We start from the raw sequence: 209,972 nt of genomic DNA, 5'->3' as shown, positions 1-209,972 counted from the left end.
TGGGGGGCCAAACAAGTGAGCCCCGGTTCCCCTTACACCGCAAGGGGGGGGGGCCAAACAAGTGAGCCCCGGTTCCCCTTACACCGCAAGGGGGGGGGGCCAAACAAGTGAGCCCCGGTTCCCCATACACCGCAGGAGGGGGGCCAAACAAGTGAGCCCCGCTTCCCCATACACCGCAGGGGGGGGGGGGGGGTGGAACAAGTGAGCCCCAGTTCACCATACAACGCAGAGGGGGGGGAAACAAGTGAGCCCCGGTTCACTATACACCGCGGGGGGGGGGGGGGGGGGGGGGGCAAACAAGTGAGCCCCGGTTCACCATACACCACAGGGGGGGGGGGGGGCGCCAAACAAGTGAGCCCCGGTTCACCATACACCGCAGGGGGGGAACAAGTGAGCCCAGGTTCACCATACACCGCAGGGGGGGGGGGGGGGGGGGGGGAAGAAGTGAGCCCCGGTTCACCATACACCGCGGGGGGGGGGGGGGGGGGGGGGAACAAGTGAGCCCCGGTTCACCATACACCGCGGGGGGGGGGGAACAAGTGAGCCCCGGTTCACCATACACCGCGGGGGGGGGGAACAAGTGAGCCCCGGTTCACCATACACCGCAGGGGGGGAACAAGTGAGCCCCAGTTCACCATACAACGCAGAGGGGGGGGGGGGGGGGGGAACAAGTGAGCCCCGGTTCACTATACACCGCGGGGGGGGGGGGGGGGGGGGCAAACAAGTGAGCCCCGGTTCACCATACATCGCAGGGGGGGGGGGGCCAAACAAGTGAGCCCCGGTTCACCATACATCGCAGGGGGGGGGGGGCCAAACAAGTGAGCCCCGGTTCACCATACACCGCAGGGGGGGTGGGCAAACAAGTGAGCCCCGGTTCACCATACACCGCAGGGGGGGGGGGGGGGCAAACAAGTGAGCCCCGGTTCACCATACACCGCGGGGGGGGGGGGGGGGGGGGGGCAAACAAGTGAGCCCCGGTTCACCATACACCGCGGGGGGGGGGGGGGGGGGGGCGGCAAACAAGTGAGCCCCGGTTCACCATACACCGCAAGGTAGGGGGCCAAACAAGTGAGCCCCGGTTCACCATACACCGCAAGGTAGGGGGCCAAACAAGTGAGCCCCGGTTCACCATACACCGCAAGGTGGGGGGCCAAACAAGTGAGCCCCGGTTCACCATACACCGCAAGGTGGGGGGCCAAACAAGTGAGCCCCGGTTCACCATACACCGCAAGGTGGGGGGCCAAACAAGTGAGCCCCGGTTCACCATACACCGCACCGGGGGGGGGGGGGGGGGGCGCCAAACAAGTGAGCCCCGGTTCACCATACACCACACGGGGGGGGGCCAAGGGGGGGGCCAAACAAGTGAGCCCCGATTCACCATACACCGCAAGGGGGGGGCCAAACAAGTGAGCCCCGGTTCACCATACACCGCAAGAGGGGGGGGGCAAACAAGTGAGCCCCGGTTCACCATACACCGCAAGAGGGGGGGGGGGCCAAACAAGTGAGCCCCGGTTCACCATACACCGCAGGGGGGGGGGCCAAACAAGTGAGCCCCGGTTCACTATACACCGCAGGGGGGGGGCCAAACAAGTGAGCCCCGGTTCACTATACACCGCAAGGTGGGGGGCCAAACAAGTGAGCCCCGGTTCACCATACACCGCAAGGTGGGGGGCCAAACAAGTGAGCCCCGGTTCACCATACACCGCAAGGTGGGGGGGCCAAACAAGTGAGCCCCGGTTCACCATACACCGCAAGGGGGGGGGGGCGCCAAACAAGTGAGCCCCGGTTCACCATACACCGCGGGGGGGGGGGGGGGGCGGCAAACAAGTGAGCCCCGGTTCACCATACACCGCGGGGGGGGGGGGGGGGGGGGGCAAACAAGTGAGCGCCGGTTCACCGTACACCGCATGGGGGCGAAGCAAGTGAGCCCCGGTTCACCATACACCGCATGGGGGCGAAGCAAGTGAGCCCCGGTTCACCATACACCGCAGTGGGCGAAACAAATGAGCCCCGGTTCATCATACACCGCAGGAGGCGAAACAAGTGAGCCCTGGTTTATCATACACCGAAGTAGATTGCAGCAAGAGCCAAAACACTCCAGGAGTTAGTTGCATCATAGCTGAAGAGCATTGCTTTACAGACCCCTATTGTCAGAGCGCTGTCTTCTGTATCCTTCTGACAGCTGCCGGCTTACAAAGCATGCTGGAAGTTGTAGTTTGGCAACAGCTGGAGAGGCGCAGGTCACGGACGCAACAAAACAAACTAGTTCCCTAAATACCCCGAAGGACAGACAGCAAGCTAATGTCATATCACAGCAGCAACCAAGGTTTAGTATATGTACCGTGTATCTTCTCTCCGGTAGCACCTAAGATTTACTATATGTACCGTGTATCTTCTCTCCTGTAGCATCTAAGATTTACTATATGTACCGTGTATCTTCTCTCCGGCAGCACCCAGGATTTACTATATGTACCGTGTATCTTCTCCCCAACACCACCTAAGATTTACTATATGTACCGTGTATCTTCTTCCCGGCAGCACCTAAGATTTACTATATGTACCGTGTATCTTCGCTCCGGCAGCCCCTAAGATTTACTATATGTACCGTGTATCTTCTCTCCGGCAGCACCCAGGATTTACTATATGTACCGTGTATCTTCTCTCCGGCAGCACCCAGGATTTACTATATGTACCGTGTATCTTCTCTCCGGTAGCACCTAAGATTTACTATATGTACAGTGTATCTTCTCTCCGGCAGCACCCAGGATTTACTATATGTACCGTGTATCTTCTCTCCGGTAGCACCTAAGATTTACTATATATACCGTGTATCTTCTCTCCGGCAGCAAGCAGGATTTACTATATGTACCGTGTACCTTCTCCCCAACACCACCTAAGATTTACTATATGTACCGTGTATCTTCTCCCCAGCAGCACCCAGGATTTACTATATGTACCGTGTATCTTCTCTCCGGCAGCACCTAAGATTTACTATATGTACCGTGTATCTTCTCTCCGGCAGCATCTAAGATTTACTATATGTACCGTGTATCTTCTCCCCAACACCACCCAGGATTTACTATATGTACCGTGTATCTTCTCTCCGGCAGCACCCAGGATTTACTATATGTACCGTGTATCTACTCTCCGGCAGCACCCAGGATTTACTATATGTACCGTGTATCTACTCTCCGGTAGCCCCTAAGATTTACTATATGTACCGTGTATCTACTCTCCGGCAGCACCCAGGATTTACTATATGTACCGTGTATCTTCTCCCCGGCAGCACCCAGGATTTACTATATGTACAGTGTATCTTCTCCCCGGCAGCACCTAAGATATGTACCGTGTATCTACTCTCCGGCAGCACCCAGGATTTACTATATGTACCGTGTATCTACTCTCCGGTAGCACCCAGGATTTACTATATGTACCGTGTATCTTCTCTCTGGCAGCACCCAGGATTTACTATATGTACCGTGTATCTACTCTCCGGCAGCACCCAGGATTTACTATATGTACCGTGTATCTTCTCTCCGGCAGCACCCAGGATTTACTATATGTACCGTGTATCTTCTCTCCGGCAGCACCCAGGATTTACTATATGTACAGTGTATCTTCTCTCCGGCAGCACCCAGGATTTACTATATGTACCGTGTATCTTCTCTCTGGCAGCACCCAGGATTTACTATATGTACCGTGTATCTTCTCTCCGGCAGCACCTAAGATTTACTATATATACAAGGGCGAAAACACATTTACGCGCGTTTTACCGTACTTCTAAGCCCACAAAAAAACATGGAAGCATGTCCCTATTCATTGAAATGGGCAATTAAGTTAAATTAGTTCAATTTCGGGTTCTATTCACTGCGTATTATACAAAACGCTGCGCAAATACATTCGTCTGGCTCAGGCCTTACGCCATTTCCATAACTCTCCCACTCACTTCAAGGGGAGTTACGGAAACAGTTGGGGCAGCAGCTTTGCGATAATGCGTGAAGCGGTCGGGGGAGGGGCTGCTCACGTTAGGATTCTCAGGTCTGTTTAATGTATACATTAAACATACAAGAAAAAACGTACGGAACGCACGCTATTTTAAGCACATGGGAAGGTTTTTCAAACACACGCCTTAAATGGATAACTAGACGTTTCTATACGGTCGCGTCTGACGGTATTTTGACATATACGTTCTTTTACAGTAAACTTTTTTCCTAACAAAAGTTTTATAGTTCAACACTTTTTTTTTCAAAACAAATTTCTTAAAAAGGAAAAACAAAAACATGTTAAAAAGGTATGAAGGCGCCACTTTACACCGCACAAAAAACGTTCACAAACGTGGGGGAAAGTGGGGGGAGTTAATCAAAACTATGTATTTTTGAACCATTCTGGCTGCTGGGTATAAAATCATATGATTCAGGCTGCCTTCCCCTTTAGCGAAAAATCGCGCAATTTTGGAGTGATGCGATCCTGTGAGAAAACGCAGTATTATGAATCGCATTCTTTTCCATGGCTTCCTTCCCATTTGCGACGCTTTCTGTCCTGCGATGTTGCGTGATTTGGGGGGGAAAAAATAAATAAAAATCGATGCCTGCCCATCTTTCTGCATTTTGCGCTTTTTTTTTCTTGCCCGCGTTCCCCTATGGAGCCTCCAATTTATTGCATCGCAAGAACTTGCGGTGTGTTTTTAAAAACTTCTATTGTCTATCTTGCGACAAAATCGCAGGCGGCGGCGATACGAGATTATTCTGAGGTGAGAGCATGGCCGACCCTAAACATCACACTAACAAAAAACCGATTTTATCGCGATCGCCAGTGCGCAGGAGCCCTCATAGTTGCTTAAATCCCATTGTGAATGACCCCCAACAGCGACCAGTACCTCCCCCATGAAACGCTGAGGTAAGATCAGCCCTATGACCTTTCGGTTGGGGCGACTGCTTGACCTCAAGGCTTAAAAAAAGTTGTGCAACCCAAAAACTTTTCCAACTTCTTGTTGCTGACCATTTAGTGGCTCACGGCCCTCGGTGAGCCTCCTGTCGCGCTCCCACCATGTTTTTTACCTTTTCAACTTAGTATTGCGCCATTTTTTTTTTACAGCAGTTTCTTAGTAGTAAAACAAACAAAAAAAAGCAGGCAACCGCGACGGGCAGCGTGCGACTTGTATCGCGGTCGCCGCCGGCTATGTCTTGTGCGATTCGCAACTGAACATCCAACATTTTTGGAATTTTGTGAAGTGGCATCTACGTGGCACTCGGACGCAGCTTGCAACGCACCCCTATCGATGACCAACAGCGCGATACAACAAACACCGCACAACCTACTGGGTAACAGTCTCCGGGCACAGCGTGTTGGCAGTCAGGACCCGCTGGCACAGCATACAATCAGTATCCGGCAGCTTTTGGAAAGTCACACGCCACTCCTGGGCACCTGCTCTCAATGCCCATTAACCAAAGCTGGTACATACCAAACCAGAGCATGGTACAGCCTGCGGGCATCCGGTCCAGCTGGCACACACCGGATTACAGCCATATAACCACTTCTACCACCCAGGGCACAATCTCCTCTCCCACAAGTCCCAACTCCATGGGTGCCAGTCTCTGCCAGTCTCACCCCAAGTAATTCCTCCTGGACTTCTGCCCTCCAGCTCACCCCCCCAGCAGCTCCCGTCCATGATCTCACCCTTGGCAACAGACTTGCCATCCCACCAGCCGCCACCCTCCACTTCTAAGTCTCCGACATGTCCTACCTCAGCACGGCGTCCGCGTTCAGGGCTCCCCGGGCGGACAGGACACGGACCAGGGGGAGTAATCACCCGACTTTAGTGCCGGACCCTCCGGCCGCCGTCTGAGCCATCAGTGAAGCGGAAGTGAGGGAACCAGGGAGGAGGAGGGGGGCGCAGGGAGGGACGCGCGTGCACGGCGCCTCCAACAGCCGCTGTAAACGTCACGCGCGTGCACGAGGAGGGCCTCTGCTGCGGAACAACGGCGGCGCGTCCTGACGTACGGGAGCGCGCCTGGCGTGCCGTGACGTCACCTCTCTATCCTGCCGGGGAGCGCTATAATGCGTGCCCAGCGCTGCGGGGGTTACATTGTGCGCGCTACATTGTGCTTCAGCCATGAGAAACGCTGAGGAAAAACTCGTTTGGCGGAAAACAAAAACTTGCCTTGTTGCCCCTAGCAACCAATCACAGCGCAGCTTTCATATTTTTTTTCAAAATTGTTTAGGGAAAATGAAAGCTGCGCAGTGATTGGTTGCTAGGGGCAACCAGACCACGTTTTCATATCTTTAGTCAGAGGCCGACTCCCGCACACGTTATGGATCGGCCCTCTCCACGCGGTTCTGTTTTGTACTTCCCGCAGTTTGATCATTTGCATGCTTTGATCGTATCGCGGCAGCGTGTTCTTTGGCGCCGGGTCTTCTTCTGCCGCAACCATTATTGATGTTAGTAATGAATTAGCTCACATTATGTGGCCGCCATGTTTAGTTTTTTGCCCGCCAATAAAAACTGATGCCGTCCAGGTCTGTTGTGTTCGTGATCTTGGCGGTCCAAGGAATTCGCAGGAGGTTCAAAAACTCAAGCGGCAGCGATGTTGTTGCAAGAGAAAGCATCGCTGACGCTCAGATATCTCACGGCAAAATTGCGATCACCCGTGTGAAAGAGCCCTAAGGAGAGCACCTAGGAGGGGAATAAGGAGACTTAGAAGGCCTGCCTGCTCCTCAGGGAAATCTATCCATCTTCCTTACTTGCATATAGGAATGTGAAGCACTGGACAATCAGTCCCCGATGTGCAGTCTAAACAGGCTGATGATGTCATCGGGCTGATGATGACGTCACCAGCTCGTTCCTTTGGACAAACAAGAATAGTGAGATTCTCGGTCCGTGTAAAAGGGCCATTAGTTTTCTTGATAGCCGAATACAAGCTGCTTTTTAACTCTTTCCAATCCACTGTCTGACCTGTGAAGACATAATGATTTAAGGCTGTACAGCTCCGATGTTGGAAGACATCCGTCGGGGTTCTCTTACTGTATATTGCCAGCCTCTCTGCTGTCAGAGCCTATCCAACGTGTCACCTCATGCAGTACTACCTTTAGCCAGCAGATAGCGCCGTTGTGTAAAGGCAGAAAAAGAGTAAGCCCCCTAGGAAAACCAGGATACAAATTGGACTGGAAAGGGTTAACTTCCTTCTGTAACTTGTAGTATCAGTTGTTACAGCTGCTGGCGGTCTCTACTTCCCCTCCCTCTCTTTTCTGCACACGCTGCGTGAAAAGTGACAGCTGTAAATTCAATATTCCTGACCCCACTTCAAAGGGTTGTAGCTCCAGAATTGTTAGACCTCTCTCACACAGGCACTTTTTACCGCAATTAACGTGCTGTTTTAAACGCCGCTTTAATCGCGATATAACACTCCCATTGAAATCAATTGGGCCTCGCAGAGATGCGTTCGATTGTGGCACTGTGATTTTTGAGTGCTGTCTGCTCTATCTTTGGCCTTTTAGCGCACACTCATCATCACAATGATGGGGTGCGCTAAAACACGCTGTCGGCCGCAGGGAGCTGTGGCCGAAATCAAAAATAAAATTGCGTCGCTTTGCGGTGTTCATGTGTGAGAGGACCCTGAGGCCCAATGTCCACAGGCGGAAATGACTTGCGGAATATGTGTGGGTCACCCACGCAGAAGGTCCACAAATCAAGCGCCCATAGGCATACATGGACGTCCGCAAGTGACATAATGAATGCGGATTCGATTTGCGGACCTTTAGGTCTGGAAAAAAATCGCATGCATGTTCCATTTCACTGCGGATCCCACACAGACTGCTTTCATTGAAGTCAATGGAAGCCGTCCGATCTGCGACCCATCCTCAATTCCATTGCAGTAACACAGTCATGTGCTGTCCTAGCACGCGACCACTCGCCGCCAATCACTGGTCTTAATGGTACCAACGATGCTTTTCCACCTAACACATTTATCAGCTATACACAAGATAGGTGATATATTGGTAGCCACTCAGGGTGCACTCACACAGGCGAGAGCGAGTCACACCGGACATTTCTGGGTGCGACTTGCGTCACACGGCACATGGACACCACATCCGTGTGCTGGGCGTTGCATATCCTTTTCTTGTGCGAGATTCGCACGAAAATAGAACATACTGCAATTTTTCCATTTTGTAGCGAGAGAAAAATCGTCCATGTAAACTCACCCACTACAAATAATGGTCGTATTTTCGTACGACTTTTGTGCATCTCGCAAGCTGCTGCCCCGATTGTTTCATTTTTGGCAAGACTGTCGTCCAAAAAATGAGGCTCATAAGGCCGCCTGCACACGGGTGGATTTGCTTTGCGGAATCTTGAGCAGGTGTCACCTCTGGATTCCGCAGCAATACCGGCCATAGCAGGTATGGAAAAGTGATTGTTCCTGCACACGAAGGAAACCAATTGCGGTTTCCGCTCACGGAGGAAAAATCGCAGCATGCTCCATTTTTTGCGCGGATTCTATACAGACAGCTTACATTGAAGTCAATGGAAGCAATCTGATCCGCGGCGCATCCACAATTGACATTGCGGAAAGGTCGTGAATTCCGTGTCATCACTAGGTGATGACGCGGGAGTTTTAAGGTGCTACTAAACTCTGAGGGTCTTAATGACCAAACTTGAAGACATACACCTCTACTGATCCAAATGCACAAGAAATGTCAGCTAAAACATGCTCAAGACCATAAAAGTAAGCCTCAGAAGTTTGGAGATTTTGTTCTGTGAAGCGATGAGACAATGGCTATGGATCAGCGGTTTTCCTGGAGGTTGATGGATGAAGCAGGCACCAAGAAGAACCCCTGCCTACAGTAAAGCATGCAGTGGCTTGGTGAAGCTCTGCAGCTGCTGTGCTTCCTCTGAACCTGGAAATATGTGGAAGGCAAGAAGGATTTAATGAAGTATCAGGAAATCAAAGGAGAAAACGTCATGTCATCTGAGAGGAGGCTGAAGCTTGGGCATCATTGGACCTTTACCAGGATCCCCAGCATACAAGGATCCCCAGCATACAAAGTCCACCAAGGCTTGGTTTCAGAAGAAGCCCTGGAAGATTCTGGAGGGGTTGTCACAGCCGCCTGACTTGAACCCCATAGAAAATATTTGGTGCAATTTGAAGAAGGAGATTGCAGCACGGAAACCCCAAGAATATTAGTGACCTGGAGGCCGTTGCCCATGAGGAATAGGCTAAGAGTCCACAGAAATGCTCCCAAAAACTGGTGGCTGGCAGTGCATCACGTGTGCAGCAGATCATAGCAGTAAGGCCTCATGTCCACGGGGAAATATCCGCAGCAGATCACCCGCACGCGTGATCTGTGCCCCATAGGGATGCATTGGACACCCGCAGGTAATTAAATACCTGTTAATGTCATTTTCCCCTGAGGCGCGGATTGCATGTGCGGGAAAACACCCGCAGCATGCTCCATTTTAGTGCGGGGCTCCCGTAAGCTTCTATTGAAGCCTATGGAAGCCGTCCGGATCCGCGGCACACCCACAGCTGAATTTCTGCTCTATCGAGTTAAAAAAAAAAAAAAAGAGTGCACGGCACGCTGCCGGCGTGCTTAGCACATCCGCCGGGCCGGAGAAAATAGATCCGGCCGCGACGGAGGGCAGATCTGCAGCGTCCGAACAGGTAAGTAAAATGTTATTTTTAGGCATCATGTCTGCGGGAAAGGAGGGACCCGCAGCGGGATTCTGCATGGAGAATCCACGCTGGCCCGAATTTCCCCGTGGACATGACGCCTAAATGGTGCTCTATGAAAGGCTAATGACTTGTCATGAAGAGGGTTACAGAATTCTGGCACTTCAGTAGGCAGTAAAAGCGGCATTTTATGTTGAATTTGCAGAAACAAATTCCGAGAGCAGGAGCCGCTGCCGAATCTCCGCCGGTCAGCCCTATCAAATAGATAGGCTGACTGCGGAGATTCGGGTTAATTCGCAGCATGCTGCGAATTGCCCGCCGCTCGCGGAGAATCGCATTGATTCTCCGCTCGTGGACAGGTGACGGCGCTTTCCATAGCAATGCTATGCCGTGGGCAGGGGGCCTGATACAGGTGTGAAAGCAGCCTTAGGGTGACTACCCACTACAGTTCTTTTTCACAGCGAAATTTGCAGCGTTTTTTTTCTCCAGGGGTCTATGGGACTTGTTAATGTTAAAACCGCATCGCGCAAAATCGCGATTTCGCGGTAAATTGCAAGTTTGCCGCGACGTGTTTTTAACATTAGAAAGCCCCATAGACACCTGGAAAAAAAAACGCTGCAAATTCACAAACGCTAGTGGGTAGTCACCCTTAGGGGAAGGCTTCACATGGTCGTATTTTTGCACATATTTGCAGGTGCGATATGCAGAGAATAGACCTCATTGATTTGAACCCCATTTCCTTTCGAAGCATTTAGCGCTTTTGAAAACAAAATGCAGCATGCTGTACTTCTGCGCTCATTTGCCCACCAAAGGTCTACATAGAAGTCTATGGAGGGAACACAAATTTACATGCAATAAACAGCGCAATTCTGTGGGAACAAGAGCACATTTGGAACTCAAAAGGATAAATAGCTATTTAAATTGGGGAGGGGGGGGGTGCCATGGGCAAAAATACATGCCCTGCGAGTGCAAAAAGTACTCGTTCATAGCACAAATATGTTGCGTGCAAAAATGCATACGTCCGTGTGAAGCCGCACTAAGTTGTGTTGAACTATTTATATTGTTCTTTTTTGATTGGTTATTTGCAAGCAACTGAAAATTTGTAAAGTTGACAAATAAACCTAATTTTCAATGGTCGGCTGAATCATTTTGATTGCACCTGTACATTGTTGAGATCTACAGTAGACTGAAGGAGTTGCAAAAATGTAAAGGCAAAACTAGCATATTCTAGGGGTAACGCATGTAGGGCATACAAGCATTTGATGATTGGGAGATGGCATAAGAGGCAGGAACGGTTAAAGGATCTGGGAAAGTTTAGCTTGCAAAAAAGAAGGCTGAGAGGAGACTTAATAGCAGTCTACAAATATCTGAAGGGCTGTCACAGTGCAGAGGGATCAGCCCAATTCTCATTTGTACAAGGAATGACTAGAAGCAATGGGATAAAACTGAAAGGGAGGAGACACAGATTAGATATTAGAAAAAAAACTTTCTGACAGTGAGGGTGATCAATGAGTGGAACAGGTTACCACAGGAGGTGGTGAGTTCTTCAATTGAAGTCTTCAAACAAAGGCTGGACAAATATCTGTCTGGGATGATTTAGTAATTCCTGCACTGAGCAGGTGGTTGGACCCGATGACCCTGGAGGTCCCTTCCAAGTCTACCATTCCATGAAGGATGTAAAGTACAGGGTCTACAGTACTAAGCTCTTAATGTGCAATTTAAAGGTATATCCCCATCTAGACCTCCTACCCCACTTCATCACAGGCCTCTGCATCTGGAAAGACTCCATTCAAAATCTATGCCACTGGCAGAAACAATAGAGCTCAGAAGAAAAGGAATTTTCCTATTTGGAGGCGACAGCTGAATCTATTGCTCTGAAGAAGCATTCTTCAGGTACAAGGCTTGTATCACAATTCTGAGGCCAGTGTCTTTTTTTAAAGAAACATTTCTAGGAAATGTACATAGACCGGAGTTTTACTAGTTAAAATAAGCAAAAGCTGCAAGTATTTATTTGTTTTTCAGAATAATTGACATAACCTGAAGTATCTTATGCCTATAGGCTTCTGACATGTAAGGCCGGTAGTGGACAAACTATTGCTACAGGACAGATGTAGGCCGGGTGTTGGGATATTATTGACAACATTGGCAGCTTCCAATATTACTGGATCATCAGTACAACTTGTTTTGGGGTATGGCATGTGTAGAAAACATGTTACCCAACCAGCAAATGGTGTATTTTTGCAGACAGTATTAACCCCTTAAGGACACGGTGTATTTTGGCGTTTAGAACGCAACGATTTTTGGGGAATTTTTATCTTCCTTTTTCAAAAGCCATAACTTTTTAATTTTTCTGTCGACATGGCCATATGAGGGTTTTTTTTTTGCGTGCAAACTGTAGTTTTTATTGGTGCCTTTTTTGGGTGCGTAGACTGTATTGTAAAACTTTTATTAATTTTTTTATGATTGCAGGGAGAGAAAACGCATCAATTCTGCCATTGTTTTTTGTGGGTTTTTTTTTACAGTGTTAATCATGCAGCATAAGTGACACAATCATTTTTTTCTGCGGGACGGTATGATTACAACGATACCAAACATGTGTTTTTTTAGGTTTTTCCACTTTTCCGCAATAAAACCACTTTAAAAAAAAAAAAAAAGATTTGTTTTTCTAAATCGCTGCATTCAAAGTCCTATAACTTTTTTATTTTTACATGGACGGAGCTCTGTGAGGGCTTGTTTTTTGCGTAACGAGCTGTAGTTTTTATGGGTACTATTTTGGGGTACATATCACTTTTTTGATCACTTTTATTGCTTTTTTTAAGAGGCAAAATGAAAAAAATAATCATTTTACCTCCGTTTTTGACTTTTTTTTATTATGCTTTTTGCTGTGCAGGTTAAAAAGTGTGTTCAATTTGTTGTGTGAGTCGTTATGGATACGACAATACCAAATATGTGGGATTTTAATTTACATTTTTTTTTTATACCAATAGGGGGAAAAGCCCAAAAAAGGTGTTTATTTTTTTATTTTCACACTGCTTTGATCCTTTTTTTACACAACTCTCCCTGTGGGGGACTTGCACCATAACATCTATGATCACTATGATAAAGCATTGCAGGACTTCTGTCCTGTAATGCCTTATCGCTTCTTATAGCAATCCTAGGCACTGGCAATGCAGGACGCCTATATCTGGTGTCCTGTTGCCATGGTAATCCACCATACTCTCTGCGATTATATGACGTCTCTGATACCTAGGACAGGTTAGATATATCCGCCACTGGCTGTCGGACTCTCCTCTCCCGAACTCCGAGCACCACCTGATGTCCTTTCTCTCAGAAACATCGCTCTGGATTCTCCTGGAAAAACCAGGGCTACTGACTAAACAGATGTTATCCATCCATAGACTTGCAGTCAATGTATGGCAGGCATGTAGGCAGCTGACTAGGCAGGACGACACTCCTCTGGAGACCCCCCTGTGGCACAATAGAATGTTGCCGCATCTGATGAACATACCAGATAGACAATTCTGGATAAAACTGAGAATAACCACACTGGAACACCTATATATAGACGGAGTACTGGCTTCTTTTGAGCAATTACAACAACTATACCAAGTCCCAAGAGCGGGCTTCTTTAGATATCTGCAACTCAGACATGCCCTGGCAGCACAGTTCCCAGAGCCTAGACAACCCTTTTTCTTCATACCCATTAATAGGCATATGGCGCACTCAAGGACCCAAAGGCCTGATATCGGTGCTATACACCCATCTTCTACAATCCATGATTCCTGACACACCAATGAAAGTGATGGAAAGATGGAAAGAACTTATTCCCTCTCTCACTAACGAAGACTGGGAATCTGCAATGTCAATATACACCATGGTATCACCAGCCGCAAATAACAAACTAACCCAATTATACATTTTGCACCATTGTTATTTAACACCGATCGTTCTTCACAAAATGAAAAGGATGGCCACTAGTCAGTGCCACCGTTGCCGAACGGCCAATGCAAACTTTAACAATCTGATATGGTTCTGCTCAGATATTCATATGTACTGGGAAGAAGTTACAGAGTACTTAACCCAACTACTAGGGGAACCGGTACCACCTGAGCCAGCAATGTGCCTACTGGGTATCTTAGACGAGGAACAATGGCAATACCACAACAGGATATTTCTCACCAAAGTACTGTTCTACGCCCGCAAGGCAATAGCCTGGCGTTGGATGGACAGGCGCCCCTCGACACTCTCAAAATGGCAAAACATTATTAACTGTATATTGCCATACGAGAAAATAGTCTATAAAAACAGAAAAAGCTCCGAAAAATTCGACAAGGTGTGGGGTAGGTGGTGTGGATCAACAAATACAGTTTTTGCGCAAGATCTGTTCCAAAACTTGTTAAGGGAAGCTTTACCTAGACCTACTCTGTAAACTGTATGAACATTACTCTCCTCCAGAGGCATCATGAGCGGATATACAGACACAATATGTTTACTGCCTGTGTATGTCAATGTAACGTATTTAAACCTTGATTATACAACCACAAACAGCCTGAGATGTAACCAAAGATATTTATCCATTTATTGTACAAAATGCATACTATTCAATAAAACAATTTAAAAAAAAAAGATGAGCGAGCATACTCATTAAGGACAAATACTCGAGCGAGTATCGTCTTTTTTGAGTATCTGCCTGCTCGTCCGCAAAGATTCGGGTGTCGGCGGGGGGAGCGGGGTGGAACGGGGGGGGGGAGATCTCTCTCTTCCCCCCTTGCTCCCCCTTGATCACTCCTGCAACCCACCAGTTACCCCTGCCGGCACCCGAATCTTTGCGAACGAGCAGGCAGATACTCGAAAAGGATGATACTCGCTCGAGTATTTGTCCTTAACGAGTATGCTCGCTCATCTCTAATACTGTAGTGATGTATTTAGAGAACAGACCACCCGCTGTTCTGTAAATACATACAAATGAAGCACTAAAAGGCTATGCAAAATGATCGCTCAAAACTGTCATTTTCTGACGAATCTTTGAGCGATCATCTGTGTGTGTAAATGGACCATATGTGCACGATGGGCACACATTTACACACAACGATTATCGCTCAAAAGATTGGTTTAGAGCGAATTTTGAGCGTTATTCGTTGTGTGTAAAAGGGCCTTAACTCCATTCCTTCTATTACTGACATATTTCCTTAGATAAAATTGGATTAGTCTACTATACAATACACTGACAGCACCAACATAAATACGATCACTATTCTATAGGTATTTCTTGTTTTCCACTATTAAAATTTCATTGAGGGGGTACATTACATTACATACATTAATTCATATTCTTGTATTTTTCTATAATTATTATATCGTGAATATGATAATATTAGATAATATACAGGGGTAATTAATTAGATTTTTTCTAAAATTTCATTTAAACCTAATGGTGTTAAAGTTTTTAACCTATAGATCCAATACATTTCTTTTCTTCTGAGATGGCTGATGGATTTAGTTTGGATCTGTTCAAGTGGTGTTACCAAGAGATCTTTTGTTCGGCAATAGTGGACCTCTGTGAAATGACGGTATACGCCATGTTTGGTGAATACCCTTCGGATGTTGAATTTATGATTATTAATCCGTGCCCTTAATGCATGTTTTGTCCTTCCTATATACCTTTTCCCACAGCTGCATTCTAATAAATAGATGATAAATTGACTATCACAATTGAGTCTGTGTTTGTTCTTTATTTTAATCAGCTCTTCCTCAGATCCCATCACAATGATTTCCCTACCCTGTTTAAAGGAGATGTCCCGCGCCGAAACAGGTTTTTTTTTTTTTTAAACCCCCCCCCCGTTCGGCGCGAGACAACCCCGATGCAGGGGTTAAAAAAACCACCCGCACAGCGCTTACCTGAATCCCGGCGGTCCGGCGTCTTCATACTCACCTGCTGAAGATGGCCGCCGGGATCCTCTGTCTTCATGGACCGCAGGGCTTCTGTGCGGTCCATTGCCGATTCCAGCCTCCTGATTGGCTGGAATCGGCACGTGACGGGGCGGAGCTACACGGAGCTACACGGAGCCCCATAGAGAACAGGAGAAGACCCGGACTGCGCAAGCGCGGCTAATTTGGCCATCGGAGGGCGAAAATTAGTCGGCACCATGGAGACGAGGACGCCAGCAACGGAGCAGGTAAGTATAAAACTTTTTATAACTTCTGCATGGCTCATAATTAATGCACAATGTACATTACAAAGTGCATTATTATGGCCATGCAGAAGTGTATAGACCCACTTGCTGCCTCGGGACAACCCCTTTAAGTCTTGTTACAGGTATCTACAAATGTAACAAGACTAAATGCAAATGTTGTCCACTATCTATGCACTGTTAGATTTTAATGAATGGAAAGATTTGACACTTGATAAATGTGTGCTGAGCTATTTAATAGAAGATTGATGACTTATTAAACATTTCTTAGACCCTTGGTCTACGCATGGCGGCCCTGCTTTATGAGATGCCTTAAAACAAATACAGTATAGCACATCCAATGTCACCTTTTAGAAAAGCCTGTTTATAATTATTATCTCTTAAGGGGAAACTTTAGGCAAATATGTCTAACTAAGGCCACCTGTCCACGGGCGTAGCGTTTTCCCGCAGCGGATTTCCGCCGTGGGAGAATGCTAAAGTCACCGCGATTTTCCGTGATGAACCTATCATTAATTTTCCGCTTGTGTACATCGCACTGCACTTTCCATAGTTATCCTATGAAAATTGCGCTACCTGCGTGCAGATTATCATCATGGATAACTAAATGATATATCGCCCATGAACAGGAGGCCTAAATGGATGTACTAGAGCCATGTAACATACCAGGGGTGTTAATTCTTTCACTACAGTCCATCAAATGTAAGTTTTCAAGTATTTGCTACACTATAGGTCCTTAAAGGGGGTTATACGAGACTAAGATATTGATGACCTATCCTTAGGATAGGTCATCAATATCAGATTGGTGGGAGTCTTCCACTTGGGACCACAACTGATCATCAGTTTGAAGAGGTTGCGATGCTCCGGTAAGCACTGCGCCTGCTTGAGTGCATACCAGGCACAGTGCCATACATTGTACGGTGGCTGTCTCTGTTGTAGCAGCTCAATCCCATTCATTTGAATGGGACTGAGCTTCTCTTAGGCTATGTGACTGATGAACATGACCCTCTTCAAACAAATAAATAATGGATTCCAAAGCACCCCCAATCTGATATTGATTACCCATCCTGATAATAGCTGATCAGTATCTTAGTCCCGGAAAACACCTTTAACACCACAGGGAATAACACAATGGCTGTATATTACTGGGCTGTACCAGAGAACTTCCCAAACCAGCACCAAACACATCACATCTTGCACTGCAGCTATTGGCTGAAGATGCACCTCACAGACATCCTGCGCTGCCCACCCCCTGCATACTCTTTCTACATAATACTGGTAATATTGATAGTTCTTGGCTTCTTTTTAGCTAATTTCCTCTTGGTTTCTGGTCCAAATGCAGAAGAATGCAGCTAAAATGGAGCAGAAAACTCAAAAGTGTTTTTTCCAGAACTTTAATATGGATGGTCTCCCTTAGGATAGGCCATCAATATTTGATCAGGAAGGTAAACTAATGAATGAACTGCTGCTCTTGAAGCAAGGTGTCCCTTCATTGTTTACCAAGGCGTAGATTAAAACAAAAAACAAACAGATTTCAAAAGCAGACTCCAAAATTTGCATTCTGTTGTCACATAATTCTAGATCTATGTAAGGTCCAAAGCTCTTGCTCACGACCTGAAGGTTGCGAGTTTGATCTCCGCGTGGTTCAGGTAGCCGGCTCAAGGTTGACTCAGCCTTTCCATCCTTTCAAGGTCTGTAAAATAACCTTGCTGGGGGGTAATAAATAAATTATCTGAAAGCTGCTGTGGAATAAATTGGCACTATACAAATAAGATTGATTTATTTTATTTTTTTTAATCTATGTAATCTGACATGCTGCTACAATAGGCTGAATGCACATGGACGGACATTCCGCAGAATTTCCGCCCGTGCCCGCTGCCATAGGATTGCAATGGATAATGCAATCCTATGCAGACAGCTGTGATCTGATCGCGTTAAAACTTGCGCGTGTCCATTTTCTGTGCGAGCCTCGCAGAGACCTGCACAGAAACGTCACTGGTGATGCTCAGGCTCTGCTCTGCACACGTGCGGCTGGGCGGCAGCCGGCACATAGCAGAGCGGAGCAAGACGCCAGAAGCAAGGTGAGCCACGGGTGACTGCAGAGGCACATCTCGCAGTGGGATCCAACGCAGCCATCTGAGGGAGGCCATATTTTGGGTGGATTTCCAATGTAAGGGTATATTAACATGGGGCAAATTTGCTATCGAAAATCTGTCCAAATCACTAGAAGCTAGAATACAGAGACTGACGAGGAAACAAGCAAGATTCTACAGGAGTGCGAGGAGAAAATGTACAATGTTTTTTAAAATTACTTTACAGATAGTTTTATTTTACATGCTGCCCATGCCTGCAGATTTCGTTGCGAATCTGTGACTAATCCACAGAAAAATCCACAACAATTTGGATTTGGTGCAAAATTTGGCTTTCACATTGGGCCTATTGGGGAAAATTTTGCTAAAAATTTGCGACCAATCCACAGCATAAATTGATACGCCGCAGATTTTTTCCACAGTGTGTCAATGAGATTTCTGTAAATCCCATCCACTTTGCTGCTACTGTAATACGCTGCATATTATAGAGGAACACAAATTGTTTCGAAAACTAGGCAGCTTATCCACCTCGTGGGAACATACTCTATAACAGTTCTGCAGACTGAAATATCTTTTCGTCGGTGTGTGCAGCTCCACACGTTAATTTTATTTAATTGATGTTTATCACTTTGAAGAAATGAGACATAAGGATAGGGTGCTTTGTATGCTAAGCTTCAAATTCTCTAGATCAGTTTTGCTGTTTCAGTAAAACACAGCTAAGTCATAGCAGTGTGCCACAATATCACCAGAGCAGCTCTATAAACTCCGTTGTTTGCAGAAAGGTAGAAAAACTGCCCATGCGAGATACCTCCATATAGGATTCAAAGATACGCTGGTGAGCAATCGCATTTTAATAGACCTTTAAAGAAAACGTTAAAGTGTAATTGCACTTTTAGATGACTTTTCAGAATGAGCTTCAATGAGTGAGTATATGATGAATAACACTACGATATATCTGGCTGTTGTATGAATTGTATACTGCATTTTTAACCATTTTCCCCTCCGCAGGCTGTGTATCTAATTTTCAGTTTTCCCTGAGTTAGTGGGAGGAGACTGCTTTTTTAATATAGCTCTGTGCTCTGACTGCACATGGAGAAAACAGCAGATTGTGCTCTGTAACTCTGTGTAGCACATAGAAAGAAATAACACCATCATGGAAGACAGTGTACAGCAGTTCTGAGCAGTGTAGATGTGATTTCAGTAGCTGTAAACCACTCACCTGTTAGGTGCTGTAGTGCCTGTGTAAATCTCTGCTTCTATCTCACTCCTCCTCCCTCCCCTTTACTTTCCATAGATTTAGCATTGCTACGAATAACGCTTTATTCACACAGGACAGTGCAATGTAGATCAGTACGATGCATTTTGGCATTAAAAATGCATGATTTGCATCTATGTACATGTATTTTTCACATGCGTGAAAAAGATTGCATGTATTTCGAACACTTAAAAATGGTAAAAAATGCATCACACTTAGGCTTTATTCACACAAGCGTATATCGGCCACTGTTTTCACAGGCGGCCAATATACGCCACCATCTGATACATTGGATTCCAATGCATCAGATCAGGTGGGCGATTTTCCGCTGCATAAAACCGCCCGTCTGGCCGGCCAAGATAGCGCATTTCGGCTGGGCGCTTTTACATCGACCAGGAAAGATAGTCCTGGAACTATCTTTCTGTCTGGAATACGTCGGCCGCTGCATAGACTCCTAAAGGAGCCAATGACAGCGGCCGGAGAAGGGTGACTGCTAAACTCCATCCCCCTTCTCTCCTCCTCTCCGCCCCTTGATGGCTGTTTGCAATGGGAGGGGGCAGGAGCTAGTTGCTAAGCTCTTGCCCCATCCCGCCCCTTCCCATTGCTGGCTGCCGACAAGGGGCAGAGAGGGGGTGGGAGCTTAGCACACTAGCTGCCACCCTGTACCGCCCCCACCCATTCCCCAGAGTCAGCGAGGGGGAGGAAAGAGAGAAGGCAGTTTAGCAGAGCTAAACTGTCTCCCCACACCCAATGGCAATGCGGGCTTGGCGTACATGCGCCGGGCCATCTAAACGTCTGCTATTTCAGCGCCTTTTTATGCATTTTTACGGCGCCGGCGGGCGCACTTTAAAACACATGCCCTTGTGTGAAAGAGCCCTTACATGTACGACATGGCGTGCCAGTGTGATACTTTTTTTCACTGCAATAGCAAATAATGGTTGATTCTTGGACAAGAATCAACCAAAAATAGAACATGCTGAGATTTTTCTGAGCACTATTGGTCTGAGAGAAGAATTGCTTATGTGAATTAACTCATTGAAATTAATGGGTTCTTTTTATGTGCAAGTTCTGTCCTTCTCGCAACTGGACAGAACTCGTTTGCATGAATACAGCTTAAGGGCTCATTCACACGGGCGTATGCGTAAAACCCTGTCAGTAGACCCGCAACGTTTTACCCATTCACAGCCATACACGCTGCTGGCACAAGCCGGCAGAGACTGCGTGTGGCCTGCGAGTGCACTGTGAATGGCCACGTACCACTTGCACACAGACACGCGCAGTGTGACTGTTGTTTTTTTTATTTTAATTCATGCTCTGCTCAGAGTGGGGATGCTTGTGAAAACACTATCCATGTGTAATGCATTGCGTATGGACAGCGATCTATATACTACGATCTGACAGGCATTCTATCAAGCCTGTGGAGTGGCTTGATAGAATGCCTCTCAGATCGTAGTATGATGTAATACTATGGTATTACATCATACTGTAGGAGTGATCAAACCATCGGACCCCCTGGGAATCTAAAAAAGAGGCAAAAATTAAAAAGTATTTTAAAAAAAGATAATAAAAGTTTACCAATTCCACCTTTTTGCTATTTTTATAATAAAAGACTCTAAATAATAAAATTAAAAAAACATATTTGGTATCGCTGTCCAATCTATCAAAGTAATGCATTATTTACCCTGCACGGTGAACGTCGTTAGAAGAAGAAAAAAAAGAACGCCAGAATGGCGCTTTTTTTTGGGTCACCCCGTCCCCAAGAATGAATGTAATAAAAAGCGATCAAAAAGACGTATGTATTCCAAAATGGTACCAATAGAAACCACAGGATGTCTCGCAAAAAAATGAGCCCTCGAACAACTATGTCAACGGAAAAATTAAAAAATGATGGCCGTCAGAAGATGGTGATAGAAACTGATTTAAAACGATTAAATATCTTTGAAAAGAAAAACAAGTAGTACAGCGAAAAAAACTATATAAATTTGGTATTGTACCCCAGAGCCTCGTGTGGTGCAGAGTGTAAGCTCTCGCCTACAACCTGAAGGTTGCAAGTTCGATCCCCGCATGAATCAGGTAGCCGGCTCAAGGTTGACTCAGCCTTCCATCCTTCCGAGGTCAGTAAAATGAGAACCCAGCTTGGTGGGGGGTAATAATTACCTGAAAGCGCTGCGGAATAAGTTGGCGCTATACAAATACCATGATTTGATTTATCATACTGACCCATAGAATAAAATTAGCATGTCATTTTTGTTGCAGTTTGTGCGCCGTGGAAACAAGATGCAACCAAAGATGGTGGAATTTTGTTTTCTTCAATTTGACTCCACTAAATATTTTTTGTTTATTTTTCAGTGCATCATATGGTACCATTGAAAAATACAACTTGGCGCACAAAAAAACAAGCCCTCAGACAGTCGATGGATAAATCAAAGAGTTATGATTTTTTAAAAGGGGGTAGGAAAAATGAAAATGGAAAAAAAAGGTCTGCATCCTTAAGGAGTTAAAGGCCCTTTATTATCACTCTTCAGCCCCATAATTTACATTATTGGCTCAAAGGCGAGGGGACGGGCCTGAGGAGCTGCTTTTTATGTTCACCGAGTTCCTCATTCCAGAGCAGTGCTATGTGAATGGAGCCTGGACCTTCTGAAAAGAGGCATGCTTCATGAGAGTACTGATTTCTCAGGGGCACAGCTCTGGAAAAGGCTCCTCAGACCCCTCGTTCTTTGAGCCCTATAACATAGATTATGGGGCTCACAGGTGATGACAGAAACCCTTTAATAAAGCTTTATTTATACTCCAGACTTTTGCATGTATTTTTTTTTTATTTGGGGTCTGTAGGCTAGAAAAAGTGAATGGAGACTTCTAATGTGTGACCAGTATACCTCTCCTTACGGGTGCCTACCCACTAGCGATATTTTTTTCCAGCGATGCGAGAGCGATTGCCTCACAGCACAGAGAGAACTCTGACATATTGCTCATTGTTTTCAATGGGGCCGGCGGCAGTAGCGCCATCCTCATTAAGAACATATGGAGTATATCAGAGGATTCCTTCATCCCCGCGGGGATAAAGGAATCCTCTGTCACAACTGTCACAGCTGTGGCAGACGTCCACGATGCTATCCGATTGCTTTCAATGGGGTCGGCACTGCTGTGGCCCCATTGAAAGCAGTGGGTTGCAGGCAACCCCTGCAGCGATAATTTTCGGGGAAGGGCTTGAAAATCAGCCCTAGCTGTAAAAAAAAGTAAAAGAAAAAAAAAATTATACTCACCTAGAAGAGCCATCCGACTCGCCAGACTTCTTCTGTATTCTGGAGGCCGGGGATTGAAAAATCCCCACCCCAAGAAATCACTGGTCTCATTGGCTGAGCGCTCAGCCATTGAATGACAGCTGAGCACTGCCTGTGATTGGTCACAGCGGTCAGCCAATCAGAGGAAGCGCTTTCAAGTGTCAGAACCGGCAACTCTCGGGGCCGCCGTGCCCGCACCACCGGTCCGGCCACCCGGGGTACAGGAGCGCGGCGCAGAGGTACCCCGGTTCTTGTGATCTCCCCGGGCCGCTGTAAGACTGGTCGCCGCCGGGTTGCTAGGGAGGCAGCTGGTGCTTCTAGTGTCCTGACTACCAGGCTGGCTTCCCTAGTAACTGTCTGTGCAGCTAGACTGGGGGCGTGTCCCCAGCACCGCCCTGATTAGCCCTGCTGCTGTCAGGCTCCCCGCCCCAATCAGCTTCTGGGGCGGGAGCGCTGACAGCATTTAAATAGGTGTGTTTTCCTCTCAGGCCTCGCCAGTGTTAGTTTGGTTCTCCAGCTGCACCCGCGTTTATCCTGACTGCTCTTGTGACCTCGGCTTTTCTGACACCTGCTTTTGGACTTGACTACGTTTTTGCCTGACCCCTCCGTACTGCGTACCCTCTTGTTGCCTACCCGGATTGTCTGACCATTCTACCGTTGCTTGTCTCAGTGTCTGTTTGTCTCCCGTGTCCCGCTTCCCTAGTGAGGGTAGGGACCGTCGCCCAGTTGTCGCCCTGGGGGTTAGCCCAGGGGGGCAAGTAGGCAGGGACAGGGGTTGCGGGATATCTCAGGGACCCCCATATCCCGGACACTGTCCTGACAGTAACACTGGCCGAACTAAGGTCAGACCCTTGCATCCGCCCGGCAACTTTGAGCCCCTCGATGGAGGCCGTGGCGGCTGTAGCGAACCAGGTCCAGGTCCTTACGACCCTTGCCCAGGACCTAACAGCCCGCTTGCAGCCACGGGAACAAGTGGCAGCTGCAGGTCCCATGCAGCCCTCGTCCGCTCCAGGAACGATGTCAGAACCTCGAGCCACGCTTCCGGATTGCTTCTCCGGAGAGAGAGATCAGTTTTTTGCATTTAGAGAGAGCTGCAAGCTCTACTTTGATCTCCGCCCCCACTCCTCTGGTACTGAATACCAGAAAGTGGGAATCGTAATTACCCGCCTGAGGGGAGAGCCCCAAAATTGGGCTTTCTCGCTACCAGCTGGCTCTCCAGCCCGACTATCCCTTGACGCCTTTTTTTTCGCCCTGGGTCAAATTTATGACGAACCCGACCGGGCGGGCTACGCAGTCTCCAAACTTCTGGCCCTGCGCCAGGGTTGTAAGATGGCGGAGGACTACTGTTCCCAATTCCGTCAACATTGTACGGAATCCCGGTGGAACGATGCCGCCCTAAAAGACTTATTTTTGACCGGTCTGTCTGAGGGTCTCAAGGACCTACTTGTGGCCCACCCAGAGCCTAAAACCCTGGAGCAAGCCATGTCGCTGGCTATTCGAGCCGACCGACGTTTGAGGGCCAGACACGCCGCTCGGACCACCCCACTCCCCACGTCTACTTCTTCGACTGACCCGACCTTTTACCCTCCCACCACCGAGGCCATGGAGCTGGGAGCCGTGAACCCCGAGCAACGACGGGAACACCGCCTGAAGAAGAACCTCTGCTTCTACTGTGGGGAGCCGGGTCACCGCATTGCTACCTGCGCTAAGAAGCCACGGCAGGAAGAACTCCCGCTCCTAGGCAGTTATCGGGGGGACTGTCTAGGAGCCAAGGTACTCCCTGTGTTGTCCAAAATGTTAGTGCCTTGCACCCTAGAATTTCATGCTTTCCACCGTACTGGGCAAGCCTTTGTTGATTCGGGGGCTGCGGCTAATTTCGTTAACTTTAATTTCGTTGCTCAACTGTCCGGGGTTTTGTTACGTTTAGAAACTCCGATTCTGGTTTCAGGAGTGGACTCCACTCCTTTGCAAGCAGGGGTGGTTAATCTGGTGACCCCTGAAGTAAGGTTTACTATAGGAGCCTTACACGTGGAAACCTGCACCTTTCTAGTGATGAGAGATTTGTCTGTGGACGTCGTCCTAGGCCTCCCCTGGCTCCGGGAGCACAACCCGGTAGTAAATTGGGACACGTTGGAACTGGTAAAGTGGGGTCCCCGCTGTGCCAACCACCTTTGTGCGGTGAAGGTGGGAATCTCCACCTGCGAGGGGAGCCCCCTACCAGAATACCTCTCCGAGTTTTCTGACGTGTTCTCCAAACAATTATCTGAAGCTCTGCCCCCTCATAGGGAATGGGACTGTAAAATAGACTTGATTCCTGGGGCCAAACTTCCTAAGGGCCGCATTTATAACGTTACGGTTCCAGAGAGAGAATCCATGAGGGACTACATCCAGGACAGCCTGGCCAAGGGGCACATCCGGCCCTCAGAATCCCCGGTGGGTGCCGGGTTTTTCTTCGTTGAGAAGAAGGATGGGGGTCTCCGGCCCTGTATTGACTATAGAGAGCTAAATAAAATCACAGTCCGAAACCAGTATGCTCTTCCACTCATTCCTGACCTCCTCAACCAGGTCGCTGGTGCCCGATGGTTTTCTAAACTTGATCTCAGGGGAGCATACAACCTCATCCGCATTCGGGAGGGGGATGAGTGGAAAACCGCCTTCAATACGCCCCTCGGGCATTTTGAATACCTAGTTATGCCTTTTGGATTGTGTAACGCCCCCGCCATTTTTCAGGGGTACATGAACTCAGTGTTTCAGGATATCATGGGGGTGTTCGTGGTTGTATATCTAGACGACATTTTGATTTTTTCCTCCGACTTGCCGAGTCACCATACTCACGTTCAGACTGTGCTAGCTCGACTCAGACATAACAAGCTGTTTGCTAAACTCGAGAAATGTGTTTTCGGGGTACAAAAGATATCATTTTTGGGGTATATCATCACGCCATGCGACTTCCAGATGGATCCTGAAAAGGTGAAGGCCATCACGGAGTGGGCCCAGCCAGGGTCGTTGAAAGCCCTTCAACGCTTCCTCGGCTTCGCCAACTACTATCGCAAATTCATTAAAGACTTCTCCGTGGTGGCTAAACCTCTAACGGACCTCACCAGAAAGGGGGCAGATGTGAGGACCTGGTCTTCTGAGGCTCTGAGGGCCTTCAATACCCTAAAGGCGGCGTTCTCGTCTGCACCTGTCCTAGTACAACCGGATCTGTCCAGTCCTTTTGTGGTGGAGGTAGATGCCTCTGAGTTTGGTGTGGGAGCGGTACTGTCCCAAGGTCCCTCCACTCTCACCAACCTTAGACCGTGTGCCTATTTTTCTAGGAAGTTTTCGTCCACCGAACGGAACTATGATATAGGCAACCGGGAATTGCTGGCGATTAAGTGGGCTTTCGAAGAGTGGAGGCATTTTTTGGAAGGAGCCCATCACCAGATTACGGTACTCACTGACCATAAAAACCTCACTTATCTAGATTCCGCTAAGAGGTTAAATGCTCGGCAAGCCCGCTGGGCCTTGTTTTTCTCTCGGTTCAATTTTGTTGTTACCTATAGACCCGGTTCTAAGAATGTCAAGGCCGATGCCCTGTCTAGGAGTTTTGGTTCTCCGGAACCTTCCGAGCCGGAGCCTGAGAGCATTCTCTCCCCTGGGGTGGTCCTCGCTGCGGTCTCCTCCGACCTTTCACCTCTCATTCACGCCGCTCAACAATCTGCTCCTGAAGCCCTTCCGGAAGGCAAATTATTTGTCCCGTTGTCACTGAGATTGAAAGTGTTAGAGGAGACACATGCTTCAGTCCTAGCTGGACACCCCGGTATCAGGGGTACTCTGGAGTTAGCGGCCAGACTCTATTGGTGGCCGCACATGGCCAAGGATGTACGGGTATTTGTGTCCGCGTGCCCGGTTTGCGCAAGGGGGAAGAACCTCAGGAGACGTCCTGAGGGGCCTCTTCTGCCCTTGCCCATTCCGTCCAGGCCATGGTCCCATTTGTCCATGGATTTTATTACTGATCTGCCATCCTCGCTGGGGAATACGGTCATTTGGGTAATAGTTGACCGTTTCTCCAAAATGTCTCATTTTGTTCCACTTGGCAAGTTGCCTAACGCCAAACTTTTGTCTGAGATGTTCATCAAGGAGATTGTTCGGTTACATGGGATCCCCGAGGATATTGTGTCTGATAGAGGGGTTCAGTTCGTCGCTCGCTTCTGGCGAGCCTTCTGTAAAAATCTAAACGTTAATTTGTCCTTTTCCTCCGCTTTCCATCCCGAGAGTAACGGACAAACGGAACGGATGAACCAAGAACTTATCCAGTATCTGCGACTGTTTGTCTCTGATAACCAGCATCAGTGGGCCAACTACTTACCTCTCGCCGAATTTGCTATTAACAACCATGGTAACTCGTCGACCCAACTGTCACCTTTTTTTTGTAACTATGGGTTCCATCCCCGGTTCTCGCTTTCTACTCCTTTGGTCTCGAACAATCCGGCCGCCGACATATCCGCCGAAGAACTGTGCACAGTTTGGGCCCAGGTTCGTAAGAACCTTCAGGGTTCCCAAGAGAAACTGCGTAAATACGCAAATAAAAGACGTACTATCTCTGCACCTTTTGTGGTCGGGGAGCAGGTTTTATTATCATCTAAGAATCTGAGACTTAAGGTTCCCTCCCTGAAACTTGCTCCTCGGTTCATTGGCCCATTTACGGTTTCTCAGGTTATCAACCCGGTGTCATATAAGTTGGCACTTCCTGACCCCTGGAAGGTCCACAAGGTTTTTCACAAGAACTTGCTTAAGAAGTATGTGACTCCAGTTCTCCCCACCCAGAACCCGCCTCCTCCCTCTCTGGTACAGGGGGAACTGGAGTATGAAGTAGAAAGGCTTGTGGATGCCCGACGGGTTAGAGGTGGGCTGCAGTACCTGGTCCACTGGAGAGGATTTGGCCCTGAGGATAGGACGTGGGTCCCTGCCAGGGACGTTCATGCGCCACGCCTAGTCCAGGCATTCCACAGGGCTTTCCCGCTTAAGCCCGCACCTGGCCATGGGGGTCCGGTGTACCCCCGTAGAAGGGGGGGTACTGTCAGAACCGGCAACTCTCGGGGCCGCCGTGCCCGCACCACCGGTCCGGCCACCCGGGGTACAGGAGCGCGGCGCAGAGGTACCCCGGTTCTTGTGATCTCCCCGGGCCGCTGTAAGACTGGTCGCCGCCGGGTTGCTAGGGAGGCAGCTGGTGCTTCTAGTGTCCTGACTACCAGGCTGGCTTCCCTAGTAACTGTCTGTGCAGCTAGACTGGGGGCGTGTCCCCAGCACCGCCCTGATTAGCCCTGCTGCTGTCAGGCTCCCCGCCCCAATCAGCTTCTGGGGCGGGAGCGCTGACAGCATTTAAATAGGTGTGTTTTCCTCTCAGGCCTCGCCAGTGTTAGTTTGGTTCTCCAGCTGCACCCGCGTTTATCCTGACTGCTCTTGTGACCTCGGCTTTTCTGACACCTGCTTTTGGACTTGACTACGTTTTTGCCTGACCCCTCCGTACTGCGTACCCTCTTGTTGCCTACCCGGATTGTCTGACCATTCTACCGTTGCTTGTCTCAGTGTCTGTTTGTCTCCCGTGTCCCGCTTCCCTAGTGAGGGTAGGGACCGTCGCCCAGTTGTCGCCCTGGGGGTTAGCCCAGGGGGGCAAGTAGGCAGGGACAGGGGTTGCGGGATATCTCAGGGACCCCCATATCCCGGACACTGTCCTGACATCAAGAGGCGGGAATTGTAAATCCCCAGCCAGAAGAAAAGGAGAAGAAGTGCACCAGAGATGACAGCGCTTCCAAGGTGATGGAATAATATTTTTTTTTTTCTACAGTTCACAGCGAGTCCCCTGCTAGAGGATCGCGAGCATCTGCCATTGATTTCAATGGGGCTATCGCTGCTGCCATCAGCCCCATTGGAAACAATAGGGCGAGATCGCAAAAAGAATGGACACGCCGTAATTTTGTTTTAACATTGCATCGCAAGCGTTAAAAAATCGCACATGTGCAGATTTCATTGCCAGTGTGAAGACACCCTTAAACTTTTTCCCATATATAGTGTAGACCTCCACCACCATCCCTGACCACAATCTGCATACTTTACTAGACTCTATATCCCCTTGAATGATACACATACTGAGCCTTCTTGTCGGCACATTGCAGGCTGTAAGGTGTTTTGCACAACTGACTGGTTGCAGTTGATTTTCGCACTTTATAGCTGCAGAGATCAGTGGACCAGAAGACTGGCAGCAGCTGCGAGGGATTTTCTGTCTTCTGATCAGGGCTTCCAAAATGGTGAGACAAGTCACTTGGCATCACATTTTCCTTCCATGTGCCAGTGCCACTATACTATTAACTGAGCCTTTTATCCTCTTCCAAGAATCTGACAGTGTTTCCTTCACAGCTCAGCTACACAGATGACATCTGCTCTGGTAACTATACAGAATCATTAGGACTTCCATAACAAGGTGAGCACTTCTCCCGCTCTAGTTAGAAAAATGATGCGTCACTTATATAGGTGTAATCTTCAGAAAATGCTTTATTATACAGACCTCTAGTCCTCCTTTACACGGGCGACAGTCACTCGGTTTGTCGTGTTGCTACAATACTACAAATCGCATGTATGTGAAGCCCATGCTTTCCTATGGGTTCCTTCACACATGCGACCTTTTTTATAGCATGTAACAACCCGACACACAAACCTCGCAGGGTTTTGTAGCCCATGTTTCCCTTTGGAGCCTTCCTCTTTGTTGCATCGCATCCCACAAAAATGCGGTTTTCCTGCAATGCACCTTTGACAGTCACAAATGCAACTGTCAAAGCTGTACTCTAAGCCATAACTGCAGAAGAAAGAATACACATACATCACCTTAGACGCGCTGTCAGCACGGCCGCACCTTCTCCTCTGGTCCCAGCACTGATCCTCTTCATCTTCTGGCCGGGGATTCAAAAATCCCCACCTCCTGGAAGCACGGGCTGTGATTGGCTGACGCTTAGCCAATTACAGCAAGTGTTTGATGAATGGCAGTGATTGAACCCCAGAAGATGATCAGTGACGGGACCTGGGAAGAAGCTGCTGCGGTGCCCCAGACTGTGTGGAAGGGGGGATGTATCCTTTTTTAATTTTTTTATTCTTCAGTTACAGCTTATTTTCAGAGTAGGGCTTATATTTCAATCCCCCTTCACCCCCCACCCCACCTCCAAAAATCCTTGCGTGTGATACTACAAAGTCGCGTGACTTTGTTGCATCACATGCGACTTTGTAGCGCTACAAAATCAAACTATTGCCGCGAGAACACGCAGCGATATCACACGCAGCAGCAATGCGATATTGCTGCGATTTTCTTGCGGCGTTGCCGTGTCGTCCGTGTAAAAGCGGCCTTATTCTCAGACTTCTTAGATCCTTGATTTCCATGGAATCTACCAATGTGTGTGTGGGTTGTGACACTCGCATGGGTCCACATTTGAGGAAAGGGGCAATTGGCTGACCAACTGACTGATTTTCCTGTCTTCATTGTACATCTAAAATAACTGACCCCAGAGGTACTTGGAAGCTGCTTCTTCTACATATTCCATAGGGTTTAATATTTACTTTTGCCGAAAAGCAGAAAATGTAGTTTAACAGGGTAAGAGGGTGTTCGATATTTTGGCCGAAACAACTTGCAAACACTTATCTTATGTCTCTTTCCGCGTTGGTGCTAAACTGCTCATACCCATCATATTAAAGTCACCGCGTAACTATAGGAGATGCAGAGGATACAGTTGCACCCGGGCCCAGGAGCTTTAGGGGACCTTTAAAGCTTTTCTTCTGCATATAGGGAGCCCAGTACTATGTATAAAGTATTATAGTTGGGGGCCCCGTTAGAAGTTTTGTATTGAGGCCCAGAAGCGTCAAGTTAAGCCTGTGCCTGAAATGACAGATTTTAACCATTTCAAGCGTCCATTATTCATGGCTAAGCGATGACGTAGGTTTGAGTTCAAACACTACTGAGTCATCCTTGACAAGTGGGAAAGAATGCTTCATAATAACTAAAAATGAGATACTTTCTTAGTTCTTTCTGACGCTTTGTGGGATGGCAGCTCGCATAGTAATCATGGATGTCATAAGACATGACTATTGTTACGTAGCAAATCGTTTTGCATGAAAGGACATCGACAAAATGCCTTGGCTGGCAAGTCACAGGCATTGAAAATTCTTTCCCATTATGTATGTATACACTATAGTGCTGTCCCAAAATAACATAAAGGAACATTAAATATCAGCCGCAAATGATAATGCAGGAAATAGTAAAAAATTGTAAAAGATTTTCTTGTTTTATGCAAATAAAACTTAGTAGTTGTATGACAAGTTATGCAACTCTCTCATATATGAGGAGGTACCCAGAAGAAACAGGGGTCTTCTGGTGGTTGTGGGGCGTTACTAGTCCAGGCCTCTGTTGGTAGGTGAATGACTGCGGAGCCCCTCTGAGGTGGTATGCCAGCCGATATTGTTGGGGAAGGTTGTGTTTGGCTCCAATGTTTTCTTATTTACAAGTTGTTCAGTTTTTCACCTATTTTGTGATGGCCGAATCATACGAACAATGTGCAGCTATGCAATTTTGTTTCATTTTCCACTGCTTAAAGTACTTGTCAAAAGAAGTCACATGGAGCGAGATCGGGTGAATACGGAGGGTGAAGCAAGAGTGTCATACCGTTCTTCATCAAAAATTGCTAAAAACTCAGTGCTGTGCGGGTAAACAGGTAAACGGTTCCTCCATTCACAGTAAGCAGGCAGTTGTTTATAAGTCACCGACTGCCTATTTACACGGGCCGATTCATTGTTCGGTTTTCTGCATGCAGAAACTGAACAACGAGTGACTGAATGAATCAATTACATTCTTGCTGGATCGCGGGGATTCAAATGATTATCGGCCCGTTTAAAAACACCTTAAGAAGATTTGAAGTTGTCACCGATGCATTGTTACAATGCGGTGTTTCTTCTAGGTACCCCCTTGTCGTTATACAACTGCTAAGCTTTATTTGCATAACACATGAAAATCTTTTAAGATTTTTACTATTTTCTGCATTTCCGGCTGATATTTAATGTTCCTTAATGTTATTTTGGGACAGCACTATAGTGTATGCATACAATATAGGAAATAATTTTGAATGCCTGTGACTTGACAGCCAAGGTGTTAAGGTTGTGCATCTGGGACCTGTGGTTCTACAGGCTTCCTTGTGCACATGCAACACCCCAGAGGAGTACCCCGGACACCTGACTAACGTGTAGAGCTGGGAGGGTAAAGTGTTGGCTTGTCACGTCGGCACTTACCCGTCTCTCTTCCCTGAGGGATGACACACAGCCAAGGCCAGAGTTGAATTGCAGGCCACCTTCGACACCCCTAGGATAAGGAATGCCAATAAACGGGATGATGGGGATAGTAGTTATCACTCGTGAAGCCACTGTTCCCACACACCGGTATGCTACACGATGGAGAAGAAATACAGACGCTTGTGTATAGTACCTCGGGTCCCCAGGAACAGTTAGGGCACTGTATAACTTTACTTATAAACTGTGGCAAACAATTATTCACAGTAATGCAGGTACAATTCTTCACAGAGAAAGTAGAACAGAAATCAGGGAGGATGTACAGGATGACACCGGACCTACACTCCACATTATCCGTCAGGTACCGCTCCTGGATTGGGAGCACTCCGGAGAAGGAAAGTGGGTAGGGGTTACTCCACAGACCCTCTGGCAGCAATTATTTACTCAAAAGATTAGTATCAACACCCTGCAGTGGAGACGCGTGGGTGTGACCTGTAGCATACTTCTGCGCGGTGATCCTAATTCTGGACGGCCACGCAGGAAAGACTTGTAATTTGAGTTAGTACCTTTACGTTGGACCTCTATATACAGAATTACTGATGAATGCTTTCTCTTGTAGGTTTTTGGGGCTCACTCCACTCACATCCAGATTTCAGTCGCTACGGGATATCTCTCCTTCTCCTCCATCTTCACCTATATGGAAGCTGAAGGTGCTTCCATGAGGCTCTGTGTTAGAGAAGCAACTCTCACTCAAGATGGACTTGAATTCCTTTCCCACTCTCAATCTCTCATATTTATAACTTCACTCACCACATGACATGACAGACTGATACATTTACATGCAGACTATGATTTTAGCAGAGTTAACCTCTTAAGCATCGCAGTTGTGCGATGCACAGTGCATTTACATAAGATAAACACGCATGACATTTATGGAGGGGACCAGGATGGTGTTATTGGCCACTACAGTTTTCCCCCTACTTAAGCAGCAGTGCAACACACACACTGGGAGTGGCAAGACAAGCTTTGCACAGTGCATCCACATAGGACAAACATGTATGACATATATGGAGGGGACCAGGATGGTTTTCTGGGCCACTACACACACCTTCACAGGTAGGAGTTAATTGAGCTGGCTGTGTGTGGTATTCTCCAGCAGCCAATCCCCATGGTCTGCTGCAGATAAATACCAGATAGCTCTTGGGAGAGATTGCTGGTCATTTTAGTGTCTTATGTATTACTATTTATCCCACTCATAGCTGGTGGTTGCATGCTTTGTCTGAAGTGGCCTTCTTTCCTCCCCTGAAGACGGTTTGGGCACCTACTGTCCCTCCCCTCCTTGCGTTCTCGGGTGCATGCTTTGTGTAGTGTGTTTTACGGTGACCGCAGAGGTGCAGGCAACCTGCAGGTTTCTCCCTATCCCTGGGCAGGTGTGGCCCCCAGATGTTTGATATTTTATGTGTGTGTCAGATGGGTGATGCCTGACACTGCTCCCTATGTCTGCATGGTGACTGACTCTCCCTATTCCCCTGGAGTGAGGACACTTGGACTATGGTTTACCATTGGTATGCACTTGAACTGGCTATGGTTTTCCATTGGTATGCATGTGAGCTCTGGGTGGGGTCCATGTTGTATGAACTACCTGTTATATGTTGGTGTGAACAGTGACATGTGTTGTATGTCTGTGCAAGTGGCCAGACGTGGTGTGTGCAGTCCTGTTCTATGTGGTATGTGTTACACTGTATGTTGGTGTGAACAGTGATGTATGTTAGGTCTGTGCAGGGTGCCAGACATATGCTTTATGTGCAGTCCTGTTCTGTGTGCAGTGTGTGTGAACAGTGTCGTGTCCTGAGTGTTCAGTGCATCTCTCCAGTTCCCTGATTAGGGATAGTCAGGTCAGTAGAAGAAGACAGTGGGGCTGCCTTTATCAAGGCGATGACTCCGCTTTTAGGCAGGGGTGCCCCTCTTTCCCTGATCAGTGAGGGACAGTTGTCCATTCAGTTTCCTAGAGAGGTGCAATTAGTCCGTGCAAGTACTATATGTGTGTGTTTGCGGTTTTAATGGATACGTTTGCGTCCCACTTGTGGTGAGGTGCGCCCAGCGGACATAACACAAGGCATTTTGTCGATGTCCTTTCATGGAAAAAGATTTGCTACGTAACAATAGTCATGTCTTATGACATCTATGATTACTATGCAAGACTCAGCTGCCATCCAACAAATCATCAGAAAGAAATAAGAAAATATCTCATTTTTAGTTATTATGAAGCATTCTTTCCCACTTGTCTAGGATGACTCAGTAGTGTTTGAACTCAAACCTACGTCATCGCTTAGCCATAAATATCTGAAAAAAATGCACATTTTCTAAGCCTCACAGACTCTTTAGCTGTCATCCACTTCTTAAGAACTGAGAAGAATATAATTTACAGTTCTTTTTGGGCAGTCTTGATTTTCTAAACACTCAATTCACTTGTATTGTGGAGTCTATTCTTCCAAACCTAAAGAAACACAATGAGCTGCGATACTAATTGTGCCAAACACCTTCATTACTGCTGCTGAAATCAGAGGCCTTTTATTTAAGTAAGTACAATATATTTATGAGGACATTCCTGTATTTAAGGGGAAACTTCAGCAAAAATGATAGTTTCCATTGTAGATTCACAAGTATAATGATAATGTTTGAAGGCATTGCTGTCTCTTAAGAGTATAGGAAGTACCTGGGTCGCATAGTAACATTGCATCAGTGACAACTTCAAATCTTCTTAAGGTGCTTTTACACGGGCCGATAACACAGGTCTGCAAAAAAACTTTTTAAAAAATTGTTTTGATTTTGTTAAATCATCTTTATGTAGTTTTTTGCACAGATTTCAAAAATGACATGGGTTTTTTTCTATCACGTAAGGCTTGCCTACAAAATAAAGTTGTAGTATTTGGAAAAAATACAAAAAACTGAAAATATTTTATTTGTTTTTATTATTTTAACATGAAGTAAAAGCAAAAAAAACCCAACAATCCCTAGCTAAAATAAGCATAATAGTGATACACATGTGTTGCAAAGTTATTATAAGTCTTTGTAAAAACGTTTTCTTTTTCCATCAAAGCTTCTTTTGGTACTTTTTCGGCTGTGTTCTTGTGAATTTTCCCTTTTTAACATCCAACAGTAGTCTGCCATCATGTTGACATTCCATCGATCTTGGTATCTGCGCTCCATTCCTTTTAGATCTTCATGGAAACGTTCTCCTTGTTCCTCACTTACAGCCCCAAGATTTTCTGGAAAGTAACCCAGATGTGAGTGAAAGAAATGGACTTTTGACACTCATGTTGCAGCCCAAGATTTTGTAGTTTTGTAACAATTCAGCAACCAAAGTTTTGTAGTTTGGGTCTTTTTTATTTCCAAGAAAGCCTGTTACAACAAGTTTAAATGAATTCCAGGCATTTTTTTCTTCCATTTCCATTTTAGTGACAAAGATTTCATCTTTTAAAAGTTTTCTTATGTCAGGCCCAACGAAGACTCCCTCTTTCAGCTTAGCATCTGATAGACCAGGAAACTGTTCACAAAGATACTTGAAACACTCTCCTTCTTTGTGTAATGCTTTCACAAACTGTTTCATTAGTCCCAATTTGATATGAAGTGGTGGAAGTAAGATCTTTTTAGGATCCACTAAACTTTGTCTTTCAACATATTTAACTCCAGGAATAAGAGCCTTTCTGATTGGCCAGGTCTACTAGACATAGTGTTGTTTCTCGTCACGGCTATCCCATTCACAGAGGAAACATGGAAACTTTGTGTAACCACTTTGTTGACCTAGTAACATGGAAATAACTTTCAAATCCCCACAAATGGTCCATTTATGGTCAGAGTAGCTGAGCTTATTAAGAACAAACCCAAGATTTTCTTAGCATTCTTTCAAATGGACTGAGTGCCCAACAGGCACAGAAGCATATTGGTTACCATTGTGATGAAGTACGGCTTTCAAGCTCCTTTTTTACGAATCTATGAGAAGTCTCCATTCCTCCGTCATACGTTATGTTGAACATTTCCATGATTCCAGGTACATTGTTGCAGAAAACTAGTTCACCCTCTTGTGTAAAAAAAGGGACAAATTCCTTTTCTCTAAGTCGGTACCATGAAAATGAAACACCGGAGGCTAACATATGTCTTTCTTTAAGTCTAGACCCTAACACTTCCGCTGAATCCTTTGGTAGGCCCAGATCTCGTACTAAATCGTTCAAGTCTGATTGAGAGAAAAGTTCAGGGTCATTGGTACCTGGATCATAGCTGTCATCATTATCGCCGCTACTATGTGACATTTGGTCTAAATCGTCTAAAATATTGTCCAGGGTATCCGGAGGTGAAGGAATAGGCAAGTCAGGTCCATGAGGAGCAGGGCGAATAGCCGAACGTATGTTGGTTGGGTATGAAATGTCCTTCCTGTTTTTTAAATTGAAACCTTGCACTGAACAAGAACAAAAATAACAGTCATCACTGTGATTTTTAGGCTCTCTCCAAACCATGGGTACTCCAAAACTAAATGATTTCTTCTTACCTTGAAACCATTGTCTCAGCTCTTCAACACACACACAGAACACACTATATGGGGAGCCCAAGATTTATCTTGGTCCCCTAATTTCATGCAAAATACACCTTCTGAACAAAATTAGAAATGTTCCTTTGTTGCTTCTTGACGATATAAGTCCCACAAATATAACAGAAACAGTTAGGAGAGCTGACACATCTTCTAGTAGCCATTTCTTCTAAATACCGTATCACAAAACTGTTTGATGCGTACACCACAGTGGCTGGCTCCACACTGAGTCACTGACTGCAGTCAAGGTCACGCCTAGCAGACAGTTTAGATTCGTTGTCCTACACGTACCGAACCTGAAAAACCCTGAAAATAAGAAAATTTCAGGTGAAATTTGTGACTTATCTAGGGGTGATGGAATTTTTTCACTATTTTTACCGTAATCAGCACAAAAAATACTGTTAAAACCCACTAATTAAATATGCTACAATTTTTTTCATCGCAGACCTGTGTAATCATTCGAATTCCCGCGATCCAGCGAGAATGTAATTGATTCGTTGTTCAGTTTCTGCATGCAGAAAACCGAACAATGAATCGGCCCGTGTAAACAGGCGGTCGGTTACTTATGAACAACTGCGATCCTCGGCCCGCACCACCTCCATCATTAGCTATGCTCCTTCCTGTGTAAAAGCATAGGAACAATTATCGCAGGGATGACCAATTGGGCATCTTGCGTAGGACAGGTCGTCCCATGTAAAAGCACCTTCAGCTCTGCGTATTTTGTTGTTGCAACTCAATTCCATCCAGGCCATTTCCTGTTCCTCAACCAAACATCTGAGGGCTTTTTTATACGGAACGATTATCATTCAAAAAATTGTTGAATCGTGCAAATTTGAACGATAATCGTTCATTATAAACAGGCCAACAATTGAATTGTTAAGAAAATTGTAGATCAATGTATCAGTTGATTGCTTTTGCTATTAGATTATAGACTAGAAAGATAAAGCATCCTGCTAGTATAAGTGGTGAAGGGGTTAAATGTAACTATTTCTATACACTAGTGAGTGTATGTTACTGGGTAAGACAGAGATAAGATAGTATACAAGCCCCCTCCCTTGCATTCCTTCCTAATGAGAAAATAACTGTTTCTTTGTCTGTTATAGTTACACCTTAAGGCTTCTTTCACACGAGCGCATATTGGTCGGCCATTGTCACGGAGCCCATGCAGCGGCCGACGTATTCCAGTCCAAAAGATAGTTCCAGAACTATGTTTTGGGCTCGACGTAAAAACGCCCGGCGCTATATTGGCTTGGCCGGGCATTATTATGTCTCACAAATACGCCCATGTCACCTGATGCATTGGAATCCAATGCATCAGCTCACAGTGCATATCAGGCAGCTGTGAAAACGGCCGACCGATATGCGCTCATGTGAAAGAAGCCTAAGGGTGAAGTCACACGAACGTATATCGGCTCGGTTTTTACGCCGAGCCGATATACGTTGTCCTCGTGTGCAGGGGGGGGAGGATGGAAGAGCCAGGAGCAGAAACTGAGCTCCCGGCCCCCTCTCCGCCCCTCTGCACTATTTGTAATGGGAAGAGGTGGGGCGGGGCTAAGTTCCGTGAATCAGCCCCGCCCCCGTCCCACCTCTCCACATTGCAAAAAGTGCAGAGGGGCGGAGAGGAGGCAGAGAGGGGGGCAGGAGCTCAGTTCCTGCACTTGGCTCTTCCATCCTCCCCCCCTGCACACGAGGACAACGTATATCGGCTCGGCGTGAAAACTGAGCCGATATACGTTCGTGTGACTTCACCCTAAAGGTGTGAACTTATGTTAATCATTTCAGTTATAGCCTATCATGTATTTTTAAGATCTATTTAGACGCAACGATCATCGCTCAAAATTCGTTAAAAGTCTCGAAACTGAGCGATGGTTTTGCTTTTAAAGACGACTGTTTAAACGTAGCGATTATGGTTGGAGAATAGACGATAAACGATAATTCAATGATAGTCTGTTTGAATGGCATGTGCATCAGTGAAGGTAAAGAAAAAGAGGTAAAAACCGTTAAACGACTGAACGATTTTCATTTAAACCAAACGATAAGCGAACTACCAAACGATGGATTTTAAGCGGATTGAAAAACAACGAAGAACGAATGACTAACGAAAAGTGCACGATGGGTGCGCGTTTACACGTAACGATTATCGCTCAATTGTGACACTTTTAACGAGTTGTGAGCGATGATCCTTGCGTCTATATGGGTCTTTTTTAGTTTTGGAGGTATATACTTTTCCTGTGATGTCATTTATGATGTATAAACAACTTGCAACTTTGAAGACATTAGAAATCATTTGATACCGCAACAGCTTGGTGTGATTTGTATTTCTCCTAAGGATCCATGCTTCTACACGGGATCTGAGATTGTCTTCTCCTTCGTAAACAAAATAAATTCTCAAGATGAATGACGAATGAGAATTTGTTCTCTTCTCGATCATTTTATACTGGGAGTAAAATAATCGTTCGCATGTCGTTGTGTGTGAACATTGTAGCAGTGAACATAAATGACTGAATAATATGCAAAAGCAATTGTGACCGCATTTGTCAACGATTTATCTGCCTGTATAAACAGGCTGCACAAGCTAACGGCAAACTTTCATTTATCGCTCCATGCAGTGGGCTTGGGTTTGCACAGCGCCTCGGACATGCATGCTACTTCACGGGGTAGGGGGTGGTGGGCACAGTCTGCCTCTCATGTGTATTTGTCTGACCTGATGATCAGACAAGAACATTTGTTTACCCACTTATCAGGCCTTGTACAAGTGCCGCCGATCACTCGGAGATGTGCTGCCGACAGCAATGAAACAGTATTGGGCACAAACGATCATATGAACAATCATTCATCCCCAGTGCTGTCTGAATTGCCCTGGGTGAAAGCCAGGTAAACAAGTGCCAGTCTCCTTAATAGGATGCTTGTTACACAGCCCATATTGGGTTGTGTAAAAGGATCCTTGGTCCTGAAAATGTGGTTCTCTGGCATCGAATTACAATTTCGAATCTATGTAAGCATGACGGCAATAATGTGATCTCACCACATCTGTCTTAGGCCTCATTCAGATGAGCGCTGTTTTAGCGCAGTATAGGCGCGTGAAAAGATCGTGTGAACGGGTTAATTCCAGCTATTTGTATTAGCCCGTTCACACAATCCGAGGGGTGTGTTTTCCAGCACCCATAGGAGTCTATGGAAAGCACGCACCAAAGATAGGTCAGGTCCTATCTTTTCTCATACCACGGAGCTTAGATATGACCTTGAAGTGACAGTCACATGTCTGATCTTTGTTAGGTGCATGAATTTAGTGCATCTAAAATTCTTCCATGTAAACATTTCTATAGGAAACCGTTGGTTATTATAGAAGTGCTCTTTTCACTCGCCTCTAATGTGCGCAAACAGCGCTCATGTGAACAAGGCCTTTAGTGTGATATGTGAGCAAGGCCTCATGGGACACTTAATTACCAGAACTTGCAGACAGTGATTTCTACAATCAAGATGATGGTTTGAATTATTCTCTTCTGATCAGCAGGTAGTAGGGTGAAGCCATATACAGTATAAACGGATATGTCTGCGGTGTAATTAATAACACTTAATTAGCCCTACATATATTCAGCTTTACCATTCAACTTCCCCCTCCCCGTTTCTCCCAAAGTCCTACATGATGCCCCTCCCTATGTTTCTTTGAAAATGTCCTTGTTCTAACCCCCCATTTCCCACTTATGACCATATGATCATCTGTTTTGAATTGTACATGGGATGGTAAATGATGCTGTATCTCTCGGAGGGTACTTACATCCAGTGCTGCATGGCTGGTCTATCCTTCCCAAATATTGCCAAATATAAGCCGCTCATCTCCATCAATTTGCATTTAACACTACATTCACACAGGCGAGTGCAGATTGGGTAGAGAAACTCGGCACAATATCGCACTTGCCAATGTGTGATTTTCACGGCAGTGCAAAGTGTTTTCGATTAAAAATCACTTTTGTGAAATTGCGATCCTTGCGCATTTCACATGCATGATAGGATCACAAGTGTTTTCCATTGACTTCAGTGCCATGCAATGCCATGCAATGTCTTTTAAGGTCCCATTGAAAACAATGGGCAAGGCTTTCCGAGAGAATGCCCAAAAGAATGGATTTCATATTTGTGTGAGTTTTCTGTGTGCAATGCTAGGTTCGAAATCTTATCCCCAGAGTCAGCGATGACCTCATTCTTCTACAATCCTGCCATACCTGATGGCTTTGCAGCCTGGGGATAGGGGATAACTTGATATACTGGTACAACTCCTAATAAGGGAGATGGAATAAATCCTCCACAGTGCCACCTATTGAAAGGCAGCATTCCTTCAAGTCAAAGTCAGACTTTTTATACAAGTCTTGTTACAATGACTGGGAATTAAAAGCAAAGCCAGACCCCATGTACATACAGCTGTTTCCAGGTTATTGCCCTTCATCAGTGTACAGTAGGAGTCTGGCTTTTGCTAGTGAGAGGCCTGGGACGGGGGTCAGAAACGCTCTTTTCTCCTTAGGGAGAACAACTATATACTATAAACTAAGTGAGGAGACTCAAATGGCCACGCACGCTCCCAGGCCTCTCACTAGCAAAAGCCAGACTCCTACTGTACACTGATGAAGGGCAATAACCTGGAAACAGCTGTATGTACATGGGGTCTGGCTTTGCTTTTAATTCCCAGTCATTGTAACAAGACTTGTATAAAAAGTCTGACTTTGACTCGAAGGAATGCTGCCTTTCAATAGGTGGCACTGTGGAGGATTTATTCCATCTCCCTTATTTGCATATTACCCAGAGGAGCGTGCGTGGCCATTTGAGTCTCCTCACTTAGTTTATAGTATATAGTTGCTCTCCCTAAGGAGAAAAGAGTGTTTCTGACCCCCGATACAACTCCTGTAATAGTTTATTTTTGTCAATAAACGCAATGCAAAGTGAATGAACAAAAGAGAAATGTAAATCAGTATCACTCAATATTTGGTGTAACCGCTCTTTGCCTTCAAAACAGTATAGGTACACTTGCACACAGTTTTTGATTATACGGCTCCCCATCCAGCAGCACAGTCCTGGCGTTCACTGCATGAAACCCAGAAGAAGCGTTGGGCGATCACATGCCATTCATTGTGCAAGTGACCACTCAACCAGTTACAGGCTTCAGCGGACATGAAAGAATCACCGCTGTAGCCTGTGCACAATGAACGATACATAACTGCCCACAGCCTCTTCTGGGTTCCATTTAGCGGGGCGGCAGCGCTGAGGAGCTGCTGGCATAAGTGAATATTCAATTTTACCGCATTTTAAGCCAGTGTAACTTTTTTTCATATACCGGAAAAACCCTTTAATGACATTGGCTGTATGTTTGGGATGGTTGTCTTGTTGAAGAATAAACTTGGAGACAATCAGATGCCTCCCTGATGATATTGCATAATGGATAAGTATTTGCCTGTATTTCTCGGTGTTGAGGACACTATTATTCCTGACCAAATCCCCAACTGAATTTTCAGAAATGCAGTCCCACCATGCTTCAGTGTTGCACTAAGTTTCCTTGTAAATTACTACTTCTACAGTGCTCAACATTGCCCATATGTTTGTGCTTCTTCAAAAGAGCTTGAACTGCACGTCTTGAAATTCCAATCTGCTATTAAATATTTGCCTCGAAGAGACCTTGTTGATGAAGTGTAACTATCTTGTGTCTTGCCATGGTGTATGACCTGTGACATGAGACTATCTTTCACAACCTCACCTTTAGGCCTCCTGCCCACGGCTGGGTTGGATTCCAACTGAAATCTCACAGCGGAATCGTACCCAGTGCTGGTCAGAGACCCTATACTCACCTGTCTGGATCCACGGCGAGTGTCTCGGCCAGCGCGTCGGCGCACATGCACAGGGCATGACCCTGACGTCGCGCCAGTGATGACCGGGTGACTTGCCGTGGGACGGACGGCTTCCATTGACTGCAGTGGAAGCTGTCCGTGTGATTTTACGCACAAAATAGAACTTGCTTGCTGCGGAAAATTGCTGTTGATTTCCGCTCGTGGGCAGGGAATAATCTTTTAACATGACAGCTCCCCCCCCATAGCCATATACAGACGACTGAATAAAACATTCTACACTCAAAAAATAAAAACATTAGACAAATGGACAATGTTTCACTGTCTGGTTTTAATTACGGTAAAACAAAAAAATGTTGGTGATATAGTCCTTTTAATACTTGTACTTTTAAAAGCATTCGTACTTTGCAGCATTTTTTCCAAACTTGCCTAAAACACTGTATACAGTGAATAATAATAATCTTTATTTGTATAGCGCCAACTTATTCCGCACGTCTTGTTTTGACCAGATTTTCTGTGGTAGATTTCGGTTCCATGTTACACTATATACTAACCCTTTTTCTGTGCCTCTACTAGAGCATTCTTCAGTAAAACTTTGGGCGATCGTCTCTGTGTGTTTCACTGTATACACAAATGTTAACATATATGTCCTGTTTATGTCGCCAAGATGGCAATGAGAGCATGTTGGAGTAATGCCCCAATATCATGGGACAACTGTCGGCTAAACGACCTGCAGCAGTGACGTCACCGCTAGTGGTTAGCGCTCTTGCAGAGCATTTATACAGGCAGATCATTGCTGAGTAACGCTCACTTCTCGCTTAGCACTTCACATTGTATTTAAGAGACACTGAGCGGGGAGCGTTTACACGCAGTGAGAAGTCAGTGAACCAGCGATGATTTTTCAAGTGAAAAGTAGACGAATAGTAAATTATGGCTTTACATTTAGACATAAAGATAATCGCGCATTTCTGATAGTTTGAACGAATTTTGCGCAATAATCGACCAATGTAAATGACCCTTAGTGCCTTCAATGACAGCCTAAGGACTAGTGTAAGGACAAGGGCCAATTAATTTTGTTTTTAGTCTCCTAGACGCTAGAACATACTGTTCAGTTATTCTTATTGTTCAAGGTACTCTCCTAGAATGTTTGCTTGCAGACTGTTTACAGCTGACTTTATAATGAGATTAATGACTAATTGCCAACAGCTCCAGTGTTTAATATTTATTTTTATACAGTGTAGAGCCGAGTTTGTCCACTGAAGCACCTTCAAATAGTTGATCAGGGGGTGGGGTAGGGGTGCTGTTAGTCAAATGCTCACTTATGTACTATTGATGACTTATTCTAAGGATAGCTATTTCCCCCAATTCCCCGAAACACATGAAAACTTGGCATGGCCAAGTATTCATTTGTTTTACATGGCAAGAGGGAAGTAAGTTGTAGCCAGACAGTTCTGGTGGCGGCTTTTCTCCAGGTGAAACAAAAAGATTGGTTGTAACAATCCGGTTCTGGGTTGAAGTCTCTTGGTGTAACCGGTGCGGATTGGTAGCGTGTCAAGGAATGCAGAGGTCACCACATGGGTAGGTATCAGTTGGTGGTACAGAGGAGCAGGCGGGTAGCGTAGTCAGGAAAGCCAGAGATCAGCACACAGGTAGGTATGTCAAGTAGTAGTATGGAGGAGCGCCAGGTGGAAGAGCTTGACTACTGTCTGGAAGCACAATAATCTCACAAGGATCAGAGGTGCCAGGCTAGGTTATATAGGGTGGACAATCGCAAGACAGGGTGGATCTACAGGAACTGGGTTAGCAGGAATGCGAATTGGTTCAGCAGGTGATCTGTTCAATAGTCTGATAGCTCACTGGAGAGCTGTCGCCTGGAGCGCAGGAGGTCTCGGGTTCGAGTCCCAACAGTAGTTCCCTCCTACCAGGATGGCCTCCGGACATATCTGGGGCCGACTTTACTGGGTACCTGTGGTGAAACTCGCTTGTAAGCCTTGGAGCCTGGACGTTGTGGGCTGGTTCCTACAAGTTCTCCTCTGGGCCATATCCTTTCCTTTGCACTAGGCACTACAGCCTCCCTCTATGTGTTCTGGAGCCCAGGATTTGGTCCACGAGAAACTCCTCTTCACTCTGGATCTTCACTGGTGGAGGAGGTGGCTGGCTTCTTCCAGGAAAGGTGTTGCTATAATATGGCTTAAGTAGCAACACATGGAATACTGGATGGATTCTAAGTCTGCCACGGAGTTTTAGGCGGAAGGCTACTTGGCCCACCTTTTGAGAAATCTGGAAAGGCCCAATAAACATTTGCCCCAATTTGGGAGAAGGCAAATACATTTTTAAGTTTTTAGTAGACAGCCAAACCTTATCACTCACCTGGATGGTAGGGAAAGCTTTGCTATGTCTATCCGCTGCCTTTTTGTAGTGTTCCTGTGCTTCTTGTAGCATTTCTTTTAGCTTTTCCCGAGTTTCCCGTAATGCAGTTAGCCTATGAGTGACCATAGGGGTGGAAGCATTCACGGAAAGGTCAGGAATGAACACCGGATGTGAGCCAAGGTTATCAAAAAAAGGACTTTGGAATGTAGAACTATGTCTGGAGATCTTATAGGTGAATTCTGCTGTAGGTAAGTAATCCACCCAATCATACTGGAGGTAGGAAATGAAACAGCAGAGGTATTGCTCAAGAGTCAGGTTGGTCCTTTCGGTCTAGCCATTGGACTGAGGATGGATGGTGGAAGACAGGTTGATAGTAATCCCTAGGGCAGTACCAAAGCTTTACCAAAATCTTGATGTAAGCTGAGCCCCTCTATCAGAAACTACATTATCGGGAATGCCATGCAGCCTAAATATCTCCTGGATCATTAATTCCAGTTTGTTCAGCAGTGGGAATAAAATGGGCAATTTTTGTGAGCTGGTTCACCACAACAAGGACCATAGTCATTTCTTAAGAAGGGCAAAGACCCACAATAAAATCCATTGATATTGCTCCCCAAGGCCTGAATGGGACTGGAAGTGGTTGGAGAAGTCCTAACGGAGGAGATCGTGGTGTCTTATTTCGCGCAAACATTACACAAGAGGCAATAAATTTTTGTTCACATTGTTTTTACAATTAGGCCACTAGAATGAACAAAGCAGTAATTCCAGAGTTTTCCTGACTCCAGGATGGCCTGTAAGTTTAGAATCATGGACCAGTATAAGGACTACAAATCAAAAACGATCTGGAACATACAGTCTGTTTTCCTGCATCCAAAACCCCTTCTTAAAAGAGAGATCCACGTCCATAGAAGGGTGATTGAGAAAGGGGTCATTTTGGTACCCATCTTTGAACTTACTTGGGAATTCTTTTGAGTCAACTATTCCCAGAAAATTTTTTGGAGGGGGACAAAATTGTAGTCATTATTAGTTCCCTTACCCGGTTCAGTAAGAATCCTGGACAAGGCATCAGCCTTGCCATTTCTTGAATCAGCTTGATAAGAAATGATAAAATTAAATCTGGAGAAAAACAAGGCCCAACGTGCTTGTTTTGCCGATAGCCTTTTAGCCGTCCGGATAAACTGTAGATTTTTGTGGTCAGTAAGGCCTCCCTCACACAGGGCGTTTTGTACAGCGTTTAGTGCTGCCTTTTCAGCCCAGCGCTAAACGCTGTACAACACTCCCATTCATTTCAATGGGGCTGCTCACACAGGGCTGAAAATGCTGCGCCTTCAAACACTGCGCTTTGACAGTGATGCAAGCTCTATTTTGGGGCGTTTTCAGCCCTACGTCGCCCATTGAAATGAATGGGCAGCGGTTTTAGCACTGCTGAAAACGCGGCAACACTTGGTGCCGCGTTTTTGGCAGCGTTAACCGCTCGCCGATTTTCGGGGTGAGGGCTTGCAATAGAAGCCCTACCCAAAAAATCAGTCGCAGCTAGGTAGAGAAAAAAAAAAAGCAATACTCACCTAGCCGCTGCAGTCCGGGTCGCGGCCGCTGGTCTCTGCCGCTGATTCGGGCTTCCTCTGCACTCACAAGTCTATTGCCGTAGGCCAGGTTTGAGAACCCCGCCTCCGGCAATAGAGTGCTGTGATTGGTTATCGGCACGCTCAATGTCCAATCACAGCCCTTCATTGACTGTCTCAGCCAATCAGCATCGGCATGCTCTGATTGGCTGAGACAGTCAATGAAGGGCTGTGATTGGGCATCGAGCAAGCGCCGACAACCAATCATAGCACTCTATTGCCGGAGGCGGGGTTCTCAAACATGGCCTACGGCAATAGACTTGTCAGTGCAGAGGAAGCCCGGATCAGCGGCAGAGACCAGCGGCCACGACCCGGACTGCAGCGGCTAGGTGAGTACAGTTAGTCCCCGACTTGCGAACAGGTTCCGTTCCGGGAGTCCGTTCGCAAGTCCGTTTTGTTCGCAAGTCGAACAAATGCTTGTATGGAGGGGATCGCGGGTGGATCCCACTCCATACAACGTCGGGTGCCGGCTGTTCTTACAGCGGGCACCCGGCGGCAGCAGTTCCGACGAGCCGTGGCGCTTGTCGGAACTGTTAACACTTTAAATACCGCTCTGACAGCGGTATTTAAAGTGTTAACAGTTCTGACGAGCGGCGCGGCTCGTCGGAACTGCTGCCGCCGGGTGCCCGCTGTAAGAAACAGCCGGCACCCGACGTTCAGGGGGCCCGTACAGCGTCCCATGATGAGATCGCGGGACGCTGTGTGGTTGCTAGGCAGCCGGGGACCTCCTGAAAGGCCCCAGGGCTGCCTATGCAGAGTGCCTATCAAGCGCACGGCTTGCTAGGCGCTCTGCATAGACAGCGCTAGGGCCTTTCAGAAGGCCCCCAGCTGCCTAGCAACCGCGATGTGACCGGACAGGCTTCTATCAGGCTTGATAGAAGCCTGCCCGGTCCCTGCACAGTATGATGTAATGCCATAGCATTACATCATACTGTGCTGTACAGATAGTTCGTATCTAGCGAAATTCGTAAGTCGAATGTTCGCAAGTCGGGGACTATCTGTATTACTTTTTTTTTCTTTTCAGCATCCTTGGCTGCGTTTTCAGCCGAGCTGAAAACGCAGCCAAAACGCTGGCATAAAGTATGCCAGCGCTGCTGAAACGGGGCGGAATCTGCAGTAGACGCAGCGTTGAAAAACGCTGCGTTTCTGCAAACGCCCTGTGTGAGGGAGGCCTAAGGACAATTACAGGATGATTGGCACCTTCCAAAAGATGTCTCCCTTCGGAGAGGGCAACCTTAATGGGTAACAGTTCTTTATTTCCAATGTCATAGTTTCTTTCAGCAGGTGACATTATATGAGACAGAAATGCACAAGGGTGCAGTTGCATCTTGTCTCATATCATATTCTGGGTTCAGGTCCCAACATTGGGCTTTGAAATTCAACCTGCTGATCCTGGATTCCCCAAACATATGCAAAAGTCATATGACCCTGTTGAAGTCGTTAGGTTCAGATTTCTGTAATTTAATGTGGAAGGGCCTTAAAGGAATTGTACCTGAGTTACAAATTGAAAACGCCTCTGCAGACATGATATCAGAGCACTACTCTCTGCCATTGATGTATGCTCCCAGCAGATACTCAAGAAGAGGCCTGGCAGCCTCAAAGCACATATATATACACTAGTTATACAATAAACAGAGTAAATACACCATTGTGTACTCTTACATGTTCCCTGGTTGCACCTTAGGGCAGATTCAGACAAAGGTGGTTTTGTCCCCAATGGGACAAAATGAAACCACTGATATCAATAGGACTTCAGTGGTTTCATTTTCACTATGTCTTTCCTCGTCCGGCCGAGAAAAGATAGGACCTGCCCTATCTTTCTTGCACATAGTGAATACTCCGTGCGGGGGAAGATCGGGCAGCACCTATCTCCCTGCGGTTATTTTCAAACTCCTGCGCTCTAGCGCAGAGTTTAAAAAGCCGTCGAAGGGGAAGGGATTCCCCACCTTCAGTTGCAACTACGGTCTGTGCCAGCGAGCGTAGTTGCGCCTACGGTCATCTGAATAAGCCCTTATACCCAAATTTTCAGTATTCGTGGTCCACACGTCCAGCGTTAAAGTTGTGATGGTCACTTGTGGTTGGCTGCACCCGCTATACAGAAAATTTTCTGCTTCTAAGTGTTAAACCTACACATCCCCACGAAGGATACAGCCCACGCTGCAGTTTTTCTTTGTTTCGGGTTGCTCCTTTTCTGTACTGTCCTACTTACCATCAGGTCTGCACTATACAGTTCCAGTCAAAGTAATGAAAGCTGAACTTTCCTGAAAGTTTCCATCTACCATCTACTGCGATATGTGAGGATACGCTGCAGTCGCTGAGCCCCGCACACTATTTCATGTAAAGTATAGACACCGCGTGACGTCACAAGGGGGCGGAGGGCGTCCAATAAATAGCAAAAAGCAGAATACCTCGCCAGCTGGCAATGGAAAAACTATAAACTGAAATAAAACGCAGTCTGGGAGAGATGGATGTTTTACAGCGATGTCTGTTTCACTGATTACATTCAATTTAATAACGATTTGTTTTTACAATGCGCTTTGTAAACCAAAGAGTAGAACTGGTATAAATTGTATGTTGTAGGGCTGTGTGATATATACACATAAACCACGGGGAGCAGACGCCTTTACAAGTCACATAATATTTATTAGGCTATATTTTCACAGGCCAGATTTGTTGCAGAAATTGCTGTGACTCAAAATCTATGCTGCTTTCTTCATTTTTTTCTGTAGCGTGAGCATGAATTTCTACAAGCCCCATTCTGATGAACGGGACCGTTATCTGTCGCGTGCGAATGCATCCTGACTCTGCTCCATTTTTATTTGAGAATTTCACTATAAGCTCTTCTTCATACGACCGTGTTTGCGCAGTCAGGATTTGTTGGAATCCATTTGAAAATAGATCCGTTATGGGTGTCAAGGCCCTTATCGTGGTACAGGGGGTAGACAAAAATATGGAAACACCATGCGAAATGCATGGGATTTTAATTATTAGCACTGCGCTGCCCTTTTGACCCTTGCTTGGCTGAGAGATTTACTGGCAAATTTGTGTTTACTTCACCTCTTGCCCTGCTCTGGGTGGTTTTGGGAGCCAGCTGGTACAGCAGCTGGATATTAGTGTATCTTGACACCACCAGGAAGTCCTGGTGGAGTCAAGATTGACAGGGGGTGACGCTGTCTGTACCTGATTGGCTGCACAGCTCAGGTCCTGCTAAACCACTAACGTAATACTGCAGCTGAAAGTCCTATGGCTCTTCGGGTCAGCCACTACTGCAGCCGGGGATTGCGGCAGCTAAAAACCCCATTTCCCCGGCAGCGCAGCAGAAGCCTGCACCCCGCTCTGTGTTTAAGCGGTAAGTGGGGTAGCAGGGGAGGATTGGCTGTGCGTAATAACCCTTTACCGCTGTCCTTTGACAAGCCACCACCCCGCTCTGTGTAACAGCGCTGAGCAAGGTCGTCATTATTCAGGACACAGAGTGCCGCGAAGCAGGCCCCACACCCCCACATATGAGTACAATTGCACTGCACAGCAGGAACGACAGAGCGCCAGCCCACCAGTAACTGAAATACGCCGTCCAAACACAGAGGCACACATACGTCGCTTACATGCGTCCTTTCCCCCCCCCCTTCCGCACACTGCCTAAGGAGAGCATGGAGCCTACAGTGTCGGCGGACTGAGAGTTACAGGCTGAGAGTTACAGCATAGACCTCCAGGAGGAGGACACCCTGCAGCCTACAGCGCTGTGGCAATGTAACATTAAAAACCTTAGGCGGCGGGGGACAGGTGTTTCGCTGCGGAGGGCTGCTCAGTCACATAGCAGCCATTTAGCACCTTCCAGGACCTTCTGCTCTTGAGCTTATCAGGAGCTAGGGGTGTGACAGGGGAGTTTTCCCTGTCACACCCCTAGCTTACGGTGGCATCAAGATACACTAATACCCATGAGCAATGGAACCTTGTTGCACAGCTCAATATTCACTTCTGCCCCGCAGCGTCTGCGTCATATTACCTCCACTTAAAATCGGTCTCTACATGTCTTATTGGAATATGATTTATAATCCCATCTAACTTAAGGTATACATTTCGTACAGTGTTTCCATATTTTTATCCACCCCCTGTATGTATCCTATTTAAGAGGAGGGTCCAGTGCCCATAAGCTTTCTCTATGAGCCAGCGCAGCTCCCATCTGTCTGGCTATTGCTTTCCCTGGTAAAATAGTAGTGGCTCCAATATGAGCCACTCATGATGGCAGTGTGAGCAGAGCCTGAAAAGAGACCGAAAGCTTCAAAAGTACCTAACTTTTCAGAATAAGCTACAGTGTGTGCGCATGAGAAATAACTTTATATGACGTGTATATTGCATTTATCACCAGTTTTATCCTTTGCAGACTCTATCTCTAATTGTCAGTTGTCTCTGAGTTGATAGTTGGAGACTGCTGTTATGATGTGTTTTTATACAGAGAAGAGTGCAGATTTTTCTCCCTAACTCTCTGTGACATAGGCCGCCTGCAGACGAGCGGGTCGGATCCGGCAGCGAGAAATCTCGCCGCGCGATCCGACCCCAGAGCCTGCAGGGACGACCGCGTACTCACCCGCGCCTGGCGGCCCCGGCTCTTTGATGTGCCGGCTGCCGCGCAGCCGGCGCATGCGCAGACCGGAGCCGGCGGCCAGGTGAGTGCGTGCCCCGCAGGAAATTAGAACATGCCGCGGTTTGTTTGCCGCGCGAGATTTCGCGCGGCCAAACCGCGGCCGTCTGCATAGGAGTGCGTATTGTAATGCACTCCTATGCAGACTTTCAGCGGCGGAAATCCCGCGGGAAATCCCGCGGCGGGATTTCCGCTCGTCTGCAGGCAGCCTTACACAGAGAAATAACATAATCAGGAAGGACACTAGAGAAGTACTGAGCAGTGGAGTTGTGAATAAATAACAGTAAATAATTCTACCAACATGTCTGCGTGACTCTCTGCTTTTCTTCCTCCTCCTGCCACCTTCCATGTCATCACCTTCCTCCACTTGCTGTATAACAACTTTTTATCTCTGTTACTAGGGAGGAACCTCACTTGAAAACAGGCAATGGCTATCTCTAATTCTCAATTGTCTCTCAGCTGGTGACTGGAGATTGTTGTTATGATGTCTTCTATACACTGTTCACAGGGAAAAGGCCAGATTCTGCTCCTTGAAGGAGTTGTCTACGCTCATTTTGACTGATGACCTGTCCTCTGGATAGGTCATCAGTAGTTGATGGATGAAGGTCCGCTGCTTGGGACCCTGTCCATCAGTTGTTCATGTGCACTTCAGCTACTGCTGCACTGTAACAGGACCAGGAAGTGAAGTAGCAGTGTGGCTCTCCCATTGATTTCAATGGAAGTGAAGCCAGCGCCCGCACTTCTTCACCTGTCTGCTGATGACAACGTCTGGGCCACAGCACTGCACACCGGGCCAGACGATCAGCTCATGGACGAGGGTCTTGAGTAACGGATCCCTGTCCATCAACTACTGATGACACATCCAGACAATCCCTTTAACTTTCTGTAACACACACATAGAAATAACATCACCATTACAGAAGTACTGGACAGTGGAGATGTGAATAAATAGCAGTAAACAACTTGGTATTGGATCTATCAGCATGTTTGTGTGAGTCTCTGCTTCTCTCCCTCCTCCTGCCCCTTACCCTGTGTACAGACGTCTATGGGCAGCATGGGTAATCACTCTGCCCCACTTCCTGTATTCTGTCTTGTTATCTCTTTTACTGGAGAGGAACCTTTACTTGACAACAGGTAGTGGGCAGCAAATTAGAAGGAAGGGAGACCCCTGGTGGCCAACACTTCAGAGTGATTTATCAGCACAAAAATTCCATGTTGGCTTTCACATAACAAGTTGTTTGAAAAGTCTGTGACCATTTAAGATCAGAATACAAAGTGCAACTTGTATTATTTACGGTTTTCTTACCGTGTCTGGCATATTATAGTACAGAGTGATTTGGAAAATGTTGTAATTGAGGTTTATACGTAGCAAGTTAAAGTTTTATAACCAGACACAAATAAGTGACTTTCTCTGAGTTTCATGCAGTCAATCAGTTACCTCCGTAGTATAATAAAAACATTGTCGTAAAAGTATAAGATTAGCAGATCACTGGATCTTCTGTTTGTTGTGTCCTTTGTAAGACTGGTTAACCCCTTAAATACGCAGCCTATGTTTCTTTGGCTTTCAAGATATGGCGATTTGTTTTTCATTTTTCATCTCCACCTTCTGAGACTCGTAACTCTTTTCTCCATCCATGTAGCCATATGAGCAGAGGCGTAACTTGCAGCTCCCGGGCCCCAATGCAAAATCTGTAACAGGGCCCCCAACTATAATGCTTTATTCATCGTACTAGACTCCTTATATGGAGAAGAGAGGCCTTATGGGCCCCCTAAGGCTCCTGGGCCCGGGTGCATCCGCATCCCCTGCACCCCCTATAGTTATGCCCCTGCATATGAGGGCTTGTTTATTTGCAGGCAAAGTTGTATCTTTTTATGCCACCATTGGTATCAAGGGGATTTTCCAGGACTTTCCTACTGATGACCTAGTTGATCGGCTGGGGTCCATCAGTTGGGATTCCGGCTAATTTGCCAGAAATGCTATCGTGGAAAGAGCCAGAAGTAAACAGCTCTGTCTGTATTGCTGCAGATGTATTTGGTAATGCAGGCATAGCTAACATTGAATTCAATGGGAAGTGTGCCTGCATTACCAACCCAGGCCGCCGCAATACGTAACAGCAGACCTCTGCTAATCAACTATTAATGACCTATGCTGAGGATAGGCATAGCAACCAGATTGCATTCTGGAGGAGACAAGGGGTGAGTGAAAGAACTCCCTTCCTCTCTAAACCTCTTAGATACCAGGGTCAGCACTGACCGCAGCATCTAAGGGGTTTAACAGTGATCTGGCCTTTGCAGAAGGACTCTGGCTGTGAATTACAGCCTGGCCTTAGTGGTGATCACCTTGGCTCTGTTTCTGGGCCTGTGTGCTCATCATCACATACATGTACGTTGGGATGTGGGAATGGAAGCCTTTCCCCAGACCTACATGTACGTGATAATACATCAAGGCATTATTGTACAGTAGTTAAAATGAACAGCATCCTCATTGAGTTTCTCCTACACTACCCTAAGGCCCTTTTACATAGAACGATTATCAAAATATCGAAAAATATCGAAATATCAAAAAAATTGTTTTAACGAGCTAAAATGAATTTTATTATAATTGTTCAGTGTGAACGCAGCCAACGATTGAACGATCAACAATTAATTGCTCGCTTTTTCTTATCATTCATTTTATGCTGGCATAAAAATCATCGTAGCATCTTCACTAGAGATGAGCGAGCGTACTCGGATAAGCACTACTCGCTCGAGTAATTGGTGTCAGAACCGGCAACTCGCGGGGCCGCCGTGCCCGCACCACCGGTCCTGCCACCCGGGCTACAGGAGTGCGGCGTAGGGGAGCCCCGGTTCTGGTGATCTCCCCGGGCCGCTGTAAGACTGGTCGCCGCCGGGTTGCTAGGGAGGCAGCTGGTGCTTCTAGTCACTTGACTACCAGGCTGGCTTCCCTAGTAACGGTCTGTGCTGCAAGACTGGGGGCGTGCCCCCAGCACCTCCCTGATTAGCCCTGCTGCTGTCAGGCTCCCCGCCCCAATCAGCTTCTGGGGCGGGAGCACTGACAGCATTTAAATATGTGTGTTTTCCTGTCAGGCGTTGCCAGTGTTAGTTTGGTTCTCCAGCTGCACCCGCGTTTATCCTGACTGCTCTTGTGACCTCGGCTTTTCTGACACCTGCTTTTGGACTTGACTACGTTTTGCCTGACCCCTCTGTACTGCGTACCCTCTTGTTGCCTACCCGGATTGTCTGACCATTCTACCGTTGTTTGTCTCAGTGTCTGTTTGGCTCCCGTGTCCCGCTTCCCTAGTGAGGGTAGGGACCGTCGCCCAGTTGTCGCCCTGGGGGTTAGCCCAGGGGGGCAAGTAGGCAGGGACAGGGGTTGCGGGATATCTCAGGGACCCCCATATCCCGGACACTGTCCTGACAGTAACACTGGCCGAACGAAGGTCAGACCCTTGCATCCGCCCGGCGACTTTGAGCCCCTCGATGGAGGCCGTGGCGGCTGTAGCGAACCAGGTCCAGGTCCTTACGACCCTTGCCCAGGACCTAACCGCCCGCTTGCAGCCACGGGAACAAGTGGCAGCTGCAGGCCCCATGCAGCCCTCGTCCGCTCCAGGAACAATGTCAGAACCTCGAGCCACGCTTCCGGATTGCTTCTCCGGAGAGAGAGATCAGTTTTTTGTATTTAGGGAGAGCTGCAAGCTCTACTTTGATCTCCGCCCCCACTCCTCTGGTACTGAATACCAGAGAGTGGGAATCGTAATTACCCGCCTGAGGGGAGAGCCCCAAAATTGGGCTTTCTCGCTACCAGCTGGCTCTCCAGCCCGACTATCCCTTGACGCCTTTTTTTCCGCCCTGGGTCAAATTTATGACGAACCCGACCGGGCGGGCTACGCAGTCTCCAAACTCCTGGCCCTGCGCCAGGGTTGTAAGATGGCGGAGGACTACTGTTCCCAATTTCGTCAACATTGTACGGAATCCCGGTGGAACGATGCCGCCCTAAAAGACTTATTTTTGACCGGCCTGTCTGAGGCTCTCAAGGACCTACTTGTGGCCCACCCAGAGCCTAGAACTCTGGAGCAAGCCATGTCGCTGGCTATTCGAGCCGACCGACGTTTGAGGGCCAGACACGCCGCTCGGACCACCCCACTCCCCACGTCTACTTCTTCGACTGACCCGACCTTTTACCCTCCCACCACCGAGGCCATGGAGCTGGGAGCCATGACCCCCAAGCAACGACGGGAACACCGCCTGAAGAAGAACCTCTGCTTCTACTGTGGGGAGCCGGGTCACCGCATTGCTACCTGCGCCAAGAAGCCACGGCAGGAAGAACTCCCGCTCCTAGGCAGTTGTCGGGGGGACTGTCTAGGAGCCAAGGTACTCCCTGTGTTGTCCAAGATGTTAGTGCCTTGCACCCTAGAATTTCATGCTTTCCACCGTACTGGGCAAGCCTTTGTTGATTCTGGGGCCGCGGCTAATTTCGTTAACTTTAATTTCGTTGCTCAACTGTCCGGAGTTTTGTTACGTTTAGAGACTCCGATTCTGGTTTCAGGAGTGGACTCCACTCCATTGCAAGCAGGGGTGGTTAATCTGGTTACCCCTGAAGTAAGGTTTACGATAGGAGCCTTACACGTGGAAACCTGCACCTTTCTAGTGATGAGAGATTTGTCTGTGGACGTCGTCCTAGGCCTCCCCTGGCTCCGGGAGCACAACCCGGTAGTAAATTGGGACACGTTGGAACTGGTAAAGTGGGGTCCCCGCTGTGTCAACCACCTTTGTGCGGTGAAGGTGGGAATCTCCACCTGCGAGGGGAGCCCCCTACCAGAATACCTCTCCGAGTTTTCTGACGTGTTCTCCAAACAATTATCTGAAGCTCTGCCCCCTCATAGGGAATGGGACTGTAAAATAGACTTGATTCCTGGGGCCAAACTTCCTAAAGGCCGCATTTATAACGTTACGGTCCCAGAGAGAGAATCCATGAGGGACTACATCCACGACAGTCTGGCCAAGGGGCACATCCGGCCCTCAGAATCCCCGGTGGGTGCCGGGTTTTTCTTCGTTGAGAAGAAGGATGGGGGTCTCCGGCCCTGTATTGACTATAGAGAGCTAAATAAAATCACAGTCCGAAACCAGTATGCTCTTCCACTCATTCCTGACCTCCTCAACCAGGTCGCTGGTGCCCGATGGTTTTCTAAACTTGATCTCAGGGGAGCATACAACCTCATCCGCATTCGGGAAGGGGATGAGTGGAAAACCGCCTTCAATACGCCCCTCGGGCATTTTGAATACCTAGTTATGCCTTTTGGATTGTGTAACGCCCCCGCCATTTTTCAGGGGTACATGAACTCAGTGTTTCAGGATATCATGGGGGTGTTCGTGGTTGTATATCTAGACGACATTTTAATTTTTTCCTCCGACTTGCCGAGTCACCATACTCACGTTCAGACTGTGCTAGCTCGACTCAGACATAACAAGCTGTTTGCTAAACTCGAGAAATGTGTTTTCGGGGTACAAAAGATATCATTTTTGGGGTATATCATCACGCCATGCGACTTCCAGATGGATCCTGAAAAGGTGAAGGCCATCACGGAGTGGGCCCAGCCAGGGTCGTTGAAAGCCCTTCAACGCTTCCTCGGCTTCGCCAACTACTATCGCAAATTCATTAAAGACTTCTCCGTGGTGGCTAAACCTCTAACGGACCTCACCAGAAAGGGGGCAGATGTTAGGACCTGGTCTTCTGAGGCTCTGAGGGCCTTCGATACCCTAAAGGCGGCGTTCTCTTCTGCACCGGTCCTAGTACAACCGGATCTGTCCAGCCCTTTTGTGGTGGAGGTAGATGCCTCTGAGTTTGGTGTGGGAGCGGTACTGTCCCAAGGTCCCTCCACTCTCACCAACCTTAGACCGTGTGCCTATTTTTCTAGGAAGTTTTCTTCCACCGAACGGAACTATGATATAGGCAACCGGGAATTGCTGGCGATTAAGTGGGCTTTCGAAGAGTGGAGGCATTTTTTGGAAGGAGCCCATCACCAGATCACGGTACTCACAGACCATAAAAACCTCACCTATCTAGATTCCGCTAAGAGGTTAAATGCTCGGCAAGCCCGCTGGGCCTTGTTTTTCTCTCGGTTCAATTTTGTTGTTACCTATAGACCCGGTTCTAAGAATGTCAAGGCTGATGCCCTGTCTAGGAGTTTTGGTTCTCCGGAACCTTCCGAGCCGGAGCCTGAGAGCATTCTCTCCCCTGGGGTGGTCCTCGCTGCTGTCTCCTCCGACCTTTCACCTCTCATTCACGCCGCTCAACAATCGGCTCCTGAAGCCCTTCCGGAAGGTAAATTATTTGTCCCGTTGTCACTGAGATTGAAAGTGTTAGAGGAGACACATGCTTCAGTCCTAGCTGGACACCCCGGCATCAGGGGTACTCTGGAGTTAGCGGCCAGACTCTATTGGTGGCCGCACATGGCCAAGGATGTACGGGTATTTGTGTCCGCGTGCCCGGTTTGCGCAAGGGGGAAGAATCTCAGGAGACGTCCTGAGGGGCCTCTTCTGCCCTTGCCCATTCCGTCCAGGCCATGGTCCCATTTGTCCATGGATTTTATTACTGATCTGCCATCCTCGCTGGGGAATACGGTCATTTGGGTAATAGTTGACCGTTTCTCTAAAATGTCTCATTTTGTTCCGCTTGGCAAGTTGCCTAACGCCAAACTTTTGTCTGAGATGTTCATCAAGGAGATTGTTCGGTTACATGGGATCCCCGAGGATATTGTGTCAGATAGAGGGGTTCAGTTCGTCGCTCGCTTCTGGCGAGCCTTCTGTAAAAATCTAAACGTTAATTTGTCCTTTTCCTCCGCTTTCCATCCCGAGAGTAACGGACAAACGGAACGGATGAATCAAGAACTTATCCAGTATTTGCGACTGTTTGTCTCTGATAACCAGTATCAGTGGGCCAACTACTTACCTCTCGCCGAATTTGCTATTAACAACCATGGTAACTCGTCGACCCAACTGTCACCTTTTTTTTGTAACTATGGGTTTCATCCCCGGTTCTCGCTTTCTACTCCTTTTGTCTCGAACAATCCGGCCGCTGACATATCCGCTGAAGAACTGTGCACAGTTTGGGCCCAGGTTCGTAAGAACCTTCAGGGTTCCCAAGAGAAACTGCGTAAATACGCAAATAAAAGACGTACTATCTCTGCACCTTTTGTGGTCGGGGAGCAGGTTTTATTATCATCCAAGAATCTGAGACTTAAGGTTCCCTCCCTGAAACTTGCTCCTCGGTTCATTGGCCCATTTACGGTTTCTCAGGTTATCAACCCGGTGTCATATAAGTTGGCACTTCCTGACCCCTGGAAGGTCCACAAGGTTTTTCACAAGAACTTGCTTAAGAAGTATGTGACTCCAGTTCTCCCCACCCAGAACCCGCCTCCTCCCTCTCTGGTACAGGGGGAACTGGAGTATGAAGTAGAAAGGCTTGTGGATGCCCGACGGGTTAGAGGTGGGCTGCAGTACCTGGTCCACTGGAGAGGATTTGGCCCTGAGGATAGGACGTGGGTCCCCGCCAGGGACGTCCATGCGCCACGCCTAGTCCAGTCATTCCACAGGGCTTTTCCGCTTAAGCCCGCACCGGGCCATGGGGGTCCGGTGTCCCCCCGTAGAAGGGGGGGTACTGTCAGAACCGGCAACTCGCGGGGCCGCCGTGCCCGCACCACCGGTCCTGCCACCCGGGCTACAGGAGTGCGGCGTAGGGGAGCCCCGGTTCTGGTGATCTCCCCGGGCCGCTGTAAGACTGGTCGCCGCCGGGTTGCTAGGGAGGCAGCTGGTGCTTCTAGTCACTTGACTACCAGGCTGGCTTCCCTAGTAACGGTCTGTGCTGCAAGACTGGGGGCGTGCCCCCAGCACCTCCCTGATTAGCCCTGCTGCTGTCAGGCTCCCCGCCCCAATCAGCTTCTGGGGCGGGAGCACTGACAGCATTTAAATATGTGTGTTTTCCTGTCAGGCGTTGCCAGTGTTAGTTTGGTTCTCCAGCTGCACCCGCGTTTATCCTGACTGCTCTTGTGACCTCGGCTTTTCTGACACCTGCTTTTGGACTTGACTACGTTTTGCCTGACCCCTCTGTACTGCGTACCCTCTTGTTGCCTACCCGGATTGTCTGACCATTCTACCGTTGTTTGTCTCAGTGTCTGTTTGGCTCCCGTGTCCCGCTTCCCTAGTGAGGGTAGGGACCGTCGCCCAGTTGTCGCCCTGGGGGTTAGCCCAGGGGGGCAAGTAGGCAGGGACAGGGGTTGCGGGATATCTCAGGGACCCCCATATCCCGGACACTGTCCTGACAATTGGCTTTATCCGAGTATCGCTGTGCTCGGGGCTAAAGATTCGGGTGCCGCTGCGGCTGACAGGTGAGTTGCAGCGGGGAGCAGGGGAGAGCGGGCGGGAGAGAAGGAGAGAAAGATCTCCCCGCTCTCCCCTGCAGCTCCCCGCTCCGTGCCGGCACCCGAATCTTTAGCCCCGAGCACAGCGATACTCGGATAAAGCACATTACTCGAGCGAGTAGTGCTTATCCGAGTACGCTCGCTCATCTCTAATCTTCACTAATCGCTCGGTTTAAATACCGATTGTTCAGTCATTCCCATTGATGTATACATCGAATGAACGTTTGAATGAGCCAATGATGTATCTGCCTGTATAAATAGGCTGCGCATCGTTCGCTCGTTCAAACGATAAATCTTGGGGGGGGTAAAAAGTCCCTTACATTAGCAGCAACCGTATTTAACCACCTCCTAGTATTTAACCACCTCTATCCATCACCGTTTGGCCCTTATTAAAGTCACACAGATCCTTATGCCTGTTCGTATATACATATATACCCACACAGCCACTCACATATTTAACATGTATATAGGTGCTTGTACACTTATATGTAAGATTTCTCTTTATGTGGGTTTTCTTGTATGTTGTCTTTACTGTATGTTAAATTGAGCTTAGCCGTTGATTCTCTCCAGAGCTTGCACACAAAATAGGTTAAATATCAGCCGCTTACCAATACACAAGAAGATTAATATGACAGAGTCATTACCATGGTCACGGTGGTAGGAAATGAATTAAAAGAAAAGCTGATTCTGAGCTTCGGTGTTTCAGAGACAGACGTGGCCTATAGAGAGGGAGCTGAGCGCGTAAAACTGCCTTGTAGATGAGAAATTAAATGGCCCAGGCAGCTGACGATGAATAGCCGCGGCTCGCAGGATGTCTTATTGTTTTTCTGGGTATATTTTGGATATAAATTACATTACTAGGAAACAAAAGTAATTACTGTGGGCTGCTTACAATACATTCCATGTAGGGAAGTGTGATTTATTGTTAACCCATAACAATACACAAGTGACTGTAATGTATCTATAGACTCCTATAAACAACAGTTCTATGAACATTCAGGTGTCATTTCATTATATTCATTACCATATTTATACAGGACCATAGCGAACCAAGTATTATTAGACTGCTATGACCATTATAAAAGAGGAACTGTCATCAACGCTAAGCACCATGAACTAAAGGCCCATTTAGACTCAAAGATTATTGCTCAAAAGACATCTTTTGAGCGATAATCGTTGTGTCATTTACAGCACAGCATGATCGCTCAAACGTTGAGCGATCACCTTGCGCTCCAGCTGTTCCCCGCTCCGAGTGCCCGGCTGTTATACAGCCAGTCGCTCTGAGCGGAGGATGCAGAGGACAAGTGGGGTGTCCCTGCTTGTCTTCTGCATCCAGCTGTTCTCTGCACGGAGTGCCCGGCTGTTATACGGCCAAGCGCTCTGAGCGGAGGATGCAGAAGACAAGCGCGGGTGTATCCCGCTGTGAATCCCTGATAAGGCTCATCGTTGTCTTTCAGCGCGCTGAAAGACAACGATGAGCGACAGCATAACGAAACCTGCACGATGTTATTGCAGTTACGAACAACGATTATTGATCGAAAGACGGCTTTTGAGCGAATTTTGAGCATTAGTCATTGCGTCTAAATGGGCCTTAAATTATGGCGCTTATAGTTTAGGTGACGGGGAGCCTCTTATCATACCATATCGAACAACAAGCGTAATTCTTAGACGGCTGTGTGCACGCACTCCCATAAAGATGAATGGGAATATGCACTTATTTATGGTACTTATTAGAGATGAGCGAGCATACTCGCTAAGGACAATTACTCGATCGAGCATTGTCCTTAGCGAGTATCTCCCCGCTCGGAAGAAAAGGTTCGGCTGCCGGCGCGGGTGACAGGTGAGTTGCAGCCATGAGCAGGGGGGAGAGAGGGAGAGAGAGATCTCCCCTCCGTTCCTCACTGCTCTCCCCCGCCGCTCCCCGTCCGCCACCGGCAGCCGAATCTTTGCTCCCGAGCGGGCAGGTACTCGCTAAGGGCAATGCTCGATCAAGCAATTGCCCTTAGCGAGTATGCTCACTCATCTCTAGTGCTTATACTTGATGACAGGTTCCCTTTAAGACCCTGACATTATAACGTCATATAGCTACTGAAAACAACACTGACATCTAATAGCGTTAACTACTAGGGAGCGGTCAAGTGAATTGGATCCACCGCTTAACGTCAATCAAACGTGACGTCAACCATTGAAACCGAGCACCCACTTGGCAGTACACTAGTGTTAGGCTCCATATGTAATGGGAGCCATTGTGGGTGAATCAGAGGGGATACAAGTAAAATAACAAGGGTGATGGAGTCAGCGGCACAGTGGCTATAAAGCTATGCAGCTGCTTCCACTTGTTATAAATCTGAAAGTTTGACTTTAAAAAATTTTTTTTTTTGCTTCGGACATCTTTCTTAAAATTTCCGATTCGGCATGTTGAGCTAATAAAGAAGGGAACCCCACTTACACCTCCTCTCTTTCTTAAGCTTAAAACGAAAGCTGTGTCAAACATGAGCTGGGCAACCGCCAGCATCTATGGAAATCTATATACAATTTTAACGCTCATGTGAAGCGGGACTAAAGGCACACGGCTGTATGCACCAGAGAAGCTCAGACGCAAGTTGTATCCAACAACACATGAACACCAGTCCGTTTGCTGCCCGATATTCACAGACGCTGCACATCGCATATCCTATTCTCGTCCTTGAAAACAGAATAGGACAAGCAGCTATTTTTTTTCTTACACGGACCAAACCGCATTGTAAAAGGCAATTCAAAATTGTGGTAATTGAAGGTAACCTGTCTGCATTTTTGACATGCAGTACTACTGCTACATCTACAGGTACCCTAATGCGACAGCCCAGTTCTTGCTGGAAATGTAGAATTGGATTGACTGGGCTGATGAAGAACACCGTCACCTGCTGAGATTGGTGTTTTGTGTCCATGACCCACTTTTTGCTGGCATAATGCTGCCTAATCTCCGGTTGGGTAAACATCTTTGTCCATTGGACCTCATTCACACAATACAATAATGTGGCCGCTCCTACTACTATATGTTTTAATGTGCCCCTTACTTTATGTAACACTCAATGTTACTGTCAGTATAATACCTTCTCATGGGAGGATTTTGTTAAAGGAACAATCAAGGAAAAAGTTGCACTAATATCTTGTGCAGAGCCGAAAGGGATAATGCAGAAGCTCTATTTTTGGTTCTCTTTGAACTTCTGAGACATGCATGACCCCTGAGTTTCTGCACTAGACACATCATAGTGCACAGTTTTTTTCCTGGAGTAGTCTTTAAATAGCTGCTCTTACTTTTTTGCTGTCCGGGTGCACAGAACAGGCTAATAAAACCTATGGCAAAAAAAATAAAAATGTAGGTACTCTAAGGCCTCATGTCCACAGCTAAAATGTAATTTAAAATCCGCAGCGTGATCCGCGCCCCATAGGGATGCATTGGACACCCGCAGGTAGTTAAATACCTACGGATGTCATTTTCCTCTGAGGTGCGGATTGCGTGTGCGGGAAAACACCCGCAGCATGCTCCATTTTTAGTGCATGTCTCCCGCGGGGACGGCTCCCGCAGGCTTCTGTTGAAGCCTATGGAAGCTGCTCGGATCTGCGGCACACCTGCACCTGAATTTATGCTCTCCGGAGCGGGAGAGCAGGAGTTCAAGCAAAAATGGGGTGCTCGGTGCATGCGCGTGGCATGCTGCCAGTGGGCCGAGCACATCCGCCAGGCCGAAGAAAGAAGATCCGGCCGTGACGGAGGGAAGATCCGCAGCATCTGGACACATAAATTAATCTTCTTTTTAGGCCTCATGTCCGCAGGAAAGGAGGGACCCGCTGCGAGATTCTGCATGAAGAATCCGCGGCGGGCCTGATTTTCCCCGTGAACATGAGGCCTAAGTATGGCGGACATTATGTTATTTACTTGGGATGTTTTACGTAGCATGGTCTTAGTCCATTGGTTGTAGTGGCAAAAACAATGAACACGGAGGTGTACCTTAACCTTCTAGAGAATAATTTGCTGCCGACAATGTGGCAATACTCTGGGAATGGTCAGCAATAGAGATGAGCGAGTATACTCACTAAGGCACATTACTCGAGCGAGTAGTGCCTTAGCTGAGTATCTCCCCGCTCGTCTCTTCTTTTAGAGAACTCACAAGTCATTTGCAGGATGAATAGAGAGAAATACCAGCTGAAGTGTATCAGATGTTAGAAGAAAGTATGCAATGGAGAGTATCCAATGTCATTAGGGCCCAAAGAGGCCGTACTAAGTATTAATATATGAAAATAAATACTACTTGTGATTCTTGCTAAGGTGTCCAATTACTTTTTAGCTCATCAGCCCAGGGTAGGGTTCTGGTTGGTTGTATGCAGAGCTATGTGATTGGTCAGTAATTAGATATTTTATTACCTGCAACTCGTTGCTTATAGCGTTTGCTAGTGTATATCTGCTCTTTTACTAAAGACATACCTAGGTTTCTTTATATATCTGAAGAGTGGAACATACACAAGTCATTATCCGTCAGTCGTCTAGAGATCTGGTTCGAATACTCCATTGGCGGTGTGAGAGCTCCTTCCTTGACAACCCACGCACAAGTGCAATTCTTCATCAATGCCCCATTTAATAGTCAGGCAGTTTTTTTCCCGCTATAACTACAGGCCTATGAAGTCAATTATTTTCCTGTCTGCTGTCATGATTAACACCATCATTTCCATCCTTGTCGGAGGTCACAATAGGCTTTACTGGTAAGGGTGACGAGTTTCTGTGGCTCTGTGGGAAATGTATATAAATGATCCTTGTACAGTTTAGTTAAATAATCAATTATGCATTCTAGAAAACTAATTTACAGTTCTAAGCGAAAGCAAAATGGAAACATTCCTGCAGCAGGTGTTTCAATTAAAATCAGTAATTTGGAACAAAACGAGCACCAGGCTCTATACTAATTTAATTAGCAATGACATGTCTGAAGGGAGGAACCATTCCCTTAGCTGGCGCTGTTCACGCTGCAGAAAGTGAAAATACATATGAAAGGCATCAGGTAGATTCTCTCACCAAAGACCTGAAACGGATCCAAAGACAGTGTAACCCAGCAACTAGTGTTTACTGCGCACCTACTGGGGCCCGGCCCGACATTCTCTACATATTATAGTCCCGAGAGAGGCTTACATAGTGACGCAGTGTTACCTTATCTAATCCACTTTATACAAGTATCTATGACCTCCTATGAAAGTTACACATACTGATAGATGTACAGAAACAAGTCTATTCATATTCCTGTCTTCCTCATTGTATGGAAGTCATCTGTAAAAAGTACCCTTTATGCCCGGCACATTCTGCCATCACAGACATACTAAACTAACTTTACTGCATTCCTTGTCTATTTGTCACACTAAATGTTTATCACTTTAAAGGCACTCTCCGCTGCTTTTTAAAAATTCATTCATTATGAAGCTATCACCCAGTATATATATGTGAGCTAGTGTTGCCTTGGTTAGTATATATAAGTGAGCTAGTGTTGCCTTGGTTAGTATATATAAGTGAGCTAGTGTCGCCTTGGTTAGTATATATAAGTGAGCTAGTGTCGCCTTGGTTAGTATACATAAGTGAGCTAGTGTTACCTGGTTAGCACATATAAGTGAGCTAGTGTTACCTTGGTTAGTATATATAAGTGAGCTAGTGTTACCTTGGTTAGTATATATAAGTGAGCTAGTGTCGCCTTGGTTAGTATACATAAGTGAGCTAGTGTTACCTGGTTAGCACATATAAGTGAGCTAGTGTTACTTTGGTTAGTATATATAAGTGAGCTAGTGTTACCTTGGTTAGTATATATAAGTGAGCTAGTGTCGCCTTGGTTAGTATACATAAGTGAGCTAGTGTTACCTTGGTTAGTATGTATAAGTGAGCTAGTGTTACCTTGGTTAGTATATATAAGTGAGCTAGTGTCGCCTTGGTTAGTATGTATAAGTGAGCTAGTGTTACCTTGGTTAGTATATATAAGTGAGCTAGTGTCGCCTTGGTCAGTATGTATAAGTGAGCTAGTGTTACCTTGGTTAGTATATATAAGTGAGCTAGTGTTACCTTGGTTAGTATGTATAAGTGAGCTAGTGTTACCTTGGTTAGTATATATAAGTGAGCTAGTGTCGTCTTGGTTAGTATATATAAGTGAGCTAGTGTCGTCTTGGTTAGTATATATAAGTGAGCTAATGTTACCTAGTTAGCACATATAAGTGAGCTAGTGTCGCCTTGGTTAGTATGTATAAGTGAGCTAGTGTTACCTTGGTTAGTATATATAAGTGAGCTAGTGTTACCTTGGTTAGTATATATAAGTGAGCTAGTGTTACCTTGGTTAGTATATATAAGTGAGCTAGTGTTACCTTGGTTAGTATATATAGGTGAGCTAGTGTTACCTTGCTTAGTACATATAAGTGAGCTAGTGTTATCTTGGTTAGTATATATAAGTGAGCTAGTGTTGCCTTGGTTAGTATATATAAGTGAGCTAGTGTCGCCTTGGTTAGTATATATAAGTGAGCTAGTGTTACCTTGGTTAGTATATATAAGTGAGCTAGTGTTACCTTGGTTAGTATATATATGTGAGCTAGTGTTACCTTGGTTAGTATATATAAGTGAGCTAGTGTCACCTTGGTTAGTATATATATGTGAGCTAGTGTTACCTCAGTTAGTACATATACGTGAGCTTATGTTATCTTGGTTAGTGTATATAAGTGAGCTAATGATACATTGGTTAGTAAATGTAAGTGAGCTACTATTACCCTGGTTAGTATATGTAAGTGAGCTAATGATACCTTGGTTAGTATATATAAGTGAGCTAGTGATACCTTGGTTAGTATATATAAGTGAGCTAGTGTTGCCTTTGTTAGTATATATAAGTGAAGGTAGTGTTACCTTGGTTAGTATACATAAGGGAGCTAGTGTTACCTTGGATAGTATATATAAGTGAGCTAGTGTAACTTTGGTTAATATATATAAGGGAGCTAGTGTTACCTTGGTTAGTATATATAAGTGAGCTAGTGTTACCTTGGTCAGTATATATAAGTGAGCTAGTGTTACCTTGGTTAGTATATATAAGTGAGCTAGTGTTACCTTGGTTAGTATATATAAGTGAGCTAGTGTTACCTTGGTTAGTATATATATGTGTGAAGCTAGTGTTACCTTGGTTAGTATATATAAGTGAGCTAGTGTTACCTTGGTTAGTATATATAAGTGAGCTAGTGTTACCTTGGTTAGTATATATAAGTGAGCTAGTGTTACCTTGGCTAGTATATATAAGTGAGCTAGTGTTACCTTGGTTAGTATATATATGTGTGAAGCTAGTGTTACCTTGGTGAGTATACATAAGTGAAGCTAGCGTTTTCGCTGGAGTGACCCTTTAACCTGTCCACAGGAGGTTTTTACATTACACAGCCGTGCTAATTTCTGCATTTTTGTTTCATGTGTAATTTGTTAAAACCCAGAATTATGTATTTTTTTAATACCAATAAATGGAAACTTGAAAGTAGTTCTTTAATGGAATGGTACTCTCTTCCTGTTTTGGAGGTCAGTTGAAAGGCGTACTACACTTGGCACCAAAACGTTTTTTTGTTAATCCAGCAAACAGGAATTATGTATTTTCTTATATAGAAGTGAATCCGCAGGGGGTAATGTTTCTCCTTGTGGAGAGCAACTCAGGGGTGTGGGGAATCTTGTATGAGCTATGCAATTCTTCCTGGGAAAGAGCCCTGCAAAGGAGTGGGGGAATAATCTTCCACAGCAGCAACTATTGGAATGGTAGCCACTAGAGATGAGTGAGCATACTCGCTAGGGGCAATTACTCGAGCGAGCATTGTCCTTAGCGAGGTCCTGCCCGCTCGGAAGAAAAGATTCGGGTGACGGCGCGGGTGAGCGGTGAGTTGCAGGAGTGAGCAGGTGAGCAGGGTGAAGCGGAGGGGGGGGGGGGGGGGGAGGGGGAAGAGGGAGAGAGAGATCTCCCCTCTGTTCCCCCCCGCTCTTCCCCACCGGCACCCGAATCTTTTCTTCCGAGCAGGCAGGTAGTCGCTAAAGACAATGCTCGCTCGAGTAATTGCCCTTAGCGAGTATGCTCGCTCATCTCTAGTAGCTACCCTATGAGTTAATTAATATCCAATCATTTATCAGGCCTTTCAATATGACTATAGATGGCAGCCAACCCAGAATATCCATGTGCAGACAGATATTTCATTTCTCGGTACATGGACGGGTGTCTGTTGGCTATCTCTGGTGCAACGTGACAATACAGTCATGTGAATCCGACCTTAAAGGGGTTGTCTGATCACATTTACCACATCCTCAGCAAATAACTGGTTTATTGTATCAATGGGATTTCTCGGTATCCAAGTCACTAAAACATCTGCTGCTGCTATTATAAAATAGTGGTTAAAAAGCACCAAAAATGTAGATGGAGTGTAGCTGATCCAGAACATCTGCATTCAGCACGGAGGCTATAATGTGCTGCAGAAAGACAAGGCAATTTTAATAACCAATTAGGCCACTGAAGAATAATCGCTGAATACTGTCATTTGCTGGATCCCAAAAGACTGAGTTCTTCCCTACCTGTTGGGGAAGCAGGATAGATGAGGAGGCAGTAATGAGCCAGAATATAATGAGAGCTCCGAACCCTTTTTGTATTGTGTCAATTATATACAGGATGTATATCTTAGCTTTCAGGCATGCGTATTTTTGCTCCATATTAGTTCAGTATTGAGGAGACCGTAATGTGGACCAAATGTGAATCCATAGGGTTAATCTCATGGACGTTTTTTCAAAAACGCAGCATGATCTAATTTTTGCATATTTGCCTTCTTACTTGTATTCTTTTATTTTGGGCAAATACAGATCAAATGATAAATGTAATTTCTTGGAAACTCCTTTAAACAGCATTCACAGTGGGCAGATATGTGTGCTGTGATCGTGGCAGTACGCAAGAGCTCGGAATACGATAGAGAAATAGGAGGCATGAAGACACAGTTTGCAGAGCTTCCTGTTTAGTGATAGATTTAGAACAAGGAGATTTGACCAGTATAGCCAGAGTGTTTAAACAGTAAGTAATTAATCCTGACGGTTGTCATAGCCAAAATATGTCCTAAATGTGGACACACACTACCCTCTAGTAATAACTAAACAGTACACTGCTCGACAGGACAGTATTAGCTCTCTTTGATCAATCTTTTCATACCGTATCATCGTTAACCCTTTCCAATCCACTGTCTGGTGTCTTAAGACATTATGATTGAAGGCTGTACAGCTCCGATGTTGGAAGACATCCGTCAGGGTTCTCTTACTGTATATTGCCAGCCTCTCTGCTGTCAGAGCCTATCCAACGTGTCACCTCATGCAGTACTGGAGTTAGCCAGCAGATAGCGCCGTTGTTAACGGTAGAAAAAGAGTAAGCCCCCTAGGAAAACCAGGATACAAATTGGATTGGAAAGGGTTAACAATGTGAACAAATCCAGAGCCTAATAATGTAGCCTCTCTTAGCAGTTTGGGTGCCCTGCAGGGCTTGGAGAGTACTCTCCAGTACACAGCTGGACAAACAAAGGCAGTACAGTTCCAAGCTAAAAAATGGCGGTGGTCAAGTCCTAGTAAGTTATAGTTCCATCTTAGTTGTTTTTAAGTTCTTAAGTGTGTGCACTACAGTCCTACCATAAAGACTGGTTTCTACTTACACTTGTTTAAGTTCAGCTACTACGTAACCTCCTTAGGAATTCTCCCTAGCATTGGCAAGTTCCTGGAAGTGATGTATGGCGTCACCCCTTCTTGATTCTCCGGCACTGACCCGTTCTCTCTGAAAACACGAGCGACCCACTGAGCGCTTCTTATCCGCTCTCAACAGCTTCCCCTCAGCTCAGTAGCTTGTCTCCTTCTGCCAGCATGGTAGACTTGGGGGACCCACACTTACTCGTCCTGAGCTACTCCAAAACTAACTGCATCACTAGTGCTCTCCGAGCATGCTCAAAAATCCTATTGCTCCCCTTTACAATTAGGCGACCTCAAGACCATCAATCAGAAAATTATCCAAGGTAAAACAATCCAGAAGTGGTGTTATAAAACTGGCTACTAGATGCTCTAAAACATCGTTTTATGTTATGCATCTGCCAGCCATAATTATTGTGCATTTTTCTCACATCCCAGTAGGGTAGTCCCTTTACACATGCTATTAAAATTAAATTAAATTCATTACTACATTCAACTACAGTGGGCACAAATGAATGAGGGGGGGGGGGGGGCTATAAAGACTGCTCGCTGTGTTCATACAATGCAATCATATTGCAATTTTTGCTATGATTATTGCAGAATTGCACCAAACGTACAGTGGTTTTGCAAAAATATAACCAAAATATGTCAACACAGCCATACCCACAGCAATATTTCTAGGGAAGAATACATACATATTTCTATGGAGTTTTTTTTTACCCAGATTTCTATGAAATCCAACAGATAAAAACCCCTATATGCCTCCATGTGAAATCAGTGGCCTACAGAGGTACAGTAGGGGGCTCATGCACACCAATCACAGCTCCATACAAAGCGGGACCATAATAAAGTCACTTGCATGTGTCCAGTAGCAACAAGTTCCAATAACGTCTTCCGATTGTATTGTGATTATTATTCGATTATCCACATGATTATCCTATATTTATGGATCTGGAGGTTGTGCTGATCATTTTCTCTGCGAAGAGAACTCTTTGTCTGAAGAGTGAACCACAACATAGGCTGTAATATCACAGACATATTTTGGCAGGGGAGATCTGGGAATTCCTCATTCTTCTCAACCCAGCCCCAGAACAGATGGATAGAAGCCGGAAATACACTGTGATGTAGAAGAAGCTATTTTTAAGCCTGATAACCCCATGGGGCTCCACAAACACAAACAAATCCAGACAGTTAGGAGTGATAATTGTTGGCTTTACGTAATCTGACAAGAGCGATTCTTACAGTATATGAAGGGACGACAGTGAGAATACAATGTTCCCTGGCATGATGCTTTTGGCAAGTGCTATATGTGGCTCGGTTTCTAACACAAAGCTGCAGCGCTTTTCATTGAGGACATTATGTTATAATACACTGTACACAACCTTAGGCTGGAGACGGTTGCTCTGCTACTACCAAACACAAGGAGGTGATGTGCAGTAATGTCTTGTAGACATCACTTACCTAATGGCCCATTTACAAGTAACGATTATCGCTCAAAATTCGTTCAAACTAACTAATCTGAGTGATAATTGCTCACTGTAAATGCAAAAAAAAAAATCGCTCACTGTTTGTTCGCAAGTTGTCATCACTGATCGCGGACTTCACATAGAAGGTGAAGGACTAAGCGAGAACCCAGCAATCCAGCAGCGAAGTCTATCTAAATAGAGATGAGCGAGCATACTTGCTAAGGACAATTGCTCGAGCGAGCATTGTCCTTAGTGAGTACCTGCCCGCTTGGAAGAAAAGGTTTGGGTGCCGGCGGGGGGCGGGGAGCGGCGGGGGAGAGCAAGGGGGAATGGAGGGGAGATCTCTCTCTCTCCCTGTCTCCCCCCCGCTCCCCCTTGCTCACTCTCGCAACTCACTGCTCCCCCGCGTCGGCACCCGAACCTTTTCTTCCAAGTGGGCAGGTACTCGCTAGGGACAATGCTTGCTCAAGCTGTCCTTAGCGAGTATGCTCGCTCATCTCTATATCTAAATGCTCTGCACGAGCGCTAACGACCTTAGCGGTGACAATAGCGCTCATTTAGTCACTTAGCCAACTATCGTCCCGTGTAAAAGGGCCATTACCCAGCCAACTACTCTGAGGTCAGTTCACCATCTGCTCTTTGTGACTCTCCGGGTGATGACAGGATGACAATTCTTGCCGTTGGGTCTTCTAAAAGTTCACCAGATGACTCTCTGTGAAGCATAGCCCTCTGCACAGCTTACAGAGCATGCTCACAACACTCTCCAATAGAAGTCAACGAATATCTCCAACCCACAGAGTTCTATAGCCCGTGAGTTCTGCTGTAAAGCATATCTATTGATAATAGCAGCTCAGGCAAGATGGCCACCCTTATAATCATGGCAGTAAGTACAATATACAAAAAAAAAATACAATTAGAATATAAAAACAGGTTAGAAGAAAAGAATATGTGTCAATATCTGATTTTAATTAGTAAAATTAATTTATGTGATATATTCCCTTTAAAAAAACATTTTCTTCTATAAAAATATAATTTTATAGTTTCTCAGGTTGTCTTCTTATGTGTTGCTTAGAAAACCAAGATGCTCGTCAGTACATGGCTACCACAGGGTTGAGTTTCAATTAACAATATATCTATTTCCCCCAGTTAATTTCTTACTTAATCCCATTTCCCAGTGGAATATCCCAGGTTGTGGTTGACTACAATGACCACACTTAGTTGACACACTGAGGTTACTGTGCCTTGTGGGTATTACAGAGTCTTTCTCCTGCCAAACATTTCTCATTTCAGTGTCCAGAGGAATGAGAGGATTATCCATTTAATTAAATATCCAAACAGAAGAGACTAAATAAGAAACTACATCAAATTTCCCTTGGATTTACCAAGAATTATCCACAGGAGTGTGACAAAGCATTATGTCCAGCCCCACCGACTACTTTTCTATCAGTTACATTCATATACTGAGGGGCAGATAGGGCCCCATATAGAAGATGGGCCCAGACCAGTAGCAAGTAGGGTGAACACAAGTAGGCAGGGGTCAGCAAACCGCCAGTGGCAGCTATATTGACTATTGGAGGAGAGAAGCCTACGCAGCGCAGAACATGTTAGGACTGGAGGTATACATTCAGGTGCCACATTTTTGTAACCCGTTAAGCCCCCATGACATAAATCAACATCATTGACTGGCTTGTCTTAAGCCTCTATGTCAGACATTTATGCTATGGGTCTCACACCCATATAATTACAGTGAGGTGTCTGTGTTCTCTGGCAGCCATGCTCTTGCCGTAATGGCCCGGATCAGAGAATACTCTGATCCTGGTCATTTCATTCCACAGATGCCAAGGTCGCAGTATGCCGATGGGTAGCCATGGCAGTCAGAGGCCTAGGAAAGGGCTCCAGGCATGTTGCAGCTGCGCGACTCCTCATCACTGAACACTGTGACAGCAACAGCAGGGTGTTCAGAGAAGAGGGTACTCCCCGCGGGGATGAAGGAATCCCCTGCCACTGCTGTCACATCAGTGGCAAGAGATCACAATGTTCTAACAATTGTTTTCAATGGGGCTGGCGCTGCTGCTGCCCTATTGAAAGCAATGGGATAAAGGGAAACCCTGCAGTGATGCGAGGCTGTTTTCACATGAAAACGCTTCGCATCCAGGGTTTTTTAGAAGGTTTGTGAGAGCGATATCGGGCCGTGATATTACTCTCGCCAGTGTGCAGGAGCCCTAATAATATTAGTGTCCCCTACACAGTAATGGTGCCCCTTTTAATGCCACCATTCAATAATAAAGCCCCTGCTGGCCTGCGTTTAATAATAATAATAATAATGCCCCTCTTGGCTCCCTTTTAGTAAAAATGCCCATCCTGGCCCCCATCTAGTCATAATTCCCCTCTTGTCCTCCTTTTGGTAATAATAATGCCCCTCCTGGCCCCCTTTTAGTAATAATGCCCCTTACAGCCCTCTTCTAGGAATAAGAATGTCCCTCTTGTCCCCTTTTGGTAGTAATAATGCCTTTTCTGTCTCCCTTTTAGTAATAATGCCCCTCATGGCCCTTTTTGGTAATAATAAAGCCCCTTTTGTAGACAATAAGGCCTCTCTTGTCCACCTTCTGGTAATAACCTCTATATGCTTAAAAAAAACAACACATACACTCAGCTGCCTCTCCTTCCGGCCTCTGCTTCTGTGGCGCATGGGGCCACTCTGACTTCCTCATTGAAAATGTAATTTGAGTTCATAAAGAGCAATTCTGTCTGATGGCATATAGTGCATCATTTACAACATTTCACAGCTTAAAGTGAACCTGTTACCAAGTGCATGCTGCCCGAACCAGAGAGCTGTCAGTCAACATGCTGCGGGCAGTAAGATTCCGGCACAGTTCATCTCTTTGTCTCGAAGCTGCGTTTCAGAATGTGTTTCAGAATGGACATATCTGCCCGGGCTTCATGCTAACTGCGGTTCAGGAAGCATGAAACCAGTGACAGGTTGTCTTTAAATCCACCTTTTATTTCACTTGCATGTAGAGCGCAAATATATATCCTACAGTGCAGTGCTGTCTATATATTTTATATGACTAATTGTTTCCTGTTGGGCTCACAATCTAAATTCACCATGTCAAACACATGCACACTACAAGCAATACTAGTAATTATTAGGAAATTATAGCACCAGTGTTTCTGGTCACGCAATGCGCCACAAAGCTCTGCTGCATGCACGTCACACACAGATCTGGTACATGATCGTCATTCCTTATTTCATACATCGTACGCTGCTCTTGTCCTCTTTGCTGTTTACTTTGACTACAGCCATCATGTGCCTGTATACTTTTTTGACGGCAGCTGCCAATCGGCTGCATCGAAACAAAATGTCACCTGTATACAGTGTATTAATAACAAGCTGATGTGACCTGAGACAAGGAGACCCATGATGTTATGCTCGGCCAAAACAATGAACAGCTGAGGTGAGGGGGTTAAATTTACAAAGAAAAAATAAGGTGAACAACCCCCTTAAGTAACTTTTCCAAATACGTTGCATTACTTATCTTAGGCTTCATTCAGATTTATATCTAAAATTTGCATTTTTCTGTCATGGAACAGAAAAACTAAAATATCAGCGTACCAGATCCATCGAATGCCAGCAGCACCCAATGGAACCCACTGACTGTGATGAGTTCCATTGGGTTTCCATCATGCTGTTCATTTACCAGAAAAGAATAGAGCAGCAAGCTGTGCAGTTCTTTCTGGCATTTATGAAGAAACTCCTGGACTGAACCCCCTAATTACAATGTTAATAGTTTTATTCTGTTCCTGAATTATAGCCCATATTACAGTCTACAGCTGCATTATTAATTCTGCAAGCTTTAGGGTGGAAATATTTTGCACAGAGCGATTCTGGTACATTGCATTCTGGGAATTCTCATATTTATACTTGGCACTGTAGAATATTATCTGATATAGGAACTTAGGGCGTTATAAGGGTACTTTGAGTAATCACTCAAAACAGCGATTAGGAGCGATTGTGGACCCGTGTAAATATGCGATCCGAGAAATGCTTATTGTCAAAGTCGCTTGGTTTTCAACTCATCTAAAACCAAGCGAATGTTGACCCATATAAACAGGCATCGTTCTCTATGAACAACTGCCCATTTTCTCTGAAAGAAGGTGAGCAGCCAGAAGAGACCGGCAGCACGCTTCATCTCCATTCAGTGATTGTGCAGTGGTTTTTAAGAACTTACACCATGTTCCTGCAGCTCCTAGCACCTTGAGTTTCTTCATGAGGTCCCACTAGCCTCGCTCATCCTCCATGATTGGCAGTTTTCTCAATATGCAGTGAAATAGCTAGAAAACTGTCAATCACAGAGGGTGAGCGGGGCCAATAGATCCTCATCAATAAGCTGGACTTTTCTCTTGCCAGGAGCTGCAGGAACACGCTGTAAGTTCTTAAAGACTACTGCACATTATTTCATAAGTGACAGTTTGTTGAAGTCCCTGATGTCAGCAAAAGGCTTTAATCACATGAACGCATAAACGGCGACGTTTTTAATACTGACCGATATATGAGCCCTTCTAAGGCATTGGTTTCCAATGCACTCCTTCTCACGGGCGAATATACAGCGTGTAAAAACGTTGCACCGTGCAAAATGAAACATACGCGACTGAAATACGCGCCGATGTATATACGGCGGGCAAACAGATAGTTTTGAAACTATCTTTTACTCAATATACTGTGGCGGCTCCTGTAGACTCCTATGGGAGCTGGCAAAAAAAGGGAGGGTGAGGCATTTTAGCAGGTGCCTCTTTATAGGCATTGGAAGGCATCCCGAGGCATTTGGCAGAGCGAGGGTTTTCCGGGGAAAGGGCCTATTTTTTCGCTAAAAATGTCACTCCCAGTGGTGTGAATGTGCGAAAAACCACTGACTGTGAGTGCGTAAAAACGGTCGTTCATGCAATTTCTTAGTTCGGCCGAGAAAACTTAAGCACGCATACAGCCGTGTGAAAACCCTTTCCACTCCACTGTCAGACATGTCTTACTACATTCTGATTGAAGCTTGTACAGCTCCCAATGTCAGAAGACGTACGACAGGGTATTCTTATCGTCTATTGCCAGCCACTCCGCTGTCGGAGTCTCTCTGGCGCGCACACACACTGGCTTTAGCCAGCAGATGGCACCATTGTATAACAGCAAAAAAAGAAAGCCTTTTAGGAAACCCTGAATCTAAAACTGGATTGGAAAGGGTTAATGTTGCATGGGTGATTTTATTAAATCAGTAATTAGGACAAGTATTTTTTCTGTGTGAAATCCCTGTTAGTGATCCTATAAGAGAGGTTTGGGAATATCAGGGGTCATTCTGTTCATGTTTGTAGTCCAGTCCTAGAAAAACTCAAGCTTTACAATAAAGTACCAATCAACGCTGCTTCCATGTGTTTGCTTATTAGAAAATGCTTTAGAAACCATGTCATATATCACCAATCAGACAGTTTTCTCAAAGATGTTTACAGAATGATTGCAAGTCCATTGTGCCGACAGGACATAGAGCAAAGCTGATGGTATTGTCTGCCTGACATACAAAGCAAGGCAATGGAATATCCGAGACTTGCTAAATTGTGTAATGGGCGATTTGTCCTCAGGCCTTAGTGTGTAATCTATTGCGTAATGGGACATCTTTTGTCCACCGCAGAATGGGCCTCAGGAGGTGACCCACTTTATAATAAAGAAGAGAAGCCCAACTTCTGTTTGTCTGCTTTTGCTCTAGTTTTACTTCTCTCTTCAATATTGTGCAAATTATGGCTATGGTAGTAGAGGATACTCTGTGCCAACATCAGATGCTAACTAGGTCTTACCGGTGAGTAGGGGTTGTAATTAGAAACGGAACACACCAATCTGACCTACATTTAGGCAGATTTGATCTGCAATGCAGAGCAGTTCATGAGGGCAATAGTCTACTTGGTTTTAAGTCATTAAGGGCTTTTACCCCCTAGCGTTTTTTCTTAACGCTGCGATATCGCTGCATTTTTTTCAATGGGACTTTCTAATGTTAAAATCGCAACGCACAAAAATCGTAAAAATACAAACTTGCGATTTTAATATTAGAAAGTCTCATTGTAAAAAACGCAGCGATATCGCAGCATAAAAAAAACACTAGTGGGTAGAAGCCCCAAGGGCAACAAATTATTTGGGTTTCAGGCCTTGAAGGAAGCAAGTCATTTGGGTTTCAGTCCTTAAAGGCATTAAGTCAACTGGGTGTTAGTCATTGAAGTCCTTAAAGGCATCAAGGCATTTGGGTTTGGGTCCTTGAGGGCATCAGATCATTGGCATTCCAGCCCTTGAGGGCATCATGTTATTTAAGCTATAGTTCTTGAAGGGCATCTGGTCACTTGGATTCTGGCCCTAGGCTGCATTCAGACGAACGTATATCGGCTCGGTTTTCACGCCGAGCTGATATACGTTGTCCTCGTGTGCAGGGAGGGGGGGATGGAAGAGCCAGGAACTGAGCTCCCGCCCCCTCTCTGCCTCCTCTCCACTATTTGCAATGGGCAGAGGCGGATCAGGGGCGGGGCTAAGTTTCGAGAATTAGCCCCACCCCAGTCCCGCCTCTCCCCATTGCAAATAGTGCAGAGGGGCGGAGAGGAGGCAGAGAGGGGGCGGGAGCTCAGTTCCTGCTCCTGGCTCTTCCATCCCCCCCTGCACACGAGGACAACGTATATCGGCTCGGCGTGAAAACCGAGCCGATATACGTTCGTCTGAATGCAGCCTTAGGGCCAGAATCGGGGGGGGGGGGCTAAGTTCCGAGAATTAGCCCCACCCCAGTCCCGCCTCTCCCCATTGCAAATAGTGCAGAGGGGCGGAGAGGAGGCAGAAAGGGGGCGGGCGCTCAGTTCCTGCTCCTGGCTCTTGGCTCCCATAGACTCCTATGGAAGCTGGAAAAATAGGGAAGGGGAGGCAGTTTAGCAGCGTCTAACGCTGCGAAAAGCTTACAAATGCCTCTATTTAGGCATTTGAACTCATTCCGAGGATTTATGCCGAGCGACGGATTTCCGTGCTACAGCATATTTTTTTGCTAAAAACATCGCACCCAGCCATGTGAATGGACGGGAAAATGCTAATTAAGCTTGGGACTTGATCGCGGAAAATCGCCCATTCATGCAAATTCACGGCACGTCCGAGCGAATTAAAAACGCATACTCTCTTGTGAAGGACCCCCTAATCCTGACAGGTCCTGGGCTATTTATGGCTACTTTGCTTATCAGCAGGTATCTAAGCAATCAGTCTCCATATTGTATAAGGGTGCAAGTTTGTTCCTGTCTGATTTTCTGGTATTTGATCCCTGCCTGAACCACCCAGCTTTCCTGACATCTGTAGTCTTGACCTTGGCTCGGTAAGAGTATGGTTTTCTTATCTGCCACCTGCCCTGACCCCCGGCCTTATCTACACTGTGAGGGTGCATGCCCACGAACGGATTTGTACTGCGGTTCCTGCAGTGTAATTCTGCGCGTGAACTCTGCAGCAATTAGGTTCTATTGAAACTAATAACTCTCTGGCAGCCAATGCCAATATGCGGATTTGCACTGTGGATTTCCGCGAGTGGTAAAAGAACGCGGTATGTTCTATTTTCCGCGGATTTACGCTGTGGGAGGTCTCCATTAATATAGCATTAATGGAGACCGCTGAAAAATGAGTGTTTTTCCGTGATCACCAGTGGGCGCATTTTGTTTTTAATCGCAATACTCCCACAGCGTAAATCCGCGGGCGTATCCCGCGACGCTCGTGGGCATGAGCCCAAAGTATTCTGCATTCCCTGACTCTGTTCTGTTTTACTACTATGTTTCTATGTACACACTCCAGTACTACATTATGGAAAACCTGACCAAGTGTATCAGCTCTTAACTAAAGTCCCACGGCGTGACTCTTGGGCAAATGATGCCCGCTACTTGTCCCTGCATGTACTCTCTCCTGGTGCTGCTGCACAGGAGTGAGTATCGTTGGCTCGCAGCGGGGAGGCTGGAGGAGGTTTCACTCCTTGCTCTCTCCCGCCCCTCTCCATTCATTTAACACAGTGGCCATTCAGTACTGAACGGCTGCTATTTACACTGAACGTCATTGTCCAAGAGTTTATGCAGCTTAGGGTTTTTACCAACTAGCGTTTTTTTAATGCTGCAATATTGCTGCGTTTTTTTTTTCACTGCAAATGTCAACGGGACTTTCTAATGTTACAATTGCATCACACAAAAATCGCAGAAGAGCAAACTTGCAATTTTTGTGCGATGTGATTTTAACATTGAAAAGTCCTGTTGACATTTGCAGTAAAAAAAAAATGCAGCGATATCGCAGGGTTAAAAACACGCTAGTTGGTAAAAGCCCTTAAAATCCTGAACAATGATCACTCACTGTAAACAGCCGCCCACTGTGAGACAATGATACTCGCTCCCATGCTATTGCATGGCAGCGAGTACATGCGGGGACGAATGACGGGCATCGTTTGCCCGACAGTTGTGCCGTGTAAATGGGGCTTAAGACCATTTCTAGGATAACAGTCTGGGGCTCTCTAAAGCAAAGACCAGATGCCAATTGGTGGGGTGAAAGAATGAAAACTAGGGAACCCCAGGTGCCGCCCCTGGATCTAGCCCCAGGTCAAATTAGGTCTCAGACACAGCACTGCTACCACAAGTCCTATCTGCCTCTTCCTTCTTGCTTAACCTTTGGCATAGGGTCTGTTTGTAGTCTCTTACCTTGCAGATGCATAGATCTCCATAGGAGCTGTAGACACAAAACAAATATTTATTTTTATTAAGATTAATTGCAAATTTGTGTCTTTTTCTTAGATACACTGGAGTAATAAGAATATGTTGCAAAGATGGACAAGCCTTTTAACTACTCTATACTTAGGCCCAATGTCCATTTGCATGCACAAATTCCACTGCTGAATCCCGCAGCGGAATCCCTGCTTGCCCGTGGCCATGGGGAGAAAAAAAGGTTTTCCTACCTCTCCGTCTCCAGCGCGGATCTCATCTGTGCTGGACGGATCTTCTTTCTGTAGCATGGCGGATGCGTATGGACATGCCGGCGACGTGTCGGACGCATGCGCAGTGCTATTTTTTAACGTCCTGCTTTCCCACAGATCCGCAGCACAGCCACAGTGACAACTGTGGCTGTGCCATGGATATGACGGCTTCCATTGACTTCAATGGAAGCCGTGCCGCGGAATCCGCGACCAAAATGGAGCATGCTGCAATTTTCTCCCACAGCACGTGATCTGCAAGGCGGGAGAAAATGGCATCCGTATGCTTTTAAATCGTTTGCAGATGTTAATGCATCCCTATTGGCTACTGAATGCTGTTTTTCTGCTCCAATAATGGAGCAAGAAAACTGAAACCAGAAGCACCAATGTGAATGACTCCTAAGCAGAATATTCCTTCAAACATTCTAAAATCAGCTTTACTAGTTAAGGCCTCTTGGTCTGCAGGATTTAGAATTGCAGCTTGCACCACGTACTTGCTTATTAACCTCTCTGGATTAAATCCTTGTAAAGTCTTGGCTACCACTGTTAAGAAGTATGCTCTGAGCTCTGCCTACAGGGACATTGCACTATTCTATTTTACATTCCCATTACGTTCAGACATGATTTAAAAATCTAGTATACATTTACCTGCTGATGCTTCTCCTGGGTATTCTTCAGCTGGGTATCCTATACCGTCATATTGTAGAATATGACCTTCTATTTCTCCGACATGGTGGAATTTTCCTCATGGTTGTCCCCTACCACCAGAGTATACCTGCCTTAAAACCTTTAAGGACTCCAACCCAAATTACCTTATACCCTCAAGCTCTGTAACCCAAATAACATGATGCCCTCAAAAGACTGAAACCCGATTGACTAAATTCCATAAGGACTGAAACCCAAATCACCTGATGCCCTCAAGGACTGGAACCTCTTACTATCGTTTGTAGCCCAAGTGGCTAGTGGGAATAAGGCAGGGGTAGGACTTGTCAAAAAGGGATGTCAGAAAAGTAATTTTCACACACCAAATAAAGGAATTGTGATTAGTAGAGGGAGTTCCCTGTTGATCCTTATGTCTTGCCTAGAGTGACGAGCGTGGAAGGAGGATGAACTCTATACTATCCATTGTTGCAGCTTATGGACGACAGTTGTAACCTTTACTGATGGTTGTTTGTTCCTTTAAATAGGACTTGTCAACTGAGAGACTGCTTGGTGGTTAATTTGTGTTCACTTTGTACATAAATGTAATTATGTATGTATAATTTATACGGTACATGTTGCATTTATGCCTTTGCTTTTCCCTATGGCACCATTATAACAAGCTGAAGTGGCTGGCTCTGGGAATAACTATCTAGTCTGTCAGCTACAAAGGAGAGAAGTACGCATGGTGAGTAGGCTGAAGATGAGCCAGATCCTAATAGGAAAAAGGATGCCAATGCGTTGCATCATCATAATGTGACAAGTAGTTGCTGGGAGAAGAAAGGTGTAGATAAAAATGGAAGTTTAGTGCCAGTAGAAGAGAGTGTGTATGGCATGTACAATGATTGGGCCTGGGGCTGGTTCCACCTACAAGGAGTAAGCAGAGAGCTTGGATAGACTTGAACATCTGGAGCGGAGGTGGATCGAAGGCTGCTAGATGTCATTTTCGTTGCTGAAAGCGGCATAGAGGGTTACCTGGAGTGTTGAGGAGGAGAAACTCCAAAGGACAGAAATTCTGCCGTTCCACTTAGCTCATGGTCTGCTCCCGTATAAACTCGATCTTGTTAACACTGAGACCCCTTGTAAGCCCGGGGCTAGATAAGGTAAATGTGAAGGAGGGTGGTTTGCAAAAGTACAGTTTAATGCTTGCTTTATAGGCCAAAATCATTGTTCACCTGGATACGGTTAGCTCCGGGGGAGAGTCTGCTGTGGTTACAGGGATAACAACAGCCTGGCTGACGCTAGGGTGGGGTTAGCAGTTTTTGGATCATACCCAGGGGAAAGTTATAGCCACAGAGATTATAACAAAATAGGTGCTCACCCAAAAGTCCTATCCCAGGGACATGTAGGATATAGTTACTGGCGTAACTATAGTGGATGCAGTTACACCCGGGCCTAGGAGCTTTAGGGGGCCCATAAGGCCTCTCTTCTCCATATAGGGACCCCAGTACTATGAGTAAAGCATTATAGTTGGGGGCCCTGTTACAGGTTTTGTATTGGGGCCCAACAGCTTCATGTTACGCCTCTGACATATAGTCATCAAGTCCAAGAAGATATCTAGTCGCTTTCTTGCAGTGAGCTGAAATGAAGTGAATAGTGACCACAGATGAATTTCTCACTCAGTACCTTAGTGGGTCCCCTGTTTACACGCGACTATTGCTCGTTTGAGCGATTTTTTTCAGCTGACAGTTGGCTTATGTACAGCCACCCTAAATTGCAAGGTGTACCAAAACTGAGTGTTAGTGGAAGTTAAAGCAATAGTTGGGTCTGTCTGTAGTAAAGATAACTTTATACGGGGCAACTATTACCAGAATTATTGCTGGTAACAGCTAATTTGAGCAATAGTCGTCCTGTGTACTCAGGGCATAGACAGAAATGGATCACTTGTTGGAGTCACTTGCTTTTTAGCAGAACTAAAAGCCAAGCAACTGTCGGCCTGTTTACTGTGAATAGAGGCAGGCGGGCTTGTACCATCTCCGAGTCACTCCACCTCCATTCACAGAACAATTATCGTTCGGCAGCGCCCGACAGTCGCCCCATGTAAAGGTACCTTAACTTTGTCATTGGTTGTGGCTCCTACAAAGTGAACAGGAATCAGAGATAAGAGGTTCTAACATTGTTCTTATCCTCTTGTTATATTCTGTTCAGCTACATTTTTATAACATTAAAGCAGTGGCATTACCTTGTTTACTTGAAACAGATATGATTCTATGCCTTGAGTATTGTAACTGTTAAAAGTATTGTGCCTTATTAAAGTGACTGCAACCAACAAGCTTTTGTGCCACTCTATCTGCAGTTCTATTCAGAAAAATTGAACTACTCGACAGCGATTGTCTTCTTTTTTTCCCCTCTAATTCAAAGATGTTATTTTGTCTTATAAAACAAAAGTGAAATGCACACTATCCCAGAGAAACATCTCGAAGGCACAGAGGAACAGAAGCATGTGTATGAACAAAAAGCATGATAAATTATAGCCGAGATCTCTATAGAGTTTCATGAGCACAATGAATATGATACAGGCAATGATGCAGTTCCAAGCATCGTGAATATCGTGAGTCCACGTATATGCATGGTAATGGCCAGTCGAAGTATAAGAGTGAGTAGCATCCACAAAGACTGAGGTGACTTGATGAACTGGAGAGGTCTCCAAAGTATAGCAAAAGGAATTGAAACAGTTGGAGTATCGCCTACAAGGAGAGAAAACATCCTGTACAAATAGAAAAGGGGGGGAAGAAAGAGAAAGGACTGTGAAGGGCCGAGAGTGGGAATGTTTTGGGTCCTTATGAACCGTGAGAGCAGTGTAAAGTGCCAAAAAGATTAGAAGTTGGCAAAGGGTATCAAGGAGTCTGCAATCAAGGAGTATAGTTAACCCAAAAAAGTTTTGGTACATGTGGAAAGTTTGGAATGTAGACTAGTGTAACCATGTGTTATGGAATCAATCAATTATTTCAGGGGACTGCAATTAATTCTTTCAAACATCGGGTTCGTCTTATTTCATTGTACTACTTCTCGAGGGTTGGGGAGTCAGCAGATTTCCCATGACGATAAGTAACTGGTTTTGACAATTTACCCTTATTTAGATCTTCCTGATATATCTAAATATTACGTTTGTACCTTTACAATGTATTTAGACCATACTATGCAACTGGCCTACATGCCCCGTTAGAAGCCTAGGTTGGGCTATTGGATGGCATGCTTCTTTTTATTGAAGCCTTTTTATATAGGTTCTTTCTGAGTATAGTGAATTAAAATTCCCTTCGATTGTGCAAACCCTTGTAGAATTAAGCTAAGTTTTATGGGCAGTCACATAACTGCGGGGATCATCATTATCCAGTCATACTGGAACAAGGTAGAGAATGACATTGTTACAACGGATGAGGACATCGACAACATTGTTTGAGTCAGAGACAAAGCTTTAATAGAAGCTACAGGATTACATTGTAAAAGCATTGTAGTGAAAGGTGTGGTACTTGTGCGTTTTCTTCAGGCAGGGCCACGTTTTCACATGTAGTTGATCCAGCTGACTAGACCTGACATTGAGCTGTGAAGTGGATGATGCTCAAATATTTGGTTCTGAGAAAGTCTTGAGCAAACTCCCTTCTGCCTGCGTTCGCCTGCTTCATTGGTCAGCTTGGTTGTACGGTATATTACTTTTAGGATCACATGTATTACTAGATGTTGAGGTATGTGCTGGAGTCCAGACGTATAAGTAATTACAGTACACCCTCCTGTGGGCCAATGTGGAATAAGCAAGGGATTTTTTGCATTAACAGATCATAATGAGTTTTGGACCATTTAGACACAACAATTATCGCTCAAAGGCAATCTTTTGAGCGATAATCATTGTGTGCATTGACACGGTACGATGATCGCTCAAAATTCGCTCAAACGGCAGTCTGAGTGACAGTTTTGAGCATTCACTTTGCATAAGCTCTTAAGTAGCCAATTAGCTACTTAACAGCTTATTAGTGTGTAAATGAAGGCTCCTGCTGTATACAGAAGACAGCTGGAGTGCTGTCTTCTGTATACAGCTGCTATGTTCCCGCTGAGCACTCCAAGCGGGTTATGCAGACCACAGCTGGAGTGCTGTCTTCTGCATAGTCCTGCTGTGCTCACGGAGCAGTCAGCTAGTATACAGCTGAGTGCACTGAGCAGGGTATGCAGAACACAGCTGGAGTGCTGTTTTCTGCTGTGTTCACGGAGCAGTCAACTGGTATACAGCTGAGTGCACCAAGCAGGGTATGCAGAACACAGCTGAAGTGCTGTCTTCTGCATACTTCTGTTGTGTTCTCCATGCGGGATACCGGCTGAAACAATAGTATAAGCGGTATCCCGCTGAGAACTCAGCACACGGTCCTGATAAGACTCAGTGGTGTCTTTCATCTAGCTGAAAGACAACGATGAGCGAATCGTTAACAAAAACTGCCCGATGGCCACGTGTTTAGACCATGATTATCACTCAAAAGATGCCCTTAGAGTGATGATCGTTGTGTCTAAATGGCACTTTACTTATGGATCTTGTATTAAAAAGGCGATGTTCTTTCTACGAGAGAATGCGAACTTTAATGGAAAGCGATGGTGTTTATGGAATGTCTAATGATGAAGCGGCCTTCTGGGCTTCTTACTTGACCTCCACGTTCTTTGGACCTTACACCTTGTGAATCTTTTTTCTCTGGGGGAGTGTTAACATTATGGTACGTGCCATCCCTCACCACCCATCATGCATGATCTGCGAGGAAGCATCATAAGAGCCACTGCATCAGTCAATAGTAATCTGGTATGGCAGGAACTGGACTACACGCTTCGAAGCATGTTGATGGACAAAAGGGGCTTACATTGATCCCCCCTGATGTGAAAAACATTTTTGACGTTGCTCAACAAAACTTTTAGTTTCTGTTTCTATTGATATCAAATGTATGGATCTGAGTGTCATTAAGGCCTTTATCACACGAGCAACATTATGTTACGGCACTCTGCCCCCCGAGCGCCAGTTGGGGTGCCCTGATCTCCTGCACCCCACTGTCCCTGCCTACTTGCCTCGGCCCTGGCTAACCCCAGGCGGACAACTGGGCGGCAGTCCCTGCACTGGCTAGGGACCTGGCGACTACCTGGATGGAACAACTAACAGGGGACAGAGTGCCGACAGAAGAGGCAGGTGAAACAGACCAACAAAACTACGAGGTGAAACAAGGCTGGAGGTGGAGCTCACAGGCAAACGAAAGGAAACTGACAAGCAACTAGGACAGACTAGAATAGACCTGACTAGAGGCTAGCAGAACCAATAACTGGCAGTGAGTTCAGGTCACTGCCAGCCTTTTAACTAAAAGCCTCCGCCCCGGGGCGGAGAGTGGGAGGAGCCGACTCTCCCCCTGTTGCATAAGGGAGGTGGATGAGAGCGGGCGGCACCCTACGGGCGGACACGCCCACGCCGCAGCACGCTGGCTGCTCCACGCTGCTGCACGCTGGCTGCTCCACGCCGCCGGGAGATCCCTGACAGCACAGCTCCGGGGCGCCGAAGCCGAGCTCGAAGCGGCGCGCGCCGGCCGCGGGACCCAGCGCCGCCCTGCATGGTAACATTACCCCCCCTCTGACGGGGGACCTCCGGGCCCCCGGAAACTCGACCAGGCTTATCTGGAAAACGACGGTGGAACCGCCGTACCAACACGGGAGCATGAACATCACATGCGGCCACCCAGGAATGATCTTCTGGTGGAAAACCCTTCCAGACCACCAAGTATTGTAGGATTCCTCGACACCGACGAGAGTCCAGTATCTCCTGGACCTCGTATTCGACTTCATCCCGGACCAGGGTGGGCGGAGGGGGACCGGAGGTGGGTATCACCGAAGGGACAAAAGGTTTCAGCAGCGACTTATGGAATACCCTGTGAACCCTCCATGTGGTTGGCAACCCCAGCTCGTAGGCGAGTGGGTTCACCACACGTGTGATGGCAAACGGCCCCACGTAACGTGGCGCCAGCTTCAAGGACGGGACCCGCAATTTGAGATTTTTAGAAGACAGGTATACCTTCTGTCCCACCCTGTAAGGTTCAGACACAGACAGACTCTTCCCACTGCGCAACTGCATACGGGCCCCCGCTGCCTCCAAGTTTCTCTGCACCTCTTTCCATACTCCCCGAAGCGTATCTGTGGCGTCATCCGCTGCCGGACAGAGCGACGGAGTAGGGATTGCTGTAAGGAAGCGAGGATGCTGACCGTATACACTAAAAAATGGAGACACCCCAGTAGAAGAACAAAGGCGGTTGTTTAGTGCAAACTCTGCCAACGGCAGGAACTCTGCCCACTGGTAAGCCTTTTCGCTGGCAAACAACCGTAAATATTGCACTAAGTCTTGGTTCTTCCGCTCAGTCTGACCATTAGTCTGCGGGTGGAACGCTGACGAGAAGGAAAGCGACGTTCCCAGGTTTCTGCAGAAGGCACGCCAAAACTGCGACACAAACTGAACCCCGCGATCAGATACAATATTTTGGGGAACCCCATGTAGGCGAATTATTTCCTTTACAAAAATCGTGGCAAATTCTTTTGCCGAGGGTAGCTTTTTTAACGCCACAAAATGTGCCATCTTTGAGAACCGGTCGACCACCACTAAGATAGTGGTGCATTTCTGGGATTCTGGTAGGTCAGTGATGAAATCTACTGATAAGTGAGACCAGGGACTGGAAGGAACCGGTAGTGGTCTCAGAGGACCCTCCGGAGGACGCCGCCGACTCTTATTGCGAGCACAGACCGAGCAACCCCTCACAAAGTTGCGGATCTCCTGAGACATGCCTGGCCACCAGAAGTATCGGGAGCAAAGCTCCAGGGTCCCCTGGAACCCTGGATGCCCGGCGAGAGCCGACGAGTGGGACTCATCCATGACTCTAGGGCGTAGGGTCTCTGGCACAAACCATCTGCCCTCCGGCACCCCTGACGGAGCGTCCTGCTGGGCATCCTGTAGTTGAGGGACGAAGTTAGACTCTAACACTGCCACCACCACGCCGGGGGCTAAGATATTCTCGGGAGTCATGGTCCCACTGTCTGGTACCCCGAAACTCCGTGACAGAGCATCCGCCTTCACGTTCTTCTCTCCGGGGATATATGTCACGACAAAGTTAAACCTGGCGAAGAACAACGCCCACCTGGCTTGACGAGCAGTGAGTCTTTTCGCATTGGCGAGATATACCAGATTCTTGTGATCAGTATATACGGTAATTGGGTGTCTAGCACCCTCAAGATGGTGTCGCCACTCTTCCAGAGCCCATTTGATAGCCAACAATTCCCGGTTACCCACGTCGTAGTTGCGCTCTGCTGAATTGAATTTTCGCGAAAAGAACGCACATGGGCTATAGCCAGACCTCCCACTGACTTCCTGCGACAATACTGCTCCTGTCCCCACTTCCGACGCGTCTACCTCAATAAAAAAGGGTAGTAGTGCGTCCGGCTGTATTAGCACCGGGGCAGTCGTGAATGCCTTTTTTAGACGGCTAAAGGCCTCAAGGGCTGCAGGCGACCACTTACCCAAGTCAGCCCCCTTCTTAGTCAGGTCGGTCAGAGGTTGAGCAATAACTGAGTAATTTCTAATGAATTTGCGGTAGAAATTTGCAAAACCTAAGAACCGCTGGAGAGCCTTGAGGTTGTCGGGTCTGACCCATTGGGAGATTGCTGCTACTTTATCAGACTCCATCTGAATCTCTGTGGGGGAAATTACATAACCAAGGAAGGATACTTGTTTAGAGCCAAATGTACATTTCTCTAATTTGACAAAAAGTTGATACTCGCGCAAACGGGTCAGGACCAACCTCAGGTGCCGCACATGTGAATCCCAGTCAGGTGAGTACACCAGGATGTCGTCCAGATAAATGACCAGAAATACCCCCAGGAAGTCGTGGAAGACTGCGTTCATAAAACCCTGAAACACAGCGGGGGCATTACAGAGTCCAAAAGGCATGACCAGACATTCAAAATGTCCTAACGGGGTGTTGAACGCTGTCTTCCATTCATCTCCCTCTCTGATGCGAATTAAATTGTAAGCCCCCCTTAAGTCCAGTTTGGAGAACCAGTGAGCCCCTACCACCTGATTCAACAAGTCAGGAATTAGGGGCAAGGAGCACTGGTTCTTCACAGTGATTTTATTCAAGGCCCGATAATCCACACAAGGCCTTAGTGTCCCGTCCTTCTTCTCTACAAAGAAGAGACCTGCCCCGGCCGGGGACCTGGACGGCCGGATATGTCGGTTGGCCAGAGCTTCCGAGACATAGGACTTGAGGGCTTCATGCTCACGACCTGACAGATTGAATATGGCTCCCTTAGGGATGGGACCGTCGGGAATCAGGTCGATACCACAGTCCCACTCCCTATGGGGGGGCAGAGCCTTAGACAGTCGTTTGGAGAATACATCCTGAAAGTCTGACAAATACTCCGGAATGAGCACCGTATCTGCGGAGCACACAGCTATAGTAGACAGGTGATTGTGACACGATGACCCCCAATGAGTCAATTCCCGGGTGGACCAATCAAATTGGGGGTTGTGCAGTGCCAACCAGGGCATACCAAGCACCACATCAACCGACATTTTTTCCATAACCAAGAAAGACAGTTCTTCCGAGTGGAGGACCCCCACCGTGAACTGTAATCTTGGGGTCCTCCATCGTACCAAGCCTGTAGAGAGAGGGGTAGCATCAATGCTGGTAAAATGAATTGGCGTCTTCAACGCCACAAATTCCGCCATCAGAGAACGGACAAAACCCAGACTTATCAAGTTAGCGGCTGCTCCGGAATCAATAAACGCCCGCCCTGATCGGGAAAAATCCCCGAATCTAACATGACACGGTACCAAAAGTTTAGGAAGTACCTGAAGTCCTAGGCGATCCTCCCTGCAATCGCCTAGGACTCGGAGTTTTCCGCCGGTTCCGGCTGCGGGCGTTTGAGACCTCAGTGGGCAGGTTATCACCCGATGTCCAGCTTTCCCGCAGTAGAGGCAGAGACGATGCAACAAACGGATCCGGCGTCGCTCTTTGGGGTCCAGCGGGTCCACCTCCATCGGCTCGGGCGCAGAGACTGGTAAGGAGGAGGAGGGACCAGGGCCACTGACCTCCCTGACTCTACGGGTCTGCCTGTCCTGCTTCCTAGACCTGAGCCTCCTATCTGCTCTCACCGCTAGCTCCATAGCCTCCCTTAAGGACCCGGGAACGGGATGGGAAATTAACAGGTCTTTAACTGCGTCCGAGAGGCTCTGCAGAAAAATGTCCTTCAGCGCGCTATCGTTCCATGTCGTATCCCCCGCATAGAGTCTGAAGTTGGAGCAATAATCCTCCACACACGACAACCCCTGCCGCAGCGCCAACAACTGGGAAACCGCCAACCCCGCTCGGTCCGGTTCGTCGAAGATACCCCCGAGTTCCTGAAAAAAGGAGTCCACGGACTGCAGGCAGGAGGAACCCTCGGGGATGGAGAAAGCCCATGTCTGTGCCGAGCCCCGCAGCAGGGACATTATCAGCCCGACCCTCTGAGCCTCCGACCCGGAAGAACGGAGACGCATGCGAAAAAACAGGCGACACGCCTGTCGGAAAACAAAAAACTTGTTCCTCTCCCCAGAAAACACCTCGGGAAGAGGGCACTTGGGTTCGGGGCTGGTTGAGGCGTCCGACCCCTGCGACACCCCCCGCTGCTCCTGGGCCACCATGCGGGCGGATAAATCCTGGATCACAGGCACCAGGGCCTGCAGCTGGTTCGTGAGGGAACTGATCGCCTCCATGACAAAAACGGTTTTAAAGGGCCAGTTATTATGTTACGGCACTCTGCCCCCCGAGCGCCAGTTGGGGTGCCCTGATCTCCTGCACCCCACTGTCCCTGCCTACTTGCCTCGGCCCTGGCTAACCCCAGGCGGACAACTGGGCGGCAGTCCCTGCACTGGCTAGGGACCTGGCGACTACCTGGATGGAACAACTAACAGGGGACAGAGTGCCGACAGAAGAGGCAGGTGAAACAGACCAACAAAACTACGAGGTGAAACAAGGCTGGAGGTGGAGCTCACAGGCAAACGAAAGGAAACTGACAAGCAACTAGGACAGACTAGAATAGACCTGACTAGAGGCTAGCAGAACCAATAACTGGCAGTGAGTTCAGGTCACTGCCAGCCTTTTAACTAAAAGCCTCCGCCCCGGGGCGGAGAGTGGGAGGAGCCGACTCTCCCCCTGATGCATAAAGGGAGGTGGATGAGAGCGGGCGGCACCCTACGGGCGGACACGCCCACGCCGCAGCACGCTGGCTGCTCCACGCTGCTGCACGCTGGCTGCTCCACGCCGCCGGGAGATCCCTGACAGCACAGCTCCGGGGCGCCGAAGCCGAGCTCGAAGCGGCGCGCGCCGGCCACGGGACCCAGCGCCGCCCTGCATGGTAACACATTAATATCGCCGTGAGAAAATTGCAGTGATATCGCACCTGTGTTCTGTGCGATATCATTGTGTTCTCTCGCGGCAATATTGCATTTTTGTAGTGCTCTTTTGCCAGGATTTTCATGGGGGACTGAAATATAAGCCCTGCCCTGAAAATAAGCCCCAGCCCCATTAAAAACAAAAAACCCCACAGTACATCACCTACCAGGTGCTGTCCGCTCTGCTGCACTTCTCCGCCGAAGCACCGGCCCACTTGTCTGCAGTCTTCAGCCAGCGCTTCCTGGTGAGGGGGTTCAAAAATCCAATGTGATGTCTGTGATTGGTTCATTGAGCGCTGCAGTGATTGACTGAGCCCCAGTGCTCGAGAACCAATCACAGCAATCACATTGGATTTTTGAACCCCCTGACCAGGAAGCGCTGGCTGAAGGCTGCAGACAAGTGTGCCGGAGCTTCGGAGGAGAAGTGCGGCGGAGCAGACAGCACCTGGTAGGTGATGTATTGTGGTTTTTTTGGTTTTTAATGCAGCTAGGGGTTATTTTGGGGAAAACCGTAGGATTTCTCACTGTAAAAGTTGCATCGCTCCTGATAAACAGGCATTTCACAGTTAAGCAATTTTTTGGCAAATACAGTGCAGGTAACTTTAACTGTGTAAGAACACACAACGTGCCATTTTCTAGCATGGAAAGGCAATAATAGCAGACATCCAGTTCCTTTTCCATCGCTGTCTAATAGGAAAAAACAGAAAAGCACAACTACAGTAGACAAAACAGCTCTAAAATTGGATCAGTGAGCAAGGGAAAAACATCGACTGGTCAGATGAATCCAGATTTCTGTTGCAGAATGCCGATGGAAATTTGGAACAAGCAACATGAATTGCCGACCCTTCCTGTGAGGAGACAACAGGTCAAACTGATGGTGGCGTAATGGTTGCCATCAGTGTAAAGTTTGCCATAGCATCCCTGCGACAGCTATATATTATAACAGCAGAAACATTTATGGGACAAAGATCAGTAATGTATTATTGATTAAAAATCTGCAGGATTTAGATAAAGGCATACACAATTCTTTAAAGCAGGGGTGGACAGCATAAAGCCCAAGGTGGTTAGAAACGAAGGACTCCCTCAACCTCGAAAGACCAATTACATGGTAGACTTAAGAAGGAATTTATGAAGACCGGCATTTCATACACCAGTCTTAATCCCCACTTTGTTGGAGTAGAGCGCACTAAGCCAATTAAGAGGGGCATGCCTCAATAGAGTTGGCTGTTCATGCAGCAGAGACTGAAATGTGTGCCTGCTAGAATTTACTGCACCTTCTGCTACAAGTTGTAAGAAATCTGTTGGTCCGTAAGAAACTCCTGCCTATGTAAGCCCTGACCACTTTTCAATAGTGGCAAAAATGCAAAAAAAGAGAAAAAGCCACAAATTAAAAGTGCAGATATGGCATAAAGTATGACCTTTTACATCATAAAACTACAGATTACATTTTAAGCAGTATGCTGCTATTCTCCTTGTCCCATCTCTGGTCTTGTTTCTATTTTTTATACATTGAAGGGTGATCCAGGATTAGTAATCATGGCTGCTTGCTCCCACAAATAGCGGCCACACTTCCTTTCACTTCAACTGCGCTGAACAGCAATAGCAGACAAAAGCTGTGGACATACGTGGCACTGTTTCTGGAATAAAGCAGCCATGTCACCCTAGTCAAGTAATAAAACCTGTGGGCTGCATTCACACAAACGTATATTGGCTTGGTTTTCACGCCGAGCCGATATACGTCGTCCTCATGTGCAGGGGGGGAGGATGGAAGAGCCAGGAGCAGGAACTGAGCTCCCGCCCCCTCTCTGCCTCCTCTTCGCCCCTCTGCACTATTTGCAATGGGGAGAGGCGGAATGGGGGCAGGGCTAATTCGTGAAACTTAGCTCTGTCCCCACCCCGCCTCCTTTCATTGCAAATAGTGCATAGGGGTGGAGAGGAAGCAGAGAGGGGGCGGGAGCTCAGTTCCTGCTCCTGGCTCTTCCATCCCCCCCCCCCCTGCACACGAGGAGAACGTATATCGGCTCAGCGTGAAAACCGAGCCAATATACGTTCGTGGGAATGCAGCCTTATAATGTGGTTGCCCAGCCTTTTTCTCATCTGATGACTTATCCCCTGGTGGGAGGTCCACCACTTGACTCAGTTCAGAGGATTTGTCTGCACTCCTGCCTTGTCTATTTCTGTAAAGACACTCCGTGTAAAAGAAAGAAAAAAAATATGAAAGCACCTAGAAGTGATTGTTGGAACGGAAAGAAACGGTGTGTAATTGTAACGTTAATATAAGAAAGTGATTACAATACCAGAGCAAAAGGATCATTTATTACGGAAAACTGACCACTTGAAGGGAGACTATCTAGTACCCTGCTGTACCGCCTCTAGCTTGGATACCAGATGTGATACAGGCAGTATGGAGGCTCTAGTACCCTGCTGTACCGCCTCTAGCTTGGATACCAGATGTGATACAGGCGGGCATGGAGGCTCTAGGACCCTGTTGTACCGCCTCTAGCTTGGATACAAGATGTGATACAGGCAGTATGGAGGCTCTAGTACCCTGTTGTACCGCCTCTAGCTTGGATGCAAGATATCATACTGGGAAGGTAGGCTCTAGTACCCTGTTGGACGCCTCTAGCTTGGATACAAGATGTGATATGGGGGGGGGGGGGCATGGAGGCTCTAGTACTCTGTTGGGGGAGGGGGGGGGGGGTGAAGTACAGAGGCTTGTTTATGATCAGATGATCCTCTTCCCGGTGGTCTGCCCAGGGCATCCTGAGCCCGATTGTCTTGTGTAAATGCTCTCACACATCCACTGGTGCAAATACCTACCAACATGCTGGCCAGGATCGCCCAGGAAGCACGTAATTCATTGATACGATGATCCAGCTTCTCCATCACACAAGTAGCCTCCAAGAACCATTTTATAGGTCATGGGTGGAGCCACTTTTAGGGCTCAGCTGTGGGTTTCTACCGTGGTGTTTAGAAGTAGGTACCACACCGAAAAATGTGTTGATTCCAGCGTGTGAACATACCCGAACTCTACATATTGACATCTGAAAGTTATCATGCCCTTTGTCAATAGTGCATCCCTTTCCTACACACTCACATACGTCTCAGTGCTGTTACAGTACATCTACTCAGGGGGGACTGTGCAATGCTTAAGGGGCTGACAGCCATCCCAGTACTTCCAATGATGATCGCTCAGTGAATGGATGCAGATGGGTTCCAGTCGCCCGCCTCCATTCTGAGGGAACAGGCAGTCATTCAATACGCTTGTGTGAGGGAGCTCTAAGGCCCCCTGGTTAATGAATGTATAATCCGAGTTTAGTAGCCATTGTGGGCACAAGTCCTATACTTGTGTAGGTTAATAAACCACTGCGATGCCTCAATGGTCTTAGTATTAAAAAGAAGGCAAGTATCTCGAACTGGGAGAGGCACCCCAAATATTATTAACACCCCAGTAATTTACTGAGCTCTGTACTGAATCACTGGAGCTTGCAAAAGAAAATTCCCCTCCCAACAACCCAAAAGGACAATTTTTTAATCCATTTTTCATTCTGGATATGGACAAACAAACCCTTATTGACCAAGTTACATCAGACTGCATATCCTCTTCGGAGTGGTGATGGAATTTCCTTTCTGCGAGTTAAGCACCATTACAGATGTCTAAATAGTCAGACCATACAATACGCCATTTAACAAAAAAAACTATTCTTAGGCATTTTAGACCTAAAACATAAAAACTGCAAAATGTATATCTCCATCAACCAAGCAGACCACTTGCCACTCCGGTTACTGTGGAAAATAGAAAAAGATTTTATATATGGAGCCCTTTCTGCTCATAACCAGCCCTACAGTAATACATTTTAAACAACAAAACTCAACGACCACAGACTTGTCCTTGGAACTGATAGTCTATATACAAAAACAAGGAAGAAAGTAAAAAGGGGAAAATTACACATTTTTTTGAAAAGCCAAAAATTTGCAAAAAAATCCCTTTTCTAATGTATACTAAAAAAAAATAATTAAAAAAATTAAAAAAGCAGCAAGAAATGACAGCCCATAGATACGTACTTGAACTACGTACTAAAAAATAAAGTCTGGCTACCCCCTAAATTTAAGGGGGAAAAAAAAGGGAGGGGGGGGGGGGAGTAATGGGGATATTTTTACTCACTGGCGATACTATGCATTATGGATTACTGGATGCTCCGACTCTACAGAATGTCATTTTTATAATCTTGCATCTCACCAGCGACGCTTACTGCCATCTACTCCGTTCCAGTCTGGTGGCAGCAATCTGTTAGGGGTTCAGTGTTTTCAGAACAGAACTATTAGACTTCCTCTCTTTTTACTCTATTAAGCAAATCTGTCACCCTGGAAACAGCATAATTTGAGGAAATCGTCTAAAATCAGGCCAAATGTGGTAACATATCCCTGTGCATATGGAGCAATGTGAAGTTTCAAATGTATGCCTGAACTTTGCTATAACCCCCCAAGGACTACAATTTCCAGTATCTAGCCATTGTTAAGCCCAGTCTGCATACATGTATACCAAGACTCTGCTTGCTGTCATGTATGTTACTCCCATAGTTGTACCCCTGAGTAGAAACTCCGCTAACAGAAATTAAACTGGAGGAAGCACTCAGACGTAGTATTAGGGAGGGAGGGGAGCATTTCTTTATCATATGCAATTTCTAACATTGGGATCACAAATGACATTAGAATCAATGCGATTTCATAAGAATGGTGCAGAAGTAAAGTTTATTTCTTCCTACATGAAATGACCTACAACAGCCAGAATGACATGAAACTCTAAGTATTGAATGCACCTTACAGCTGTTCTACGTAGACGCCATTGGTGGCACGGCCAATGTCAAGTCGGTAGTCCAGTTCTGCCCAGACGTGTCCCGGTATATCCTCAGTTATTAATTCCACTACAGCAAAGATGCGTTGTCTTAGGTCATCTAGGGTCACCATCGGAGCAGACATCGAAATCTGTGAGTTACATTAAAAGCTTAGAGTTCTTCTATCTTTTCATGTCATTCTGGCTGTGGTTCATGTAGGAATAAATCAGCTTTACTTTTGCGCCATTCTGTATAAAATCACCATGTTGTGTTCCAACTATGACCTGCCACACCAACAGATATAACCATATTTTAAATATGGACTACCTTCTTCTACCCTCCCATTATAATAATGGCGCTCAGCGGGTTGAACATCACGTGTCCAACAGTCTACAAGCTCCAGCATTCTCTTCCAATGTACGAAAGCCGCTTCCCCCCCCCCCCCCTCTTACTTTTCGCTAGATGGAAAGCCCAAAAACATAGTGGCAGTTCTGACTGATAAACTGGCTTACCGGTGGAGGTTCAGGGTGGACTGTTGGTGAGTCGCTGTGCCAACTTCATATAAAAAGGACCACGGTAGAGTCTCTCAGTTATTGGGAAATGGATGGCACAAGGGTAATTTCACCTTGTGAAGATCGATAAAGAGGCTTCAGTAGATTTATAGGCCAGGCAATCCTTTTCAAGCCTTAACCTTCTCTGCAAGGAAACTGAAGCCCTCTCAACCCACATCACAGGCTTCTTAATCCAGTTAACCAGTAACCTGCTGTACACTGACAAGGGGCAAAGCCCCCCGAAACTGCTGTTTATAGAGATCGTTACCTTTTCTTTCTGTGAAGGACTCTGGTTTAGGTTTATATTCCGAGTTATGTAACAAGACCTATTAGAATGTCAGACATTGATTAACAGGCAAGCTGTCTTCCAATAGGTGGCGCTGCAGAAGCATTGTACCATCTCCCATTTGCAAGGAAATAAAAGTAGTGACACCAGTGTCGCCGCACTAAAGGGGTTATCCCAGAATCCAATATTTTTTTACGAGCGCTGTGGCCTAATAGTTAATGTAAAGTAACCTACACATGCCTTCTGCCACTCACTAGCTGCCTTTCAGGTACTCTTTTTGCTTCTTGGTCCTCTCCAACGATGTCCATCTGCTGGGTGGTCCTTCAGTGCTGTGCATGTTCCTACTGTTTTCTCATGAGGTCCCACATTTCTCGCAAGCACTTTGTGGGCTGGGGGATTTATGAATCCGGCATTTGGGTTGGGGTGTACTCCTGGATGCTTACATTTTGGTTAAAACTTTGTGTATGGTTAGATTATACTTGGATCTTATAGTTTTCTAAATACAATTATGGGATAACCCCTTTAACTGACAAAAGAAGACCTACAGACGTAGAGGGGTTAAGTTGAGGCAATACACTTGTATGTTACACTGAAGGATGGGATTTGATAAGAATTTTGTACCTTTTATCAAGAATTACAATGATTTCTATTGTAGTGTAACAGTTTGATTAATATTTTAGTAATACCATAAAATTACAATTTTCCACTGAATAAAAGGTTACCCAAAATGGCTACGATGCAATATTATATAACAAAACAGAACCCCAATAAGAAACTGAAATGAATAACATGTAACACTTCATGTCATGAGACCAAGGATGATGGGAAGGAATGAAATGATAAAGGGTTTACCCCATTAAAAACACTAATCACTATTAGGGTTCGGACCACCAGGGATCAGAAGAACGATGTACCCCAAATCCCACTAGTGAATGCAGTGGCAGTGCATGACCTCAGCTCTATTCACGGTCCAGGGAGATAACCAAGTGTATCACTCCGCTATCCTCCTTAGAAGTGAATGGAGCAGGGGTCATGCATACACACTACCACTCCATTCACTAGAGGGACTCAGCCTGTGCCACTCTCATAAGCCCTGGGGGTCCCAGCAGTTGGACCTCCAACCATCATAGACTTATTACATATTGTTTGCGAAGGTGATAAATGTTTGGGGCGGAATAACCCCTTTGATGAAGACTGACTCTTGTAACCAAGCAGATGGAACCTTCATCCGAGAACCTTGCTTTTCTTCCTCAATGTTATACTTGCTGAGTCCTCAACAAAGGAGGTAGTTATTCTTCATCTCAAGAGGAAACCAGTAGCAAGGCTTAAGCTCAAGAGTCTTCCATCTACTGCACATTAAAAACCAGGCATGTCCATATGTCCAATGTCCTTTAATACAGTGGAACCTTTCCAGGGACCTTCTGAAAACATCCCATGATGTAATGAGAAGAAGGTGGCAAAGTGGTGGAGTCCAGAAGCACAGCACCCACAATCAGCGCTGAGCTGGAAAGGATCGAGACGCCGAGCTCACAGGCAAGCTTAGCTCTTGCTCTAGTGGACTAGTTCTGGCTGATTCTCCACAAATGGCAGGACCCCGCTGACATAGTACGCAATGCCAAGAGAAAGTAGGGCAATGACAATGAGAAGGAGGAGGACTCTCCAAAATCCAAGATCCTCCACAAATTCCTGCCAAGTGGTGCGAAAGCTGGACAGGACTCCTTCTCCCTGTTGAAGGTTTGGATTCAAGAGGGAATGACTTTCCATAGCGCTGCAAGAGAAAATGACACGTCATTACGTAACCAAATCATGCATCTGCAATCCATTGGTAAGCCTAAGATTAAGGCTACAGTATACTGTAATTTGTCATGCAGACTGACAGAAAAAAAAAAAAGGGAAGGGGGGGGGGAATAGATCCAAACGCTCATATCTTTCAGCGATGCAGGGAGGGCAGCATAGTATGGTAAGAAGCTGGAGGGAAGCAAACAGTCCTCAGTGGGTTTGCAGACAACCAGGAATACATCCGCTTCTACGATGCACTTTTTTTTTGTACAGCAAGTATTGCACTTTAGGTTAACTGGCCCTTTAAGGTGATTAAAACAACAAGATTACTTACCAGTAATCCATTTTCCATGAGCATAAAAAGGTCCTAGGCAAAAGCCTGGAGGCGATAAGTCAAGCTCAGAACGGATAGGCCAAGCCAAAGCTTCAAGGCTATACCGGCCAAGCACAGAATCTACACAGCATGAGCCAAAGCTCTAAAGCTATAGGCAAGGCCCAGCAGAAACCCTGAGGCCATTCAGAAATAAACAAGGACCATCAGGATACTAAGTGCACAGAGCCATCTCTCATAATTTCCATTCGTGTGGGGTTAAGGCAAAAGGTGGAATCCAACCCCTTACTTATGCAAGGTTAAGGGCCATTTAAACGCAACGATTATCACTCAAAAGCCATAGTTTGAGCAATAAACGTTGTGTGTAAATGCTTCCATCTTTCACTCTTTGGCTGAACAATGATTTTTAGTTGAGCATAAAAATCCATCGTTCAACCAGAGAAAAGATAACAGACCGCATGCTGTGTTTGCTGTCCATGGTGCTGTATTCTCCACAGAAGCGCCGATTACATTGTATTCAGCTTGAAGCCACGCTGCAGAACAAAGGAGCTGAATGCAGAGAATAGACCACCTGCTGTTCTCTGCATACAGTTCATGGAGGCTCATTTACATGCAAATAAAGGTGATAAGCTGCTAATAGACATTGTCCATTAGCAGTTTATGCAAAACAATCGCTCAAAACCTATCTTTTGAAAGATTATCTTTGCGTGTACATGGGATTCTCTAGAAAACGCTCAATTCTCTCCCCTGCTCTGATCCCTGGTGATGCTAGCTGTCACCCAGAGTGCTATCTGCTGATGGAAGCAACAGATAAAACAGGAGGTCACATACAGCAAAGCTCTGGTCCGGGTGCAGCAACACAGGGAGCACTTCCACCACTGAAGGGTTCACCCACAACTGCAGAAGGATCCCATGAGGCCAGAAGTAAAGAACCTTCCCCTCTGACCTCCAGAGACGGGCACAGCACCCACCAGGGAACAAAGGGAGGATTCCAGGCTCACCCAGTGGCGCTCAATGAAGACTTACACCAGACACGCAACCTCTCATGCCATGGAGTTTGGGGGCGAGGCGCTGCAGTCCACCACAGTTAGAGATCTGGAGGAATCCTTGAATGAGCCAAGATAGCCAAGTGGCAGCTACTTCAGCATTTGCAAGCCTGTCCTATAGCCCTGTAGACGCCAAGTGTCCATTTAAGCAGAAAATCTATATTTGCATTACGTAATTAGGACAATCCATAGGCTCTCCTGTTCACAGAGGTGAAGAACGTCTATGTGCATTGTTATTTCTCTCCAGCAAAGTATTCCTACATACCAGATCCTGACTCTTCTTGCCAAGAAAGGTTTCAGCAGTGTGCTCTTAAGCAGCCCCAAAGCACGTTGGCAATAAACTGTATGAGAACACAATGTTCCCGCAGGTCAGAGGTTCAGCCACCCCAGACATAAAATATCCACTTATCTATAAACAACCACGTAAGTCACATAGAAAAACATGACATAGGAAGCGGAACGTCTTCCATAAGAGGCGTAGACGAGTCCATCGCAGACGATGGTGGAGGTCCAGGGGCTCGGACCGCTTGCCCATGTTTTCAGAGATAAAGGGCTGTGATGCGATCATTAGCGGCATCTCCTGACAGATCTAGAGGTCTGGTGAAAGAAGGGTTTCAGGAATATTTCCTCGTTAATGAGGAAATTTAATGTAAACGCTGAGAAAAGCTCCCGATACAGTGATTAATCGAAGGCGGTGATCAATGCCTAAGAGTGGCATCTGTCACACAGACTAATATGGGATCCACTGAATGGATACATTGTGAGACTTTAAGATGGATCCATTAAACAATATTATAGCCCATGAGTGACGGATCTCACCGATAGGAATCCGTTTAATTGATCAATCATGGAAAGATTAGGATGCATGGACGCATCCCTTATATAGGAGACCAAGATAACCAGTCGTTTCTGTGTAAAGTACACACAATCCTGCTTTCGTGAAGAACCAGCAGTTACTAGAGTCTCCAGTGACATCGCTGCATCCAAAGCTTATAGGGATCCCTGTATGAGAATGAGGACGTAGAGCCACCTGCTGGTCAGTCAGGAGAATGTCATGGAGTGAAACTAGTGATAAGGGAGGGATTTCTAATGGAAAATCCTTCCAGTTATAGTAAAATATCTTTCAATTAATGACATTAAAAGCGATGGACGATCAGCTGATTGTTCCTTGTTCATGTTAAACAGTGGCCGTTCAGTAGCGAACGACCGCTGTGTTATCTCAAAAGGAGAGGGGTGGGGGAGCAAGAGGAGAGAAATCTCCTGCACCCCCCCCCCCCCCCGATAGCCGCTTTATATCCAGAAAGACTCAAACTTATGCTACCGTATGTACTTTTTCTGCCTGGCTTTGTATAGCATAGTGTCCTCTACTAAGGTATTCCAAAAAAAAAAGGCATCCCCATACATGTATCTCAAAAGGACCCCTAGTTTACGTCTGGTCAGCAGGGCCTTATTGATATGTTTGGAGCACATGTCAAGTTCTTTCCTGGGGCATATGTAATGTCCATACCCAATGTGTACCCACCCTGATCGTCCCAGTAGGACTGACAGTTCTGTAATTCTTGCATTCCGTCCTGATTTGGGAAGCTCATGAGAAATGGTGAGATAAGTTCCTTCTACTAAGGCAAGTGAAGAATTGAAGATATGGTAAAGCTCCAGCGGACTAAAGGCAACCCACAGAGCCGATCATACGAGGCTGTAGCCAACAATAGGCTGTTGCATACAGCTTGCTGCCAGCAAAGGGCACATCGCAGCAGCTCAGAAAGTGAGAACATGGGTGAAGGGGTAGGGAAGACCCCGAGGGAAACACAGAGAGCAACAGTCCTGCAATGCCTACAGTGTGCAGAGGAGAGATCAGAAGATCATGCGAAACCGTGCCTATCCTTCCACACTTTATGTAAAAAGACAAAACAGAAAAAGTACACGTAGTTGAAGAAAGTGTAGTCATGGTAACTGGGGTCCTTCTGAAAGACCCAGGGCTGTCATGGCTGAATGCCTATCAAGCCATCCGAGGTGTGGCTTGATAGGCTGCCCGTCAGAATGCAGTATGATATAATGCTATGGCATTACATCATACTGCATAAGTGATCAAAGCATCGCGCATTGTGGACCCCCAGGAGGATTAAAAGTAAAAATAAGAAAAAAAGTTTTATTAATTATTTTAAAAATAAAAAGTAGAAAAAAAAAACAAAAAAAAACCCTTTTGCCTTTTGGATAAATAAAAGGAGTTACGATTTAAAAAAAAAAAAAAAAAAAAAAAAAAAGGGAGGAGGGGGGAGACGAAAATGGAAAAAAGGTCGCTAAGGGGTTAAGCTAGTCTCATACAGTGTTCATACGTGTCTATTACATTTTATATCTGTTCTCGCCAAAACAAATATTTATAAATAAAGCTACGTTTTATAACCTGAACTTGCAGCATTTGTAAGCTAATATGTAACTGAAATTATATGACAAGCAAAGGTCATTTTCACAGAGAAAACCAAACATAGAACCAGCATAACGTTCTGGGTGAAGTGGCGCAACGTGCGGCACTTACAGTTTTTTCATGGTTCGGTTCTGAGGACTCAGCCGAAAAAAACCCCAACAAGGATGGTAGTATGAATGGAGCCCTATGATCGCAGCTCACATGGGTCAGGTTTGCCATAATAGCAGTGTGTGGGAAGAAGAGGATATCGTTATTCTAGGTCATTGATGATCAAGATGTAAAATATATGCTGCACATTCATGTGATATATATATAGATATATATATACACTCCCAAGTGAAGGAGCCCCTATACTGAATCTTCTCCCACAAAACGAACTCTAAATCTGCTCAGCTGCTCCATAGCACGCTGCTCTCAGATCAGACGGCACGTTTTACATGACAGCTTCCCTTTAAACTCTGCAATAGAAATGAAAACAAGCTCTCCGAGAGCCGATCTCCAGCAGAGGGAGAAACCTGTATTCAGTGACCCTATAGGCAGCTATAAGGACAAGCCACATCTATGGATCACCTATATGGCTGCAGTAAGGCAAACCACCATCAGCTGTGGAGGAACTGTGAACCTGTACTTGTTCTACATCAGCTCCTTAGGCCGGCTGCACACGAACGGGTCAGATTCTGCATGCGGGATCCCGTAGCGAAATCTGACCCTGTGGCCGTTCGATGACCCTGCATATCTGTCTGGAATCTTCTTCGGTCCAATGGCCACAGGTGGGTCCGATTTGCGGAATCTGCAAATCAACCCACCATAGGGAAGCATGGGCGTCCACACATGAATTAAAGCATTTGGATTTGTTTTGCTGCCCATTTCAGTGCGGTTCCCACATGAACAGCTTCCACTGAAGTCAATGGAAGCCGTCCAATCCGTGGCCCGGCCGCAATTCAATTGCATGGCCGTGGATTGCACAGGAAAGCAGGAGTTTAAAAAAAAACCTCAGCAGACCAGCCGCAGCTTTCCCATACATCCGCTGTGAAGACGACAGAAGACCCAGATGGGTAAGCAGAAAGACCCAGACAGGTCCCCGGCCGCGGGCAGGGTTGGATTCTGCTGCAGGCTCCCGTATGCAGAATCCAATCTGCCCATGGACATTGGTCCTTAATCTGCACTACGGATGGTCCAGCCGGCACACATGCGCAGTACAGATTTTGCTGCATCGTCGCTAGGCAGTGACACGGATCCTGTAACCTTGCCACAATGAGGATTGTGGAAGGGCCTGTGTGCAGTGGTCCCTAAAAACATACTTGCCTCTCTTCAGCCCCGTGGCATGCAGCTGAGCATCTCTTGCATCCAGTCCACAGGAAGTCAGGTGGCCACAACAGGCAATTGGAGGCTGCAGCATCACCATCCAGAACTCCTGGCATCATTGTGCCTAGGATGTGAGCACTGAAGCCAGGAGCTCTGGACGGTGACACTACAGCCTCTGATTGGCTTCAGCGATTACCTGACTTTCGGTGGACGTACATGACGGGTGCAAGAGCCGCTCAGCTATGTATGAGGTACAGGCGAGCATGCTGTCTTGTTTTATTCCATGCCCAGCTGTTCCAAAAAAAATAAATAAATAAATAAATAAATTTTTTTTTTTAGGCGACACAACCCCTTCAAACAATAGTGATTTATGTTTTTGTCATAGTCAGTGATTAGGGATTAACGGTCGGCAGGAGGGATATTCTCTTTGGGTTCCAACTTGAGACGATTTTGAGGCTCTTCTGGCGATACGTGAAGACGGAGGAGTAAAAGCATGAGTTAGAGAAAAAGCGAGACTTATGAAGGAGTATAAAGGGCTCCCAACATACCAGTCTTCCTCGGTGGATCCTTCCGACAGAGTGCTGTGCCCCTTCTCCATTAGCAGCTCGGAGCATTGGACGTACCGTTCGCTTTCAGCCGTTTGCATGGCTTCCATCTTGGAGTGCGTGCCCCTGTTGAAGCCCTTCACCTCCTGTTCCTCCAAGGACTCCAACATGCGGATTACCTCCTTATTCACCCCCCTGCGTTTCGCCAGAACGAGCGGGGTAGCACCCTGGTGATTGCTGGGAAAACATGTGAATTACAGAATGATAATATGACAGATGGGAAACCATTAAGGCCATTGAATTACAAATCATTGTTCCCTCAAGGACATTAAAGTGAACCTCTGCCTTTCAGAACAGGCAGCAAGCAGCGGATCGCCCCGGGTCCATTCTCAGCATCCCTGGCAAGCAGATGATTTTGCAGAGATTGCTGCAGGAGAAGTGTAGTAGGACCCTACCGTGTTCCCGCAAACATAAGACAGGGTCTTATATTCATTCTGGCCCCAAAAGATGTACTAAGGCTTACTTTCAGGGAATGTCTTACTTTAATGCAGGTCAGAAGAGTCACTTGCCCAGTAGGTTCGGTCCAGGTCCTTCCGGCTGCTCTCCAGAGCCACGGCATGGTTCCCCCAGGCCTCGGCCGCAGAGGATTACTTCCTGGTCACGGGATGTATAAGTCCCGCCTCCACAAAGTGATAGCTGTGATTGGTTCTTTAGGCGCAGCAATTGCGATTTTACAGCCCTTTTCATGCACATAAGGCATTCCTATTAACTTTTGTATTATTATTAACTATCGTAACTCTTATATTTAAAGCCTCCCCAAAAAAACGTGCTAGGGCTTATTTTCGAGGAAACGCGGTAGTAGAGAATGTGAACAGGGGATGCCGTCTTGGCCTAACAATCAAACCTGCTAGTATGTTACTTTGTGCGATTCAGTTGCCATTTCCCCGCAAAGTCTGGCAGCAATCTACTGCCGTCTTCAAGCTCTGCTTTCCAATGGGTTCCTTAACATCAGCGAGGTTTTGTAGGCTGCTACAATGCGAGGAAAAAATAAATAAAAAAAAATTGCAGCATGCCCTATACAGCTGTGATTTGCGACATTTTGTAGCCCATGTTTCCCTATGGAGCCTTTTTTTCCTATTGCTTAAAATTGCGGTTTTCGGGCAGTGCGATGCAAAATTTACAGTAGGGAATCTTACGGTTTGTGCCTAAAATAAGCCCTAGCTGCAAGAAAAACAAACAAACAATACATCCCCTAAGAGGTGTTGTTCGCTCTGCCACACGTCTCCTCAGCAGCTCCAGAACTTGTTTGTGGTCTTCAGGGAATGCTTCCTGGTCAGCGGTTTCATAAACCCCGCCTCCAGGAAGTGCTAGCTCCAATTGATTCTCGAGCGCCGCGACTCAGCCAATCACTGCAGCGCCCGATGAACCAATCACAGCAATCGCATTGGCAGTTATAGAAAATGCGCAAGCAGCCTGGTCCACTGTTTCCATACTTTCAAACCCCCCCAATCACAGTATGCAGCAGGTCCGGGGGCGGTCAGACTCAGATCTCGTATTATATGCCGGCCTGACCTCTGGGACCTGAACCTATTAGACAGTTATGACATATCATGAAAGTCTGAGGTGGGAAACAAACTACTAACGATGACCAGTTTTTTTGTGCGTGAGTGACTTACATGCTCCGCCCCTGATCACATGATGGTGATGTCATCAAAGGTCCTACATCCTTGTGCAGATTACAGGCAAACTACAAATCCCCCCGCGGAGCATACAAGTCATTTACTGGGGATGAGCATCACAGTCATGTGATCAGGGGTGGAGCATGATGGTGATGTCATCACAGGTCCTTCATCTCCAGTGCTGTGCTGCTTCTAATCCCTATTGTATGGGATGAACAATGTATGTAGCAGAGCTGTGTGACATGCATGTAGCAGTACTGTGCGGCAGATTGTGCCACCAGAAACACTGGTACTATCTAATAATTTCTAGTACCTCTGTAAAGGGGACCTCTCACTTCTTTCCCGAAATGTTTGCGCTACAGAGATCTGTGTCATAAAATCTCGACAACTCACCAAATATCAATTTTGAGCCCATTGGAGACCAAGAACTGTATAGTGTCCACGTGCCCACAGAGGTGCAGGGCGGTGTTACCCTGGTAATCGGTGGCCAGGAGATCAGCTCCAAATTTGTGCAGCAGTTGACAGATGTCTACATTCCCTCTCGCCGCAGCCAGGTGAAGCCCCGTACGGCCCCGGCTGTCCCGGATATTGGGATCAAAACCACTTTCTAGAAGGCGCTTGGAAAAGTTGAAGTCGCCATCGATGCAGGCCTGCAGGAGGGGAACGTTGGTCTGGGATGAATCATTCACAAAGACGTAGGACATGATTGTATCTTGATGCGCTAGAAAAAGAAATCCGGGAAGGAGTCAGAGAAGTACGAAAGGAGAAGACAACGCAATGCAGATCGGGACAGCAGCGTCCCAGTATCAGCTCTGACCATCTGCATATCCAACCCCCGTATACACACCTCTGTTAGGGTGCCTTCATATAGGGCAGTGATGGAGAAACCTTAAAGGGGTTGTCCCGCGGCAGCAAGTTGGGGTATACACTTCTGTATGGCCATATTAATGCACTTTGTAATGTAAATCATGCATTAAATATGAGCCATACAGAAGTTATTCACTTACCTGCTCCGTTGCTGGCGTCCTCGTCTCCATGGCTCCGTCTAATTTCGGTGTCTTCTTGCTTTTTTAGACGCGCTTGCGCAGATGGGTCTTCTCCCTTCTGGTCGTCCGGGCACAAGCGGCGTGCTGGCTCCGCCCCTTCTACGCGCCATCGTGTAGCTCCGTCCCGTCACGTGTGCCGATTCCAGCCAATTAGGAGGCTGGAATCAGCAATGGACTGCACAGAGCCCACGGTGCACCATGGGAGAAGACCCGTTGTGCATCATGGGTGAAGATCCCGGCAGCCATCTTGGAGAAGGAAGAAGTAGGAAGAAGGAAGAAGTCGCAGAGCGGGGATTCGGGTAGGTAATATATATATTTTTTTATTTTAACACATCCCTTGGGTTTGTCCTGCGCCGAACGGGGGGCCTATGCAAAAAAAAAAAAAACGTTTCGGCGTGAGACAACCCCTTTAAACACACAAACCCAATAGTTTGGACTTTTATGAAAGTCACAATGCCATTTTTTTTAAATTTATTTTACATGCGAAAAAGAAAAAAGGATTTTTTGAACTTTTAACATAACTTACACAATAGTTTGATTGTTTCCACACTGTACTGCAAAACCTCAGCTTGTAGTTTTAGCAGCATTCTATTAAGCCCTGCTTATGGCGGAGCTTAATAAACTGCAATCCATGGCAGACCTGGGAGCGCTCACTAGCCTCCCCTCCGGCTGCTTACATGGGCTGTCAAGCACATCTAACAACGGCAGCTAAGCAGAGAACTGCAGCCATCAGAGAGTATCAGCAGTCAGTAACAGCCCAAGACCGCTCCATATACCACCCACCATAAACTTACACTGGGTGGTCCTTAAAGGGTTAAAGAGGACCCCTCATAGGATAAAGTCAGTGGGGCTGGCTACACGCCTCTGCCACCCCCAGCCCACGGACTAAAACCACAGTGTGTCAATTATAGCAGCGGATTTTCTGAGTGGTTTTCACCTAAAACGGGTCAATTCTCACCCAAAATCCGCACCAAACGATGTGGAATTTGTGGTGGATCTGCGGTGAAATGCTCGCTGCGGACACTCCGCGCCGTGTGAGCACAGAGTGCCAGTGCCGGACCTAAGGAGATAGAGAGCTCATCCGGGCGCAGGGGGGCGAGGATGGCAGCCAACCCCGCTGACCCTCCCATGATGGATCCTCTGTAGGCTTCACACTCATCCATGGGCGTTTTCTGCCCCTCGATTCCCCCCCAAAAATTGTGTTTTGTAACTTTCCTGCATTTCCGGCCATATTTACACGCGTGTACGCGCATCTGCACGGTTTTTAAACTTTTTGTGGGCGCCAATAAAACACGCACCGATGTTCTCAGCCAATAAGATGGCCAATTAGTTTAATGAGTTCAGGATGCGCAAATGAGCAGGAAACTAGAGAACGTCGATTTTTGGGTTTTTTTTGGCGCGCGACAGACTTACGTGTACGTGGCGAATACCCACATGTGAACACACCTATTGAACTCAATGGCATCCGTTTTCTGTGTATTGCGCAAATATGTGTGTGTGAATTCGGCCTCAAGGATTTTCTCTTTATTTGTGGTTCCCATGGGTACAAGAGGGGTTTACACTGGATCGCGCTCGCATCCTGAGAGCCATAGGTAAACGCAGCGACAGACGTGAACGGGCTGTTCCCGTATAAACATCGCACTGACAGACGGCGGGCGGAGATTTAATTTTTTTGCAAACAGCATAAGTTTAAAATGAAGAGAAAAAAAAATAAAAATAAACGTTCCCTGTGACTATACCCTGCGAGGATAAATAACAGCGGGACAGCGGCGGTCCGTGTGACTATACACTGCGAGGATAAATAACAGCGGGACAGCGGCGGTCCGTGCGAATATACACTGCGAGGATAAATAACAGCGGGACAGCGGCGGTCCGTGCGAATATACACTGCGAGGATAAATAACAGCGGGACAGCGGCGGTCCGTGCGAATATACACTGCGAGGATAAATAACAGCGGGACAGCGGCGGTCCGTGCGAATATACACTGCGAGGATAAATAACAGCGGGACAGCGGCGGTCCGTGCGAATATACACTGCGAGGATAAATAACAGCGGGACAGCGGCGGTCCGTGCGAATATACACTGCGAGGATAAATAACAGCGGGACAGCGGCGGTCCGTGCGAATATACACTGCGAGGATAAATAACAGCGGGACAGCGGCGGTCCGTGCGAATATACACTGCGAGGATAAATAACAGCGGGACAGCGGCGGTCCGTGCGAATATACACTGCGAGGATAAATAACAGCGGGACAGCGGCGGTCCGTGCGAATATACACTGCGAGGATAAATAACAGCGGGACAGCGGCGGTCCGTGCGAATATACACTGCGAGGATAAATAACAGCGGGACAGCGGCGGTCCGTGCGAATATACACTGCGAGGATAAATAACAGCGGGACAGCGGCGGTCCGTGCGAATATACACTGCGAGGATAAATAACAGCGGGACAGCGGCGGTCCGTGCGACTATACACTGCGAGGATAAATAACAGCGGGACAGCGGCGGACCGTGCGACTATACACTGCGAGGATAAATAACAGCGGAACAGCGGCGGTCCGTGTGAATATACACTGCGAGGATAAACAGCAGCGGGACAGCGGCGGTCCGTGCGAATATACACTGCGAGGATAAACAGCAGCGGGACAGCGGCGGTCCGTGCGAATATACACTGCGAGGATAAACAGCAGCGGGACAGCGGTGGTCCGTGCGAATATACACTGCGAGGATAAACAGCAGCGGGACAGCGGCGGTCCGTGCGAATATACACTGCGAGGATAAATAACAGCGGGACAGCGGCGGTCCGTGTGACCATACACTGCGAGGATAAATAACAGCGGGACAGCGGCGGTCCGTGCGTGATGACGGCGATATATCATTACCGCCACTAATATACAACCGCCTTGTGATGCACTTAGGGTGGCGCTCTGGTGGGCATCCTCACCTGCACAGTGTATTCCTCCGGGGTGGGCACTTCTGGCAAACAAACAGACCACAGCAGGGGAAGGGCCACCCCGTCAGTCTTTGGGGTACATAGTGGAGGAGGTGCCACCCCACAGGTGGGCACACAGGCTGCTCCTCATTCCTGGCCTTATAAACCCTGCCAGCTGGGATTCGGCTCCGCCCCCCACTGCACACAGCCGAGGGACACCAGGGGTCGGGTGCCGGCTGTCACCCCCCTTGCTGCAGTGGGCACAGCACCAGCTCCCCATTACCTACCTGCAGGCCCAGGCCACCCCTCTCCACAGCTCCCCACCCCCGGTTCCGGCGCTGTAGGAGAAGCCCAGGCGGTGGCCATGATGCGGGCAGCCAGCAGTGATAGGTACAGAGACGATCACTTACCTGATGACACGGCCTCTCCGCGGAGCTGTGCTGTTATTGTACGCAGGACGCTGCGGGGAGGAGCGGCTACTGTCTGGACTGGCATACGAACAGCGACATCTAGAGGCGGCTGCTGAGTAATACACCCATACAGCACCGGAGAGCCCGGATTGGTTGGCTCGAGTAGTGTTGAATAGGGATATATGCGCCCGGATTCCATTTGATTACGTCAGATCAGTCACGTGTGTGGGAGGAGTCGGGCCGCGCTGGCCTAGAGCTGCTGTGGTTGTCTAATGAGTGCGTGAGGGAGACGTCAGCAGCTGTCATGGCGGAGCTGCCTGACCTACACAGCTCTGCACCGCCTGAGCACCACGCACATACAGCTCTGCACTGCATGGCCACCACATACTCAATGGACACCACACACACTCAGCACTGCATTCTATGGGCACCACACACACACAGCTCTGCACTGCATGGACACCACACACACACACACAGCTCTGCACTGCATGGCCACCACATACTTAATGGACACCACACACACTCAGCTCTGCACTTCATTGACACTACACTCACACAGCTCTGCACTGCATGGACACCACACACACACACACTCAGCTCTGCACTGCATGGACACCACACACGCAGCTCTGCACTGCATGGACACCACACACACACTCAGCTCTGCACTGCATGGACACCACACACGCAGCTCTGCACTGCATGGACACCACACACGCAGCTCTGCACTGCATGGGCACTACATACTCAATGGACACCACACACACTCAGCACTGCATTCTATGGGCACCACACACACACAGCTCTGCACTGCATGGCCACCACATACTTAATGGACACCACACACACTCAGCTCTGCACTGCATGGACACCACACACACTCAGCTCTGCACTTCATTGACACTACACTCACACAGCTCTGCACTGCATGGACACCACACACACACTCAGCTCTGCACTGCATGGACACCACACACTCAGCTCTGCACTGCATGGACACCACACACGCAGCTCTGCACTGCATGGACACCACACACGCAGCTCTGCACTGCATGGGCACTACACACACTCAGCTCTAAATTCTATGGGCACCACACACACACACCTCTGCACTGCATGGACACCTCATACACTCAGCACCGCACTGTATGGACACCACACACAGTCAGCTCTGTGCAGCGTCACATAGGGTAACTCCGGACACGGGCATACGCTGGGGAGCTGGGAGGGTAAAACTGTCACATGTCATGGTGGCACCTACCAGGCTCCCTCTGAGGGACACACGGAGTCTCAGCCAGAGCATCGCTGGGCCTCTTCCGGACACCCCTAGGAGAAGCATGGCCAATATACATATAACAGGAATACATGTCACGTGACGCCACCGTTTCTTTACTCACCGGAATGAACCTCGGTGATAATAGAGAGAGTTCACACACGCTTTAGTGGTTAAGTGCCTCAGGCCCTGGGAGCGGTCAGGGCCCGGCAAAACGTCAACACTTTACAGTTAAGAACTCACCAATGCAGGCAAAACAAAAGGAGCGAGGAACTCCGGATGATGCCAGTTATCTGTATGGTGCAGCTCCGGGAAGGTGAAGGGAAAACTCCCCACAGACACTCACTTATAAAAATACCTCTGCACGGTGGTCTTGACTTTTCTTTACTCCTGTCACTCACTCCCCCCCCCCCCCCCCCTCTCTAATGGCTCCTGGCATCAGGAACTTCAGGAAACCTTTTTGTTCCATTTCTCACCACATGAGGGTTGAAGGTACCCCCATGTGGCCGGCACTCTCAGGCACCCAGAAGGATGGAACAACAATAACCCCGCTCTCCAACACTCATACTTATAGGCTGCCTGTCCACGGGCGTTTTTGCATTGCGTTCCCTGTGGCGATAATCCAGCCGCAGGGAACGCAGTGCACGCTTTCCATAGCGTTGCTATGGAAAGCGCAGCCCCCCTGTCCATGAGCGGAGAATCATAGCAATTCTCTGCTCGCGGGCGGCAAATCGCAGCGTGCTGTGAATTGCCGCAATTCTCCGTGGTCAGCCTATCTGTCAGAAAGGGGGGTCACCGCGGAGATCTGTCTGCTGGCTCCTGCTCCCGAGTGGCGGAGATCCACCAGGGGATATCGCAACGTCCGTGGACAGGCAGCTTTAGGCCTCATGTCCACGGGGAAAATCAGGCCAACGGCGGATTATTCATGCAGAATCCCGCAGCAGGTCCCTCCTTTCCTGCGGACATGAGGTCGGATCTTCCCTCCGTCGTGGCCGGATCTTCTTTCTTCGGCCCGGCGGATGTGCTTGGCACGGCGGCAGCGTGGCGCGCGCATGCGCCGTTCACTCTGTGGTTTTTTTTAAACTCCTGCCTTCCCGCACCGGAGAGCAGGAATTCAGCTGCGGGTGTGCCGCGGATCCGGACAGCTTCCATAGGCTTCAATAGAAGCCTGCTGTAGACCCGCACTAAAATGGAGCATGCAGCGGGTGTTTTCCCGCACACGCAATCCGCGCCTCAGGGGAAAATGACACCCACAGGTATTTAATTACCTGCGGGTGTCCAATGCATCCGTATGGGGCGCGGATCACGCTGGGGATTTTAAATATTATTTTAGCCGTGGACATGAGGCCTTAGGTCTCTAGCATACCACATGACAGGACATAAATTGATACATTTGCAGACATATCCCAACCACATGCAGACATTAACCCTTCATCTGCTGCAGCTGTGCAATAACAAGAGACAAGACATTTTGTACAGTGCATCCACACAAAAGACATGACATGTATGACGATTATGGAGGGGCCAGGAATAGGTGTTCTGGGCCACTACATCTGCACTGTATGGACACCACACACACACTCAGCTCTGCACTGTATGGACACCACACACACACTCAGCTCTGCACTGTATGGACACCACACACACTCAGCTCTGCACTGTATGGACACCACACACACTCAGCTCTGCACTGTATGGACACCACACACACTCAGCTCTGCACTGTATGGACACCACACACACTCAGCTCTGCACTGTATGGACACCATACACACTCAGCTCTGCATAACAGCCCCCCCCCCTCCTCCTCCTCTCATACACAGCTCCGCACTTTATGTATGCTTTAGGGCTTCTTCACACGGGTGTATTTGTGCACGCAATACGCAGTGAATAGAACACATTGATTTCAGTGGGTTCTTTAACCTGTGCATATTTTTTTCCTGCGCATTTCGGAGCAGCAAATGCTATATAGAAGTCAATGGGGATGCGCAAATGTGTGTGCTACACTCTAGGAGATGCGTGAAACGCTGCATAATCGCGCAGGAAAAAGAACACATCTGGAACTCGGACTAATTCGCCATTTCAATCGGTGTGTCTTTTGCCGTGCACAAATGAACATGCCATGTGGCTGCACAAAGTACAGTAAAGTATGCCGATGCGCACACACAAAAAACGTAGTCCATTCTGCAAAAATGCTACGATAATGCGTGCGCAAATACGAATACGCTTGTGTAAAGGAGGCCTTACACAGGATTGGGAGCAGTGTATGAGCAGAGGGGTTGGATCCACTGCCGAAAAAAAATCAGTATGAGGGCTTAAACAGATGGGCGCGTTTGTCCCGTTTTGCGGCTTTGCAAACCAAGGGTGATTCTCGCACATTAATACTACGCGTGAGAAAAGGTAGGGCGTGCCCTATCTTTCTCGCATGCAGTTATTCTAGCAGGACCGATCTTACGGCTTTATTTTTTCAAACACACAAACAATAGCATTGAGTTTGAATAGTCGAAGTAATAAACCCCGGTTGACGCGCTCATACGTTCCTTAGTGGCGAGCGTATTAGCGCATGCGCCAATCTGTTTTTGCCCTTAAATAGTTTGGATTGTGGAGTTGATTTCCTGCGAATTTCATCCTTTGCATTGCAGAGAGGAAAATCCGCAACTAAACGATTGACATGCTGCTAATTAACAAATCGTGTCATTTAACAGTTCTGCTGCGGATCCTGCTTGCACTGTAAGGTAATGTTCACACGGCGGAATGCACCGTCCATGTTAATCCCGCCTCTAAAATCCGTGTCTGTTTGACAGGACAAGTTCTGCATGCGGATCCGTGTCTGAATGATGAAACCAAATGCATACGGTCGTCTGAATAAACCCTAAGAGCGCAAAAAATCATAGTTTCTGCGCTTACGCTGATCTGAAGAAGCCCAAAAGGTTCTTTCTCATGCGCGTAAATATGCAACATATTATTAGTGTAATACTCAGTAAATAGAACCCACTGATCTCAATGGGCTCATTCACAGCTGCGCATACATGCGAATTTTAGTTGCATGAAAAATCCGTAGCACGTCCTATCTTGGTGCGTATTACGTCCCGTAATAATAGCCCATTGCAATCAATAGGTGTGCGTAGATACGCAGGAAACCTGCATATTCGCTGCATTAGGGCAGATTCACATGGCCGTAGGCACAACTCTGCTTAGCAAATGCATTGGAATCCAATGGTGGTCGCAATTTTCACGGGCCGAAATACGCATACGTCCACGTGAATGCACACTGAAGGCAACTTCACACGAGTGTATTGCAAAATACACTTGCATCTGCACAACTTGTTTGTGGGTACTTTGTGCGCATGACTGCGCTAATGCTGTGCGTATTGGCGAAGGCAAAGCTAGTGCACAAGTGTGTACATATGTGCACGTCTGCACAACTCCCATAGACATCAAAGCGACTTCCTGGTGCGCAAATGCGCACAAAATAGAGCAGGTCTTATTTTTTTTGCGCCCATGAGAAACGCGCTCGTAAAAGTGAAATGAGAGTAAATCCATTGCAATCAATGGGTTCAAGTGTACGCGCTTTGCATGCAGGATTTAACCACGAGCAAAAACATACTAAAATACACTCAAGTGAAAGAGCCTTTAGGGCAGCTTCACACGGGCTATGTGCAAAAACATTCACCGCAGTGCAGTGAATTGTTGCATAAATGAGGTTTAAGGAGGTAGATTTGCGCACGTTTAAGCGCATATTACTGGCACAGGCAGGGCCAGGTCGCACGCGTGTGAGACACCCCTTATGTGGATTTAATGGCTATTTAAGCCTAACAAGGTCAAGATGTGTGCCTTTTTTTTGCAGTTTAGCACTGTGTTTCACGCATCCCCTTGTGTATTTGCGCACTTCCTGTAGACTTCTATGGGACTTTTGCTGCGCAAAAGAAAAGAAAAATAGAGCTGGTCCTACTTTATAATTGCTCACGCGAAATGCACGCTTATGAGAACGAACCCATCGAAATCAATGGGTTCTATTCTCTGTACTTAGAACACACACAAATACGTCAGTGTGAAGAAGTCTTTAGTGCGGCTTCACACGTGGCCATGTACAAAAACGCTCGCCACAGCCTATTTGTGCACTAATGAGGTGGTACAGTTACCCACTAGAGATGAGCGAACGTACTCGGTAAGGGCGATTTCGCAATCGAGCACCGCGATTTTCGAATACTTCACTACTTGGGTGAAAAGTACTCGGGGACGCTGTGGGGCGGGGGGTTGCAGAGGGGAGTGGGGGGTAGCAGCGGGGAACAGGGGGGAGCCCTCTCTCTCTCCCTCTCCCCCCCACTCGCCGCTGCAACCCCCCACTCACCCACAGCGCACCCGAGTACTTTTCACCCGAGTAGTGAAGTACTCGAAAATCACGGTGCTCGATTGCGAAATCACCCTTAACGAGTACGTTCGCTCATCTCTATTGCCCACATGTCAGCGCACATTACTGGAATTTTGCGCACACTCTTTCCATGGATTTAAAGGCTATTTCAGGGCTTAAACAGACGAACGTGTTTGTGCAGGCGTGAAACTTACGCACGTAAAACGCGATGAAGCAAAGCCATTGATTACAACGGGTTCGTTGTCACGAGTGTATTTCTCATTTGCAAATCCTATGTGCGAGAAAAGATAAGCCTTGCACGTGTTACGCAGAAAGCTGCCATAGAAGTCTATAGCAGCTTAAATGAAAAAGGGAGGGGGAGGGGGTCACGCTGCATACAACGCAGGGAGCAGCAGACAGCCGGCCGTTATATGGCTTGAATAGCCATTCTAACTTTAGTTTAATATGTGCTATTTTCGTCGCAATACGCATAAAAATAGATATGCTGCTGTTTCGTTTTTTTTGTGCGACCAAATGCGCACAAAAAAAAAATGCACATGTGACCGAGCCCGGTGAAATCAATGGGTTCTTTTCACTCCGTAACGAGCAGTGCAAATGAGTTTGTGTTAATAATTAGGCTGCATCCGCACGGGCTACAAAATCTCGCTACACAACATCGCTCATGTAAAAGAACCCATTGGAAACCATGGGCTTCACATTGTAGCGATGATTTTGTAGACCGTTCACACCTGTGTTAGGCTAACGTCACATGGGCGAGCCCGATATCGGGCCGTTGATTAGGGTATGATATCGCGCTTGCCACCATGTGAATTCCAATCCACTGTCTGACGTCTGAAGACATTATGATTTAAGGCTGTACAGCTCCGATGTTGGAAGACATCCGTCGGGGTTCTCTAACTGTATATTGCCAGCCTCTCTGCTGTCGGAGCCTATCCAACGTGTCACCTCATGCAGTACTGGCTTTAGCCAGCAGATAGCGCCGTTGTATAACAGCAGAAAAAGAGTAAGCCTCCTAGGAAAACCAGGATACAAATTGGACTGGAAAGGGTTAAGACTGGCTCACATTACTTCGGGGAAGAAGCGAACAGCCACGGCGGAGGATAGCAGAGTTTTATGCATTGTTTTTACGTGGTGCAATGCTGCCAGCGGCCCCGTTGGAAACAATGGGCGCTACAATGCGAGATCACGCAGAAAGACAGAACATGCCGCAATTTGTTTCCTGCATAGCATCACATCGCTGATGTGTATGACGCCATGCAGAAGAATGGGGTTCATATTGATGCAAGATTTGCGTGTTTCACAATGCACAAATCTCGCACGGTTTTCTCACCCGTGTGAAGGCGGCCTCAGGGGTTTCTGTCTCGCTGTTCCGTTAAAACAGAATTAAACATTTCATTTTTTTTACTTATCGATTTAAATCGGTTTAAAAAAAAAGAATAGGAAACAGAAAGCTTTGCGTGTCATTTACTGTTTGTGTGCACCAAAAAACACGCAACCATACTCCCATTCACGGAAACGGGCAATTAGTTCAGTATGTGATCATTCCCTGCATGAATGCGCAGAAAGATGGAGCATGCCGCGTATTTCTTTGGAGTGAACAAAATGCAAAATACGCTTTTGCGAATAAACCCATTGAAATCAATACGGTTTTTCACTGCGTACTGAGCGCACAAATACATGCGTGTGAAGCTCCCCTTAGGCTCTTTTCACAAGGCCGAGAAAATCGCACGAGATTGGAGCTTTGTGAGACGTACAAATGTTGCAAAAATATTCTTTTGAATGATGTAATATACATGAGCGTTTTTCTTTCCTGCATGGCATCGTGGTGCAGGAAAAAAATCGTGGCATGTCCTATCTTTGCACATTCCCTGGGAATGCCTCACATTGCATCGCCCATTGTTTTCAATGGGAGTGGCACAGAATCCCATGATGTGCGAGGTGTACATGAGTGCGAGGTTTACACATTGACAACAATGGGAAACACTCTGCGATCCTCCACCACGGCTAATGCCACGGCTAAGGATCGCTACTTCCCCCAAGTGATGCTAAGCAGTTTTAACACAAAAACGCCTCGCATCCACAGAGACATCACAGGTTGGCGAATGCAGCAAATCCGGCCGTGTGAACATAGCCTTAACCCCTTGAGTGGCACGCCCGGAAATTTTCCGGGACGAGCTCCACTGCTCATAGCGATATAGCCGGGAAGATTTCCGGGCTATGTATCTCTATGGGAGCTGCAGAGCACAATGCCACAAGCTGTGACATTGTGCTCTGCCTGCACTGTCCCACAGAGAACAAAGCAGGACATTGAGAAGCAGGAAGATATTGCCGATTGGCCGGCAATCTCCAGCTTCTAATGTCCTGCTTTGTTTACAGGTTGCCATAGAGACCATCGGCTTGTCAGAAGCAAGCCGATGGTCTCTGTTCCAGGGAGAGCTGGTGCTTGGCTGTCAGAGGACAAGCAGGCACCAGCTCTTACAGCAGAGATCAGAGAAAACCTCCGATCTCTGCTGTGTTAACTCTTTACTTGCTGAAGTCTATGTGACTGCAGCATGTAATGGGCAGTCACCATGGGACCCCCCCAGAATGTGATCAGGGAGTCCTGATGGGTCTCTGGGGAAGTCCCCTAAAGGGACAAAAATAAAAAAAAAAGGTCAAAAAAATAAAAAATTATTTAAAAAAATAAAATAAATGAAATTCAAAACATTTGTCTCCCTTTACTTTGTGAAAAATTAAAAATAAAATTACACATGTGGTATCCCTGCGTTGTAATGACCCAGAGAAGGAAGTTAGTTCATTATTTAACCCCTTAATGACACAGTCCCTTTTTTTCTTCTTCCCCCATTTCTTTTTTTCCTCCCCCCGTTTAAAAAATCATAACTCCTTTATTTATCCATCAACGTCGCTGTATGAAGTTTGTTTTTTGCGGGACGAGTTGCATTTTTTAATGGTGCAATTTAAAGTACCATATAATGAACTGAAAAACTTTTACAAAAATCTAAGTGGAGTAAAATGAAAGAAAAATGACATTCCACCATCCTTCAGTGCATTTTGTTTCTACAGCGCACAAACTGCAACAAAAATGACCCGATAACTTTATTCTATGGGTCGATACGATTACTACGATACCAAATGTGTATACCTTTTTTTACTATAGCACTTGTATTTTATTTCAAAGACATTTAATTTTTAAAAATTATTTACTGCCGCATCTTCTGCGCGCAATAACTTTTTTATTTTTCCATCGACGTACTTGAGCAAGGGCTTGTTTTTTGCAGGATGTCCTGTAGTTTACGTTGGTACCATTTTGGAATACATACGACTTTTTGTTCGCTTTTTATTGCATTTTTTTCTGGGAGACAGGGTGACTGAAAAGTGCATTTGTGGCGTTCTTTATTTTTTTTTTGGACTACGTTCACCGTGGGGGGGTGAATAATGCACTATTTTGATAGATCAGCCATTAACGGACGCGGCGATACCAAATATGTATTTTTCTTTTATGATTTAGATTTTTTTATTATAGATATGGCAAAAGGAGGGTGATTTAAACTTGTATTACTTTTTTTTTTTTTTTTTTTTAAGTGTGAAAAGTCATGAAAAAGAAACTATTACAATTTGGTATTGGCATAATCGTACTGGCCTGAAGAAGGACTTTAATATATTATTTATACTCAGAGAATGCAGTGAAAAATAAAAATAAAAAACATGCCAGAATTACAGATTTTGTTAATCTTGCCACTAGAAAAAAATAGAATTGAGGCTGCATTCCCACGAACGTATATCGGCTCGGTTTTCACGCCGAGCCGATATAGGTCGTCCTCATGAGCAGGGGGGGGGTGATGGAAGAGCCAGGAGCAGGAACTGAGCTCCCGCCCCCTCTCTGCCTCCTCTCCGCCCCTCTGCACTATTTGCAATGGGGAGAGGCGGGGCATGGGTGGGGCTAATTCTCAGAACTTAGCCCCGCCTCACCTCTCCCCATTGCAAATAGTGCAGAGGGGCGGAGAGGAGGCAGAGAGGGGGCGGGAGCTCAGTTCCTGCTCCTGGATCTTCCATCCTCCCACCCCTGCACACGAGGACAACGTATATCGGCTCGGCGTGAAAACCGAGCCGATATACGTTCGTCTGAATGCAGCCAAAAAGTGATCAAAATTTTACATGTTCCAAAAAATTAGATAAATGAAGACTGGAGTTCATCCTGCAAAAAACAAGGCCTTCTGGGGCTCTGGCAATGGTAAAAAAAAATTAATACGGCTCTTGAAATGTGGCGACACAAAAGCAAACCTTTAAGAAAAAAAATGTTTTAAATGTACAAAAATAGCAAAACATTAAAAAAACTGTATAAACTTGCTATGGCCGGAATCGCATGACTCAGAGAATAATGTTATCACATTATTTATTCTGCATGTTGAACGCCGTAAAAATGAAATCGAAAAAACAAATGGCAGGATTTCTTTTTTCTCCCCTAATCTCACTACAAAATTTTTCACAAAAGTTATGCAATCCATTATACATACCCAAAAATGATGCCATCGAAAAGTACAACTTGTCCCGCAAAAAACAAGCCCTCACATGGCCGTGTCAATGGAAAAATGAAAAAGTTATGGCTCTTGGAACGCGACTGGAAAATTAGTTGAAATTAAATGATTGGCCTATTTAAAAAACCTGCCCTGGTGGGTCTGACAGGGTGGTAAGAAACCCACCACTCAAGGGGTTAAAGGTGTATAGGAATACCAAAGCATGAGGCTAGGTTCACACGGGATGGAATTGCTGCGGAATTTCCATGCAGCAATTCCAACCGCGACTCCTAATCCTGGGATTAGGCAGCCATGTGGACGAGATTTTTGCAAAATCCTTGTGAAAAAGCCGGGCGGATACGGACATGCGGCGCGGAATTCAGTTCTACAGCATGTTAATTCTTTTTTTTCCCACTGCGGTCTCGCTCCTCTCCATGGGGAGAGAAAGCGGTAGCAGGAGGCAGAACCGCTCCAAAACCCGGCTGCGGTTCTCCCGTAGAATTTTGGTGCTGTCATTCCACGAGAATTCTGCGGGATTCCGTCCCATGTGACCCCAGCCTGAGGGGGGCCTGCGGCCAGTCCTGCTCACCTGGCCAGGTGTGTAAGCAGCAGTGTGTGGCCACAGGTGTGGCCGCCTCTATATGCAGACACCGGCCGCCCACACAGGGAGATCCAGCAGCACAAGTGCTCACACTACAACCGTGAGCTGAGCTCTGCTACGTCTCCGCATTAACCATGCACATCAGCATCCCAGTGACAGAGGAGCTGGCGGACACTCTGGGCGGCCGTTACGTGGTGAAGTATCATTGCTTCTTGTTTTTCACACCTGTCTGAACTGATTTAGTATTTATAGGTTAATCTGGTGATTCTTAGATGTTGAGTGAAATTCCCTTATATAAAAGGGGGTCATGTGTCGCTCATTCTGCATGTGAGCACTCAGCCACCCAGAGGCTTTTGCGCTCCATGGATGCTGAAGACATGCTGGGAACCCCACCTTACGGAATTGCAGTTTAAGCAGTTACCTAATTAACTTCTTTTAACCCTGTAATTCCTTTCAGGGCTTTGACAGATGAGGGTGTAACGTAATACACTTGCTCCTGCACGATTTATTTTGCGCAGTGAATTCGTGTATTTGACGTTTGCGACTGCGTATATGCACAGGCACCACTCGTTCGCATGAGCAAGGGAGTCACCCCGTCCTGACTTAAAAAGCTAATTTGCCTAACAAGGTGCTGGTGATCGTGGATATGCGCTGTGCAGATGTGCGTGTTTGTGCACCTCCAATAGACCTCTATGGGGCTCTCTGTTGTAGAAAAGATGGGCTGGTCCCATGTAATTTATTTTTTCTGGCATTCTGCAGATTTCAAAACCTGCGGTGGTCAATTTATGTGTAGAAAATATCAGTATGTGTAAGGCTGATGTATTACAGCTGCAGGTCCGTACTAGTCAAAATGGCATTAAAAAATGTTCTGTTTGGCTACAGGCACACAGTTGGGGGTATTTATGAAGGGAGTACTCCCCTGCCTGTCACCCTATAGGGTGGAGTAACCAAGAACGTCTATGGGTGTAACGGTGTATATACTTGGAGGTTGCCCCAGCATATGTACCAACTATGCTCTGTAGATGTTGTGGGAATTGATCCTGACGTGAGCGATCCACCGCATTTTAACACATGCGATGACATAATAGAGTAATCTAGCATGAGGCACTACCATCCAAGTAACGCATGATATCACATGTACATGCAATGTCAGGCATCTTCAAAGTTATGATGACAGAAGTTCACAACTCTTGGTGGCCCCAGTAGTAATAGCAACCCCACCCCCTATGTTGGTAGCCCCAGTAGTAATAGCGACCCCTCCCCCCTATATTGGTGGCCCCATTAGTAATAGCGACCCCCTCCCCCCTATACTGGTGGCCCCATTAGTAATAGCGACCCCCTCCCCCTATATTGGTGGCCCCATTAGTAATAGCGACCCCTCCCCCCTATATTGGTGGCCCCATTAGTAATAGCGACCCCTCCCCCCTATATTGGTGGTCTATTGGTGGTCAGAGTAATAATAGCGACCAGCCCCCTATATTAGTGGCCCCAGTAGTAATAGTGCCCCCCCTATATTGGTGGTCCACTGCGGGGCTGAAGGAATCCCCCGCTGCAGCTATCACAGCTGTGGCAGAGGATTGCAGAGTTTCTCCCATTGTTTTTGACATGCTGTGATGTGTTTCCTGTATAGCATGGCAGTGCCGTGCAGGAAAATATCACAAATGTAAATTAACCAATTCAAGTGAATGTGTCTTGCAATGCACAAATTTTGCGCAATTTTCCCGGCCTAACTGTCTGCCTTCACACTGGAGAGAAAATCGTGCAGGAAACTAATTGCAGCATGTTTTATCTTCCTGCGAGATTGTTTCCAATGGGACTGGTGGCAGCAGTGCCAGACCTATTGAAAACAATGGGTGAACTCCGCGACCCCCTGCAGCGGCTGTGACAGCCATGGTGGGAAAATCCTTCAGCCCTGCACGAATGCGAGGCTGTTTTCACATGAAAACCTGAGGGCAGTAATGGGCTGCGATGGAATATTGCCCACGCCAGTGTGAAGGAGACACTGGTCCCCGCTCTACTCACTGCTATAGCAGTGTCTGGACAGGCTGTTCTGAGCAAATGAACGTCCAGAACTGCAGGCGGCATAGCAACGCGGATCACATGACTGGAGCTGGCTCACGTGATCCGTGTTGCTATGCCGATACCAGGTCCTGGACGTTGCTTTTTCCCAGCACAGAATGTCCAGACACAAATACAGCAGTGAGTAGAGCGGGGACCTAGAGCTCCTGACAATGGCTACGTATGCAAGATGCCGCTCCATTCAATTTCAACGGGACTGCCAGTGATGGCAGAGTATAAGCAATTGTCTACTTCTTTGAAATTAATAGAATGGCGACTGCACAGGCATCGTTAGATTCAGTGTGACATCACTGCGGGTGGGAAATGCATCTCCACAGTGATGAGAAAAGTAGGACACAGGTCCCCCATTCTAGGGATTGGTGGGGGTCTCAGTAGTGAGATCCCCACCTATTAGACTTTTATCACCCATCCTATTGATAGGTGATAAAAGTTTAATTCTGGTATATCCCCTTTAATTTTATAATTTATCTCATTGATTTAGTATGATAGAGCCTACCACTTTATTGCAATCGGCGTAATAAGTAATTTAGTAGGACGGGGTGGGGGGAGGGGTTCAGGTATCTGATGGGAACTTTAAAAAAACAGTGTCTGGGCAGTTTCTCTTCCAAGTGGTAGGACCAGATCCACCTGTAGCTCACTGTTTGTTCTCCTCTCACATTTTTGGCTGGAGCACTGGAATGAGGAAACCTATCATTATTGGCGCTCGGGTTCCCTGCGGTCACCACATTCCTAATCAGTAGGCAAAAGGGTTTCCAGTATGACAAACGTTGTTTTGTATCCTTGGTACTTTGTGATATATTTTGGTGTACAATTATGAAAACTGATGTATTGCTGATCGTTGTGAGCCTTAAGACCAGATTCATATGGGTGTATTTGCGTGCGCAATATATAGTGAATAGAGCCCGTTGATTAAAATGGCTTCGTTTACATGCACGTATTTTTCCTGCATATTTCGGTCATGCAAACAAAAAATGCAGCATGTGCACCAAAAGTCCCCATAGCAGTCAATGGGGATGCGCAAAATATGCTAGGAGATGCATGAAACATAATTGCACTGAAATAAAAATACATCTGTAACTCATTAGACTAATTAGACATTTCAATTGGTGCATATTTTTTCTGATGCTGTAGTGTACTTGACCCCTTCATGGTGCACATATGCTATACACATCCTAATTGCACATACTCCGTGCAGTTAGCACGCATATAGCTATCCACTGCAAATGCTGTGTATGGAGTTGGCATGGGAGACAGCCCAACCCCATACACGACGAGTATCTGTTCTCACAGGGGCATTTAAATCTTCCTTTCAAGACGTGGATGTCCCGAATAGCCCTGCTGCAATTAATATTATGAGGTCACCGTCTGGGTGTCATGGCATCCCGGGGACTTCTGAAAGTCCCCTGTGCTGCTATAATAGTTTGCCTATCAAAGATGTACCTGTGGCATGGCTTTTTAATAGGAAGCTTGTTTAAAATATAGTATAATGCAATACCAGAGTATTACATTATACTATGTGTGCGATCAAATGATCACAAGTTTAGGTTCTCTATCGGGGCTAATTTAAAAAAAAAAAAATCCAACTTAAAAATATTGCTGCATCTGTAAAGGTCTGTCTCCAAGAAAAAAAATGAATAAAAAGCTATCAAAAAATTGTATATTTCCCAAAATAGTACCAATACAAACTACAGATCAGCCCACAAAAAACAAGCCGTCACACAGTCCTAGTGACGGAAAAATAAAAGTATGGGTGCCAAAAGATGGAGACAGAAATTTATATTTATTTATTTTTAAATTTCTAAGTCTTACTATTAAAAAAATGTAAATTTGGTGTCGCTGTATTCATACTGACCCACAGAATAATAGCCTATCACTATTATTGCACTATGAATATCGTAAAAATAAAACTCCTAAAATGGCTCACTTGTTGGATTTTTCTCACTTTGCTTTACTTAGAATTTTTTTTTACATTTTCCAGTACATTATATGATATGCTAAATGGTACCAGTGAAAAATACAACTTGTCCGACAAAAAAAAAATCGTCATGTAGATATGTCACCTGAAAAATCAAAATTATTTTTTTATTTGAAAGTGAGGATACCAGAACTGCAGAATGTGACCTGGGCGCAGGTGCTTCATTGACCCCTGGGCATGAAAGGGTTAATGTGCTACATTATATAATATTGTGCTATATGGGCATCCTGCAATGCCTGTGCACCTTAAGGTCCAACATGTCAGGTGGTGTCTGTTTCTTGGCTGCCTGCTACCAGGAAGAGGTGATGATGTTAACTTGAGTTTAAAGGCCCATTTAGACAGGATGAATGTTGGGCTCAGTGTAAATAGTAGCTGTTCAGTACTGAACGTCCGCTATGTTAAGTCAATGAAGAGGGGCAGGGGAGAGCAAGGAGTGAAATCTCCCCCAGCCCCCCTGCTGGCTGCTCTGTGAGCGAGCCAGCTATACTAGCTCCCGTGCAATAGCACGGGAGCGAGTGTATGTGGGGACAAGTGTCGGGCATCGTTTGCCCGGCATTTGTCCCATCTAAATGGGCCTTAACACATAAGTGTACTGTGCGTGTGTTGTACCAAATGCTAGTGGAAGGGGGCAGAGCAGACTGACTGTCTTATGTGCTCAAGGCTTGTAGTTCCATGTATAAGAGCCTATACGGTAATATTTACTGTTGCCACAAGCTAATAAGGGACTAAGGTTATACTAGGGCAGTGTGTGACCAAAGCCGCATGGTGTGCTGAGGAAACCTGCTTGACCTGAGCGGAGTAGTGCTGGATCCAGCCTCTATAAAGTGTATCAGTGGCCTGTGAGCAATGTCACATAGAAGAAAATAAGAGTAGTTTGGCTCCGATTGCAGATGGTCTACATGTAGTGCCTGGAAGACCTTCAATTGGCTTATGTTGGGGTTTCCCAAACTGTGCTCCAGGGAGCCTTTGGGTCTGCTCGAGCGATTGTCAGGGGCTCCGCCAGAGGGTCTAGGTCCCCACTATACTCCTTGCTGTAGTGGTGTCCCAACAGGCTGTACTGAGCAACGTCCAGGACCTTGGGGTGGCATAGCAACGCGGATCACATGAGCTGGCTCTGGTCATGTGATCTGCATTGTTATGCCGACCGCGGGTCCTGGACAGTCGTTTGCTCAGAACAGCCTGTCCAGAGTTCTCCCATTGCTTTCAATGGGGCTAGCGCTGCTGCCACCATTCCTATTGAAAACAATGGGCGAGATTGCAGGAATAATATACAACTAGATAGGACATGCTGCAATGGTTTTCCCGCATCACCGCCTCATGCAGGAAAACCTCGCTAACGTGAATGAGCCCATTCAAATAAATTTGGTTCAGATTTGTGCATCTTGCAATGCACAAATCTTGCGTGATTTTCTCGCCCGTATGAAACCAACCTTAGGGGGCCTTCACACTGGCGAGAAAATTGTGCGAGATTTGTGCGCACAAATCAGAACCACATTAATTTGAATGGAGTCATTACGTTAGCGATGTTTACCTGCATGGTGCCATGATGCTATGCAAGAAACGCATCGCAGCATGCTCTATCTTTCTGCGATATTGCCCATTGTCTTCAATGGGGCCGGTGGCAGCAGCACTGGCCCCATCGAAAGCAATAGGAGAACTCAGCGATCCTCTGCCACGCTGCTGACAGCCACAGCAGGGATTCCCTTCAGCCCCACAATGGGCCACCAATATAGGGGGATGATGACAACGACGGAATATGTTGGCGCTATATAATTGTCGTCTGCAACATTTATATAGCGCCAACATATTCCGCAGCGCTTACAAGACAGGGGGAACAGAAACAAAACCACTGTTACATGTAATAATCAGTTGATTAAGACAGTAGGGGTGCGGGTCCTGCTCCAACGAGCTTACATACTACAAATAATGGGGTGATACAGAAGGTAAAGGGGCTGGACATGTGCACGGTATAGCGAGGTGGAGGGTGAGGGATGCTATACACATAGACAATGGTCAGACATAAATTGGTATGACTGCAGGGGGGCGGTTGATTGCAGCTAGCAGGAGCTGCAGTGGTAGGACAGGTCGCATGTTATCAGTCAGAGTAAAGAGGAATTTGGTTTGGGAGATATCGTATGCCTCCCTGAAGAGGTGCGTTTTTAGAGTACGCCTGAAGTCCAGGGATTGCTTAGATAGTTTGGGGTAGTGCATTCCAGAGGACTGGTGCTGCTATGGAGTAGTGTAGGAGGCGGGAATGAGAAGTTCGAATTAAAGGGGCACTTAGTCTGATTACATGAACAGAGGGTGCGGGCTGGGTGATGGATTGAGATGAGGGACGTAATGTAGGGTGGCGTGGTTCTGCGGAGGCCTTTATGAATTAAGCGCCAATATAGGGGATCACGATTACTTCTGGGGCCACCAATATAGGGGGTCACTGTTACTACAAGGGGTGGATTTGCTGCGGAATTCACGTAGCTGTAGCAGCAAAGTGGATGAGATTTTGAAAATCTTCTCATCCACTCACTGTGGAGAAAATCTGCATAAAACCCGCGTGGGTATTGATATGTGGTACGGGATTTAATTCCACAGTATTTTAAATGTAATGTATATCAATAGCCCATCCAGCAATCCAGAGTTCCTCCTGACCACATTTTAAAACTGACCTTTTTCGTAAAAGGATAACTGGGAAGTATAAGTTTTTTTTGCATGGCGCTGAAGAGGGTTTTCGTGTAGTAAAAAACCAAAAATAGTATGTGCAAGCAATCGCTAAAAAATACAAAAACCAACAAACAAACAAATACTCTCCAATCTGAGGTCGCCAGTGCAGCTTAAGGAGACCCAGTCCCTGATGCAGTGGTCACGTTCTGTTCATGTGACCACCCACCAATTGCTGGCTTCAGTGGTCACATGTTGTTCATGGCAGCATCACTTCTACAGCTGAGTGATTATGTGAATGAATGGCACATGACCAGCAGGCCAGTGGCAACGACCAGGTCGGATTCCGTATGCGGGATCCTGCAGCGGAATTCGACCCTGTGTCCAGCCCATGACCCCAGGCACCTGTCTTTTTTTCTTCTTATCTGTGCTGCGTATGGTCCGGACAGATGATCACACGGAACACATTACCTGTCTGCAACGTTAATTGTGGACAGGCCGCGGGTTGGACGGCTTCGATTGACTTTAGTGGAAGCTGTCCGTGCGGACCCTGCACTAAAATAGAGCATGTCGCTATTTTTTTTTTCTTTATTTCCCTCCGCGAGCAGAAAATTGAAATTGATTTCCGCTCGTGTGCAGGAAAAAGTGCTTTTTCATAGCATGTTATAGAAGGTACTTGCTACGGAACCCGAAGGCGGTCGCCTGCTCCGGATTCTGCAATGCATATACGCCCGTGTGCGGCCTGCCTAAGGCTCCTGAACCCAACTGTGGGAAGGGGGGTGAAGGAATCTGAATGGTGAGTGTGGCCTACTTTTATTTTAACCTATTCTCTGTCCATTTTTTTCCCCCGCTGTCTGAAAATTGCTATAACACAGATTCGCAGTGTTTGTAGGATGTGTTGCCCCTGAGTGGGAGAGACAAGGATTCTGATCTAGAGAAATAGAAGGGTAGATCTGGTGACATTTTGGCATTGTAGGAGGGTGTGGCAAGTACCTGGCGCTGTGACTCTACTACTGAACATCTTCTATACTAATAGCAGTGCACCTAATATTGTAACACTCTGTTTTCAGCTTTATTCTGTGTATCTGGAGGGCTTCATTCTTTTCAAAGTGCGATACAGAGATCTCCATTTCTGGGATGAACAGGTAGGCACTCTATGTGTGAATAATAAGGTTTATAACCAAAAGCATTGAAACAGGGGGATGCATCAAAACTGGTACAAAGGAAAAGTGGAGTTGTTACCCTTGACAACTAATCGGATTCCACTTCTCATTTTTCAGAGGTCTCTAAAAAATTATAGTGGTTTTTCAGCACTAAATAATAGGATAGGTCATCACTAGCTTATCGGCAAGAGAGCTGTGCCTGCAATATCATGCTGGGCCACTAGACAATGTATGGAGCTATCTGCTCCTGCTCAATACACAGTAATGGTGGCCCAGTGAACAACGGATCAGTGGGGTTCCTAGTGGCGGACCTTCACTGATTAGCTATTGATGACCTATGCTAAGGATGGGTCATCAGTTATTTCGCAACCCGACTGGATGCCATGGACAATACTCTTTTTTTTTTTTTTTTTTTTTTTTTTTTTTTTTTTTTTTTTTTTTTTTTCTTTTAGACTAGTTTTGATATATTCCACGTTCCCCCTGATTATGTGTAAATTATCTGTGCATCATTTGGGGGTGCTGGACTGAATATATATTTGCGGCCTGTACCAGAATACACGGGCTTCCAACCATTGGTTATATAGTGATAGTATATCATACGCTAGGCAACTAAATTTGGGGCACGTCCGATATAATTTTCTGTGACCACTCTAGTACTTGTAGATATGCACGGGTCCATCCAACTGCGCTTTTTTATGCTTCTAAACACACATGACTAGAGATGAGCGAGCGTACTCGGCCACGCCCCTTTTTCGCCCGAGTACCGCACTTTTTCGAGTACTTTCGTACTCGGGCGAAAAGATTCGGGGGGCGCCGTGGGTAAGTGGGGGATTGCAGCGGGGAGTGGGGGGGAGAGGGAGAGAGAGAGGGCCCCCCGGCGCCCCCAGAATCTTTTCACCCGAGTACTGAAGTACTCGAAAATCGCGGTGCTCGATCGAGTAATTACTTGAAACGAGTACGTTCGCTCATCTCTACACATGACACAACCTAGTTGCCTGTCAATCGTGATTCAACTACACCAATGTCCATACTTGGTCAAGTCATGCCACCATTGCATCCCTCTTGGCTGAGGCGCACCTTAATCTGTGTTTGTGTTTGCCCTTAAGGCCTTTTACACAGTATGATTATCATGCAAATAATTGTTAGATTGAGTGGTTTGCATGATAATTGTTAGGTGTAAATGCATGCAGCAAATGAATAAATTGTTATATTATTGCTGATCACGTCTTTGACATGGACCTTAAAATCAATGTTCGTCTACCGCTGCATCACTGGGTATAAATGGGCGTCCTACAATTTGCCAAATGTAAAGCAGCAGCAGAAGGGCTGGATCGGTGCAGGTTTTGATCCATTGATTGATAGAAACTACCCAATTAAGGCCCATTTACACAGAGCGATGATCACTCAAAGACAGTTTGAGTGACAGCTTTGAGCAATCATTTTGCATAAACTATTAAGTAGCTACTTAATAGCTTATTAGCATGCAAATGAAGCCTTTAGCTGACTTCAGTTAATAGTCGGAGGGCTCTTATCTGCTTTCAGTTGTTCTTCAGTTGTTCCTTTGTTCTTCAACAGGAAACAATGCTATCAGCACTACCTGCGGAGAACTGCTGATAAGAGTGAACTATGATTTGTAGGTTGGCCTAAATTTAAGGAACAGCTAGCAGTGCACGATGGCTGTGCGTTTAGCTGTAACGATGATCGCTCAAACGATCGCTTTGATGTGTAATCACCACTGGTTGCAAGTTCGTGTATTCTGGTACAGGCCATCAGTCCTTGCAAGAGTTAACACAAGCCTGTGATAATTAGCAAAAGTGCAAATTGCTTTATTGTTTAATATTTTCGTGCTGAGAAATCACTACAGCACTGGCCACTTAGGGTTTCAATTTCTTCTGAGAGGCTATCCACTACCTGTTTCATGTGATATCTATCTCTAGTAGCAAACACTAAGATATTTCAAGTGTGTGTGCACTTGCTGCTGTCTCATGCTGCCTATAGAAGTCTACAGAGAGTAGAAAGATGCCACAAAGTTCGCACACAAACGGGTTGCATTCTGAGTGCTGATTTCTGCAGCAGAAGACCTGCGATAATGAGTGATTGCGGAAGATTGTGGATATGATCGGTTTTCCGCGTAGATGTAGGCTATGCACAATGTATAGTCCGTGCCGAAGAAAGATCTTTCTCTCCCCTCCAGCCAGCATTCTGGCTTTTCTATCTATTTTCCTTTTGAAGTTGCAAGCGTTTCTGCCACTCATACGCAATGTTAATTGTGTATGGGTGACGGAACACTCGCATCCATTGACTTCAATGGGACCCATCCAAACCGAATTTGCACTAAAATATAGCATTCAGCAATTTGTTTTCCTCTCCATGGAAGTCTTACCCACGAATGTGTACAAAAAAATCGAAAATACATGATTATCAACGCCTGTGTTTTACTGTGGATGGCGATTGTGGATTCTGCAATTAAAATTAGTTTGTGTGAGACCTCCCTAAGAGTGAAGCAGAGAGACTAATAACATGCTGCTGCAGCTATGAGCGTTTACGATCTCGCAGCTACAGAAATTGCTTCTACACTGCTCAGTCCTTATCCATATTGGGCCATCTGACCTAGTTTCAGAAGCTGTACTGGGTGGGATGCCAAATGTCCTGATGATTCACCTACCGCTGGGCCCCCACTCAACTCTGTCCAGCAGCATCTTCACTCGCACTACAAGACTTGTTTTAGAAGTACACAGGTTTCTGTACACAATGATGAACTGATAATACAGGTTTCTGTTATTTTTACAAGCATTTTAAACCTTTTTGATATGTGAGCACAAAGTTCTGGAATGTAGACACATGTCTGTCGGGGCACAAAAATAAGATACAGAGTATTGCAGGGATTGTCCTCAAATAAACTTGTTACAATCACGTTGGGCTATGCTCACATCTACATTGGGGGTTACATTTGGTGCCTCCAGCTAAAAATGCAGGTAAAATAGTGTAGCAGACTGCACTGCCTAGTCCAGGCAACGCAGGAGAGCATGATGGGAGCCAGACTGATCTCATTCTAGTCCGTAGGATCCACCGAACACCGTTTGTTTCCCACAGAGGACGGATTCGGCATGCAGGTTTTCTACTCCTATGACTAAACAAGAAAATGGAAGCTTGCCTGGTACTTCAGAAAACTCTGGGCTGATTGATTTTGTAATGTATCTTTATAGCAGTGAGGGCTCCAGTTGGAGGGACTGCCCTTTCATAAAACTTTTGATATCATGTGTTTTGATCAGTGGGAGTCTCAGGTGTTCATATCAGTGAGTGTCCGGAAGCGCCGGAATATTAGCCGCAGGCGCATATATGTAGGCAGCTCATGACAGGGTTAACGGGGAGGCTAGGGTTAACAGTAGTTTAAGAGGTGGGGGGGAGAAGAGGGAGGAGTAAGGGGGGAGGCAGTTAGAAAGTGTGGGAAAAACGGGAGGAGGAGCTCTTCAGGCGGCAGCAGAAGGAAGAAGGAGCAGAAGATAAGAAGACGGAGACAGCAAGGAAGTCCCACCCACCCGCCCGTATGTTAGGAAATAGGGGTTAAGGTTTAGTTAGCTGGAGGGGGGGGGGGGTTTATAGGGGCGAAGCTACATTGTCATAGTGGCAGTTGGAGGGGGGGGGGTGGAGTTCTCGGAGCCAGTTCGGATGCGGGGGGGGGGGGGGGGAGAGCGGAGAGCCGATGGCTACCTTTCACCCCCTTCCCGCCCCTAGCCGGCTAGCGGGTCTCTGAGTCGGGAGGTGGGCGACTAGGGGCAACCGGGTGTGTTGCCTCCCGAGTCGGCGGTCTGGCGACGGGAGGGCGGTGGCGGGAGGGATCTTTGGTCTCCCGAGTCGGATAGTGGGAGAGCGGCGGGAGGCAGTACGGAAGATCCTTTCCCTGTTAGTGAGGCGACAGAGGGGGTTGTAGGCTCCGGGGACTTCCCCCCTTTTCGGTGGGTTGTTTATTCTTTAAATGTGTTTTTTACCCATTGTTAAATTTAAAGTTAAATAAATGGCCGCTGTGGCCAAAATTTATCCAAGCCAGAAGTGGTAGTGTATTGTTTGGATGGTAAACAGGGAGGTTGGGGTTAGGTCACAGAGGCTCACTCCATAATACCCGTGTCATGGAGAAGAAACCTCCTCCATTGTCTGAGAGTAATGGGCCCCAACCCTCATTTCAATAGAATAGATTGGCAGTACAGCTCATCAGGGCCAGACTTAAAACAAACAAACAAAAAACTGGCCTTGACAAACATCCTGATCGGGGCTCCTAATTCAAAATGTTTGGAAAGGAAAATGGTATGAGCAGATTGATTGATGGGTGGAAAATGTAGGTTATTTTCAACCTGTTAATTATGGCTAAAGCCCCCACAATTCTCTTTCCTGCACTTGTCCCCTGAATAAAAAATTCCCCCCCATATTGCAGTTATTTAACAAATGTATGTGCTAGATTGTTTTTAATTAAATATACATTTTTTAGCTTATTTTCTGTATAACAGATGTGGTTGACTTTATAAATTGCAGATGCATGATATTTTTGGTAATGAGCTACCTGCATTTCCGCCAAAACATTATCTGGCAATGACTAAATCTATGGCTGAAGACAGGAGACTAATGCTGGAGCAGTACTTGCAAGAAGGTAATGTCACTTAGGGCTTACTCATATGGACGTATTTTCGATCTGTGTGCAGTCCGAGTCTTCCATTGACTAAACTCGAACAGTACTCAGAACCGTGATAGCCAGTTGGGCCAATTTACACATGCAATTTTGCACACGGACCACAAGTCTGTGTTGGAAAAACTTACATCGTATCCTCTTGCTTTGTTTTCAGGCTTGATAATAGAACCTGCAGTGTGTGGGGCCCTGTGAACATCGGGCAGTGTGTGGGTGGTGTATGTCTGCTCTCCAAATTTTATTTCTTTTTTATTTTTTCCACAAATGGCACATCTGTGTGAATTTGGTCCTGCTTTCCTGCTTGAGTCTGTGTCTCTGCACTAAAAATATTCCAAATGATCTCCACAGATTGTGCTTATGCATGTATAGCATTATTTATTAACCATCGATTTAACTAAAGCTGGGTTTACACGGGATGAATGTTGTACAAACGATGCCCGACACTCCTCCCTGTGTCTCCGCGCTCCCGTGCTCCTGCATGACAGCTAGCAGAGCTGGCTAGTACACGGAGCGGCCAGCAGGGGGGCAGGGCAGTGCAGGAGATTTCTGTCCTCTCACTCCCCCGCCCCCCTTTATTGACATAACACAGCGGCCATTCACTACTGAACGGCTGCTTTTTACACTAAAACGATGAGCTGATCGTTCAGTGTAAATATCGGCCGTTCAGTACTGAATGGCTACTGTGTTATGTCAATGGAGAGGGGTGGGGGAGCGAGAGGAGAGAAATCTCCTGCAGCCGCCCCACTGAGAGCTAACAATACTAGCTCCCCTGCAGGGGCACAGGAAACAGTATGTGTGGGGACAAATGTCCGGCATTGTTTGACTGACACTCATCCCATCTAAAAGGGCTTTAACACTTCTACATATGAAATATCAAGAACTGGTGCTCAGTTCTCATTCCCAATCGATTGTCCATTAAACTGAATTGGAGATACACAAACTGTCAAGTGCACCAATTGACTTTATTCTGTTTTGCAGTTGTTACAAATCCTGTTCTTTCCAGAAGTGACATTCTCTTCAAATGTTTCAAGAAATTGCAGTTGGTAAGCATGTGTCAGGCATCTTAAAGGTTTGTACTAGGATTGCAAGTTATTCCCTATCCTGTGGATGGCTGATAACTTTCTGATTGGTGGGGGGCTCACCACTGAGATCACTGCTGATCTTGGTTCCCATTTCCTCCACTTTTTTTTGTTGTTGTTGTTGATACCCCTGAGACACAAACTGTACTTCATTTAGGGCTTTTACCCACTAGCCTTCCATGGGACTTTCTAATGCCTTGATATGTACATTATTTTCTTTCATTACTGGACAGTCTGTATAATGGCTATTTTTCTGTCCTCTCCCATTGAGGCCGGCTTCACACAAACTGATTCCTATTGCGGAATCCGCAGCATATCGCATGCATTGCAAGGAATGTACTATCGTTTTTATGCTCAGACTCGCGAACACAAATTCAATATTCCGCGAGTGGAGGAAAAATTTTGCTGCAGACTCCATGCAGACAGCCTCTATTGAAGTCAATGGAGGCTATCCGACCCACAGCCCTTCAGAGCCGGGATCCGCTGCGGGATCCTGCATGTGGAATCCAACCCAGTCGTGTGAAGCCGGCCTGACAGTGCGGTGCTTGTACCTGCACTAAAAATCCTAATTGCCCCTTTTAATATATAGAATTAAGAACAATTCAGAGAGCGTTTTTATTGCGTATAATAGGCACGTAAAAAAGAACGCCGCATGTTTTATTTTACCACGTATTGCACACAATAGAGCCCTATTATACTCTAAGGGCACATAATAAACGCTCCATATACACAATTGCATTGCATATGTGTGGGGTTTATATGCAATGCTGCTAAGCGACAGAACGGGAAATTGTTGAAAAAAAACGGCAAACTGTGCATGACAGCGATATGCCTGCTCACCGCCGGCTCACACAGCGGTAAAACGTTATGTTGCACACGCAGTGTTTTACGCATACACTCATTATGGCCCTTTATCTGCGGCTCCTGCAGTAAAGTGTCAGTCTTAGTTTTTGGCACTTGCTGCTAACTACATAACTGTGTATATACAGTGCTGGGGTTATGTACCGAACTGCTGTGTGAACCAGACTTTTATTTACAGTTTCTTAGTTACTGATTTTAGACATGTTTGTGGTGCAAGGCAGCAGTATACAGTCCTAAGCTCTCGCTCATGACCTGAAGGTTGCGGGTTCAATCCCTGCTGGTTCAGGTAGCCGGCTCAAGGTTGACTCAGCCTTCCATCTTTCCATGGTCGATAAAATGAGTACCCAGCTTGCTGGGGGGTAATAAATAAATTGCTGAATAAGTTTGGCGCTATAGAAATAACAAGTCCCTTCCCTTTATAACCTTGTGAAGATGGTGAAAAGGTTATCTAAACTAAAAAAATACCTGTGTTTTTTTTTTTTTTTTCTTTCAGGAAACCTTTAGGATACCGTCCATAAAAGTGATCCTTAAAGTTTACTTGCCAGATGGCAGATTGGTTAAGGTAGACTCTGAGACCTCCGACACTGCGGAGAGGGTGCTAGAGGTAATTTTTTTTTTTTTCTTTTTTGTTCTCTCCCAGCTCGTTTGACTGTTTTGCCCAACCTATGATTATATTAACAAGTATTTAAGAGTTCTTACTACAACCTATAGAAGTCGGGTCAACTAAGAGGGTCCGAATCACCAGGGGTGGATACAGTATGTGAAACCTGTACTGCTGCACAGGGGCTCGTAGATAAGGGGGGCAACTGTCATCCTATAGCAAAAAAGTTCCGGCATAGAAGGTAATGAGCTAATAGATTCCATGCTTCAAATTATGGGAGGGATTGCTATAGCGCTATAAAGGAGGCGCTTTATATTGGACTATAGGAGACCATGAGGCCGAGGAACTTTTCTTGCAGTGGGCCCACTTGGGTCTCTTTCTGGCTGTGGAACAGCTGCATTTATATCACCTGGCATTATTATACAATGGAGATAGTCAATGGGGTGTTCTGGGTTCTTCAATGGAGGTTATAGGACAATGTGCCATGGAACGTCCCAAGACACAGTGCCATCCTCCCACACATGGCTAGCCTATAGATGCCATGGACCGGGACACTACAATAAGCTATACCATTATGCAGATATGCAGCCAACATGAAGAAGGTATGTAAGCAGTGTTTTTAATGATGGTATATTATGATTTACAAGACTGGAAAATCTTTTTATACCATTAAGAATCATTGCAGTAATGATGTTTTTAGTACTATGCTATTGCTCTTATTAATTCACTAATAGCTACAAATCACACACAAGAGTGGTTAAGACTGGTGTTTTAATCAATTTGCCTTAATCTGCAGTTTGCTGGAGGAAGATGCGCCAAATGTGTGAAGAGGCACAATTCTCTGGAGGTTTTCCAGGAAAATGCTATTGATGACCTATCCTCAGTATGGGTCATTAATAGTTGATCTGCTGGGGTCCGTCGCTCAGCACCCCCAACTGATTCGGCACCCACTATCATTGTTGCTACACACGGGTACGGAGCTGAAGCCACTGCTCTGACCCCTGTGTAGTGGCCGGCACGTGTAACTGCAGGTGCAGCTTCCATTTGATTTTAATAAAACCGTTACAAGTGCCGACCGATAAACAAGCCGCAGAGCAGCAGCTTCCGCCCAGTACCCTTGTGACTATCAGACTATTAACTGTTAAGGACCTATCCTGAGTATAAGCCATCAATAGTATTTCCCTCGGAAACCCCTTTAACACATTTGCAGTACCTCAGGCCATTCTTAAGACGCTAACTGAAATCTATGCCAACTATGAGCTGGTGTAGATTTTCACTATAATTTACATCAATTTGTGGTGTACATCACAGAAATTGGCGTGAATTTCTTTAAGTTTATTGTCCTATTAACCCAGCCACTGTTCTCCAAAGGGGCAAGAGTGGCTGAAAAATGTACATTGTAACAAATGTTTGCCATTATTAGGCTTAGTCCAAAACTTGTAACTATTTCACACCCAAAAACTGTTGCATTTAACATGATAAATCCCCCCCCCACCCCCTGAATATCTAATTTTTGTATACTTCTTCACAGGCTGCATTGTATAAACTAAATTTATCAAGAGAACTTATGGAACATTTCAGCTTGTTTATTACACATAAGGACACTAACGCAGTTTTCTCAGGTAGGTTCTCAGACTTCAATATCACATTTACAAAGATGCTGCTAAAATGGAGGAGCGCGAGTGAAATAATTGTATTGTTGTAGTGAAATTATATTCACCACAGTGGAAAAATACCTGAAAAGAGTGTGGAGAGATATAACTAATTATATGGATAGGTGGATAGATTATATTTTCACAAGTGGCAAATGTATACGGCTGAAATGGCATAACCATAAAATTTAAAGAGACTTTCCAGCTTGGGATAGGTCATCAATAGTTGATCGTCAGGGATCCGCTGCTCAGGAGACCCACAGATCATCTGCTCTTCGGGCCTGCTGTCCATAGCTGAGCCAGATGTACATATTGGGGTTGGAACCAGAAGTGGAATGGAAGGCATCACTCCCACTGATTTCAATGCCCAGAAAATACCTTTTAATCTTTTATTAAACAAAAAAGTATATATTTGGTACGGTATCACTCCTACCAAATAACACCACAAGGAATATAACTCACAATACCAGATACTGAAAAATTGCTAAATTCCTGGGGAAGAACAAAGGAATAACATTATTTTCCTTTGAGACGTCTGAAGGTTAAGCTATACTATTATGTAGATATGCAGCCTACATAAAGCAGGTATGTAGCCACTGTTCTTAAGTACAGTATATTATGATTTACAAGACTAGAAAATGGGTGGATGGTATGATCCTTCAGATGTCTCAAAGGGAATAATGGGATAAGGCAACTTGCCCAAATAAACTGCAACCCTAAATAGAGTGGAGGTGTCTCCCTGAAAAAGGATGGCCCCACTTGGGAACTGCCTATTTGCCCTATTGTGCCCCTAATAACTATACAAACTGGATGATATTGATATATTGAGTATTTTTATGCTTAGATGATATTGTGAAAACTAGCAAGTAAACCAGCTAGGACTACACTATACATAGCAATATAAGGGCCCCAACAGAACATCAAATAGTCATATAGAAAAAATGATGAAATGATGACTAAAGTATTAACGGTGTACCCAAGTACTCCAAAAAGGAAGATTTTGATATTGGGACATACTAAGGTCCTATATACAAAGTAAAATTTTATAGTTATGCTATTTTAGTGATTTTGTTCCTTTCTGCAGCATTCCATTGCTGTTTGGCATGAACAATTACTGAAAACCTAAAGACGGCTGCCTTTTAAGAGGCAGTGCAATATTCTAGATGATTCAGTCTATTGGTTCTGTAGTCCTGATCATTTTGCAATTATCCAATTCGGCTTTCGAGGAGTGGGCCCACAGCCGAGAAGATAGCGGGTAGATAAGGCCTTGTCACAGGTTCTACCATCTCCTCCCCTGGGGGTAGCTCGGGAACCGACCAAGATACTGCTGGGGGAGTTTCACAGGGAAAACCCAATCTGCGGTTTACCTTAAGTCCTTTTGTCACTCATGACGCCACTGTTCTGTCCTCTGTGGTGAATTCAGAAGTTGGTAATAAAGAGTTCAGACACAGGGAGAACGCTTCAGAGAAAACTGGTAACTGTCAGCTGAGCTTGTTTACTTCAAATATTGGTTACAGTCCAAAACTTTGTACAATCCCGCAGAACACTGGTGCAGATACAATAGTGGTGGGATTTGGAGGATTCACAAGAATGACAGACGAGTCCACAGTCCCAGTTATCTGTGGGGTTCTATACCAGGCCACTCTCCTTCTCTCCACCAATCAACACTCACATTTGGAAAAAGACAGTCGGCGCTGCATGACGGCTCCTCTCACTTAGTGGTAGTACTGTCATATCTTAGGTAGGCTGGTCCCATGCCAAGCAGAAGGGAATCGCTCAGCTTCTTCCATTCTGTCCCTACACGGACCAATCTGTGCCTGTGAGGTTCACTCAGTTACAACCTCCAAACTAACGTCCTCTCTCTCCTCTGTCTTGCAAAACTCAGAAACAGACTTCTCCTAGACTGCCCACACACTCACACACTGCTTTGCATTCCACCTTGCAAACACACATATCCAACATGGTCACATGACACACAAGATACATTTTCCAGACGTGACCCAGACTTTAACCCATTCAGTGCGCAGAGGTGCAATAAACATCAAATTCACAACATAGAAAACACTGACAATACAAATGTACAAGACAACTACTTTCATATTTATGGAGGGGCCCCGCTAACTCTGGGCCACTACACCAATACACATAAAGGATGTGGATTTTGTTACTTTGATAATTGGAGAGCTTTAAAAGTGTGTTCCAAACTATAACTATTGATGACCTATCCTTAATATGGTCCATCAATGGCTGATCAGCTGCTGTGGATGTCTGGCATAGTCAGAATGGCATCCGTAGCGCAGTGGCCCAATCTGGTATTGCAGCGCTCTTCTACTTCTATGAAAGAGAGCTGCAATACCAAACTGAGCCACTGCGCTACGGATGGCATTCTGAGCATTCCGCCCGCAGCAGCTCATCGGCAGTCCCATGTGGCAGACCCTGCTGCTCTGCTATGAATGAGCAGATCTGAATGAGCGAGTAAATATAACCTCAGTGCTTCCCAGGCACAGCTTAGGGTGGAGTAAACCAAAAATGACAATGACTTAGTCAGCAGAAAAACTAAAGACCCCTTTACACAAGACTGTTGGGACAGTAAAGCCATCCCAGCGATCACTCCTGCTCTTTCACATAGGAGCGATCATTAAGTGAATGGAGGCGGAGTGGCTAGAGATCTCTTTCAACCGCCAGCCTCCATTCACAGTAAAAAGGCAGTCATTCATAGATAGAAATTTGCCTGCTTACAGAACGATGCCGCGGTAGATCAACTGATTTTCGGGTCAGATCAGCGATGTATCGCTGATCATTCTCACTGCATGAGACTTGTGCTGTGTAAAAGGCCCTTAAGGCATTTCTGAGCCTCCTCCAACAGGATGCCTAAAATGGCAAGATAATTCACGTTTGGTATGCTGATGAATGATATTCATGGCTCACTAATTTTGTCAAGCTTATCAAAGCGTATTATATCCATTTTTCATTAAAGGGGTTGTCCCGCGGCAGCAAGTGGGTCTATACACTTCTGTATGGCCATATTAATGCACTTTGTAATGTACATTGTGCATTAATTATGAGCCATACAGAAGTTATAAGAAGTTTTTCACTTACCTGCTCCGTTGCTAGCGTCCTCGTTTCCATGGAGCCGACTAATTTTCGCCGTCTAATGGCCAAATTAGCCACGCTTGCGCAGTCCGGGTCTTCTTCTTTTCTGAATGGGGCTCCGTGTAGCTCCGCCCCGTCACGTGCCGATTCCAGCCAATCAGGAGGCTGGAATCGGCAATGGACCGCACAGAAGCCCTGCGGTCCACCGAGTGAGAAGATCCCCGCGGCCATCTTCATCAGGTAAGTAAGAACTCACCGGAGCGCGGGGATTCAGGTAAGCACTCTCCGGTGATCTTTTTTAACCCCTGGGGTTGTCTCGCGCCGAACGGGGGGGGGGGGGGGGGGGGGGTTTGAAAAAAGAGAAAAACCCGTTTCGGCGCGGGACAACCCCTTTAAGCGTTATTTTAGTTATGTGGGAAATCGGAGGATCAAAGAAAATATATTTCGTCTGCCCTTACATTTATTTCTCTCTTCAGATATAGATTCTTATGGCAGACATGCTTGAATTCACTTGATGATTCATCCATCCACATCTGCTAGAAGTTCATTCCAAGTATCTACTACTCTTTCAGTAAAATAATAATTTCTAATATTTCCCCCAACTAATCTCCGATTGCGCCCCCTTGTTTGTGTTTGGTTGGGCCTCTCTCACCCAGGCACTTTTTACTGCGATTAACGTGGTGTTTTGAACACTGCGTTAATCACGGTATAACGCTCCGATTGAAATTAATGGGGCCTCGCAGACGTGTTTAATCATGGCGTTGGACGGTGCTTTCCAGCACCGCGACTTTCGAGCGCTGTCTGCTCTATGTCTGTTTAGCACACCTCATGACCCATTACAATGATGGGGTGCTCTAAAACATGCTGTCAGCTGCAGGGATCTGCAGCCGAAAGCGAAAGTAAAATCGTGGCAAAGCGCCGCATTTGAGATCGCAGCGCTTTTGCTGCATTCATGTGTGAGAGCGGCCTTACTCTCCTGAACCTTACTTATTCCTGTAATATATTTAAAGATTTCCATTTATCCTGTCCCGCCCCCTCCTTCTTTCCTCCAGGCTATACAAATTAAAGGCCCATTTACACGTAACAATTATCGCTCAAAATTCATTCAAACGACCGAAAATAAACGAAAATTGCTACATGTGAACACGGGCATTGATCACTTTTTTTCATTTGAGCGATGATTTTTCAGGTGAACTTAAAATCTATTGCTTTTGAGAGGTAAAGCAACCCCATTTATCTCTCAGTAGACCGCATGCTGTTATCTCCATGGGAACCGCTAGATAACATTGTAATCTGCCATCAGCCTTGAGGAGAACAATGCAGCTGTGATTAATCACATACTAGGCTCTACAAACAGCTCTTAGAGGCCCTTTTACATGCAAATCAAGATGATAGTGTTAATGGCCACTAACACTGTATGCAAATCGCAAAATGTTTCGTCATTTGAAAGACTGTCTTTGCGTGTAAATGGGCCTTAGGTTATTTCATGATGATAATGGGGAAATCTCTTCTTTTTTTCCTTTTGTTGAGACCCTCCACCACTTCTGTGGTCTGCTTTTGGACTTGTCCTGTTTTTATCAATGTCTTTCTGTAGATGGCGTCTCCAGCACTGAACACAGTGTTCCAGATAAGGTCTCAGCAGAGCTCTATACAGTGGGATCACAATCTCTCTCTTTCTACTGGTTAATCCTCCAGCTATACAGCCGAGCATCCTACTTGTTTTCTTGTTGTCTAACCGCACGGTGGACTAATTTTGAGGCTGTCAGAAATCAGATACAGCTGGATACCACAGAACCGCCAATATGATACTCGCTCTTTCTGATGATCTCTTCTCTCCAAGTGCATTATTTTGCACTTAGAAACCTTGAACTGCAGTTTCCATTGTTTTTACCATTTATCTAGTAAAGTTAAATCATTCTTAATGCTCAAGACCTCCCCATGAGTATCAACCCTTTTGCATGCTTTTTTTTCGTCCTCTGCAAACAGACAAATTTTAGTTATTAAATCTATGGAATTTATGAACATATTAAAAAGAATAGAACCCAGGACAGACCCTTGTGGTAAACCAAGAGAGCAAAAGACCAGCGCGCCCGTTCCCTGCTAGGACACATAGATGTGTTTATTATACACCCTCAGCATGGCAGAAAAAGGCCAGCGTTCTTCTAAAGTGAAAAATGTTAAGCTTTATTCCTCAGATCCATGCAAGAAAACGAGATGGCGTACATGTGTCAGGTATCTGTTGCGCCCTAAAGTCATAGCATTTTAACACAAGGGGGAAAAAAATCTTGGCTGTTCACACGGCTTAAAAGGGGCTTCTAGATATTAGGACCCCAATCAAGTTTATCCCTGCTCAATTAAGTCAACTGTCCAACTGATATTTTGTGTTAAAGTCTTTCTATTCACCATATCTAAATACGATCCCTAGTCAAGTCAAGGGTACTTTTACATGGGACTACTATCAGCCAAACAAATTGCTCAAACGAGCAATTTTTGACTTTTATAGTTGGCCCATGTAAAGGCGGGATCTGTTTTGTTTCAGCTCAGCGAAACAAGGCAACTAATACTTTTTTGCTCGGTATAAACAGGCAGTCGCTCCTCTTTGTGCCACTACTCACTCCTGAGTTTTTAAAGTTCTATTCAAAATGGCAGTGATGTAGGACGTTACATGTATTTAGTTATACTTCTCGATTTACTACTTAATGGTTGTGGTTTACTTTGTCTAAAGGTTAGTTATTTGTGTGGTTCCTTATATATATATTTTTTTAAACTTTTCATGTAGATCCAATGGAAAATTTAACAAAGGGGCGCTGATGAGCAATTTGGTAAAATTAAGCACAAAGTAGTCAACTGTCACAATTCCAAGGCTGTTCAGTTACATTTTCTTAATAAATGAATATTCATTACATACTGTGACTAATTCTTTTATCTGCAGTGATGAAGCGGGTTGCACCTTTTGAAATCCCATTTATAACTATTTGGAACATAAAGAACGATTCATTTCAGATTGACATCAGGAAGTGGTGAGTGTGGCAGGAAACTCATTTGTACATGTGTGCTTGAAATCCTCATGTGATATGTTCATAAGACTGGAACTTATGAGTGATCCCCTATAATACAGGACTACTAGAAATGAAATTCACTTTCAACGTTACATAGAACAAAAACCACTAAACAGATAAACGCACAATATGCATAGTAGCACAGAGTTGGAATGATGTTTTTTGCGATGGCAGCTTTTGTGACGTTGGCATCACATGAGCTCCTGTGGAGGTGAAGAGCGTGGGATGCTATACACAGACAGTGGTCAAAATGAGCTGTATAGTGGCTGAATCGGTGTGACTGCAGGGGCATTTGATTGCAACTAGCAGGGGTTGCAATCTGTAAGACAGGGAGTATGTTATCAGGCAGAGTACAGAGGGGTTTGATTTAGGGGATATGGTATGCCCCCCTGAAGAGGTGTCTTTTTAGAGCACGCCTGAAGTTTTGTGTGTCAGGGATTTCTCAGATAGTTTTGGGTAGCGTGTTCCACGGGACTGCTGCTGCTCTGGAGAAAGACTTAGTCGAAACGTCGCCATTTTATGGAGCAATAAAACCTTTTTTCTACAATTTCTACACCGTTGATGCTGCCGCCTCCTTGGACACCATTGCATTTATTTGGGGTTGGGTTCATGACCCCACAGGTGGCTTGGCATACACAGATTGGAACCTCTGCACTTAAGTGCATGTGTTAGGTGTGCTGCGGGACTTTCCTATTTCGGCTGCTCTGGAGAAGTCTTGGAGGCCAGAATTAGAGTTTCGAGTTAAAGGAGCACTTAATCTGATTTCATTAGCGGAGGGTTTGGGCTTGGTGGTGGATTGAAACGAGAGAAGCAATGTAGGGCGGCGCAGTAAATATTTGTAACTTGCTTAATAATTCTTGGAGAGAGATACTAAAGTTGAAAGCGTCTTTCTTTTGTAGTAACCCTGTACTATACCACTCAAAAATGTGGACACACCTGGATATAAAGCTGCCTATAGACATTAGGCTGCTGGTAATGGAAATGGCTTCAATTAAAAAGATCTTTAAGTGGGTTTAATTTATCAACAAATCTTCTAGTGGGCAGCCAGTCATTGTCTGGAACGAAGTTGGCTGTACTTGAAATTTTGGCTCCGTAATGGGATAAAAGGGCTTTCGCTTTTTATTATGAATGTTCTTTGTGGACAAGGAAGCCTCCTTTGAAAGAATGTTTCACTAAAGATCATTTGTCCGTTACCAGATGTCCCTGAATGTGTATGGCCCGTTTGGACACCTGTAAAGGGGTTATCCATGGATTATTAAAAACCCACCCAGAGTAGTGGAGTCGGTATAGTTACTTCCAGCTGAGTTTCAACGTGAAGTCACATAGTATTGCAGCCCCTCAGTTATCAATGCCCTCCTCACTGAGGGTTTGGCTGTTGGCTCATTATAAGCCAGCCCCTCTTTCTACCTATCGGCTGTTAGAAGGGGGCTGGTGTAGTTACTATAGTAACTTGACAAGACAGACTTTCATTAATGACCTCACCAATAATGGAGGAGCCACAATACCATGTGACCACTCTTCGGAACTCAGCCATAAGTGCCTGTTCCGTCTCCACTAAGCCAGGTGAGTTTCTACAAGCCCTGCATAACCCCTTTTATTGACCAATATGGACTAAAAAATGTGTTTGTCTGCAAAACGGGTGTTTATCAGACCACTGATTGATCGATCATTAATAGAGATGAGCGAACGTGTTCTTAACGAACACTTACGCACCCAGACACCGGCTTTGCCGAGGACTTCAGTGTCCGCGCGTAAAGCTTCGGGGGGCGCCGTGGGGCGGGGAGAGGCGCGGCGGCGCGGGCGGCAGCAGCGGGGAACAGGGGGGAGCCCTCTCTCCCTCTCCCCCCCACTCCCCGCCGCACCCCCCCGCGCTGCCACGGCGACCCCCGAACTTTTTTCGCCCGAGCACGGAATTGCTCGCAAAGTTCGGTGTTCGGGCGAAAAGGGGCGGAGCCGAACACGTTCGCTCATCTCTAATCATTAACCTACTTCCTAGTCCTGGAAAAAACCTCTAAATTCAAGGCAGAAAAAATTGCCTTCAGACATTACACAAAACTCATAAATTCCCAATCATTGCTTTTACTTCTTTGACTCTCATTGAACATTTACTGCAGCTTTAAGAAAAAAACCCTTTTAGTTGAAATGTAAAAACCCTTTATGTTACGTGCGAAAAAAAAGTCCTAAATGCATGTAAGTATAAGAGTATGTTCATGCGGCGGAAACATTTGTGAATTCCGCCTCTAAGCCATGGTTATTTTTGCCATGGATCTACATATAGATTGAGCCCTTGTGAATGGATAAAATCCGCTTGTGGCATTTCCAACACAAATTCGCGTAAAGAAGCTTCCCACAACACGGACTTCAAATCCACATCGCGAAGATAGCACTGTGGATTCCTATTCAAATAAACGGGGTGTGGAATTTGTACTAAAATTGACGATGTAAAAATAACCGACATTAGATGGTTCTGGGTACTGCAGCTAGCTTTACAGATTCCATCACAAATGCAACACCTTTTACTCCTAATCTCCTATATCCTTGTGCCCGCAGGTATATGACTCCCTCTACTGATGCTATATTAATGGGCTGCACAGCCGCTGTTGACTTACTCTATGCTCAGGTATGATGTGCGCCATAACAAATTATCCCACGGTTTGGTTGGCAATCTGTGGCAAATTACCCTCTTTAACAGACCTGCAGGGACAATTGGGAGGGGGACTTCTTAAAGAAGTTGCAGATTTCTGACTTTAAAAAATGTTGTAAATTTTTAGCTCCAGTCATTCTGCTTTTTGTAGCCTGCATTCCAATTAGCATAATGGGACATGGCCTCCCACGACCCATGAGATATTCTATAATTTTATGCCAGTATCTGCTATAAATTATTTAAGAGATCTACCCCAGCTCCTAGCTGGCATAGACCTCACATTCTGGCATCCAAAATGGCCGTACGTACACCAAATTTCTTGAGGTGCTGACACCGCACCAGCACTGAATGACTGTTGCACATACAGTGTCCATGCAATAGAGCGATATAATTCTTAAGGCAGTTTTCAAACAAGCATATTTTAAATTTGAATTTAATCTGTGTTTTGCAGGTCATAATAGTGAGATAATAAAAATATCTAGGCCTATCTACCTGTGCATTTTAAAAAAAACATTTTTAATGCTTTTTGTTCACATTTTGCAGCATACGTTAGTCTGTTTTTGATGGAAAATGTGCCTATAATAGTCTATGGAAAATGATTAGAATAAGGATACATCAGGATTTCATCTGTACTTGCTGTCATTGGTGATTTCTACCGAGTTAAAAATGCGTGTTTTTTTTTTTTTCTTTTACTCTGTAGAAAATATCTTCCTGTCCAGTCGCTACTCGGACACCTTTGCCCTGTGCCAGTCACTGCACTGGCTGCCCATCAAATACAGAATTCAATTTAAACTCACTACCCTCATCCACAAGGCCCTCCACAGCACCGCCCCACCCTACATTGCTTCCCTCATCTCAATCAATTACCCAGCCCGGACTCTCCACTCTGCTAATGAAATCAGACTAAGTGCCCCTCTAATTCAAACCTTTCATTCCCACCTCCAAGACTTCTCCAGAGCAGCACCAGTCCTCTGGAACGTGCTACCAAAAAATTTCCAGGCCATGACTGACACACTAAACTTCAGGCATGCTCTAAAAACTCACCCCTTCAGGGAGACGCACCATATCCCCTAAACCAAACCCCTCTGTACTCCGCCTGATAACATGCTCCCTGTCCTACAGACTGGAGATCCTGCTAGCTGTAATCAACTGGCACCTGCAGTCATACTGATTCCGCCACTATACGGCCTGACCACTGTCTGTGTGTATAGCATCCCTCACCTGTCCACCTCGCTATACCGTGCACATCTCCAGCCCCTTTACCTTCTGTATCACCCTATTTGTAGTATGTAAACTCGTTGGAGCAGGACCCTCACCCCTACTGTTTCCATCAATTGATTACTTCATGTAACCGTGGTTTTGTTTATTTCCCCTGTCTTGTAAGCGCTGCAGAATATGTTGACGCTATATAAATAAGGATGATTATTATTATATCCAATGCAGGCAAATACATATCTACTTTAATCTAGAATACATCTCTATTATGGACATATACAAATATGCTTGCCTGAAAGAGGCCTAACAATACTATACAAATAATCCCACAACCATCGCTTGGATGGAGACGAGTGTCGTCGTCCCCCACCCCCCTCTGTCCTAGAGAACTTACCTGAAACTTATGGGCAGCTAACCTTATTTAGTGGCCATCTCTATTAACCACACAAGCTCTTCCAGCTACGGAAATAAAAAAAAGTTTTTTCAGGGTGTGGCTATTGATAACCTATCCTCAGGTAATTGTAAGTGTATATGAGTTTTCTTTTTCTTTAAGTGCTGCACGTGCAATGACCATCACCACCCACTACATGGATCGGAGGGCTTTGCTTCTGCTCCATACCCTGGATGTTCTTCCAGGAAAACACACTGATCTAGCCTCCTCATAAGCTATCAATGTGTGATCAGTAGCAGTTTGACACCTGGTACAAAGCAGAAAAAAAGGGTAATGGTTCTCCAGTGAGAACTGTAGTCTTTCAATATGTCCCAGAGACAGTGGAGCACTTCTAAGCATGGTTGTGACCGTTGAATAGGGCTGAGCTGCAGTTCAAGGCACAGCGCCATATGTGGAGAGGTCATTGTGCCTCGATAAATGTTCAATGGGCCATGGCGCTGCAGTCCCTTTATTAGTAGTCTTGGGTGACTGCTGCTATCTCAACTTATTTGAACATTGCTAAAGTTGCCAATGTCAGACTACTATGCTTTCTGCAACTATGCCCCCAAGAGAAGAAAGCTTGAAAAAATGCTTGAAATACATACTCCTGTAAAGAAAAAAAACAGTTTAAAAACACTGAGAGGAGGAGTTTTTAGAGCTTTAATATGGAACATATTAATCGTGAAACCAAATGACGTTGTCTTGCCTTGGCCGTAATAGTTAGACCTAATTGGTGTCTTAACTTGAGCAACAAAGCCAATACTCATCTGGTTTTATAATCTGTCGGTCCATTTCATTTTTGGGGGTGCAGATGCTCGTAAATGGAGCTGTATGTGAACAGTCTTCATTCATTTAAACCATGCCATATGTTTTTTTAATTGTTTTTTGTATCCATTTACAGGCTGTTCAAGAATTGGAGATGAATTGGTGCAAACCAACAGAACAACAGACAACGGCACTTAAACATTTAATAAAAACAGATAATAAAGGAAAGGTACTTGTCTGCCATAGTCTTGCCTAGAGCTGTACCTCTAGTTGTGGATTGTAGGTCACTACCAAAGGTGTACAATTTGTTTTCTTTCTTTGCTTTGTATTGGAGCTAATGACTTGTGGGTATTCTGGTGGTTTCATATCAGTTGAAATGGGACGATGGCTCTGACTTTTTTTTTTTTTTTCTATAAATGTCTTCTTCAGATGAGTTTAATGTTCATCCCTTATTGTTGGGCTGGAATAGATGGTTCTATCTTAAGGCCCAGCTGTAGACTATGGACTTTTTAATGTGTTTTGGGGTTAAAGTTGTCCTGATTGGTGTTTGTAGGCCAATCAATAGCTTTTTAGAACAGGATGTCTATATTTTGTTTTGAATTTTTTTATGGTGGTGTCCAGGAAGTTAATCTCCATGAGTGGCTGAATGTCAGGTTTATGGTGGAGTGAAACTAATTGAATCTTTCATGGAATGTTGTTGTTCTTGTTCAGAGTTCATTAATATGATGACTACAATGTCATCAATATAGTGGAAATAGGCCAGTGGTTCAATGGAGCAGGATGCCAGGAAATCGTCTTCCAGTTTGGTCATTGATTTGGCGCATTATGGTGCCATTTTACTGCCCATGGCGGGTACAGTGAGTTGAAGATATTGCTTTACTAAAGGAGAAATAGTTTGTGTTTTGAGAATAAATTTTGTGAGTTGAAGTACAGAGTCGGAAGCAATCCGATGAGCCTCGGATACACCCGACAGATGATTAGTGCATCCTCCTGTTTGGATTTTGGAATATGAGGATTCCACATCCATTGTGTCTAGAATGGCATCATAGTGGACATGTGGTTGATAGTTTGTTGAGTAGATTGTTGGTGTCTTAGAGATAGCTGTCTGTATATCTTACCAATGGTTTGATAATGCCCTCTATCAATCATGAATTTTTTTCTGTGGGGGTTGCTATGCTTGAGAGAACTGGTTTCCCTGGGTTGCTGGGTTTATGTATTTTGGAAAGTATGTAGAATATTCCAACTCCCGGGATTCTTGGTATCGAGGACAAAAGTTTTGTAGACTCCACAGACAGACTTCTGATAATCCCTCTCAACTCTCACATGTTTTTGAGTTTGGTCTTGATCTAGTTTGGTGTAGTACCTTCTGACAGTCAGCTGTCTGCCACCTTCTTTCATGTAGTCTGATGTGATCTTGAGGACTTTAGCACCACCTTTATCTGCAGGCCTAACCCTTTCCAATCCAATTTAGGATTTGGCTCTTTTCTGTACTTAATGTTAAATGTACTTTTACTTCTGTTTATCCAGTATAGTAGACTATCTAAAGCAGGGGTGTCAAACTCATTTTCACCAAGGGCCACATGAGGCTTATGGTGACCTTCAAAGGGACGATTGTAAGACAGTAAAGTTAGGGCCTGTTCACACAAGCGTATTTGCGTACATGTAATATGCAGTGAATAGAAGCCATTGATTTCAATGAGTTCATTCACATGAATGTATATTTTCACACAGCATGACCTATTTTGTTGCGTACTGCGCACCCCAAAAGGCCATTGAAGTGAATGGGTCGCACAAATATGTGGTGAATGCGCAGGAAATCTATGTATTCACTGCATATTTGCTCACCATTTCAGTGGGCCCATCTGTGTTCTTTTTTGCACGCCCAAATACGCAGGCATAAGCGATTTTTCGATTGCGCAAATAAACCGTGTATTCGTGTGATAGAAATAGATTAAGCCCATGTGAACGAGCCCTAATAGTGACGCCTATAGTGGTCGCAGTAGTAACAATGAATCTGATAGTAGCCCCAGTAAAAATAGCAACCCCCCACCACCACAGTGGCCCCACAAGCAATAGCAACCCCCCCCAGCACAGTGGCCCCAGTAGCAATAGCAACCCCCCCACCACAGTGGCCCCAGTAGCAATAGCGAACCTTCCCCGCCCCCTCAGTGGCCCCAGTAGCAATTGCGAACCCACCCATTCCCCCCTCAGTGGCCCCCCAGTAGCAATAGTGACCCCCCCCCCTTTAGTTGCCCCAGTAGCAATAGCGACCTCCCCCTCAGTAGTATTAACCCCCCTCAGTAATAATAGTTCCCATCCGCCAACTGTAATACTTGCCTCCTCCTCGCTGTCAGCGCTGCTCCCCCTTCTGCTCGCGCTGAGCCTGGGTGCACTCTGACATCAGTGTTTGCGCCCGGAACGCTTCCTGCCAGAGTCCTCCCCTTTGGAACTGAGGAGCAGGGGACTCTGGGGAGAAGGATCCCGATTGCAAACTGACGTCAGAGTGTGCGCCGGGATCAGCGATCAGGCGTGATTACCAGCTAGGGTGACGCAGCTTCCGGCTGGTAATCGCTACAGTCAGTGGTGAGCCGCTGACGGCACGCCGCGGGCCACGTAAAATGAGGCAGCGGGCCGGATTCGGCCCTCGGGCCTTGTGTTTGACACGTGGTCTAAAGGAGTCAATATGTTGGTCCAAAGTGGTCTTTTAGGCAGGTGTGAGTGTCCAGTCAAATTTCTTCCCCCTACCCCCAGTATCTCTTGTGTTTGGTTGTTTATTCCTCTTTATCATGAAAGAGCTTTCACACAACTAGGTCTTGTTCATAAAGTGCAACTTTTTTAAGCCATATAATTTCTCCTGTGTTCATCATCTGCTTGAATACACACCATGAGATGTGGATAATAATAATTTTGGGATGAATCTTACTGTTATGCGATTGATAGTGTTATATATCGAGATTCTTTCTACTTTGTATTGCAGTTCTTGGAATTGATGCAACAAGTGGAGCATTACAACTATCAGAGGTTGGACCCTTGTTCCTCAGATTACTTAGATGGCACCACCATGGTCACAGTGTCTGTGGGAAACGATGAACTATACTGCAGCTTTCAGACGTCTGACAACAAGAGTGAAATTATCCGTCTTCATATTAGTAAAGTTACTCGCTGGCATGTCATGCATTATGTAAGTAGTATCCTCTAGGTGGAAAAGCTTTCATGGGTGGTTGATGTTGGCTAGGGTAAATGAAACGCAACATTATAAGGCCTTGCCCACTTTGTCCTGCAACATGACAGATCTATGGTCTGCAGATCTGCTATATGGGGTCCATTGCTTGAGATATGCCTCCATGAAATACCATAGTCTCCCTGAGAGACAATGAATTCGCATGAAGTCTCCATATGGTGGCACTTGGTGTTCCTATTGGTCCGTTATATGGATCTGTAAGGACTCCATGCGCTGTCATATACAAGGTCAGTGGATATGGCTTTATCATATGCAGGAACCTTTATTGGTTGATAAACCAATGTGTAAAATGAGCAAAACTGTTGTACTGTAGTAAAAGTATTTCAGTAGCTAAAGAGATCAAGACTGGTTTAAAGATGTTTAATGAAACGGGTTTAGCTGCTCATTAACCTTAATACACTCCCAGATTAGTTTAGTTCTCCATAAAGGATGAGCGTCATCTGGGTGTGTTACACTGAAATGAGTCGACCTGCTGTTTGAAACCCTTTCAGCATCTCCATGCATCGTATTTATATGTTCCCGGCCTACCTCTTCCCCTTGCAGAGAGGGGCAGCATATACCAGCCGGGGCGTAAAAACCCGACCAATATATGCCTGTCTGAATAAGCCCTAAGGTTGAATACACCCGAGCGGAAATTCTACAGTGATATTGCACACGGAATTTCTGCCGTTGCATGCTGCAATAGGGTTGTGGACAGCTGCGATTTCGACCGCAAAAAACTTGCGCGATAACAAAATCGCGGTATGTCCTATTTCAGCGCGAGCCTCGCTGAAGGCACCGGCTCTGCATTGCACATGTGCGGCTGTGCACCAGCTGGCACATCCGCAGATCAGAGCGAAGACGCCAGACAGGTAAGCCGCGGGTCACTGCAGGCGCATGGGTCGCATCCTGCTGCGAAAATCTTGCATTCGACCCAGCCGTCTGCATTCACCATATAAGAACTCTAGTGTTCATATTATGGGAAGATATATTTGAAGGAGATGAGCATGTAGAGTCTGTATGGGTAGACCTACATGGAGGGAAAACCGGTAATCCTCTGTGTTTTCTATAGGCTACCAAATGTATCAGAAGCCAATGAGGTAGTTATGGGGGACTTGACTATCCGAAAGCTGCAGATCTCACAAAGGAAACAAGTTTCTGTCAATAACTAAAGATAATTACCTTACCCAAGCTTTACGGGACCCAAGAAGATTGACGGCCATTTTGTACTTATTAACAAACAGACCTGATAGAATATTAACAGGGGTGCAGGCTGGGGGGCACCTGGGAAATAGTGACCCTAATATAATCCATTTTCACTTGTTTTCAATAGGGAGTTTTATCAGGGAGCTGCAAAAATACTAAACTTTCGGAAGGCAAAGTTCAATTAGCTTAGAGATGACTGGTATAATGATGATGTCCTCAGAAATAAGAGTACAGACAATAAATGCGGAACTTTTTAAAACTATCTTAAATACTCTGGTTAGGCATAGGAGAAAAACAATATGGCTCAAAGATGTAATGGGGCAATAACCAACGAAGAAGCGTTTAGACTCCTTGCCAAAGAGTAAAATTAACCCTAAACTGTTGTTCAGCCATATAAATAGTAAAAAGATTAAAACCTAAAGTAGTGGCCCCTTAATGCCACAGGACGTACGTTTTATGCCCTGGCAAGGTGGTAGTTAAGGTAACGGGATGTAAACTTATATCCTGTGGATGGCCCGTGCCATTCCGCAGAGGGAGATGGCTATGACTGATAGCCGGCCTCCCACTGCAATAGCAGGCATCGATGAGAAGACCCATCTCCCTCTCTTAATCCCTTACATGCCGCGATCAATGTATATAGCAGCATGTAAAGGGTTCACAGAGGGGAGGGTTCACTCCTATGGAGCCTTTGGTGTGCAAAGGCGCACTAAAATAAAGCATGCTGCTTGTGTTTTTTTTTTTTTTTTTTTTAATTTATGGGTGTGAAATGTGCACACAAAAATGAAGATGAGAATGAACCCATTGAAATTAACTGTTTCTATTCTTTGCATATTGCGTACACAAATACATCCGTGGGAAGCCGCCCTAACCTTGAAAAAAAAAATCTAGCGCAATTTATGTTTTCCCAAAAAATTCAAAGTTTTTTTTTTTTCCATAATACATTTATATGTTACCAAAAATGGTACCAATAAAAAAACTACAGTTTGTCATGCAAAAAAAAAAACAAGCCTCATATGGCCACGTTGATGGAAAAATAAAAACCTTTATAGCTTTTGAGAAGTGAAGAAGAAAATTTCCCATAAAATTGTTGCATCCGTAAGACCAAAATAGGCCATGTCCTTAAAGGGGTTGTCCCGCGCCGAAACGGGTTTTTTTTTTTTTTCAACCCCCCCCCCCGTTCGGCGCGAGACAACCCCGATGCAGGGACGTACAGAAAGCTCACCGGAGCGCTTACCTTAATCCCCGCGCTCCGGTGACTTCTATACTTACCTGTGAAGATGGCCGCCGGGATCCTCTGCCTCCGTGGACCGCAGCTCTTCTGTGCGGTCCACTGCCGATTCCAGCCTCCTGATTGGCTGGAATCGGCACGTGACGGGGCGGAGCTACACGGAGCCGGCATCCTGCACGAAAGGCTCCATAGAAGAGAACAGAAGACCAGGACTGCGCAAGCGCGGCTAATTTGGCCATCGGAGGGCGAAAATTAGTCGGCACCATGGAGACGAGGACGCTAGCAACGGAGCAGGTAAGTATAAAACTTTTTATAACTTCTGTATGGCTCATAATTAATGCACAATGTATATTACAAAGTGCATTAATATGGCCATACAGAAGTGTATAGACCCACTTGCTGCCGCGGGACAACCCCTTTAAGGGTTAAAAAGTAATGAGGGAAAAAATTTTGTGGAGGGTGATAAGAAGGCAAGTCTGTTTTTTCGACAGTGTATTTATTCTCTCAGGAAAATTAAATATAAGGTGAAATGCAGAGTTATAAAGTAAACTCTCTATTAAATGTCACACTTTAAACCAGGAATCAGTTCAGAGCTGTCTTAAAAAGATTAACCCTTTGCAATTCAATTTTGGATTCAAGGTTTCCAAGGGGGCTTTCTCTTTCTGCCATTATACAATGACGCCTCCTGGAGGAGGTTTCATTATATTATGGGCATATTTCAGAGGAGATACAGTTGGTGCCTGACTAAAAATCAAAGCAATCATAGGCTCCAAGTGCTGCCACAACATTCTGGTGCACCATGTCTTATTGGTCATGATTTCACACTACAGCTAGAGAATAGAGATGAGTGAGCATACTCGTTAAGGCGATTTACTCGAGAGAGCATCGCCTTTTTCGAGTACCTGCTGGCTCGTCCCTTAAGATTCGGAGGGGGGGGGGGGGGCGCGGGGGTGAGCCGGGGGGGTTGCGGAGGGGATCGGGAGGGAGAGAGAGATCTCTCTCATTCTCCACCCCGCTCCCCTCCGCCGTCTCCTGCCCCCCCCCCCCCCCCCCCCCGAATCTTCAGGGACAAGCCAGCAGGTACTCGAAAAAGGTGATGCTCTCTTGAGTAAATCGCCTTAACGAGTATGCTCGCTCATCTCTATTAGAGAACAATCTGAAACATACCTCCTGTCTTCATAAGAAGTATGTTCACTCAGAAGAATGACTAGAGGTAATGATTTAACCACCAATATATAAGTTCAATTGGATTGCAAAGTAACCTTTGGGAGTAGCTACAAGAGAAGTGGTCAGTACTTGGGGCTGAAACCTTTAGACAAGTTGACCAACAGAATGCTGCATGTTTGCACTGCTGTCATCACTACCAAGAGAGAAAACATTGGGGAATCAAGGTTCATCCGTTTGTAAAAATATAAATAAGTACAAATCTTATCTGCCTAAATAAATCTGTATTTGTGTTAAACTACGGCAGCTTTTGTTCCATTTAAAAGGACTTGGGTGGTGTATTAACATTAATGAGCAGAACTGTAAAAAATGTTTTACGTGAATGACTAACTGGTTAAAGCAAGACTTAGGACCCCAAAATGAGTGTCTCCAGGCTTCCAAACTACTGTTACTCTTTTCAGCACACCATGCCAGGAACAGAGACCTGCCAAAACGAAGACTTAGAAATCTACTAAAATGGAGATTAGTAAAATTACAGAAATTGTACCCATTCAGGAGTTCTGTCCCAGTTCAGTTTTTGAGACTTTAGGCATATGCTATAATGTAACCTCTGGATGTAAAGGAGAAATGTGATGTGATTTACTTATTTTTCAGCAACCAAAAAAGACTAACGACCAACAGGAGTTCAAATTTGGGTACATGGATGACCAGTTCCTGAACTGGATTACAATAAGGACAAACCAGGTGTGTTGGGGAAGGGGGTCAACACAATGGAGAGTCTGTAGAACACAGGGTGGTGGGGAGGAGCACATACACTTCCATACGTGCTGTCAGAGTGTGTATATCATAGAAATGGATGAAGATAAAGTGTTCATTATGTAATACGGCGTATGCTTTCCATGGGTTTTCTGGACGTGGCCACAGATGGCAGCATTGCCCTTGGAACAACCAAAGTTTACAATGTTGCTGAAGCTTAAATGTAAACGATTGCCCCAAACATTCTAAGTGTAGTTCTGTTGTAATACATACAGCAATATTGAAGTGGGGTTATCTAGTAACAGGACAACCCACCTTTAGATGTAACCATTTACAATATTCCCAAAGGGTTCTGGCATTATTAGAAAATACCAACACATAAATTGCAGTGAGGTGACCGGGTCACTTATTTCTTGTCTGTTTAAATGGATAACAAAGATTTTTATTTTTCCAATCCATGAATGTTCATCACGGTATAACGGGGGGGGGGGGGGGGGGTTCACCTCTCCTATTGTGTGGGACAAGACGTTCAATAGGTTCATGGCCCTTATTTGTCGCCAAATGCACTTATTCACACAGGCATATGAAAGTTGCATTTGAGATTCTGGGGCTTAACTTGCATCGGACAGCGAACGCACAGTGTCCATGTGCTGTCCGATTCCCGTGGGTAGCAGACATGCCGTATCCAATTCTTGATACGAACCAGAATAGGACATGCAGCGATGATAAAAGATATTGGGGGGGATTTATGAAGGTTTTACGCCGAGGGCTGCTTGCACATGAAGATTGAGACCTGTAAGCCTTCTGCACCAGCCAGGAGAAGGGCATGGTCATACCGACAGATTTATGCATACACCATGTATTAGGGGATATTCTACTAAGCCTGGGACAGGCAATGCTGGGTTTAGTAAATTTACCTAATTGTAACAAAAGACAGCGTCAATGGGCAAATTTAATTTGTGGAAATAAGGACTGTGGAAGAACAGGACTGCAGACGATGGGATACACATATGATGGCGGACTACTGGTGACCGTGGAAGAACAGGACTGCAGACGATGGGATACACATATGATGGCGGACTACTGGTGACCGTGGAAGAACAGGACTGCAGACGATGGGATACACATATGATGGCGGACTACTGGTGACCGTGGAAGAACAGGACTGCAGACGATGGGATACACATATGATGGCGGACTACTGGTGGCCGTGGAAGAACAGGACTGCGGACGATGGGCTACACATATGATGGCGGATTACTGGTTACCGTGGAAGAACAGGACTGCGGATGATGGGATACACATATGATGGCGGACTACTGGTGGCCATGGAAGAACAGGACTGCAGATGATGGGATACACATATGATGGTGGACTGCTGGTGAAACATCCAGCGCGAATATCCAGGAATATCTCATCGCAGGAAATCACAGAAATGTAGTTTCATCGACCTCTCTCAATGAAGAAACCTTTCTGAACTTGTGAAGAATACGCTCACTTCTGTTTTTTTAACACTTGGTTGTAACATGAGCATCAGATTGTAGGACCTGCAGTGATTGTGGATGAAATTCCAGATTGTCTTGGTGATGTAAGTGATGAACAGAATGATTGATGTCACCAGGAAATAAGGACTGTGGAAGAACAGGACTGCGGACAATGGGATACACATATGATGGCGGACTACTGGTGACCGTGAAAGAACAGGACTGCAGACGATGGGATACACACATGATGGCGGACTACTGGTGACCGTGGAAGAACAGGACTGCGGACAATGGGATACACACATGATGGCGGACTACAGGTGACCGTGGAAGAACAGGACTGCGGACAATGGGAAACACATGATGGCGGACTACTGGTGACCGTGGAAGAACAGGACTGCGGACAATGGGATACACACATGATGGCGGACTACTGGTGACCGTGGAAGAACAGGACTGCGGACAATGGGAAACACACATGATGGCGGACTACTGGTGACACATCCAGCGCAAATGTCCAGGAATATCTCATAGCAGGAAATCACAGAAATGTAGTTTCATCGACCTCTCAATGAAGAAACCTTTTTGTTTTTAATCGTGTTCAATGCTTCTTGGGATTTATCTTCAGATTTTAATTGGCAGTCATTACATGTATAATGCAATGTGTGTCCATGTATACATTTATATGGTGTAGCAAGCTGGGTGCACTTGCCTGCGGATCGCCAACTCTCAGACCGGAATGGGCACAGATCACGTAGAAGTACTCTCTGGAGAGACAGATTTCCTTTAAACCTGGCTCCTGCCAGTCTTTATTCGCAGTACAACCAACATAAACAGAGTTCATATAACGTTCTTCAACAAAACATAAAAGTCCACGTACACACCCCACCTGGGTGTTAAGGTTAGGGTGGTCGTCCCTGTCGGGCTCTGGCCTTTCCTAGGCCACCGGCCTGCCGCAGCTTAACTCTGCTGCACAGGTCCTCTCTGGCTCTCTCAGCCAACATCTCTCTGGGTGTAGCAGGAATGTACCCTTATATCCAACTTCCTGACCACACCTATGGGCGTTTTCCCTTTTCTCAGGCACCAGAATGCCCGTCTGTTGCCCCCTACAGGCCATTCTCTGTAGTGCACCTCTACAATGGACAGATGTCCTATCTTAATAAGCAGAGCTGATAGATTCTGAAAATTTTTATTAGTTTTTCTCTATGACCCCAAAATACCCCCAAAAGTTCTAAACTTTCAGTCACCAAAATTGTGTTTCTCAGTGATGGGATCATGTTGACAAAACTGCATCAAACTGCTGCCTGGCTTGGAGTAAGCTCTTTGGGGTTTGCGATTGCCATATAGGATAAAGTCATAAACCCAAACTACTGAAAACGCATCCTTAAAGACCCCACGCTTACTGAGGACACATGCAGGAAATGCCACATGGTGGAGAAAACAATACAACACACCGCCTCCAATTGCAGCTCTTGGCACAAACAGATTATTTGCACAGACATCATCAAATAGCAAATGTAATCCACCAAGAGCTTGTAGACAAACTGAGACGCTCATATTCCATACTACAAATACACTCTGCACACAGTCCAAGAACACAACACCTACTACAATTGAGCCATAGTCGTAGACAAAACAATCCACCACAACAGACCAGATATGACACTCATTGACAAACATAGCAAAACCTCATACATCCTAGACAGACCTAATAAAATACATACACTGAGAGAACCAATAAATACACTGCACTTGCGCAGGAGGTGAGACGCCTGTGGAGGATGGATGGGGTACTTGTTGTGCTTGTCGTTCTTTCTACCACTGGGGTTGGACCACATGCACTACACAAGTCTACAAACTTTACATCTAGACAATATATTCATGTTGCTGCAGAAAGCAGCCAGATTAAATCCATGTCACATTGTCAGGAAGTTTCTAGTCCTTGATGCTCAAACACGCAGCGGAGGGGTAGAGAAAGGCCTTGTCACTGGGATCTGACATCTTTTCCCCTAGGGGTAGCTCGGGACTCGACCAAGCTACTGCTGGGGGAGATCATAGAGGTAGTAACCGGGGGCTACCTTAAGTCCAGTTGTCACTTGTGACGCCACTGTTCCGTCCTCTGTGGCGGATCGTCCAGAGGAAATAAAGTAGTCTACACACAGGGCAACTTTCTGAACAAGAAACGGGAATGCTCAGCTCTGTCTGTTTTACTGCATACCGCTTGAACATTAAATTTAAACAAACCGTTCTAGTGCAGGAACAACAAGCCAAAGTGGTGTAACAGGGAGGATTCTCAGCGCATCAGAATATTCCACAGTCCAAGTTATCTGTGAAGTACCTCTCCCAGCTCTCTGTCATCACTCACTCTGCTGTTTCTTTTGTCCCTTTGCTATGGAGCGGTTCCTTTTACTCCCAGCGCTCACCAGAAGCACTGAGGACTCCTGGGGTGTTTAGGCCCAGGCTGAGCACCAGGCCATCGCTTGACCTTTTCCATGCCCCACACACAGACTGACTCGTCTGGTGTGTGTGTGTGTCGGGCTCTCCCAAACTCCTTACTTCTCTGACTGACTACCTAGACTCCCTAGTGTTGTGTGTGTGTGTGTGTGTAATATATATATATATATATATATATATATATATATATATATATATATATATATATATATATATAATGTGTGTGTGTGTGTTATATATATATATAATCTCATGTGACTCACAAAACGTTACATTTTTTCAGACAAGGCACCACATACCAGACATTAACTCCTGTTAAGTCCTGCAGCCATGCAATCCACATAAATCTAATGCATGCCACAGATGTGACACAAGACAGACCGAACACATTATGGAGGGGCCCCACTAATTCTAGGCCACTACATATTCACCCCATGTGAACATACATGTAGGCTGCTGTGACACCGGTCGTGTGGCTGAAGATGACTGTATAGTCATGCAACATTGCACACCAATGTAAGTGAATGCAGTCACATTACTGCTCTCAAGTTCTTATGACCAAACTATCACAATAAATCTAGTGAGTCTAGATTTCTCATGAGCGTCTGGTCATGGTGGTTTGCAATGCAACCAACTTAATTCCAATTGGATTGATATGTTGCAGGACTATAGTAGGATTTTTGGCCATGCAATTGAATAATAATCTTTATTTGTATAGCGCCAACTTATTTCGCAGTGCTTAGTATAGTGCTTGGTATAGCGTCAAGTCACTGTGTAGCGCTAGCCTAAGGCCTCTGGCACACTAACGTCTGTGATCCATGTGCTGTCCCTTAACTCGTGGCTAGCACCTGGCCCCATAATAGACTTTGGATGTTTTTGTCCGTGTGAAAAAAAACGTATTGCCTGTATTACGGATGCAAAATATGTCCATGCACAGCCTGTGCGTAAAGGCGTCCATGTGCTCTCCAATGCGAGTGTTGCCAGAGTGCCTTCAGGCACAATTCACAAAGACCAGAAGTATGCTGGAGGCTTTAGTTATGAAAGTTGTAAAACTCCTAAGGGCTGTCTAGTGAACTCTTACATGAGCGGAGGATGATATGACATAATCTCTTAATAACCTACCGGTATCTTGTCACTTTTTCAGGCATTTTTGCTAAGTACGTGGTTAAAAAAGATGCTGAGTGAGCAACCAGTGACTAAGGAGAGCCTGGAGATTGTAAGTAGCAGCATAGAATTGTCAGCACCTATCTAGGGTGCATTCACACGTTCCGGAAACGCTGCGGGAAAAACGCAGCGGAATCCTTTTACTTTAAAAATGAATGGGATTAAAGCAAATCCTCTTCGTATGTAGAAGAAAAAAATATTGCATATTTTCTGTATTTCTTACCTGCGGATCTACTGCGGAAGATCTGCAGCATTTCTGCAACATGTGAATGCACCCTTAAAGTGAACCTGTCAGTTAATGTGATTACAGCCACCAGTATGCTGCTACAGTGCTTGCGAACAACTTCCTAACCATGTCCCTGAGTGATACAGAGTTTATACTTTCATTGTCAAAAAAAATCAAGCGAGCACAAGGAGTTGTTGGAATCAAATGGAACTTTGTGATTGTAACATTAATGTAAGTGATTACAATATCAGAGCAAAAGGATAATTTATTGTGAAAAACTGAACACCTGGAGGGAGGCTCTAGTACCCTCTTGTACTGCCTCTATCTTGCATACAAGATGTGATACGACCAGGTATGGAGGCTCTAGTAACCTGTTGTACTTGCTCTAGCTTGGATACAAGATGTGATATGGATGGGCATAGAGGCTCTGGTACCCTGTTGTCCTGCCTCTAGCTTGGATACAAGATGTAATTCGGCCAGGCATGGAGGCTCTAGTACCCTGCTGTACCGCCTCTAGCTTGGATACAAGATGTGGTACAGGTGGGCATGGAGGCTCTAGTACCCTGTTGTATTGCCTCTAGTTTGGATACAAGATGTGATAGGCCGCAGGATACCATACAGAACCTGTATGCCTCCATGCCTGCCCATATCTGTCTACATTTTGCTGTTGCTGAACCTCTAGATCGTGCAAACTTGGTGACTACGTAGGTCACAAATGTGATAGTGTTGTGGGGGCTCCTGTGACATCCTTGTGCGTGCAGCCAAGCATTAACCTGATGACTCTTGGAAGCTGCCATTAGAGGAGCACATGTGGCTGCAGGATGTCCTGAACATATCGCTGAGCTGTCATCGTCCCTATTACCACTACTAGGGGGGAACCGACTGTTGTATGTGATTGTCCCCCAGACCATCACAGCAGCGGGGGGGGGGGGGGGGGCAGTGTGACTTTCCACAGCAAAGGCAAGCTTGAGGCGCTCACTCCTAGGTTTACAGAGGCAAACACTGCTATCTATACCCAAACTATACTTTGAATCATTGCTGAAGACAACCCAGTTGCATTCTGTAGCAGTCCAGTTTCGCCGTACACTACACCACTGTAAATAGACGCGACGATAGGTAGGCGTCAAAGACAATACACGTAATGGGTGCCGTGAGACCAAATGTCATTTAGCCAAGCACCCGGAAATGGTTCCAGCAAACACAGGAGCCATGATGGTGCCGGCTATCTCTGGATGGCCGACAATGAAACAGTTGAAGCTGCTCATGCTTGTCCGATGATCCTCTCTACTGGTGGCCCATCAAGCACGTCCTGATCATGGCCATCTTGTGTGCATGCACTCACACATCCACTGGTCCCAACACCATCGAACAACCCAGGTGGCGGGCAATTTGTCAATACGACTATTCAACTTCTCACATTCTAATACTGTGCTCCCTCTTAAAAGCTATTAAGTAAGTGAAAACTCTTGAATTGCGTTGTAGGGGCGTCTAGTGGTCAATAAAATCTACACAAGCAGAAAAAAAGAGGTCACTACAGACAAGGAGCCTCTGAGAGCCCTTTTTTTTTTTTTTGAGCTCCCTGGTCGGCTGATCGTGCTGCTCACCTCACCACCGCCTGCCCTGCAGCCTCCGGACGTGCACTTACAGGCGTTCCTCAGCTCCTCTCTGCCTCCACTTGTCCCCGCTGCGCCGGTCTCTTATGGTGGCTCAGCGCCTCCACTCCCCAGTCCTGTGCACTGTGCCGCTCTGGACTCTAAGGTGGGGCCGGCTGCAGTCTCCCCTGTGCTCCGCTGCAGCCTCCGCCGTTGGTATGTCCATGGCGCTGTTCCCCACTGCCGCTGTGCCTCCCTGCTCCTCCGGTCCTGCAGCCCTCAGAGAAGGCCCCCGTCGCAACAAAAACAACACCCAACGCAGACACCAACGAGGTGGCTGGCTGGTGAGGAACACTGCTGCGGAGGCACGGACCAACACGGTGACTAACCGCAATGCGGTAGGGGTGTGACAGGGCCATCCCTCTATGTAAGCCCTGTCATATCCCTACCTTCTGGTGGCGCCAAGATACACTAATACCCACCACTGCAGCACCATCCAGATGACTTTGTGTAGTGAGGTGGCTTAACAACTTTTCTGCCTGATGGTAAAGTATGGGATTTATAGGAACATGGTTAGAAAGTTGTTCACAAAAGCTATTGCAGCATGCTTTTAAAAAAAAAAGAAATATTTTTAAAAATTCTTTTCATTTTCAAGTAGTACAACCATAAAGTGCTCAATAATACAGAAGGCAAGGGATTTTTTTTTTCTTTTTGTAACCACTTCGGTTGCACAATATAACAATAAAAAAAGAATGTAAACAAAGTTGAGTATTCTGTAAATGCACACGTCTAGTGCGGCCGAGCGCTGTTGTAGTGACTCTTAATTACGTGGACTTCTGTTATGTCATACCATATATGAAAATCCAAAAAACTCGCTGGTTTGCTGGTGGTTTTATTAGTGACCGGTTCCCTTATAAATCAATTGCATTGTATTTGTTTTATTTTCTTTTTTTCTTTAAGCTGGATAACAAGACTTCAGCAAATACTAGAAAAAGGTATGTTCACTAAAAAAAACTAGCATCTGACAAATAAGTAAATAATTGTGTTATTTGAATGCTGGCCATATTTACATTGGTGGGCAATGATCAGTAATTATCATCATCCTTAAAGGGGTTGTCCCGCGCCGAAACGGGTTTTTTTTTTTTTTTAAACCCCCCCCCCCCCCGTTCGGCGAGAGACAACCCCGATGCAGGGGTTAAAAAAACAACCCCCACAGCGCTTACCTGAATCCCGGCGGTCCGGCGTCTTCATACTCACCTGCTGAAGATGGCCGCCGGGATCCTCTGTCTCCATGGACCGCAGGGCTTCTGTGCGGTCCATTGCCGATTCCAGCCTCCTGATTGGCTGGAATCGGCACGTGACGGGGCGGAGCTACACGGAGCTACACGGAGCCCCATAGAGAAGAGGAGAAGACCCGGGGTGCGCAAGCGCGGCTAATTTGGCCATCGGAGGGCGAAAATTAGTCGGCACCATGGAGACGAGGACGCTAGCAACGGAGCAGGTAAGTATAAAACTTTTTATAACTTCTGTATGGCTCATAATTAATGCACAATGTACATTACAAAGTGCATTATTATGGCCATGCAGAAGTGTATAGACCCACTTGCTGCCTCGGGACAACCCCTTTAAAGGGCTTCTACCCACTAGCGTTTTTTTAACACTGCAATATCGCTGCGTTTTTTTGCTGGGACTTTCTAATGTTAAAATCGCATCGCTCAAAAATCGCAAGTTTGTGCTTTTGCGATTTTTAACATTAAAAAGTCCCATTGAAAAAACGCAGCGATATCGCAGCGTTAAAAGCCCTTAAAGGGTTATTTATTCTGATCTAAGCCAATTGTAGCTGTTATGGACTACTCCTCCGTAGGAGGTGGCCAGGAGTATGGAAACAGATGAGCTGGCTGTTTTAGGGAATGCTCACATGTAACGGAAATGCTACAGAATTTCTGCAGCTGCAAAATTTGTCACATTTCCGCATTCAAACACCTCCCCCCTCCCCGTTCCAAATCCACACTGATGTGCAGACTTAGACAAGGAATCCGCTACAGATCTTGTTTTGGAGGTCAGCTGATAGGCTGGGACCCGCGCCTTGGTTCCCTATTGACCACTAATCCTGAGGATGGGTCGGGCATGAGAGTCTGGTACCGCTTCCTGAGCTACGTGTGTGTGCGGACTGCCTCTTGATCCTTCTGTTTTTCGGGTCACATGCTTCCATTCCTCTGCTTCTAAAAGATCTTTGAACAAATTATTAAACAGCATGTATGCAAGTACTTGGATGAGAATGGAGTAATTAACCAGAGCCAGCAGGGGTTTGTAACAAGCAAGTCATGCCAGAGTAATCAAATCTAATTTTCTTCTATGATAGAATCCCCAACTGGGTTGATCAGGGGAATGCGGTGGATATAGTATATCTTGATTTTTAGTAAAGCACCTGATAAAGTATTTCATGCCATCCTTATTGGGAAAATGAGCAAATATGGGATGGACAAGGCAATTGTTAGGCTAATTTCACATAGGCTTGCTAATGTGCGATTTAATTTCAACCCCCCCCCCCCCCCCCCCATCCTGCAAATATGAAGTTTTTGACACAAAAACGTGTCACGTCACTTCGCGGAGTGTTTCCCATTGTTTTTAATGGGAAACCTCGCATAGCACTCATGTGCACCTCACACACCGTGAGATGCTTTGCTGGCCACATTGAAAACAATGGACGAGGCAATGCCCAAAGCTAGGATAGGCCACAATTTTTTTTTTCGCACCGCATTGTGGGAAAAAAATCCGTTATGTGTATGACTCCATTCAAAATGGGCTTCATATTAGTGCATCTCGCAACGCACAAATCTTGTGTGGTTTTTCTCGTGCCATGTGAAAGCGGCCTTGGGTGGATTCACAACTGGCTTAGTGATCGGGCTCAAAGAGTGGTCATAAGTGGCTGCACACCCAAGTGGAAGAAGATATCAAGTTTGGTACCACAAGGCTCAGTCCTGGGCCCAGTTTTCTTTATTAATAAATGATCTACCTGAGGGAATTGAAGGGAAACTGATCTACTTTACCGATGACACAAACCTAGTAGGGACAGCTAACACTTGAGAAGAGAGAAGATTCAAAAAGATCTAGACAAGCTTGAACACTGGGCCATAACTAAGAGAGTGGTATTTAAAAGGGAGAAAATGCAAAGCCCTACATCTACAAGAAAAATGAAAGCACATACAGAATGAGAGAAATTGGGCTAAGCAGCGGCAAATGTAAAAAATAGACTTGCGTATACTAGATCACAGACTGAACCTGAGTCAACCGTGTGGTGCAGCAGCAAAAAAGGGCAAGCTCAATTCTCTCCTATGTCCCAGCACAGTAGCATGTTCTGCCTTTACTACATACTCCATCATAGTTGTTCTGATATGAGCCAGTGGTTTTACAATCTGTAGTTAGTTCTCAACCTTTGGTGACTCTACTCCCATTATGGCTGTATTTGTAGCTGTGACTTATGGTAAATGTCTGTATTTTTGTATTCACAGATAACGTCCCTCAGAAAAACGATTCCTTTCTTCCTACATAAGAAAATGATTTGTCGGATTGATCGGACTGTAGTTTTTCTACACGCTCTAATATGAAGGATTGCACGAGGCCAACGTTGTGCTCCGCAACGTCCCTTTTCTATTCATTGTACTCTTTCGTTATGTTTTAACTCAATTAATCCTGACCTGCAATTTTTTTCAGCTTTTTCAAGTAAAACTAATGTTTGGCAGAAATCATTGGTGGCTACACTGCTAAGGGATACAGTATTAAGAAAATGGTCCGTTTTGTCATGATTTCCTTCCTATATAAATACTTTATTACATGTATATAACAAGACCTAGAAAAATTTAAAGTGAGAAAAGTAACTGTCACATCTATGTATGTATATTTTTGTATACACGTGTGAATGCAACCATCCATTGCTTAGTTGAAAAGTAGTTTTATGTGTAACTTCTATACAAAGCAGATTCGTGTCTGCAGGAGTACTCTGCAACAAGTGTGGGAATGTCCTAAGGAATAGTCAATACTGCCATACAGTAGCAGATAACAGTAATACACAGCACCTAAATAATAAAGCAGTAAATACTAAGCTCTGCACTGAATACAGATCATTGTTATAGGGGCTGCCTGGGGCTTTACTATTGTTAACCGCTCCTGATAGGTCAACAATAGTTGATCAGCGGGAATCTGCCGCTCTGGATCCCCACTGATCCGCTCTTATAGGACCAGCTGGCATTGTAGACAGACCCAGAAGCAGCTAGACCTGTCCATTGTGTAGCAGCCTGGGGTTTGCATTGCAGGTACAGCTCCCACTAAATTCAAGCCATGATTAAGAGCTTCGCTCAAAACCTATAGGCCTGTCTTATATCCTATGCATGGTTTTTACTCTGATTTGATTATGCACGCGGAATAAAGTTATTTTCATATTTTGGACATGTTGTCCTCATTTTATGGTGTTCATTACTGGTTTTCTCTATCCATGCCCTCAGTGGTAGAGGGTCAGTAAGGCTGGTGTCACGCTAACATATTTCGGCTTAGTGTTTGCGTCCATAATATAGATGTGTGTCCCAACCTGACTTTGGGGCAGGAGCCTCACAATCGGGGCAGGACGAACTTCATTTCTCCTGGCCGGGGATTAAAAAATCCCTGCCTCCTAGAAGCGCTGCCTCCAATTGGCTGAGCGCAGGGACCAATCGGAAGCAGTGCTTCCAGGTGGCGGAGATTTTTCAATCCCCGGCCAGAATAAATGATGAAGAACAGTGCCGGAGAGTCGGAAACAACACGTGCCGGAGCCCTGACAGCGCTACTAAATGTATTTTCTTTTTCCCTAGCAGCTAGGGCTTAGTTGCAGAGTAGGGCTTCTATTTCAAGCCCTTCCCCGAAAATCCCTGCTGGGATTGCATTCATCCTATTGCTTTCAATGGGGCCGTAGCAGTGCCAGCCCCGTTGAATGCAATGGGAGACTAACACTGCTGTGACAGCGGTAGCAGTAGGAATACCCCGCTGCTTACAGGGGGACATTTGAAAGGTGCTGCCCAGAAGCACCTTTTAAATGTCCTGCTGTAAGCAGCGGGTATCTATTCCCAGTGCAGGAGTTTCCATTAACACCTGCTTCCATAAGAGTGAATGGAAACTCCTGCCGGGGCCCACTAAGATAGCCAATGTCCTATCTTTTTTAGGTACGTGCAGTTTTGCGCTGCTACTCCCGCACATATGAACACTTCGATAAGAACCCAACACATGCTCATCTGACCGAGCCCTACAGTGGATATAATACAAGATATCAAAAGAAATATAAAAACCTCAAGAAAGAGATCATCAAAAGACATAAAGCATAAGAAACAAGATATAGTGTACAATGGTATATCAGCAAAAGACAGAATAGCAAAATCTTCATTGCAACTGCCAGATGGGTGCAATCCTATCTGGGCGCCGTGTCGATTTCAATCAATCCCACAGGTTGAGAGTAATTTATCAACACCGCGCCATTGTGGATCTTCCATTCCTTTGTCTGAAGTAAACGTCTCTACCACGGATGATGCTCCATGATATTTCTACAAAATTATCCAATAAGACATTTTATAAGCTTTTTCTTGACAAATGATTCGCTTGACAAGTTCCATTCTATTGCTTTCAATAGGTTAATTTATATGAGTGATTTTTTATTTTTTTATTTTTTTTTGCCTGCACTGATGCCACAATTCTTCAATCTCGCAGTTACATTTTTCACCCATTACTTTCTACGGGAGTAAAAAAAAAATTGCACTTCACCCCCATGTGAACACAAGGTGTTTCTTTTTCTATTGATAAATGCGATTTTTCTTTCAAAATATGTTTATTGGGTTTTCAGTCTGCACAACAAAATTGAGTACAATTGCAAGTGTGGGGCTACGGACTTGTATTACTTGAGATGCTGGGGCCGCAGGGGACCGCGGGCGAGGGCCCCCTCCAGAGATTATGTAGTTGTAGCTACAGAAATCATGCTACATTTGGTGTAGGACTGTTCGGGATTCAGGGCCTAATGGCAAGCCCTAGTAGAAGGAAGACCGCATATTGCATACCTCACTGTCCCGTTTCTCCTTTGATTGTTAGCCACCTCTCGGCAGCATTTTTAGAGCCTGGTGAGGGGGATTCCCACGCCGCCTGCACCCCAGCAAACATTGCATTAAGTAATTTCAGGCCACCCACACCAAACTAAAGTGCAATACAAACAGTTTTATGCATAACAATTAAAGACAGAGGGCAACAAAAACAATAGAAAGAATATAAAGAGGGGGAAGAAAGAAAGAGAGAGGGGTGAAGGGGGGAGGGAGGGGAAACATTGGCTATCACCTGTCTCTAAACGAGGTAGATGTTAGGTGAGGTGGAGTAAAGCGGGGAGATGAGCAGCGGCCTATCCCAACTCCTATGTGAGTTCCCCATCTCCGTCTATAAAGAACCATCAACAAGCCACTTGGGAAAGGATGAGGAATTCTTAAGATCTACCCAGGCCGCCCAAATGCTGCGTTTATCGGCCGACGACCGATTGGGCTCAGTTTCAGAGCTCCGAAGGTTCTCCACATATTTAATGTAATCTACAGCTTGCACCCAAGTCATCCTCGGGATCGCTCCCCTCTGTCTCCAATGTTGTGAGATGACGTGACGCATAGCCATGACACAAGATATAGGACCTGGGAACATGGAGAGGAGGGCGATCTCAGGAGTCAAAACAGGGGTCATACTCACTCTACCGTGAACCCTAGCAATGTCCCCCCAAAGAGGGGCAATTAACGGACAAGACAACCAGATGTGTAACATAGTTCCTACCTCTGTGCAGCATCTCTAGCATTCATCTGTGGCTTTGGGGAAAATTCTATGGCGTCTGTCCGGGGTTCTGTAATGGTGTGACAATTTTGTAGTTAAGTTCTTGTGCCTTGATTGATATGGACATCTTGTGGGTCAGCAAATAGGACTTGCTCCAGAGCTCCTCGGAGAACTGCCTACCGAGCATTTCCTCCCATCTCGCCTCCCACGGCAAGCGGGCCTCCCTTGTCTTCTCGTCAAGCAACAATCAGTACAGCAGAAATATCACGTGAGGCGGGGCAGCAGGTGCAACGCACAGCTCCTCAAATGGAGTGAGGTCTGAACCAAGATAGTCCCTGACCTGGAAGTATTGCATCCAGGTGCCCGGTTTCAGTCTGTGGCCCCCAGCGAGGTCATTCATTGGGCGCATGCCCCCTGCCTCTCAGACCTCTCGAGCTTGAAGCCTAGAGCTGTCCGGGAGGATAGAGAGTTTTGATATTACCAGTGTGGCAGGAATTTGGGGATTTCCAGTGAGTGGTGTCAAAGGGCCAGCTACGCTTGTCACCTTTCTGCCCCTAGTTACTTGCTTCTACGCCCCCAATAGGTTCAAGGCGAGGGGGGATGCCCCCTGCCCTTTCCAATCTACCCTTCCCGGGACCCAAAAGGCTCCTCCCAAGTTTAGGCTGTTCTGTTCAATTTCTAAGGTCACCCACGCTTTTTTGTCCGAAAAGTGGATTATATCTAGGATGCATTTCCCTATTGCTGCCTTGTGGTATATTTCAAGGTCCGGCAAGCCTGCTCCCCCGCTGACCTAGGTCGTGATAAAGTCCTGTGGCTTATTCTAGGTAAGAGGCCTCTCCATAGAAATCTTACCAAGGCCCTCTGTAACATGGTAAAGAAGTTCTTAGGAATGTCATAGGGCACAGTCTGAAAGACGTATAGGATTCTTGGTAAGATGTTCATCTTATGAGAGTTGATCCTGCCAAACCATGAAAGGTGTAGCTTTGACCAACCGTCCAATTCTGACTCAAATATAGACAGCAGAGGTCTATACTTTAGGTTGAAGATGTCTGATGGGTTGGCCGGGATGTGTATGCCTAAGTACTTTAGTGAATCAACCCTCCAGGTAAAGGGGAGGGCCTCGCTCAATAAAGTGGACACAGATGACGATAGAGATATGTTTAGAATTTCAGATTTTTGAGGGTTTATTTTAAAATTGCTAAGGCTCTCGTATCTAGTGAGTTCAGTTACAATTTCAGGTAGCGACGTATCGGGGTTCGTGACGTACAGTAACAGGTCGTCGGCAAAAATAGAGATTTTATGTTCCACGTTATTCCCTGACATCCCATGTATAGCAGGATTTCCCCTCAAGGCTGCCGCCAGCGGTTCCATCGCCAGTATGTATAAGAGAGGAGAGAGAGGGCAGCCTTGTCTGGTGCCATTTCGTATCTGAAAGGGCGCAGACAGCAGGCCGTTAACTCTGATGCGTGCCGAGGGCGAGCTGTATAGGGACATTATCCAGGAAAGGACCCTCGAGCCCAGACCCACCTCCCTCAACACTTGCTCCAGAAAGGTCCATTTAACCCTGTCAAATGCCTTCTCGGAGTCTACCGCGAGGAGGCACAGGGGAATACAGGAGTTTCGGGCCTTTTTGATTAGAGATATTGTTTTAATCGTATTGTCTCTGGCTTCTCTGCCAGGTACAAATCCAACTTAGTCCGACACATCGCGGATCGGATTGACAGATTATTGGGAGGGGCTGGTGAGGATCCAGCGGTCATGGTGCACGTTGGCACCAATGAACAAATTAGAGGTCAATGGTGGGCCCTCAAAAATGATTTCAGGGACTTAGGATCCAAGCTTAGGGCACGGTCCTCCAGGGTACTTTTCTCGGAAATACTACCTGCACCTAAGGCCACAATAGAAAGGCAGCAGGATCTTAGGGAGGTAAACAAATGGCTCTGGAGTTGGTGTAAGAAGGAGGGATTTGGGTTCTTGGAGAACTGAGCTGACTTTGCTGTCGGCTACAGGCTCTACCGTAGGGACGGGCTGCATCTTAATGGAGAGGGTGCAGCTGTGCTGGCGGAGAAGATGGCTAGAAGGCTGGAGGAGTGTTTAAACTAGGGACTGGGGGGAGGGTAAAATGAGAAATAGTGGGGTAGCCAGTGTAGCTAGCGACCTGGGTCAAAGAAATGGGAATGGGGGTCGAGCAGGAAGGGGGGTTAGTACAGTTAGAACTGTGAGGTCAGCCATTAGCACGTATAGCAACAAAACGAATTTAAAGAACAAAAATAACGATATCAATTGTATGACCACAAATGCACGAAGTCTGATTGGTAAAGTGGGTGAGCTTGAAGCAAGAATGACTGATGAAAGTTATGATATACAGTAGTTGGAATAACGGAAACATGGCTTGATGATAAGTGCGATTGGGGCGGCGAATTTACAGGGGTACAATCTCTTCAGAAGAGACCGAAGGAACCAGAAAGGGGGAGGGGTATGTCTGTACGTCAAATCAAACTTAAATCCGAGACTACAGGAGGATATACGGGTAGGAGACGAACAGGTGGAATCTCTGTGGGTAGAAATAAAGGGAGAAAAAAATAACAGAACTTGATAGGGGTCTTCTATAGACCACTAAAAGTAGCAGAAGAAACAGAAAACTTACTATTAAGGCAGATAGAAGAAGTGTCAAACCGCAACAAAGTAATTATCATGGGGGACTTTAATTATCCGGATATAATATGGGAAAATGAGACCTGCAAATCTCACAGGGGTGATAAGTTCTTGAGAGTAATTAAAGATAATTATCTGAACCAACTGGTGCAGGAACAAACAAGAGGGAGGGCCACTCTGGACCTAGTACTAACTAACAAACCGGACCGAATAAAGGGGGTACAGGTTGAGGGGCACTTGGGGAGCAGGGACCACAATATAATCAACTTCCAGCTGTCATTCAATAGGAAGCCTTATCAGGGAGCGACAAATAAACTAAACTTTAGTAAAGCAAAATTTGATCAGCTTAGAACTACTATCAGTAACATTAAATTGGACAACATCCTCAAAAATATCAGTACAGAGGACAAATGGGAAAAGTTTAAAAGGATCCTAATCACCTCATGTGAGCAGTTCATTCCCTTTAAAAATAAAAGAACTTCAAGTAAAAGGAAGCCAATGTGGCTCGACAAGACGGTAAGAGGGGCAATAAACAAAAAAAAAAGAAAGCGTTCAAACTACTAAAGCAAGAAGGCAGCGAAGAAGCACTAAAATCGTACAGGAAAAAAAACAAAATATGCAAAGATAAGATCAAAATTGCCAAGGAGGAGGCGGAAAGACAGATCGTCAAAGAGAGCAAAAACAACCCGAAACTATTTTTCAACTATATTAACAGCAAAAGGATTTGCAGGGAGAGCACTGGCCCTTTAACAAATAATGCAGGGGAAATCATTGATGATGATGGAGGGAAGGCAAATCTATTGAATAGTTTCTTTTCAAGCGTATTCACAAACGAAAAGGAAATGCCACACGAGATGCAGGGGAATAAAATAAACCCCTCGCAAAATATGTCATACCTAACGCAATAGGAGTGGACAGGAGCTGCTACCGTTAAAAAGATTTCATTCTTTATTGAATTAAAAAAAGCATACAGCTCATAGGTTCGCGCTGAACGCGTTTCGGCTGTAGTAGCCTTTGTCAACAGCCAGATGGAATACACCCAAGGGTACTAAGGGAACTAAGTGATGAGTTAGCTAGGCCGCTATACCTAATATTTCTAGACACTATCAAGACCGGTGTTGTACCATTGGATTGGCGCATTGCCAACGTGGTTCCAATTTACAAAAAGGGGACCAAAAGTGAGCCTGGTAACTACAGGCCGGTAAGTCTCACTTCAGTAACGGGAAAAATTTTCGAGGGGATTCTGAGAGATGCCATTGATGAGCACCTCAAGGAGAATGAGGGAATAACTCCTCACCAGCATGGATTCATGAAGGGTCGCTCATGTCAGACAAATCTGATCAGTTTCTACGATGAAGTAGGCTCTAAGCTGGACCTGGGAGAATCTATTGATCTCGTATATCTGGACTTCTCTAAAGCCTTTGACACCGTGCCGCATAATAGGCTAATATACAAAATTAGACAGCTCAGATTGGGTGAAAACGTGTGTAATTGGTTAAAAAATTGGCTCAATGATAGAAAGCAGAGGGTGGTAATAAATGGTTTGTACTCTGATTGGGCCACTGTCACTAGTGGGGTACCACAGGGCTCAGTATTAGGCCCCATTCTGTTCAATATATTTATCAACGACCTGTTAGAGGGGCTGCACAGCAAAATTTCAATATTTGCAGATGATACAAAATTATACAATATAATTAATGCAATGGAGGACAATGTACGGCTACAAACTGACCTAGATAAGCTGGGGGCTTGGGCAGAAAAATGGCAAATGAAGTTCAATGTTGAAAAATGTAAGGTTATGCACATGGGCAACAAAAATGGATGTTACCAATATACACTTAATGGGGCACTGCTAGGGAAAAGTGATATGGAAAAAGACCTGGGGGTACTAGTGGATTGTAGACTAAACTGGAGTAACCAATGCCAATCAGCTGCTGCAAAGGCAAATAAAGTTTTGGGGTGCATTAAAAGAGGTATAGGGGCAAAGGACGAGAACATTATCCTTCCGTTATATAAGGCACTTGTCAGGCCCCACATGGAATACTGTGTACAGTTCTGGTCACTGATGCTCAGGAAAGATGTTACGGTATTGGAGGGGGTTCAAAGAAGAGCGACTAAGCTAGTACATGGAATGACGGGACTAGAATACCCAGAGAGGCTATCAAAATTGGGACTATTTACTCTAGAAAAAAGAAGGTTAAGGGGCGACCAAATAACCATGTATAAATACATGAGGTGACAATACAAGGATCTCTCCCAGGATCTGTTTATACCCAGGACTACGACGATAACAAGAGGGCATCCGCTACGTTTAGAGGAAAGCTAAAGTGGTGATGGCAAAATCCATAGAAGAGTTTAAAAGGGGACTTGATGTCTTTCTGGAGAGGAAGGATATTATAGGTTATAAATCCTAGTTTAATTGTTAATCCGGGTATACAGGCAGGTAGGAACTATTAGGGGTTGATCCAGGGAACAGTCTGATTGCCATAAGGGAGTCGGGAAGGAATTTTTTCCCCAAAAGGGCTAATTGGCTTCTGCTCTTGGGTTTTTTTTTGCCTTCCTCTGGATCAACAAAACAGGAGGATAGACAGGCTGGACTAGATGGACATTGTCTTCATTCAGCCTTACGAACTATGTTACTATGTTAAGTAGATAAGTGACGGAATGTGAGGATTTAATCTATTTGCCAGGATTTTTGAGAATATTTTAGGATCGCTATTTATGAGGGAGATGGGTCTGTAGTTTTTGCAAGAGAGGGGGACGTTCCCGGGCTTCAGGATCACTGCAATATTGGCCTGCAGAGCCTGGGGAGGAAACAGGCATCCCCGAGAGACTGCGTTAAACGCTGTCAGCCTAATTTCTGACAGTTGGGCTCCATATGTTTTATAGAATCTTGGTGTAAACCCGTCTGGGCCAGGGCTTTTCCCTAGTTTCAGATCCTTCAGGACCTGGGATAATTCCGAGGGGGAAAAGTCCTCCTCAAGTGCTTCTGCATCAGCAGTCGGGATAGTTGTGCGTGTATATTGTTGTAGGTACTGACGGATTTATTCCTTTTGACTATGCCCGTCTGACCCCCCGGGGCAGGGTATGTTATATAGTTCAGAATAGTAAGCCCTAAAAGTTTTTAGTATTACGCTCGGGGCATGGACCTCCATTCCCGATGGGTCGAGAATGGACTGAATATTCGTCTGGGGAGCCCTGGGACGCAGAGCCCTCGCCAACCACCTCCCACTTTTGTTACCATACTCGTAATATCCTGCCCGAAATCTGTCCCTAATGTGTAGGGTGTTCTGATCGAGTATGGCTAATATTTCGTGCCTAATATTAATTATTTCTATTAGTAGAGCCTGCGACCTCTGAGCCTTGTTAGCCGTCTCGCGTGACTCTAGATCCTGAAACAGCTGTTTGAGTTTGTGTGATCTTTCCCTCTTAAGTCTAGCACCGTGGGACAAAAACACCCCTCTCAAGGTGCATTTTAATGCTTTCCACTTCGTTGGTGCCGGGGTCATTTCGGAAACATGCGCCTCTAGGAAGGCCTCTATTGTTTTATCTATGTCGGCCTTGCATGCGGAGTCTTTAAGTAGATTGTCGTTTAGTTTCCAATTATAACCTCTATAATCCTGTCTTGTAGGGTTGAGCTCCCCCAGGACTGGGGCATGGTCAGACCAAATAAAGTTCCCAATAGAACATTTGGGGGAAACCGTCTAGTAATTTGTGCGAGACAAAGATATAGTCTATTCTGCTGTACGAATTGTGAACCCGCGAGTGACAGCTAAAGTCCTTGTTGGCCAGGTGGAAAGATCTCCACAGGTCGACAAGGTGGAGACTCACCAGCAGTTTCTTGAGCTTACGTGTGGTCGAACGAGGAATTGAGGATTTCCCGGAAGAGGTGTCCAGATGTGGATCCATTGCTACATTGAGGTCGCCTCCAGCAACGATGGTCGTATTTTCTGCAAACTCTGACAACCTCCAGAGAGTTCTGGAGCCAAAGGAGACCTGGCCCTGGTGAGGAAAGTATAAATTAGCGAGGGTGTAGGTGTCATTTAACAGCTTTAGTTTCAGGAATATGTATCTCCCCTCTTCCTCCTTTTCCAAAGCCAGTATCTGTGGTTTTAGGGATCTATGGAAGGCAATGGAGACACCTCCGGCTTTGCGATTAGGATGAGGGGCGTGGTACCAATACGGGTAATACCGGTTGTGACAGCTAGGTGTACTAGTGTTGGTGAAGTGTGTTTCTTGAAAGAAGGTTATCATGACTTTCTTTTTATGAAAGCCATATAGAATTTGGTTTCTTTTCCCAGGACTATTAAGGCCTCTAGCGTTATAAGAACTTATTGTCAAAGATGCCATCTCTTGTAATCTGGGGGACATCGCCAAGGTTGACAGGATGATAGTTCTGTGGTTTTAAGGTAATAGACCGCAGGGTGCAGAGGGTTGAGGGATAGGAAGAGCCAAGGGAGAGAAAAGAAAAAGAATAGAAAGCTGGCAACAATAATTGTAAACATTTTGAGGCGAAGTCTTAGGGCAAGGAAGGCCTCGCCTCCGAGCATAATGTTCACATAGCAAACAGAGCCATGGAAATAGACACTAACTAAATTGCAGCAACACGTTTGGGGGGTACTGTACCGAAACACAGGCTACAGCTCCCCCCAAACCCCGGCAATTAAATCTGAACCCAAAAGAGGGTATGTCTCGAAGCATCCACGGACATTAACAGTAGGCGTTCCGTCAGTCGCGTTTGGCGAGGATAGCGAAAGGATAAGACCACGAGAGGGGAAGTCCAACCCCTCCAGACAACATTTCCCCGATGGGCTAGCTAGGTGCCACTCTTCTCTCGGTGGCATTGGGTCCGGGGTACCGACTTTTGTCCAGTCAGGGATAGCAATCATCGGAAGTTCAAACCTGGCTAGGAATCTTGGAAGGTCACCCAGGCCTCTGAATATAGCTGTATTCCCATCTTTCCCGGCTTGCAGCTGGAATGGGTATCCCCAGTGATATGGTATGTTTTTCCCTTTTAGCGCCGTCACCACAGGTCTCAATGCTTTCCGGAGCTGGAGAGTTCTTGATAAATCGGGTAGCAGCAGAAGGGTAGTGTCCTTATAGGTTAAGGGGCCTTTTTCCCGGATATTTCTTAGTAGCTCTTTTTTTTTTGTAGAAGTGTATTCTACATACTACGTCTCGGGGTCTGGCAGGATCGGAGCTTTTAGGGATCTGTGAATCCTATCTATCACCACAGGGTTGTCATCGGGACGGTTAAGGATGTCACCGAAACACTTCGTTGTCCATTTTTCTAGGCGAGCTGATTCCACTTCTTTGCTTAAACCTCTTATACAGACGTTGTTTCTCCTGTTGCAGTTTTCTATATCGTCCAAATCGATTAGTATGTTGGTAATTTGTGCAGAATGGTCTTGAAGGATGTGATGGTGTTCGGTAAGTTGTGACTGAAGTTGATTTTGCGCTTCTTCTGATTCAGCAACTCTGTTCCCTATATGTTTTATTTCAGCTTGCAGCGCTTCTATTGCTTGCATTTGTGAACTAGTCGCTTTAGTCAGCAGGGCATTTCGTTTCTTGTAGGGATATTTTTTAGGTGGGCTTTCCAGTCCCAGGCGTCGTTATCATCATCATCATCATCAACATCCGAAGCTGCTGTAACCGTAATGTTGGCGTGGCCTTTAGATTTAGGGCTCTTTGCGGGTGTAGTGAGAGCTAAGGCAGAGGTGACTCTGGGGTCTCCGCGTGGGGTTTCTCCTGGTTCAGCATCCTTCGGGGTCCCACTAGGGGGTTCCCCCTCACTGCTTGCGGGGGATGGGAATCGGTTGTAAGTCTTTTCCCCATAGGATGCCATGGTTTGGGGCAAACAGTCACTCCCCTCCCCCATCTGAGAAACGGGGCTTTTACTCACCTGGCCTGGGCCGGCACTAGTTAGTTGTTGTGCCTCTTGAGACCAGGGGGCCCTTTACGCGCCAATGGTATTCCCCTTACAGGGGTCTTTTAACCTTGGAAGGTCCAGGAGTTCGCATCTGCGGCCGCGGGCGGCAGGAGGCCTCTTGGTTATGGCGCCGGTAGTGGTGGGCGGGGCCTGCCGCGGGAGGCTTTTAGCTGTTGAAGCCTGCCTCTGTGGCTGGGGGGAAGAGTGCCTCCGGTCTCGGGGTTCCGGTGGGCTGCTGCGGGTGGTCGGAGGCTTAGTGAGCTGCCATGTTACCGTCTCTGAGGATCTGGCGCCGAGCAGAGGTGTGGCTCCTCCCCCTCTCTTGAGCGGCGGCGCCATCTTGAGGCCCTCTAGAGCTGCGGGCCGCCACGGAATATGGTCCATGTAAGCGTTCAGCGAGCCCGATTCTTTTCCTCCGTGAGTCCCCCTGTCGCCTGGCTTCCTTATGCGACCCATAGGATAGGAAGAGCGTCCATGGATGCGGTCTCTTCAGGTATTTAGCCACGGCTTAGCGGGAGCTCTCAGCAGAAGCGATCTACTGCCTCATGTCCCAGGCCACGCCCCGATAAATGCGATTTTGATAGGCGTGAAAACGTACGCCTATATCTGCAGCATGTCTACTTATGCTGTGGGAATACAATGGTTAAATCCTACAACAGATCCAGTGGATTTGCCCACTGGTTTTCCGGCATAGTTTTTGCGGGTTTTTGGTCAGTGATTACATTGTGCGCCGCTACCCTTGCGAAATGTAAGCAATGTTCAAGTGAGTGAATGCTAGAACCAAATAACTCTTTAGCTAAAGGAATGCTGAAATCATCCGCTATACATGTGTTGTACCTCTTTATGCCTCCAGCTGTATATTGAGGTTTTTGCTTGTTAGGGTACTTTTATACGTAGCGAGAAATCATTCGCATGAACGAACCATTTAATGACCACACGTTTTCTCGCTCGCTCAGGCAGTCGGCTTAAACACAAAGATAAATTGTTTATTTTATTTTTTTACGGGATTGTTCAGTTCACTGTATAAGTGAATGGGAACAACTGAACAATGGGTGTTTTTAAAACCGAACAATTAGCGAATGAACCAACGAGGATTTTCATGCTTGCATAAAATGAACAAATAATCATCCAGCGACGGCCCTATTTATAACGAATGATTATCAAATTCGAACAATTCCGTGATGTTAAAATTTTTTTTTAACGAAAATTGTTCTGCGTAGAAGAACCCTCAGGGCTCCTTCCCACGAGCGCAGGCAGAGATACGCTTGCGATAGCGCGGCTTTCTGAGCTGTGACGGTCGTGTATCAGCACTTTTAACTGTACTGTCTGCTCTGCCAGTGACTGTTCACATCGGCATGGGACATAAAAAGGTTGTGCAGCCTAATAAGTCACCAGTGTTTTCAATTTCCTGTCGACATTGCGCAATTTTATATGGATCGGGTGCGCTTTTGCACACCCCTATAGACTGCTATGGTGCCTTAGGTGCGCAAATGTGCACAAAAATAGAGCATGTTGCCTTTTTTTCCGTACAAAAAGTTCGATTGTATGAATGAACCCCGTGAAAACAATGGATTCTGTTTTCTGTACAATGCGTGAGCGAACGCTTGCATTTAAATAAGCCTTTAGGCAGGTGTCATATGGGCGTAAGTGCAATTACGTTGCATATTTGCGCGTTTTACTGTACTTTTAGTGCACACAAAAACCACGCAACCCTGCTCCCGTTCATTGAAATGGACAATTAAGTTAATTAGTTCAATATGTGCTGTTTTACGTACGGCCAGCTTGAGACTAGCGTGACCCAGATTTCCCTGCCTATGGACAATCTGCCCTGACAATGATTAACGTGGTAACAGGCAGCTCTAATTCCATCCACCACATATAATTGTACGAAATGTTTTCTTGCCCGGTGTCAAGTGGCGGAGTTCGGGATAAGAGGCACTAGTGTTTTGCTGTCAATTGCCTGTCTTTCTCCGAGTCCTCCCTTCCCCCTGTATACACAAACATCTGAATAATCTGGTTTTACTAGAACAGTCCTAGTTTGTTCAGGCCTGCAGAACAGAACAAACAGGAAAGGAAGGTCTGTGTGCGCTCTGAATATCCTAACACTTGTGTAATAGAAGCGGCTCCCCTCCCACCGGCCTGTAACATTGCAGCTCGGCCTGTGAAAACCGTGCAGGAAGGAAGCAGGTGAGCAACGCTTGGGCAATGTTGTGGCCACGAAGACTCAAAGTATACCTAGGTCCATTTTAACTGCTGAGGACAAGCCATTGGAATATATTGGCGCACATTTACTAATAAGAGTACGCCAGGTTTTACTGTAAAGCACATTAAAAAAAAATTGTAATGAAATTTGCAACTTTTCTCGTCATTTGTCCGATTTTAAAAGTGATGATCAACGTGGCCGTGGTCTCCTACTTTAGCCAGGTCTGATAATGGGTGATAAAAGTCGGATCAGTGGGGAGTTTACCACCGCGATCCCAAGAGCGTTGATTCTGCGTCCTCTGGAGATGCTTCTCCCACCTGTATGACATCAGAATGAAGGAAAGCCGTGGCCGCTCATTCGTTTCAGTGGGCTGACAAATAGCTGAGCGCTGGTACTATGCTATCTCAAGCAGTCCCATTGAAAATGATTAGTGCTGCACTGTGCATGTGCAGCCATAGCGCCATTCAATCTCCTCCTCACCGTGGGGGTGCAGTGAGCCCACAGTGAGGACAGGGAAAACAGAACCCCCCCTTCTCAGGGAAAGTGGAGAGACCTCCGAAAATCAGACCTGGGGGATATAGGGATAGTACCACTTTGCAGTAAACTATTATAACTGTACATTGTGCAAAATTCTGGGGGAAACTTGAGGCCCATTTACACGCAACGTTTATCAATCAAAATTTGTTCAAACGACCGCAGATGAGCGATAATCGTTGCGTGTAAATACTACCATCGTGCACTTTTAGTCTGTACAATGATTTCAAGGTGAGCTTAAAATCCACCGTTCAGCCGCAGAGAGATAAAGTATCTCTCAACAGACCGCATACTGTGTTCTCAGCGGGAGTCAGGAGATTACATTGTATTTTGCCGCAGCCCGTGCAAGAACAATATAGCTATGTGCAGAGCCCAACCCACATTCTGGACTCTGCAAACAGCTCCCAGAGGCCATTTTACACGCAAATGAGGATGATAAAGTGTTAATGGACATTAGTGTCCATTAACACTTTATACAAAATGATCGTTAAAACTTTCAAGCGTTTTGAAAGATTGTCTTTGCGTATAAACAGGCCTTTACCTATGCTCATTTGAAAGGTCATGATCTGGTAAACATATTAAATGACCATGTGTGCTTTTTGATACATTTGATTCACATTACGTCAAATTTCTTCTCCACCTTGACTCCTGTAAAAAAAATAAATGGCAGTAAATGTGGGTCGCTGCTTTCCTTCAACTAATATTTTTTTTATTAAAGTGGTACAAAAACCAGCCTCCTTCACCTAGTGGGCCTCACTATATGCCCCCTGTATGCAATAAAATTAGAAAGTTGCACTCCTTTGAATTTGTAACCAGCGGTAGTAAGGTTTGGAATGAATAAAATATTCAAGTATCTCATCTCGATGTGTTGGTCCACGTTGTTGAATATTTCATATCAACACATCCTTTTAGAAGTGATCGGCCTGTTCATGCATTGCATTTTACATTCATGGGTTTTTTTCTAACAGGAAAACAAGAATGGGTCCCAGAGAGGGAAAATATTTCAGCCACAATGAACAGCATGCTCTACGAGTATTCTAGCTGGTTTTGCTAAGGGCCATTTAGACACCACGAGAATCGCTCAAAAATCGCTCAAAGCCATCTTTTCAGTGATTCTCATTCTGTCTAAATGCCACGACATCGTGCCGTTTTCGTGCACGAGTCGCTGATCGCTGAATTCAAGCTTGCTACAATTGAGCGATCAGCTGTTATTAGCGGAGCAGGCTGTTATCAGCCGCCTGCACTGATAAGATTCTCTGTGCTTGTGTCCTGCTGTGAATTCACAGTGGGGGCACTAGCAGTCAGCACTGAGAAGAATGCATCTGTTTGCTTATGCAAAACAGCTGTATTGTTCTCGTAGTGGCTGTGGCTGTGTCCCGCTCTGCCTGCATAGCTCTATAGTAGCCAATTGGCTACTATAAAGTATGCAAAGATGATCGCTCAAAACTGTGCCTCAAACTATCGTTTGAGTGAGTTTTGAGCGATTATCTTTGTGTAAATGGGGTCTACCTAGAGAATGGATACAAAAACATCATTACTTCTAGAGAGGTGCTTGAAAGTTTGTGAACCCTTCAGAATTTTCCATATTTCTGCTTATATTTGACTTAAAACCATATCAGATTTTCATACAAGTCCTAAAAATAGATAAAGAGAGCCAAATGGAACAAATGAGTCAAAAATGTTAGACTTGATCATTTATTTATTTATTGACGAAAATGATCCAATATCACGTGTCTGTTAGTGACAAAAGTATGTGAACCTTTAGGATTAGCGGATAATTTGATGGTCAAATTGCAGTCCGATGTTTTCAGTCAAGGGGATGACAATCAGATGTGAGTGGGCGACCTGTTTTATTTAAAGAACAAGGATTTATCTAAAGGTACCTTTACATAAACCGATTATTGACCGAATAATCAGTGGAGACAACGAATTTAGCCGATAGTCGTCCCATATACGAGCCACCACAAACAGGGCATTGATCGAGAAATCGCTCACTTCTTGAAGTAGCTTACTTTTTAGCAGAACTAAAAACTATTGCTCCGTGTAAACAGGAGTGGCTCAATCTATGAACAACTCCTGTTTACACTGAATGGAGGTGGACATCCTTGGAGGTCTCCAACGCACTCCTCCTCCGTTTACAGAACTATCGCTCCTGTGTAAAGCAAGCAGTGAAAGTCACTGGGACAATTGGACACTAATGCGCTTGACAGTTGTTCCATGTAAAGGTAGCTTCAGGCCGAATGCCCACGGCCGTATTTGCACTGCGGGATCCGGAGCGCTTGTCCACCTCTGGATCCCGCAGCAAATACTGCCCATTGCATGCTATGGAAAACCGCTTTTTCCTGCCCACAAGCGGAAATCAATAGTGATTTTCCGCTTGCAGGAGGAAAATTGCCGAATGCTCTATTCTGCATCCCGCAGCAGTTCGTCAGTAAGCACTGCAGGAAGTATCGCGGGAATCCGTGTCATAGCTCATCGCCGGTGCCTACTGTGCATGCGTGACGGAGCGCCAGCCGGCACATCCGCAGCACCAGACAGGTGAGAAGGGGTCAGCGCCGGAGCACAGGGTTGGATTCCGCTGTGAGATTTCACAGTCGGAATCCGACCCAGCTGTGGGTCTAGGCCTAAGGCCTCATGTCCACGGGGAAAATCAGGCCTGCTACGGATTCTCCATGGAGAATCCGTAGCGGGTCCCTCCTGGCCCGTGGACATGAAGGCTGAAAATAATAAGAATAAACTCACCTCTCGCACGCTCCGGATCTTCCCTTCTTCGCGGCCTCATCTTTTCTCCGTCGCGGCCGGATCTTCTTTCTTCGGCCCGGCGGATGTGCACGGCACGTCGGTTGCGTGCCGCGCGCATGCGCCGGCCCGAAGAAAAAAGATCCAGCCACGACAGAGAGTAGATGAAGCCGCGAAGAAGGGAAGATCCGGAGCAGGTGAGTATATTCTGATTTAGGTCTCCCGCGGATCCGGACGGCTTCCATAGGCTTCAATAGAAGCCTGTGGGAGCCGTCCCCACGGGAGACCCGCACGAAAATGGAGCATGGTGCGGATTTTTTCATGCTCGGCACACCGGCTGCGTGCCGCACGCATGCGCCGGGCACATCCACCGGGCCGAAGAAAGAAGTTTCCGGCCGCGAAGGAAGGAAGACCTGCATCGCCCAGAGCAGGTGAGTTTAATTCAGGCGCGGGTCTCCTTCAATAGAAGCCTGCAGGAGCCGTCCCCAAGGGAGACCCGCACCTAAATGGAGCATGTCCGGATTTTTTCAAGCTCCATTTTTTTTAAATTCAATTTTATTGACCATCTGCAGGTATTTATCTACCCGCAGGTGGTCAATGCATCCCTATGGGATGCGGATCCGCATGCGGGTGATCCGCTGCAGATTTAAAATAATCTTTTGCCCGTGGACATGAGGCCTTAGCCCTCATGTCCACGGGGAAAATCAGGCCCGCTACGGATTCTCCATGGAGAATCTGTAGCGGGTCCCTCCTGCCCCGCGGACATGAGGTATAAAAATAAGAATTAACTCACCTCTCGCCCGCTCCGGATCTTCCCTTCGCCGCGGCTTCATCTTCTCTCCGTCGCGGCCGGATCTTCTTTCTTCGGCCCAGCGGATGCGCAGGGCACGTCGGTCGCGTGCCCCGCGCATGCGCCGGCCCGAAGAAAAGAGATCCGGCCGCGACGCAGAGAAGATGAGGCCGCGGCGAAGGGAAGATCCAGAGCAGGTGAGTAAATTCCGATTTTGGTCTCCTGCGGATCCGGACGGTTTCCATAGGCTTCAATAGAAGCCCGCGGGAGCCGTCCCCGCGGGAGACCTGCACGAAAATGGAGCATGGTCCAGATTTTTTCATGCTCCATTTTTAAAAAAACTTTTATTGACCATCCGTGGGTATTTATCTACCCGCAGGTGGTCAATGCATCCCTATGGGATGCGGATCCGCGGGCAGGAGAAGAGTTAAAATCCGCTGCGGATTTTAATTCTTCTTTTGCCTGTGGACATGAGGCCTTAGTTTGATCTTCACAACATGTTTGTGGAAGTGTATCATAGCACAAACAAAGGAGGTTTCAGAAGACCTTAGAAGAAGAGTTGTTGATGCTCATTAGGCTGGAAAAGGTTACAAACCAATCAGACAGATTGTACAAATGGAGGAATTTCAAGACCATTATTACCCTCCCAGGAGTGGTCAACCTACAAAGATCATGACAAGACCAAGGTGCACTGTAGAGCGGTGTGCCTGTGTACAGCCTTAGGGCTCATGCCACAAGTACGGCGATATTCTTCTCCGTAGATAAAAAGTCTGATGGACTAATGCCTTGATTTGTTTATACGTATGAAGACAACAAAAAAATCCTTTGCATGAAATGACTGGCATACGGCATTACAGTAGAGGCTCATGCACGTCTCTGGAAGCCCAGTTATAACTGGAGCTGTAATACGGCCGTGTACATAAGCCCTTAGGCCTCATGTCCATGGAGGCTGTATGGCACATTGTAAGCCTGGTTTCAGACAAACATACTGTAACACATTTGTATTGTGTATGTGTTCCAGATGACATTATAACAGTATGTCATCGGTATTTCATCTGTTTTTTCCTATGTATATTCTATTTTCTGCTGGACAGATACTGATCCGTATTTGCCCAATAGAAAATAATAGCAATGTGGAGGCAAGAATGCAAAAAAATAGGTCATGCTGCTTTAAAAAAAAATAGCCATGAAAAAAACAGCCGTGTCAATGGCCTGATAGGAGTTACATTAGCTCCATTTTACGGTCCCCAAAACATGGACCAAACATGGAGCTAAAATACGCTTGTCTGATAGTGGTCTGAATGCTTTCACATGTACGGGAATATCCTGCACCAAATCCACATGGCTAACATACAAATTTGCAAAATGCTTAAATTCAACGCAAAAATGCCTACAAATCTGCATGCCAGACGTGTGGATATCAGGAGCAGAATATTCCATTAAGTATTAAGACAGCCTTGTGGAGCTGTTTGGCTTATGTGCGTTAACATAGAGGCTGTATTGGTACCATACATATAGGAACACAGTATGTTAGGCTGAAAGGAGACATGTCCATCCAGTTCAGCCTACTCTCCCCTACCCTCCCATGTTGATCCAGAGGAAGGCAAAAAACCCCAATGAAGTAGAAGGCAATTTCCCTTATTTATAACATAGTATGTTAGGCTGAATGAAGACAATGTCCATCTAGTTTGTTTCAACCCACTTGTTGATCCAGGGGAAGGCAAAAACCCCAAGAGGCAGAAGCCAATTAGCCCATTCGGGAGAAAAATTCCTTCCCGTCTCCATAATGGCAGTCAGAGTAATCCCTGGATCAATATTTGAGATCATCAACCCCACGGGTCACCTAATGTCTATATCCTGTAATATTGTAGCGCTGTAGAAAGACATTTAGTCCCCTCTTAAACTCCTCTATGAATTTTGCCATCACCATGTGTTCCACAGTCTCACTGCTCTTACAGTAAAGAACCCCATTCTGTGTTGGTCATGAAACCTGCTTTCTTCTAGACATAGTGGATGCCCTCTTGTTACTGTCGCAGTCCTGGGTATAAACAGATCATGGGAGAGATCCTTGTATTGTCCTCGAATGTATTTATACAAAGCTATTTGGTCGCCCCTTAGCTGTCTTTTTTCCAGTGTAAATAATCTCAATTTGGATAGCCTCTCTGGGTATTCCAGTCCTCTCATTTCATTTATTAATTTTGTTGCCCTTTTGTGAACCCCCTCAAGCACTGCAACATCTTCCCTGAGCACCGGTGTCCAGAACTGTACACAGTATTCCATGTGAGGCCTGACAAGTGTCTTGTATAGTGGGAGAATAATATTTTCGTCCCTCACCCCTATACCTCTTTTAATGCACCCCAAGAATATTTTTGCTTTTGCAGCAGCTGACTGGCATTGATTGCTCCAGTTAAGTCTACAGTGCACTAGTACCCCCAGGTCTTTTTCCATATCACATTTCCCCAGCAGTACCCCATTTAGTGTATATTGGTGACATACGTTTCTCCTGCCCATGTGCATAACCTTACATTTATCAATATTCAACTTCATTTGCCATTTTTCTGCCCAAGTCCCCAGCTTATCTAGGTCCTTTTGTAGCCGCACATTGTCCTCCGTTGTATTAATTGTCTTGTAAAATTTTGAATCATCTGCAAATATTGATATTTTACTGTGCAGTCCTTCTATCATGTCATTCATAAATATTGCAAGAATCCGCTCTTTTCTCACTGTGGACACGCTAAAAACGCTTACTGTTGCCCTCATCCACTCCCGGCTCGATTATTGCAATTCGTTGCTGATCGGCCTCCCCTGCACCAGACTCTACCCTCTCCAATCCATCCTGAATGCGGCAGCCAGGCTCATCTTCCTGTCCAGCCGCTACTCGGACGCCTCTGCCCTGTGCCGGTCACTGCACGGGCTGCCCGTTAAATACAGAATTCAATTTAAACTCGCTACCCTCATCCACAAAGCCCTCCACAGTGCAGCACCCCCCTATATCGCCTCCCTCATCTCAATCCATCACCCAGCCCGGGCTCTCCGCTCTGCTAACGAAACCAGATTGAGCGCCCCTTTAATTCGAACTTCTCATTCCCGCCTCCAAGACTTCTCCAGAGCAGCACTGGTCCTCTGGAACGCACTACCAAAGGCTACCCGAGCAATCCAGGACTCGCAGAACTTCAGGCGTGCTCTAAAAACGCACCTCTTCAGGGAGGCATACCGAATTCCCTAAACAAACCCCTCTGTACGTCGCCTGATAACATCCTCCCTGACCTACTGACTGCAATCCCTGCTAGCCATCATAAACCGCTCCTGCAGTCATACTGTTTCTGCCGTCACACGGCTAAATGTCTGACCATTGTCTATGTGTATATCACCCCTCACTCTCCACCTCGCCATACAGTGCACATCTCCAGCCCCTTTACCTTCTGTATCACCCCATTACTTGTAGTATGTAAGCTCGTTGGAGCAGGACCCGCACCCCTATTGTTTCCATCAATTGATTACTATGTAACTGTGGTTCTGTAATGTTTGTACTTTTGTCTTTCTGTATCCCCTGTCTATGTAAGCGCTGCGGAATATGTTGGCGCTATACAAATAAAGTTTATTATTATTATTATATATTGAACAGAATGGGGCCTAAAACTGAACCCTGTGGCACCCCACGGTGGCCCAATCAGGGTATGAACCATTTAGTACCACCCTCTGCTTTCTATCTCTGAGCCAATTCCTTACCCATATACACACGTTTTCACCCAATCTGAGCTGTCTCATTTTATATATCAGCTTCTTATGCGGCACAGTGTCAAATGCTTTAGAGAAGTCCTGATATATGAGATCAATAGACTCTCCCAGGTTCAGCCTAGAACTTACTTTATTGTAGAAGCTGATCAGATTGGTCTGGCATGATCGACCCCTCATGAACCCATGCTGGTGAGGAGTTATTCCGTTTTTCTCCTTGAGGTATTCTAGGATGGCGTCTCTCAGAAACCCCACGAATATTTTCCAGTTATTGAAGTGAGACTTACTGGCCTGTAGTTACCAGGCTCTCTTTTGGGCCCCTTTTTGTAAATTGGAACCACATTATAAGGGGGGAAAATTCCCCCACTACAGGTCTAGCAATCGGAAACATCCCTGGGTCACCAATCCTTCCCTTCTGAAGTAATTAGTGACTGTATCATGTATTATTGTATCGCTCAAGAAAGGCATCCAGGTCCTCTTGTACTCTTTTATCGAGTTCACTATCACCACCTCCTCAGGAAGAGAGTTCCATAGTCTCACTGCTCTTACAGTAAAGAACCCCCTTCTATGTTGGTGTAGAAACCATCCTTTCTCTAGACGTAGAGGGCGCCCCCTTGTTGTAGTCAGAGTCCTGGGTATAAATAGATTGCGAAAGAGATCTCTGTATTGATCGCTGATATATTTATAAAGTTATTAGGCCGTCCCTTAACCAACTTTTTTCTAAACAAAATAACCCCAATTTTGATAACCTCTCTGCCTATTGTAGTTTATCCATTCTATTAATTACTTTAGTTGCCCGCCTTTGTACCCTTGAAGCTCTGATATGTCCTTCTTGAGTACCGATGCCCAAAAGTGTACACAATATTCCATGTGTGGTCTGACCAGTGACTTGTAAAGAGGAAGAACAATGTTTTTGTCATGTGCCCCTAGACCTTTTTTTATCCACCATATGATCCTACCGATGGTCCCCGACTTGCGAACAGGTTCCGTTCCAGGAACCTGTTCGCAAGTCAAACAAATGCTTGTATGGAGCAGGATCGCGGGTGGATCCCACTCCATACAACTTCGGGTGCAGGCTGTTCTTACAGCGGGCACCCGGCGGCAGCAGTTCCGACGAGCCGCGCTGCTCGTCTGAACTGTTAACACTTTAAATACCGCTCTGACAGCGGTATTTAAAGTGTTAACAGTTCTGACAGGGGGCCCATACAGCGTCCCACGATGAGATTGCGGGACGCTGTGTGGTTGCTAGGCAGTCGGGGACCTCCTGAAAGGCCCCAGGGCTGCCTATGCAGAGTGCCCATCAAGCGCACGGCTTGATAGGCGCTCTGCATAGACAGCCCTAGGGCCTTTCAGAAGGCCCCCGGCTGCCTAGCAGCCGCGATCTGACCGGACAGGCTTCTATCAGGCTTGATAGAAGCCTCTCCGGTCCCTGCACAGTATGATGTAATGCCATAGCATTACATCATACTGTGCAGGACAGATAGTTCGTATCTTGCGAAATTCGTAACTCGAGTGTTCGCAAGTCGGGGACTATCTGTATTTGCTTTTTCAGCAGCTGCCTGACACGTATTAGAGGTATCTTTGTGTAAAAGCCATGTTTCTAGGAGAGATTCCCTGTGTACATATGGCAGCAAACCAAATAGAAATACAGCACAGGCCTGATGCAATAGAATGGGAGCCCTATTATAACTGTACAAAACACATATGTATTACAGCTCTGTACATGATGTCTTATACTCCCTTTTTTGTAGTCATTTCTGGTTTGGGCTAAAAATGATGCATCAAAAACTATACATTCAGGGGCGTAACTATAGAGCAGCGGTCCCCAACTCCAGTCCTCAGGGACCACCAACAGGTCATGTTTTCAGGATATCCTATGGCAAGAACAGCTGTGGAAATGTCTGAGGCTCCGGCAATAATTACATCACCTGTGCAACACTGAGGAAATCCTGAAAACATGACCTGTTGGCGGTCCCTGAGGACTGGAGTTGGGGAACACTGCTATAGAGGATGCATGGGATGCGGTCTCCCGGGCCCAGGAGCCTTAGGGGGCCCATAAGGCCTCTCTTTTCCATATAGGGAGCCCAGTACTATGAATAAAGCATTATAGTTGGGGGCCCTGTTACAGGTTTTGCATTGGGGCCCAGAAGCTTCAAGTTACGCCTCTGTATACATTACTTCTTCTCCTGACATATTCTGCTGGAAGAAGAAAGAATTGTATGTGTTAAATTTATTACGGCGTTGTGTTGTAATAATATGCAGGCTATGTTAATGGAGCCGTGAATGACGCTGGCAGAACTTGTTTTTTTTGGCCACCAACTACTTAAAGTCTATGGCAGTTTGCAATTCACATATATAAAACAGGGAACATGTCTGTCTGCAAGGTGCAGAGAGAAGGAGAAAAATACAGGAAAAGACATAAAGTACCAAAGAAGTTTTCAGCAAAGTTGGCCAGGACTTTAAAAAAATGGAAATGCCCCCCTTGAGCTTGAAGCTTCTGTACCCTGCGGCTGCCCATGCCAAACAATGAGAACAATCCCAGGCAGCTTCAGCACTAGAAATCATGCAAATATTGCCGGAGTGAATGGGCCCTTATTGTTACTACATTGGGATGAAAGTTGCTTAGGCAGCTCATTTCTCTGCCAGGACAGCAGAACGACTGAAAGCATTAACCGTATGTGGCGCTGCTAAAAATTAGCTGCCATGAAGTAAATGAACAAAAGCTGCAGTAATACAGACCAACAAGTGACTTTACAAAAATGTTCATGTATACCGGGAGGTTTCCATGCAAATGATGTGCAAATAGAAGAAAGCCCCTAGTGGGGAGCAGGCCAGCATGTATTGAAGTGCTAATCTGTACAGCCAGAAGTCCAGAGAGCCAGTGCATTGTAATATAATGCAGGCCAAGTCCCACACCCAAAGTCTAAGGACCTCTGACAACTGGAGCCGGGCCGCCTGCTGGGCATTGATAAACTAAAGGTCTTGTTAAAAGCCACTTAGTAAAGTCTGTGTAAACATTACAAGTAGCAGTGAAAATATTGACACTCATAGTACATACTGCTAATAACAATGCAGCTGGCTCTTGTATTATTCATCCTTTGTTCACAAACTTTTGGGTGCATTCACCCCGCCTCCCCACCTAAGAACTTTATGTAAAGAAAGTCAGCGAATTTTTTTAGGCCGGGTTCACATCTGCGCTTGGAGGTTTAATTGCAGATCCGGGAGAAATAACGGAAAAAATAACGCTCCATGCAGCGCTTTTTCTTCTGGTAAAATGCCGGACAGATCCCATTAGCCCTCATGTCCACGGGGAAAATCAGGCCCGCTACGGATTTTCCACGGACATGAGGCCCCGCGGACATGGGGGCTGAAAATAAGAATAAACTCACCTGCTGCGGGCCGTGAAGGTCTTCCCTTCTTTGCGGCCGAATCTTCTTTCTTCGGCCCAGCTTATGTGCTCGGCACACCGGCTGCGTGCCGCGCGCATGCACCGGGCACATTCGCCGGGCCGAAGAAAGAAGTTTCCGGCCGCGAAGGAAGGAAGACCTGCATCGCCCGGAGCAGCTGAGTTTAATTCAGGCGCGGGTCTCCTGCGGATCCGGACGGCTTCCATAGGCTTCAATAGAAGCATGAGGGAGCCGTCCCCGTGGGAGACCCGCACTAAAATGAAGCATGTCCGGATTTTTTCCTGCACGCGGGACCCGCGCCTGCAGGGAAAAATGACATCCGCAGGTATTTAACTACCTGCGGGTGTCTTATGCATCCCTATGGGGCGCGGATCCGCATGCAGGAAAAACGCTGCGGATTTAAAATCTTAATTTGCCTGTGGACATGAGGCCTTAGACCTCATGTCCACTTGCACGCACGGATTCCATCTGCTGAACCCCGCAGCGGAATCCATCTGTGCCAGCAGATATGGACAGGAAAAGACATTTTCTTACCTGTTCAGATCCAATGCGGGTCTCCTCTGTGCCGGCTGCATTTTCTTTCTTCAGCACGGCGGATGTATTTGGACACGCCAGATGCATGCGCAGTCTGTGCTGACCCATGGATCCACAACACATACACAGTGACACTGTGGCTGTGCCGCGATTCGGACGGCTTCCATTGACTTCAATGGAAGCCATCATGCGTGATCCACAGAAAAATGGAGTATGCTGTGATTTCTTCCCGCACGTGCGATCCGCATGCTTAAAATAGTTTTGCGGATGCTAATGCATCCCTACAGACAGCTTGATTTGCGGATCTCCTTCGGGGGTTCCACAAATCAAATCCGCCCGTTGACATTGGGCCTTATAGTAATAAGACGGACCTGTTTAGTCATAGGATTCACCTTTCCTATTGCCATAAAGGAGACGGAAAACGTAATCCACGCCACTGATGTGAAAGCAGCTACCTGGTACTAGTATTTTTAGGGAATGTTCACACACATTCGTATTTGAGGGGCGGAAAAAATCCACGTCAAAATCCACCTAAATAAACCACACATACTTGGTTCTTAGTGCCTTTTTTTGCATTTGACACAGATTTTGATGCGTATTTAGATGTCCCAGTGATTTCTAAGGCAAAAACCGACATGAAACTTTAACATTAACTGAAAAAAGAAGCGACATGTTTTTTTTGCGATGCAGATTTTCAATATGCATTGGGAAAAAATACGTTGCCAAGACAGGGACACTGTTTGTAATGACAAATCAATAAGACACATATCATAAGCGTTTTTTGGCGCAGAATACGTACAAAAATAAGTGCCAAAAATATGTTATGTGAACGTAGTCCGAGAGGCGATTATCTTTTTTAGTGACTCATTTTCCCATGCAGTTTTTTCTAGTGCCTTTTTTTTATAGAAAAGCCTCTGCAAAAATGGCAAAAAACCCACCAAACTACAGCCTGCTGCAACTGGAAAAAAATGCTACTGACCCAAATATACGACCTACAACTAAGGTTGGTTTCACACGTCCAAGAAACTAGCCCAAGATTTGTGCGTTGTGAGATGCACGTTTCGCACTAATATGGACCCCATTCTTTTGAACGGAGTCATATACATGAGCCAAGATCGCGGCATGTCCTATATTTTCGCATTCCTTTGAACGCATCACTCATGAAAACAATAGAAAACACTTGCCGATCCTCTGGTGTGGCTTTGCTGACATGATGAGAGGGGTTTTTGCCATACAAACGTATATACAGTCCATAGGTAGCCTAAGGACTCTTTCACATCCGCGTCGGAGTCTCCCTTCCGAGCCTTCAGTGTAGGTCCGAAACTAAATGATGCAGTGTCTGGGAAAATTTTGGGCAGCTTGCCAGAAGCCAGATGGACCCTATTGTAGTCAACGGGGGGCCATTTGGCACCTCTTGGATCCAATGACTCTGGTAATCAAGAGGTGCCAAGGGCAGTGCTAATCCAAACACAGCATTGTGGGCCAGAAATCCTATAACAGTGGTCAAAAGTCCAAAAAAATCAAGTTTCATAAATGGCGCTCATAACTGTGTGTCAATAACGATGAGGGAATAGTCTGTTCCGATGGGTAGAGTCAGGTTTTTTCCCGATCACCACTCGTCTGATGCAATCGTTTCAAGTCGCATCTTGTTCTTATATCTCTGTGTAATACGGTTATTTATGTTTTATATAAGAAGTGATTACAGAAAATAGATAATTAAGGGATGGATTTCAGAATTCTGTTTATTAGTTTGCTATTAAAATTATCAGTTTTTAAAAAATAGGGAGTAAGTGGACCTAAAAATAGGAGCTCTTTACATATGGATACTTTTTTTCCACTAGACCTACAAAATTAGTCTGGACTGGTCCGGCGTTATATTTTTTTATTAAAATACCCATTAATATGTACAGAAAATGATGCTGTAACTTATTTTTGCTGATGCTTGCATAATACCGAGTTATAATATACTTTCTCCGATAATGACGAGTGTTCAAATGTACCAAATAATGTACCAAATGTGTATTTGTCTGCACTGCGCAGTACTGAACATTAAGCATTGTATAATTTTTTGTAATATATTTCCGCAAGATTATAACATAACAACTAGATCTGTAAGATTATTTAGTTAATAAGGCATTAACGCTCCAAATCCATTAACCCCTTCCCTCCCCATGACGTAAGGGTACGTCATGGGAGCGGGGTACTTCCCGCAAAATGACGTGCCCTTACGTCATAGGGATAGCGCAAGATCATAGCAGATCTCGCGCTATCCCGCAGCGGGACCCGGCTGTTACTAGTAGCCAGACTCCTGCTGCGACAGTGGGGGAGCATCGCAGATGCCCCCCCCCCCCCCGCCCCGCGCTGTACAATAAATCAAACACACTTTATATCCTGCACGGCAAAAAGCGTTAAAAAAACGCTAAAAAACTGAGGCAATAATAGTGATTAAAAAAAAGTATGTACCCCAAAATGGTACCAATAAAAACTACAGCTCGTCTCGCAAAAGTAAGCCCTCACAGAGCTCCGTCCATGGAAAAATAAAAAAGTTACAGGACTTTGAATGCAGCGATTTTAGAAAAAAAAAATTATTTCCAGAAAAAGAGTTTTTATTGTGGAAAAGTGGAAAAACCTAAAAAAAAATATAAGAATTTTGGTATCATTGTAACCGTGCTGATCCGCAGACAAAAATGTAGTGTGTCATTTATGCTGCATAATTAATGCTTTAAAAAAAATCCATGGCAGAATTGATGCGTTTTCTCTCCCTACGATCATAAAAAAAAATGATAAAAGTTTTACAATATAGTCTATGTTCCCCAAAATAGTACCAATAAAAACTACAGTTCGCCACGCAAAAAACAAGCCCTTATACGGCCGTACAGGAAAATAAAAAAGTTATGGCTTTTGAAAAATAGAGATGAAAAAATACCAAAAATAGTTTGGTCCTCCACGCCAAATAGGCCGTGTCCTCAAGGGGTTAAAATCCATAAAAAGTTTTAAATACCGTATATACTTGAGTATAAGTCGAGATTTTCAGCCCAAAAAAATGGGCTGAAAATCTCCCCTCGACTTACGCTCTAGTCAGTCAGACCTGCCATTGAAATCGTCAGCATCAGCAGCAGAAACATGAAATGGAAAGAGAGCTCAGATGATGATGAGGCCATATTCATACCGTTATATATTACATTATTACAGCTGTGAACAATACAGAAATTAATTATTACCTGAAATTTATTGTTTATTAAGTTAATTTTGACAATATTTGTTTTTTCACTAAAAGATGATATAGGCTAAAAGCAAATTTATTCTTTTGACCGTGTTTTTATAGGAATTCTGGCCGGCCAGCTGCGCAGCATACGGCCACATCGCCAATTATCGTAACAAACTAATCGGATTCTTATTCGGCATCCCCGAATTAGTAAAACTACCAATTTTGACCATTAAATTTGTAAATTTCCCTTTTGTCCAACTTTTAAGGTATGCGGACCCGCTGTGCGCAGGTGTGAAAGGGGCCGAACACCCGGCCACAGCATTTTTTGATTGAAATTTTTTTTTTGCAAAAACACACTTGGAAAAACACAACTAGAAAAGTGGCGTTATGCCGAAAACACTATGGGGTTTATGTACTACTGAAAATGCACATGCTTTGTGCCACATTTACTTTGTGTTTTAGTCACTTTCAGACGCTTTTTTTTTTGCTGTGTTTAAGGGGCGTTCCTTCATAGAAAAGTGCGTGGCCTAAATGTGACACTGAAATGCAAACCAGGAACCAGCTCCTCTGCTGTCACTCTTTCTCAAGGTCTGGCTGGAAACCACAACAGATGCACAGGAAAACGGAGAAAGTCCAGCATAGGGTAAAAACTCTTTGTCTTTATTGAACAATCCAGACAGACATAAAGGAACAAGAAGCATGTGGCGTCTTACATGTTTCAGGCAAGCATGTTGTTAATGATGAAATGCAAGATGCTTTACTGAAACATGTAAGACGGCACATGCTTCTTGTTCCTTTATGTCTGTCTGGATTGTTCAATAACGAGAAAGAGTTTTTATCCTATGTTGGATTTTCTCCGGTTTCCTTTGCATTCAAATGAATGGAGTTATTTTCTGTGTGAATTCTATCCATGTCGGACAGAACAGAACCTGCATGAGTTTAACGGCCATTTGAAAGTGGCCTTAGTATTAGTATTTAGACAGGAAGACAGTCGTCTAAACGTCTGAACAGACGCTGACATCACCTCTAAGGTCGTTAGTGCTCGTGTAGAGCATTTAGACAGGCAAAGATCACTGCCGGATCGCGGGCTTGAAGTAGAAGCCAATGGGTCTTCTTTCCACACATGCTGTCACAGTGCATCTCCTTGAGGCTTTTACAGATGAATGGTGAGCAGGTACTCTTTAGGTTGCCTACAGACAGGCAGATTTGCATTGCGGAATCCGGAGCTGGCATCCGTCTCTGGATAGCATGCTATGGCAAATTGTGACTTCATGTCCATGAATAGAAATCAATTGCATTTAGACTCCACGCGGATGGCTTCCATTGAAGCCAATGGAAGCCGTACGATCTGCGGCCCTTCCACAATCATCATTGCGTAAAGGACATGGATTCCGCATTATTGTTAGGCGATGATATGGGAAAAGCAGTGAGTTAAAAAAATAATCTGTACTGCGCATGTCTGACATCTCGCCATGCGGACCATCCGCAGTTCAGCAAAAAGACTTCTGCGTGGACACAGTGTCAAATTCCGCATGTGGAATCCGACTTGCCCGTGTGCAGGCGGCTGTAAGGTGCATTTACACACAAAGATGATCGCTCAAAAGATGGCTTTTGAGCGATCATTTTGCATTAACTATTACTCGGTATTAATGCCTAATAGTACCAATTAGTAGTGCGTGAGCAGCTGAGAGCTGTATTCAGAGAACAGAGCACCCGCTGGTTCTGCCAGGGAGCTGACAGCTAAGACAATGTAATCAGCGCTCCCTGGGCAGAACACAGCGTACGGTCCTTCTTATCAGCTGTTCTGACGAATTATGGATTTCATGCCGAACTGAAGTTCATCGTTCGTCGGAAAAGTGAAAGACGTAGAAGAGCTAAGCAAAAGAATTACCCAAAGTTGGTAGCGAATGGAAAACAAGATGTGAAGACCTACTTTTCCATGTTCTTTCATGTTTTTATGTTTCCTTTATAATTTTGTAATTGCTGAAGCCCGAATACCCAGAATTCACTGAAAATGTCAGAAACAGGCGATACAATAGAATTCAGCTCGTTAAAAGAAAGGTTATGTAAGAAATGTACAAAAATGTCTGAAAATAAACCTTTGTCATTCCTTCTATTAGTCTCACCGCCCCCTGCGTGGGGAAATAAGAAAGCATGAATGACCACTGTATTAACTTTCTGAACTTTAATAAAATCTGTTGAAACTAAAAGTGAAAGACGGGCACATTTACACCCAACGATTATCGCTCAAAATCGTTATGTCTAAATTGGCCTTTACTTTATGAAATCAACATTATAATGAATTGGGACCGATGCTGAATTCAAAGAGTTAATCATTGCACAACCCTGTCAGGTGTGACTTGGGTCTCACACAAGGAGGTCAAAATGATGTCAGCAGGTCTGTCATCTCCAGAAGGTGTTCTTCACATTATACATCAAAGAGAAACTTCAGCTAATCTTATTTGCACACACTTGTACTTAAGATTAGGTGTCTTTCTGAAGGCCAGTGCTGCAGTCAGACCTTTAGCCCATTCCTGAGGCTGCAGGTGCCATCATAACACAAGTCATATTTGTTGCATAGTTCCTGGATATTTTATGGCTGAGTTCACATGTGATCAATTGTTGCACAAACACACCATATAAATAGCATCCGGGATCGGGAAAATGCCCAAGGTTCCCTAAAATCAGCATTAATTTTATTTACCAGCATCTGAGTGGAGTCTCCTAAAACTCCATTCACTTGCAGATCGAATAGTGATGTAGACAGCACTTCTCTTATGTCTAGCCCTGTTTGTTGTTTAGTACTAGTGGAAGTTTTGCACTTTTCACCCAACCTTTGGTTTCCTCCAACTTTGGCTTTCTCATCAAGATACAGTGCTGTGTAAAAGTTTTAAGCAGGTGTGGGAAAAATACTGTAAAGTAAGAATGCTTTCAGAAATAGAAGTTTTAATAGTTTTTTGGTCAATTAAAAAAAAACACTTGTGCACAGTTCTGAAGGAATTTGTCAGGGAGGTTGCTCCAGACATCTTGGAGAACTAAGCACAGATCTTCTGTGGATGTAGCTTGTTCAGATCCTTCTGTCTCTTCATGTAATCCCAGACAGACTGGATGATGATGTTGAGATCAGGGCTTTGTGGGGCCGTATCATCACTTCCAGGACTCCTTGTTCTTCTTTAGGCCTCATTTACACGAGCGCTGTTTTCGTGCATTAGAGGTGATTAAAAAGAGCACTTCTATAAGAACCAATGGTTTCCTAGAGAAACGTTCAAATGAAGCAATTTTAGACGGTCTAAATACTCGCACCTAACAAAGATAGGACATGTTACTGCAAAGCCTGCATCTAAGGTGTGTGGTGCGAGAAAAGATAGGACCTGACCTATCTTTGGTGCGTGCTTACCATACACTGGAAAACACGCACCTCTGATCGAGTGAACGGGTTAATTAAAACAGCTGGAATTCACCCGTTCACGCGATCTTTAGTGCAGTATAGCTGCAATCTTTTACGTGCCTATAGTTTGCTAAAACAGCGCTTGTGTGAACAAGGCCTTACACTGAAGATAATTCTTAATTACATTGGCTAAATGTTTGGGGTTGTTGTCCTGCTGACAAATAATTTTTGGTCTCCAATGCTTAAAGATGAGAACAGCACAGCCAATAGTCCAAAGATATCCCAATTTATTTAATCCATAAACAAGGAAGGGCAGCAACGTTTCAACTCCGAAGAGTCTTTTTCAAGCTGACCCCTATTACATGCATCACAGACTATATACAGACAAACACCAATCATTGACAATCACAAATTAAAATGACAGGATCTCACCTGTGGGCACCATTATCGGTCCCTGTGACGTGTATACAAGCGGGAGCGGCTGCGGCATATCAGACAGGCACAGATGGACTGGCCCCTACTGCGCATGTGCGAGGTTACAGTGACTCTCGCGATAGTAGGCCTTCAGCGCAGAAAGACCGATCCATACTGCGCATGCGCGGGGATATAATACGTCCCGCGATACTTTAAAGGATGACATCAGCGTGTTTGGCCCTCATACCGCGCATGCCCGGCTCTTTAGGGTATGGCAGCTATCGGTTGTCATAGCGGCCAAACCCAGCTTTATTTAAAATGAACAACCCGCATTCTATTAGCATTTTTAAACCAAAGCTACATCCTTATCTGTTCATCAATGTAGTATCATATACTCCATTAATATAAGAATGAACATCACATTGCCACAACTCTATAACTTTATTGAAATTTTAGTAAACAAGATAGTAAAAAAACGCAGGAGAATTACGCCAAAAATAATGTGACCAGTCGCAAATCGCCAATATATCTATCCGTTAGGCCGCCTGCAGACGGGCGGAAATTCCGCAGCGGGATTTTCCGCGGAATTTACGACCCTGGAAGCTGCCATAGGATTGCGTTAACTGCAAAAGGACAAACCATGCGATAACACCTTAGTCTCAATGTCTGTCAATGTCCGGGTAGATATATTTACCACTAGGGAGGGACCATAATCTATGGAATTCTCTGGCGCGCTACCGCACGGGTCTGGACCCCCTCCTGTTGGCCTGCTCCTCCTATGATGTTTCCTGCCACCCCGTCTTTGATTCTTCCTCCCCGAACTGGTGCAGCTCTCCTCCTGGGGGGACGATGATGACCTAAAAAAGACGCAGAGCCTGTACCCAAATTTACATTGGGGCTTTCATCAACAGAGTCTGAACTTGCTGAAGCGTGTCCGATTTTTCCTCTTTGGTCTTTGGTTATTCCTAGAGCGATTAGGATATGTCCATTGTGTCTTTGTCCTGGTGCCTTTTGGAACTTGCCAGTTAAAAATGTGACCGTCACGGTAATCGTCACTATCCCGTTGCCATTTTTTTCCCCCAGTAGCTTCCACTTCTTCTTGATATTTCTTAAGGTTAGGATCACATTTGCTCTTAAACAGTATCAATTCATCAGGTTTCATAACAGATAGTAGCTCAGTTTCTAATACGCTCAGTTGCTCCTGACATATCTGAACCTCTTTTTGCAAAAATTCCATATTCAGCAAAATTAAATGAAAAGCGTATTTATTTGTGATATTGATGAATTTAGAGCAAAAGTCTTTGTCATCAATCATAAACGTAGGACGTATATGTGACCGAAGGCCCCGTGGGATACGATCAACCGTGTAGTACTCATGTAAAGTATGCGATCGGTGAGAGGAGATGAAACTTTTTCCTGGAGGCTCCGTATTTGCACCCCGACGCAATCTTTCTCCGTGAACTTTCCTGGATTCTGCACATGCGACCACCGGCAAAACACCGGACACATGCGCAGGAGAAATTTAAAATCTCCTTGCTCCCGGCGACCAACGGTTGCCGAGAGCCTGGACCAGTGACCTTGTTGAGTGGTCGCCGGTCACATGATAAAAAGGTAGCGATCTACCTTAGGCCGGTCTCACATGACCGGATAGGAATTACGGATTCCGCATGCGTCTGATCCGCGGTAATGCGCAGATGAATCGTATTGGATTACACAATTCCGCTCACATTAGCGGGTCGGAATTGCGTAATCCACTCGCAGAAAAGAGAACGCAGCAGGTTCTATTTTACTGCGGATATCCGCAACATAGAGCCCATTGTGCTCCGTGGTCGCGGATATACCCGCAGCCCATACGCAACTACATTGTGTACGGGGTGCGGGTACCTGTGTCATCGCTAAGCGACGGTGCGGGAAATACAAACAAAAAAAGGTGTACTGCGCATGGCTGCTTGTGTGAGTAGGCAGTTATGCGCAGTACATTACGCGGCTGTACGCAGGGTCAGAGCCAGGCTCACAGCTGGGATACGCTGCGGGCCTCCGCAAGCGGATTCCACCTACGGCCGCGTGAGCCCGGCGTTATTCAGACCGCTACCTGTAATAAGTAATTTACAAGAAGCCCCGGGAACGTTCGCCTTCCTGCAGTTCCAGGAGCAACTTGTTGAGCGCCTTCTGTGTGAAACCGCCGCACCTCAGCAAGTTTACGAAGCCTCACAGAGCGCCACTTTTTACACCCCATCCCCGCCGCTGAGGTCACAAAATATCCCCCAAAAAGCATGAGAGGAGGGGGGATACCTGGTTTTATTGCCCGATGTACCCATCCCAACCAGCCTCCAAAATTACCCCAGTTCATATTATTACTTTTATCTAAGATTTGGGGAATGCCGAAAGGGGCGCGGAGGGGGGGGGGTTTAACGTGTTAATTTTTATTAAGTACAAGTGAGCAATGGGGCCTGGAATTTATTCAGTTGTGCCCTGCAATCCAATGGGTGTTCCCTCCATTACAGGCCTTGCCATGTGTCCTATGAGTAGATTAGGGCCACAAGAGGTATGTTTCTGAACACGGGACAAATGGCGGGATCCATTTTGGGGTTAACGTTTTCATTCCTATGTACACTGTACAAAAAAAACCTGTTTTTAAATTGACAAAACTGCCAAAAAAATGAAAACGGATTTTTTTTCCTTCTGTTTTGCTTAGATTCATTCAAATTCTGTGTGGTCAAAATACGCAGTACACCCCTAGATAAATTTGTTAAGGGGTCTAGTTTTCAAAATGGGGTCATGTGTGGGGGTTCTTTATCGTTTTGGACGCTAAATGGCTCTACAAGTGGGCAATGGGGCCTGGAATTTATTCCGTTGTACCCTGAAATCCATCGGGTGCTCCTTCCATTATAGGCCTAGCCATGTGTCCTTTAAGTAGATTAGGGCCACAAGGGGTATGTTTCTGAACACAGGACAAACAGGGGTATGCATTTTGGGTTGAACGTCTTCATTCATTTGTGTGCTGTACAAAAAAAACAGTTTTTAAATTGATACAACTGCCAAAAAAATGAAAATTGTAATTTTTTCCTACTGCTTTGCTTACATTTATTCAAAAATTGTAGGATAAAAATACACAGTACACCCGTAGATAAATTCGTTAAGGGGTCTAGTTTTCAAAATGGGATCATTTGTTGGGGTTCTCTGTCGTTTTGGCTGCTCAAGGGCTCTACAAGTGGGCAATGGGTCCTAAATCACCTTCATGCTAAATTTCTCGAAGCCAACGACTACTCCTTACATTTTGGGCCCCGTTGTGCATCCAGACATAAGATTAGGGCCACAGTGGGTATGTCTCTGAACACGGGACAAACAGGGGTATCCATTTTGGGGTGTAAGTCTTTATTCATGTGTGTGCTGTACAAAAAAAGCTGTTTTTAAAATGACAGAATTGCCAAAAAAACGAAAATGACAATTTTTTCCGTTTGCTTTGCTTGAATTCATTCAAAAACTGTAGGGTTAAAATGGGCAGTACACCCCTAGATAAATTCGTTAAGGGGTCTAGTTTTCAAAATGGTGTCACTTGTGGGAGTTCTCTATGGTTTTGGACGCCCAAGGGCTCTACAAGTGGGCAATGAGGCCTAAAAGGCCTTCAAGCAAAATTTCTGTTCTGAAAACCACCGACTACTCGTTTCATTTTGGGCCCCGTTGTGCATCCAGACATAAGATTGGGGCCACAATGGGTTGTTTCTGAACACGGGACAAACAGGGGTATCCATTTTGGGGTGCAAGTCTTCGTTCATGTGTGTGCTGTACAAAAAAAGCTGTTTTTAAAATGACAGAATTGCCAAAAAAACGAAAATCCCAATTTTTTCCTTTTGCTTTGCTTGAATTCATTCAAAAACTGTGGGGTCCAGATGGGCAGTACACCCCTAGATAAATTCATTAAGGGGTCTAGTTTTCAAAATGGGGTCATTTGTGGGGGTTATCTATGGTTTTGGCTACTCAAGAGCTCTACAAGAGTGCTATGGGGCCTTAAACGCCTTCAAGCAAAATTTCTGTTCTGAAAGACACCGACTACTGCTTTTGTTTTGGGTCCAGTTGTGCATCCAGACATAAGATTAGGGCCATAATGGGTATGTTTCTGAACACAGGATAAACAGGGGGATCCATTTTGGGGTGTCAATCCTCATTTTCATGTGCACTATAGAAAAGAAATAGGTCTTTAAAATGACATATTTGCAAAAATATGAAATGTTATTTTTTCTCCTCTAAATTGAATTAATTCCTGAAAAAAAAACTGTGGGGTCAAAATACTCCTGACACCCCTCAGTGAATACATTAAGGGGTGTAGTTTTTTAAATGGGGTCATTTGGGGGGGGGGGGGTAATTTATCATTCCGACACCTATGAGCCTTTGCAAACTTGGCTTGCTGTAAGAAAACAAAGTGTTCCTCAAAATGCTGAAAAGTGATGTTAAATTTGTACATCCTATAAATGGTTAAAAAAACACATGTTTTTCAAATGTGCGCCCAGGATAAAGTAAACAGATGGAAATAAATATCCTATCAAAAATGTGTACAGTATGTTTACACATATTTGAGATATTACAGTTGAAAATGTGAAAAAAATGACAATTTTTTTCAAACTTTTTCCAATATTGGTACTTTTATTAAATATACACAAATTATATTGGTCTATTTTTACAACCTAAATGAAGCACAACATGTGGCGAAAAAACAATGTCAGAATCACTTGGATATGTAAAGCCTTTACGGAGTTATGCTACGTTGAACGACGCATGTCAGATTTCCAAAATTTGGCTCTGTCACTAAGGCGCAAACAGGTTTCGTCACTAAGGGGTTAAAGGGGTTGTCCCGCGCCGAAACGGGTTTTTTTTTTTTTCAACCCCCCCCCCGTTCGGCGCGAGACAACCCCGATGCAGGGAGGTAAAGAAAGCTCACCGGAGCGCTTACCTTAATCCCCGCGCTCCGGTGACTTCTCTACTCACCGCTGAAGATGGCCTCTTCCTCCGTGGACCGCAGCTCTTCTGTGCGGTCCACTGCCGATTCCAGCCTCCTGATTGGCTGGAATCGGCACGTGACGGGGCGGAGCTACACGGAGCTACACGGAGCCCCATAGAAGACTGCAGAAGACCCGGACTGCGCAAGCGCGGCTAATTTGGCCATCGGAGGCCAAAAATTAGTCGGCTCCATGGAGACGAGGACGCCAGCAACGGAGCAGGTAAGTATAAAACTTTTTATAACTTCTGTATGGCTCATAATTAATGCACAATGTACATTACAAAGTGCATTATTATGGCCATACAGAAGTGTATAGACCCACTTGCTTTCATGGGACATCTCCTTTAAGCATTGGAGACGGACTGTGTGGTTCTGGGAGTTTGGACCTGTGGAGCCTGCACCCTTTGTCCACACCTCGCACCTGTTTATGGTGTATATTTGCTGAGTGCTGCTGCGTCTCTATAATCTTGACAAATAAATTTGGATCTGTTGCCTGCAGACACTCACTATGGCACCACTCTCTAGGCCTTCGAAGAGCAAACTGCCTTCTATTACAACCAACTACCATGTTTCCTCAAAAATAAGACACTGCCTTATATTAAAAAATTGCTTATATAAGGCAGGGTATTCAAGCCCTGCTACTAGGAAAAAATGCTCTGTCGGCATTCAGAAGTACACGGAAGACTGCAGCAGCGCCACAGCCCAGTGCGAGGGAGCTGAACATGGTCTACTAGGTGAGTATTGCTTTTTTTCATGTAATGTAGCTAGGGCTTATTATCGGGTATGTCTTATTTTCAGGGGTGTGCTTTATTTCAAATTTTGACACATCACCTGTTATCTTTCTGCACCCTAGTTCCTATGTTAAGGTGCATGGTTGAGTCGTTTAGCCTTCTTTCTACATTGAAGATACAGCTTTTGGCCACAATTCTTCTATGTAGACCACCTCTAGCCATACTTAAAGGGGTTGTCCCGCGCCGAAACGGGTTGTTTTTTTTTTCAACAGCCCCCCCGTTCGGCGCGAGACAACCCCGATGCAGGGGTTAAAACAGAGAACTGGACAGTGCTTACCTGAATCCCCGCGCTCCGGTGACTTCTTACTTACCGGTTGAAGATGGCCGCCGGGATCTTCTCCCTCGGTGGACCGCAGCTCTTCTGTGCGGTCCATTGCCGATTCCAGCCTCCTGATTGGCTGGAATCGGCACGTGACGGGGCGGAGCTACCAGGAGCTGCTCTCAGGCACGAGCGGCCCCATTCAGAAAAGAAGAAGACCTGGACTGCGCAAGCGCGTCTAATCTGGCGATTAGACGCTGAAAATTAGACGGCACCATGGAGACGAGGACGCTAGCAACGGAACAGGTAAGTGAATAACTTCTGTATGGCTCATAATTAATGCACAATGTACATTACAAAGTGCATTAATATGGCCATACAGAAGTGTATACCCCCACTTGCTTTCGCGGGACAACCCCTTTAAGACAAAGGGCGGTCACACCAAATATTGATCTGATTTAAATTTCTCTTTTGTTCATTGACTTTGCATTTTGTTACGTCACAAAAATAAACTATTAGCATTTCTATTTTTGAAAGAATTCTTTCTTTACGGTATTTTATCCACACCTGCCTAAAAGTTTTGCACAATACTGTATATCCACTTGGATAAAATATAAAAGTCACCTGAGAGAGTCCATGGCTACAACATGAGAGAACCTCCATTGTCCAAGAAAACAGCCCTCCCCCATAAAAAGTTCATTCGCACTAATTTGATCAGACCAGTTATATCCACAATGACCAATCAACAAAGTTTAGATATGCCCAACATAAACTTTTCAGGAGGAACCCTCCATTTGCATTGTAAACAGCCAACAATTGCGTCCAATCAAAAGTGAAAAGTGCCCTTATAGAAAACAGGTTGCAATCTACAAACACTGTTGACAACCCCATACTAAGCAGTGTCCACCCGGGCGCTTCCCAAGGTTACACCTGTCCATACAATGGGTCTGCAGAGTGGTTTGTGATAAGACAAATGCCCATGTGGCCTACAGCTATGTTCTCCGACTCCCTCATACATTGTCATATGCACTAAGCATACAACAGGGGCGGGGAACCACATACAAATTCACACACTAGGTTTCAGTTAAAAAGACTGAATTCGATCCTTTTCTGCCAGCATCTTTACAAGACAGGAACAAGCCCAAGGAATGCAACCTTAAAGGAGATATTTTACAAAAAGTTCAACTGCCATGTAGGATTTTTCTGTCGTTCTCTGGTGCTGTAGTTGGAAAGCGGAGTCCACACTAGACCACGGATCCTGGAAGAGGGCAACCGGTGAATTGATGTTTTAACTTACGGCTCTGTTGTCCAATATAAGAACCGTTACAGGCTGAGAGCAAGTCCTTTGGAAAACAGCTATCTGAAATTCCTAAGGTAAGACCAGCTTTCGAAACCTTAAGTGCCAATTCTTTTCTGGGGCAACAGAGAGCTAGATGGGTTAAAGGGGTTGTCCAGTTGTAAACTATTGATGATTGATTCTCAGAATAGTTCATCAATACTAGAATGATGAGGGTCTGTTGTCAGTGACCCCGAGATCACCTGTTTGCTAGGCCTGTGTGTGTTTGCACTCAGCTGATGTCTGCAGGATGCCAGATGGCTCTATTCCTAGTAGCAAGGCTTGGTATTGCAGGCCTAGCTCCCATTGAATTGAAAGGGAACTTGACCTGCAATACCAAGCCTGACCACTGCAGTGGAATGGAGCTATCTTCTTTTTCATTGTATGAACAATGAGCAGAAAACTGCTCAGTGAGGGTCCCCCATCGATCTATTATTGATGGCCTATATCCTGCTAATAGAGATAACCCCTTAAAAATCCAACCAGAGGTTACCTCAATGAGAAAGTTTAGATAATGAGCCTTGTGCTTCATGCACACTGTTGTATTACGTGGCTGTACTACATGTCCACACTGTTCTCGAGAGTCACACAAAGAATTGTCCAAGACAATGAAGTATTTTTGTAAGTAGCCTACAATAAAGTAGCCGATACCTCCCGGGTCTCCTCAGAGGTGTTCACACATCATTGAGCCAGATGAACGGAGACCGGCAGGGGACCTGAGAAAGGTTGGTTAGGTATTGCCTGTTTATGGGACTGGAAAACTCAAGCCACTTTATGGAAATCTTAAGAAATGTTCTGGAAACCTGAATTTAGTCAGTTTACCAATATGTCTTTATCAGAGGTTGTGTGGCGTTTTCGTTCCTTGTGAAGCAACTCCCCCATGTTACGAAAGCCTTCTATTCCAAACGCACGCTGCTCCCATCCATAATATAGCCGTAGAGGGGAGATTTGCCACCCTGTATCCTTCACTGTAACACATGGCACTAGTTTCCTGTATACGGTGTGTAATAATGAACGCTGACGTGATCTATCCCATTACGTTACCCTACATCTGTGGCCATGTTATGGACAAGAGAGGCGAGTGGTTGGAAGACACAACGCAGTGGCTTCACAAGGAGCGAAAATGGACCACAACTTCTGATAAAGACCTATCAGTAAGGGACCTTTTACACCTACGATGACGAGCGCCCATCAATGAGTTGGCGCTCATCTACTTGACCTTTAGACAAGCCAACTCATACTTTATCAGGAAGTAATGGTTGTTCATTCCATTCATCCCTGTAAAGTTTCATCCCACCAGTAGTACATCCCCGGTACATGAGGCGGTGTGCTGCAAAAAGCTAGGACTTGCGATGACCCAATAAATGAGCGCTTGCTTGTTCATCGGGTGATCGGCAGAACATTCACATCAGCCGATTATCGGGCAATCAAACGAATGAGTGAACATTCCTGCTGGACGATCAACCCCTTTAAAAGGGCTTTAAGTTGACTAAATTTGTGTTTCCAAAACATTTAAGATTTTCCTAAAAGCAGCCAAAACAATGACGGCATGTGCCAATGTACGGTGTATTATCCTGGAGTCGCGGTCTGTAAGTGGCTGTACGGTAGTATATGCAAGCGGCGGGACATGGATAAAACACATTCCTAAATCTGCACATAGACCTTTAATAACTAAATATGCATGATTTGTCTATGGAGGAAAACCAACACGATCATCTCTTTACGGATGGATGACAAATAACTTATTTTTTTAACCCCTTAATGACGCAGCCCCCTTTTTTTTTCCATTTTTAATTTTTCCTTCCCCATTTTAAAAAATCATTTTTTAACTTTAAAACTTTTATTTATCCATCGCCGTCGCTGTCTGAGGGCTTGTTTTTTTGTGGTACGAGTTGTATTTTTTAATGATGCCATATAATGTACTGAAAAACTTTAAAAAAATTCTAAAGTGGAGAGAAATGGGGAAAAAACGAAATTCCTCCATCTTTGAGTGCGTCTTGAGTTTCTACGGCACAGAAACTGCAACAAAAGTGACATGGTAACTTATTCTATAGGTCGGTAGGATTACTACGATATCAAACTTATAGGTTTTTTTTTGCTGTAGAACTTTTTTGTTTCTTCAAAGATATACATCTATTTTTTAAAATTATTTTCTGTCGCCATCCTCGGACCGCAATAACTTTTTTATTGTTCTGTTGACATGGTTGTCCGAGGGCTCATGTTGTGCAGGATGTCCTGTAGTTTCCGTTGGTACCTTTCTGGAGTACATACAGCTTTTTGATTGCTTTTTATTACATTTTGTCTTGGGGACAGAGTGACCAAAAAAAAGCATATTTCTGGCGTTTTTGTTTTTTTCTGACGACAGTCACCGTACAGGGTAAATGATGCGTTACTTTGATGATAGATCGGACTTTTACGGACGCGGCGATACCAAATATGTATTGTTGTTTTATTATTTAGATTCTTTTATTATAAATATGGCAAAATGTTTTTTTTTAACTTTTATTACTTTTTTTAAACAATTAGTAAGACTTTTTAAAACTTATTTTTACTTTTTTTAGTCCCCAACGGGAAGAACAACATGCGATGCTTTGATCGCTCCTGCAGTATGATGTAATGCCATAGCATTACATCATACTGCGATCTAACAGGCATTCTATTAAACCACGCCACTGGGAAGGCTTGATAAGCATTCTGCTATGACAGCCCTGGGGACTTTCAGAAGGCCCCCCGTCTGCCATGACAGCCACACGGCTCCCTGCGATCTCATTGCAGGGGGGCTGTATGGGATCCCCAAACATTGGTCGGAGGATTTAAATGCCATTGTCGGAATTGACAGTGGCATTTAAAGAGTTAACAGCCCTGATTAGCCGAGTGGCTTATCTTTGTTTGATTTTTACGCCTGCCTGATGGGCAGATCACCATATTCTGTGCAGATTTGGCGCCAAAACCAGAGAGAATTGCGCATTATTGTTTATAGGAAACAGATTTTTCCACGGTAGATTTGAAATCTCCGTCACGGGGGTGGAAGACTTTTCACTTCTTGACATGGATTTTCTGCATCTTTAAACCACCTCTTTGGTGCTAAGTAGAGATGAGCGAACCTACTCGGCCACGCCCCTTTTTCACCCGAGCGCCGCGATTTTCGAGTACTTCCGTACTCGGGCAAAAAGATTTGGGGGGGCGCCGTGGGTGGGGGGGGGGGGGGGGGAGGGCTCCCCTCTGTTCCCCGTTGCCAACCCCCGCTCCGCCACGCCTCCCCCCGCCCCCCGAATCTTTTCACCCGAGTACGGAAGTACTCGAAAATCGCGGTGCTC

General features: G+C 45.8%; 3 protein-coding genes across 6 annotated transcripts in view; 1 reads left to right on the top strand and 2 right to left on the bottom strand.

Annotated features, from left to right (window-relative positions):
• RNF19A (ring finger protein 19A, RBR E3 ubiquitin protein ligase) overlaps positions 1-5,898 on the bottom strand; it is a 94,257-nt gene extending 88,359 nt beyond the window's left edge. Inside the window, exon 1 of the mRNA XM_066578384.1 lies at positions 5,744-5,898. The gene's annotated coding sequence lies outside the window, so the exon portion shown is untranslated. The remainder of the gene's footprint in view (positions 1-5,743) is intronic.
• Positions 5,899-34,291: 28,393 nt separating this feature from the next.
• SNX31 (sorting nexin 31) lies at positions 34,292-167,367 on the top strand. 2 transcript variants are annotated; one of them, XM_066578383.1, is made up of 14 exons: positions 34,292-34,364; positions 128,258-128,332; positions 132,878-132,992; positions 134,007-134,071; positions 135,462-135,572; positions 137,101-137,191; positions 143,247-143,334; positions 145,924-145,993; positions 148,564-148,656; positions 151,405-151,608; positions 155,900-155,989; positions 161,084-161,155; positions 163,882-163,916; positions 166,434-167,367. In XM_066578383.1, the coding sequence occupies exons 3-14, from the start codon at positions 132,878-132,880 to the stop codon at positions 166,435-166,437; spliced, it is 1,038 nt and encodes a 345-aa protein (XP_066434480.1). In that variant the 5' UTR covers positions 34,292-34,364; positions 128,258-128,332; the 3' UTR covers positions 166,438-167,367. The 2 variants fall into 2 exon arrangements, with proteins under 2 accessions (XP_066434480.1, XP_066434479.1); XM_066578382.1 differs by lacking the exon at positions 34,292-34,364 and adding an exon at positions 120,559-120,672.
• On the bottom strand, positions 96,864-111,100 carry ANKRD46 (ankyrin repeat domain 46). Of its 3 annotated transcripts, none has more exons than XM_066578379.1 (4): positions 110,980-111,100; positions 105,721-106,048; positions 103,652-103,885; positions 96,864-97,988 (listed from the first exon to the last, which is right to left on the bottom strand). In XM_066578379.1, exons 1-4 carry the CDS (start codon positions 111,083-111,085, stop codon positions 97,772-97,774), a joined length of 885 nt encoding a protein of 294 aa, XP_066434476.1. In that variant the 5' UTR covers positions 111,086-111,100; the 3' UTR covers positions 96,864-97,771. The 3 variants fall into 3 exon arrangements, with proteins under 3 accessions (XP_066434476.1, XP_066434474.1, XP_066434477.1); XM_066578377.1 differs by lacking the exon at positions 110,980-111,100 and adding an exon at positions 109,716-109,872; XM_066578380.1 differs by lacking the exon at positions 110,980-111,100 and adding an exon at positions 109,593-109,715.
• Positions 167,368-209,972: the final 42,605 nt, after the last annotated feature.

This window comes from Eleutherodactylus coqui, chromosome 9 (genome assembly GCF_035609145.1).
Source record: "Eleutherodactylus coqui strain aEleCoq1 chromosome 9, aEleCoq1.hap1, whole genome shotgun sequence".
Lineage (NCBI taxonomy): Eukaryota > Metazoa > Chordata > Amphibia > Anura > Eleutherodactylidae > Eleutherodactylus > Eleutherodactylus coqui.
Note: the sequence above shows the minus strand (reverse complement) of the source record. Positions and strands in the feature narration are given on the sequence as shown.

What these genes read in the sequence shown, in the direction of transcription:
- ANKRD46 (XM_066578379.1), bottom strand. Translation starts at nt 111,085, where the DNA reads ATGTATTCCTGTTATATGTATATTGGCCATGCTTCTCCTAGGGGTGTC. An exon ending in TGTCCCTCAGAGGGAGCCTG is followed by an intron (nt 106,049 to 110,979) that starts GTAGGTGCCACC and finishes TTCTTTTTCTAG; the next exon opens with CGCATCAAGATACAATCATG. An exon ending in GGATCCACCGAGGAAGACTG is followed by an intron (nt 97,989 to 103,651) that starts GTATGTTGGGAG and finishes TTTCTCTTGCAG; the next exon opens with CGCTATGGAAAGTCATTCCC.
- SNX31 (XM_066578382.1), top strand. Translation starts at nt 120,613, where the DNA reads ATGCACATCAGCATCCCAGTGACAGAGGAGCTGGCGGACACTCTGGGC. An exon ending in CTCTGGGCGGCCGTTACGTG is followed by an intron (nt 120,673 to 128,257) that starts GTGAAGTATCAT and finishes CTCTGTTTTCAG; the next exon opens with CTTTATTCTGTGTATCTGGA. An exon ending in CTGCGGAGAGGGTGCTAGAG is followed by an intron (nt 135,573 to 137,100) that starts GTAATTTTTTTT and finishes ACTTCTTCACAG; the next exon opens with GCTGCATTGTATAAACTAAA.